The sequence below is a fragment of the Muscardinus avellanarius genome, assembly GCF_963383645.1.
Source record: "Muscardinus avellanarius genome assembly, chromosome: 4".
Classification (NCBI taxonomy): Eukaryota; Metazoa; Chordata; class Mammalia; order Rodentia; family Gliridae; genus Muscardinus; species Muscardinus avellanarius.
The window spans coordinates 124373625-124626736 of NC_137789.1; the positions used below are offsets into that span (position 1 = coordinate 124373625).

At 39.2% G+C, this 253112-nt stretch overlaps 3 protein-coding genes across 3 annotated transcripts; 1 reads left to right on the top strand and 2 right to left on the bottom strand.

Moving 5' to 3' along the window:
* Positions 1-76238: 76238 nt before the first annotated feature.
* Positions 76239-177992, bottom strand: HTR7 (5-hydroxytryptamine receptor 7; the record flags this gene model as incomplete). Its single annotated transcript, XM_080694595.1, has 3 exons — positions 76239-76281; positions 84420-85175; positions 177445-177992. The coding sequence occupies 3 exons, from the start codon at positions 177990-177992 to the stop codon at positions 76239-76241; spliced, it is 1347 nt and encodes a 448-aa protein (XP_080550721.1).
* Positions 177993-198856: 20864 nt separating this feature from the next.
* Positions 198857-225778, top strand: RPP30 (ribonuclease P/MRP subunit p30; the record flags this gene model as incomplete). The annotated part of the gene is made up of 11 exons (XM_080695168.1): positions 198857-198938; positions 200798-200853; positions 201719-201775; positions 202158-202232; positions 204441-204512; positions 211757-211846; positions 219343-219459; positions 219934-219963; positions 220338-220375; positions 221350-221429; positions 225669-225778. The coding sequence occupies 11 exons, from the start codon at positions 198857-198859 to the stop codon at positions 225776-225778; spliced, it is 807 nt and encodes a 268-aa protein (XP_080551294.1).
* Positions 225779-231730: 5952 nt separating this feature from the next.
* On the bottom strand, positions 231731-240798 carry ANKRD1 (ankyrin repeat domain 1; the record flags this gene model as incomplete). The annotated part of the gene is made up of 9 exons (XM_080694380.1): positions 240757-240798; positions 239687-239866; positions 238389-238526; positions 238157-238264; positions 236622-236720; positions 235489-235587; positions 235235-235333; positions 235003-235101; positions 231731-231841 (listed from the first exon to the last, which is right to left on the bottom strand). The coding sequence occupies exons 1-9, from the start codon at positions 240781-240783 to the stop codon at positions 231731-231733; spliced, it is 960 nt and encodes a 319-aa protein (XP_080550506.1). The 5' UTR covers positions 240784-240798.
* Positions 240799-253112: the final 12314 nt, after the last annotated feature.

Sequence of the window (253112 nt, forward strand, 5' to 3'; positions counted from 1 at the left end):
AATGAAACATTCCCAGGAATTAATCAACAAATCATAATATTGCACTGTAGTCTTTTTCTGATGGTGGCCATGAAGGTAGCAGAAGCTGGTATGATTCTAGACGGTTCTTCTAACCAAACTAATGTTTCACTGTTGACGAGCAAGGCAAGGGTTGCCCTGGACCACAGGCTGAGGCTGGGCCATCTAGCATCCCAGGCAAACTTGTTTCCTTTAAGCATTCCTTTATTTTGCATTCCATCTGGGTCTGCCTCACCATGAGATAATAGTCCAGTCCAGCTGCAGTAGCAGTGCCCTTTGTCCAGGCCAGTTAAAGGAGTCTTGGATCCTCTCTTTCTCTGGGATCCCTGCTCAGCACCTTCCTACAGAGATGCCTTTAAAAGGAAGAAAAAAAAAAAAAGGGAAAACAACACGTCATTCCAAGGAACCGGGCACAGCTCCTCTGACCACGAGGTGCCTGTCCTCCATCGTCACCGCCTCCGTTTGCCTGTCCTGCTCAACAGCTTAGGGCTCCTGCCCAGGCACCTGAACAGAGGACTAAAACCTCCACTGCAGGCTGGTGTTAGGTCTTGATTTACAGAAGAATCTTGCACAGCGTTGCGAGTGTACATTTCAGTTTTCACTCTAGGACACACTTACCAAAATATGCAACTATTTTTGGTGGGAGGAGAGATTGTCCTGTGACTTCTACCCATTTCCTGAGGCCTGAGGAAATAAACTTTTATGTACTTAAAATTATACAGAAAATAGAATAAAGTTAATACCAAAATAAATAAATAAATAAATTCATATGATGTATCAGAAGCTAGGATATTTAACCCCCAGTGTCCACTGAGTTCAACGTGTGCCAAGCTCCATGCTTCATGCTTTTTTACCCATGCTTTCTCATCTAAACATCATTAATAATCCTATTCATTGAGGTAGCCAAAACAGACTCTAGCCCAAAAAACTGTGGCACAAAAGGAATAACTTGTCCTTTAAGAAGTGATTAACTCACAAGTTAAATCCCCAAGTCTGGACGTGAAGTGTAGGGTTTCTCATGCCACACTTTTCTGTGCCTCTACTGTCAACTTATACAGATGAAAAATTCTGGACTCTCAAAATTAAAACAAGTAGCCGCTCATGGTGGCACATGCTTGTAATCCCAGCATTCGGGAGGCTGAGACCAGAGGATTGTGATTTGGACAGCCTCAGCTACTTAGTGAGGCCTTGTTTCAAAATAAGGAATAAAAAATAGGGCAGGGGGTGTACCTTGGAGGTCGAATTCCCCTGGTTCCATCCCCATACTTGCAAAAATAATTAAAACAAGTAGGGGTGTGGGATCTAATTTTATGATTAATACACAGAAACAGATACTATCATAAAAGAGGGCCACTTCAAAAACTCTTTATTTGTATGAATAAATTGAAGATGCATGACAAATACTCTGTCAACTGAGGGATAAACAAGGACTCAATCTCTGTCGAGATGAAGTGGTCTTACTAATCTCTGCAGTTGTGGAGTTTCTACTAAAATGATTTTGTTGTGTTTATATCACAGTCCAATTTTAGATCAACCAGTTACATATGGTGAATTTTTCTTGTTCATGCACCAACTTCTCCCAGCTCATGGCTCTTCCTACAGAAACTTTTCTGGGTATTGTCATAAATAGATTCAGTCATCAGAAATAAAAAGAGAACCACAGCAATGCCAACCCCACTCTTGGGACTGGTTCCTGAAGGCATGCTTCAGACCCTTCACTTGATTTTTAGACAAGAGTGGAAATAATTGGGCTGCACTAAATCTATTTTTATTAAATTATTCTGCAAAATATTCATTATGTTGGAAAAACATTCTACCTTATCCACCCCCACGGGCTTGCTAAATGAGGGCAGAAGTATGTGATAAGGTATTTGTAAGCTCTTAAAACCACTACATTTTATACAGTTTGATTTCTTATGTAATCCAGTGATCATCTCTACAAAGCTTAAACTTAAAAGTATTCATTGAGACCTATAACATAACAAATCTTCTCTATAATGTTCAGGATTGTATGATGTGTTTGAGGGGGAAATTTTCTTATAAATATATCTATCCTTCTATATCATACTCTGCAAGCAATCTCATGATTATTAAGCTATGGGATATTCTCCCACTTTGTAGGATTTTTAAATTTTTGAGTCCTTAAAATGTATTCCAAGCTGGGTGTGGTATCTCACGCCTGTTACCCCAGTACTTAGAAGGTGAGACGAGAGAATGGCAGGTTCAAAGACTCAGCAAATTATTGAGACCCTGTTTCAAAGTTTTTAAAAAGGTGGGGCTGGGTTGTAGCTCAGAAGTGGTGAGGAGGTGGGAAGAAGTAGGCAGATAGGGCTGGAGGGCCACTGCAGAAAAACTTCATTTCCTGAGAGGTAACAAGATCCTAACTGATTTCTACAATTTCTAAACAGAGCAGACCTCCAAAATGTCAAGTGATCATGGGATTAAATGTCTCCTGAAAGTGACCAGAGCTTCCCAAACTCCAGTTGTTCCATCTGATAAGAAATTCCTGAAGATTCCCCAAAGGGTCCAGGAAACAGCATTTGGAACCCCAATTGAGAGAAAGAAGAAAACTATGCAAATATACTATGCAAATTCCAGAAAACTGCCTCTGTGAGTCCAAGTGGAAAAGGAGACTCAGTAGTAGATAATAAACTCCAAACCAGGCCACTCTGGTTGGGTTTTTCTCACTCGGAAACCCCTCACTTTGGAAAGCTTTTTTCTATCATCTATGTATCTATCTATCTATCTCAGGTAGTGTTGGCTTTGAGAAAAAGTGGTGTGTAATTGATGGTACTAGTTCAGGGAAACTCTTGGGTAGTGACCAAAAGGCCTTTGCTGGACGTCGAGGCCAACAGAGTCCCCTAGGGGTGACCTGAGCCTCTCTTCTAGCAGATCTCATGGACATAGCCCATGGATCGAGCTACTCCCAAGTAGTGTCGGGAAGGCTGCTGCAGGACACAAGGTCTCCTGCAAGAGTGTTCTGCCTCTTTTTCCCTTTCCTGTTTTCTTTACAAAAAAAAAAAAACTCTCTTTTTTAATTGCTCACCTTTATGTTGTCTGTCATTTTTTGTACTTTGTAGACAAAAATCCTGGAAAGGAAACATTCAGTTCAGTAGAATGCCCATGGATTCAATCCCAAGTCAAAAAAAAAAGTTTCAGATGGGGAGGTTGATCATTGATTGCTGCAGCCTGTGGTTCCCAGTGGAGTTCTTCTTTGTCCTGAGATTTGTATTTACCTCTGTAACTTTTACTCAGGCATGTGATTTCACCCAAAGATCTTGGCTCTAATTCTGTTTCTGCTGGTAGAATTCACTTCATTTAAATAAATTTTCTTTGTTTCAAAATGTACAGATAGAGCAAGATTTATTTTTAAGTCCCCCAGAAGCTTTTAGAAGAGTAAAACTCTGGAGCCTCCTGCTTCTCCACCCACCCACCCACCCCATGCACACATAGTTTCCCTTACTTCCTCCCCTTGCAGTTAGCAAACACCACCAGAAGTAGCGATGACTTGTGGGATCTGACTGATTATCAAACTGTAGGACACCATAGGGTTACTCTCACTAGTATGCATGGTTTCTAGTCAGCAGAATGCGCTCACAAGTGCCTCTTCCTTCCAGCTCTCAGCCACACAGCTGAAGCGGTGAGTTAGGAAAAGATTTGCTTTCTGCATCTCTCTACCCTCTCTCTTCTCTGTCAACAGCCTTGCCTGAGCTCACAGCTCTATTTGTATGCTAGATTGTATTCAGCATTGGATTAGAAACAATTGCATTCTTTTGTACAGTTATTCTCTCTCTCTCTCCTCCCCTGCTGCTGGCAGATATGATGGATTGGGTATAACTATCTGGCAGAAAATGGAAATTACACTCATGTAGTTCAGCCAGTTTCACCAGAGTTCTATTGACAGAGACCTCAAGTTCAAACCCAACTGTCAAACATTTAGTTTTATCAATCTTCTCTCTGTGTATTCAACATGAATGTGCCTTCACAGAAAACTTTTCAGGGAAGATAGAGGGCTGAGTCTAGCTAGGGGACAGATTTCTGAATCATTTGGCTATAACACTTTATTGTCACCAATAATACTGTACCATGGAGATGGTTTGAAGAATATATACTGATTTTTAAACAATGATAAACAATTTTATCAGTAATTAGCTTATGCCCTAACCAGTGTAAAGCTTCCCATAAAATACAAGATTTTATCTGACAATTGTAGAGCAAAATTCACTTCCCTGAATGTGTTTGCATGAGCCCACATCTCTTTCAGATTATCTCTATCTCTGTCTTTGTTTCTCTCTCTTACACACACACACACACACACACACACACACACACACACACACATACACAGACACACAAACACACACACTTAAATACTACATTGTGAAAACATAGGTATATCTCAGTATTACATTGAGAAAAACTGAGAATCTTCTCTTTTCCAGCCTAGTTATCTGATCCAGGAAGCCTCCTTTGATAGTCCAAAGAAGAAATTGTAGAATTGGTTCCAGTATTTTTGTCCAACCTCCTCTCCCCACCATACACACAGAGTTTGGCTTCTATGCAGTAGCATTTTCCCACCTTTTGTGTATCTTAAACACAAGTTGCTTCAACTGTAGAGTGGATTCTCAAGGACAAATCTCTAACTGAGAAAATTTTTAGGTACGAGCTGCCCTCTGTGCCCCGTGGAGTACAGAGAGCCCCCTTCACCAGGAGCAAGTCAAACTGAGCTTCTTTTCACTTTTCCTGCAGGGCAATGACATTAATAATGAAACTTTCTAAGTCCTTAACCTCCCATCCTGTCATGAGAATCCTATCATTTCCACACCATTGACTGGAATCTCCTGCAGGGCAGAAAAAAAAAAAAAAGCCGAGAAAATATTGTATTCAGCATCCACATCCTCAGATAGTTGTGAAAAAGCAACCTTAAGAAGGAATCACTGCCACTGATGTTATATACATTTGTGAGACTACCAATGTCCATTTCAATACCCTATATGAGGGAGGAATGGGGAGGGAGCTGGAGGAAAGCCTAGCAAGTGCTCGGTGCATGTATGTCACTCTCACTATGAAGTACATTAGGATGTGAAACTATAATGTGCCAAAAGTATATAAAAAAATCCTGTCTGGCTTCCTAGAGATTAAAAGTAAAAGAGAAAAGACAAACACATCCAGGAGTTGTCAAATTGCAGAGTTCCTTCAGCCAGTGCTTTCTTGCCTTTGTGATAACAAATGCAGTTTATGTCAAAGGTCTTTAGTTTTTCCTAACATTCACTGAGAAATTCTCAAGCTGCTGCCATTAAGCAAAGCTAATGTTTTCCAAAGTACAAGAGCATTCATAGTAATTAGACACAGGGTGTTCTTTCCATTTTGGAGCACTTATATTGGATGCCTTGTACACAAAGCTTTGGCTGAGAATTCTCAGTTACAGTAGCTACTCTCTTTCATGTACCATCTTTTTTCTCACAAGGAAGGTGAGTTCTTGTGTATGATAATAGATAGGTATCAACCCCAGGCCAAAGCTGGCTCTCCACAGGGCCCAGAGGAAAAACTGTTAGAGGCCACCCTTACTTGGGCACCACAGCAGGGGAGAGCTGTGGTGAGGAAGGGTGGTAGAGAAGGGGAGAGAGGAACAATCAGGATGACCAAAAACCAAGGAAGAGTAAGTTTGAAGGCATGTTCTGGCAAGATGTTTGTATTATCTTTCTGTTGCTATGTCAAAATACTTGAGAATAACAACTTTTAAAAAGAGAGATTTATTTGACCCTCTGTTTCAGAGGTTTGGGCCCATAGGAAGATGGCTCCATTGCTGTGGCCTGCAGTGAGATAAAGCATCATGGCAGAGAGTCTGTGGTAGAACATAACTGTTTACCTCATGGTGGCTGGGAAGCAGAAACACACACACACACACACACACACACAGAGAGAGAGAGAGAGAGAGAGAGAGAGAGAGAGAGAGAGAGAGAGAGAATGACACAGAGAGAGAGAACAAGAAGGGCCCATGAAAAAGATGTGGTCCTTAAAGGCACATCTTCAAGGACCCATGTTCTACAGTTTTCATTACCTCCTTTCATCTATGAATCTATCAATAAACTAACCCATAAATGAGGCTGGAGTCCTCATGATCCATTCATTTCCCAAAAGTCCTACCTCTGAACATTGATGCACTGGGGACCAAGCCTTCAGCACATGAGTCTTTGGAAGAAATTCCAGATCTAAACCATCATCATTTCCTTACCTTCTCTCCTTGGGCAGAGAGAGAAAATTACAAAAAAGGTACTGCATGGGAGAGGGTGGTAAGAGGTCCTGCATTGACCACACATGCTCCTTCCTCCATCCAGCCTCCTCCATCTCCAGGGAGACACAAATGCCTAGACTTTCTGCATATAATGTGCTACCTACAATTAGGAAAAGAACTGAGACTATATTTGCAGATGATATGATATTATACTTAGAAGATTCAATAAGATCAACCAAAAGGCTATTAGGACTGATCAACAAATTTAGCAAAGTCTATAAATACAAAATCTTCAAAAGTTTGAAGCTTTTCTGTATGCCAACCATATATCCACTGAAAAAGAAATACAGAAAACATTTTTATTCACAATATTCCCCCAAACAATAAAATATTTAGAAATAAGTCTAACAAAGAATGCCAGGCATGGTGGTGCATGCTTGTAATCCCTATGCTTGGGAGGCTGAGACAGGGGGATTGCACAGGTTCAAAGCCAGCCTCAGCTACTTAGTGAGGCTCTCAGCCACTTAGTGAGACCCTGTTTCCAAATAAAATATAAAATATGTCTGGGAGTATAACCCAGAGGTAGAAAGCCTCAGGGTTCCACCTCCAGTAAACACCAAAAAATAAAAAATAAAAAAATAAAAAAATAAAAAAGAAGGATTAGAAACCTCTACAAAAGGATTGAGAAAAGAAATTGAGGAAGATCTTAGAAGGACCTCCAATGCTCTTGGATAGGCACAATAAATATAACCAAAATGGTCACTCTTCCAAAACTGATCTACAAATTCAATGTAATACCCATTAAATTACCAAAGTCATTCCTTATAGACATATAAAAATCAGTACTTAAACTCATTTGGAACAACAAAAAAAAAAAAACCAGAATAGTCAAAGTAGTTCTCAGCAATAAGAACCATGTAGGAGGCATCACAATGCATTACTTCAAACTATACTACAAAGCCATAATAATAAAAGCAGTATGGCATTAACAAAAGCAGGCACATAGACCAATGTAGAAGAAGAAAGACTCAGAAGCAAATCTACACACTTACAGCCAATTAATTTTTTACAAGGGAGCCAAAAACATATATTGGAAAAAAGATATCTTCTTCTACAAATGGTGTTAGCAAAACTGGTTAACCATATGCAGAAAAATGGAAACAACCCTGCTTTCTCACCCTGAACAAGAGTCAATTCAAGATAGATCAAAGACTTGGAAATCAGAGACCTTGCAGCTCCTAGAAGAGGGCATAGGTCCAACACTTCAACACATAAGCACAGGTTAAAAGCTTTCTCAACAAGACCCAAAGGACAAGAAACTAAAAGGCAGATCTATACATGGGATTGCATTAAACTGGAATTCTGTACAGCAAACTATCAAAAACCTCAACAGAATGGGAGAAATTTTTTACCAACTATTTCTCTGATAGAGGACTCATATCTAGAGTATACAGAGAATTTGAGAAACTTAGCACTAAGAAAGCAAATAACCCAATCAAAAAAATGGGTGAGTAAACTAAACATAAACTTCACAAAAGAAGAAATACAAATGGCTAATAAATGTATAAAAATGCTCAACCTCATTAGGAATCAGAGAGATGCAAATCAAAACTACCCTGAGATTTCACCTAACTTCAATTTGAATGGCAGTCATTCAAAACACAACAGCAAATGCTGGTGAGGATGTGGAAAAGTGGGAACTTTAATACATTGTTGGTGGGATTGCAAATTAGTGCAAACACTTTGGAAAACCATGCGGAGGATCCTAAGAAGAATGGGAACTAACCTACAATATGATCCAGCTAACCAAACTACCAGAGTAATGCATGTGTATCTGTGTTTATAGCTGCACAACTCACAATTGCCAGACTATGAAACCAAACAAAATACATATTTATCAACAGAAGAATGGATTACAAAACTATGGGATATGTACACAATGGAATTCTACAAAGCCATAAAGAAAAACAAAAATTATGTCCTTTGCAAGACAATGGATGAAAGTGGAAAATATGCTAAGTGAAATTAGTCACAAAAAGTGAAAGGTTGAATAATATGCAGAAACGAGGGGGGAAATGGGACATGGAAGGGACTCCAGGCAAAGGAGGAGAAACCTTAAATGAGTGAAGAAGTCAATCTAAATGAGGGAGATGTGAGGGAGGAAGAGGGAAACACTTCAATGAATATGATATACATATGATGTACATACCCAAACTTATCAGGACTGATCATTATATTGAGCATGGGAAGCAGAGTAGGGTGAATAAGTAGGGCAGAAATGGGAGAGAGGTAATTTTTTTTTTAAAGTATGTTAGGGAAATCTGTTAGTAGATCTACACTTCTATAGTTTACATAGTTGATAAAGAAGTGCTTCTTCCCAAAGGTGGATTCATAATATCTAAATTTTTTGTGTAAGTGAATGTGGTAGAGCAATGTGTTCCTGGGTTAGCACTTGATTCCATGAGTTTCTATGACAAAGTGGAGAAACTGGCATCAGAGAGAGGCCTGTGTGCAATCCTGATGTTCTCATCAGTCTACACTGCAAGAGAGAACACAAAAAGGAACAGGCCTGGACCGTTGCAGCCCATCTTGGCACCTGAGTTCTTTGTTCAACATTTGGCATCATGAAAAATGAAGAAGCTGAACCTCAAATGAGAGCCAACAGAATGGGAAAAGATTTTGCCAGCTACCCCTCTGATAGAGAAGTAATATCTAGACTACACTCAAGAAACTCAGCACTAGGAAAACACATAGCCCAATCAGAAATTGGCAAATGAAGTAAATAGACACTTTATGAAAGAAGAAATCCAAATGGCCAATAAATGCATAAAAATGCTCCATATCATTAGCAATCAGAGAGATGCAAATCAAAACTACCCTGAGATTTCACATAACTACAACTAGAATGGCAATTATTCAAAACATAAACAACAACAAATGCTGGCAAAGATGTGGAGATGTGGAAACTCTAATACATTATTGGTGGGATGCAAATTAGTGCAACCACTTTGGAAAACAGTGTGAAGGATTCTCAGAAGAATGGAATAAACTTACCATATGATCCAGCAAATATGACTTCTTAGTATCTACCCAAAAGAATGGAAACAAAACTATCAAACTAATACATGCATATCTATGTTCATAGCTGCACAATTCACCATTTGTCAAACTATGGAACCAGCCAAGATATCCATCAACAGATGAATGGATTACAAAACTATGGGAAATGTACACATTGGAATTTTACTCAGCCATGAAGAAAAAACACATTTACACAATTTACAAGGAAATGGATGGAACTGAAGAACATTATGCTAAGTGAGGTTAGTCAGTCACACAAAAAATGAGAAATTGGGTGCTCTCTCTAATATGTGAAAGCTGTGGAGAAAATGAGTCATAGGAAGAACTCTAGACGTAGAAGGAAATAATGTAGATGAGCAAATAAGGTGACCTAACTGAGGAGATGGGAGGGGAGAAGTGGGAAATTCTCTGATGTTCATGATGCACATCAACAAACATATCAAAGTCAAACATTGAGCCAAACACGAGGAGGGAGGGAGATGAAATGGGGTGGGAATTGGGTAATGGCTAATTGGAAGATGTGTGTATGTATGCTTCCACCATCTTGTATACATTAAGATGTATAACAACAATGCACCAATAAATTTTTTTAAATGAAGAAGCTGAATTGGGAAAATGTGTATTTTTAAACTGTAGTGTTTGTATTTATTCTGCAGCCTTCAGGAAAAACCATATTACTCTGGTCTTTTCTCTTAAGAAATGACTATGCACATTCATCCTTGGAAGGGAGGTGGCAAAAATGTGGCTGTTTGGAGGCCTTTTGGATTCGGGGGCCTGGAGACCAGGTAAAAGAGATGTGTGGCTCTAGGACATGCCACTGAGAATAGACAAGCAAGGGGAAGTTGGCTGCATTGGGAGGGGGGTCTAGAGGTGAAAGAGAGGTTATTATAGTAGATGATCTCCCAGAGGAGCTATGAAAACTGCCTAATCTGGAATCCTCATTGCTGTGATTCCTTACTGAAACTTCTAAGTTGTCATAGAGTCCAGAGCCATCAAACAGGTAATTATGGGATATTTTAGGGACATGACTGTGCCCATCCTGGGAAAGGTGGTCCAGATGCATGGAGCAGTAGGGTGAGGAAGCCTGGAGAGAGCAGCAGCCAGATGATTAAGAAAGCAACAAACACCACTCCCCATCTCTGTAACACAGGAGCATTTCCCAAGGGTTCCCAAAATACTTAGGCAACAAAACCTGACATACATTGGGATTTGTACAGGCAGAAAAAATTGAGTACTAAGGGGAAGCATAAACTCATATATGCTGAAGAAAAGTCATTTCCTTACTGAATGCTTAGATTCTTGTAAACTTCATTTTTGTGGCTTAAAATATCCTTTTTCTTGTTAAACTATTTAAGCTTGTCAAATAAGTCAGCTTATATCTAGGCCTCCCTCAAAGGAAACAGTGTGCTCACAGTCCAGTAAATCCATCAAGGCAGGAAGATTCTATATTCTCCACAAAACAACAACAAATTAAAGTCTAGCTTATTCCAGGTGGTTGTCTTAACCCTTCTCTCAATCAGACTGAGGTCTCTAAGATCAATCTTGGTTGTAACCTTTGCTGGTGAGCAAGGAAAGGTCTCCAGTGATAGATGGTTCTGGCATTTTCTCAAAGAAGTGGCCTTTGGAAACGAATATTGCTAATAATTAAGGAACTAAGGCTCACACAAAGCCACACGTCTGTAACCTATTCCTGCTGTGGGTTCTCTGCCTCAGTGGGTAGAGCTCATCTCCTATTCACCCTCACCACACATACAGACTCCCTATAGAATCCCTCTGGGTTCATCTTTTCAGTATAAGCCTCCTTTGATGTTCCTTTGCATTCTACCCATACTTAAACTTGAGAGGTTGGGCCAACCCTTGTATTCTACTACAGTCAACTTTATAATGTGAGTTTCACCTAAGGTCACCCAGTCTTAAAGCAGTCATGAAAAAACATTTGGCTCGTGTACCATGAGGCTTTATGAGTTGATTCATTCATTTAGTAAGCCTCCTCTGTGCATGTGTTTATTGAATTCACAACTATTTATCATGGATAATAGATATGTTAATTACAATACTGACTTATTTTTAGAATATTTTCAGTTTGAATTTCCAAGTGCATTACCTCATATAATTCTAAGCCAAGGAAATGTATATGATTTAAAAGAAATTTAGGTTCATTGGAAAACAATATGTCCTATGCCAATGTACAAAGGCAGTAAACTTCATAAATTTTGTTGTATTTTAAAAAAATAAAAAAGTAACATGAAGTCAGCTCTAGCTGAGGATTCTTAAAAGAAACTAATACCTAGATACCTAGAATAATTTTTTAAATATGGAAATAAATATGAGTGTATTTTTAGAAATTGTTCTTAATATAACCACAGCTTATAAATTGTGAAAAACAAATACCTAGTACCCTAAACAATACCGTTAAAATGCATAAGAAAATTAAATAACTAGAATGGAGTATGTTACATTGAAATATTTTTCTTGATTAATTTTTCTTTATAGGCCATTATTATATTATATTATATCATATCATATATTCTGGTTTTAAACTATCATAGGGCATAAACATATACTACTATGTAATTTTATAACCATTATTTTAATATATACCCTATTACTATAACTATCATATGAATGTGTCATATAATGATTGCTCTATAACTAGACACACAGAATCTTCTAACTTTTTAATTTTATATTGCAGTGTTATTTCCTTAAGGTAGTTAAGTAACCTACAGGAAATCTATTTTTAATAACTTGCACTCTTTTGAGTTTGATGTTTCTTGCTGAAATTATGTTAAAGCCTTGAAAAATTAAGATGACTAATCTTTTAAAAGATTTTTGGTGTAATTTTCACTGGTTTAAATCTACACCCATTCTTGAGTTATGTGCTAGTCCTTTACAGTTTTTTGACTGTTTTGTCCTTTTTTAAAGTAAACAACATATTTTTTTCTGTCAATTTCTGGTGGGCCACTTTTGTCCCACCAGAAGTGGATCCATTAGTGTCAAGAAAGTTGTAGTGGCTTTGACAAAGATTTTTAAAAAATCGGTAATGAGCCATACTAAAGTAAACATCTTGGGGCTCTGGAATTACTCCTGTGCATTGGGAAGACCAATTTAGTTATAGTTTGTTCTGCTTCAGTTTATTTTCTCTTTTTTCCTCCTAAACCCATTTGTATTAAAACAAGAATGTTCCTGGTTCTTCACCTGCATCACACCACTCTGCTATTTTTTAATTAATCAGCCCTGTATAAATCATCTTGTGTGTCCCACCCACATGTTTAAAATATATCCAGAGGCCCCACTGTCTAGCTGCTGAGAGAGCTTTTGAGCATCCCATTGCTGGTATGCTTTATAAGAGAAGGAAAATCAATGACCTCTCTTACACTGAAAATTTCACATCCAGAAATGTTTACTGTGTGCTCCCTGCAAAGACTCCCAGGCATTTTTTTTTCTTTCAGTGAATTTCAGTGCAGATTAAAGAGTGGAGAGAGGCACAATTATTACAGAAACAAAAACCACAAGACCAAACTCCTACAGCTAAAAAATTAAATGGTTCTACAAGACAAATGCATTTTGAAATGTCTCTATATGAACTTCAGGATCCTAAATAGAACTAGGAGCACTTCAGAATATCAGTTAGCTACTTTTGCTATATGCAAAGAGGATTGAATATGAAATTACCAACAAAAATGTGAAGTTCTTTTTACATTTAATATGTTTGACAACAAAAACACATGTCCACTATAAAAATTTAAACTCACAAGAAATCACAAGGGAGAAAACAAAATAAAATCCACCAGTAATCCTTAAATCTTTTATGAAGACAGCATAACACTACTAAGACTAAGCATATTTTCTATTATAGTTTTGTTTTGATTTTTACAAAATAAGAACCATGCTCTCTATATAGCTTACTTTAATAATAATATACTATGAACAATTTACTGTCATATTAGGGTCCTAAAACATGGTTTTTGTCATACTCTACATAGAAGTTATATTTTTACCTATCAATAGTTTGTCATTTTTGTACTCTTAGCAAGTATAATTATAACTTTATGTAAAATTTTTGTACATCTCTAATTAGTTTTAGGAGCTATTTTTAGAAAGATTTCTGATTTTGATGGCCAAAGAGTATGAGCAATTTTAGAGATTTCTAAATGTTGCCCAAAAGAAATGTTTCAGCTTTTTAACCTATAAAAATTACATTAAGTTTTCAGTTCATTTTTGCAGGTTTATTGAAGTATGATGGGCTCATAGTCCTGGTTTAATGGTGAGGGGCCATATTCAATGATGGTCTTCTTACTGGCAGAGTCCCAAAGCAGTGCAGAGTATCACAGGGCAAGAGAAAAGAGGCGGAGCTGTATGTCTCTTCAGGTTTCTCTGCCTCTTTTTACAAAGCCATGGAGTCCCATCCTGATAGCCTTACCCTATTCCTACTGACATTTCAAAAGCTCCAACTGTAGATGGTATAATCAGATTAGTTTTCCACCTTCTTTACATTTAATAATAGAGAAAATTTCATGATGAGGTTCAGAGGGGACAAGCTTTATTTAAACCATAACAATTATTATTAACTATAGTCACCATGCTGTATATTTGGCCTCCGGGACTCACTTATAAAAGAACCAACATCTTTCCTTTTCTCCCAATTCCCAGCCACTGGTAATCATAATTCTACTATTTTTATGAGTTCAAATGATAGATTCCACATATAAGTAAGATCATGCAGTATATTATTTCTGTCTGCTTTATTTCACTTAGCATAGCACCCATCAGGATCATTATGTTATCATAAATGACAGAATCTCCATTTTTAGTTGTAGTTTTAGGTTTTTGCGGTACTAGGGATGGAACCCAGGGGCATTTTACCTCTGAGCTACACCCTTAGCCCTGATTTTTATTCTTTATTTTGAAACAGAGTCTCACTAAGTTGCAGAGAGTCTCACTAAGTAGCTGAGGCTGGCCAAGAACCATGTTCCTCCTGTCTCAGTCTCCCAAGTACTGGGATTACAAACGTGCAACACCACATCTGACTTTCATCTTTATTTTTAAATTGGAATAGTTCTGATTTAATGTTCCATTACACACACACACACACACACACACAAACGTGCGCACGCATATATGCGTGTGCAGGCATACACTATTTCATTACCCACACATTTCTCTTTTGCATTTATTGTCTTTTATCCCTTTGAAATGTAAACTACTATATTTTTGTTTATTGTTGCATTTGTAAAATACAATCCTGATATGTACTGAATATTTAGTATTTACTGAACAAATAAAACATTTGTTCCCAAATAAGATTAGCCAAGTTTGTCATACACCTCCTTCAGTATCCATGAGGGATGGGCTCCAGAACCTCCTGAGAACACCAAAATCTGTGGATGTTCAAATCCCTTGTATAAAATGGTTTAGTGTTTTTATATAACCTATGCATATTCTCCTGTATACTTTAAATCATCTCTAGGCCACTTATAATACCTACTGTAATATAAATGCTATATAAATAGCTGCTATACTGTATTTCTTAGGGAATAATAACAAAAAATTATCTGAACATGTTCAGTAGATGATTTTTATAAAGATTTTTGATCTACAGTTGGTTGAATCCATGAATGTGAAACTCATAGATATGGAGAGCCAACATTATCTGTATGCCATGAAGTGTATTGTCTTTATCTACCCACTGCATTTCATTAGCCTAAATGAGGGCAGACATTTAATATGCTTCTATATCTTGGTTATTATAGATATGTTGCAATAAGCACAGGTGTAAAATAGTTTATCAACATTCTGATTTCATTTTAGTTGGATATATACTCGAAGGAAACTAGCATTTATAATCCCATCAACAGTGTACATGGATTCCTTTTTCTCCCATCCTTGCCAACATTTATCTTTGGTCTCTCTTTTTGTTTTTGTTTGTTTGTTTGGTTTGTTTTGTTTGGTTTGGTGTTTTTGTTTTTTTTTTTTTTTCTGGTGATACTGGGGTTCTACCTCCGGGCTACACTCCCAGACCTATTTTATACTTTCTTTTTTTTTAACCAGTGTGGCTGGCTTCGAACCTACGTGATCCTCCTGTCTCTGCCTGCCAAGCGCAGGGATTACAAGTGTGCGCCACCACGCCCGGCTTATCTTTGGTCTTTTTAACAAAAAAAACATTCTAACAGACATGAGATAATATCTCATTGTAGTTTTTTTTCCCCCTTTGGGAATTAAATTCAAGGGCATTCTACCTCTGAGACACAGCCCCAGCCCTATTTTATTTTTATTTTGAGTGAGGGTCTCCCTAGATTGATGAGTGTGTCACTGCTTACTGAGGCTATCCTTGAACCTGCTATCCTCCTGTCTCAGCCTCCCAAGTACTGGGACAATGCACATGCACCACCACACCTGGCTCTCATTGTGCTTTGAATTTGCTTTTCCTTAATGACTTGTGGTGCAAATCATTTTATATACTCTTTGAAATATTCATGTCTTTTATTTTTTGTGTCTTTTTAAAAGAAATGCCTATATCTTCCATGCCTCTTTTCATTGGGCTATATTTTCTCACTATTGTGCTGTCCATCATAGTGCATATTAACCCCTCAGTAAATGTGATTTGCAAATATTTTCTCCATTTGCAGGTTGTCTCCTCACTCTATTGATTGTTTCTTTGGCAGAGGCTTTTTAGTTTGATATACTCATATTTGTCTATTTTCAATTTTGTTGTGTGTCTTTAAGTTTATATCCAAAAAAAATTACTGCCCAGAACAACATCATGGAGCTTTTCTTTTCTTTTTTTTTAATTGGTGCATTGTAATCATACATCTCTTTACAAGACTTGAGAGGATATACAAGCACATATCATCCAATAAGCCCTCATCCAATTACCATCCCATTCCTTCCCCCTCCCTTGATCCCATGCTTAATTGGTGATTATCTTTGATATATTTGTTTATGCACCTCATGAGTTTTAAAGAGATTCCAGGTTTTTCAAAATGGCAACTGAGAGACACAGCACTTCTCAGTAGCTGAAACAAATAAAGTTCAACTACTTAGAAAGCAGTGTCTTAATCAACAAAATAAATACATACCAGGAACCAAAACAGATCCAGGTACCTCAGCGGAACGAAGAAGAAGAAGAAGAAGAAGAAGAAGAAGAAGAAGAAGAAGAAGAAGAAGAAGAAGAAGAAGAAGAAGAAGAAGAAGAAGAAGAAGAAGAAGAAGGAGGAGGAGGAGGAGGAGGAGGAGGAGGAGGAGGAGGAGGAGGAGGAGGAGGAGGAGGAGGAGGAGGAGGAGGAGGAGAAGAAGAAGAAGAAGAAGAAGAAGAAGAAGAAGAAGAAGAAGAAGAAGAAGAAGAAGGAGGAGGAGGAGGAGGAGGAGGAGGAGGAGGAGGAGGAGGAGGAGGAGGAGAATAATAATAATAATAATAATAATAATAATAATAAGAAGAAGAAGAAGAAGAAGAAGAAGAAGAAGAAGAAGAAGAAGAAGAAGAAGAAAGATCGGACACCACACCTGCTGCAGATACAATTGGAATGCCCGCCGGCAGGCTGCCTGCACAGCTGCCTGCCTGAAATCACCGTGGCAAAGATAATCCGGGACTGAAAATGGACATAGGACCTCATCTTAAGCAGTGAGCAGCACCCACATCAGAATTCTGTGTGCTCACCAGCGACTGGATCACAACAGCACAGGGACTCCCACGGAAGCCTGAACCAAGGAAGCCAGGTACCTGAGTGCATCCAGGGAAAGTGTGGGTCCTAGCGTGCGCCCCAGGCCCAACCCCAGCACTGGCCTGGGGCATCTGTCCCACGCCTCAGAACCCAGCACTGTCCTCGCGCACCCTGTCTGCGCCCTGGACCCCTGCTAGTAGTCAGTGCCTACGCCACTGCCACCCCTAAATCAGAGCCTACCTTGTGTGTCTAGCACCCCCCCCCACTGGAGTCCAGACATCCACCTTGCCAGAGGCCTGCCTTCTAGGTGGCTAAAGCTCTGTGCGCCCCGGAAATCTCCTCGGGGCCCCCCCAGCTTCTACGTCCCATGGGAGGCAGAGATCATTGCTGGACACCGCGCACTGCCTGTGCACCCAGACCCTTGAGCACCTATCCTGCACCCCTGGCCCACCGCTGGGAGTTCCCACCCACCCGGTAGCCTGATGCTTAGTTCTAATTGAGAACACAGCTCAATACACCTTGGAAGAGCATAGCAGTAGCAATAGGCAGCTGCACCCACTCATACCTGGGTCCAGTAATAGCAGCGCACCCAGCCTGCACTCTCGGAATAGGCAGAGCTCTGGCAGTAAGTGTGGGCATCCAAGAACCGGCATCCCTTTGCCCAGGGTACATCTTGGGACCACACCGACTAGCCCAGTTGGAATTTCCAGAGACACAGGAAAATCCATCGAGACACAATATCTGCACAGGACCTCAGGGGGAGGTTCCAAGTATACTTTGGACATCCTCCACCCCTGCTGTAGGGAAGCACAGGTGAGAGTCTAGGGTGGTAAGTGCAGAGGTGCTGACTACAGGTTGGAACTTTGCAGAACCTGTGAATTGTACAGAATCTAATAACAGTGAAACCAGACATCCTGACACATAAACCCAAAGCAGTTAAAGAAAGGTGTCCAAACACCCAGAGTGACCTAAGAAGATAAAAATAGAGTACAAAGAAAACTAAGAGACATTGGATTATATTCTGAAAGCTACCAAAGCAATCAGATATGCACATATTATATGGACCTGACCCCATATGCGTAAATAAGTAGGACTGTTTGTTTTATTTTTATTGTGGATGTTTTGTTTTGTTTTGCTTTTACAGTGCTTTTGTTTTGGTATGGTTATTGCTGTTTTATATTTTTTTCTTAACCCACCCTTCTTTTACTTTAACTTGTTGTTTTTTTATATATATATTTGATAGTTTGCCTTATTTTCTGATTTCACACAGCTGCTAGTTCCTTTTATTTTATTCTTGTCCTTTTTCCTCTTTCTTCCTCTTTCCTTCCTTTTTTTGTTCTCCTCCTTTGATTGGTTTTTCCTTTCTTTTTCTTGGATTACACAATAGTCTTGGTATCTTGTGTGGATTTTTTTTTTAGGTGTGTCTGCTCCTTTCATCACCCCTATTTACAAACTTTCCCACACTAACCTACATACTCTTCTCCCCCAAAACTTTTCCCCATAATATACCTCCTGGTTTAATACTCAAAGTATTTCATATATCCATACTTACTCTACTAATGACAAGAGTCCTACTAGTTAACTCTCTCTCATTCTTAGCAAGATATTACCTTATCATACTTAAAGTCTTTCTCAACCTAAACATATCCTCTACCTAATCCGACTCCTTTACCCATCACCCCAGCTCCTCCCACATCACCCACCCTCAACACTGGAAAAGTTCTGACTTGCCGATACCCCTAAACTTCTAATATTAAGGTTGGACTAAACATAATACTCATGAAAGATGGGTAGAAATCAGAAAAACGGGATAGAGAATGCTATAAATATGAGAACCAGGAATTATGAAGAGACAGCAGAAATCACGAATACTGACCTACTAGAAATGCAAGAAGGGGAGTTCAGAATCTTGATGTACAATATGATGAAAGGATTTAAAACAAGTATAGAGGAGGTTAAAGGTGAGTTAGAAACACTAAAAAAGAATCAGAAAAAGGTCTGGAATGAAATGAAAGAGGCAATAAGTGAAATGAAGACAGCAATAGAAAGAAATTCTGGAAGATTAGATGAAATGGAAAACATAATATCAATATTAGAAGACAGTACATCCCAAACCGAAAACACAGCGATATACAGAAATCTTTACAGCAACAAAACCTAAATATCCAGCAATTATGGGATAATATGAAGTGTCCTAATTTACGGATAATAGGCATTGAAGAAGGGATAGAGGTACAGACCAAGGGCATCTGTAATATCTTCAAGGAAATAATCTCAGAGAATTTTCCAAACATGGAATGAGACTTGGACCTTCATGTCCAAGAGGCATATAGACTCCACTGAGACAGGACCAACGAAAGACCACTCCACGCCACATAATAACCAAAATGACCAATATAGATGCTAAGGAAGGAATCTTAAAAGCAGTGAGAACAAAAGGACGGGAGACATATAGAGGCAAAACAATAAGAATCACCAGACTATACAACCCAGGTCATGAATGCTAGGAGAGACTGGTACAACATGATTCAGACCCTGGAAGAAAATAACTTCCAGCCCAAACTAATCTATCCAGCAAAAATACTATTCAAGACAAATGGTGAAACCAAAGTCTTTCAGGATAAACAGAATCTCAAAAATTCATGAATTCAAAGCCAACACTAGAGAAAATTCTTAAAGAAATAAACCATAAGGAAGAAAAAAGAAGCAGACTTCAGAATCAGAGAAGAGAGGAAGTTAATAAGTGGGCCATTTAAGTAAAAAAGAAATATTACACCACCCAAGAGTAGAGAGAACAAAAAATGGCAGAAAACAAAAATCATATTTCAATAATATCTCTTAATGTCAAAGGACTTAACTCACCAATCAAAAGACATAGACTGGCAATGTGGATTAGGAAACATAATCCAAATATATGCTGTCTGCAAGAAACTCACCTTTCAGCCAAAGACATCACAGACTGAAAGTGAAAGGATGGAAAAAGATATACCATGCCACCAGTGACCAAAAAAGAGCAGGGGTAGCAACCCTGATATCCAAAAAAACAGACTTTAAACTAAAACACATCAAAAGAGACAAATCAGGGCACTTCCTTTTATTAAAAGGAACAATACACCAAGAAGATATAATGATAGTAAATATTTATGCCCCAAATGTGGGTGCAACCACATTTGTAAAAGAAACCCTTCTGGACATAAGATCCCACGTAGACCCAAATACAATAATTCTGGGAGACTTTAATACGCCTCGCACACCACTGGATCGATCTTCAAGGCAAAAGATGAGTAAAGACACTTTAGAACTAAAGGAAACCATAAACCAAATGGACCTAATAGACGTTTTCAGAGTATTTCAACCAGGAACTACAGAATACATATTCTTCTCAGCAGCCCATGGAACCTTCTCCCAAATAGACCATATCCTGGGACTCAAAGAAAATACCAGCAAATTCAAAAAATGTAATGTAATTCCTTGCATCTTTTCAGACCACAACGGAATAAAAGTAGAAATCAACAACAGGAAACTCGAAAGAAAGTATTCAAATTCATGGAGAATGAATGATACACTATTGAATGATGAATGGGTAAGAGCAGAAATTAGGGAAGAAATAAAGAAATTTATGGAAACAAACGAAAACAGAGATACAACCTACCGAAATCTATGGGACACCATGAAGGCAGTATTAAGAGGAAAGTTTATTGCATTGAGTGCCCACATAAGAAGGACAGAGAACCACCAAATAAAGAACCTAATGACACAACTCAAAGACCTAGAAATTCTGCAACAGTCTATTCCCAAAGCCAGAAGAAGGCAAGAAATCATTAAAATTAGAGCAGAAATAAATGAAATAGAGAACAAAAAAACAATCCAAAGAATCAATAAAACAAAAAGTTGGTTCTTTGAAAAGATTAATAGAATTGATAAACCCCTGGCCAACCTAACCAAAAGAAAAAGAGAATCAACTCAAATTATCAAAATTAGAAATGAAAAAGGAGATATCACCACAGATAGCGAAGAAATTCAAAAGGTTATCAGAAACTACTTTAAAAATTTATACTCCAATAGACTTGAAAACCTGGAAGAAATTGATAGATTTCTAAGCACAGTTAACCTTCCTACACTCAGCCAAGAGGACATAGCAAGCCTAAACCAACCAATAACAACCAAAGAAATAGAAATGGCAATAAAAATTCTTCCACCAAAGAAAAGCCCAGGCCCAGATGGGTTCCCAGCTGAAATCTACAAAACCTTCAGTGAACAACTAATACCAATACTTCATTACATGTTCCGGGAAATTGAAAGTGATAGAACTCTCCCAAATTCCTTCTATGAGGCCAGTATCACATTAATCCCCAAACCAAATAAAGACACCTCAAGAAAGGAAAACTACAGACCAATATCCTTAATGAACATAGATGCAAAAATTCTAAACAAAATACTAGCTATACACATTCAAAACTATATCAAGAGAATAATACATCATGACCAAGTCAGTTTCATCCCAGAAAAAAAAGGCTGGTTCAACATACGCAAATCAATACATGTTATTCACCACATAAATAGAACCAAGAACAAAAACCACATCATCATAGCAATAGATGCTGAAAAAGCATTCGACAAAATCCAACACCCATTTATGTTAAAAACACTGCAAAAAATTGGGATAGAAGGAAAGTACTTCAACATCATTAAGGCAATATACTGTAAACCCAAAGCCAACATTATATTGAATGGGGAAAAACTGCAAGAATTTCCGCTAAAGTCAGGAACAAGACAAGGATGCCCACTATCACCACTCCTTTTCAATATAGTCCTTGAGACTCTTGCTGCAGCAATCACACAAGAGAAGGAAATCAAAGGAATTCACATAGGAAGAGAGGAATTAAAATTATCCTTATTCACAGATGACATGATCCTTTATCTGGAAGACCCAAAGAACTCAACCAAAAGACTTCTGCAGCTGATTGACAAATTCAGCAAAGTCGCAGGTTACAAAATCAACCTAAAGAAATCAGTGGCTTTTCTTTATGCCAACAACTAATCCACAATGAAAGAAACAAAGAAAACAATTCCATTCACTATAACCTCAAAACCAATAAAATACCTAGGAATAAACCTAACCCAAGATGTAAAAGACAACAAAAACTATAAAACATTAAAGAAAGAAATTGAAGAAGACCTTGGAAGATGGAAAGATCTCCCATGCTCATGGATAGGCAGAATAAATATCATCAAAATGGCCATTCTACCAAAACTGATCTATAGATTCAATGCAATTCCCATTAAAATACCAGTGACATTCTTCAGAGACCTAGAAAAATCAATCATGAACTTCATATGGAGAAAGAAAAGGCCTAGAATAGCCAAAGCAATTCTCAACAATAAGAAACATGCAGAAGGCATTACAATCCCAGACTTCAAACTATACTATAGAGCAATAGTAGTAAAAACAGCATGGTACTGGCACAATAACAGATATACTGAGCAGTGGATTAGAATAGAAGATACAGAAACAAACCCACACATCTTTAGTCAATTAATCTTTGACAAAGGGGCCAAACACATACGCTGGAGAAAAGACATCCTTTTCAACAAGTGGTGCTGGGAGAACTGGCTAACCATTTGTAAAAAGATGAATCTAAACCCCTATATCTCACCAAACACAGGAATCAACTCAAGATGGATCAAAGACTTAGAAATTAGACCTGAGACTGTGAAGTTAGTAGAGGAGAGCATAGGTTCAACACTACAACATACTGGCACAGACAGTAACTTTCTCAACAAAACCTCCAAAGCTCAGGAAATTAAAGCAAGAATAAACAAGTGGGATAACATCAAACTAAAAAGTTTCTTCTCATCAAAGGAAACTATCAATAACCTAAAGAGGAAGCCTACAGAATGGGAAAGGATCTTCACCAGCCACCATTCTGATAGGGGCCTAATATCCAGAATATACAAAGAGCTCAAAAGACTCTGCACTAGCAAAACAAACAACCCAATCAAGAAATGGGCAAATGAACTAAATAGACACTTCACAAAAGAAGAGATACAAAGGGCCAATAGATACATGAAAAGATGTTCTTCATCACTAGCCATCAGGGAGATGCAAATCAAAACTACACTGAGATTCCATCTAACCCCAGTCAGAGTGGCAAGCATAAAGAAATCAAACAACAACAAATGCTGGCAAGGATGTGGGGAAAGAGGAACTCTCTTACACTGTTGGTGGGAATGCAAACTAGTTCAACCACTATGGAGATCTGTGTGGAGATTCCTAAGAAAGGTGGGAATAGATCCACCATATGATCCAGCTATACCACTCCTGGGTATCTTTCCAAAGGGGTTGAATTCAGAGAAATACAGCAACATATGCATACCTATGTTCATAGCAGCACAATTTGTAATAGCCAAAATATGGAACCAACCCAGATCACCATCAACAGATGAATGGATAGCAAAACTGTGGGAAATACACACAATGGAATTCTATTCAGACATAAAGAAGAACAAAATTATATCATTTGCAAGAAGATGGAAAGCCCTGGAGAACATTATGTTAAGTGAGATCAGCCAAACACAGAAGGAGAAGGTACATATGTTTCCTCTAATATGCCCAAACTAGGAAACACAAAGGATACCAGTGGGACTCCTGATAATGGAGGGGAAATACCAGCAAAGTTTGAATGGAAAGACAGGAGAGGAGGAAGGCTGATCTTGATTAATGAGGGTCTACATCTGAACATGTGTAAAATTATGAATAAGACATGGTTAACCTGGACAACCATTAGTGGGAGGGGGGAAGGGAAAATGGGGGCGGGGAGGAGAGGGCACCAAATATAGTTTAAATGTATACTATTTATGTTCAATAAAAAAACTGTTAAAAGTAAAATAAATAGATTCCATCCTCCCCCATCCCCTCCCCTCTGATTGGTCACCTTAATTGCTTCACTATAGGGCCCTTTCTACTACTCAACCTCCTCCTGTTACCCCTTTTCTCCTAGTTCTTGCTAATTAGGGTAAGCATCTGGATTTTATTTTCCGTGCTATTTCTCTGTGCATGCCGCATTGCAAGTTCTGATCCCACTCTCGATGGCCCCAGTAGTGGCCTGGCAACCCGGAGGACTCTGATCCTGACCTCGATGGCTCCATCACCAGCTTTGACTCATGGGAGGCCCTGATCCTGGCCTCGCTGGCCCCCGCACCGAAATAACCCCTCAGCTGTCTCTGCTCCCGGCCTCGGAGGCCCCAGCACCAGCCCTGCCTCACAACAGGTTCCAATCCCAGCCTCGCTGACCCTGGAACCGGCCTAACCCCTCGGCAGGCTCCCATCCTGGTCTCGCAAGTCCCAGCTCCGTCCTTGCCTCATGGCAGGTTCCAATCCGTCTCACTGGTCCTGGCACCAGTCTTACCCCTCTGCAGAGTCTGATCCCAGACTCGGAGGTCCCAGCACCGGTCTTGCCTCATGGCAGGCTCCAATCCTGACCTCACTGGCCCCAGCACCAGCCTAACCCCTCAGCTGGTGCAGATCCCTGCCTTAGAGGCCTCAGTATTGTCCTTGCCTCACAGCAGGCTCCGACCCCAGCCTTGTTGGCCTCAGCACTGACCTAACCCCTTGGTAAGCTCTCATCCTGGCCTTGGAGGCCCCAGCATTGGCCATACCTCAAGGCAGGCTCCAATCCCAACCTCGCTGGCCCCGGCACCTGCCTAACCCCTCGGCAGTCTCCTATCCAGGCCTCGGAGGCCCCAGCACTGGCCTTGCCTCACAGCAGGCTCCAATTCTGGCCTCGATGGCCCCAGCACTGGCCTAACCACTCAGCAGGCTCCGATCACGGCCTAGGAGGCCTCAGCACCGGCCTTGCCTCGGAGCAGGCACCGATCTCAGCCTCGCTGGCTCCGGCACTGGTCTAATGCATCAGCTGGCTCTGATCCCGACCTGGGAGGCCCCAGCACCAGCCTTGCCTTATGGCTGGCTCCGATCCCGGTCTCACTGACCCCGGCACTGGCCTAACCCCTCGGCAGGCTCCAATCCCGGCCTCAGAAGCCTCAGTAGCGGCCTTGCCTCACAGCAGGCTATGATCCCAGCCTCGCTGGCCCTGGCACCAGCCTCACCCCTCGGCAGGCTCCAATCCGAGCACCTTCTTCAACCAGCAGGTTGTCCCACATTCCCGATGGTGCGTGGTGGTAGTATTCTGCCTCTGGGGTAATTTCTTCAAAAGTTCCAAGTGTATTAATGTCAAATCTCTGCCTCCCCTGAGTACTTTCCACTGCCAATGCGATTGCCTCCACCATTTCAAATTTTTCCTAAGCTCTTTTCCCATACCACATAATACCCAGTGTTCCTAAGAATGCGCAACAATAGCACTCGACCTTGGGGTAATTTCCTCAGAAGATCAGGGTGGGTTGGAACAGATGTCTGCCACTCCCAAAGACAGGTCTCCATCACCATCACAGCCACCACTGCCACCACCACCTTCCTCCTAGGTCTCCGCTAGACTCTCTCCTTACAGGCGATCTTCAGGATTCTTAACGAATCCTTAGGGTGGATGATCTCAGTCCAGTAGTCCTGAGGTGCTTCCTGATGGTCTGGTGGTCTGGTCAGTTTTAGGGTGGATGATCTTGGGTTGATTGGGGGCCTCATTAGTTGGTTGACAGATAAGCTGGGATATCCTAAATTATAGGGTTTTTTAAGAAATATTGTGGGAGCGGCCAGAGCAGCCGGAGCAAAGCAGCTGGAGGGGAGCGGCCGGAGCAGCCGAGCAGAGCTGCCGAAGCAGCCGGAGCGGAGCGGCCGGAGCATCCGGAGCAGCCAGAGCCGCGTCGCAGAATGGCCGGAGCGGCCGGAGTGGCCAGACCCGTGGTGCAGAGCAGCTGGAGCCACAGTGCAGAGTGGCCTGAGCGGCCGTAGTGGCCAGAGCCGTGGTGCGGAGCAGCCGGAGCCACGGCGCAGAGCGGCCGGAGCGGCGCGGCTTACATCTCCCCTAGCAGCACCAGGCTCCAGAGAGAAGGGAGACTCAAAACAGAGCTCAAATCCAGAGAGGAGGTACTCTGGCCTCGCGGCCTAGGATGCAGAAGCAGCGTCTTACTGCTGGCGGCAGCGGTAAGTTCACCGGACGGCCCTAGACCAATCCACTCAACCAGCCACCAGGCGCCTGAGAGGAGGGGTGGACAGCGAGCTGAGGTGAGCTGCTGCTCAACAGCCGGATGGCAGTCAGTAGTTTCTCTGGTGCAAGGAACGTCTAAAGCTCCCAAGGGCCAGGATCAGCACACCCCGCAGGGACTCAGCGGAGCTCAAAACCAGAGAAGAACTACACCAACCTCACAGCCAAGGACGCGAGAGCAGCGTCTTATTGCCAGCAGCAACTGCGAGTTCACTGGTCAGCTGAAGACCAATGCACTCGACCAGCCACCAGGCTCCAGAGAGGAGGGGTGGACAGTGAGCCGAGGTGAGGAGGTGCTGAACAGCCAGGCGGCAGTCAGCAGTTTTGTTTGCGCAGGGAACATCTAAAGCTCCCAAGGGCCGGGCATAGCACACCTGGCAGGGACTCAGAGTGGAGCTCAAAACCAGAGAAGAAATACGCCACATCACGGCCAAGGGCGTGGCAGTGGTGCTATATTGCAAGTAGCGGCAGCAGCGAATGCACAGAGTTCACTACAGCTCCATCAGCGCACGCAATAACCGTGAGTCAAATTGTGGCCCCTAGGGGAGAAATCCCAGTACTGCACTCCCAGGGACTAGCGCAGATAGTCTCCCTGGGTCGGAGATATTAGCAGTGCAGCCCAGTGGGAGAGTGGCAGTGGCAGATATATCATACCATAGTCACAACTCCCCTCTGGAGAATCAGTTGCTGTTTGTCATGGAAGCTTCTTATTTCCCCATCTAATTTGATGGATAGTTTTGCTGGGTAGGAAATTTTTGGCTGGAAGTTGTTTTCTTTCAGAGTTTGGAATATGTTACTCCAAGCCCTTCTGGCTTTCATAACTTGGTTTGGGAAGTCTGGAGTGATTCTAATGGGTTTGCCTCTGTATGTCACATGGCCTTTTGTTTTTGTTGCCTTTAAGATTCTCTCCTTGGCTTCCACATTAGTCATTTTGACAATTATGTGGCATGGGGATCGTCTTCTCTGATCCTGTCTAAAGGGAGTTCTATAAGTTTCCTGGACCTGTGTATCGACCTCTTGCTCTATGTTTGGAAAATTTTCTGCTATTACTTCCTTGAAGAGATTGTTGATCCCTTTGGTTTCACCTTCTTTTCCCTCCTCTATTCCAATTATTCTTAGGTTAGCTCTCTTGAAATGGGCCCATATTTCTTCAATGTCAGATTCCTGCTGTCGGGTTTTTTTTTCTAAATTAGAAACTATGCGTTCATTTTTAGAATGATCATCTTCAAGAAGCGAGATTCTATTCTCCATGTGGTCTAATCTGTTGTTTATACTTTGAATTGAGGCCTTTACTTCATTAATTGCATCCTTTATCTCTTTTTGACTCTCTCTAAATTCTTTTCGAAAGTCCTCTATTATTTCTAAAGTTATTTTCCTAATTTGATCTTCTAGAGATCTTTGGGTTTCTGTGTTATCAGATTCTGATGTTGTGGTGTTGTTGGCATTCACTGCTCCATTGTTATTTCTCTTTCCCATGATTTTGGAAGTTTGAGCCTTCTCTGGGTTCTTCCCTGAGTCACTACGAGTTCACTTAAGATGCTCTGGATCTCTAGTCTATGGTATCTCAGTCACCACTACTCCTTTACTGTGTTGTATCACAAAGTCTCAGACCCAGGGAGTCAATCAAGGCTGCTTAGACCGTGGGGGGTGCCAAGTTGGGCGTTCTCCAGTGGGGAGTTGTGACTATGGTATGATATCTCTGCCACTGCCACTCCCCCACTGGGCTGCACTGCTAAAATCTCCGACCCAGGGAGACTATCTGCGCAAGTCCCTGGGAGTGCAGTACTGGGATTTCTCCCATAGGGGCCGCAATTTGACTCACGGTTGTTGAGTGCGCTGATGGAGCTGTAGTGAACTTGGTGGATTCGCTGCTGCCGCCATTCACAATATGGCACCACTGCCACGCCCTCGGCCGTGATGCGGCGTATTTCTTCTCTGGTTTTGAACTCTGCTCTGAGTCCTTGCCAGTTGTGCTGCGCCCAGCCCTTGGGAGCTTTAGATGTTCCCTGCACCAACAAAAGTGCTGACTGCCGCCCGGCTGTTCAGCACCTGCTCACCTCGGCTCGCTGTCCACCCCTCCTCTCAGGCGCCTGGTGGCTGGTTGAGTGGGTTGGTCTAGGGCCGTCCGGTGAACTCGCCGCTGCCGCCAGCAGTAAGACGCTGCTTCTGCATCCTAGGCCGCGAGGCCAGAGTACCTCGTCTCTGGATTTGAGCTCTGTTTTGAGTCTCCCTCCTCTCTGGAGTCTGGTGTTGCTAGGGGAGATGTAGGCCGCGCCGCTCCGGCCGCTCTGTGCCGCGGCTCTGGCTGCTCCGCACCACGGTTCTGGCCGCTCCGGCTGCTCCGGCCGCTCTGCACCGCGGCTCTGGCTGCTCCGGCTGCTCTGGCCGCTCCGCTCAGCTGTTCTGGCCACTCTGCTCTGGCTGCTCCGGCCGCTCTACTCCGCGGCTCCGGCCACTCCGCGCCGCCGCTCCAGCCAATCCGCGCTGCAGCTCTGACTGCTCCGGCTGTTCTGGCCGCTCCGCTCCGCTGCTCTGGCCGCTCTGCTCAGCTGCTCGGAACCGCAACTCCAGCTGCTCTGTACCACGGGTCTGGCCACTCTGGCCGCTCCAGCCGTTCCGCGCCGCGGCTCTGGCTGCTCCAGCTGCTCAGGCCGCTCCGCTCCGCGGCTCCCCCCAATCCGCGCTGCGGCTCTGGCCGCTCCGGCTGCTCCGGCCGTTCCGCGCCGCGCGGGCGCGGCACTTCGGGCTGGTTTTTTTCCGGTGTCTTGTTTTTCCAGCCCTTTTTCTCTGTCCCTTGTATTTACCGTTTTTATTTCTTTGCTGTGGTGTTTTCTGGCTCTGAAAGGCGCTGGTTTTGAGGTAGTAGAGTTGGATTGTTAGCGGGACTTGTAAGTGCCGCTTTCCTCCGTCGCCATCTTCCTTAAGAGGAAAATTTATAGCACTGAGTGCTCACATAAGAAAAACAGAAAATCTTCAAATAAATAGCCTTACGACACACCTCAAAGCCCTTGAAAAGCAGGAACAATTGAACCCCAAAGCCAGCAGAAGACGGGAAATTATTAAAATTAGAGCAGAAATTAATGAAATAGAGAATAAAAAACAATACAGAAAATCAACAAAACCAAAAGCTGGTTTCTTGAAAAAATTAACAAGATTGATAAACCACTAGCCAACCTAACTAAAAAAAAGAGAGAAGCAACCCAAATTATGAAGATAAGGGATGAAAAAGGAGACATTACTACTGACAGCGTAGAAATCCAGAGGATTATCAGAAACTACTTTGAAAAACTATACTCGAACAAAATGGAAAATCTGGAGGAAATCGACAACTTCCTAGATAAATACAACCTTCCTAAACTGAGTCAAGAAGATATAGAACAATTAAACCAACCAATAACAATCAAAGAGATTGAAACAGCAATAAAGAGCTTACCATCAAAGAAAAGCCCAGGACCAGATGGTTTCCCAAGTGAATTCTATAAAACCTTTATAGAAGAGCTAATCCCAATACTACTCAAACTATTTCGGGAAATAGAAAAAACCGGGACTCTCCCAAATACATTCTATGAAGCCAACATCACATTAATACCCAAACCGAATACAGACAGTTCAAGGAAGGAAAACTACAGGCCTATATCTCTGATGAACTTGGATGCAAAACTATTAAACAAAATACTAGCAACACACATTCAAAACCACATCAAGAAAATCATTAACCATGACCAGGTAGGGTTCATCCCAGGGATGCAAGGCTGGTTCAATATACGAAAATCAATCCATGTAATTCATCATATAAACAGAATCAAAGACAAAAACCACATGATCATCTCAATAGACGCTGAAAAAGCATTTGATAAAATTCAACATCCATTTATGATAAAAACACTGCAGAGAATTGGAATAGAAGGAACATATCTCAACATTATTGAGGCAATCTACAATAAGCCCACTGCCAACATCATATTAAATGGGGAAAAACTTCAAGAATTCCCCCTAAAAACTGGAACGAGACAAGGATGTCCACTATAACCACTTCTCTTCAATATAGTACTAGAGACTCTAGCCAGAGCAATAAGGCAAGAAAAGGAAATAAAAGGAGTACAAATAGGAAAAGAAGAACTTAAGCTTTCACTATTTGCAGATGACATGATACTATATTTAGAAAACCCAACAAACTCAACCAAAAGGCTTATAGAACTGATCAACAAATTGAGCAAAGTATTTGGATACAAAATCAATCTTAAAAAATCAGAAGCTTTCCTGTACATCAACCATAAATCAACTGAAAAAGAAATTCAGAAAACGCTTCCACTCAGGATCTCCCACAAAAAAAAAAATACCTAGGAATAAACTTGACCAAGGAGGTAAAAGATCTCTACAAAGAAAATTATAAAACACTGAAAAAAGAAATCGAAGAAGATCTTAGAAGATGGAAAGGTCTTCCATGTTCATGGATTGGCAGAATAAATATCATTAAAATGGCCATCCTCCCAAAAGTGATTTACGGATTTAATGCAATGCCCATTAAACTACCAAGATCATTCCTCACAGACATAGAAAAATCAGTCCTTAAATTTATCTGGAATAACAAAAAGCCCAGAATAGCCAAGGTAGTTCTCAGCAACAAAAACCACGCAGGAGGAATCACAATACCTGACTTTAAACTATACTACAAAGCCATTGTAATAAAAACAGCATGGTACTGGCAAAAGAACAGATATATAGACCAATGGAGCAGAATAGAAGACCCAGAAACAAGCCCACACACTTTCAGCCAATTGATTTTTGACAAAGAGGCCAAAAACATACACTGGAAAAAAAGATAGCCTCTTCAACAAATGGTGTTGGCAAAACTGGTTAACCATATGCAGAAAATTGGATGTTAATCCCACTTTTTCACCCTGTACAAAAGTCAACTCACGATGGATCAAAGACTTGGAAATTAAACCAGAGACTTTGAAGTTCCTTGAAGAGGGCATAGGTCCAACACTACAACACATAGGCACAGACAAACATTTCCTCAACAAGACCCCAAAGGCACAACAAACTAAAAAGAGAATCAATACATGGGATTGCATGAAACTGAAGAGCTTCTGTTCAGCAAAGGAAACTATCAAGAACCTCAATCGAGAGCCAACAGAATGGGAGAAGATTTTTGCCAGCTACACCACTGATAGAGGACTGATATCTAGAATATACAGAGAACTCAAGAAACTCAACACTAAGAAAACAAAGCATCCAATAACAAAATGGGCAAATGAACCAAATAGACACTTCACAAAAGAAGAAATTCAAATGGCCAATAAATGCATGAAAAAAAGCTCAACATCACTGGCAATCAGAGAGATGCAAATCAAAACTACCCTGAGATTTCACCTATCTCCAACTAGAATGGCCATCATTCAAAACACAAACAACAACAGATGCTGGCGAGGATGTGGAGAAGTGGGAACTCTAAGACATTGTTGGTGGGATTGCAAATTAGTGCAACCACTTTGGAAAACAGTATGGAGAATCCTCAGAAGGGAACAAACCTACCATTTGATCCAGCAATACTACTGTTGGGTATCTACCCAAAAGAAAAGAAACCAAACTACCAAACTAATGCATGTGTATCCATGTTCATAGCTGCACAATTCACCATAGCCAAACTATGAAACCAGCCAAGATGTCCATCAACAGATGAATGGATTATAAAACTGTGGGATATGTACACAATGGAATTTTACTCAGCAATCAAAAAAAAAAAACTCAACTATGTTATTTTCAGGGAAATCGATGGAATTGGAGGACATTATGCTAAGTGAGATTAGTCAGGCACAAAAAATAAGAAATCAGATGCTTTCCCTAATATGTGAGAGTTAGGGAGAAAAGAGGAGCAAACAAGACAACCTAAAGGAGGAGAAAGGAGGGGGAAAGAGGAAAATCTCTAAAGCTCACAATGTACTTAAACATATCGAAATCAATCACTAAGCCAAGCAAGGGAGGGAGGGACAGGGAGGGAATGGGGTGGGATTTGGGTAGGGGTTAAATCAGCGATGAGTACATGTTTGTACACACAAGTTTTTTACCCCAATAAGTTGTATGAATATAATGCACCAATAAAAAAATAAAATAATAATAATAATAATAATAATAATAATAATAATTGCTTAAGCTTACAAAAAAAAAGAAATATTGTTAACTCTAGGATCTACAGGTTTCCCAAGAATTTATGGTAGAGTCAGGCCTGGGAAAGTGAACTGGTTTGTGGACTAGAGGCAGAGGCACTTCAGCTCCAAGTTCTTATATCAAAGTTATATTTTTTACTTTTTCTTCCTGTCTGTCTCCTTTCTACCTACTTATTCCTTCTATCCTGCATCAATCTGACCAGATAAGCACCATCACCCCTCCAGCTGGACCTGATTACAAGGGACACTTGCCCTCTCCTGGTCCATCTTGGCCAATCAGTAAAAGGACATTCCTCACTGACTCTGAGCCAATATCCTGACCACACGACCCCCTCCAATGGAACCCCAGCCAATTAGTTCAAAAGGCATTTCTCCTAACCTATTAACCCCCAACATGTAACCCTGAGCTGGCCTCCAGCCCTGACCCCAGCCCATGCGCATGCGCATGTATATGTGTATGTGCGCTCTCTCTCTCTCCTCTCTCTCTCTCTCTCTCTCTCTCTCTCTCTCTCTCTCTCTCTCTCTCTCTCTCGGTCTAACCCCTCTGCTTCTCTCTCCCTCTCCCTCTCTCTTTCTTTCTGTCTCCTTTGTTTCTTCCTTTCATGCTGCCCCTCCAATAAATCTCTTGGCTACAAGGTGTTCTCTGGTGTGGTCAAACTTTGTCCTTTGAATAAAGAACTTGGGAAGGGAGAGGCAAAAGGAAAAACGGCATGGGGAAATCTTGGCAGCCATGTGTATAAATGCCAGCTCCACAGGAACCCTGGTACGAGTGCATGAGGACTCCATGAAAACCCAGGCTCAGGTCTGCTTCAGGTGTGGAAAGCCAGGATATATTTTTTAAATTTTTTATTGGTGCACTGTATTCATACATCATAGTGGGATAAAAAAAAAAAAACTTTTGTAGACATACATGCACACATCGCCAGTCAACCCCCACCAGATCCCACCCCATTCCCTCCCCATCCCTCCTTCCCATGCTTGGCTTAGTGGTTGACATCTAGTATTATAGCAATTTATCCAAAATTAAAAATGATAATCTCACATAAGTTTCATTTGTCTGATACCAAGCTTTTGATGACTTAAAGATAACATTTCAATATTTCTTTTTGCTTTCTTTCTTACCAGAGAATATTTTTTCTTTTTTTTTTTTAGGTGAAACTATCATATATTTATATATTTATTTTTCAGAAAAAAAATCTATCCTAATATGGAATATGGACTCTAGATACCCAAAACAATCTCGAAAAAGAACAAAGTTAGAAGATGTATATTTTCTGATTTCAAACCATATAAAGCTACAATAATTGAAACAGTGTAGTACTGTTCTAAAGGCAGCTATCTTGGTGCCCTGCGTAGCACGGCGTGCCACAAGGCACCATTTGGAGCAGCACGGCACGGCACTGCTTCACGGCACAGTACGGCACTGCTTCACGGCAACAGTACGGCACTGCTTCACGGCAACAGTACGGCACTGCTTCACCGCTCGGCACTGCTGCACAGCAAGGCACGGCACTGTGCTGAATGGCACAACGTAGCGCGGCACGGCACAGCGCGGCACATCCACTCTGGCAAGGCACTGCACCACACAGCATGGCACTGTACCGCATGTCATGGCACGGCATGGCACTGTGCTGCCACATGGCACCACTGACACTGCAACACAGCACAGCACTGGGGTGCCGGGCACTGCTTGGAGGATGCCGGGCACTGTGCCGCAGAGCGCGGCACTCACACACAAATTATAAAATCAGAGTGGAAAAGTGGGTGCGTGAAGATGGGTGGGAAGGGGAAATGGGGAGTAAATAAATAAGCATAAAGTTTCAGTTAAGCAAGATGTGTAATATCTAAAGACCTGCTATACAAAACTATCAATAGTCAACACTAATATTGTTAGAGTTAGCTAAAATCTAAGTATCTTTTTTTAATTTCCATCTCCTTGGTTGTTATTGATGTTGAACATATTTTATCTATTTATTAGCCATTTGTAGAAAATGCCAGAAGGAGAATTCCAAATTTGGTTTTGCGGTTTTCGAAACAAAATCTGCCACTTGGGTATAGTTCAGTTATGTTTTCCAAGGCAAAAGAATTTGGCTTAGGAGATGCAGAGATCGGAACACCGCTATCATGATACCAATTTGATAGAAACAGAGAAAGCCAGCAAAGGTCCCCTAGAGTGGGCAGAGAGACCCCCCCAAAAAAATTTTGCCACACTGGAAAGGGTTGCCACGCTGGGGCGCTCATGAGCTATAGCACTTCCATATCCCCTGGTGCCAGCATTTTGCTAGCTCAGTTGCTATGAAGGATGTTATCAAGGCTCCAAAAGCCACTGCTGTACACACTGACCCACAGGCTGCTGCACCTGCCACCAGCCCTGTGGTGCCTGCTACCCTCCTCCTGGTTGGAAGATCTCTTATATAGCCCAGCAACTCACCTGATTAGTCCATTTTGGAAAGCCAGGGCCCCAAATTCTCCAGACCCAGAGGAGACAATACTCCCAACACCAGATCACCATCCATTGCCCCATTACGGCACCTGTGGCCCTGGAACTGAACCCACCACAATCAGATTCACTTGGGTTTCAGGAGCATCTCTCCCTGCAGTAGCTAGCTCGTCCCACTTTCAAGAGAGCCAAACTCGGTATCTGACACATTTTCCACTGACCCTCATTCTCCTTAAATGGGTACATTGTAATTTTATATCATATTCAGGTACAAAGCGTTAGAAAATACATGGACACCACTCTATTGTCCTCCCTATCCCTATCGTGCCCCCCCCACACACACACACTCCCTCAACCCATAAGTCTTTAAAATTGGCATTGGCAATTTTGTATACATTCATAGCATTATTTCTACTATGGATTCTTTGTGACTTGATCCCTTCACTCCTGTCCCTAATCATCTTCATTCACTCCCCTGTAATCTCTGCTCATCTATTTCCAAATATCTCACCAGGTACCACATATAAGTGAAAACATACATTTACTTGTTCTTTAGGACTGGGTATACTCAGTATAATGTTCTCAAGTTCCATTCATTTTCCTGCAAATTATGGCTAAATAAAATTCCATTGTGTATATATGCCAAAGTTTTGTGATTATTCATCCACTGATCGACATCTAGGCTAGCTCCATAATTTGGCTATTGTAAATTGTTCTGCTATGAACATGGATATTCAAGTGTGATTATAACATACTGATTTCATCTCCTTTGGGAAGATTCCCAGGATCACTATTGCTGGAGCATATGGTAGTTAATTCCCAATTTTCTGAAAAACCTCCCCTCTGATCTTCATAGCAGCTGTATTGAATTGCAGTTCCACGACAGTATGATACGGGTCCTATTGCTCAGCAGCACTTGTTATTTGTGTTCTTGATGACTGTCCTCCTAACTGGAGCAAGGTGGAACCTCAGTATAGTATTGACTTGTATTTCCCTGACTGAGAAAGATGATGAACATTTTCCATATATTTGTTGGCCATTTGTATTTCTTCTATTCTACAGAGAGAGTCTACAGAATGGGAGATGTTTACCACCTATCCATTTCACAACGGTCTAATATCTAGATATAAAAAGCTCAAAAAAGCTTAAAACTAAAAAACAAAACAAAACAAAAAAAACAACTTGTTAAAATGGGCAACTTGCCGGTCCTGGTGGTGCAGGTTTGTAATCCCCGCACTTGGGAGGCGGAGGCGGAGGATCACGCAGGTTTGAAGCCAGCCTCACTGGCTTAAGAGACCCTGTTTCCAAATAAAAGTATAAAAAATAGGTCTGGGAGTATAGCCAGGAGGTAGAAGGGTTTCCAGGCAGGAACCCCAGTACCACCACCAAAAAAAAAAAAAAAAAAAAAGGCAAGTTAATACAAATGGTCAACAAATATATGAAGAAAAATGTTTATCATTTTTTCAATACAAGTTTTCTAGCAACAGCCCCACTTCTCAGTGTCCCACCTCTGAAAGCTCTCTGCTCTCATGTCTATGGGATTTCTTCCTAGGGAGAGACTTCTCCGAATACTCTTGCTATTAAATCTCTCTGGGCGCCCAGCATGGTGGCGCAGGCTTGTATCCCAGTATTGGAGAGGCTGAGAGTGGAGGATCGTGGTTTGCGGACAGCCTCAGCTACTTAGGCACTCTGCAACCTGGTGAGACCCGGTTTCAAAATAAAGAATAAAAAATAGAGCAGGGGGTGTGGCTCGGAGGTCGACTGACCCTGGGTTCCATCTACAGACCCCCTCCCCCCCCCCAAAAAAAAAAAGTCCTGGCCTGAGCTTGACCGCGGTATAGCTTCGGAGCAGGCTCACTTGCTGGGTTCCTGGGCTTTGCTAGGGTGCCAGCCGGCTGTTTTGGAGCCAGGGTCTAGAGCATCCGAATAAACCTGTGTTTGGACGCAGAAGTCAGAACACAGGCATCAGAACTCAGCATTTAACAGAAAGAAACAGGGAGAGGTAGCAAAGCTCCCCCACCGGGACTGGGGATGGAGCAGGGAAAGGTTTGCCCCCTGGAGTGCTCACGCAGCGGCAGCGCTTTCAGATCCACCTGCTTCCAGCAGTGGGGCCTTGAGTAGCTACCCGCTGCTATGGTGGGCGTGTAGGAGAGCTGGCAGAGCTGCAGCAGGAGCCGCAGGAGCAGCAAGACCCCGCCACCACTCCGGTGGCACCTACTGCGTCGGCCTCTCCTTCCTCCTCGCTAGAGGCCTCCCAGGAACAGGGCGACTCATCTGATTGGTCTATTTGGGAAATTCAGGCCCCAATTGGTCCTTCATATTGAACCAGCTTGTCTTAGTACCCGGAGCCTGATTGGTCCGTGGATCAGGAGCTCATTGGCCCTTGGATCAAAGACCTGATTGGCTCATTTTGGACCCCTTTTCTTGTGGTTTGGAGGCCCCTGGTGCGACCCCCTCCTTCCTCTTCGCAGCGCCCCCCCAACACACACACACACCCAATTCAGCAGCCATTCTGACTCCCTGGCCCAGGATTCAGAGAGCACTACTGCTGGGAACTATAACTGTCAGGGGAATCTGCCACCGCCACCTCTGATCACCAGCTGTGCCAGTTTCCTGGGTGAGCCTTTTTATGCAGTTATTCTCCGTTTTATGCTCTCCTGTGTTGCTGAAATTGAGGAAATGATCGTGTTCTCTTGGAGAGTAGATCCTACTTGGAGGAAAAGACTAAACTACAGTTATATGCTAGAGACTTATGGAGGCACATCGTGGAGATGTTGCATGTTTACTTGTAGACCACCACAAGAAGAAATATTGTAATAAAGTAAATGAAAAGTTTCTTTGGTTTCCTAGTTCAGAATATGTGTGTGTGTGTGTGTGTGTGTGTGTGTGTGTGTGTGTGTGTGTGTGGTATTGGGGGTTGCATCCAGGAGTATTCATTCTTTCTCTGCACTACACCACTAGCCCTATTTGATTTTTATTTTGAAACAGATTCTTGCCAGGTTGATGAGAGTCTTACTATTTGCTGAGGCTGTCTTTGAACCTGAAAACTTTCTCTATCAACCTCCCAAGTAATGGAATTATAGGCCTGTTCCACTGCACTATATTGTAGCGTATTAAGTGTGCAATAGCATTTTGTCTAGAAAAAAATGCACATACTTCACTTTGAAGATACCTTATTTCTAAAGATGACAGGTATCGTCTGAGCCTGCCAATGTGCTTAGTATTTCTGCTGGTGGAACATCTTGCCTTGATGTTTGTGGCTGCTGAATGATAAAAACAGTAGTTGGTGAAGATTGAGGGGGTTGTGGCAATTTCTTAAAATAGGGGCACAATTAAGTTTAACACATGAATTGACTCTTTCATGAAAGATTTTTTTTTCTATAGCACGTGCTACTATTTGATAGCATTTTACTCACAGTAGATCTTCCTTCAAATTCTAAACACATAGAAGCAAGAGTTGGGCTCCTAGGCCATGATTTTGCTGGGCTGAATCCATATATCAGTTCTCCTGGCTAGCATTTCATTCCGGTAGCAACCCTGCGGTCTTGGTGCCAATCCCTCCCCGTGGCTCTACTGGGATTTGCCCTTTGTGTGTGGAGGTGGTTGGGGAAGGCCTCTCTGCAGTGTTCTTGCCCTGTGATAAGTCTCTGCCTATGCACTCACACTGTCTACAGCATCCTTTGTCATCTAAATGAAAGGAGCCATGTCTCCATAGCTCTTGCATTCTGCACATCTGGCTGAATTAGCTAGCTTATGATTTATACCTTCTGGAGCAACCATAACCCATGGTTATATTTCATACCTTCTGAAGCAACAGTGTGAACAACACTGGGCCTGCTTAAGCCATGAATGGAGTGACTAAGGAGTGCCACACTGAAAGGTGGAAAGTAGAGACCCAAGGCAGCTCTGGAAAGGGAGCCCACAGAGAATGCCTATTAAGCAGGTCATACTTCTTGATAAAATGGGATTTATCTCTGGGGTGAAAGTATGGTTCAGTATATGTGAATCTATAAATGCAATACACTACATTAATAGAATTAAGGGCAAAAATCATATGGTTACCTCATTAGATGCAGAAAACAAACACTTGCAAATTCCAGCGTCCTTTCATGATTACAAAGGATTAAAAAATAGATCTAGAAAAAAATATACTTTAACACAATAAAGGCTATATAGAATAAACTCACAGATATCTAAACACTTAACAATGGGGAAAAAATGGAACCTTTTCTTTTAAGATTTGGAACAAGGCAAACCACTCTTGCCACTCAACATATTGCTAGAAGTCCTTGCCAAAACAATAAGTCAAGAGAAAGAAGTAGAAGGCATCACAGTGGAACACAGAAGTAAAACTGTTGTTTGCTGAGAACATTATATTTTTGGGGGGAGAGGAGTACTGGGAATTGAACCTAGGGGCATTCTACCTCTGAGTTATACCCCCAGCCCTACTTTTTACTCTTTCTTTTGAAGCAGAGTCTCATGAAGTTGTGAAAGGCCCCATTAAGTAGCTGAGGCTGGCTGTGAACCTGTCATCCTCCTCTCTCAGCTTTCCAAGTACTTACAAGTGTGCAGCACCATGCCTGACTAAACATAATCTTATATAAGGGAAACCCTAAGATTACACACACATACACTAAAAAAGATAGAAATGATATATAAGTTCAATAAAGTTGCACATTGTAAAACCAGTACACAACAATTACTAATAAATTTTCCAAAAATAAATCAGGAGATCTATTTATTTATCCCATTTACAATTGCTACCCAAAAAGCACTTAAGAATAAATTTTAAAAATGAGACCTAGACACCAAAAATTATAAAAATTAATGACTGGAGACAATATTTGCAAAACATGTATCTGATAAAAGATCTTATACAAAACAGATGAATGATTAAAACTCAACAGACAATTCACCAAAGAAGATATACAGCTGCCAATAACCATGTGAAAAGGTGTTCAACATCATACATTAGAGAATTTCAAATAAAAATAAGGCACTTCTACACACTGATCAGAATAGCTACAACCCAAAACACTGACAATAAGAATATTTTTGCAAATATTGCCTCTCAGTTTGTGGCTTGTCTCTTTATTCTTCTAACAGTGTTTGTTGGGTGGGGAAAGGACTTTAAGGGGAAAAAATCTACAATATTTGAGCATAGAATCTCAGTGTTTATTCAGGTTGAACAACAAATTAGACAACATAAAGAGAATTAATGGCTTGAAATGGAAGTGATGAATTAGCACAATATAGCACAAAGATACAGAGAGCTTTTTTAATAAAAAAAAAAGTCTAGTAATAACTTCTGCTAAGTGTTGTTAAGCATCACAGTGGAATATTTTCTCCTCCCTAGTGATATACCAAAATGGTAATGAAAACAGTCAGTGAGTAATTAAACCCAAGATAAACAGAAACAAACTTAGTTACAACCAAAACATGTGTAGCTGAAAGGGATGTTTGAAAGCGAGAGAAAGTACGGGGATGACTCATACTCGAATATATGCAACAGGCAGAGTAAACTATATAAAAGATTCTAATATTGGGATGCAGAGCAATCAGCATGGCAGAATTTCCAAACCAGTCTGTGCCACTAGTCACACAGTCAGTGAAGCTCTGCCTGCCCACATTCATTCTCCTGACTCATCTCCAGGACCCACATAGGAAAGCTAAGAGAGAGCAGAATGAGGGTCGAAGTCGCAGCCGGGACTGCTCTGCTCCTTCCCCAGGGCCTGCTCTCCTGATCCTGTAGAGCCAGAGCCAGAGATGGGGAAGCCTGATTGGCGGCAGAGCTGAAGCTGAGGAGCACGAAGAGGGCAACCTGGAGGTCAGAGGTGGAGAGGGAGGGCAGGCTGCCACAATCAAAACGCTGGTCCACAGGAAGGCGGACCTCCCTCATGCTTTGCCCTTGGAGGGTTCCTTTTTTTCTTTTTTATTTTTTGTGGTGGTACTGGGGTTCCTGGAAGCCCTTCTACCTCCGGGATACACTCCCACGGGCTACACTCCCAGACCTATTTTTTAACTTTTTTTTTTTTTTTAATGTGGAAACAAGGGTCTCTTAAGCCAGCGAGGCTGGCTCCGAACCAGTGCGATCCTCCTGTCTCTGCCTCCCAAGCGCAGGGATTACAAGCGTGCGCCACCACGCTGGGCTTTGGAGGGTTCCTGCACCTGACAGTTAAGTCCTCACTACCCTGTGTGTCCTTGAACACAGCTTCTCAGATCTCCTCCGTCCTGCCACTAGTCAGGCGAATCTGTGTCAGTGAGGGGTCTTCTATCAATTTATGTATATTTCTGCAGTACTGGGATGGAACCCAGGAAATGTATACCACTGAACTTGATCTCTAGGCCTCTTTGGCTTTTTATTTTGAAACAAAGTCTTACTAAGTTACCCAAGTTGGCCTCGAATTTGCAATCTTCCTGTCTCAGCCTCCGGAATAGCTGGGATTACTACAGGCACATGCCACCACACCCAGCTGAGGGGTCTCTTTAGAGATGCTGTCCCTGCCATTACACATGAAACTAGTCCCCCCCCAACTTATTTCAGAGCCCCAATAAATAACTGAAACTATAGATAGCACTGTTTTTTCCTATGCATGCCTACCTATGATAAGGTTTAATTTAAAAATAAGCATAGGAAGAGAGTAACTATAACCAACAACAAACTAGGTCAGAACAAGATAGTGCAATAAAATGACTTAAAGTTTATGAAGTGTTTGTTTCTGGAATTTTCCACTTGTCATATTTGGACCAAGGCAAATAACAAATTTCAAACCATGAAGGGCAAAATTGCATATAATGGAGAACTACTGTGCTACACTGGTTTTCCACAGGAGCATTTTTTACTAAGTAAACTGGGCGCTGCCACTGCTGTAGATAACACTCTGAATCTCAAGAAGTATAGGAAAGGTTCACAGCATAAAGAGAATCACAGCCTCTGGTCACTGACTTCTCCTTCTCTGAGTCAAGGATATTTGATACAGGAATTCCTTAGAGAGTGCAGGCTGGAATTGCGGCCATTTTATTGTTGCCCTGAATATGAAGAGATTTCTCTTTTCCTTGTTTCTCATTTTTTGCATTGATTTGGATACATCTTAAGGAAGGAACGAATGTTAAAATGCTTTGACCAGGACAGGACATATGTTCCTGTATAATTAAGTGTTCCCCAGAAGTCTATACGATAAAGGCAAGTTCCCAGAATGTGCTATTAGGAGGTTGTGGCACCTTTAAGGGGTGTGGCCTAGCGAGAGTACTTTAGATTGTTTGTGGCATACCCTCATAGGGCATAATTCTTCTGTTTTTTCTGCCTACCTTGAGTAAATAGTCTTCTTCTGCCACACATCATGATGTGCTGCCATAGGTCCCCAAGCCATGCACTGAAATCTCTAGAACTATAATAGTTGATAATCTTAAGTATTTGTTATAGTGCCAGAACATTTACTAACACAACATATTTAACCAGAAACTAGATACTGGTTTACTATGTAGCACATTTTGATTATAATTCACAGTGTATGTTCAGTAGGCTCAAGTAGATTTTAAACCCCGCCTCTGTTGTGAATATTCTCGCTGTTCTGATTTTGTAATAATCGGGACAGGCTAAAAATTTGCTATATTAAGACCATGCATGTGTCCCCGGACCTAGTTCTTTCCCTGGGTCTGGTTTATAAATGCTGGTGATAAAGAAAAAATAAACCCTGCCTCTGTCACTGGGAACTCTTTGACCAGTGACTTAATCTTTCTGTGCTTCAGTTTCCCCATATGAAAAATGGAGGTAGGGGCTGGGCGTGGTGGTGCACATTTGTAATCCCAGCATTCGGGAGGCAGAGACGGGAGGATTGTGGCTCACCGACAGCCTCAGCTACATAGTGAGGCCCTTCGCAACTCAATGAGACCCTGTTTCAAAAATAAAAGACCTAAAAATAGGGCTGGGCATGTAGCTCAGAGGTAGAATGCCCCTGGGTTCCACCCCTGGAACCCCCCCCCCCCAAAAAAAAGAAAACGGAGGTAGTAAGGTCTTACTGTTTTCAGGCCATTCCACTCAGTGAACATAATTAGTGTATGTTCTAGAGTTTTCTTTTTTTGTTCTCTCTCTCCTCTCCTCTCCCTCTCCTTCTCCCTCTCTCCCTCATCTTCAATCTTTCTCAAAGACTTTTAACATTTTCATTTTTGTACATTCTTTATAGTGTACACTATAGTACATAGTCATTAAACCGGTACACATAGTTGAATATGTGAAACCATGTTTATGGGCTCTTTTAAAGATTTTCAAAAGTAGCTCAGAATGGGAATAATTTTAACTTTATATAGAGACACTAACACCCAACCTCTATGTAATGTAGGATGCCAATAAACAGTTAAGTTCAAAGGGTTCTTGTGAAAATTAAATGAAGTAACAATAGTAAAACTCTGAGCCCTGGACCTGGCACTCAAGAAATACTATTTTCTAGCTGGGTTCCATGGTGTACACCTGTTATCCCAGTACTGGGGAGGCTGAGACAGGAGGAAATCATGTTCACGGCCATCTTCAACAACTTAGCGAGGCCCTCCACAACTTAGTGGGATCCTGTTTCAGATAAAAAATAAAATGGGTCTGGGGATATAGCTCAGTAGTAGAATGCTCTAGAGTTTAATCCTCAGTACCACACACACAAAAAAAAAGCAAGAGGAAGAAGAGGAAGATGAAGACAAAAATAAATATACAAAGACAAAGATGATAACATGATAACAAAGAGGATGAGGAAGAAGAAAAAGAGGAGGAGGAGGAGGAGGAGGAGGAAGAAGAAGAGAAGGAAGACTATTTTCTCCGTCCATTTCCCAAATGTAACACATGGACTAACTTCTCTGACAAGGTCTCTTCTATTAATAGGAATAGAAAGTCTGAGATCTGAGTAGGCCAATAAAAATACAGTGCACATTATCTTTTTGAGAATATTTAGGGCACTGCTATAGTTTGAATATGGTGAATGTATCCCCTAAGGATTCATGTTGGGGACTTAGTCCTTAGTGTGGTGATGTTTGGAGATGGTGTAGACCTTTCCAGAGGTGGGACCTATTGAGAGGTTCCAAATCATGCTCTTGGACCTCCAGAACTGTGAGAAAAATGAGCCTCTATTTTCATAAAGTTATCCTGGCTCAGATCTTTTGTGATAGTAACAAAATACAGAAAGGCAAGCACCTAGTAACATCTTTGCTGGGAGCATCTCTAAAAACAACTGAGGAGATGTGGTAGCAATACTTTGCCAATAACATTCAAACAGTCATACTTTCTTTTAGTTTAATTTTAATAATTTTATTTTTAAACAGTATCTCAAAAATAATTAAGATATATATTAGAATTCATTGCATCATAGACATAAAATTATTCAAAGCTTCCTTTAAATATGGTATGTCAAAACAATGTCAGTTTCTTAATTTCTTTCATATAATAATCACTTAAATAATTGAAACAAATTTTCTAAGTCATACTTATTATTTATTCATAATTATCCAATCAGTTGGAGTACATTCCTGTACTTTTCAGCCATAATAGAATAAGTGTTTTAGTCATATAAGTTTAAAGTTTAAACAACTAAGACTTCTATGGAAATGTCTTAACAATCTCAATTAATATCACCTATGATAATTCATTCATTTCTCTTATTGAGTTTTGGTAACTCTAGGAGGAGCCCATGTCATGGAATTAGCCTTCCTTGGCATTGTATTGTATTAAACAAAAGTCATTTTCTTTAAACACAACATAAATTAATTTTAGTATCTCTATAGATTTCCATACTGACAAGAAGAACGCAAGTTTACTAAATAAATTCAAACAAAATTGCTTAGTGTTCTTAATGATTCCATCTCCATAAATTTTTATTTTTATGTAGATCATATTGAAAATAGCATATATTCAGACAGTGCTTGATGCCCTCCCCACCCTGCTTCCCCTTTCCCCACCTCCCAAGTGTCCAGGTTGACCATGCTACATTCATACTCTTACACATATTCAATGTAGCTTCTCCATTAATCAACCTCAGCCTTCTTCCTCTCCTACCCTTCTATTCTAGCTTTGTTGAGGTTTCCCCTCCATTATCTGGAGTCCCTCTGGTATCCCCAGTACTCTTTAGTTTGGGCATATTAGAGAAAACATATGTCCCTTCTCTTTCTGTGCTTGGCTGATCTCACTTAACTATGATCTCACTTATCTATGTTTGCCACTCTGATTGGGCTTAGATGGACTCTCAGAGTAGTTTTGATTTGCATCTCCCTGATGGCTAATGATGTTGAACATTTTTAATGTATCTATTGGCCATTTGTATCTCTTCTTTTGTGAAGTTATTCAATTCAGTTGCCCCTTTCTTGATTGAGTTATAATATAATGTTCTCCAGTCTTTCCATTTTCTTGTGAATAACATTTCGTTCTTCTTTGTTGAGTAGAATTCCACTGTGTGCGTTTTCCATAATTTTGTAATCCATTCATCTGTTGATGGAGACCTAGGTTCGTTCCATATTTTGGCTATTATGAATTGTACTGCTATGAACATGGGTATGCATATGTTACTGTAGTTCTCTGATTTCAACCCCTTTGGAAAGATACCCAGGAGTGGTATAGCTGGATCAAATGGTAGATCTATTCCCAGTGTTCTAAGGAATCTCCACACTGATCTCCATAGTGGCTGAACTACTCTGCACTCCCACCAACAGTGTAAAAGAGTTCCCCTTTCCCCACATCCTCACCAGCACTTGTTGTTATTTTACTTCTTTATGCTTTCCACTCTGATTGGGATTAGATGGACTCTCAGTGTAGTTTTGATTTGCATCTCCCTGATGGCTAATAATGTTAAACATTTTTAATGTATCTATTGGCCATTCGTATCTCTTCTTTTGTGAAGTGTCTATTCAATTCAGTTGCCCATTTCTTTCTTGATTGGGTTATTTGTTTTGCTAGTGTAGAGTCTTTTGAGCTCTTTGTATATTCTGGATATTAGCCCTCTATCAGAGTGGTGGCTGGCAAAGATCTTCTCCCATTCTGTAGGCTTTCTCTTTAAGTTCTTGATGATTTTCTTTGATGAGCAGAAACTTTTTACTTTGATGCCATCCCACTTGTTAATTCTTGCTTTAATTTCCTGTGCTTCTGAGGTCTTGTTGAGAAAGTTACTGTCTGTGCCTATATGTTGGAGTGTTGAGCCTATGCCTTCCTCTAATAGCTTCACAGTCTCTGGTCTAATTTCTAAGTCTTTGATCCATCTTGAGTTGATTCCTGTGCAGGGTGAGAGGTAAGTATTTAGTTCCATTTATCTAAAAATGGATAACCAGTTCTCCCAGTACCATTTGTTGAAAAGGCTGTCTTTTCTTCAGCGTATGAATTTGGCCCCTTTGTCAAAGGTCAATTGACTGTAATTGTGTAAATTTTTTTCTGTATCTTCTGTTCCATTGGTCTGTGTGCCTGTTTTGTGCCAACATTATGCTGTTTTAATTACCATAGCTCTGTAGTATAATTTGAAGTCAGGAATTGTTATGACTCTAGCATGGTTTTTATTGCTAAGAATTGCTTTGCCTTTTCTGAGCCTTTGCTTTCTTCATATTAAATTTATGACTGATTTTTCTAGGTCTATGAAGAATGTCATTGGTATTTTAATAGGGATTGCATTGAATCTGTAGATCTTTTGGCAGAATGGCCATTTTGATGATATTTATTCTGCCTATCCATGAGTAAGGGAGATCTTTCCATCTTCCAAGGTCTTTTCCAATTTCTTTCTTTAATGTTTTATAATTTTCATTGTAAGTCTTTTATGTCTTTGGTTATGTTTATTTCTAGGTATTTTATTGGTTTTGAGGTTATTGTAAATGAAATTGTTTTCTTTATTTCTTTCTTCATGGATTCATTGTTGGCATATAGAAAAGCTACTGATTTATGTTAATTTTGTATCCCACTACTTTGCTAACTTGGTTAATCTGCTCCAGTAGTCTTTTGGTTGAGTTTTTTAGATATTCTAGATATATAGAATCATATGGTCTGCAAAAAATAAGATAATTTTAATTCTTCTTTTTTTCTATTTGAATTCATTTGATATCCTTCTCTTTTCTTATTGCTCTGGCAAGAGTCTTGAGAACTATATTGAAAAGGAGTGGTGATAGTGGGCATCCTTGTCTTGTTCCTGATTTTAGAGGGAATTTTTGCAGTTTTCTGATACAACTTTTACAATAGACTTTTAGCTTTTCCTTCATTTCCATATCTACTCACATTCTTCCAGCAAAGTTTCTTTCTGCTCAATTAACCATAATTATTTTGTTACTTATAACCAAAGGACGCTAGCTAAAATAAAACTTAAATTATTTTGAAATAATGTCTGATTTTTATTATCATTAATCTGTGTTTCTATGCTCATGACACCTATTTTGGATGATGGTTTCAGGTTTACACAAATAATATTAAGATACATTGATTTATACATAAATCTTTACCTTATGTTTGGTTATTTTCTTAGGCCAAATGCCTAAATGAAATATGTTTAAATATATTAATGCTCTTTATGTATTTCAGTTACTCAAATAGCAGTGTAAAATCTTTTCATATAATGAGTATTCCATCTCAGCTTTAGAAAACAGTATTTTCAGACAGGCATCTGGCAAATGCCTATAATTCCAGCTTCTCAGGAGGCAGAAGAAGGAGGCCAGCCTGGGAAATTTATCCAGACACTGTCATCCCCCCCCAAAAAAAAATAAAAAAGAGCTTCTCGCCTTTCAGTTGTAGATCTGGGTTTCAATGGAAATCATTCCTCCCGCCTCCCACTCCTCCCATGTATGTCATTTTCTCTCTATAGTGTGCTGTCTCTGAGCGTCCAGAAAGAACCAGGACATCTTGAGTTTTGCCTATGTAGGTCAGTCCAGTCTTCATGAAATTGCCCATGAGGTCCAGCTGTTACATGGAGATGAATTCTTTTGGAAAGGATTTGCTTTCTCCCATAGCTTACAGTCTTCATGAAATTGCCCATGAGGTCCAGCTGTTACATGGAGATGAATTCTTTTGGAAAGGATTTGCTTTCTCCTATAGCTTAGAAAATAGAAAATGTGGGATACAACCTGGGCGTGGTGGCCTACGCTTGTAATCCCAGTGCTTGGGAGGCTGAGACAGGAGGATTGCACAGGTTCGAAGTCAGCCTCATTAGTGAGGCTCTCAGCAACTTAGTGAGACCCTGTTTCCAAATAAAATATAAAATGGGTCTGGGAGTATAACCCAGAGGTAGAAAGCCTCTGGGTTCCACCCCCAGTACCACCGGAAAAAAAAAAAAAAAAGAAAGAAAATGTGGGATACAGATATTCATGATTTTTACAGAGAAAAAAAAATGCCTTTTTGAGCCTTGCATACCTATGGTAATCCTTATATAATAATATATTCAACTATAAAATTAGAGGAGCTGCCATCTTTTACCATGTACCTCATATACAGCTAGCATAGCCAAGTGTTGTTGTTGCATTTGTTTTACTGTTTGAGAAATATTCTTTATTAAAATTGTTAATATTTAAAACCAAAATAAAATATATAGTCAGTCCTTCATATCTGTGGATACAATTGTTATTGCATCAATACTGAATATATGCCAACATTTTTCCATGCTATTATCTCCTAAAAAATACAGAATAACACAATTTTTACATAACATTTATATTATGCATTACAAATGATCTTGACATTATTTAAAGTATACCAGAGGATGTATACCAGTTATATGCAAATACTCTGACAAATACTATCATATCAGGGATTTGAGCATTCAAAGTTTTGGTATCTTTGGGGTTCCCTAGGGCCAATCACCTATAGATAAATGCATATTTAAAAAATCACAAACAAAAAATTAATTTTAAAAAGTAATATAGAAGTATGAGTAAGAATTTTTAATGAAAATGCTTTCTTAATTTGACATCAAAGCCAGAAATTAATGAAAGAGCTCTTAAAATTTCATCTCCCAAAAATACCTAGTAGAATGTTTTGTGAACAAATTTATATTAAAAAATATGGAAGAGGGCACCAAGTGCTGTATGCATATATGTCATTGTCAACATGATTTGCATTATAAGGTGAGACTATAATGCATCAATAAAAGCACAGTAAAAATATAGATTTATTTAAATAAACACATTTCTTCATTGAAACCTAGAACAGTTTATAAAAAGAAAAGGAATATTTCAAATGTGTCTTAAAAACAACATAACACTGTTCCCAGATAGTAAACAAAAACAGCTACTGACCAATTTATTCTCATTTATGAATAGTCACCAGAAAAATCCTGAAGAATATATTTTAAAATAGAGATAAGTGAGATACTGTAAAGGTATCAGATCATGAATAAGTGTCAGTCTAGACTTTAAAAATAATTTGATGTTAATAAATTAACATATTTCTTAGCTGCCCAAAACAACAGATGCTTACTTCCCGATCTATTTTTTATTTTTTAAAAGCAAACAAACTGTGAAATAAGTTTGTACTACCTATTATTTAAAAATACCTATTGCAAATATAGGCCAGCATTATAATTAGTGGATAAATAATAGAAGTATTTTCCATAAAGTCAGAAATAAGACAAGAAGGTCTTAGATCATCACAATTATTTAATGTTGTTCTGAATATTCAAGCCAATACAACTCACTAAAAGAATGAAATGTAGTATACATATTTAAATGGAGGATGAAAAATTATCATTATGTCTGCTAATAACAGTTTATATAATTGTTTATAATTTCCTGTGAATCCCAAGGAAAAATTGGAAACATTTTGGAACTATTAAAAGAATCAATAAGACAACTAGTTTCAAAATATGCAGTTGCTCTTCTTACATACCAGTGTTAACCAGTAAGAAATTCACTATATTTGCAATAGCAACAAGCCACAAAACTAGCACATAGAAAATAACTGAAAATAAATTTACAGTAATAAAATTATAAAATTCTCTCAAAATATATAAAATAATTGCTGAACAAGTAGAACGACATAGCTTGTTTCTGGACAGAAAGATTTAGTGTTGTAAGGCTGTCACTTTTCTCTAAAATAGACTATAAATTCTATATCATCACAACAAAATTCCCAAAGGGATTATTTTAAGATTTAATAAAAATTATCTTAAAATTCATCTGAAAATACTATGAAAACTATAAAAGAATTTGGAGAAAGGGACACACACTTTTCTTACTGGATAATAACATCTTGTATTTAACAATATGAAAGCAACATGGAGGGATTGGCATAGGTTAAAAAAAAAAAGACTGCCAAAGGACAGAGCAGAGAATCCCCAAAGCGAACTCACATATTAGCAGAATTTAGTGTATGATAAATGTGGCATTTCTAATCATAAAGATAGTGATTATTAAATCACGTTAAATAACTTGGAGAAAACTTATTAGGCAAAAATTTAATTTCACTAATTAAATCAGATTAAAATTTGTAGTAAATGTAAAAAATTAAACAGAAGTAAACACTTTTAATACAATACAGTGGAACAAGCCTTTCTGAACTTGACACCAAGGCCAGAAACCATAGAGGAAAATGGTTTTATATAAAATTTCAACATTTCTGGGAAACAGAAGCCAAATATCACAATTCCAGAACTTTTAAACACTTGGGGAAGTGGATGTACACCTGTAATTTCAGTACTTGGGAGGGTGAGAGAGGAGAGACAGGAAGAGCTCAGGTACAAGGACAGCCCCAGCAAGTAGTGAAACTCTCATCAACCTAGTGAGATCCTGTTTCAAAATTTAAAATTAAATGATAGAAACTAAACATTGGCAAAGGGAAGCAGAAAACTGCTAATAGAATACAACAGATACAACCACTCCAGGAAGCACTTTTGCCAATCCAGATCATTATAAATGTTACAATTTTTATGATCAGTTATAAATAAATTTTATTTAATACAACGATCTCATACTCATATCTAGAAATTTCCCACAGAAAGATAATTACACAATAGGGGAAACATATGCTTAAATATGCCCACTATTTAAACTATAAAAGCAAAATTAAAAAGACAAAACAAAATGTCCATCATTCAGTGGTTGGTTAAATAAATCAGATAGTCTGCTACCATTAAAAAATAAGAATAGTTTTTTTATTTATATTAAGAAAGAATTCAGCATATTTTTAAGTAGGAGGAAAAAAATAGCCTGCAGTGTTGAACAAACTCATTTACAAAGCATTGGGTCAACAAATATTTATATGTCCATATACAGTAGAAATCTGGATGTTTGTCTTGGATGGTGAGATTTTGTTGATTTTATTGTCTTCTTAGTAGTGTTTTTGTTTGTACTTGTTCAAACTCAGTCATGGTTATCCATATTGTATCACTTCAATTAATTATACACATTATTGGCACTACATTTGTGAGCTGTAACATATCTAAAATTGCCTTGGCTTCATAATCACCTCAAAAGTTGGCCTATACAACAATTCTTTTCATATATATATATATATATATATATATATATATATTTTTTTTTTTTTTTTTTTTTTTTTTTTTTTTTTTTAATTTGGAAACAGGGTGTCTTAAGCCAGCAAGGTGGACTTCAGACCTGTGCGATCCTCCTGTTTCCACTTCCCAAGTGCTGGGATTACAAGAGTACGCCATCACCCTAGCAACAATTATTTTCTTATCACTCATTTTCTGTGATCCAGACCAGATGGTTTTGGTTAAGAAATCTCTCCCCAAACCACAGTTGAAAGTCTAATAGTGATGAACACAGATATAAACATCAAGGTAGAAGGAACAGGAGCAGCTGGACACAGCGAAACATCTTCCTTCATGAGGTCTCAAGGTTTCTGTATGTGATAGATCCAGAGTGGGTAGTTTGTGCTTCCTTCCAGCATGGCTGCCACAGGGCATTGAGGCGGCTATCAGAAAGCCTTGAGGATTTGGCTAGAGTCCCAGTAAGCAAGCTAGAAGTTGAATCTTCTTTTTTACCTACCTTCATGCAGCACCTGTAGACTGTGTTCTTTTGGTTACACGCAAGTCAGATGCTTCTTCAGACTTCCTCTCTTACAGTGGAAGTAGTAAGATTCTAGAAGTATTTATGGAACAAAAGAAGTCATCTTTGGGAAAAAGAAGCAAAATATCTGCCACAAAATGTTTTCTTTGTAGATGACACCATTGTTTAGCACTGAAATGTAATGTTATTTTAAATCCAGAAAGGTACTTAGTGATTTATTTTTAAATTTTTCATTTTAATCTCTTCAGTAGAGTTATTTTGACAAGTTTAAAAATAAGAATTCTAATAAGAGAGCATTGTTTCTCTTCTGGTCAGCATTCTTGCAGCTATAGTCTAGAGACTGGCCATGTCATTCAGAAGAAAGAAGATTTATTTTCTTACAGTTTTGGGTTCAGTCCATGTGCGGCCAGGGACCATGGATCTCAGGACACGGTAACAAGAGGTAGAGGGAGAGCTCATGGGTTGTGGTACTCATATCATGGACGCTGGAAACAAGAATGCAAGAGGAGGAGGAGCCATGCATATAATCCCCAAGGCCCCACCCCCAGGTACTATTTCTTCCAGCTACACCCAGCCAGTCTACCAGCTAGCACCCAGGTAAATTCATTACAACGGATTTATCCACTTCTGGGATTATAACCTTCATGATGCTACTACATCAGCCCTAAATATTGATAAATGAGCTCTTTGAAAGATGTGTTATATCTAACAATAAGTCTCATAGCTTAATCAGCAGAATTAATTTGCTCTTCCAGGCCCAATTTCCAAGCTTTTTTGAAAACAAACTTTTTTTCCCATAATAATTTTACTCTTTAGTTTCTGAAAACTCCAAAATATAAGGTATAGTGCCAACTTTAATTTCTATGTTTTGCTACCTCATTATCCAGGACCTGTTTTTGTGTGTTTGTTTGTTGGGGGTTTTGGTGTATTATAATCATAATATCTTATGAAGTTAAATATGATAGAGGCATATATGCACACAGCACTCATTGAGCCCTCTGCTAGGTCCTGCCCTATTCTCTCCCCATTCCCTCCCTTCCCTGATCAGCATAGTGACTGACTTTTGAGTTTTTGAATGTATATTATGTCCATTGAGATGTTTTCCTCTTCCCCCATCTCCCTCAGTTAGGTCACCTTTTTCACTTATCTAAGGTTTTTCCTTTGTCTAGAGTACTTCCTATGTCCCATTTTCTCCCTAGTTTCTGCATAATAGGGAGAACATCAGACTTTTCACTTTTTGTGACTAATATCACTTAGCATAATGTTCTCCAGTTCCATCCATTTCCCTGAAAATGACATAATTTTGTTCTTCTTTATGGTTAAGTAAAATTCCATTGTGTACATATCCCATAGTTTTGTAAAACATTCATCTGTTGATGGACATCTTGGCTAGTTCCATAGTTTGGCAATTGTGAATTGTGCAGCAATAAACCTAGATATGCATGCATCATTCTGGAAGTTTTGTTTCCACTCTTTAGGGTAGATAACCAGAATTAGTATAGCTGGGTCATATAGTAGGTTCACTCTCATTCTTCTGAGGATTCTCCATACTGTGTTTTCCAAAGTGATCGCAGTAATTTGCAATCCCACCAACAATGTATTAGAGTTCCCATTTATCAACATCCTTACCAACGTTTGTTGTTGTTTGTGTCTTTAATGATTGCCATTCTAATTGGTGTTAGGTGAAATCTTAGGGTAGTCTTTATTTGCATTTCTTTGATTGCTAATGATGTTGAACATTTTTTCATACTTTTATTATTAATTTGTATTTCTTATTTTGTGACATATCAATTTAGTTTATTTGCCCATATTTTAAAGAATTATTAATTTTTTGGGTGGTGAGTTTCTTGAGCTCTTTATATATTCTAGATTTTAGTCCTTTATAAGAGGAATAGCTGGCAAAAATCTTCTCCCATTCTGTCACCTCTCTATTGAGGTTCTTGATAGTTTCTTTTGATGCATGGAAGCTCTTCAGTTTAATGTAATCCCACCTATTGATCCTCATTTTAGTATCTGGTGCTTTGGGGGTCTCATTGAGGAAGTTTTTACTCCTGCCCCTATTCCCTCTGCAAGTAATTGTAAGGCCTTGGTTCTAATTTTCTGGCCTTTGATGTGTCTTGAATTAACTCTTGTGCAGGGTGAGAAAGTGGAGTTTATTTCCGTTTTTTGCATATATATACATATATACACGCATGCGCGCATGCACACATACACACACACACACACACACACACACACACACACACATATACATATATACATGATTTGCTTGTCTATAGGATTTCCTTCTTCATCTAGAGTTCCTCCTGTTACCCATTTCTCCCTAGCTTTCACATATGGAGAAATGCATAGGGAAAGCATCCAATTCTTATTTGTTGTGACTGACTAATCTCACTTAGCATAATGTCCTCCAGTTCCATTTCCCTGTAAATTACATAGCTGTGCTTTTCTTATGGTAGAGTAAATTTCCATTGTGTACATATCCCACAATTTTGTAATCCATTCATCTGTTGATGGACATCTTGGCTGTTTCCATAGTTTGGCAATGGTGAATTGTGCAGCTATGAGCATAGATACACATGCATTAGTTTGGTAGTTTGGTTTCATTTCTTTTGGGCAGATACCCAGAAGTGGTATTGCTGGATCAAATGGTAAGTTTGTTCCCATTCTTCTGAGGATCCTCCATACTGTTTTACAAAGTGGTTGCACTAATTTGCAATCCTACCAACAATATTTTAGAGTCCCCACTTCTTAATGTAATCTTTATTTTTAAAAAGTCTTGAGACTTATTCTTCAGAAAAAAAATCTATCCTAACATGAAATATGAACTCTAAACACCCAAAATAATCTCGAAAAATAACACAGCTAGAAGATGTACATTTTCTGATTTCGAACCTTATAAAGCTACAATAATCAAAACAGTTTAGTACTGCTATATATATCCAGTTTTGCCAACACAATTTGTTTAAGAGGATATTTTCTTTCTGGTGTATATGTTGTGGCCCCCTTGTCAAAACCAATTGGTTGTGAATGTATAGATTTGGTTCTTAGTCTTGTCCTCTTCTCCATTGGTGTATGTGTCTGCTTTTGTGCTAATACCCAGTTGTTTATATTACTATAGCTTTGTAGTATTGTTTGACAGATATTGTGATGCCTCCTACGTGGTTATTGTTGCCTTGAACAACTTAGGCTATTCAGAGATTTTGTTATCCAAATAAGTACATTGAATTTGTAAATCACTTTTGGAAAAATGGCCAAATTTTCATTTTCAATTTTTTTCTTTTTTCATTGTTTTATAATTTTCCATGTAGAGGTCTTTTACCTTCTTGGTTAGACTTATTTCTATTTTATTTCTTATTTTATTGTTTTGTGGGATATTGTGAATGGGAATGTATTCTGGATTTCTTTTTCAGTGAATTTATGGTTGGCATACAGGAAAGCTTCTGATTTTTTAAGATTGATTTTGTATCCAGATACTTTGATGAATTTATTGATCAGTTCTAAAAGCTTTTTGGTTGAGTTTCTTATGTATCTTCAAATAGAGATGGTTTCAGTTCTTTTTCTGTTGGTACTCTTTGGTTTTCTTCTTTTGCCTTATTGCTCTGGCCAGAGTCTATATTACAAAGAAGTGGTGATAATGAACATCTTTTTCTTATTCATGTTTTTAAGGGGAACTCTAATAGTTTTTCCCCAATCAATATTATATTGCCTATTGGTATATTGTATATTGCCTTTATGATGGTGAGGTATGTTTATTCTATTCCAATGCTTTCTAGTGTTTTTAGCATGAATAGTTGTTGAAATTTGTTAAATGCTTTTTTTAGTGTCTATTGAAATGATCATATGATTTTTGTCCTTAGTTCTGTTTATATGGTGAATTACATCAATTGCCTTTTGTATCTTAACCAGCCTTGCATCCTTGAGATGAACCTGACTCGGTTGTGGTGTATAATTTTCTTAATATTTTTGAATATATGTTGTTAGTATTTTGTTTAGAAGTCTTGCATCTAAGTTCATCAATGATATTGGCCTGTAGTTTTCTTTTCTTCAGCTGTCTTTATTTGGTTTCTGTATTAATGTGATGGTGGCTTCATGGAATGTATTTGAGAGAGTTTCATTTCTTTCTATTTCATGGAATATATTGAGAAGTATTGTGATTAGCTTTTCTATAAAGGTTTTATGAAATTCACCTGGGAAACCATCTGGACCTGGGTTTTTCTTTGATGGTAGGCTCTTTAATCTCTTTGATTGCTATTGGTCAGTTAAGATTTTTATATCTTCTTGATTCAATTTAGTAAAGCTGTGTATGTCTAGAAAGTTGTCAATTTCTTCCAAATTTTCCATTTTGTTGAGTATAATTTTTCAAAGTAGTAATAATCCTCTGAATTTCCAGTGTCTGTGGTAATAGCATCTCTTTCATCTCTTATTTAATAATTTGGGTTGATTTGTTTGGTAGATTGGTTAGGGATTTATCTATCCGTTTTATTTTTTCAAGCAACCAGCTTCTTTTTATTGATTTTTTTCTTTTTTTGGTTTTAATTTACTATTTCATTGATTTCTGCTCTAATTTTAATAATTTTCTGTCTTTACCAGCTTTGGGATTATACTGTCCCTGATTTTGAAAGACTTCAGGTGTCATTAGATTATTTAGCTATTGTCTATTCTTCTTACATCAGCATTCAGTGCTATGAATTTTCCTCTTAATATTGCCTTCAAAGTGTCCAAAAGATTTTGATACATTGTGTCTTTATTTTCACTTCCTTCTAGGAACTTCTTAATTTCTCCTCTTATTTCTTCTATGACCCATTCCTCATTCAGCAGTGTTATGTTCAGTCTCCATGTATTTATGAGATTTTTCTGGGTGTTCTTCTAGTTGATTTCTAGTTTCATTTCATTATGGGCTGAAAAGATGAAGGGGGTTATGTTACATTTGTTTAATTTGCTAGTCCTTGCTTTGTGGCCCAGTATGTGGTCTATTTTGTAGACTGCTTCATACGCAGCTGAAAAGAATGTAAATTTAACTATAGTTCGGTGGAATATTTTGTATGTCTAGTAGGCCCATCTGGTTTATGGTGTTCCTTAGGTCTGAGGCATCTTAACTGACCTTTTGTCTAGAAGTCTGATCCAGTGGGGTGAGAGGAAGGTTGAAGTATCCCATTATATTGCATTGGTATCTATGTGTGATATAATGTCACAAAGAGTTTCTTTTTATGAAAGTGGTTGCACCTATGTTTGGGGCATAAATGTTGACTCTTTTATATCCTGTTAGGTTGTTCTCTTACCAGTAAAAAATGACCTTTTTCTCTTTTGATAAATTTAGGCTCAAAGTCTGTTTTGTCTGATATCATAATTGTTACTCTTTCTTATCTTCTAGTTTCATTAGCCAAGATTAGCCTTGCTCCAGCCCTTTACCTTTAGTTTGTATCTTTTCTTGTAAGGTATATTTCTTGCAGATATAGATGGATTATGATTTTTAATTCATTTTACAACCTTATGTATTTTGATTGGGAATTTGATGCCATGATATTCAGAATGATTATTGAGAAATGATTTTTAATTCCTAATATTTTGAGGTTTAATTTCCTTTTGAGGTGGTGTTTGTTCTTCTTTGTTTAGTTATTTGTTTAATGAAAACTGTTGTTTTTCTGATTCTGATGTTTATTTATTTATTTTATTTTATTTTTGTAACTTGTCTTTGGGTATTTTTTTTAGTGCTGGTTTGGAAGACATAAATTCTTTCAGCTTCTCTTTGTTGTGAAAGGTTTTTATTTCTCTGTCAAATTTGGAAGGTATCCTTGAAGGGTAGAGTATTCTTGGCTGGATGTTGTTTTCTTTTATAGTTTGGAATATGTTGCTCAAGGCCCTCTTGGACTTCATGACTTGGTTTGAGAAGTCTGGGTGATTTTTATTAGTTTGCCTCTGATTTTGACTTGGTCTTTTACTCTAGTTGCCTTTGAGATGCTCTCCTTGTCTCCTACATTATTCAATTTGATTTTTATGTGACATAGTGAGATTTTTTTCTCTGATCGTGTCTAATGAGGATTCTATATGTCCCTGTCTCTCTGTGTCAACCTTGTTTTCTATGTTTGGAAAATTTTATATTACTTCTCTGTAAAGGTTTTTAATTCCTTTTTGTTTTCCACACTTCTGCTTGTATTTGCTGATCTTAGACAATGTGGATGAGCTCCTGTGCCCTCTGGCTGAAGCTTGGGTTAGAGGAGTGGGTTAGAGGAGTGGGAAGGCCTGGCAGGGGATGCAGGGATAGTAAGAGCTGAATATTCACTCCTCGCTGCCCTCCTAATGAGCTTACCTGACCCAGGCAACCTGCTGTGCAATTCTTCCCCTTCTGAGTGTCTGTAACAACTCCCTCTCCACGTGCTTTTTGTAGTTCATTGAGACATCTCAGAGGCTAGCCAAAGGCTCCTGCAACTTCCTCTGCAATTCTTCTACAACTTTGTAAGTAAATTCCTGACTAGTAAGGAGACAGAAAAGAGTAATAAGACAACTTGCAACCACCTGCATCTTAGAATATATCTATACTTTTTAATATTGGATGCATACCATAACTTACCAAATCAATCTTAACAGTCTTGGCAATTTCAATACTATCAGTTACAGCAGATATATATTGCAGTGAAAGACAGGTGTATTCTTTTTAAGTAGGAATGGGTGAAGAAACTCTTCATTTTCTTCTGAAAAATGACTGATTCTCTTGCAGGTGCAAAAAAAATAGTTTACAGACTCTGCTTGGTTATTAGAAACAGCTTTTTTAAATTTCAGTTAATTTTTAATGAATAATTATTTCAACAATGACTAAGTTAATTTCAACAAAAATGACTTTCATTTTTCCAGTAATTATAATTATTGAAATCTGTCCAGAAAAAATAGTTTGAATTACCAAAAAGAAAGAATAAGAAATTTAAAAGTATTATAAGGATAGCCAGAGCTTTGACATGCCATGCATTGCTTATACTGGGAGCGCTCATATAACTCTCTCCTGTTTCCTCTTCCTTCTTCCATGGATTATAAGAACTTCTACATGCAAGGATACTCCAACTCCACAATTATAGTAGCAGTTACTTACCTTCATCTGCTTGGGTAGAGGCAGTGTCTTCTAAAGATTAGCTATAAAAGTTTCATTTTTGCCAAAGGTGTCTGCCTCTCCTCAACATGAACTTCTCTGGCATGATAATCCTTTAATGTTTTAGACACAAGAATACAATGTATTTAAAATGAGGGTTATACATGCATATTCATGTTTACAGCACCACAACTCACAGTAGCCAATTTGTGGAAACAAGTGAGGTGTAGATAAATGTAGAATGAAAATCCGAAACAAATATATAATGAAATTTTACTCAGTCATAAGAAACAAGATTGTGTTATCTGCAGGAAAATGAATGGAATTAGAGAATATATTGTAAATGAGATGAGCCAGTATCAGAAAGTCAAGAGCTGAATGTTTTCTTTCATATGTGGAAATCAGAGAGAAAATAGAAAACAAAAGGTGCTTTTTATGTAACTGAGGAGAGTGGCCAGTAAAATAGCAGAAGAGGATAGGGGGAGGAAGATAGGAGAATAAAAGGAAGAACTGATGAAATAATTGAAATTATGCTATGGCCACATATAATGTTCTATTATGTACTGAGGAGGATAGTAGTAGAATGGAGCCTGAAGTGAAACACACCAAGACCTGTATGAATGTTTGTTTATATGACTTTGAATCTCACCAAGATGCATAATCCAAATGCACAAAGTATAAAATAAATTTGGAAAAATTAGTTACCTGAAAAATAATCTTATTCCTAGGAATAATTTAATGTATTAAGAAACTTAGTTGTGTGTAAAAGAAGGACACATTTATCTTTATATAATTTGACCCCAACCTAAAGTTGTGCAGGTTTAGAAAGCCCCACCAACCAGTAGCAGCAACCCCTGGGAAAATATTACTAGGAATTTCAATTGTTCACGTTTGTAATATGTGATGTACATATTTTGCATAATAATTATGAGATACAGAAATATAAAATGTCTTACAATAAGGTTGGTAAAGCAAAGTGTCCACTCTTAAAATATGAATTTGTGGGCATTATAAAGACTATGACAGCCTTTGAAATATTTCTTTCATCACAAGATATCTTCAGGCAAAATCTTAATGGTTCTTGGTTCAGAAATCCAATTCTAACGTAAAACTGAAATGTATTACCTTATCTAATTGAAAATTTCAAGGTAAAGTGGACTTCAAACCCCATAGGATTTGGGATGTTTAAGCAAAGATAAAACTGTTAAGACTATAGAACCCCTAAAGATAGACTGAGTGCATTTTGCATTGTGAAGTAGCCATGAGGTCTAGGGGACTAGAGTTGGAGTATAATGGCTTAGATTTAGAATGCTCCCCTAGCCCTCAGGAAAATAAGTAGCACTGTTGGAAGTGGTGCTTAGTTGCTAAGGAGGGGTCCCTGTGAGTGTGGTCTTGAGGATTATATGGTTCCTTGTCCCCCTACTTACCTTCTCTGCTTCAGCTCTACTTTAGGCATCCATGATGTGAGAAGACCCTTGTGTTCTCCCTCTTTCTTATTCCTGCCACCATGTCCTGAACTCTGTAAACTTGGCATCACATGAACTGAATCCTGAAATCTCCAAAAACTGTGAGCAAATAAATCTTTCCTCTATATTGTGTGATCAGTCTTTTTTGATTATAGCAGTAAGAATGGTCACATTCCCCAAATGGAAATAACCTAATTATCCATCAACCATAAAAGGAATATATTGTGGCATATCCATACAATGTAATAAGGCAGTTTGGGGGGGGGTAGTGCTACATATAGCAACACAGATGGATCTTAAAAATAGAACACTGAAAGAAACCAGATAGAAAAGAAGCACATATTTCATAATTCCAGTTTTGCAAAGTCCAATAACAGGCAAAACTAATCCATGGTAATATAAATCAGAGTATTGATAACCTTCAGGGGTTACTATTGATAAGGGTATAAGAGATCTGTTGGGGTGCTGAAAATGTTCAACAACAAAGAAATTATGTGGGTATGCACATATGCAAAACTTTGAGCTTTCCAAAAGATGTATGCACTTCATTGAATATAAAGTATACTTCGCTACAAGGTTTGATAAAAAAATGAACGATACCTTTTATATGCCATATATATATATATATATATATATATGACATATATATTAAATCCACTCGGACCTGTATACACACACACATGCTCTCTCTCTATATATGTGTGTGTGTGTATATATATATATATACACACACACACATATATATGTATATGTATGTATATATATATATATATATACACATACACATACACACACACACACACACACACATACATACCCAGGCTTGCTACAGAATTGTCTTCTGACCATACACATAGTAATCAAAAGAGTGCCCGTCCAATAAAAATAAACATTTCTTTTCCTAAGAAATAACATTTAATGCACCCCTTATTTGAACTATTTGACTTTATATGCCTAATCAGTACCTCAAGATAGAACCTTCTTTCTAAAACAATTTTAGGTTTAAAAGAATCAAATCTGGCCAGATGTGTTAGTACACATAATCCCAGTACTTGAGAGGCTGAGATAGGAGGATCACAGGATAAAAGATAGCCTAGGCAATTTAGCAAGAGCCTCAGCAACTTAGTGAAATTCTGTTTCAAAGTAAAAAAGTAGAATAGGGCTGGGGGTAGAGCAATATTTTTTTAAAAGTCTGGAAGTGTAGCTCAGAGGTTGAATGGTCCTGGGTTCAATCACCAGTAGTGCGCGCGCACGCGCGCGCGCGCGCACACACACACACACACACACACACACACAGAATAAAATCTTATTAAGGCAATGTACATAACCCTAGGTTTTCTTTTTTTTCTTTTTTTTTTTGTGGTAATGGGGATGGAACCCAGGGGCATTCTACCTCCGAGCTACAGCCCCAGCCCTATTTTTTATTCTTTATTTTGAGACAGGGTCTCACTGAATTGCAAAGGGCCTCACTAAGTAGTAGCTGAGGCTGTCTTTGAACCGCCATCCTCCTGTCTCAGTCTCCCAAATGCTGGGATTACAAGCGTGCACCACCACGCCCGTCTTAACCCTAGGTTTTAAATAAGGTGACAAGTTACTTTCATTATATGCATTCTATTCATTTCTAGCAAGTCACCTATATCAAGGCATAAAAATATGTAGTTCTCATCATGTAGTCAGAAGTATCTAGATGGCTTGGTGCCTCATATGGAAAGGAAGACAGCAGTTAATTTTCGAAGGAAAAACACCTCATGTAACAGGAAAAAATAAGAATGCTTTGCTAAGGGAAATATTTTTGGCTAATTCAGGACTAGGTTGAGAATTAGAAGAGTAAAAGAAATTTGAAGGTGTTTTCCCCAAAATAAGTGGCAAAGTCACTTATTTAGTGACTAAAATTTAGTTCCCTACATTACAAATATGTACATTAATCAACTGAACGCAGGCAAAAATATGAGCATGCAATTCACAAATGAGGAAATCCAAATGACCAATGAACCTGTGAAGTGTTCACTTCACTAGCAACCAGGGAAGGTATAATATTCTATATACTTCAGAATGGCTAAAAAATTAACAGTACAATATGTTTGAGAATATGTGAAAATAAGAGAATTCCCGTACTCTGCTGTGTAAAATGAGATAATCACTTCAAATTTGGCAAAATATAGTTAAGGACATACACCCTCCTACATAGCAAATGTACTTTGGACTTACTATGGAAGTGTTGAGCATCTAAATTTTATGTACATGTATTCCATAAAATACTTCTGGAAACTATGCTCCACTTGCAAATTTTTAAATAGATATGAAATTTTTAAGCATAAACTTACACACTTGAAAAATATGTAATTTTGTCAAATATATTCATCCCTCAGCATCGTTGGGGGATTGGTTCCAAGAACACCTAAGTATACTAAAATCTGTAGACACTCAAGTCCCTTGGAACAAATGGCATATTATGTACATATAACCTATGCACATCCTCCCATATACTTTAAATCAAATGGTATAGATAACTTATAATACCTAATATAGTATAAATGCAATGGAAATATCTGTCATGTGTGTTGTTTACAAGTGTAACAATAGTGACAAATAATTTCTGTACAAGACCACTGCTGACACAACTTTCTTCCGAGTATTCTCAATCCAAGATTGGCAAATCCAGATATGGAAACCATAAATACAGAGGACTTACTATATTGACATTTTAAACATAGAAATGTGGTATTATATTTTTAATTTATTCAAAAGTATTACCGTATTTTTTAAATACACAAATGACTCTTCAACATTTAGAAATTTTACTTAATTTTCTTTTCTTCTGAATTGTAGTCTTATTTCACTATTCCACTGAAGTATACCTTAATATAATACATTTGTAGGTTTGAATATATTATTGATTACATTATCATATTTCTATTAGAGTATTATGTAATGAAAATAGTAAAATTTTGTTTTCTTCTGACTTTAAAACTATAATTAAAATGTTTTCTTGACTTAAAAATTATTATTAAATTATCACTTTAAGTAGCAACTTAAATATTAATAATTCCTATTAAATTAATTACTACTGAATTATTATTGATCAAAAACTAAATGTATTATAAATTTTGAATAATTACCAAATGTAGAATTTTATCAGAAATGAATCTGAATGCAATTAAAGCCAGGGTTTTTTCATTTAGGCTTTATATATATATATATATATATATATATATATATATATTTTTTTTTTTTTTCCCCCCTGGAAGTCCTTCTACCTCCGGGCTACACTCCCAGACCTATTTTATATTTTTGAAACAGGGTCTCTTACGCCAGCGTGGCTGGCTTCAAACCTGTGCGATCCTCCTGTCTCTGCCTCCCAAGTGCGGGGATTACAAGCGTGCGCCACCACACCCGGCCTTCATTTAGGTTATATATCCAGAGATGATTACTACTTAACTGCCAAACGAAATAGAGTTCACTGTAAATTAACAGTAAAACGGAAGAAGGCCAATAGGAATGCAAGCCATATAAGCAGTATATTAAGACTTAAGTGATTTTTTACAGAAAACTCTATTACATAAACCTGTTAAATTTTATAAATACCAGTACTTGATAAGAATGGAAATATTAACCAAAAATTGGTTGATAGGTGACCATGAGCAGGAGACTTGAATATAAATAAAAATGTATACGGGTTTATGAATCTTTTGGCAAAGGTAATGGAAATGTTTCTTCTATAATTCTGAAAAGATGTTCAAGAAAATATAAAGCACTGATTTATGTATAAAATATATTTATTTTACTCAAAGGTGTAATGTTGATCTACAGTGAGTAAATATGAATGTTTTCATTTGCTCCCCCTTTAAACCTGAAAATAATGTAGGGGAGCCTTGGCAGAAACCCAGTAATAGCAATCTCCCTACTTAGTAATTTCTTAGAACAAGAAATTCAGGATGTGCTTCTCAGCAAACTGGTGCTTCCTATTGTGTTTTTACAACATGTTGGATAACACCAACATGTTATTATGCGTTCATTGTTCCACTGAAATACGACAGCAATGCCCTCTATATTTCTTACCTGCTTTCCTTTCACAGGACTTCCTCTCCAAATAAATGTATTCTTTGAGAATCAGAAGACAAATGTCCTTCTACCCCACCCCAATATATCTAAACCCAGGACATCTGGGTGTCAAAATACCACTTCGCGCTGTTCTATAGTTGCCAGATCTAACAAAGACACAGTTAGTGATGATGTGGGAACGTGTAATGAGGCTCTGGGGTACATCAAGTTTAAGATCTGGAGACTGATTGCTTTAACAACCATTCATCTGGGGAAAGTCCTCCTGCTTGTGTGTGTGTGAGCACATGTACTGCATGTGTGCATGTGTGTAGGTAGGGGCTATCCTGTATGTGCATTGTGTACACACATATGAATATGACAGGGCAGCAGACATCAGCTGGACATCGGATCTTTACATTTTTATCCATAATCCACTCAGCAACATTGCAAAGTACTGGACAGCATTAACTCCATTTGGAGATCAAACAACTGAAGCTCAGAAACAGATTAGGGAGCTTGTCCAAGACGACAGAGCTCTAATAAAGAGCACCAAAAAGGGTCCTTGACTTATTTTTGTGTGTTTGGGAGAGGGGATTGAATCCAGGAGCATTCTACCTCTGAGTTGCACCCCTAGCTTTTTTTATTTTTTGTTTTCCTCCTTTCTCTCCTCCCAAGTACCGGGATTACAGGTGTGTGCCATCACATCTGGCTTTTATTTTTTTTAATTAAAAAAATTTGAAGTAAATAGGATAAAATGATAATAGATGAATGGATTTTATTGTACTTCAGCCTTTTTCACTATTATGGGATATACACACAATGGAATGCTACTCAGCAATAAAGTACAAAATTATGTTACTTGCAGAAAATGAATTGATCTGGAGAACATTATGTTAAGTGTGATTAGCCAGTCATAGAATGTGAAGGGTCATATGTTTTCTCTCTCATATATGGAAGCTAGAGAGTAACCCAGATACAAGCAGGACTTTAGAGAAGGGAAGAGAAACCCCAGTGGAGCAGGGGAGAGGAGAAGGAGAGAAAGAAGTTAATGAGGGAAGCATTTCCACTGACATTGTGTACACATGTGAGAATGCCAGTGCCAGTCTCAAAGTCATGCATGGGGAAGGCGGGAGTAGGGACGGAGCTGGAGAAAACTCACCAACTGCTGTGTGCATCTTTGTCACTATCATTGTTAACATTATGCTGTGAGACTGTAAGGCTAATGCACCAAAAAAGTATAAAAAGGAACTATCAAATTTAAGCCAGCTATGGTGGCACATGCTTGTCATCCCAGTACTTGGGAGGCTGGGATAGGAGGATCACAAGTTCAAGGGCAGTCTCAGTAAGTAGTAAGACTCTCATTAACGTTGTGAGACCCTGTGCAAAATAAAAATAAAATAGGACTGGGGTGTAGCTAAGAGGTAGAGTGTTCTTGGGTTCAATCGCCAGTACCACACACACACACACACACACACACACATCAAATTTATAAGTTCTGCTTAATTTTTTCAAATATATAAATTTGTCTAATAAGATCATTCTAAAATTGTGGTTGTGATCTTTTTGAAAAGAAACACATGTCTTTTCCTTACTTGTCTTCAAGGTTAGTAGATGAATACCTCAGGATCCTTTGTGTACATATTTGCTATAGTAAAATTAAAAATAAAAGTATTTTATCTTAGTCTTTATTAGACAATTGTGCTGTAAACCTACATGACCCAATAGAATTTGCATAGTAACATTTTAAAAATGAGCTTCATCCCAAAATCTCTGCTTTGAATTATCTAAATGGATGAATGGGAATTAGGCCAAATTTTGTCTTAATTGACTTAATTAAGTAAACCAATTATTTCTTTACAGATAAGTTAAAAGCCAATATTTAAAAGCTTTCTGCAATTATGTTTTAAGGGATAAAAGAAAAATCAGTATGAAAAATAATCTCCGATTCCTGGACCTAGAAGTAGTTTCAGGTATTAATTTTAATCTCTGCTCTCAGTATATGGTGGAATGTGTATGTGTGTGTGTGTGTGTATATATGTATATAATTTCCCATATATATCCCACTATGTATTGAAATATATAATATATATTATGTGCTGATATGTATATATACATATACATGTTTATGTGTATATGTATTTGTATCATTGATGAGGAAATTGATAGAATAATTAGATGACTTTAAACATTCTTCACTGGAACTGGTCCCTTGGGCTGGGAGAACAGCCAAAGCTATCTCATAGAAACAGATCTCCACAGAGACCAGGAGCTGGGGGCAACTGGCCAATCTCCCTGACAAATCTCAGCTGTTACCTAATTACCCTCATTCACTTTGCTTTTAAAAGCCAGGGAATTCCCTCAGTTCTTTGCTCTAATGTTGGCAGGACAAAGAGCTGGCCCAAGTCCTGTAGGCTGGTTTGGATAACAGCATGCTTTTTCGCTCTGGGGGCTCCCGGGAGGTCTGCAGGTAGTTAAAGAACTAAAAGGGTTACCGAAGCCCCCTAAAGAAATATATCAGGCAGCAAGATCTGAGCTGCCACCACTACCAACAACTTATCACACTGTCTGAAACCCCCATCAATATCTTTGGGGGGGGTTAGACCTAGGCCCAGGCAATTGCTTGCCTTGATAGAATTAAGGTCTTTTAAGAACATGCTATGGAGCCTGAATTAGTGTATTTCTTTAGTTGGGTGACAGTTAAGAGATCATGTAACAATTTAGAGAATGGTACAAAAGACACGTCAGTTTATTGTTTTCCTTTTTTTTGGGGGGGGGGTCTGGGGATGGAAACCTGGGGCATTTGACCTCTGAGCTACACCCGCTGCCCTATTTTTTTTTTTTTATTCTTTTATTTTGAAACCAGGTCTCACTGAGTTGCAGAGAGCCTCACTAAGTAGCTGAGGCTGTTCGCGAACCGCGATCCTCCAGGTCTCAGCCTCCCGAATGTGGGGATTACAAGCGTGCGCCACCACGCCCGGCTTTATTGTTTTTCATTTTATGTGGTACTAGGGGTTAAATCCAGGAGAATTCTACCCCCTGAGCATACCCCCAGACATATGGTTTTTGTTTTTTTGAAACAGGGTCTTTACACTAAGTTGTGGAGCTTCTCGCCAAATTGCTGAGGCTGGCCACCAACCTATAATCCTCCTGTCGTCAGCCTTCCGAGTACTGGGATTGCAGGCATGTACCACCACACCTGGCTAGCACCCGCACTTTTAATGAAAATATAGAAAGGTATATATCCCAATAGTTAGGGTAAGGTATTAGTCAGGGTTCTCCAGAGAAACATAATAAAAGACAGAGCTATAGATATAGAGATGGCGAAAGGGAAAGAGAGAGAGAAGATAAGGAGTCAATTGCAAGATTTATCTTGACAAATTCACTCACATGCTTATGGAGGCTGAGAAATCCCATGATCCCCCTTCTGCAACCCGTAAACACAAGAAAGCTGGTGGTGTAGTTCAGTAGAAATCTAAAAGCCTGAGAACTAAAAGACTGACCATCCCCATCTGAGGGAGAAGACCAATATCCCAGTCCAACAGCTGGGCAAAGAACAAATTCTCTCTTCTACTTTATTGCTATATTTGGCCCCTCAAGGAATTGGAGACTGCCCACACACAGTCTACTGATTCAAATGCTAACTTTGTCTGGAAACACCCTCACAGCACATCCAGATATCATGTTTGGCCAAATATGTAAGTATCAATTGTTACGGTTGAGGAGACTCTCCCCAGGGACCTTTGGTAGACCCCTGGGAATATCCCCCCTCCAAAAAAAAACCCCACAAAAAGCGCGGGTTCTTGTCCTGAGCTAAGGATAGATATGCAATAGCCTGGACTCTTGCTGAAGATTTAAAGAAGTTTATTAAAAAGATAGAAATACAGAAGACAGTTATAGCCTTATGTTACCCAGGGGTAACATGAGGGCGTGCTTTGAACGAAATCACCGAAAATCCCAGGATGCAGAGTATTCTTATAGGCATCCCAACCAGATCTGCTGCAGGTCCTTTGATATGTAGATATCCTGCTCTATCTCTACCCCAGGTATCCTGCTCTGTCTCCGACCTAACCAGATCCACCCCCTCTGGAGCAGGGGGAGCAGTTCTGTCTCTGGCACAGACCCCCCCACACCTTTTGTTACACTCCAAAATGTGTTAAGTTGCTTATCTGGAATCTGGGATTTCCTCACATCCTTGAGGAACTTTGCCTCTCTTCAGAAATGTAAAAAGGCCCTTTTTCCTGAAGCTCCTGGCTTTCTTTACTACCAAAGATATATTTTAAAATTGGAAATCTTTCCAATACTGGTACATTAATACATTTGAAAACCTCTTCCCAATACTGGTACACAAATAATCCGCTTATATTATGTGTCAAACATAATACGAGCCATCATAAGCAGGCTGCAATGGAAATGCATAACCAGGAAAAAACATCAGGATACCTGGTACCTAAAAAATGGAGAAGCCCAAGACTAGGATGAAGAAGCAGGATTCATGACCTTTGCTCCTGTCACAATTTCCTACAATTTAACCTTGAACTTGGGAGCCCTGTGGTACTTAATATGAGAGGAGACATTTGGAGGCCCAAAAGTGGGTTTCCTCTGAGTTCAGTTACAAATATTCAGGCTGGCAAAATCAGGCAGTAATCATTAAGATGCACTTAATGGAATAGATAGAAAAATATAATGAAAATGTACATCAGCTGAGAATTCATTTTTTCTACTTACAAGCTAGTATCATTGGGCTCCCTTAAATTTCAGTTTCCTCACCCATAAAATGGAGATAACAATAACCTTTTGGGGTTGTTGTGAAGATTATTAGAATAACTGGAGTCAATAAACGTGAGCTGCTATCACTCCCACAAAACAGTCATATGTATGGTGAGAATGTGCATGTTGGCCGGCGTCACCTCATACTCAATGGCTAATATTAACACATATTTTCCAAAGATCTAGCCTTTGGAAAAGGTGTTTTGATCAAAAACATTTGATAATTTGTTTTTCTTTGGAAACAAAACATGATACATTGCATCTGACCCACTGCTAGTGCCAATATTAATTAGTTAATATGAAGAGTTACTCAAGAATGTGGAAATAGGCCAGCTCTGCATTTGCCATAAATTTGCTTAATATATTTGTTGTCTAGGCATCCATTTTTAGGACTGACATAAGTTATCTGAAACTCAAATGTACCAAATCCCCTTTTAGCCTAGTTAAAACATCTCCTTCCTATGTGGTTGTTCATGATATCAGCCCACTTGTTCCTCATATCACTGACCCCAAACATGAGATACAGCTGCTGACAACACAACATAAAATGTAATGGTTAACACTAGAGTCATGTAAATAAGATTGTTTTTTCTTTTGTACTGGGGACTGAACCCAGGAGCATTCTACCTCTAAGCTCTATCCCTAGCCATTTCTTATTTATTTGTGTTCTGTTTATTCATTTGGGTTGTTTTGTTTTGGTTTTTGGGTTTTTTTGTTTTTTTTTTTTTTTTTTTTTGGTGGTACTGGGGTTCCTGAAAACCCTTCTACCTCCAGTTACACTCCCAGGCCTATTTTTATATTTTTTTTTATTTGGAAACAGGGTCTCTTAAGCCAGTTAGACTGACTTCGAACAAGAGCATCCTCCTATCTCTGCCTCCCAAGTGCGGGGATTACACTATGCCCCCAACCCCGCTAATTCATTTGTTTTTAAATAGGGTCTCAGTAGGTTGCTGAGAGTCTCTATAGGTTTCTGAAGCTGGTGGCTATCTTGCATTGTGGCCACTCTCAACAGAAAGAGCTCAAGACCAAGTTGGAAAGAAACCATACAACAGAAACCACTTAAATGTAAGCATCAATATAATATGTCTTTGAGCACCATATTTGTGACCAAGGTGATCTGTAGATTATTTTCCTCCATAAGCTTGCTGGATTTTTGTTACCAACAGTAAACACTGAGTACTAAATGGTAAGAGAGAACTTGTGAGAAACTTTCTTTGACAAGGATTCTATAACTATTCATAAATTATTTGTATATTATTTCATATTGATCACTGTTTTTCTCTATTAGTAGCACACACAATTGTCTAGATAACTGAACTTTCCAGAATATCTGGGAACAGTAGTTCTCAACAGTTGGAATCCAGACCAGCTACGAGAAAGTCACTTGGTGGGTTGGTTAAAAGCCCTTTTTATTCTGCATCCTACCACAGGACATAACAAATCACAATCTCTTGAAACAGGGGACCCGGGAATCTTCCCCATTAACAAGCTCCCTACATAATTCTTATTCAGAGTGAAGTATGGAAAACAATAGGTTTAAGATATAAGATGCTGTGCTCACTTGGTAGTAACCTTTCTAAAAACACTGCTTTTTGCCTTCAAAGCGTGTTGATGACATTGCCAAAATGTGGTCCCTTTCTTCACCTTATAAATAAGTTAACTAATATAATCATTTTAAAAATTAAGGGCTTTTCAGTGCTTAAGGTGCAGGTTGAGGATTCAGTTTAACTGTAGATAACTAACTACAGGTAACTAGTTTAACTATTATAATTAAAGAGGAAAAACACCAGGGTCCTTTACAGGCTGACTCATCACACTCAGCATACAGATGGAAGCAGGTAGCTTCCCTGGTCCAGCACTAGCCTGGGTGTAGATCTCAGAGGTGGGCTCCCCATTTCCTTCTGGGCACTCTCCCTTCCTGTAATGACACCCTCATCACAGCATGCAATAGAAGAGCTTTGCAAACCTGGTGTCCTGCAGAGACTGTGATTAATGCTATGGTAATTTATTCACAGAATTACTGCTGGGTTTTCTCTAATTCAGTAACTGCTCACTTTCCGCAAACAACAGCCAGTTTTTGTGATTCTTTAATTCTTCATATTTTGCTGAAATGTATACTGGAATTAATAAGAAAAAAATGAGATTCCTACATTGTATGTTTTTGCTCTTCATTTTTTTCTTATTCATTTTTTATGGTTTTCAAAGGCATAGCTATATGGAAGATTAAAAATGATTCCTTCATCAAAGATAGTTTGCAAAGCACTACTATATGCCATTCTATTTTAAATAAATGCAGACAAAATACCGTTTCGGTTGTGTATAAGACTACCCTGGATCACCCATGAGGTCCTCCAACTCTGCCAGTCTCAATTCTGCCTCATGTTTCTACAGGTGTGCTATTTATGTTGTGAATTATACATAGCAAACCCCTAGACCTACAGTGGACTCTCTACTCCCTCTCTTTCTTGTAGTTCTGAACTACCTCTCCCACTGTGAGTCTGTGTGGATTTAAAGAATAAAGAGCATTTTAATAATAGCCTAACCAAAATGTAATTAAAAAGGACAATTTGGTACCAAAATATTACATAATACGCACCAAAGATAAACTCCAGGTATTTTTTTGCTATCTGCCATTTTAGACTGTCACTCCCCCTTCCACTGACACAAGTAGAAATCCTTCATCTCCACTTTTTTTTAAAGTGTCAAAGAGCACATAATTGTTACCTGCAAATCCACTTTTGCTATTTGTCAACCTCTCTCGCCTTCTGTTTCATATTAGCCACAATAAATTTTGCTTTTATATTTTTATTGATCAAATCATCATAGCTCTTAGTTTGTGTTACATGAGCAAGTATTATTTTAAGCTAACCTAGCAGGAACTTAAAAAGCTAAGTTTTTATTGTTAAATTATTTTTATTCTCCAGAGAAAGTGTAGACAATACAAGTTGAAAGAGCCATCCAGTTAAATAAACTTCTGTCTCCAGGAACTAGATCCCCTGAGTTGGTTTTCAAATTCTGCACACTTATACGTAACATATAGCAAGATATTCCTCGATGTAAGCTTAGAATAAGTAATGGCATCACAATATGCATTACTCTTGGTGTTTTTATGATGTGCTGACCCTCTGGAAGTTTCCAAATGGCTTCTCTATGTGCTGTCAAGGACCATCTGGCTCACTGTAGATAAACAAGTTTCAACATATGGACCATCGCACATACACAGCTCTGCTCTACTAGTGCAGAAAATTAAGAAAAGGTCGCTGTCTTGATAGGAGTAACTCCTTGTGAAAAAGGAGCAATGCCTGCAATGCGTGTAGTGCAGGGCCTGCCCTGAGGGGCACTCAAAAGAGCTCAATTCCAGCTCCTGCCCTGACACTGGGAATGCCTTTTTTTTTTTTTTTTTTCAGTACTGGGGATGGAATCCAGGGGCATTCTACCTCCGTGCTATACCCTCAGCCCTATTTTTATTCCTTCTTTTGAAACAGAACCTCACTGAGTTGCAAAGGGCCTCCCAAAGCATCTGAGGCTGTCCATGAACCAGGATCCTCTTGCTTTAGCCTCCCAAATGCTGAGATTACAAGCATGCGCCACCACACCCATCTTGGGAATGCCACTTGATCATGCTCTCTCCATTCCTCATATGAAAATTAAAAACATGTACAAATCACTGCCAACACTTCCCTCTCTCTCTCCCTCCCTCCCCTTCTCTCTTTCCTTTCTTTTCTTTGCATTTAGAAACACTTACTACATGCCTACCATAAATATGTCTCTGAAGAATTGCTAACGAAGGATGAAGATCATTTGTATTTAATTTACATCAAATAAATAATTGAGAGCAGACAGAATATCTCATACAGAGGAAGAAAGCATTTGTGAAGGCCCAGAGATGGAAAGAAGCATAGACTGTTTAAAATAACCCAAAAGCTGGGCATGGTGGCACAAGTGTGTAATCCCAGCACTTGGGAAGCTGAGACAGAAGGATTGCAGGTTCAAGTCCAGCCTCAGCAACCTAACAAGACCCTGTTTCAAAATTTTAAAAAATTAAATTATAAAAAGGACTAGGAGTGTAGCTCAGAGGTGTAATTCAATCCCCAGCACCACACCAAATTAATAATAATAATAATAATAATAATAATAATAGCAACAACAATCCAAGATCTGTAAATATTCATATTCATAAACTGAGGACTCAGTTATTAAAATACTGAAAGAAAAATTTCCACCATCTCCAGATGGCAATTCAGACAATTATTATATTATCATAAACTCTTTGAAAAATAGCCTGGCTTTTTTTTTTCATCCACATTGTTGATCTCATGCCCGAAATCAATAAATCTAATAAAACTGTATGAAAATATAACTGCCAAATACAACTGCAAGCATCTCAAGCAAAGGACACCATGTTAGAAGCCTGGAGAGTTGTGTAACTGTTTCTAGAAAACCCAGGAGCTCCATAAGTGCTTCCTGTTTAAAATTTGCAGAATAAAACTAGACACAAAGGCAACAAGCATCACTTCTCAATACTCAGCCTTGCCAGAGAGGACAGCTGACACCCTACAGTGAAGAGCCTAACAGTCAGTCTTGCTTGAATGATCCCCAAATACATATCCAATATTTATTTAAATGATTTCTCTCAATTCTTAGTTAAAACAAAAGCTGTACCTTTGGCATAAATTAAAATGTATGTAAAACCGTATTCATTGCAGGATTTCTTTCATTCTCTTTCAGTTGTTACCTTTTCTTTTTCATTTATCTGTAATGCATTTAAAGTGCAGTGTACACATGAAATCCAGCCCTGGTGGCCAGAATGAAGCAGAGTTCAATTGCATGGCATTCAAGACAGACAGGACAAAGATCCACTTTGAATAATAAATATTAAATAAACACATATTTGGAAACCTATCTTTAAAAAAATAACCATAAAGCCATGTCTGAAACTGTAAGAAAGAAGAATGTCACCCTGGAACCTGCTATAGCACTAGTTATATGGTATCATGATCGTCAGAGCTATGTCTACTTTCTACCTGATGGCAAACACATTGGAAGTAGGGACTATGCCATACCTGTCTTGCTGCCCTCAATGCTTAGGGTGCAGACTGTAGTAGGAGCCCAATAAGTGTTCACCAATCAAACTGAGATGCAGATAGTCATATTTTTTAAATAAAAAAATATTAAATGGAGCCGGGCGTGGTGGCGCACGCTTGTAATCCCCGCGCTTGGGAGGCGGAGACAGGAGGATCGCACAGGTTCGAAGCCAGCCAGGCTGGCGTAAGAGACCCTGTTTCAAAAATATAAAATAGGTCTGGGAGTGTAGCCCGGAGGAAGAAGGGCTTCCAGGAACCCCAGTACCACCAAAAAAAAAAAAAAAATTAAATGGACAAATCCTTCTGTGGACATGTAATCTAGTAGAGAATTGTCAATTGTCCAATAGGATTTTAGCGAATGTATTACATTTGCCCTGCTGCCATCCTTCATTCAGCAACAGGTGTGACATCAGACCTTTCATTAAAAACCATCACTTGAGTTGCTTTAATACAGCTATAAATAACCTTTATTTGATGTGATGTAATAAAACATTTCAAATTGAACAACATGTATCAGACCATCATTAGTCATTTAAATTATGAATATTAGTATATATGGTCACTTTAGCAAATCTGCAGTTCAGGAATTTGTACAAGCTTTGTCTGAAAGGGCAGTGCCCACCTCCCCTCGCAGGACAAGCAGCCCTTCCTTGCAGCTGGTAGGAAGCAATGTCAATGACAGCGGGGAGGTCCATAATCCACATGGGAATTCCACGTCATCCAGGGAGAGGATAGCTTCTTTTATTGTAGGAAAATAATATTCTCTTTCAGTTCTCTTTTATCAAATGAAGGTTTGCGTTCATTTTTTGTTCTACTTAGAGTTACAAGTGCTCTTCTTTTCTGATCTACCTGTCTTTCTGTCTCCTTAGCTCAGAGTTACGATATAGTACCATTTCTTAAAAAAATACTATCCGCAAAGGAACCATTTCTATTTTCCTGCCTGCCCTTAATGTCTGCCACTTTCTTCTGAGGGGAGAGGGACTGGTGGACACACTGACCAGGCACATGGTTGATTCAAGATACAGAGAACACGGGAAACAAATTCTCTAGATGGAACAGAACAGTGTTCTGGAGCATTTCCCAACACCAGTCCAGATCATTTCTAATTCACACAATTCGGTTGAAAGAACCAGGAGCACCACAACCATTGTGGAAACACACTTCTTCTTTGTTGTAACACAGTTATGGACCAGCCCCCCCATGGGCTCAGTGCACCCTTGTAGAGAATGATGGTAAACAACATGCCAGTAGTCATGTTAATATACAGTGCAGTTAGGTAGCACTCACTCTTCATCCCAGAACAAATCCTCACAAAAGGAATCCCCTCACCTCTCAGGATCCCTTCAAAAGTGTGAGTGCAAAAAAAAGCTTTATTCAGCTTTGACACTTCTCTCCAGCCTGAGATCTGTTCCTGAGTTATACCGTAACAGCAAGGGAGTTAACAGAGAAAGTACATTGGTGAGCGATCACAGGGACCCTGCAGGAAAGCCAAACTATTTGACAGAAGCTTTAAACAAACACAGCTCTGGGGAATCCTTTGTATTAGCTGATGATTGGATTCCGTTTTCTAACGTGGACATGCAATACATTCGACACGATGCTTACCATGGTTTGCTTGGAAAGACACTCTTCTGTCATACAACAAAATACATTCTGCCTCATGAATGATTCCTGAATATTCACCACAAAGCCTAGACTCAGAAGCATGGGAAGTGTGTGTTGGGACTTTATCCCACTTGTGTGGATGTGGACGTGAGCAAAGCACCAGAAACTGCTTCCTTCGAGAACTCAGTTCTGTTAGAGTGCTTGCTACTGAGATGATGATCCAGCTGGCTCATACTGAGAGCTATTTTCATTTGCACACGAACAGCACTGATCCACAGGAAGAAAAAAAAAAAAAAAAGGAGAGGTCAACATCCCCCCCCCATATACTTTATACAACAGATCACCCTGTTTGTCACATTTTTAGCCATCACAAGAAAGGACAGAAGCCACATTCCATTTTGCAGTCTTGGAAAATGATTTCGTTCTGTTTCCACCTGTTTTGCTGTGTTTATTTCATCCATTATTCCACTTTGGATCATGAATCATGACCTTTTTTTCTAGAGTAGTCAGAGTTTTGTCTATAAAAGAGAGAGAGAGAGAGAAAGAGAGAGAGACAAGAAAATGTTTTAGCGGAACCGTAAATGTGAGTTTCCATTTTGCAGTAGGTGGATTTAATTTTTTATAGCAGGCAGTAATTTGGGTCACTTGTGGCTTCTAAGTGTTCATGAACACCTCCAAAAGGAAACAGAAATTGTTGTGCCTCTTCTCATCAATTCTGTAACTTCTACAAGTTGCCAAATCCACCCCCCCGTTTTTTGCAAATCAACCCTAAATAACTCATTTAGAAATCGTCTTTTATGATACAGTTGTAGTAAAAAAAATGGCTCTGTTCTCAAACATCTTTTCAAAATACTATGGCCTTTGCCCTACTCGAAAACAACAGTGACTACTGAGAAAAAGTTCCAGGTCCTCCAATTCCATGCCTTTGTAGGCCTTGACTTACCACACTACACCTTCTGTTGAAGAGTTCAGTCTACAAAGTCCCAGGCCTAGGGCTATGCTCCCAGTCTTAGCCTTTTACCACACTTAAAGCACCCCCACCCACTTGGCTATCAGGCCTTCCATCTAGTCCCCTCCATCTGACAACCCCTCTCAGCCTCAACACTGAGATGGATGACTCAATGGGTGAACTTTCCTGATGACAGGGTTTGTTTCTCAGTAGGACATGGTCTCTGACTTTGTCCCTCAGCCTTACACAATAGTGCCTGTGGACAGATGTCTGGTGTCAACCCCTTAACCAGCTCTTCAGGCTCTTAGGAATCCTAGAGTAGTGGAAATAGACTGTGTCCCAAAGCACCCTGCTCTGTGGACACTTACTTCTAACCTGGGGCCTTTGCTTCACCCTCAGGTCCCTGAGAGACTACTCCATGCTTCCTTTGCAGCTCAGCATGCACCAGCGCCAGTTTCAGAGCTACTTTATTCCTCCAGGCACTTCACAACTGTACACCACCTCCCAAGTTGCCCTTTCTCCTTTCCTCAGGACCCATGTGCTAATCAGTCAAGAAAGTCTAGGGAGCCAAGTGTGGTGGCACATGCTTGTAATCCTAGTACTTGGGAGGCTGAGACAGAGGACTGCAGGTTCATGGCCAGCCACAGCTACTTAGTGAGGCACTTCACAACTTATGAGACCATTTCAAAATAAAGAATAAAAATAGCCAAAATAAAGAATAAAAAATAGCCCTGGGGGTGTAGCTCAGAGGTAGAATGCCCCAGGGTTCTATCCTCAGTACCACAAAAGAGAGAAAGGGAGAGAAAGGGAGAGAGAGAGAGAGAGAGAGAGAGAGAGAGAGAGAGAGAGAGAGAGAGAGAGAGAGAGAGAGAGAATGAATATCTCTAGGGATTTCAGCTTTCAAACAACTTAGACACACTTGGCCTCTTTCCCAGTCCCAGGGCCACCCTCCTGGAACAGGCTGTCCTGAGAGGAGACCTGGATCTTAACATTGGTCTTCTAACCCATCTCCCTTCTCCTGCTCTGAGGCCCTTTCTGCCTTGCGCCCACTGCAGCCTGGTCTCACTCCCGCTCAAAAGTCTTCATCTACCTCCCTCTACCCCTATCCACCTGGCCCTCCAGGATGACCCTAATCTACCCAACATCCAAGTATTGCTGAAGACAGGCCCCAGGTTCTGGTACTTCCATCCACAGTAGTACCCCTCAGATCATGCTGTCCTTCTGCTTTGAGTAGCCCCAACACTCACCTCCATCCCTACCATCCCTTCTTGTTAGAAGAATACATTTTTTGAGACCCACCGCGAATATTACCTTTTCCATTATTTCTGCCATTGTTATTTTCCTCCTAAGAATGCCCGCTGATCTTGTTTTCCTTGTGTGCCCCCCCGTATGCTATGTATTTATTATATACTAAAAAGTAAGATTAGATAAACTAAAAGAGGTTAGAGCTGGGGATGTAGCTCAGTGGAAGAGTATGTGGGTACCCTGGGTTCTACTTTCAGCACCACCAAAAAAATAAAAAATATAGTAATCACTTGCCTTTCCTATTTTAAGAAAGCACTGCAAAGTTAAAATGTAGGCAATTTCAAAGCATGGAAGAAATAAGCTATTATTACTACTAATTGATGATTTGATAAAAATAAAGGATGATTTTCATATCATTAATGATGAGGAAAACACCAGTCTGGGAGATTTACAATGTCCATGAAATAGCAAACTTCTTGTTTGTGTCTGTTTTTAAGATGGAAACCCATCACAGATACCCAGGTTTTCATAAGACTTAATGTTTCTTCCCAGTTTCCTCTGGGATAATTTCATTTCTCTTCATTTTTATATCACTGGTTTCCATAAAGAGGGTAGAATAACACTGAATTACAAAGCTTCAGTATAAACCCTGCTGCAGCATACTGACAGAATTCATGGCAGAAACCCAAGGTTACTCTATGAGTCATTGCTTAGAATGACTGCAGTTGACAGGGATTATAAGAGACTCTGAAGAAAAAGACAATACAAGCACCTAGGAAGAAACAGGAGAGGAAAAGAAAGAGCTACTTCAAAACAATTTCATGACATTCTTTCATACAGAAGTCTTTTAGACACTGATTTTCAACATCATTCATAAATGGTACCATAGAATGAGTCATCAGAACATGATACTTAAAAGCAATTTATGGCAACTCAAATCTGCAAATAAAGCCATCTAATTAGAAGGAAAAAAAGAATATCTGGTTATATAATATTATCAAATTTGGTTGTGTATTACCGGTATTTAAACACTAGTGAAATGCTGAGAAAGATTAAAAGTGGGAAAGTGAGACAGGAGGATGGCACAGGTTCGAAGCCAGCCTCAGCTACTTAGTGAGGCTCTCAGCAACTTAGTGAGACCCTGTTTCCAAATAAAATATAAAATAGGTCTTGGAGTGTAGCCAAGAGGTAGAAAAGCCCCTGGATTCCACACCCAGTACCACCAAAAAAAAAAAAAAAAAAAAAAAGAGAGAATATGGTAAGAAAGGGATAAATATTTAGAAGAAGAAGTAGTAACACACAGTCTGGCAGATTGTTTGCATAAGAAATGAAGAAAACTGTTATGTAGAAGAAAAAAATGGAACCAGAAAGGCAGAGAGAGAAGCCAAAGTAAAAAAAAAAAAAAAAAAAAAAAAAAAAAACTGGAACCCAAGTAGATCAATGAAAAGAAGAGGGCTGGAAAAATTACAAAGAGGAGCCCAGAGTCCCTAGAGTGGACACCAGATGTGTGAGAGCTGGCTGATGGGAGAAGGACTAGAAGGTTTTCTATGAGTTATTAATTAAATGCCTCTTGCAGAGTCTCCAGAGACACATTATTCCATCCAGACCTAGTAGACTTGTGAGTTGTTTTGGATTATCTAACTAGTATTTATGTGAATGCAACTGTGCAGAGTGGACCATTTGGGTTCCTGTTACAGTTACAAGGCCATTAGGAGTCACCACTACTACCACAGCCACATAGCCCACGGAACTAGCTGAGCTTCCAGAGGCAAAAACTGTCACATATTCATCTGTCTATCCCCGCCATGCCTGGCATCATAGCTTATACATCACAGGCCCTCAAATGTTTCTGGGGGGGGAAATGAGCAAGCAAAGAAACTCTTTCCATCCAGCCTCTACCTTCTGGTTCATCTTCACAATGCTGCTGAATCAGCTGTCTCTGCTGTCATGACTCCATTCTTTAGCTGAAGCAATTCCCGGATGGTTTACTACTGTCTATACCTGCTACAGTTGTGGGAGGTTGGTCTGGGTAGTCTAGGATCTTTGGAAGCTTCCCTGGCCTCTACCTAGAAGATGTTAGTAGCACCCCACACATACCAGTATGACAACCACAAACATTCCCAGACAGGGCAAAAGGTCTCCAGGGAGGGGGCAAAATTAGTCCTGATTGAGAACTGTTTGTCTACAATAAAATTCCAAATTCTTGGAGCTGATATAGATCCTTCATAATTTTCTCTCAGGTTCCATTTTTATGCTGATCTCTAATTCTTCCCCTAACCCATCCCAGAGCTTAGCTTTATCCAGATTGTGCTTTGCATAAACTCCCACACTGGTACCTCTATAGAAAATGCCCCCCCTTCATCTGAAATATCACTTCTGTTTGCCTTTAGCTGTACATGCTCTAATCACCTTCACTGACATACTGGAATCCATATCCTTCAGGAAGGCTTCTCTGCTCAGCAAGAGGATAAGCTCAAAGTTATCTTCCTCTCCTTTGAATTCCATAACTCCTGTTTCCACCTTTACTTATTCCAAAAAGGCTCAGTATGCATATGTCTTGGTCTGTTGGGGCTGATATAAAAAAAAATTTTAACTCAAAAGTGTACAAAATTTAAAAATTAACTCAAAAATAAATAGAAATTAACTTGTAGAGGCTGAAAAGTTCATAATTAAAGTAGTTTATAAACAAAGAAATTTATTTCCAGAGGCTTGGACGTCCATGATCCAAGTAGTTGGTGTCTAGTACGGCCTTATCCTGCTTCACAGATCATGTCTTCTAGTTGTCTTCTCACATAGAAAGAACAAACGCATTCCCTCAGGGAATCCCATTCATGAGGGCCTTCATGACCTAATCACCTCCTAAAGGTCCCACTTTTTGATAACTTCACATTACAGAGTGGATTTCAACATATGAATTTGGGGGAAAGGCAAATATTTAGACTATAGCAGTGTATGTGTGTGCGTCTTCATGGTCTGTCCAACATATATTAACAATGACAGGAAATGTGATATATATATTTTTGTATCCACCTGAGTACATGAAAGTTATGCAAAAAGAATTAAAAATAAATATTTCAACATTGGTACTGACTAGAAAACTGCTAGATAAAGAATTGGAAGAATAGTGGCCATTCAAACTCCATAGAACAACTCTATTACCAGAAATTTTCTAAAGTTGCTGTGTATTTTTAAGGCTAATCATCCTAAATGATTTGCACATCTTATAATTATAAATTCAAATGGAAAGAGATATAATGTGAGATAATAACTCTCTTAAATCAAAAGAGAGCAGACTATGACCTGCGGGCTAAAACCCGTTGACCATCTCTTTTTGTAAGTAAAGTTTTATTGGTACAACGTCATGCCGATTGTTTTTCTTAAGTGGATGACAAAGGGAGAGAAGAGTAGTCCTGATATAGCGTATATGACTAGCAAATCTTAAAATATTTACCACTCAGTCCTTCAAAGTAATATTATGCTGACCCTTCTCTTAGATTCACAGGAAAACAACATCCAAGCCTCATCTTTAGTTATAAAGACATAATGCAAATATCCTTCTACTGTATTTTAGCTGCTTTATTTTTATGAAAGCACAGTAGCAATGAAAGCTAAAAGAACTTCTGAACACAGACTTCCTGGGCTCAAATCCTGTTCTATCACTCTCATCTGTGTGACTACTGGAACATTATTTGATCTCTCCAAGCTCATGTGTTTTCATCTTCAGAAGATAGATGAAGAAAACCAACCTATCATAATGTTTTGAGGGTTGACACAGTTCCCATAGCGCACACAGTGTAGTGCCTGAGAACGAATCCTCAATGAATGTAGGTTATTATCACTTTAAAATGGAAAACCTGGCTCTGTTACATCTTTAAAATTATCATTTCATGGCCAGGCATTGTGATACAAGCCTGCAATCCCAGTACTTGGGAGGCTGAAACAGGAGGATCACAAGTTGGAAATCAGCCTCAGCAACTTAGTGAGATCCTGTTTCAAAATAAAAAATAAAATAGGGCTGGAGGTGTAGCCCAGTGGTATAATGCCCCTATACCATAAAAAAAAATGGTTATTGTTCATTAGCTGAATTATCTGTGGATTATTAGATAAAATAATCAATATGATTATTCTCAAGTTCTTTGACTGTAAAGAATACATACACATACAGAGGTATTTTCTATTCCAGGACATCATCTGTTCCACGTTTGTACACTGGCTGAAGCACTGTGTCCTCTACTACCAGTCTTGCTCTTTTGTCTGCTCTTCTCACTACTACCAAAGACTTGCCTTCAGCATATCCTTTATCACGTTTATCCTGAGAAATTAAACAAACATATTTTCTTTTTTCCTGTACTGAACAATCCTGGGACCAAGCCAAATAACCTAGCTACTGGTTCTAGGCAAGAGCTGCTTTCAGGAGATGAAACTGTACCAACTGAAATAGCTTATTAATTAAGACTAACAGTTTCTGAATGCTTGCTTCAAAGTCTTTAATTTCCCTACAAATCCAGATTGATTAGGTCATAAACTCTGCCCAACCCTCACTGATCTTCCACCTTAAAACCACCTAGTCCAAGCCCTAAAACCCTATTAGTATCCTTGACTACTTCCTCTACTTGACAAACTACTAACACTGTCTAAGGGGCATCCTCCCATAGGGCAGTAAGTCACTTAATTTACACTTAAATTACTGAAAGTAAAAGGTCATTCCAGTTGTCTTCTTACAGAGGTGTGACTACAATCTCTAGCTCAGAAATATTCGGTAGCTTTTCACTGTCTCCAGAAGGGAATCATTTAATTAGTAACTTACATAATTGTTAGAATCACATGCATTGGGTGATTCATACCACATGTATGTGATTTTAAGGCAGATATTTTATGTCCCTGACCTCAAAAGTTATTCTTCTGAAAACTTGAGCTATCAGAAGTAGCTATGATTCAGATACCAGTGCATACAGAATCTAGTTGCTATTCAATAGTTGTTAGCAATTATTATTTTTATCATCTACTATGTATCAGGCATTATACTAGATTCTGCAAAAAGAAATCTAAGTCTTAACTCCTTTTAAGAAATTAAAAATCTGGGGCCAAATGCTAGTGGCAAATTCAGTAGTATCTTACAGGCCTTGAAGGATCTCTGCAGTTGCTCATAGTACAATTCTAGAACCTAAAAGTGTATTATTTTTCAAAATGTTACTTCTTATATTATGAACAATATCATACGAACAAAAGAATATCTGTAATACAAGTAAAAGTAAACACCTATCAAACTATGTCTAGCTCAAGACTTAGCATAGAAATAATCTAAAAACTTTCAGTCATACAATACAGGCAGCTGAGTTTATGAAAAATGTTTGGAGATAGGATTTGGATGGTGTGGGATCTAGCCTTGGTTGTGACACTAGCTAAGTGTGGGAAATATCATGCTCTCAGTCTCAGTTACCTTTTCTGCCAAATGAAGGAAGTTCTTGGGTTTATTCCTTCCTGTCAGATTCAACTCTTCCTCTCAGCAGGGCCTTCATTTTCTCATTAAGTTTCTTTTCCCTTAGCTTCTAATCATGACCTGCTGATGATGCTACCATCCTGCCTCCACCCTTCTGTATAATCAAAATGTGTTAATGCATGGAGTATCATCATCCTTATCACCATTTTCTTTTGTGATCCTTTTCCAGATTTCTGCACCCTACTGCAATTGCTCCCTACAAAGTGACTAAGGCCACTCAGACAAAGTCAACAATCCATTCAGTTTCCAGCTAGCAAGAGCTTTTAAGACCTTGCCCCATCCTGGGGCTCCTCCTGGGTGAATGTAACTGCACACTGGAAAGATCATTGTTACTTCTTTCCTCAAAAGAAGAATTTGTCAGTGAAATATGAGATCATCAAAAATTCACCAGATGGAATAAGAGCAATTAAAATGATAACATCACAGGAATCCAGATATGCAGCCATAATTTAGATATGATTTATGGAGAAAGAATGGAAAATAACACCTTCCTTTTCATCAGTCACATCAATTGCAAATTCATCCACAAACCAGTCTCCTCTTCCAACACAACCAAGTACTATTTTTGGCATTTGAAATTTTATTGGGAGGAGGACTAGAGTTTAGACCACTGTGAATCCAACTCCGAAATACTGAGTAGAAAATAAGCTAGCTAACAATTCAGGAAGCTGTGTTGGTTGTCAAAAAGCTTCAGAAGCCCAGCGTGTTGGCACACGCTTGTAATCCCAGCGCTTGGGAGGCTGAGAGAGGAGAATCGCACTGGTTCGAAGCCAGCCTCAGCTACTTAGTGAGGCTCTCAGCAACTTAGTGAGACACTGTTTCCAAAGTATAAAATAGGTCTGGCAGTATAGCCCGGAGGTAGAAAAAAGCCCGTGGGTTGTACCCGCAGTACCCCCACCCCCCCACACACACACAAGCTTCAGGTTGGGAGAGAAAAGGAAAATAGAGATAAATGACCTTACAGCACAAACTCGGGTTTCTCAGGCCTCTCAGCAAGCTTCAGGGCCTCGTGCATGCCTGCAGCCGAGAGCTTGCGGTTGATGTTCCGGTATTGGCACTGGAGCAGGCTGCGGTAGGTGGTCCTCAGATCCCGGTTGAAGAAGGCATATATAAAAGGGTTAATGAGAGAGTTTGCATAGCCCAGCCACAGACATGTCCTCTCCACCCACAGCGGGATGCAGCTGCAGGCTGTGCCACAGATGAAGGGCCTGGCAGTAGACAGGAGGAAGAAGGGCAGCCAGCACACGGTGAAGGCGCCCACGATGATCCCCAAGGTGGTGGCCGCTTTCTGTTCCCGCTTAAAGATGGAGATGTTCTTCCGCTCATGTTTGAGCAGTCTGGAAAGGTTGGCACACTCCTCCACCTCCTTCTGGAGCTTCACCATGCCGTTCAGGGAGAGGATGCTCTCTGGCTGTGCACGGGGGAAGCCCGGAAACTTGTGTTTGGCGGCGCTCTTCCTGGCAGCCTTGTAAATCTGGTAGTACATGAACAGCATGACAGACATGGGGATGTAAAACGCCACTGCGGTGGAGTAGATCGTGTAGCCAAAGTCCTGGCTGATCAGGCACACCTTGTCATCGTTCACATTCTGAGCCCATCCGAAGAGCGGGGGCAAGGTGATGGAGGCCGAGAGCAGCCAGACGGAGAGGATCATTTTTGCCATGCATCTTCCATTCTGCCTCACCGGGTAGGTGAGGGGCCTCGTGATACCAAGGTACCTGCGAGAGAGATGGAAAAACAACAGGTGAACACTGGGATGTAGCTCTGATCAACTGAGGGAGAGCTACCAGCCAGGCACTAGTGCCAGTCCTCAAAACAGCCCATCCAGGTTGGCACCATTGTGCCCTATTTACAGAAAGGTAAACCATGGTTCTTTTTTTTTTTTTTTTTTTTTTTTTGGCGGTACTGGGGTTCCTGGAAGCCCTTCTACCTCCGGGATACACTCCCAGACCTATTTTATATTTTTTTTATTTGGAAACAGGGTCTCTTAAGCCAGCGAGGCTGGCTCCGAACCAGCGCGATCCTCCTGTCTCCGCCTCCCAAGCGCAGGGATTACAAGCGTGCGCCACCACGCCCGGCAAACCATGGTTCTTAAGTGTTATCTATTATTTCCCAAGTCCTATGGTCCATCAGAGGTGTTGCCAAAATTGAGACTAGAAGCCTTTTGACCCCAAAATTTGTTCCTGCTTTGCATCCCTTGCAGTTTCTGAAGATCCATGTAGTGAGTGGACTAAAGATTAAACATGCACCCTCCCCTCGTGACCACAGCCATCAAAATCGGCCAACAAGACAAGACATCCGGCCGGATGTGGGACACTGGGACACATCTTCACAAATCAACCAAGGTCGACCACACTCTGATATCACACTTCCATGGATCTCCTCCACTGCCTTCATCTAGGGTAGCTTTTGTGCATTTCAACTTCCTCTTTTGCTGGTAGCAAAAGCATTTCCTTCCGATCAAACAGATAACACACAGATTTCCTGAGATATTTTGGAAATCTTAGGCTTCAGAAATGGAAAATAGAAAGTGATCTTTTTTTTTTTATCCCCAGAAAATTCTTACACAATGGTATTGTTGGAGGAACATTTTTTTAAAAAAACAAAAACAGTTTGCTTCATGACTCTTGTTCTAGGGTGAATCACAGGAAAGGACACAATTCTGAAAAAAATATTAGGTAACTCTAACATTTTCTGTGTGCTTAGTTCTATTTAGAGAATAAATACCTCTTCATCTCCGCTATCAAGAATTCATGATGGAAAAGAGATTCAGCAAACAAAGAAAACATATACAGTAAGATGTTCTAACAAACAGTGTTGTTTAGCTTTTCATTTTTGTTTTTTCCTCCATATTTAAAAACCTTAAAACCCTTAACTTTCAAATAGAAGTAAGATGGCAACACAGTAAGGACCCCTGTCTCTAACTCATTCCAGGGGACTCCAAATTGAGCAGCAGTCCACATGCCATACTACTGTTATGGGAGGTGGGAACTAAACTAAACATAAAGAAACTAAATAATAGCTACAGCCAGGTGTGGTGGCACATGCTTGTAATCCCAGCATTCAGAAGGCTTAGGCAGGAGGATTGTGGTGCATGGACAGCCTCAGTTGCTTAGTAATGCCCTCTGCAACTCAGTGAGACCCTGTTTAAAATAAAAAATAATAAATAATAAATCTGGGGGTGTGGCTTGGAGGTAGAATTCCCCTGGATTCCATCCTCAGTACTGCAAAAAAAAAAAAAAAAAAAAAAAAAAAAAAAAAAGATATAACAAAGCAACCAACCAGAGACATGAGAATAATAGCTGAAGACAGGGGCCATGGACCAGCAGGAACCTTCAAATGAACCAAAATTCTTATAATCAGCACCTACTTCACAAACACTGAGACCATCAGCCAAAGGACAGAAAAGGAGGACCATATCCACATTCCAATCCGTCCCAACCCTCATCTGCCACAAACCCAGCAACACATGTGAGAGCAGCACCCTCGCAGGGTAACTGAAGGACCATTCCCCAAAACAGAGGGGGTGGGAACACAAGCATACTATAGCTGCATGCTGCTCATGAAACTCTGAGGATACATCAGAACTGAAATCTGCAGACCAACCAAGCCTTCTCTTTGGAGAGCACAGAGCCCCATGCTTGCATTCGGACATACCCTAGTGGCACCCAGGGCTCATTTAAGAAGGTGCCCACACAGGCAGAGAGACATTAGGCTAGGGTCTAGACTACTGCAAGTAATCCAAACATTAAACATCGAGGCTGTAAACTGATGTCATTGTTAGAGGTCACCAAGCAAGTGAGAATGTTTGGAATGAGTTTAAGACCCTATTGTAACAAATGGACCTTGAACAGCTGAATGTATCAACACATAACTAAGAGAGCAAAAGAATCCAAGAGCAAGGGTTTTGGTTTAAAAATTATATAACACAACCAAGTTGGGCTCCACCCAAGAATGCAAGGCTGGTTCAATATATGAAAGACAATCTATGTAATTCACCATAGAAACAGAACTAAGGGCGAAAATCATATGATTATTTCAAGAAACTCTGGAAAAGCATTTGGAAAAAAAACCCAACAACCACTGATGAAAAAAAAAAAAAACCTGCAAAGAATCAGAATACTTCAACATGACAAAGTCAATATAAAATAGGCCCACCGCCAGCATTACATTGAATGGGCAAAAACTATGAGAGTGGTCCTTAAAAACAGATGCAAGACAAGGATCTCCACTATCACCAATCCTTTTCAATATGGTGGTTGAAAATCTAGCCAGACCAATTAGGCAAGAGAAGAAATCAAAGGAGTACAAACAGGAAAAGAAGAACTGAAACTGTCTTTGTTTGCAGATGACATGATACTTTATTTAGAAAACCCAACAAACTCAACCAAAATACTTTTATAACTGACCAACAAATTCAGCAAAGTGTCTGCACAAAATCAATATTAAAAAATAAGAAGCTTTTGCTGGGCGTGGTGGCACACGCTTGTAATTCCCGTACTTGGGAGGCAGAGACAGGAGGATCGCGCAGGTTCGAAGCCAGCCTTGCTGGCTTAAGAGATCCTGTTTCCAAATAAAAAAATACAAAAATTGGTCTGGGAGTGTAGCCCAGAGGTAGAAGGGTTCCATCCCCAGTACCACCATAAATAAATAAATAAATAAATAAATAAATAAATAAGCCTTTCTGTAAACTAACAATAAATACACTGGAAAAGAAATCCAGAAAACATTTCCACTCAATAACCCCCAAACAATAAAATGCTTAGGGTTAAATCTAACCAAGGAGGTAAAAGACTTCTACAAGGACAATTATAAAACATTGAAAAATTAAGCTGAAGATCAGAGAAAATGGAAGGATCTGTCATGTTCTTAGATAGGCAGAATAAATATAATCAAAATGGCCATTCTTCCAAAAGTGATCTACAGATTCAATGCAATGCCCACTAAATTACCAACATCATTTTTACAGACATAGAAAAATCAGCCTTAAATTCATCTAGAACAATTGTAATTCCAGTATTTGGGAGGCTGAGACAGGAAAAAGGCAGGTTTGCAGCTAGCCTCTGCTACTTAGTGAGGCGCTTCACAACTCAGTGAGTCCCTGTTTCAAAATAAAGAATAAAAGTAGGGCTGGGAGGTAGAGCTTGGTAATAGAATTCCCCTGAGATCAATCCCCAGTACCACAAAAACAAACAAACAAACAAACAAACAAGCAAACAACAACAACAGAACAGCCCAAGTAGTTCTTAGCAGCAACAACCATGCAGGAAGTATCACAATACCTGACTTAAAACTATACTACAGAGCCATAGTAATAAAAGCAGCATGGTATAGGCACAAAAGCAGACACATAGACCAATGAAGCAGTATAGAAAACTCAAAAACAAATCCACATACTTACAGCCAATTAATTCATTGTTCACAAAGGAGCCAAAAAACATACACTGGAAGAAAGCCTCTTTAACAAATGATATTGGTAAAACTGATTATCTATATGCAAAACAATGGGAATAAACCCCACTTTCTCACCCTGCACTAGAGTCAACTCAAGCTGTATGAGAGACCTGGAAATTGGATCAGAGACCCTGCAGCTAGTTGAAGAGGGCATAGAACCAACACTCCAACACATAGTCACAGGTAAAATCTTCCTCAACAAGACTTTAAAGGCACAAGAAATTAAAATGAGGATCAATAAGCGGGACTGCATTAAACAAGGAGCTGCTGCAAAGAAAACTATCAAGAATCTCAAAAGAGAGTCAACAGAATGGGAGATTTTTGCCAATTATTCCTGTGATATAGGACTAGTATTTAAAATATACAGAAAACTCAAGAAACTCGGAGCTAAAAAATAAAAAATAAAAAATGGGCAAGTGAACTAAATAGATACTTCACAAAAGAAGAAATAAAAACGGCAAATAAGTATATGAAAAAAATGCTCAACATCATTAGCAATCAGAGAAATGCAAATCAAAACTACCCTAAGATTTCAACTACCCCCAATTAGAATGGCAATCATTAAAAACACAAACAACAAATGCTGGCAAAGATATGGAGACGTGGGAACTCTACTTAGAGTTCTACTACTGCAAGTTAGTGCAACCACTTTGGAAAACAGTGTGGAGGATTCTCAGAAGAATGGAAGTGAATCCATCATATGACTCAGCCACACCACTCCTGGGTATCTACCCAAAAGAAAGGAAGCCAAACTACCACAGTAATCCATGCATATCTATGTTTATAGTGGCACAGTTACAATTGCCAAACTATGGAACCAGCCAAGATGTCCATCAACATATGAATGGATTACACAATAAAATTTACTCAGCCATGAAGAAGAACAAAATTATGTCATTAGCAAGGAAATAGATATAATTGGAGAACATTATGCTAAGTGAGATTAATCAGTCACAAAAAGTGAAAAGTCTGATGTTCTTCCTAATATGCAGAAGCTAAGGTGAAAAGGGGACATAGGAGGGACTCCAGACAAAGGACAAGCTTTAGATGAGTGAAGAAGGTGACCTACCTGGGAGAGGTGGGAGGTGGAAGAGGGAAACACCTCAATGGACATGATGCACCTATACAGACTGATCAAAGTCAATCCCTATGCTGAGCAGGAGAGGGGGTAAGGGGAAGCAATAGGGCAGGAACTGGGGGAGGGCTAGTGACTGCTGTGTGAATGTATGCCTCTATCACCTTGAACTTCAAGATATATGATTACAGTGCACCAATGAGAATGCAGGAGCAGCTATAATAATACAACCATCCTCTAAGTAAGATGTTGAAGAGCTTTGAAAACATGTAAAATATTGTTTATCTTCTTGTCTTGGTTTAGGGGAATGCAGTTATCTTCATAAAACATGAAATTTATGTTAACATAGATGGGTTTGTTGTCATTTTGCAACAATGAATATTATTCATTTAATAAAAATGAATAAATATTTTTAAATGTTTTGCTTAAGTAAAAAACCTTAACTTTCATTTTGGGGAGAATGCTCAGAGCACATAAGAAACAAGTAGATAAAAACTACTCATTGTGGTTTTTTTTTTTTTTTACCTTTTTATGTATATAAGAGATATACTCTTTAAAAAAAACATGGAAAAAAGATATGAAGAGTCCCTAACTTGCTAATGGTTTATTTTCTGAAAGCCAGTGAGTTGGTAGTTAGAAATGAAAAGTTTTCTTGCTGCTTAAATTATCCCACAGAAGTCTAAAACCATGTTTGCTTCTGCAATGAAAATTAGCATGACCATAACACTTATAACACAAAATTAAAATATAGTAAAAAGAAGTAACTAGATATCTAGAAGTAATTAGGAATATCTTTTCATTTCTTCATCAAATACAGACATCCCTGGGTATCCACAGAGAACTGTTTCCAGGACACACACATTCCTATGGGTACAAAAATCTGTTGGTAGTTGGGTCCCTTTTAGAAAATGGCATAGCATTTGCACATAAACTACACACATCTTCCTGTGTAAATCATGCCCAGATGATGTAAATACTTAACATGAAGTAAACACTGTGCTCATATGTGTGACGCTGTATTGTTTAAGAAACAGTTGCAAGGAAACGTCTTCACATGTTCAGTTTACTGTAAGCCTAACGAAACAGCACACTATTTGCAGTTGGTTGGATCTGCAGTCAAAGAATGTGCAGATGACAGGGGCCTGGCAGTGTTAATGAGGCTCCTCCTACATGCCAGCACTGTTATAAATGTTGGGGATAGAGTAGTACATAAAAGAGACAACAATTTTGAAAGCATGAGCAAGGGGAAATCATGTCAAGGCAAAGGGAAAGACTGAGCCCATAATCATGCTGAAGATGACTTCTGATCCCTTCCAAGGACTCAGGGATTTGTGGCACTGATTTCTCTCTCAAACTCTGCTACCCCTTTTCCTTGATAGGGCTGACCCACTGACCATGAACACATCCTTAGGTTTATCAGCTAAAGTTAGGATTATGATTTGGCTTCCAAATAGAATGATGAAGAAAAGGATGGAGGTTTTCCTAAGAATACAAGAATAAGTGTTGGGGAAGAGAGGGGACAAATGAATGAGGGATAACAACAAGGAAAAAGAAAAAGAGAAATATAAAAGGTTTGTTTCATGTAGAATATCATGAGTTTCAAGCTATCAAGACTCAATTTTGGAAATTTTTTAAAACACAAAATGGAACTCCTAAAGAAAAATGTTAGCATTGACTGGAAGTCCCCAATTAAATGGATCCTTGCCTGAGGCTAAATGCATACATTCCACCAAAAACGTATTTGTCCCTGCCTTGCTTCAGGAGTTCCAAATATTTCCTGTCAGAAGAATTCTCTTTTGGATCTAGTCCTTCCTCTCTACCAGTTCTCATGGGCGTGGCCTTTCAGGCTCCTTTCTTGCTTCCTCACTCCCCCCAAAAAGTCTTTCTCTGCACTTAAACTTTGGTTTCTCTTCTCTCTTTGGATAGTCAAGGGGGAAGCTGCTTGGTTCAAAGCCTGGATCTGGCATCAAAGATACTTCTCAGAAGCCACAGTTCACCAAAGAGTGGAGATCCAACCAGAAGAGGTTAGTTTACACAGTTCCCCAGGTGGCCACCAGGTGGCCCTATCAGACCACCTTATCTACTTAACTGAGGTGAAAGGGTTTGAGATGGTGAATGACAAATAATATTGGAGGAAGGAGGATGACTCAGATCAAGAAGCTATATTTTTATTTATAGGGTTATAAAAATTTGTTAGCAATCTTGGATTTCACAATATGCTAAACACCTACTCTTGAGGAAGTCCAGTTTGACCTTTCATTTCTTCCATTTTTCATACTGGGGCAAAAGACTATACCTTCAAACTGAATTAAAAACACATCCATTCTCCAGCCCAAGTACATAATAGAGACTTCACAAAGATTAGTCCTGGAAGATTAATCAGTACAGTACTAATTCATATCTCAGAATATTAGGTAATTTCATAACGACATCATGTTTACTCTTTCTAATATATTTAATCTAATATTACATTTCAATGTTGGGGACTAAGTTGTATTCACTCTGTCCTGAATGTATAAATTATATTCTATAAACACTTTCCTATTTGGGTTCTATTCTCTTAATTGTTCCTAGTCAAATTCTACAAGGAGGTAGTATTCTTTAGTTTCTCAGGTACTACTTGGCAAAATTTTTGAAGACTGAAATCTACTGCAAAATTACTAGGGGGAAAAATGAGTATTTACTGAAGTGATTGGATATAACATAAATAATCAAAATCAACAGCTTATGTTTAGCAACAATTAAAAGTATTATAAGAGAATGATTCCATTAATATCAACCCAAAATTATATATCTAGGTGAAAACTATAAAAATTGCCAGGATTTATATGTAGAAAATATGAATGCTACTAAAATCAATGAAAGAATACTTAAATATATGGAGGAAAACCTTTATCCTTACATAAGAATTTCTAGCCTTAAAAATGTCAATATTCCCTTGCTTAATCTATAAATACCATACCACCCCAAATGAATGACCTGCCAGGGCTTTGGTTAGTTTGACCACATCATTTTAAAGTTCATCAAGTCAATTTGCAAAAGTAGACAGATAATCTGAAACAGAATAATGAAATGATACTTATTCTATAAATAGTATAAAGCCACAGAAATATAATTTTAATAATAATCATGCAAATAAAACAAAATAAGGCCCTTAAATGGATTTAAATATATATGGAATCTAATATAAGAGGAGTCATTTTAAATCAGTAGTAAAAGTTTGGATATTCATGATTTCGGACAACTAGCTTGCAATTGAGGTAAAAATAACATTGGTTTATCTTAAACCTTAATAAATATAAATTCCAGATATATCAAAGATTATCATGTAAAAATTAAACCCTAAGAATACTATAATAAAATACAGGTGTTTCTTTAAACAGTTGTTACCGCAGGATTAATCCTGCGGTAACAACTGTTCTTAATAGGAAAAAAAAAGGGCTTAAAACTACAAAGAGACACATGGATACATTTTTGTGACAAAAAAATTTTATAAATAAAGAATAAATGACATCTAGTTTAATTTAAAAAGAATTAGAGGCAGAGTTAAAAGTCAAATACGAAATTTGGAATCAAAATGACAATCCCAATATTCACATTCCAGTAAAAAATATTAAAGCAACTGGTGGTCAAAGAAGAAATACTACTGGTCAATAAACACCTGCAAATTTCAAGGAGATGCAAATTTTAAAATAATTACATGTATTTTGATCATTTGCCAATTTTTAAGAAAGATGACACACCTGAATGCCTATATTTTTCAAAATTAGAAGTGTCGACAGAGATAACAGTTCGGGAAGACAATATGGCAACAGATATACATCAACATTTACCCTCTGGTTCAGCAATCAGACTTTCAGAAATTTGTCTTTAGAAAATAATTATACACGCCGGGAGTGGTGGCGCACACTTGTAATCCCCGCTTGTAAGTGGGAGGCAGAGACAGGATCACGCAGGTTCAAAACCAGCTGCGCTGGCTTAAGAGACCCTGTTAAAAAAAAAAAAAAATAGGTCTGGGAGCGTAGCCTGGAGAAGGGTTTCCAGGAACCCCAGTACCACCAATAAATAAATAAATAAATAAATAAATAAATAAATAAATAAATAAATAAATAATAGTAATTATACAAAGGCCAAATGACTAATATACAAACAAGTTAACTAAATATATAATTGAGAGATAAAGATAAAATCTATGATTTGGAAAGTAGATAAATCATGGTGTACATCACACACCATAATATGTATATGCACATGCAATGATTAAAACTGATAATGCAAGCCGGGTGTGGTGGCGCATGCTTGTAATCCCAGCATTTGGGAGGCTGAGACAGGAGGATCCAGGTTCACAGACAGCCTCAGCTACTTAGTGAGGCCCTTGGCAACTCGGTGAGACCCTCTTTCAAAATAAAGAATAAAAATGTTGGGCTGGGGTATAGCTCAGAGACAGAATGCCCCTGGGTTCCATCCCCAGTGGCACAGTCTATAATCCCAGTACTTGGGAGGTAGGTACAGGAGGAATACAGGTTTGAGAACAGTCTCAGCAACTAAAAGAGAATTTCAACAACCTAGCAAGACCCTGTTTCCACACAAAAATTTTTAAAAATTTTTGAATTTAAAATTTAAAAATATGCTTGAGGGCATACCTTAGAGATAAAATGCCCCTGGGTTCAATCTCTAGTACCCCCCCCCAAAAAAAACAGTAATAATGTATATCTGTATTTACTGGCATGGAAAGAACAAAAAATGGCTTTAAAATGATATGTAGCCCTCATAAATATTAGAATATCATGTAATATATTAATGCTTTATGTAAAATCAGATATATGTCAAAGTAATAGAATATCACATAATGTAGTAACCTTTTCATGTAACATTGAACAGACATCTATGTGTTTGTGTGTGTGTGTGCATGTATGTGTACTGAAATACACTGAGAATATTTACCAAACTATCAATAAACTGTTTTATTGGAGTTGTAGAGATTTCAGTAGTTTCATTTTTTTCTATATTTTTCTATGCTTGACATTTTTTGCAGTGAGCATGTAAAATTAGTATTTTCATTTTAAGAACAAAATGAGATAGTTAAGAGGATTCTGTGATTTCTAAATTACTGAAGTGATTCTAGCAATAGAGATACTCCAGTTCATAAAACTCTTAAAAAGCTGATAATTAAATCTTATATTGTTTTATTTGATTAGCTTGTCAAAAGTGTTTTATTACATTCATAAATTTTCACAAAAATAGAACTCATTGGCATTTAAAATCCTATAATTAACTATATAAAGTAATATTGGTATTCAGGGAAGTATTTGTACAAATTATACATTCATTCTTCCAAGTCTTTCATGGGATAAATTTTACCTTTGAGGGAAAGAAAAAAGAAAAAGTCTAGATTGATTCTGAATATTCCTTAATATGTACCATTAATATTTATCACACTAACAATTTATGCCCACTGTTAATTAGAGAGCAGAGTGCTTATAAAGCCTTCAGATTTTAACTTTAAAATACATACAAATGTTAAAATAGAGTAAATCTCAGAGACAAAAGTACCAAAGTATTATATAATTGAGAAATATATGCAATTCACATTAGGGGTTCCTTTGAAGTAGGAGTTCAGAGAAAAAGAGGATTAGGGAGCTATAATCCACATAGAGAGGGATTGGAAGCAAATTAGCTCAGCTGCCTGTCTTCTGTTCTAACTGTATAGAAATTAAAGATAATAGTTCTTTCATTAAATGGCTTCTTCTGAGTTTCATTGCAATGAAATAATAATTTGAGGGGTAGGTAAAAGAAACTATGTGGAATAGTCTGAAATACAGTGGCTTTTAGAGTGCTTGGTCTAAAAAAAAAGGTTCAAACACTGAGAAAACCTCTTTTGGACCTTCTCCTTTATGGAAGAAAAAACACACTAAAATCTGTAGCTTATATTAGTGATTCCAGTTATCAGAATCCCCAAGGATATTTGGAAATATGTAGATTCCCAAAATGCCCTTTTTTGCTTCAAAAGATTTGAGAACCCAGAAACTTGTATTTGGGATTGACTGGTCTAGAAATACATTCCTCATACTACTGTCAAAGTAGCCTTTGACAAAGTAGTCCTGTTTATTTAAAAGGCTTTACTGTAATGGTTTGCATTTATAATGGTCCCCTCATCTCATAGAAACAAGGTATCAATGCTGGAAGTGGAGGCGTGGCTGCTAAGAATGAGTACCTGGGGTGTGGCCTTGGATACTATACATGGCTCTCGCCTCCTCCCCTGGCTTGCTCTCAGGCTTCCATCTTCGTAGATGTGAGGAGCAGAGCCCATGTGTGCTCTCTCTTCTCTCCCCATGTTTGTTCATGTTCTCTCTCTCTCTCTCTCTCTCTCTCTCTCTCTCTCCCTCCCTCCCTCCCTCCCTCCCTCCCTCCCTCCCTCCCTCCCTCTCTCTCTCTCTCTCTCTCTCTCTCTCTCTCTCTCTCTCTCTGCTCCATCTCTATATCCTTGTCTCAAATGGATTAAACTCCAAGATCTAAAGGAGGGGGTAGGGGAGACTGTGAGCAAATAAACCTTCCTCTAAATTGTGGAGCTAGTTGTCTTGGATTATGGCAGTGGGAATGCTGACTGAGACATTTCTACTTATCATATAAAGTATCCTTTATATGATAAAAGTATGATTTACTTTTGTTTTATATATTCCATCATAATGGTCTGCTTCCAGTTTGGCCTGATAAAAACATCATGAACAGTATGAATTATGTTTCCAGTATCTCAGCTATTAGTTCTATCTCCCAGTACTAAGCTATTTGAAGTAAGCATTATTTTTATGTCTTAATCAATTTATAGATTTTGTAAATGCATAATATACAACAGAGTTTTATAAACCTTTGAACCACAGCTTACAATAGGAGCTAGAACAGCTATGTTCATGTATATAAATAAGAAATTGAAATGTGCTTGTATATGTAAATATGAAATTAAAAGTTTCACAAAACTACTTACCATTGTAATCATCATTTCCTCTCTTCCATTTCTGTGCTATTCTATTTCAGACTTTTTAAATCACGGTTTTAATACACAAAATTGATTTCATATCCCAGTAATGGGTTGTGGCACAAGAATGGAAAATCACTGGCCTTCACTGAATGCATGAAAAGGTGTTCAACATCATGAGTCATGAGGGAAATGTAAATTAAAAGCACAATGAGATATCTCAGCTATCAGAATAGTTAAAATTAAAGACGATGATGATGGTGATCAACACTATAATGCTAAGTGCTCTGTGGAAAGCTGGAGCAACTATAATTCCTATTCCCTGCTGATGGGAGTGGATTGATGCAGTAACTTTAGGAAACTTTTTGTAATATCCATTAAATCTGAATGATACATGTTATAGTAGAGAAATTCTTCTAGGTTGTTATGCTCAGAGATATATTATCTTCTGAAGAGAGAGGGTTGACATAGTTAAGTCATGAGGGTTATAATTTGAATGGTAACCTAGGCTGGTGGGGTGTAACTGGAAAAGATGGGTCCCTGGGGGAGTGGCCTTGGGGATTCTACTTTTTTGAATCCCCTTGTTTGCTTGCTCTCTCTGTAGGCTCCATGATGTGAGGGCAGAGCTTTGCCTTCTTCCTTTCTCTGCTTCCTGTTGCCATGCCCTAAGCTTCAAACTCTTGTCTTCACATGGACTGAAACCAGAATCTCAAAAAAAAAAAAAAAAAAAAAAAAAAAGAAGGGAGCAAACAAATCTTCCTTCTTCTAAGTTGTAGTAGTCATTTTGGATTATAGCAGTGAGAAGACTGACTAAGACATGGGTATATAATGAGTATCACCCCAAATAGCAAAATACATGCACAAGAAAGTTCATGGCAGCACCACTGGCAAAAGCCCTAGATGAAACCAAGATATTCTGCACAAGTGGACCAGTGTAATCTTACCATAGCAAAATGGGTATCTGACTGTTGGTAGAGAATAGAAGCCCATGAAACAATGAGAATGAGCTAACTACTGCTTCATTATCAGCACAATGATCTTCACAGTGTGGTGCCAAAGAAGCCCCAAATGAGAGAACATCTTGTTAAAAAGCAGGTGAAGCTCATCTATGGCAATAGAAGCCAGAAAAGGGGTTCTCTGAAGGAAAGGGGAGCAGAAGCGACTAAAAGTATGAGGAAAATTTGGTGTCCTGGAAATGTTATGGTTCTTTATCTGAGTGTGTTACATAGGTGTGTCCACTTTTTAAAAACTAAATGAGCTGCTCAGTTATGATTTTCACAGTGTCTTAGATAAGTGTAAATAAGTTCATTCTCATTTAAAAGGGTTTTTTGTTTTTTGTTTTTGTTTTTTTTGGTGGTACTGGGGTTCCTGGAAGCCTTTTTACCTCTGGGCTATGCTCCCAGACCTATTTTTACACTTTTTTATTTGGAAACAGGGTCTCTTAAGCCAGAGCAGCTGGCTTCGAACCTGCGCGATCCTCTTGTCTCTGCCTCCCAAGCATGGGGATTACAAGTGTGTAATTGTGAGCCACCATACCCGGCTGTTTGTTTTGTTTTATTTATTTATTTATTTATTTATTTATTTAGCGATACTGGAGATGGAACACAGGGGCATTCTACCATTATCTGCCTGAGTTCTATATATATATATATATATATATATATATATATATATATATATATGTGTGTGTGTGTGTGTGTGTGTGTGTGTGTGTGTGTGTGTGTGTGTGTATGGTACTGGGGATGGAACACAGGGCCATTCTACCTCTGAGTGACACCTCCTGCCTTATTTCTTATTGTTTATTTTGAAACAGAGTCTCACTGAGTTGCAAAAGGCCTCACTAAGTAACTGAGGCTGTCCACGAACTGAGATCCTCCTATTTCCGCCTCCCAAATGCTGAGATTATAAGTGTGCACCACCACACCTGGCTTTAAAAGTGAATCTTTAAAGACACACTAGACTTACCATTTGCCACTAACTTAGCTGTTGGTCTGTTCTCTAAAACTGTTATTACAATGGTATCCCACTATGCTTTTAAGCCATTTTCATCAGTTTTACAAGCTGCAATTATATTTATAACCAATAAATCATCTCAATTTTGCACTTTGGCCCAAATATTGAGAAAGAAAGTGGAAAGAAGAGAAAAAAAAAAACAGAAACAAAATTCACAAAGTTTGGAGATAGAATAACAAAAGCCTTTTGAGAAACTATATTATTATAAAACAAAAAGTGAGAGTTTCCCTTTAAAGAGAGATTCAGACTGAATTAAAGTAGAGCAGATCACTTAAGTCTAAGAATAAAACTCACATATGGTTATTATTTTACTGTTGCTGTATAATTAACTACCACAACTTAGTTGCTTAAAGCACCAACAATGTATTATCTCACAGTTCTATAAGTCAAGATTCTGGGCACAGTTCTCTCTCTATTCGAGGTCTTTCCAGGCTGAATCTTAGGTGATCTGAGTCTCAGAGTCCTCTTCCAAGTGCACATGGTTGTTCATAGAAGTCACTTCCTTGTAGCTGAAATTTGTCTTCAAGGGCACAAGAGCATCTGCTACAGTATCTGCTATAGTTCTTAATCTCTCTGACCTTTAGACCCTCTTTGGAAAAGGATCACCTGATTACATCAAGCTCACCAACATTCTAGGGAAAGTAATTGTTCCAGAAATGCCAACCAGGGAAGTATAATCTTGGGGGCATGTTAGTATTCTGCTGATCACATTCTATGGTGTTAACAGTAGTTAGAGATATAATTTTCTCCCAAGGGGTTTAAACAAAGACCTACTTGCTACCTGCTTAACTCAAACTGAGACAGATTTCCAATGAGGCTAATCTTCTCTTTACCATAAGGCAATTATTTGTATTTTTTTGTAAGTCAATATGTCTTTTACTATCAACTTGGGAATTTTGCCCACCTAATATGTAAAACTCTACATGTCTATGAAAAACTATCAAAGATGTTTAAATAATTACAAGTCATGGAAATGAACAGTACAGAAGATCAATAATGACCTGTGGAGCCGGGCATGGTGACACACGCTTGTAATCCCAGCATTTGGGAGGCTGAGACCGGAGGATCCCGGTTCGCAAACAGCCTCAGCTATTTAGCAAGGCCCTTCACAACTCAATGAGACCTGTTTCAAAAAAATAAAATAGGGCTGGAGGTACAATGCCCCTGGATTCCATCACCAGTACTACTACTACTACTACTACTACTAATAATAATAATAATAATAATAATAATAATAAAAACAACAACAACCTCTGATTTATACATGATGCTAATCACTTCAGTTGTATTTGTACTTAAAGTTGGAATTTTCTCACCAATTAAATTAGCCTTTTATTCCTTAAAGAAGAAGAGAAATGGAAAGAATAAAAAGAGTCCCAAATTTACCACTTATACCTTAAAGAGGGTACAGCATTAAGGCTTGGCTAACTATTTTAAAAGGCTATAGGAAGGGCAGGGGAAAAGAAAATACTCTGTTTTACAATGACACTAAGTGACTCCTCATCCCACCTCACTCCATAAAATAAGTACTAGAAAATGAGAATGTGTAGATAAAATCCTCAATTTTTATTAATAATCTCATAAGTGGGGAGAATTAAATTTAGAGGTGAGAAGCCAGAGTAAAGAAAGGTAGTGAAGCACAACCAAAAGCATAGTTCACAATGCACCATTTTAGATGAAGAAGAATGAATTAAGAAGAGTCATCAAGCCAGGCGATGGTGACACATGTCTTGGGAGGCTGAGAAAGGATGATTGAAGGTTAGAGGCCAGTCTCAGCAACCAAATGAGACCTTCAGCAACTTAGAAAAATCATTTCAAAATAAAAAATAAAGTAGAACTGAGGTGTAGCTTAAAGGTATAACACCCTAGGTTCAGTCTTTAGTACTTCAGTACCACAAGAAATATAATAATAGCCACCAGAACTCATAATTTTTCAGGATACAGAACTTAACTGGGGGATATGCCAAGTTTCAGAAGATGAGTAAATCCTTAACATAGTGGAATGCGTGCTGGTCCAGTACTTAATGGGAGATCAGAATAAGGAAGAGTTCCTTATTAAGCATTTCACTTGCCCGAACTTAAGTCTATTAAAACCCCTGAAACTTAGAGGTGCTAGAAATGTTGAATGACCTCAAGGAACCCTGCAAGCTGTGATAAATGGAAACAGGCTAAAAGAACCAGTATGATGCCCACTGCAGACAATCAGGCCATATCACAGGGCTGCCAAGGCCCCTTGGAGATCATATCCCACCACCATGTACTCTGCATGCCAGAAGTGGACTTGTAGGATTAAGCACTTGCCCTGCTGAATTTAAATCATGTTTTTTTCCCATTCCTTCTTTCTATGGCCCTATTACTTTCTTTTGGAATGCAAATGTTGTGTGCCTTTGTACATTGGATGTATGCAATTTGTGTGTGTATGTTTTTAGGGGCTCACATCCTCGAGTTTATGTTGAGTCTCAGAAGAGACTTTGGGCTTTTGAGTGATTCTGGAACTGTTAAGACTATAGGAACTCCTGGAGATGGGCTAAATGATTCTTCACTGTGAGGTGGTTGTGAAATCTAGAGGGACAAGAACAGAATGTAAAGTTTTGGGTTTAAAATTTCCCCCAGCCCTCATGGAAACAAGGTTTCAATGTTGGAAATCAGTCTTGGTTTCTAAGGAAAGGTTCCCTAACTGTGTGGCCTTGAGTATTATAAGGGTTTGGATTTAGAATGTCCCCCTGATGCTCTCAGAAACAAAGTAGCAATGTTGGAAGCAGGTATTGGCTGCTAAAGAGGGGTGGCCTTGGGGATTATTTGGCTCTTCTTCTCCCTTTTTGCACTCTCTGCTTCTGACCCCCATAATATTAGAGTGGAGCTTTGTGCACGTGTTCTCTCTCTCTGCTTTCTGTCTCTATGCTCTGAGCTCCACAAACCTATATTGAACATCAAAATCTCCAACAACTGTGAGGAAATTAGTCTTCCTTCCTCTAAATTGTGTGGTCAGTCATTTTGGATTAGAGCAGGGGAACATGGACCAAGACAGGGATAAAATGTGGCCCTTGCTTCCTCTCTTGGTTCTTGCTTCTATCATGTGGGAATAGAGGCCCACTCTCCCTCGCTCCACTTCCTACCACCACTTTCTGAGCTCCACAGACTCAGTCTCACATGGATTTAATTCTAAAATCTCCAAAAACTGTGAACAAGGAAATCTACCTTCCTCTAAGTTGTGTGACCAGGTGTTTTGGATCACAGCACTGAGGATGCTGACTGAGACGGGAACTTTAGATAAATGAGGAAAATTTCCAGTAGAATAGCAGAAAGGAATTGGAGGAAGGAGACGAGAAGGAGAAAAGGAGGGTTTGGTAAAGGAAATTGTTCAAATAATGTTATGCCCAATTATGAAAGTATCACTACCAATCTCACTAACATGCAACACAAGTGCCATGTGTATGTATGTTTGAGTTACTTTGAACTTCACTATGATGTGTAATTATAATGCACCAATAAAAGTGTTTTAAAAAGAAGAAAACATAATCCTTAGAAGTAGTTCTCTTACAAGTACTTTTCACTGTAAGTGACCCTTACATGTATAAGTAATTGCTAAAGCAGAGGCTCAAAGATGTTAAAATAGCAGAATGAGATATAAAAGAAGACTGTAGCATTGTAGAAATAAATTGAGGCCAAAAACACCACTAGTGCAGATCTAATAGATAAGTTAGAAGCAGCTGGAAATAGGATAGAGATGAAATACAAACCAAATTGCATGAAGTGAAGGCTTGAAATAATTATAAATAACACATGTGGAAAAATCTATTCAAGCAGAGAGAATAGAAACAGAGAACACATCAAAATATGACCATAGAAAGATAACTGATGTCCTGAAGAAAAGAAAGACCCTAACAAATGAAACAAAAAGTATGTAAACAAATAGAGGTGCAATATGTAAAAAGGCAGATAGAGATATAATACAGAACATATTTCCTGAATCAATAAAAAATCTGAATCTTCAAATCCAAATGTCACATAACATAGTTGGGAAAAATGATACAGGATTATTATCGCCAAGACCTATCCTGGTAAACTTGTTGAACTTCAGCACCTCTACAGGCATTTAGTATGGAAAAAAATCAAGAAATGTGAAGGTAGAATAAAATCGGGCCACATCTCAAAAGCATTATTCCATGCCAGAACATAAGAGAAAAACATCTAGAATGACCTGAGGGTACAACAATATAAAACATTACATTGTCTGTTATCTAAGATTTCAAAGTTAGCCATTATACATTCTCAAACAGTAAAGAATTTGAGGTATACTGTACATAAACCCTATAGGGAGGGGGATAAAATCCATCCAACCAATAGATGAATCAAAATTAAGAATTTAAAACCAGAGAAACTGAGCCGGGCGTGGTGGCGCACGCTTGTAATCCCTGCGCTTGGGAGGCTGAGACAGGAGGATCGCACAGGTTCGAAGCCAGCCTCAGCTATTTAGTGAGGCTCTCAGCAACTTAGTGAGACCCTGCTTCCAAATAAAATATAAAATAGGTCTGGGAGTATAGCCCAGAGGTAGAAAGCCTCTGGGTTCCTCTCCCAGTACCACCAAATAAATAAATAAATAAATAAATAAATATAATAATAAAAAATAAAACCAGAGAAACCACAACTATCATTGAACTTGCTTAAAAGTTGAACTAACATTTGTGGGAATCATGCTAGAAAAACAGAATGTATGTTTTGCCAATTAAAAGTAATAAAATCAACAAAAATTAGAAATTTTCACAGTTCATCTTTCACAATAGCGATAAATTGATAATGCCTAAAATTTAGCACACAGTTTTTAAAACCCTCTTTATGGCTTTCATATTTCCCCCATAATTTCCATACAATCTTTTGGCAACAAATGACTCAATGTTAATACTTCCTAAAGTTTTTTTTTTTACTTCCTTCTGTTTCACATTGTTTTTCTATTAAATTTAAGTAAACTTGTCTTTAATGTTTTTAAAATAATATGTATAGTGTAATCTAATTCCAATATTTTTTTAATCTATTGACTTTCAACCTAAATCAACCAACCAACCAACCAGCTCTCCTTCTAAATGAAAATAACTACAAAGAAATACATGAAGTGATACTCATCAAATGTTAACACTTATTTTATTTGTATGCATAAAGTTTATCTTTTGCTTTCTTTTTTGTATTTTTATAATAAACATAACTTTCAAAAATAAAATATTATCTAAATTACTGCAAAGCTTTTTAATTCATTAAATGTGTGAACTGCTTATACTTTATTACTTTCTCTTTGTTATTGTATGTATATATTGTGAAATGATTACCATAATCAAGTCAGCTAATACATCTAATACTTCACACAGTGTATGTGTGTGAGAGAGAAACAGAGACAGAGACAGAGAGAGACAGAGACAGAGACAGAGGAGAGAGAAATACTTAAGGTGGTCTCCTCTCAGTGAAGTTTAACTACATAAAATAGTATTATTCAACAGCTTTCTGCTTGCATCTCAATAGCAGGAAATATCTAAGGTGACCATGCTTAGACCAATCACAGGCAGGAGTATGGGATGAGGAATAAGTGGTTGAGGAAGACATGACCACGAGGGAGACATGTCCACGTGCGGAAGAGGGAACACCTGGGCCACATAAGGTCATTCAAACAAAAGCAAACAGATACATTTTGTTAGGCAGGAAACAGGTGACAATTTCTTATCTAATATTTTGGTGTATATCCTTCCAAATTTTCCCTTTTTGGTTGCCTCCCTTTAAGTGATTTCATTCATTTACCCGTTCATTCATTTGCATATCGAGGGGCTACTGCATTCCACCACTGCTCTAGGCAATGCAGATACAAGGGTGAGAAAGACAGGGAGACAAATGACCATCTCTGTTTATCTCTAGCAGTGCTCCCAGTTATGTATGTGAAGACATGGGAATAACAAGGAGGGAACATGGTGAATGTAGAGGGGATCTGTGTGAACAGAATTCCAAAAGGGGAACAGACTGAGCCACATGACCCTCTGGGAGCAACACATGGCCATGATAAAAAGGGCTGGTATACCTAGCACAGGGTGAGTGAAAAGGAGAAATGGAAGTGCTAAACTCCATAGAGGTCAAGAGGCAGAATCTTTAGGGTCTGGCAGGCCAGTTGATGAAGCCTTCCATTTTATTCTAAGTGGGATTAGAAGCCCTTGGGAGGCTGAGCAGCAGAGAATTGGCCTGGCTTATATTTTCTAATGCTCATTCAGGCTGCTCTCTGGAGGGCTCAGTGGAAACAAAATTCTAGGAGGCAGGTTTTTCAAGAATTTCTCAAAGCTTTTTTTTTTTTTTTCCTCTAATTTATAAGAAGAATGTTTTCTATTCAGTGACTTTCTCTTGTATTCTCTGCGAGTGTTTCAGATGTTTGGTTCAAACCATACTGAACCCAATACGTAGTTAGTGACCCACATATGTATTTTAAAGTTTCTAGTAAAAGAACAAGGTAAAAATAAACAGGTTAAATTAGTTTCAGTAGACTTCCGGGAAGATGGCGACCAAGAAAAGCGGGGCTTAAGAGTCCCGCTAACAACCAATCTCCATTACCACAAAAAGAGCGCCTTTCATAGCCAGAAAACACCATCACCAGAAAAACAAAAAAAACCCACCAGGCTCCAGAGAGAAAGCGGACTGAGAACAGAGCTCAGGGCCACAGAGGAGACACACGAGCCCGAGGACGCGGCAGCAGCGCCATACTGCCGGCAGCAGCGGCGAACTCAACGGACGGCTACAGCAAGCCAGGTGAGCCGCTGCGGAACAGCCAGGCGGGATATTTCGGCGCAGACAGCATTTAAAGCTCCCAGTGGCTGAGCTCAGCACACGCTGCAGGGATTCAGAGTGGAAATCAAAACCAGAGAAGAAAAAATACGCCAGCCTCATGGCCGAGGGTGTGGCAGAGGCGCCATATTGCCACCGGCGGCGGCAGCAGCAGTGAATTCACCGAGTCCAGTACAGCTACATCTGCGTACTCAAAAACAGTGAGTCAAATTGCGGGCCACAGAGGAGAAATCGCAGTATTGGGCCTCCTGGGACTTGACCCAGTGAGGGAGTGGTGGTGGCAGAGATATCACACCATAGGAGAACGTGCAACCTGGCACCCCCCATAGTTTAAAGCAGCCTCTATCGACTCCCTGGGTCAGAGACTCTGTGATACAACCCAATAAAGGAGTAGTGGGGTCTGAGATAATACAGACTCGAGATCCAGAGCACCTTAAGTGAAGCCATAGTGACCCAAGGGAAGAACCCAGAGAAGGCACAAACCTCCGAAATCATGGGAAAGAGGAATAACACTGGAGTAATGAATGTGCACAACCCCACAACATCAGAACCTGATAAAACAGAAAATCAGAGATTTCTAGAAGATCAAATCAGGAAAATAACTGTAGAAATAATAGAGGTGCTTCGAAAAGAACTCAGAGAGAGCCAAAAAGAGATAAAGGATGCAATTAATGAAGTAAAGGCCTCAATTCAAAGCACAAACAACCGATTAGACCACATGGAGAACAGAATCTCGCTCTTAGAAGATGAGCAATCCAAAAATGAAGGCATAGTTTCTAATCTAGAAAAAAATATCCAACAGCAGGAATCTGACATTGAAGAAATATGGGCCCATCTTAAGAGAGCTAACCTAAGAATAATTGGAATAGAGGAGGGAAAAGAAAGTGAAACCAAAGGAATCAACAATCTCTTCAAGGAAGTAATAGCAGAAAATTTTCCAAATATAGAGCAAGAGGTTGATACACAGATCCAGGAAACTTATAGAACTCCCTTTAGACAGGATCGGAGAAGAGGATCCCCACGCCATATAATTGTCAAAATGACCAATGTGGAAGCCAAGCAGAGAATCTTAAAGGCAACAAAAACAAAGGGCCAACTGACATTCAGAGGCAAACCAATTAGAATCACTCCAGACTTCCCAAACCAAGTCATGAGAGCCAGAAGGGCTTGGAGTAACATATTCCAAACTCTGAAAGAAAACAACTTCCAGCCAAAAATTTCCTATCCAGCAAAACTTTCTATCAAATTAGATGGAGAAATAAGAAGCTTCCATGACAAACAGAAACTGAAGGAATTTATGTCTTCAAAACCAGCGCTAGAGAAAATACTCAAAGAGATTAACTACAAAGAAGAAATAGGTAACACTCACCAGAACCAGAGAAACAAGCGTTTCCATCCAACAGACAACTAAGATTGGTTATCTGTGGAGATTCATTATTTATGTTAGTCTTTTACCTATCTCTAAGTTGTATTGTTTGCCTTTATTGTTGTTAATTTTTAGGATTTCTAGTTGGAATATTAATATACCTTCAGATATAGCATTTGGAAATATTTTATCCAATTCTATTAGTAACTTTTAACTCTGTTTACATTGTCTTTGGATATACAATATTTTCTTTTATTTTTTAGGGAGTTTGTATATTCTTCTGTTGCCTGTGCCATTGAAATCATATCCAAGAAATCATTGCCAATTTCAATGTTGTGAGGTTTTATGACCCAGATTTTCTCCTAAAAGTTTATAGTCTTAAGATTTATATTTAGGTCTTTTATCTATTTTGAGTTAATACTTGTATATGGGATTAGGTAAAGGTCCAATTTTATTCTTTTCCATGTAATTATTATTTTTCAACAATATTTAGTTAAAAGATTATTATTTCCACCACCAAATGTTCGTGGAAACCTTGTCAAAAATAACTTGACAATATAGGGAAGAATTTAGCTCTAGGCTTGTATTTAACTCCAATGGTCTATATATCTGCCTTTAGAACAGTACTACACTGTTTCAATTATTGTAGCTTTATATGGTTTGAAATCAGAAAATATATATCTGCTAGCTTTGTTCTTTTTCAAGATCGTTTTGGGTATCTAGAATTCATATTCCATATTAGGATAGATTTTTTTCTGAAAAATAAATATATAAATATATGATAGTTTCACCTAAAAAAAACAGAAAAAAATATGCTCTAGTAAGAAAGAAAGCAAAAAGAAATATTGAAATGCTATCTTTAAATCATCAAACACTTGGTATCAGACAAATGAAACTGTTATGTGAGATTATCATTTTTAATTTTGGATAAATTGCTATAATACTAGATGTCAACCACTAAGCCAAGCATGGGAAGGAGGGATGGGGAGAGAATGGGGTGGGGATCGGGTGGGGGCTGACTGGGCAATGTGTGCATGTATGTCTACAAAAGTTTGTATCCCACTATGATGTATAAATACAGTGCACCAATAAAATAAAATTTTAAAAAAATGGAAGAAGGAAAAGCAAGAAAAAAAATTAGTTTCAGTAATACATTTTATTTTAGTTTCAGTAATACATTTTATTTAACCCCAAATATCCTAAGTAGAACTTCCACACATAAATGATATAAACATTATTCAAGAAATATTTTACATGCTTTTCCTTGCACAAAAATCTTTTAAGTCTAGTGTATGTGTTGTACTTAAATACATCACAATTCTCACAAAATATGTTTCCAGCACTTAGTAGCCACATGTCCCCAAACATGGCATTTGGGGACAACAGTTTCGTTTCTAACTGCTTCTTATTCTTTCTAATATATTCTTAGTGCTATTTCTTGTACCTAATATTTTCTACTTAATTTCCTAAGTATTTTAATTATCAAAAGAATGGCTAATTTTGCATCTGGCATCATTTAAATCTGTTGGATAGACACTGCCACTTTCAGTCTTTCACTATCTCTAACTTCATTATCAAACACTTGAATTCAAGCACACACACACACTAGTTCAGAGATATTAGCCTGAAAAGCAGAGTGTAGGTAATCTTTATATCCTTTAACAGGTGGATAAATTCTATTAACCTCAGACAAGATGTGAAGCTAAGCACATTACTTTTTCTCTTATGTTTATGGCTTAAATTTGATTTATTCAGGGAGGTAATTTCCTTAACTTCATACCTCACACAAAGGTTGAAAGAACATGAGTTTGGGTTTTTTTGTAAACCAACATTTAGGCAGAGTAAAATATGAAGCATGAGAATGTTGACTAACCAGAATGCTAAGGTAACAGAATGATCTTGTTAACTGAACTCTGTTTTGTTCCTTACTGTTAAAAAAAATCTCTCGCCGGGCGTGGTGGCGCACGCTTGTAATCCCCGTGCTTGGGAGGCGGAGACAGGAGGATCGCGCTGGTTCGGAGCCAGCCTCGCTGGCTTAAGAGACTCTGTTTCCACATAAAAATGTTAAAAAAAATAGGTCTGGGAGTGTAGCCCGTGGGAGTGTATACTGGAGGTAGAAGGGCTTTCAGGAACCCCAGTACCACCAAAAAAAAAAAAAAAAAAAAAAAAAAAAAAACTTCTCTAAAATAAAGTAGGCAGATCTCCACTTAATATAGTCTACTGATTATAACAGAATTTGAAATTTTCTTTGATGATTCCACAAATTGCCCAGCCTCATTTTGTTGCTCCCTAATGGCCATCCATGTACAGAGATATAAATGATAGAAAGAGCCAATTAATTGAAGGTCTTAGCTGATGTTTGGCAAGAATTTTCTATGGTATGGCAAATGAGAGCAAGTATTTTGCAGAGTAAGTGAAGGTCTAGCAGTCAGGGAAGCTCACAGCTCGATATAATAGCATCACTAAGTGGCTTAACCAAATGGAAATTTGTTTTCCTCTGGAGACCGGCAAGCCAGCAAAGATAGGGCAACTCCACCATGCCGTCAGGGACCCAAGATTCTTCTAAATTCCCATTTTTAGCAGGCTTACCTTGACCTTAAGACAGCTCTGACAAAAAGAGGCATACTGGCCATGCTCCAGGCGAGAATACAGGCAAAGGGCCAAACAGAAGGAAACAAAGCCAAATGAGTTTGTCCAATTTTAAAGACGCTTCCAGGAGCCAGGAGCCACCCCTGAGGATTCTCTTTTTGGTTCCATTGGCCAAGACTGTGTAAACTGACCAGTAAATGCACCACGAGAGGCAGGGAGGCAAGTATTTCAACTGGGAACACTGCCATTCTAAGCAGAATTAAGACTCTGTTGATAAGAAAACTAAAAGGATGGATTTGGAGATGCAATAAAGAATTGCACATAAGGGGGTTGGAGCACAGCTGAGGGAAACAGGAAGTTAGTTCCTGAATTCCTCTGTCTTATGACAGATGAGAAGTGAGAATCAGATAGAATCCTGTAGAGGAACACAGTTTGTGTCAAGAAGTGACAATATCACCTCCCCACCTACCACTCCAAATCACACATGCTTCTTCATTTCTTCCTCTTTGGGCCCTAAATGAAAAGACCTCTATTTACGCAAGGGTAAATTTACTACAAATCTTTCCTCTTCGAATTCCCTCTCAAGTTGGTTCTTACTCGCTGAACCATGGGTCCTAAGGGACGGGGATGATAATATTACTCAATTCACTCCAGTTCAGCATAGCAGAGAAGAACCCTGGATATAATGAGGCTCTTGTCCCCAAAACAGAGACTTGTGTAATAAGCTGAAAGAAAATTCTCATGGCTTCAACTTGTCAAAAAAGGTCACTTTAGAGTAAGTTAGGATCTTTCACAGAAACATACACTGGGTGCTCACCCTCTACCTCTGCAATTAATCCAGGATTCTTCCCACTTTCCTCACCCACCATTTCTCACACTGGACTTTCCCATCTCTTCCACTGTCTAAACAGGACTCCGTATCCAGACACTCTTCCCATATAGCCCTCTTCCACCTGCATCTATACTGAACTGCCCCCTGGATCAGAAGAAGAAATCAAATACTCCTAACTTTCTGCACAGCGTATGAGGTATGGCGATGAGGAAGAGAGACTTGCTTTCCTGATCCTGGCTGGGGGTACAGGTGGCATGCCAAGAAAAGAGGGAGAATGTTAAACATGCCATCCACGATGCTGCTTTCCTATACAGCCCCAGGAGCAATCCCACTACAAATGTGTATGACTCTTGAAGGTCTTTTTAAGAAATTTTCAAATTCTTCATTCTCCGTTAAAGCAAAAAAGGCTGGAATGAGAGGAGACATTGAAGCAAGAAGAGGAATCAACATAATCATGAATGACAAAGTGAAACTCTCTATGCTACCAAGTCAGCTAACAAATAAAATCCGATGCGTGAGAAGTAGTCGGTGTTTTGACCCAGGTGTTTTGTTCGAACCTCACTGTACACCACTCTCTGCCTCTACCTGCTTTTTGTCTCTCAAATACTGCATCAGTCCAATGAGGCTAGGCTACACACTGGTCACAACTACCAAATCACAGCAAACATTTATTTTTAACCCTTCTCTGGGTTCAGGTGATGCTCTAAGCCAGATCTCCTCTGCCCAATGGCTAGGTGATACATTTCTGTGTCAGAGGCATAGTGCTCCGAGACCCTGCATGCAGAGTTAAATGGTCCTATCCAGAAAGAACACTTGTCACCTCCCCTCACATTCTGGTGGTTGGAGTATATTCTGTCGTTCTGACTAATCAAAGAAGGCAGGGAAATGCAACTCATCATGTTCCAGAAAGACGACAAAGGGGATACTAGGGAGTGGTGTAAACATTTGTGACACATTTTATGCTCTATTTTTTCCCCCAGACTTCAGAGCAATGTGGCCCCCTATGCCTGGATGCATCCTCTATAATTTTTCTTGCTTAACTTTTATTCCCATCCTTCTTCCTCCCCCGCCCTGCCAGCCCTCTAAATTTCTGACCATTGAATGGCACTGATTACATCTTATTATTATTGGTCTATATTGCAAAATTAGAAGCTTCCAAAGGTGTATTGCTCATCTTTTTAAAATTCAAATATGGTAGCCGGGTGTGGTGGTGGACGCTTGTAATCCCAGCACTTGGGAGGCTGAGACAGGAGGATCGCACAGGTTCGAAGCCAGCCTCAGCTACTTAGTGAGGCTCTCAAGCAACTTAGTGAGACCCTGTTTCCAAATAAAGTATAAAAATAGGTCTGGGAGTATAGCCCGGAGGTAGAAAAACCTCTGGGTTCCACCCCCAGTACCACACACAAAAAAAATTCAAATATGGTGCTTAGTATGTGCTACATGGTAAGAGATTCACAAGTGTGTGGTAAGGGATTAAGTGCTGAGAAACAGTGAGAGGACACCAGGCAATAGAACAGGCCACATTCAGTAGGAAGGTCAGCTAACATCAGGAGTAACAGAGTCAAACTCTCGCAGCTGTAAATTTACTAAGAAATCGGATCCAGCGGGATTATGAGATGTGGTCTGGTTTTTGTACCAGCCAGAGACAAACATTCCAGAGACTGAAGCATTGCTGGATCCCATAGGCTTTAGTTTCCTACTGCCACACACACAAGAGTTTACTTGTTTAAAAAAGAAAACATGAAGAACAAATATTTATATCTATGACAGATGTGGCTTGAAATTTTGAATGTTGAAATCTTTCTCATTTTCTTATATTAGAAAAAAATATATATGACCTTGGGAAAATCTCAAATACAGAATAATATGAACTAAAAAGGAAAGATCTCCTCCAGTTAGGGAGATTTGCACCCTAAACCTCCAACATAACTCTTAAAAGTAATCACTGGTAACATTGTATTCATCCAAAAATTCTCTGTGCATGTTATATTCACATATATTGATATTTAAACGTGTAGAAATGAAATTATATTGTACAATGATGCTCTTTTTTCTCTTCATAGTATATATTAGGCATCTTCCAATTAGTATATATAAGTGCATCTCATTCATTTTTTATTTATTTATTATCTGTGGTACTGGGGTTCCTGGAAGCCCTTCTACCTCTGGGCTACACTCCCAGACCTATTTTATATTTTTTTATTTGGAAACAGGGTCTCTTAAGCCAGTGTGGCTGGCTTTGAACCTGCGCGATCCTCCAGTTTCCGCCTCTCAAGTTCGGGATTACAAGCGTGCGCCACCACACCCAGTGTATTCATCTTTTAAATATATATATGCATTTAAATGAGTAGTTTCCATCAATCTTGGGGTTTTTTTGTACTGAAGATTGAACCCAGGGACATTCTGCCTCCGAGCTATACCCTTAGTCCCTTTGCGTTTTATTTTGATATAGGGAATTGCTAAGTTGCTGAGGCTAGACTTCAGCCTGCAATCCTCCTGTTTTTAGCCTCTCTGTACCAGAATTATATCCATGCATCAACATACCTGGCTTGGAATCTTATAAGACACTAAATTAACTACTTTAGGCTTTACACAATCTAGCTTTTCTGGAGCCATTCCAAATGGGCAGGAGGTGAGGAAGTAGAAAAAATAGAAATCCACGGAAAATAAAATTACTTTACTAGTGAGCTTTAATGTTTTAATAAAAGTTAAGAGCCGGGCGTGGTGATGCACGCTTGTAATCCCAGCATTCGAGAGGCTGAGACAGGAGGATCGCAGTGTGTGGACAGCCTCAGCTACTTAGCGAGGCCCTCTGCAACTTAGTGAGACCCTGTTTCAAAATAAAGAATAAAAATAGGGCAGGGGGTATAGCTCAGAGATCGAATGCCTCTGTATTCCATTCCCAGACCTGCAAAAATAAATAAATAAATAAATAAATAAATAAATAAATAAATAAATATGAACATAATAAAGTTAGAATAGTGTATGTGAGGCAGAAGTCTAAGATGGCACCGCCCTACACCCACTACTTGGAGCCTATGCTGTGCACCTGTCATGTGGGAGCAGTTAGAAGAAATCAGGCTCAGGAGAAGATACTAAAACCTAACCCAAGCTTCCTCATCTGTCAAGCCAATCAAGACCTTCCCCATCTGTCTGAGGCTATATAATCTGTATGCTGATGCCACTGTGGGCTCAGACTTCAGACTTTAGTACTCTGGGACCTGCTGGTGAAAATAAAGAAATTCTCCTTCCCAACTTGGTCTACAGGTTGGTGTCTCTCCATGCCTGTCCTTCTGCAACAACTGGCAAGTCAGCAAGGAGGTTTGTGTACCAGGAGATCCTGGCCCAGGACATTCTGCCTCTACCTCAACTGGACACAAGGAACCCAGCTTCTCCAGGAACACTGGTCCACTGGACATGCCAGAGATTCCTTTGCCCCTGTGTGAGAGACATCAATGAGGAAGTCAAAGACTGCCATGGCCACTTGAGGAGAAGTGGGTGGAACAAGAGATATCAGCAGACATCTGAATCACATTGGGAAAGCACCAGGGAGACTGGGGACCTGTCCTACTGCAGAAAAGGGAAGTCTTATCAACCCCCACAATCTTCTGAGTACAGTCCCTAAGTGACTGTTGGGAAACCAGGACTCAGGAGAAAAGGAAGGGTGTTGAGTGACTGATGACGGTGTGGTGTGTCATTCTGCAGATTCTGATCCCAGTCCACAGAGCAGTATTAAGTGTGGCATTCCACTCCATGATTCCAGAGGGACCTCATACAGCTCAGGGAAGCACTGACATGAAAGCTGAGATTAGTGGCCTGCCAAATTAAGAGAGGCTCAAAATATCCTCATAAGAGGACTGGCTGGAGATGAACAAAGCCATTGTTTTCTGTTATCTGTGTCCTGTTGAAATGGGAGGGACACAGAGAAGTAGACTTTTCTTAAAACAGTGGTCACAAATTTCAAGAAAGGATATAATTGGGACTATGAGAAAAAAATTAAGTCCCAGTAAGCTGCTGACCCTCTGTGGGGTAGAATGGCCAGCTTTTGAAATAGGACGGCCCACAGAAGTTTTATTCAATAGAGTTTTAGTTAAAAGATGTGGTGTGTAATCACAGGAGATCTCAGGCAACAAGACCAGTTCCCCTATTTAGATTCATGGCTCTAATCAGTTATCTACCCCCAATACCCTGGCTGAGGGGTCCAGTCTCCAGAGTTCTTAGTAACTAGAGGCAGACAGGAAATGCTGACTTCCAAGGAACTTCTGGGAACGGCATCAGTTTGAGTTGGAAACTGAGAGCTAGAAATGCCACCCTACAACCTTGCTAATTGAACTGGGTGGCTGCCCCCACCTGTCCTACTATGGCATATTCAGGACTGATAATTCAGATATTGGCTTCCCAGCTCCTGAGGAGACCCCAGGGTCACCAGTCCTGTCCCCCTTATACTCCAAATCTACCCTCCAAACCAGGAGACTCCAGGCAGGTACAGTAATTTTCCTTGCAAGAAGTAGCCAGACCAGAAAAAATAGATGCAGATAAATAGGCAGTCCCAGCCAGGTGTGGTTGCAAACGTTTGTAATCCCAGCATTTGGGAGGCTGAGACCAGAGGATTGTGGTTCATGGATAGCCTCAGCTACTTATTTAGGCCCTCCACAACTTAGTGATACCCTGTTTCAAAATAAAGAATAAAAAACAGGGCAAGGAGTATAGCTCAGAGGTAGAAAGCCCTTGGGTTCCATCCCCAGGCACATAAATAAATAAATAAATAAATAAATAAACAAACAAACAAACAGTCCCAGGGCAGCAAACTCTAGTATATAAGGAGGTTCACAGACCTCCTTAAGAGGAAGCATCACACTCTCTCCTATTCAGAAAAGCCTAAGTCTTCCTTGTGGATTTGATCCAGCCCGTCTGTCAGACTCACAACCCTACCTGGTTGGGAAGATTGCAAACACCTGTTTCTGACTCTCTTCAATATGGAAGAATCGTGGTGATTCTTCCAGGCAGCTACACAGTGGGTTGAGAAAACTTTCCTGTTGGGGTCTGTGGACCCAGAAGCATATGCTAGACTCCATTTGCAAGCCCAAGTACTGCACCACAGAAGGATGAGAAACTCTACATCAGCTCCTCTGTGTGCCGGAATGTCCAGTGCCACTGCTGGGGAGAGACATTCTGAGAAAAATAGGAGCGACCATAACCTTTCCTGAAGCAGGAAAATTGTGTCTTGAGGTACCCACCTGGGGTGGGGGGGGGCTCATCTTCACCTTGCAGGTTCCCTGGGACAAAGAATGAGAACTATTTGAGGGCTAAGAAGGAGAGTCTTTAACCCCAAGATGGCCCAAAAGATGACCCACCATATGGGCAACCTGCCGGGTCTTGCAAAAAACCAGCTCCAGTATTAATATAACTTAAATCTAAGGACCAGGCCATTCACTTGAGACAATATCCAATCCCTGAGCAAAATTTGGAAGGCATTCACCCACATCTGGAGAGGCTGCTAGAAAAAGGAATCATCATCCCCTGCCAATCTGCCTGAAACACACTGCTCCTGCCAGAGACCCAAGACTATCGTCCGGTGCAAGATCTGGACCAACAACCCAGTAACTGTCTCCCTGTACCCAATGGTGCCCAACCCTATACCTTCTTTAGCCTCCTCCTGGCCACTGCCACCTGGTTCAGCTGTCTGGACCTCAAGGATACCTTCCTTCTTTAACATTCGACTGATGCCTGCCAGTCAAGATCTCTTTGCCTTCAAATGAGAAGATCCTCACTCAGAAGTAAAAAGTCAGTTTACCTAGACTTGACTACCACAAGGTTTCAAAAATTCACCCAACATCTTCAGAGAAGCCCTCACAAGGGGCCTTTGAACTTTTCCCTCACAGAAACTAGGCTATGCACTCCTGTGACCTCCTACAGACACATGAGACTTTTAAAGGATGTGTGAAAAACACTGATGCTCTGTTCAGACCATTGCCATTTAGACCAGTACAGATAGAGTCCCCAGGAAAAAGGTCCAGATATGCCAGAGAGTTGTCAAATACCTTGGGTTGCATTTAAAATAAGAAGAATGACTTTATGGACTGGGAGAAAAGTGATCTGAGCCATTCTGGTACCAAATTCCAGGACAGCCTTAAGATAATTCGTAGGAGCCACGGGGTTCTGCCAACTCTAGATCCTCAACTTCTCTGTGATTGCTAAGCCTCTATATGAAGTAACAGGGAGGGAAGAAAAGAGAGTCTCTAATCTGGGAAGAGGATCAACATACAGCATTCACCTACTAAAAAAAGAAGAAGAAAGCAACAAGAAACCCCAGACTTGGACTTCCAAACCTAGACAAACCATGCACTCTATACGTCTCAGAAGCTAGAGTCATGGGAATGCCTAGCTGCCTACCTCTCAATACAGCTGGATGGAGTTGTGGCTGGATGGCCACCGTGTTTTCAAGTTGTGGCAGCAATGGCGCTACTCAACCAGGAGGTAAACGAATTGACACTCGATCAACATTTCTGTATTCATGTTCCCCATTCAGTACATACAAATGGACCTTTCTGAACTGCCCTGATGTGGGAGCAAACAGTACCTACTAGTCATAGTATGCACCCTTTCTGGATGGGTAGAAGTTTTTCCATGCAGGACTGAAAAATCTCAAACAGTAGTCCAGGTCTTACTTCAAGAAATCACCCCCTGCCCCGGGGTTTAGCATGCCTTTGCAAACAGGTTCAGATAATGGCCCTGCCTTCATCTCAGCAGTCCTTCAGGCTGTGGCAGTAGGTCTCCACATTACATGGAAGTTACATGTGGCCTATCATTCACAAAGCTCAAGGGAAGTTGAAAGGAAGAATCAGACCCTAAAAATGAGGTTGGGGAAAAATTTGTCAGGAAACAAGCCCTGCCCCTAGCACTGTTTAAAATTAGGTGCACCCCATCTAAACAGATACAGTACTTGTCCTACAAAGTACTAAATGCCTGGCCTCCCCCCCCATGTTTTGTTTTCTTCCCAGGATGCTGTAAGAATATGGGGAGACCAAGTTGCATTAGCTAATACTGGGATTAGGAAAAATTGCCCCCAATTTTTCACTTCAGTAAGTCTCTTCTGTTCACCTGGTCCAATCATGGGACTCAATGTGGGTAAAAAACTAGAACTTGACTCCACTAAAATTACAGTGGAAGGGACCCTTTACTATTACCTTAACTGTCTCCACAGCTACAAAAGTAGACAGCATAATTGCCTGGATCCATCATAGCTGCCTTAAAAGGGCCACCCCAAAACAGTCATAGGAAGTTTCAACAGACTCTGACATCACCTCTCACCTGACCCTCTGAAAGATACCATGCCTTACTCCAGTCACACCCAGGAAGCTAACTGATGTATGCACAGCCAAAGTCTAAAGATATTCTTCATCATCTGGACTTTGCTAGTGTTATCCAAAACAAACTGGCCACACCCTTCCAATCTCTTCTCACTGCTCCTGGGCTCAAACAGTCCTATCTGCACACCCGCCCTTCTCTCTTATCTGGTAACAAAGATTCAAAATATGAAACCCCAACAACAGGTATTATAGTGGGTCTCAAAAGGGGGTAATGATACAGGAGCCTAAGATGGTGCTGTCCTGCACTAGCCATGTGGAGCCCAAACCACTTCCCTGTAACCCTGAGACTATAAAATCTATATGCTGACACCATTCAGGGATGACTTCAGACTTTAGTCCTCTGGGCCCCATCAGTGGAAATAAAGGAATTCTCTTTCCCAACCTGGTCTCCTGGTCATCATCTCTCCACACATGTCCCCCTGCAGCATATGTATTAGTTAGGGTTCACTAGAGGCATAGAACCAAATTTTATATATATATATATATATATATATATATATATATATATATATATGGATATTTGTTAGATTGACTTGCATGAACAGAGGTTTAATAGTTCCACAATAGCTAACTGCAGGTTAGAAAGCCACAGAAACCAGTAGCTGCTCAGTCCACAAAGCTGGAGCCCCAGAAAAGAAGGGACCAATGCTGTAGCTCCAAGGCAAGCTGAGGACCTGAAAGTCCACTCAAGAATGGCTGGTGTAAGCCCATGTTCAAAGACTGAAGAACCTGGAACTGTCATTTCCAGATGATTGGCAGCAGCAAAAAAAAAAAAAATGCACCCATTCAAGACCAGAGCATGTATAAACACATGCTTCCCCTTCTTCCTTTATTTCATTTTATTTTATTTTATTTTTGTTTTATCTGAGCCCCTAGCTTATTGGATGGTGCTGCCCACATTCAGGGAAGATCTTACCCAGTTTGATAACCTGCATGCCAACATCTCTAGAAGCACCCTCATAGCACACCCAGATGTGTACTTTACCAGTGTTCTAGGTGATTCTCCATCTCATCAAGGTGACAACCAAGATTAACCACCACAGTATAATACCAATTATGTAGTTTAGAGGGAAGTATGACTCTTACATTTAGCTCTATTTTGCTGTACGTTGACAAGCGTGAATTTTCTCATTTACAGAATAGGAATTAACAACAGCAAATAATCCACAAGCTTATTGTAAGGATTAAAAGATAATCCATATTGTCTGTTTCTTATTTTATTTCTATTAACATGCACTTATTGTACATAATAATGGGGTTCGGTATGATATTACAATTCATATATACATATGCACTCATCAAATTCTGCCTCCTCTATCCACCTCCCCCAGACTTTACAACCTCTTACAATCACTATTCAATATTCAGATCAACTTATTTTTTAACTTCCACATATGAGAGAGAACATGAGGGCCTTGACTTTCTGTGCCTGGTTTAATTTAACATAATGCCCTCAATTCCATCCATTTTGCTTTAAAGGACAGAATTTCATTATTATTTGTGGCTGAATAATATTCTATTGTGTGCAGAGACTACATTTTCTTTATCCATTCATCCACTGATAGGCACCCGGGTTGATTTTATATCTCAGCTCTTGTGAATGGCGCTGCTGTAAACATGGCTGTGCAGGTATCTCTCTGTTATGCTTATTTCTTTTTATTTGGATACACACCTAGCAGGGGTATAGCTGCATCACATGGTATAAATACTTTTAGTTTTCTGAGGAAACTCCATAATCTTCTCCAAAATGGTTGTACTAATTTACATCCCCACTTATAGTGTGTGTATCTTATTCACTTCAAAGCTCAATAGTGAGGATAAGGAATTCAGGCCAAATACCTTACAGTGAGTAACAATAATTTAGAGTTTTAAATATCTCTGTTCAAGTCGGGCATGGTGGCGCACGCTTGTAATCCCTGCTCTTGGGACGTGGAAACAGGAGGATCGCGCAGGTTCGAAGCCAGCCATGCTGGCTTAAAAGACCCTGTTTCCAAAAATAAAATAGGTCTGGGAGTGTAGCCCAGAGGTAGAAGGGCTTCCAGGAACCCCAGTACCACCACCAAAAAAAAAAAAATTATATATATATATATATATATATATATATATATATATATATATTCTGTTCAAGAGGCAAATAAACTTGAGGCATTCTCCTTGTGAAGCAATGAGAAAACTGATTTAGTGTTCCACAGAAAATCCAGAAGTCATCAGAATGGTAACTTTGAACTGAGAATAAAAATATGAGAAAGAAGCCGGTGGTGGCGACACATACTTGTAATCCCAGTACTTGGGAGGCTGAGACAGGATCACAGGTTCACAGCCAGCTTCAACTAGTAATGAGTCTCTCAGCAGCCTAGTGAGACCTTGTTTCAAAACAAAACATAAACTAGGGCTGGGGGTATAGCTCAGGGGTAGAATGGCTCTGGGTTCAATCCCCAGCATGCCCAAAAAATATGAGAAAGAAAATATCTTACCTAAAAAAAATAGTGTGTGTAAGGAGAAAAAATCTGATTTTAAATGTCTCTTTTTGGAACATTTCTGCCTTGTTATATAAGAAGGCACCTTCCTTTATTTCTCATAAGCAAGGGATCGGAATTAAAGTCTCTTCTCCATCAACCCAAAGAAATATCTATGCTTCAAGATTTCTGCACCAAAATTTTTCTCTGGATTTAGCTGGGAGAAGCCCTCTTTCTGCTTACAAGTTAGTGCCTGGCACAGCTGTCCTGTAGCTGCAGTGAATGCATGCAGTAGTCAAGCTGCAGTCTGCACCTCATTCAAGAGTTATCCCAAGGCCTGGCTCTTCTTTGTCTTGAGTACTTTCTCCTTTGGCTCCAGACTTTGGCTGTCTCTCAGAGGTCCCATCACCTGGGCTGGATCAGGTTGGCTCGGGCTAGCCTCCAGGACCAAGCATTTATCCCTGCCTCTTCTGAAGCTCCACCTTAGAAGACCCAGTCCCGTCATAAACAAGGCATACACAGGTGAGGGGTGCTCCACGCCACATTCTGGAGAGGCTCCTGGACACCACCCTCGGTGGATTCATGGCACTTTCAATTTCATAATGGTGGATAATAGACAGGGCACCAAAGGCCCTACATTCCTCCTGATAATACACTGGCACTTTTACATCTCAGAAAGGGTACCAAGCAGCTTCTGAAGGCAGCAATGTTCAGGGACGTGAGCTTGGAAGTGAGACTGACTGCATTTTAACTCTTAAGCTAAATGAAGCCATTTAATCTCACTAGGCTTTCATTACCCCATTTTTAACAGAGACATAATAATAGTACTTATGTAAAAAGGCTATAATAAAGTCAAAGTACAATAATCCACATTCTATGCTTAGTATAATGCATAGAACTCGGGATGTATTCAGTTAGCATAGTACAAATGGGGATGACTGCTGCTATAGTTTGGATCTGGAATGTCCCTGAAAGGCCCATATGTGGAAGGTTTGGTCCCTTAACTTTGGTGCTATTGGAAGGTTTTGGAAACTAAAAGGAGGTGGGACCTAGAGGGAAAGTTTTAGGTCATTGGGTGCATGCCCTCAAAGGGGATAGTAGGACCATGTTCTCTTCCTCTTTCTCTCTTGTATACTGGTCATGAAGTGAATGTCTCTGCTATGGCACAGGCCCCTACCATGATATGCTGCCACACACCACCACCATCACCACCACCACCATCACCAGCCTAAAAGTAATGGGTCTGCCAAATCGAGGACTGGAATATCCAAAGCCATGAATGAGCCAAAATAAACCTTTTCTCTTTGCAAGTTGATTATCTCAGGTATTTGTTACAGTAACAAAAGGTTGACTAACACATTAACAAAGACAGAGCTAACCCTCTCCAAGATGACTTTAGAATTCCTGACTTCCTTGAAAATCATCCCCTAGAATCATGCCCATCACCTTTCCTAACCTTAAGGAATGAGCTGGATTGGATCTTTCCAGAGGAAAGGCATTCTGAGAAATCTGTAGAGTAGCCTTAAATGCCCGAGCTAACTGAAGAATCCTCCCAAACAAGGCAATCCCCTGCCTCAGGAGGTGCTTCTGAGGCTCTCGTTGTGGCCACTGAAAGCTAGCACAATTGTATGGCAATGCCCATCCTGGAGCCCTCTTTTGTCTTTCCCACAAACCATCCTGCTCATTTTGTTCTTGCTCCTACATTTGATTCCATCTTTTGTTTATTTAAACATGGTAAGCATGGGTGTTTTATGCTCAGTATTTGGAAATCTAATGTCAAAAGTTAGCAGGTACAGTCATGCTTTATGTGTTTTTGCTAATAATGCCTTGTTTCCCAATGTGTTTTGTAGTTCGGTGACTGGGAGCCAATGCTTACTGGAACAGGAATTCTCTGAGGCCATATGAAGGTCCTGCTTCTCCAGTGACTATGTGCACCCATTCCTGCAAAGCTGGGCTATCGTGTCAATCCAGGGCCCCTTTAAAATAAATTCTAGCTTGAGGTCTTTGCTTGTTCATTGTTCCTGGGCCTCAGAGTAGTACAAACTCAACCCTACGCCACATGAGTGCCCATCATGATTACAGATTCTCAAGAGAAACTTCCCATTGCCCAGTGCCAGAGTTAGAAAAGGCAAACTTCTTTGCTAAGTCCTTTGCAAGTACCTCCTTTTCCAGGTCCCTACTGCAAGTGCCCTGGGTTTGGGTGGCACTTCAGTCTCTGTCCCCAGTGTATAAAATCCCTGTGTTTATTTCTGACATATGAAACGCAGCCTTTATTTCCCAGGTGCTATGTAACCAGAACCAATAGCTGTCCCCAACAGAGGCCACTGGCTTGCCTCACTGCTTGCTTTTTTCTCCATCTAAAGCTTCTCGGGATTCCTCTTTCTTTCCTGCCAGTTCAGCCAGGCACTTAAAATTACAAATTTATTAATTTAATCCAGCATTTTCAGTATTCTGTATTCATTGGATTTTTTAGAATATGTAATCCATCCATAATTCCATTAGAAATAGCCTAGATTTTAAATTGATGATAAATATATTCAGTATTTTATATACTCCATTGCTCAAATGGTTTGGGTTTGCCTTTCCCTGTCATCTGCTTCAAGTACTGTGACTTTCCTGCTAACTTTGGAGCCATCGCTGGTTCGAAACAATTCACCTCTGCCTGCGTTCTGTCTTCTCATGCTCTATGTGCTGTGGCACTTCACTGTGACTCTCTCCAACTAGGTCTGCCTATAAGAAAAAGGTTACTGTATAATTGTTGTTTTTATTCTGCAACTTCAAACAAGATTCCTAGAAAATCTAGTTCTTGACAGGTATGATAACATTACACAAAAATAAGTATTAATTATATTCTCACTAAGACAAATCATGTTGAATAGATGATGTGGAATAGTGTAGCATTTTATACATTATCTGTTATAAACTATGCCACATACAACATTCTCTAACAATGATGCCAGCTGACTTAGGAGAGTGAACCATTTACCTCTCTAAAATCCTTTTTGTTGTCTTAAAATTAATAAAAATGAATCTGAAAAGATCAATTTATAATTCTATTTTTACATGTGAAATACCTTCATATTGTTCTTTCTCTGAAGCTTAAGCTTTGAGGTTCTGTGCCCTGACTCTGAGCAAACACAGCCTAGGTATGAATCCTTACTCTAATAATTAGGTGAGAGGCCAAGGACAGGTAACTCCAACTCTCTTCTGGTCTTTATCTGCACAACCAAAGTAACAACCCTTAAAGGTCTATCAAGATTTAAATAAGAATGTTCTATTAAACTCTTAGCATACTGCCTGGCAAGGTTATCCTCAATCACTGGCAACTATAAGAATGAATTCTATTACTATCCAGATTTTAAAAATTATTCACTCAACTTTATATAGATGGAACCATGTATACAATAAATTGTCTACAACTGAGCCAATATCAATAGAGTGTTGGGAAGTCAGAGTTTTAAGGAATGGGTGATAACTTGACCACCTTCTTTCACTTGGCCTTCTATGAAACCAACCCAAGAGAAAGCCTCATGATTTTCACCTTGATCTAAACCAGCATGTAATAGCTGGTCATGACTCAGCACCATCAGCACCAGTCCACACAGTGCAGAATTATTCCCAGTCTACCCATCAACCACTCACTGTCAACCACTCTGGGAGAGTCTTCAGCTCCTGCCATCTCACAAGCAGCTCCTTGCTGAGAACTCTATGTCTTCTTTGACCTAAGACCTAATTCTTATCTAATATTTGAGACAGCAGCTAGATATGGCTTCCAAAAGGAAAAACCCTCTAGTTTCCATGGGTGCCCTGACGATTTTCAGGGCATCTCCCCCTCCTCAAATGCAATGGATTACTGATAACCACTTATGTGTCTGAATCACCAGAAGACTTAGGTCAGGAATCATGTTTTCTCTTGCTCAGAACTGGATGCAAATCCTAGTACAATGGCTGATATGACACTGGTAATAAATAGATATCAGTTAGATAAATGAATGGATGAAATCTGCAGAGAACTGTATCAAAAGACTCCTTTGTCCCAGAGACATAACTTAGAAGCAATTAGAAATATCAAAGGTGTTTGATCACTCAGACAAAACTAAGTATCTAATTGACAAAATCAAAGAAATGATAAAGATTCTGAACTCTCTCTTCTCAGGAAAAAGCTAAGTAGAGTTTTAGAGAGTTTTAAATCCTAGATGCAAATTCCTTTGTTACCTTCATAACATCCCCCATTAGGCCATCTGTCATCCCCAGCCCACCAATACAGGCAGACGTGCGCACACGTGTGCGTGACACACACACACACACACACACACACACACACACACACACACACTCCACATAACACATGACTCAATATCCAGCAGACTGGCACTAAACATTATCTGAATAACACCCCTACCTTTCCCCCATCACTCCCAGCACTGCCTGTGTGGACAGCATTTCAGCCAATAAACAGCACTAGACTTGTACCAATCTACCTTCAGACTCCATTTAGTGATAGAATTTAAATAACTCTATGGTTCTGTCCTTTCCTTTCTTTGGTCTCTGAAAATGGGTGGTTTTCTCCCCAGCATTTCCTACTGCTCCTCAGACTGCACCATGCAGTCTAGTAGCAAGGAACAAGCCCAGGACGCCATGATCCACCAAGTCCTGCAGCCCTTGGCACTGCTTTCCCCAGCTCTCAGCAGACTGAAAAGCAGTCACTGAGCTGCCTGCTGAGCAACCTGGCTTCAGAATGCGTCTGCCCCTGGAGTGTGCTGTCTCACCTAAATTCATGGTACCGCAGGGAGGTGGCCTTTCTACAAGGTACTTTCACACCACCTGGCTTCTCTCTTAAATACTGCTCACTGCAGGTATTTCTGGGGAGGGGACTTCCTCAGCACATATGCCCAGGTTTCTCCCTGCCCTGAACTAGCCTATGTTTTCATTAAACACACATAATTTAGAAGGGAAGGCAGGTTAACACCTGATCTTTATTTGGCCTGACAAACTCCACATATTCCGAACAAGCCGGATAACCACCAGGGGACCTCTAACACTCTGCAAATGCCAAGTGTCCAAGGGCAGGCCTCAGCTAAGGACACTTCTTCCACTTAATCAGCAGGAAAATGCTGTGGTCCCTGACCGAGGCTCCAGATCAGTTCAGGTTTCTCTATGCAGGTCAGAGGGGAAAAAAATTTTTTTTGTACCAAGCACATTCTCTTGCAAATTTGAGGAACCCAGATGTGGTGCCTTAGTGAATCTTTCCATGCATGTATGTTTGGTCTCTCTCTGTTTTTCTCCTGATATCTGAGTACCCAACAGATGAGCGGGTGGTATAATGTTTAACCAGATGGAAGAGTGATGAGACCTGAAAAGAGTGAGAAAACCTGACAGAGTTTAACTTCCCTTATCCTTGGTTATTACCTGAACTTTTATTTTTAAACAACAAAGCCTTGAAATTCATGAATAATACAGCAAATCTATAAAATGCCACTTTTCTGCAATAAGCAGGACATTAAAATGCAAATTACAGTTCCTCACACAGCTGTACTCGATGTGACAAATTAAGCTTTCCTTATCCCTCGTCTTGACATTTGCCTTCAGGATGTTTGTTCAATGTGGAGAAAGCACTAGGGAGACACAGACTGGGGGAGTGGAGACAATATCCCCCAAGAGTCCAGCCACCCCAGAAGAGATCCCCAACACATGAAATCTTGCTGGGAACCTTCCCTTCCAGCAGAATACATGAAAATACCAACCTGTGTAACACTGCCTTTTCTCAAGAAGATTCTCTTATAAAAATGGCATTCTTTAATGATAAGGACAACTTCTTAGCATGAGCAGGACAGAAATCTAGAAGAAAATGAGTAGAGTAGAAAACTTTTGAGTCCCTGCGAGGCCCAGACTTCTTCCTAGTCCACACACTTGGCTAGACCCACAGAGCCCTCCTCCAGCCTCCCTATTCACGCAACATATTCATTGAAGAGGAGTTGCTGCCTCTATAGGCCAGACACATTCAAGATGCATTGGTAAACCTACTGACAAAGCTCACAACCTTCACTGCACACTGCAGCTGGAGGTGGGAGATGATATAGTCGCCATATATTAGCCGCAGTGCTAAGTGCTCGACATACTTAACTCATGAGCTGCCCTGTGATGGAGGAACTATTATCATTCATATCCTATGGATGAGGAAACTGAATTACAGAGAGGTTGAATAGTAATATATCTAGTAAACGAATCAGTGGATAAGCTAAGATGCAAATCTAGTTACTCTGGTTCCAGTAATCAGCATGCTTACTACTTTAGCAGATTGCTCTCTCCACCAGTGCAATGCTGTAATCCCAGTACTTGGTATGCTAAGACAGGAGGATTGCATGCTCGAGGCCAGTCTCAGCAACTTAGCAAGGACCTCAACAAGTTTTTATGTTCCAAAATAAAATAGAAATGGGAGTTTAACACAGAGGTAAAATGCCCCTGGGTTCAATTACCAGAAACACCACACACACACACACACACACACACACACACACACACACCTACCTGTCTCTCTTGCATGGTCTTTTCCACTTGATCCCTTGTTTAGCTGTGAACAGCAATAAGAATATAAGATCCCAAGGGCTCCCTACTTATCTTGGTTACCCACCATTCAAAACCCCTCTAAGATCTGGTTCATGAGGGCTCAATAAGTATTTACCAAATACTTGATTTATCATTTACTGCTGAATTACCCTTACCCTGGGCTGGAGCTTCAACAACAAGTATTAGCACCATCTAGTGGAGAAAGACCTGGCACTGGAAAGAACCATTATGGCGTGGTAGAGGACAAAGCAAAGGGCAACCAGCAGTTACAAGAACTGTCTGAATAGTTCAGGTCAATGTTTGCATGTAGGTGATTTGCATCATCCTGCAGATCTATGACTGCTGAACACTTATACCCTCAGGTTTACCTAAACCTAGTTTTTAATATAAAGAGTAAACAATATTCTAAACTCCAAACAGATCAATCATTGGTATTTTTAAAGCATCAATAAAGCAAGACATTTTAAACAGAACTCTTATGAGAAATCCATGATTAAGGTCCCAATACAATAGGGAGACTTCAAATTTTTATAAGAAAAGGGTTTTTGCAAATAACAGCACTGAATTTGTAAAGTAAATAAAACCAGTCAACTGGAGACCAAGGATTAGGTTGAATCCAGATATAACCTCTCCTCCTCCCTCAAAAAAAAAAAAAAAAATGGTACTGATATCTATTTCTACAGGAATTCAGTTCTCTTTGCACATTTTTCCTAAATAATAGTTAGCTATAATACTGATGTATTATGATGTAGTATGAAAATAAATGAAGGCTCTATGTTTTGTTTAAAATAACTTGACTGTAATTCTTCTCTTACTAAAACTAATCAGAAAAATAAAAGGATATCTTATATCAGTTAGTCATTTTCAACAGCATTTTCCCTTTAAAGAATTAAAGCAAAGAGAAGAGGAGGTAGAGGGAAAAAAAAAACAGGGAAAACCAAGAATAAACCAAAGGAAGTTAGAAAGAGCCGGCACTTCTAGTTCCCACTTCATACTCTGGCGAACTCCTGTTCGTCCTTCAAGACCTTGCTGGAGTGTCACCTCCACTGTTAAGTTCATCCTGCCTGCACCCAACTTCCAGCTATTCACGCTCATTATTCAGATCTAATAACACTTCAGCCATAGCACTACAATATACTAGAATATCATATTTGATTGTGTACTGACTTGTCCTTCTTCCACAGAGACTGAGGCCTTTCTTGAGTTTCTCAGCACATCTGCCAGCTAAATGACTACTGAGACAGAAGTAAACCATGACCATTTGAAATGAAGATCACTTCCTTTTCCCTAAACTACGCTTTGTATTGTTATACAACAAAAAGCTCTTGAAAGTAGCATAAAGACCCAGCAATTCCCCAAGGCCTTTTCTTTGACTCTTCCTTTTGTGATTTTTATCCCCCTATATGGTCTTCAAGACTTGTCTTCCAAAGCCACAAAATCAACAATCATTGAAATGTAAAGCAGGAAAAAAAAAACCATCTTTGGTTTTAAATGCTATTTTCTTCTCTTCTGCTTACCATAAAACAATGTTGGGAGGGAGGCCCCACACACATCAGGGCAGCTATCCCAGCTGAAAAGACTGTGAAAAGCTTGCTGGGAACATCAGATGCCCTTCATCATTCCAAGTGCTCAGACATGATCTGTTTCTTTAAATGCTGTTGTTAAATGCAATGCTCAAGGTTAACAGACAAATACAAATTATCGTATTTCTGTGGAAATTATAAACGAAATGGAAAGATCAGCCTGGTAAGATTACATTAAATCAGCTACAATTAAACAAAAATAAATCACTAGGGAAAGCACTGGACATGTAAAATATGTTTTGTTGGTACAGTGTGGTGGTGGTTAGACATTTGGATTCAGGGAGATCAAAGAGTCAGAAGTCAAATCCGTGCTCTGCAATGGACACATCAGCTGGGCATCTTTGAACACATTAGATAATCTTTGAATGCCTCTATTTTCTTGTCTGCAAAATACTAACAATGATAGCACAGTGCTAGGTTTATAATGAGCATTTGGCAGAGTGGCATATGGGAAGAATCCAGTGAAGATTAAGAATTACTATTTTTTCTCTTTTCTTTCTTATTTATTCAGCACTTCAAGGAAATACATATTTAGTACACATACATTTGGTACTGTGCTAGAGACTTCCACACACATCACAATGGCTCCTATCTGGAAAAATGGCAGGGTCAGACACCACGCACCTTCCCCATGCTAACACCCTTTTATTCTAGTTGTATGATCCTCAAACTGCTCCCAACCTTCTGCAAACATTTTATTTAAATTTCATCATTAAGACATGTTGATCACCTTTGAAAGTATAATAAAAAAGCATCACCACACTCACTTGTGTTCTCTATCAACTTGTAACATGAGGAAGACCCCAAATTACTTCATCTGGGCTACCTAGATAACTCTGCTTTATCTGGGATCCTCAGGATAAAGCTTCTATGTGGACATATTTGAACTTCTTGGAAATGGGACACCAATTGGGAAAACTAGATATTTCTTGTCTATATCTTCTTTTTTTAAAAAATTCAAACCTGCACATGTCTTTTCACATTAAATCATACAAGCAAATGTGATTCTATGACATTTGTGTGTTTCACTCAATTAAATAACAAGATGCACTCATATAGCATTTTCTGCCAAATGGTGACAAATTAAACTGGCTGAGGAATCCATTCATTGACTCTTTAAACTGAACATTTAACAATTAATAACTGAATGCATTTGTTACTCGCTGAGATTTTAATTTCAAACTAGCATTTCCTACTCTTTTGAGATACAACATCAGTTAAATTGGAGAGCAAGCTATTAAAAATACTGTAAAGTTAAATTAAACAGCAAGCTATTAAAAATACTGCCATCTGCAATAACTCATCTGTGTGAATCCAGATTTTTGTGATATCACGCAAAGGGAGGCAGGAGACAAGTCTAGGGAAGAGAGAGACAGACCAAAGGAAGGAGAAAAATAAATTGGATGGTTGGACAGATGTGGCTGCACTGTCTTCCATAAACACAAATTGTGATGGAAAATTATTAAATCAGCCTCACTACTTTTTTGGATGGTTATAAAAAATTAAATGTCACCTGAGCTCAGTGGCACACACTTATAATCCCAGCATTCAGGAGGCTGAGACAAGAGGATCGTGGTTTGCGGATAGCATCAGCTACTAATTAGTGAGGGCCTGTGTAATTCAGTGAGACCCTGTTTCAAAATAAAGAATAAAAAATAGGGCTGGGGTGTAGCTTGGAGTTAGAATGTCCCTGGTTCCATCCCTGGTACTGCAAAAATAAATAAATAAATAAATAAATAAATAAATAAATAAATAAATAAATTCTCACAAATTTCGTCTAATAAATTTAAACCAATAAAATGCCCCCTTTAGTTTTTTCCATATATTTTAATTTTTCTTAGATAATATGTCACTTTAAAGGGATGTCCAGAAAGTTCTACTGTAAGTTCTTCTCTTCTGTGAGCACTTAGTAACATGTTTTGGTTCCTAGGTAGAACACAAAGAAAACTATTGCCAAGTGCCTATCCAAGAGAAGGTTTAAGCCAGAAGAAGACAGACAGATGCATATTTAGATTAAGAAAATATGTAGGGAATGCCACTACAGCATGTGTACAACACGTATACATGAGATATTATTAGTTATAATATCTAAAGGAATAAAGAAGAGATAGACTGTGGGATGATTACTTTCGACTAGAAAGTTAAATAAAACTTATATTGAGAACTTAGCATTTACATTGCATGTTGAACACTGAATAGAACTCAGCAAGAGAATTAGGTAGAAAATACCAAGGAAAAACCCAGAGGTAGACAATTTGGAAAGTGCTAAAGAAAGATGAGTAGTTCGCTGGGTGTGGTGGCACATGCTTGTAATCCCTGCGTTTGGGAGGCGGAGTCAGGAGGATCGCGCAGGTTCGAAGCTGCGCTGGCTTAAGAGACCCTGTTTCCAAATAAAAAGTATAAAATAGGTCTGGGAGTGTAGCCCGGAGGTAGAAGGGTTCAATCCCCAGTACCACCAAAAAAAGAAAGAAAGATGAGTGGTTCAAGAGTGTAAGAATGTTTTCATTCATGCACATTTGAAAGAGGAAGAGGAAGAGATCATGGTAGTGAATTCCTATAATTGTGTGTTGCATCAGCAACTACTGGAAATGTAAATTGAATGGTCTCATACCAGAAGCCAGTCACCCTTGACATAGTTTCCAGCTCTACGCCCCTCACAGTTCCTCAATGTGGTCAGTCCAGATGTCTGCTTTATACAACCACTCCCACTTCTCAATGTGACAAAGAGGTGCAGTGCACCTCTCTAACGCCAATGACCTCACACCCTACAAGGATTTGCAGGTATGCCTTAGCAGCCAACTCTCTGTCACAGCATGATCTCCTGGAGCTCATGCCCTCTTGCTTTAAAGTCATCAATAAAATTCTCAATGGGCTAATTGGGTGATGTATGCATTTATCTCCACCATCTTTTATCCCATTAAGATGTATGACTACAATGCACCAATAAAAATTTTAAATAAAATTTAAAAAATAAAATAAACAAATAAAATTCTCAATGGGAAAACTGTTTAGATAATGCTCTGGGCCCACTAAAGGCATTAGACCACAGATAAGTATCTCCTTCTTTCTCCACTTCTCCTCCCTGACCTCCATGTATGGTTCACAAGTGTGTTATGTCCCACCAGGTTAAGTAATAAACTTTTTACTTTTGTCTTGTGTCTTTCCTAATCACTGCAGGGGTGTTCTCCATCTTAAAGATCCTAAATCAAAGTAACTGGACAAAAAGAGATAAGCCTACTCTAAATGAACATATGTAATAGCCCCAAAACTGAACTTAGAATAAATTATATTTAGAACTCTACTTGCCTCCAATGAGCCCAAAGAGAAGGATTTTTTCAATTTAACTCTATTGATCTTTCAGTTTTTTTAATTTATCCAAAATATTATAATTTCTAATAATTTAAAGTTCAATTATTCTCCTGTTTCTTGATCTTTCTTAGAAATTTCACACAAACATGAAAATTATTATATTATTTGAAAAGAAGTTTAGCTTCTTGAATCTGACATATTTGGTCAGAGCTGTTCCTTATATTTCTTTAATACCAACCTGAAAAAATCTCTAAATCCTCTTTTACTATAGTATAAAAATGTGTATGAAATTAAAGAACTTTGTAAAGAGAAAAAACTTTAAGTCATATAGCTCAACTTCCTCATTTTCAAAATCATCTACCTCCTGAAAAGATTAGATGAGTCTGTTAAAAGGATGAAATGAAATAGAATATGAAACCATGAAGTCTAAAATATAAAGAATAAAATATTCCTGTATTAAGCCTACTTTAAGACTGTGTTTGAAATAAAGGCCTTATTCTCTTATAATGTGATTTTCATAATACAATTAATACACACTATATTTTATTTATTTTTATTTTTGCAGGTCTAGGGATGGAACCCAGGGGCATTCAATCTCCGAGCTACACCCCCTGCCCTATTTTTTATTCTTTAATTTGAAACAGGGTCTCACTAAGTTGCGGAGGGCCACTAAGTAGCTGAGACTGTCCAGAAACCACGATTCTCTGCTCTCAGCCTCCAGAATGCTGGGATTACAAGCATGTACCACCATGCCTGGCTCTTATTTTCTTTATTTTGAAACAGGGTCTCACTAAGTAGTAGCTAAGACTGTCTGTGAACCGTTATCCTCCAGCCTCAGCCTCCCAAATGCTGGGATTACAAGCGTGCACCACCACGCCCGGCTCAATACACACTATATTTTAAAAGGACATGTGGATGGTCTAGGTAGTTACTCCCCATATGACAATGCTGATAAAAATTTTATTTTACAGTATATTCTGCCTTTTAAAATGTTTACATTTATCTTGCATATATAAAACAAAAAAATGTCTTGCTGATATTCATTGATAAACCCCATGCAAGGAAAAATATTTTGACTATATACATATTTTATTGTTTTTTGAAAGTATATTTTGAGGCTCACTTTTCTCATGTGTGTTTATTTGGCCCTTTGGAAGTTATTTAAGTGTGTGGATAATTGTGTAGATGTTTATTAAAAATACTAGTGATGGTTCAAGAGAGAGCTTGTCTGGCATGCACAAGGCCCTGCAGGGTTTGATCCCCAGCATAACCAAAAAAAGAAAAGTTATTGAAGTGATTCAATGAGTATTTTATTCCAACTCTTGGATAATTATCTTCATATTTATATATTATATATTTTGTTTCAACTGTACAATGATAATCCGAGAATTTTTTCCTTTTTTAACAAAAATAATTTTTTATTTGTAAAGTGTTTGTAACAAATGTAAAGATAAGTGTTCAATAAAAATCACATTTTAAAAGTTTTAAAACACTAATTTCATTTAAAGTCATAACACAAGCTTATCACATAAGTGCTCAGTAACTGGAACATAGTCATGATTCTCTTATTTAAATTTTCAAATTCTTTGGCTTCCAACACAGTGCAGGGCACTGTCGGAGAATAAAAATAAAACAACACCAAGTCTCTGATTCTGAAGATTTAAGTATCTAATAGGGCAGATAAAGGAAAATTTTCTACAAATAAAAGTTTTTTGTTTGTATGTTTGTTTTTAAGGGGTTTGTTGTTGTTTTGTATTATTTTGGCTGCAATGATACCAGAGGTAATCAATCATAATTCTTGATTAATAACACATTACCAACATTGGTCCATGCATGGCTTTATTTATTTATAATTAAAAAATAAACACTATAAATTTACAATCCATCTCAAGAACCAGAATATAATCACTCACATCACCCATGGGCTCCTTCTCTGTCTTTCCCCTTCCCTTCCCACACACAAAAAGAAAGCCCACTTCTGGCTGTAGTACTAAGAGATCATTCAATGGAGTTGGTCAGATTTGAGCAAAAAAATGATTAGTAGGATTCAGATAGATAGATAGAAAAGAATATCTAAATATGAATAAAAGCTTGAGCAAGGTTCAAATATAAAAACCTATAAGGAAGGTTTGGGAAGAGGAAGAGCATACAAAAATCAATTCAGATACAATACTAATTTGTGTGAGGGCTTCATGAGACACAAAAAAAGATATACCTATTTGCAGAAGACCCTAAATGCCACCTAAGGTACCCTAAGTTTATTTTTAAAACAAAAGAGAAACAGAACTTTAAACAATGAAATAATTGATTGAAGTAGTATCTTGGAAAAATCAACAGAGTGGAAATGGGTAGAAGAGAATTAAAGGAGAGAAACCAAGATCAAAAAGTTCAGTTGTATAAGAAAATGTCACTGAAAATGATATCTATTAACATTCTAATAGAAGCCACCCAGATTTTCACAAAAGATAAAACCAAACTTGAAACATTCATAACAATCATTTAAATGAATGGTCTACCTATTAAAAAATGATTGCCTTTTTTCTATCCAACAAGACACATTTAGAATAAACAGAGTTATAAAAATCATAAAATGTTGAAAAAGAAGTTGAGGGTATAGCTCAGTGGTAGAATACATGAGGCCCTGGGTTTGATCCCAGCATAATCTCCCCAACCAAAAAAATAGTTGAAGAACAACTACAGATAAAAGAACAAAAACAGATAAAAGAAAGAACAGAAGGCCATATTAATGTGAGATAGAGTGTATAACTCAGCTAACTTGAAATGTCTATGAGAAAATACAAATTTTACAAAATAAGTAGATGATATATAAATCAGTAATAATAAAAGACACAAAGAATTTTAAAATTTTCCAGAATCTGATGGTTTCAATAATACAAGCTTACTTTTTTAATTTATTGATGCATTGTAATCATACATCTTGGTGAAGTTCAGGGTGGTAGAGGAACAAGTGCACACATCACTCATTTTTCCCTTCCCTAATTCCCACCCCATTCTCTTCACCTTCCCTCCTTCTTGTGTTTAGCATAGTGATTGATAAGTCTGTGAGTGTACATCATGTGTATTAGGGTGTTTTCCTCTTCCCCCATCCCATCTCCCTCAGTTAGGTCATCTTTTTTACTCATCTAAGGTTTCTCCTTCTTTACCTGGAGTCCTTCCTATGTTCCATTTTCTACATAGCTTCTGCATATTAGGAAGAGCATCCTACTTTTCACTTTTTGTGACTATCTAATCTCAATTACCATATTGTTCTCCAATTCCATCCATTTCTCTACAAATGACATAATTTTGTTCTTCTTTATGGCTAAGTAGAATTCCATTGTGTATATATCTCATAGTTTTGTAATCTATTCATCTGTTGATAGATATCATAGGTGGTTTTGTAGTTTGACAAATGTGAATTGTGCAGCTATAAACATAGATAGGGATTCATTAGTCAGTCTCATAGTTTGGTTTCCATTCTTTTGGGTAGATTTCCACAAGTGACATATCTTGGTCACATGATAAGCTCATTCTCATTCTTCTGAGGATTCTCCATACTATTTTCCAAAGTGGTTGGACTAATTTTCAATCCCACTTCTCCACTATTCTCACTAGATTGTTGTTCTTTGTGTTTCTAATGATTGCCATTCGATTCAGAATTAGGTGAAATCTCAGGGTAATTTTTTATTTGCATTTCTCTGCTAATGATGTTAGACTTTTTTCATACATTTATTGGCATTTGTGTTTCTTCTTTTGTGAAATGTCTATTTAATTCACTTGCCCTGTTTTGATTGGATTATTCAGTTTTTTTAGTGATAAGTTTCTTAAATTGTCTCTATAGTCTAGATATTAGACTTCTATCAGAGGAGTAGCTGGCAAAAATTTTATCCCATTTTGTGGGCTTTCTGTTGAGGTTCTTAATAGTTTCCTTTGCTGTACAGAAGCTCTTCAATTTATTGCAATCCCATGTATTGATCCTCCTTTTAATTTCTTGAGCCTTTGAGGTTTGTTGAGAAAGTTTTTACCTGTGCCTATGGGTTGAAGTATTGGACCTATGGCCTCTTCAAGTAGCTGTTTCTTTTTCCAGTAAAAAATAAATAAATAAATAACCTGCTTTGTCTCTTCTGCTAAGTTTAGGCTTGAAGTCTAAATTTTCTAATATCATAGTCACTACTCCTGCTTGGCTTTAAGTTCCATTTGTAGTGAAAGATTTTTATTTTCCTGTCAAATTTGAGAGAAATCTTTGCTGGGTAGAGTAGTCTTGACTGAAAGTTGGTTTCTTTTTCAGAGTTTGAAATATGTCGCTCCAGGCCCTCCTGGGTTTCATGACTTGGTTTGAGAAGTCTTAAGTAATTCTTATTTGTTATCCTCTGAATGTCACTTGGTCTTTTATTCCAGCTGCCTTTAAGATTCTCTCCTTGGCTTTTACATTACATTACATTAATCAATTTGATTATTATGTGGTGTGTTGAACCTTTTCTCTGATCTTGTCTTATTAAGCTCTATATGTTTCCTGTACCTATGTGTTGACCTCATCATCTATGTTTGGAAAACTTTCTAATATTTTTCTGAAATAATTATTGATTCCTTTTATTTCAGCTTCTATTTTCTCTTTAATGCCTATGATTCTTAGGTTTGCTCTTTTAAAGTTGGTCTAAATCTCGTCAATGTCCAATTGATGCTGTCAATTTTCTTTTTTTAATTATATACTATGCATTCATTTTTGGAGGGGTCATCTTCTAAGAGTGAGATTCTGTTTTCCGTGTGCTCTTGTCTACTGTTCACAGTTTCTATTGATGCTTTCATTTTAATTATTGCATCCTTCACTTACTTCAGAGTTTTTTCTCTTTTCCCTTTTCCAATATGCATTCTCTCGCTCTCGCTCTCATACATACATACATACATACATACATACATACATGAGGTGGGCTCAGCAGCACAGGTCTCAGTCTAGTGTGAAGCAAGGTGCCAAGAGCTTTCAGTGCTAATGATCTGCAGTCACTGTGTTCACATCAAGTTGCTGACTCTTTGCTGGCAGTATCTGGAGGTTGCAGTGCTGGCAACCACCTGCCCCAGCATGGCCTGATCAAGATGACATTGCCATGGTTGCCATTACCTACATGAAAATCTTGGAACTCTTTGCAGTCCTCTGTCTTTTCCTGTCCTCTGTTCTTTTCTGTCTTTGGGATTTGATTCTGCCATTTCAATTTTTAGCTGTTTTGTTCAACTTCTGGGTACTTTTTTTCTCTTATTAAGAAGCTGTGTTCATGGCAATTGTATTCTGAGTTTCAGAGCAACTGAGACATGCTGTCTCCTTCTTAGAAAGTGTGTTTGTGTGTGTGTGTGTGTGTGTGTGTGTGTGTGTGTGAGTGTGTTACTGGGGATAGAAGCCAGGAACATTCTACCTTCAGGATACACTCCCAGATCTATAGACCTATTTTGTTTTATATTTGAAAATGGTCTCATTAAGTTACTGAGAGCCTAACTAAGCTGCTGAGGCTGGCTTCAAATCTGTGATCCTACTGTCTCAGCCTCCCAAGTACTGGGATTACAAGCATGCACCAAGAAGCCCAGTTTCACATCCTCATTTTGAAAGCACACCAAAGACAAAGATATGCAAGAAAAAAACTGCAAGTTATATTTCAAAAATATTGATACAAAAATCCTTAGCAAATTACTAGCCAACCAAGCATATTAAAACATGTTAAGAAGATTACATACCATAATTAAGCAGAATTTGTTCCTAGAGTTCAGAGATAGTTCAGCATATGAAAATCAATCAATATAATGCTTCACTTTAGAGCTGGGAGCAGTGGTGCAAACTTGTGATCCAAGCTACTGAGAAGCAGGAAGGTGTAATGTTTTAGGTCAACCTAGGCAATTTAGCAACAATGGAAGGAAAGGGAAAAAGTGTACCACATTAACAGAATGAAGAACCAAAACCACAAAGTTCCTTTTGTTGTTGTTGTTGTTGTTGTTGTTGTTGTTGTTTTGGTTTTTTTGCAGTACTGGGGAAGTAATCCAGGGGCATTGTATGGAACTTATTGTCTATCCACTAGACAAAAAACTGTAAGTGTGATAGGTGCTCTGGTTCACATTAATGTCCCCCAAAGGTCCATGTATTAAAGGCTTGGTCTTCAGCCTATGGTGGCACTGGGTAGTGTCAGAAGCTTTAAGAGATAAGGCATAGTCAGAGGGCTTCCAAAGGGTTGTTGGGGTCCCAGTCCCTTCTTCTCCCTCTTTCTTTCACTTCTGGCCTTCAGGGAGAAGCTTCCTCTATAACTTGCTCTCACCATGATATCCAGCCACATCACAGGCCCAAAAGGGACAGGGCCAGCCAGCTGGATTCAAACCTCTAAAGCCTTGATCCAAAATAGCCCTTTCTTCTTAAGTTGCTATCTTGGGTATTTTATTACAGCAACAGAAAGATAATAAAATAGTGTAGATATGTGAAAAATCTACAATAACATACTGACTGAACCTGAACATAAACTAAAAAAATCTTAATAACAACCATGAGGCCTTTGTCAAAGGGATGCAAGGACAGTTTAATATTAGAAAATTATTTATGTGGCAGAATAGTACATCAATATGTCTAACCAAAAACATCCACCATAGACAGTAAAAATAAACTTGATAATGTTAACAACAAATTATTTTTAAACTATTATAAAAAATAAGATAAGGTTGGAATGATATACTATTGCATAATGTGCCTTAACCCATGGAAACAAGTTCCTTGATTTATGAAGACAGTTTTGTAAAAATATGTATTGAGAGCAAGAGTGGATAAAGAATCATAGGAAATCCTTTGGAGACCTACAGTAGACAGTAAGAGGACCACAGTAAAAAAAAAAATGCTCAGAGGAAATTGCTGCCTACCAAATGATGTAAAAGACTCTGGAGGGGTGCTCAAATATTATAGCTGGGAGACAGAGAAGGGTGCTTCAAGATACAAAAGTGTGATGTGGGTGAAAGTAGTTATCACAGAAGCAACTGGCAGGAAAAACACCCACCCATTCCCACCAGAAATTCATCTTATTTTTTCTCATAGTCACCAGAGGCTGTTGAGTAAAGAAAATCCTATTAACAGACAGAAGAGTTGAGCTCCCAGTCACATATAGAAAAAACAACCAACATGAGGTAGCAAACTCAGCAAGGACACTTCAAGGAAGTAAAAAATTATTATAGCAAACAAATTAAGCTAAGTTTTTAAAAGTATAATTAATACTTACAGACAGGATATTACATTCATTAAAAAGTGAAAACTATTAGAAAACATTTGTATTGAAATCTAATAAGATATTTTGTTTATTTAGAATGAATTAAAAAATTGCTAAATTCATGTGGAAAAATATTCACATGGCATTACCAAAATTTTTTTAAAAGGAAATCAAATGCTCTGATCAGATATTAAAGATATTAATAACAGCAAAGCATTTGTATAATAACTGATAATTAATCAGATAGACTAATGCCCAAAACACAGACTTGAGTTCATATTAAACCTAATTACAACATTATAATAAAAATATATGAAATATCAAAAACAAGTAAAAAAATTAAGTTGTCAAAAAGTGAATAAAACCATCTTAAGAAAAAAACTAAGTAATAATATAAGAAAATAATTATTTGACTATATTAAAGCACCATTCAAAATTAAAAAGGAACAAACCAGAAAAAAGGTATCCACAATATATATGACCAAAAAAATTATCCTCTGAACATAAAATGCTCTTAGAAGTCAATTTTAATTAACATAATGAGATTAAAAAGAAATTAATGTTTATTTATACATTCACCAATACACTGGCATTAATCTTTAAGTGTTAAACTTAAAAATTTTATTTATTTCATATTTGTTTGTATATCTCAAATTTTCTACTAAAATATAGTACTTTACTCCAGAAATGAGATTGTTTCTAAATCAGTCAAATCAAGATGCACACCCAAATTGAATAACAGAAAGAGAAAATTTACAAACAAATGCAAGGCCAGTCAATAAATGATAAAAGATAATGCTAATCAAAAATATAAATGAAAATTAGTTATCATTTTTGCTTCTGAAATTAGGAAAAGACTTTTTTCATTTTTTAGTTGTACCCTTTGGTGTTGACAAGAATACAAAAAATTCAAATATTCACACACCCTTGGTAGACTAATGTAAAGTGGTATAATCTTTATATAGTAATAATATAATATGTACCATAAATTCAAGTATAATGACATTCTATCAATGTTGGGCAACATGTACAATGAACCACATATATGAGAGTAGTCCCATAAGATTCAAATGGACCTGAAGAGACTAGAGGAAGATGGCAACCGAGTAAAGCAGCTTCTACGAGTACTGCTAACACTCGATTTCCATAGCTTCAAAAATAACGCTTTACATAGCCAGAAAATACTATCAGTAGAGAAATAAAAGCTATAAATACAAGGGAAAGAGAAAAAGGAGACTAGAAGGACAACCAGAGAACAGAAACTGGTCCGCCAACACCATCTTGCCTCACAGAGCCAGACTCCAGGGAGGAAAAGGAAAGGAGCTGAAGTGACCAGTTACAGCCCAGTCAGATTTAAATCAGCAGTTCTTTCAGCACAAAAATGGACTAAAATGTCCAGCGGCCAAGCCCATCATGCTCTCCAGAGATTCAGAGCAGAGCTCAAAATCAGAAAAGAAACACACCAGCCTCACGGCTGAGGGCATGGTGGCAACGCCATCTTGCCTGCAGCTGCAGCAAGTTCATCAAACCCGTGAGAGCTCCAGCCCAGTGCACTCTACAATTGTAAGTGAAATTGCTGCCCCTACAGGAGAAATCCCAGCATTGCACCCCCAGAGATTGAACCAGCTTTGATAAACTCCCTGGGTCTGAGATCTAGCAGGTCAACCCGGTGCAGAAGTAGGGGTGTCAGAAATTACTACACCCTAGTAACCGTAACCTAAAGGAAAGCACCCAGCCTAGCACACTCAGGGTCTTGTGCAGACACGACTAACTCCCTGGGTCTGAGACTTTGCAATACAACTCAGGGAAGGAGTGGTGGCGGTGGAGATTACCACACCCCCCAGGATCCAGAGCACAATAAGTAAAGTCATGGTGATCCAGAGAAGAACCCAGAGAAGGTTGGAGTGGGATCATATCAGAAGCTGTTGATCATATCAGAAGCTCAGACTCAGGTTCTGATCAGTAGAAAGTGTGGGGGGAGTCTTATGCTTAACTCTAAACTCAATTAGCAGGATCGCTAGGAACACCACAGACCTCCCAATTGTGGTGAATAGGGAGAAGTCAGACTAGCCCAGCACTAACTGAGGAGAACCTAAGACTCCTACATTGAGTTTTGTCTCAGAGGCATACACTACCAACAGAGGCAGTGAGGTATCTAGACTCCAAGTCTGTGGAAAGTGTGGTAGGTGACCTTCAATCAATATTAAATCCAACTCCATTGACACTTACCATCTGCATAGACTGAGAAGACTCAGAGTACCAGACTCACAGAGGGAAAGGTGCCGGGGGCATTCGATATCTACACAGAGAGAGACTGCTGAATTTATTTGTAGAGTTGCATCAATTCATTGTTGGGATTGTTTGGGGTTTTTAGTACCTTTTTGTGTGTGCATAACTGACTTTTTTTTTGGAGGGGGGTTTGTGGGTTTTGCTTTGTTTTTATGATTTTTATTTTGCTTTATTTGTTTTTGTTGTTTTTTTTAACCCTCTTCTCAAATCTTCTCCCAAGCTTCTCCTCTTGTACATACCTACTCTCTCCTTTCTATTCCTCTTCTATCTTTTCTCTTCTTTTTATCAATCCCTTGTCATATATTAAATTCAATTCCTATCACTATACCAGAAACTCTACATTGGTTGCTATAATACTACGACATTGCTACTATCCCTAATCTATAGCATATACTACCTTAACAAACTCATATACTCATACTATTCAACCCTATCTCATTCCTTACCCTATTCTTCAATTTACTCCTTCACTTCCCTCCTCACTCAACTTTCACTGTTGAATACAATACCAGTTGAATATACCAGTTGCACTAGAGTCAGAGAGAAATCGACCAAAAGCAACAGGTACAAACCTCTCAAATCATGAGAAGAAGGAATAAAAATGGAGCAATGAGACAGGAGGATCGTGCATTTTGAAGTCAGCCAGGCTGCCTTAAGAGACCTTGTTTCCAAATAAAAATATAAAATATGTCTGGGAGTGTAGCCCGGAGGTAGAAGAGAAACCCCAGTACCACACACACACATAAAAAAATACACATAAAGAAAATCATACATCATGACCAGATAGCGTTCATCACAGGGATACAAGGCTGGTTCAACATATGAAAATCAATCCATGTAATTCATCATATAAACAGAATCAAAGACAAAAATCACATGATCATTTCAATAGATGCTGAAAAAGCATTTGATATAATCCAACATCCATTAATTATAAAAGCAATGCAGGCAATAGGAATAGAAGGAAGATATCTGAAAATCATAAAGGCAATATACAATAAGTCCACAATCAACATCATATTAAATGGGGAAAAGCTTCAAGAATTCCCCCTAAAAACAGGAACAAGAAAAGGATGTCCATTATTACCACTTCTCTTCAATACAGTACTAGAGACTCTAGCCAGAGCAATAAGGCAAAAAGAAAAAATCAAAGGAATACAAATAGGAAAAGAAAAATTCAAACTTTCACTATTTGCAGATGACATGATACTATATTTAGAAAACCCAACAAACTCAACCAAAAGGCTTATAAAACTGATCAACAAATTCAGCAAATTGCCTGGATACAAAATCAATCTTAAAAAATCAGAAGCCTTCCTGTACAACAACCATAAATCCACTGAAAAAGAAATTCAGAAAACACTTCCACTCAGAATCTCCCACAAAAAAATAAACCACTTAGGAATAAACTTAACCAAGGAGGTAAAAGATCCCTACAAAGAAAATTATAAAATATTGAGAACAGAAATCAAAGGTCTTAGAAGATGGAAAAATCTTCTATGTTCATGGATTGGCAGAATAAATATCATTAAAATGGCCATCCTTCCAAAATTGATCTACATATTCAACACAATGCCCATTAAACTTCCAAGATCATTCCTCACAGACATAGAAAAATCAGTACTTAAATTCATTTGGAATAACAAAAAGCCCAGAATAGCCAAAGTAGTTCTCAGCAACAAAAACCATGCAGGAAGAATCACAATACCTGACTTTTTTTTTTTTTTTGTGGTACTGAGGTTTCTGGAAGCCCTTCTACCTCTGGGCTACACTCCCAGACCTATTTTTACATTTTTATTTGGAAACAGGGTCTCCTAAGCAAGCGCGCGCGGCTGGCTTCGAACCTACGCGATCCTCCTATCTCTGCCTCCCAAGCACAGGGATTACAAGCATGCGCCACCACGCCCGGCTCAATACCTGACTTTAAACTATACTACAAAGTCATTGCAATATAAACAGAATGGTACTGGCACAAAAACAGATACATAGACCAATGCAGCAGAATAGAAGACCCAGAAACAAGTCCACACACTTTCAGCCACTTGATTTTTGACAAAGAGACCAAAAACATACACTGGAATAAAGAAAGCCTCTTCAACAAATGGTGTTGGCAAAACTGGTTAACCATATGCAGAAACTTGGAAATTAATACCACTTTCTTACCCTCCACAAGAGTCAATTCAAGATGGATCAAAGACTTGAAATCAAACCAGAGACCTTGAAGCTCCTTGAAGAGGGCATAGGTCCAACACTGCAACACATAGGCACAGATAAAAACTTTCTCAACGAGACCCCAAACGCAAAACAAATTAAAAGGCAAATCAATACGAGGGATTGCATGAAACTGAAGAGCTTCTGTTCAGCAAAGGGAACTATCAAGAACCTCCACCAAGAGCCAACAGAATGGGAGAAGATTTTTGCCACCTATCCCTCTTATAGAGGACTAATATCTAGAATATACAGAGAACTCAAGAAACTCAACATTAAAAAAACAAATCATCCAATAACAAAATGGGCTAGCAAACTAGACTCTCATGAAAGAAGAAATTCAAATGGCCAATAGATGCATGAAGAAATGTTCAACATCATTGGCAATCAGAGTGATGCAAATCAAAACCACCCTGAGATTTCACTTAACTCCAACTAGAATGGCAATCATTCAAAACACAAACAACAGATGCTGGCGAGGATGTGGAGAAGTGGGAACTCTAAGACATTGTTGGCGGGATTGCAAATTAGTGCAACCACTGTGTAAAACAGTATGGAGGATCCTCAGAAGAATGGGAACAAATCTACCATTTGATCCAGCATTACCACTTCTGGATATCTACCCAAAAGATAGGAAACCAAACTACCAAACTAATGCATGTGTATATATGTTCATAGCTGCACAATTCACCATAGCCAAACTATGGAACCAGCCAAGATGTACATCAACAGATGAATGGATTAAAAAACTGTGGGATATGTACACAATGGAAATTTACTCTGACATTAAAAAAAAACAACTCAATTACATCATTTTCAAGGAAATGGATGAAACTGGAGGACATTATGCTAAGTGAGATTAGTCAGTCACAAAAAATAAGAAAGCAGATGCGTTCCCAAATATGTGAGAGTTAGGGAGAAATGGGTCATAGGAGGAACTCTAGATGAAAAGGGAAATCCTATAGAGGAGCAAACAAGACAACCTAAATTAGGGGATGGGAGGGGGGAAGAAGGAAATTCTCTAAAACACACAAGGTACTTAAACATATCGAAGTCAACCACTAAGTCAAGCAAGGGAAGGAAGGATGGGGAGGGAATGGGGTGGGAACTGGATAGGGGTTAAATTGGCTATGTGTAAATGTATGTATGCACAAGTTTTTGACCCCAATATGATGTATGCACCAATAAAAAATTAAAAAAAAATAAAAATAGGTCTGGGAGCTGGGCGTGGTGGCACACGCTTGTAATCCCAGAGTTCAGGAGGCTGAGACTGGAGGATGGTGGTTTGCGGACAGCTTCAACTACTTAGTGATGCCTCCTGCAACTTTCAAAATAAAGAATAAAAAATAGGGCAAGGCATGTAGCTCAGAGGTCAAATGCCTCTGGGTTCCATCCCCAGACCCACACACACACACACACACACACAAAAAATAGGTCTGCAAGTATAGCCCAGAGGTAGAAGGGTAAAAAAAATAAAAAGATATATATACACACACATAGCCTTATAATTCTTTTTTTGTGTGTGTGTGGTACTGGGGGTGGAACCCAGAGGCTTTCTACCTCTGGGCTATACTCCCAGACCTTTTCTTATATTTTATTTGGAAACAGGGTCTCACTAAGTTGCTGAAAGCCTCACTAAGTAGCTGAGGCTGGCTTCAAACCTGTGCAATCCTCCTGTCTCAGTCTCCCAAGCGCGGGGATTACAAGCATGCGCCACCACGCCCAGCTATACCCTTATAATTCTACTTACAGAGGATTATCCTAAGAAAATAGTCAAAGCTTCAAATAAGTATTTTATCATACTAAATAATAACTGGAAACAATCTGCATACTCAAATAAGGGAAACTATTAACTATGGTAGACCAAAAGTTATCATTTTTAAAAAATTATTTAATGGCATAGCAATTACCTCTAATACAGTTTTTTCCCCAACTGTACTGATGTACAATTGACATAACTGATGTTAAGGTCATCAACAGTGATGCTCTGATATATGTCCATATTGTAAAATGACTGCCACAATCAGGTTAAAGCATCCATCATCTCACAGTTACCTCTGTGTGCATATGATGAGAACATTTAACATATACTTTCTCAGCATATTTCAAGTATACAGTATTATTTATTACAGACAGTATATTGTACATGAGATTCCCACAACTTATTCATCTAATAACTGAAAGTTTGTGGCCTATGACCAACATCTCCCCATTCCTCACCATACCCTCTCAAACCCTACCAACCAACAACACATTATACTCTGTTTCTCTGAGTTAGACATTTCTGAATTCTACATAGAAGTGAGGTCATAAAATATTTTTCTCTGTCTGATTCATAATTCCCTCCAGATTCATCCATACTGTTTTAAAATGTCAAGATTTCCCATTACGGTTGATTAATATTATATTGTATATACAAACATTCCCCAACTCACAATGGTTCTACATATTATACTTTGACTTGGCAATGTTGTGAAAGCAATATTTTTCAATAGAAACTGCAGTTCATTTCTGAACTTTGATCTATTCCCAGCTGAACAATCTGTAGCAAGATGCTCTCTTGCAACGATGGCCAGTGGCCGTAAGTTCCAGTCAGTTACACAACTATGAAGGTAAACCACCAGCATGTGGCAGTGTACTGTGTCACTAAGCTATGGTGTTTGGTAGGCTAGGTATAATTGTATTTTTACTTACATTTCAACTTACAGTGGGTTTACTGGGATTAGGAATATCTGTACATACATTTTCTTTATCCATTTGCTCTCGCTTAGGTTTTATTAGTGGGGGGCAGCTATTGTAATTAATGCTGCAATGAATGTGTAAGCACGGATATTGCTTTGGCAAACTAATTTTGCTCCCTTCAGATTAGTATAATCAAGTGTAGGATTGCTGGATTGTGTGGTATTTCTATTTTAATGTTTTGAGAAACCTCCATAACATTTTCCATGATAAATATACAAATTTATATCCCTACCAACAATCTATCAGGGTTCCTTTTTCTCCAAAATGAAAAACAAGATACAAAACTATGTCCATAGCATAAGCCGGCAGTTGAAAGACATTAATATGCATAAAGGGGGAAAAATCATCTCCTTCTACCACAACCACCACCATCTTCTACAGAAAATACTGGCAAGAATGCAAAAGTTTGGAAAGTCTTGAAATAATAAATGATAAAGACAGAAAACACTGAAAGTCTGGGAAATAATTAAGAAGGAATCAGAAGAGGAGCCAGCAAGATGAAAATCCACAAAAGGAAGAAGAAGAAGACTAAAAGAGAAAACCCAAATACTGTGCCCAAAGGAAATTTACAGTATATTACAAATGGTTTACAATTGTTTTTATGTAAGTGTATTCTACTCTGGGAGAAGACAGGGTGGTTCTGGGTGGTTTATACCGATAAATACCTAAGAAAAAAGAATGGAAAGTTAAACCATTAAATGTCAATGATAGCTATTTCTGGATAATGGGATGCTTAGTGATCTTTTTCTCCTTTTCATCTTTATTCATTGCTATATTTTATTGATTTTCTAAAATAAAGATTTTTTTCTAGTGGTCTTGGGGTGGAGTAAAAACACAGGGTAGTGATACTGGCAATAGAAAGGTGAGTAAGAAGCACTGTCTATAGGATTTTTTTGTTTGTTTTGCGGTACTGGGGATGGAACATAGGGGCATTCTACCTCCAAACTATACTCCCAGCCCTATATTTTATTTTTTTTAATTTTGAAACAGGATCTCACTGAGTTGCAAAGGGCTTCACTAAGTAGTAGCTGAGGCTGTCAGCAAACCACGATCCTCCTGTCTAAACCTCCCAAATGCTAGGATTACAAACATGTGCCATCACACCTGGCTCAGAATTTAGAAATATAACAGATCAGTGTGAAAATCAGCAGACATTCCATTAGGCCACTCCTGGGAATCTTTCTAAAAGAACTGAAATCATAGTATTAAAGTGATACATGGGTATCCATGTTTATAACAGCACAATTCACAATGGCTAAATTATAGAATCAGTCTAGATGCTCATAAAAAATAAATGGATTAAGAAATTAGGAGATATAAACCGAGTGTAATTCTATTCAACCATAAAAAAGAATAAAATTATGTTGCAAAAAATGAATGGGACTAGAGAATATTATGCTAAGTGAGATTGGCCAACCACATAAAGTGTGGGGTGGACATTTTCTCTCATATGTGGAAGCCAGAGAGTAATCTGGATACCAGAGGGACTTTAAAGGAGGAGAAACCCCAGTGGGGGAACAAGGGCTCTAAAGGAGGGAGGTATAGGGGGTTAATGAAAGGAACTATTCAATTGACACTATATACATATATAAAATTATCAATGCTTATCTCAATATCTTATACAGGGAAGGAGAAGGAGTTGGGTGGGAGCTGGGGAAGCTCACCAAATGCTGTGTACATGTGTGTCCTTCTGAAATTCATTATGATATATGGTTGCAATGCACAAATAAAAGTATATTTAAAAATGAAATACGACAGATGAAGATCTTTATTTTTTACAGTTTATTTGTTCACTGATTCATACGCTTGTTTATTTATCTAACACAAAATTAATGGAGACTCAAAGGAAACAAAATGAAGACAACTTGGTACTTACCCTCAAAGAGCTGACAATCTAATAGATGTATGAAACTATGTGAAAAGACTATAAGAAGGATGGTTCAAGTTCAATACTAAGGTTATACTTTTATTTTGTGGTGCTGGGGATGGAACCCATGGGCTTTCTACCTCTGGGCTACATTCCCAGACCTATTTTATATTTTATTTGGAAACAGGGTCTCACTAAGTTGCTGAGAGCCTCACTAAGTAGCTGAGGCTGGCTTCAAACCTGTATGATCCCCCTGTCTCAGCCTCCCAAGTACTGGCGTGTGTCACCATACCCGGCCTAAGGTTATAGTTATAAGAAAAGCTAGAAATCTTGTCAAAGTTAATAACTACAATCTAAGATGAAAAAATTATTTGAATTAGTAGAAAACAACATTAAGATGCAAGACCCTATCAACTATGCAAGGTGTTTTATCAAAGAATGAAAACCCCATATAACAAGGGAGAATGCATCGGGGAAATAGTCCTTTGAAGTAAATTTCCAATCGGTGAATGTTGAAGCAGCAAAAAATTTGATATGTATTTTTAGTGAAACCTTTCAAAAGTAACGTGTGTGCTTTCTTGCACTCTGAAACTGCATCTACAAGATCAAACTTCTATCTTTTCTTAAAGGCTCAGTGTCATTATTACAAACATCAGGTAGTCCACAGACTGTGATACAGTCAGCATGTTTTTCCCCACACTGGGTCCAGAATTCTAGGTTTTTTCATTCTGGTGTGTTTTTTCGCCCAGCTTTTTATAGCTTTTATTTTAAACACACTGAGTTTTAGAGCCTGGAAGGGGCCTCGGAGATTTCCCAATTCAACCCACTCATTTACAAAGGAGGAAACCACTTTCCTTTTCCATAGTGAAGCACCAACTCCAACTTTTTGCTGTTTTAATGTGCCTAGCAGCTAATCTCCCTCTCCTAATTTTCTGCTTCTAATCTGACAACTGGGGAGCCAGATAAGCAACCTTGTTAGAAAGGTACCCAAAATAGCCATAATCTAAATGAAAAACTGTACTAGGAACACAGAATTAGAATTTTAATGTTGTTCCCTGGGCTCATCATTGTAGTGACCTGGAAGCTGCTTTTTCATTCCGTTTTGAATGGTGCTTACAGTACATTACCAAAGGTTTCCAGAACTTTCACATGAAGAATGCTAAGCTTCTAAAGATTAGGAATCTCCATTTATGAACTTTATGACTTGGGGGTTGGGGTGGTTACTAGGAATGGAACCCTAGGGCACTCTACCTCTGAGCTACACGCCCCCCGCCCCCCGTCCTATTTTATTTTTAATTTTGAAATGAAATCTTGCAAAGTTGCAGAGGACATCACTAAGTTGCTGGAGCTGGCCTTAAACCTGCAATCCTCTTGTCTCAGCCTCTCAAGTGCTGAGATTACAGAAGTGTGCCACACCCAGCTCTGCTCTAGGTGATCTTCATTAAGCTGTTCTATCACTCCCAGTCTCAGTTTTCCCACATGTAAAATAAAGGAAATGAACTCTACCAGGGAAGATAATCGATGGGTTAAATGAGGATGCATGTGTTTTTAAAAAAGCATTCAATTGTTTTCTCTCTGCTTTTGTTCAAGTAACAGAAGCCATGTTGCAAAAGCTAGCATAGTGTCTTTGTTGTGTGTAGCTCATTCAGGACTGAGTACAATCTTACACAAAGCAAATAATGGGTTCTCTATGGGGGTTCTCAAATACTGATGTCATTAGAATCACCTAGGGGCTTTTAAAACTCTAGCTGCCTATACCCCACCTGCAGATAGTCTGATTGAATTGGTCTGGATTGGGGCTGTACATAGGCACTTTTTAACAGATCCTCCTGCCATTTTCATAGGAGCCTGAACTGGAGTCAATGCTCCACGGGAAATACTGGGAGCCACGCTGAGCCCCGTATCTGTCTATGTCGGATCAAGTTCCTTAGCAGCCCCAGCTTCTGCTGTTGGGACTCCAGGTTAATTTATTCTTTTTGCTTCTAGGACTCTCCTCTGACACAACTCCTGTATCCCTTGAGTTGCTTAACAATATCTGATGTAACTCTGATCTCATAACAGTTTTCATACTCTGGTATGATGATACCAGTTGCTAAAATAAAATACTTCCAGCATTTGCAGGCAAATAGCTAATGTAGGGAATGGTATCCTTCACTGGAATGCTTGTGGCCAGAAGTGCTTGGAATTTGGAAAATTTTCAGATTTTAGAATATTTGCATATATATACATATATTTTTTGGTATGTGACCCCACATCATGAAAGTTATTGCATAGGATATTTCTACTTTGCCTGTATTCTGAATGCAACCTGTCACATGAGGTCAGATGTGCAATATTTCATGTGTAACAACATGTCAGAGCTTATGGATTTGGGATTTGGGACCTTTTAAGTAGATATGCTTGGCCTGTATTTATAATAATTAAATGATGAAAAACCCTCAAACATCTTTCAGCTGTTGAATGGATTTAAAAAATGTGGTAAGTCAATACAATAAAATCTATTCCGCAAAAAAAAAAAAAACCGGAAAAGAGAAATTAGCTAGTGACACAAACTACAATGAACCTCAAAAATATTGTCCTAAGTGAAGAAGACATACAACTAAAGATTATATGTGTTATTTCCAAAAGAAGCAAATCTATAGAAACAGAAAATAGATGAGTGGTTCTTTGGGGTTGGGGGATAAGACTGGGTATAGACTTTAAAAAGGCACTGGTAACTTTTAGGGGTACTGCAAATGTTCCATAACTGTGCTGTATTTTTTTACCAGTATATAACGACATAAGCTCATTCACAATCACTAGTCCATATACTTATAGGGAGTTAATTTTATTGTATATAATTATACCTCACTAACCCTGTTAAATAACAGTAATAAAAATAAGATGAAAAGATATTGTGGAAAAGTAAGTTTTCATTTCCACTACTTCCCAGAAAAATCCCCTTTCTCCTTTATCAGTAAACTGCCTCTTTTTCTACTAAGGGCAAGCAGAGATGTCTAGCACTAGGAACCCAAGTCAACAAGAATCTTCTGGGTTTGGGACCTTCTATTTGAACACAGTAGTCCATTCTCTCTTAACTTCTAAATACTCATTCATTTGTGGGTGATGTAGTGTTAGAACCCTCAAATGTCCCCCATGAAGTCTTAGTCTGATATCTAGTTTTTATTTCTGAGGCCAGCCCTTTCCTAGCTGGCCTCTTGGTTTCCAAGCTCACTTTTGCCCTTACACTGGCTTTAGTTGAGCCTTACTCTTCAAAACACAACCAAGACACAAAAACCCCAAATACCACCCCAGACCCCAGGCCAAGAACTTCATTCAGATTGGCATCAAATAGCATGCCACTAGCTCTTAAGAGGGGTGGGTTTCTGGCAGCATCTCTCAGGCTAAAAGGTTTAATTCTAGGGACTCTCATTCTCTTTTTAAAATGAGGACCCCTTTTAACTGTCAAAACATTTTTCAAACCCACATTAAAAGGTAATTATACTCTTAGTCTCAGTTGATTGAAAAAGTACAGAATGACAAAAAGCTACTATGATAGCTTAAGTGTTCTTAAGATTTGCATTTTATTAAACATAACCACATCTGCATTTATCAGGAAGTAAAATCTATTTTAAAAGGGGGAAGAAATATTCAAAATCTGCTTCTGCATTCTAGGAAAGTGCAGAATTTACCTCTGAAAAAATCTTTCTCTTGTTTGGGGTGGCACAGCCCTTTGGCTGGTTTGATGGGAAGGGCAGGGGGTCAGACTGAAGGGAAATAAATTGTTCTGCATAATGAAATACTGTAATAAGATCTTTTAAGTTGGTCCTTGATTGTTTAAGATAGTGGTAAATTTTAGTCTTGTTTTTCCTTTTTTTGTTGTTGTTGTTGTTGGGAGGTGAAAGGGGAAAGGAAGTGGAGGGGAGTTGCTGGGAAGAGTTGCTGAATGTGAATTCAGCCTACCACTGCTTCTTGGTGTAAATGTCTGAAAGCTGCCAGACGTCCTGGCCACAAAACAAGGATAGCTGCTATAATTATGTGGTTTCTGATCAAGTGAGCTTCTCAGGAACTGGGAGAAGATCCCAGGATCTTTACAGATAGGAAGAGAAGATCCCATGCTGCTGAACTTGTACTGAGGACAGACCAAAATGTCAACATAAATTCCCCACGACAATCCCACCAAGTATGTTAATTCAAAAGCCAAATATAACATCTTACCACTGCAGTAAAAGCAAGAATCTCGTTGCAAATTAGAAGAAAAAAATTTAAAACCTCTCTCACATACACATTTTTAAAAACATAACCAAAGAGAAAGTCTATCAGAAAGATACTATCAACTCAGCTCTACAATGTGGAAATAGACTCACAAGGAATAAAATAATACATAACCTCTAGTAAGGTCATTTCAGAGCCAGAAGTAATATTCGGGCCCTCAAACCCCAAAGGCAGAACTCTTACTACTTCATCATAGGTGTGAAAAATAAACAGAAAAAAATCAAGGCATCAATGAAATTCTAGTTAATCTCTCTAAGTTTCAACAGCCAACAGAAAATATCTCAGAAAGCGAGTATTACTCTCCACAGCTTATGCACAAACTTTAAACCACTACTTCCTATTCAACAACTTGAATATTCATGCATTCAACAAATGTTTTTTGGCTGTTTATCTGTGCCAATACATCATAAACAGCCAACCTCAGTAATCCAAATTTGAACACCATTCAATAACTATTACTAATAAACAGTGTAATAATAGTCTTCCCCCTGTAGTAAGATCCTGATTTGCTGCCATTTTGGTTTGTGGATGTTATTAAGTTGATGGATATCTTGCATTTTTCAAAGAAGACAAGCCATTTACCCAGCAAAGCATTAATTATACTCACACACAAACCATCTGCCTACACTGATTTTAAATTTGTAACCAGAGCCAGGCTCAATGGTGCACACCTACACTCCCAGTACTTGGGAGGCTAAGACAGGAGGATCTGAAGCTCGAGGTCAGCCTCGAGAATTTAGTAAGATCATTAGCAACTTAGCAGAATCTTGTTTCAAAATTAAAAATAAAGCAGGGCTGGGTGTGGTGGTGCATCCTTTAATCCCAGTACTTGGGAGGCTAAGACAGGAGAATCTCAGGTTTGACGGCAGCCTCAGCAAGTAGTGAAATTCTAAGAAATCTAGCAAGACCCTCCCTGTTTCAAAATAAAAATAAAAATAGGGCTGGGGATGTAGCTTGGAGGAAGAATGTCCATGATTCAATCCTCAATAGTACAATAAATAAATAAATAAATAAATAAATAAATAAATAAATAAAGTAGGGCTGGAGTATAATTTGGAAATAAACACCTCTGGGTTTAATCCCCGGTATCTATACCTACCTACACACACACACACACACACACACACACACACACACACACACACACAATTGTGACCAGATAAACCAAAAGACTATTCATGTCATCTAAATTCTGGAGTACCCAAGATAAGACAAATGTCAGCTAAGAAGCTGCCCAAGTACAACCAAGCTATCAAGTAGATAAAAGTCACTATTGGAAGATTTGGCCTAATGAAGAATAAAAATAGGAAGGAAGGGAGGAGAAGGAAAGGAAGAAAAGGAAGGGAAGGAAGGGAAGGAAGGAACCCACCTAGTGGTCTTTCCTCACTGGATCCTGCAGGAGGATCCCTGGAGAGACCAGTCTAGTGTGCCTTCCCAAGTCTAGTTGAACAGCTGGTTTCAAGCAGGCACTTGCTTTCTCTGTGCTTTGTTTTTCTTTTCATAGAGTGTGAGGTTTGGACTACATACTCTCTAAAATTCTCTATCAATCAGGGTCCCAATAAGAAATAGATTTCACACTCAAATGGAGATAATTCAAGACTATACTCAAAGGTATGGACTGGAGGTAGAGAAGTCAGAGAGAACACAGCAGCAAGAGAATAAGAACCTTCCCAGCTCACAGGGAGGTGGGAAGGGGAAGATCCAGGGTCTACAAGGAAGGAGTCATCCCACCATGGCACCATGAGGGAAGCAATGACCTCAAGTCAGGAAGCACAGCAAATGCAAGAGGGCCTGCAGGGAGGCAGCTAGAGTCATCTCCCCTCTGACAGTCTCCCCTGGCATCTGAACTGGCTGAATGCATACAGAAACCAGACATCATTTCATTCTCCAGGAAGAGAACAGAGTGGGAAAGAATGGTGTGTAGACACAGACATGTAAACTAGCACAGGTCCTTCCCACTTTAACATCCTCCCACGTTTGCCTGGAGGTTGTGGACATAACATAACTCTAGGCAACTAGGAATAGGTGTAGATCCAGAGAAACACCAATGCTAACCTCTCCCCTCTCACTGGAGGAAACATGTCAAGCAAAGAGAGATGCACATGATGCTCCTGCCCCCATGAACCTCACTCTCCTTGCAGATGCTCCATGGCTAGATATATTACTTGATTTTCATCTTTAAAGATGATATATGACTTAATTCCCTTCTCTGAGAGGCTTCAGGGTTAAGTCACCAGTTCTGAAATATGGCACAACCAGGTTTGATTTTAGGTTCCAGGTCACTCTGGGTCACCTGATTAAATGCTCTAGCCTCATTTTAAAAATGTGGATATGGGGATAATAGAACCTACTTTCAGAGGGCTGTTACAGAGATTAAATAATATTTTCAGTTTGTAGCTCAAGATTTGACTAGTTGACTAGTAAATGGTAACATTTACTAGTAATCCTCAAATAGGCATTTATTTAACAAGTATTTCATGGATGATTGACCTGAACCACCTTCCTTTTCCTTCATTCTGTCTCCGAAAGCCTCCTTCACATGCTTTTTGGGTTTTCCAGAGTGCCACAAACTGATCAGCATTGTTACTGAAGTGACACATTAAATAAATTTGTTAGAAGAGTTATATCATCTTAGACAAGATGAAATTAATAGCTTTCAGTGGAAAATTTGTTCTTTTTGAAGATATGAGCTTTTGCACTAAAAATAAAATCACATCTAAATAAAATAAAAATCAATCATCACTTAATGCCATTTGAAAAATATATAATTTATAAACAGGAAACTTGGATTGCTTTCAAAGGCTTTATTTGTGCTAGTATTTTTCATGACTACATAATCCTATTAACAAAACTTGGGGGACTTTTATATTGTCTATAGGTAAACTAAGAAATTATAAGGAGTCTATAGGTAAACTAAGAAATTATATGAATGGATAAAAGGCACCATAACAGCAAAAGTGGTTGTAAAATTCTCATATTTCAAGAATATGGCCAACATCAAGTACTGTATATATAATTAGGAAGTGGGGAAGAAATAAGGGGCTGTTGGTGACACAGAAGTCAAAATTTCAAGAAATCACAGTTGAGCTGCACGCATTCATATGGGCCATCCACATTTCCAGATAGCATTTTGGTACCTGGCAGTGGGCTAAGACTTAGGTGATCAGCCCTATAAGTATCCAAGTTCTACTGGGGAGGCAGACTTATATATGCCCATCCAAAGAATATGATGGACATTGTGCTGCAATATGAACAAACCAGTATAGGAACACAAATTCAGAAGAAGGAGGGTAAAGGAGGGCTTTCTAACAATTCACTTTGGCTGTGTCACAAACTATTCTAAAACCTTGTGGTTCAAATAACAATTTATTAAACTCACTATTCTGTAAGTCAAAATATGTCTAGTCCACATAGGGCTGGTTGATCTCAACTAGGTTTTCTGGTGCATCTGTGGTCAGGTGATAGATCTGCTGGTAGGTGAATAATTTATGATAATTTCATTCTCCTGGATGGCAACTGGCAGCCAAGGAAACAGGATGACTAGGCCATGGGTCTCCCCTTATTCAGCCTGTGTTTCTTTCCAAGATAGCAAGCAGTCACAGGGGGTCCAGAAGCAGAAAAAGAATGGAAACTCCCAGGCACATCGTTTTAAGTCTCTCCTCACATCATGTTTTCCAAAATTCCACTAATCAAAGCAAGTCATAAAACCAACAAAGTCACATTTCAAAGGGCTGTGCATTATAAGGAATGGAAAGAATTTGTGATATCTTTACAGTGTATCCTGAGGCTGAATGCAAGTGATATTTGTATAGCAGCCTCCTAGGAATTTTCTAGGGTAGGAGGGATTCCTCCTACCCTAGAAAAAGTTAAGACAGATACCAGTGGGGAAATTTATTAAAAAAAATATGTCTATTCCAAGATACAGCAATGAACAGTGTGTATTTTGGAAGGTTCTAGAGATAAGGTTAGAGTTCATCACATGATTTCCCATGATGTACAGGTATATTTGAAATATCTATAGCTATAGAAGATCCCATCATATTATTTCTGTTATCTAGTCTTGCCTCTGGAGTTTGGAAGCTAACCCAATAAGGCCTCTGGGGATGTTCGTGTAATGAGCTATGCAGGTAAAACCCATTATACTGACCGCCCTTACAGGAGACCTTAATGATAGAACACCCTGGGAATGAAATTGGCAGTGTCTTCATAAATCATGTGAAGCAGAGCTAAGCCTTCAAAGCGACAGAACAAAAGCTCCTGGCAGCTGTGATGAGGTCCTTGCTCAGAGGGGAAGAAAACAAGTCCACCAAGGCAGAACTGGGTCATCAACGGTCTGGCTTCTATTTTGCCTTTCCTTTTTTTCTGCCTACATGTTTTATTTCCAAGACCCAATTAAATAGTCAATTTCGGCTTGCTTATTTCATTAGTTCACTTATTTAGTCATTCACTCATCCTACAAATATTTATTGAGTACCTTCCACATGTCAATGGGAACTGGAAGAAAACAGGGATGGATAAGATGTCCCTGCCCCGAAGGCCTCAACACTGGGGGAGGGGCACAGAAATAAACACAATTACAATTTATTGTGATGGTCACAGAGAAGGAAATTCCAAGGACTATAGGAGAGCCTGGGAGGAGCAGTTAACCCTGGGACAGGCTTCTCAAAGACCGTGAGACTTTAGCTGAGCCAGTGTTTAGGATGTAGGCAGACAGGGGAAGGGCATTCCAGTAGAGGAAACAGCTTGTACTGGGGTGTGGAAGCAAGGAAGGGCATGGTGACACACAGGAAGTACACAGAGGACAGGCAAAAGCTAAAGACAACTAGGCTGCTGTCAGAGACGTGAAGACATGCCAGGAACCCTCCTCTCCCCATTAGCTAAAATGTTTGAGAAGACACCAGTGATCATCCTTCCCGACTGACCCACTGATTCCAAGTCAGCATGAATGAATTGAAGTTCCTAACTTGCCTCAGGTGGGCAGCACCTGAACTTGAGCATGGAACAGGCTTTGATCCCCATTCCTGAAAAATCAGCATACAGGTAGGGTGGTTTGAGGGCAAGATGGCATACCTTGAAACTTTATCAAGACCTCACACAGGCTTTTCCTAAAGATAAACTTGATATTCTTTTTAGAATGGAGAGTCAAAAAAGGAGAGTCAAAAATATCGTCAGTGAGTCCTCCCATTCAAACAACTCTCTAATCCCAGATGCCCTGACTGACTGGTAGGACATAGGTCCTCAGCGCCACTCAGTGCTGAATGATATTAACAATAGTATTCATAACAATGCTGTCTATCAGTGGGTGTTTCATACAAGTCAGGCCCTTAGCTAAATTCCTCATGTATATAACCTTATCAAATCATCACATTAACTCTACAGAGCTATTTCTATCACTATGAGGAATGAGGTTTAGAGGTAAGGGATAGTGACATATAAAGTTAGAGTAAGACATCAGAGACAAATCTAGAAGGGCCTGTATCCTCTCCCCTGGTTTCTGATCCAAAAGAGCTCTCGGTGTACCTGGGAATTCAGTCCTAAGTCCTTCTCACTGCTGTGAGAACCCTGATTTAAATAGCCCCTATCCCTGACCTTTTACATTTCAGTTTACATGGCATCTCCTCAGAGGGGCCTTCCATGATCATCTCCTCCAATACACTGCTCTATTTTAATTCTCTGTGTGTGGTACTTAGTACTAATGAATTACTGTGAAGATAGGGAGGGTAGGATGTGCTTAAATTATCTGTTTCTTGACCATTCATTCTTTATAAAATATAAGATCCAAAAGACCAAAGAGCTTATTTACCTTGTTTAAGATACAGAAGAGTAAGCAACACAGACCAGGTAATCAATAAATCTTGAAGAAGTAGGTTAATCCCATAATAAGAAAAGGTGATTTTAACTTGTTAAGGAATATATAATAAAGGACTGTCACCTTTGTGACCCAGAAAGAAAACCAAAGCAGTAGGGCCTGCAGCATCCAGAAAACTATCAAGCATGAAACCACAGCACATCTATTCATCAGCATGGAGAATTTTGAAGACTTTTATTGAGAATAACAGAGGTTCTCATTTCAAACTGTGTCAAAGTAAGATCCCAAATAGGCAGCTAGACCAGCTTAAATATGGGTGGACTGGAGCAGGCCCTAAGTGTCCCCATGCTTCTCCATAAATATTGATAACCTGTTAGTTGCAAGGTTCTGCCTATTGGTTCTTTCAGATGAAAGAACGATTTGGAAGGAAGGACACTCTCCAGCTGCTTCTCTTTGAAAGGGTGGAAAATACTACCGGAACGCCCAGAAACATAGAATGCTCAGGAATTTGAATCAGAACAGAGGTCATGATGAAAGTGACCATGCAAATGGCCAAATGAGCAATAATAAAGCTCCCAAACCACACTAGAGGCCCACAGCTGCTCAGCTCCAGAGATTGGCATCCTTTACTTCAATGCACGTCTGACCTTGGGGGCCATCATTTTGCAGCAGTTCTTAAGAATTCTTCATGCACAGAAAGGCTGTTAAAAACAAACCACAGAGTACCTGGATTTTTATTAATGGAAGAGACAAAACACCCCAATTGTTTGCAACAAGAAGCTAAATGACTCATAACTCCTTCAAGAAAGGTTGTATCACACTGAAATTAACTGTAAAGCAATATCTATAGCCAAACTTTTTAAAGCACAAAACATTCTTTTTTTTTGGCTTGGCAAGCCATTTTATTTATTTATTTATTTATTTATTTACTTACTTATTTACTTATTGCTAAAAAGGGTGCCCCAGGCATGTGAGAGAGCACACCTGACAAAGCGCCAGGTGGATCTTATATCCCTGATGCAATGCTCCTCCTGCACTGAACTCCTATTGGTGGGAGTTACAGGTACACATTCTTCCTGGTCTGGTTTTTTTTTTAATTTTTTTTATTGATGCACTGTATTCACACATAATGGGAATAAAAAAAAACTTGTGTAGACATACATGCACACATCACCCAGTTAACCCCTACTCAATCCCCACTCCATTCCCTCCCCATCCCTCCTTCCCATGCTTGGCTTAGTGGTTGACATCTAATATTATAGCAATTTATCCAAAATTAACAATGATTATCTCACTTAACAGATTCATTTGTCTGATATCAAACTTTTGATCACTTAGAGATAACATTTCAATACTTCCTTTTGCTTTCTTTCTTACCAGAGGATATTTTTTCTATTTTTTTTAAGATGAAACTATCATACATTTTTTCCAGAAAAAAAATCTAACATGTTTTATTTGTTTATTTATTGGTGCATGGTAGTCTCACATCATAATGTAATCTGAAGTGATTAGTGACACACACGCACACAGCACTTGGTGAGCTTTCCCCTCCCTGCTCTACTTCCCTCTTCCCCAATCAGGATACTGAGACTGGCACTGGTATTCTCACATATGTATGTAATGTCAGTAGAAGGGTTTCATTCATTAATTCTCCCTTCCTCTCCCCTCCCCTAGGCCACCTCCCTCACTCCACGGGAAACTCTCCTCCATTATCTAAAGTCCCCCTTGTATCCTGATTACTCCCAGTTTCCCCCTAGTTTTCACAGATGAGAGAAAACATAGGACCCTTCACTCTCTGAGACTGGCTAATCTCACTTAACATAATGTTTTCCAGGCCCATCCATTTTCCTGCAAATGACATGATTTTGTTCTTTATTGCTGAGTAGAATTCTATTGAGTGCATATCCCATAATTTTGTAATCCATTCATCTGTTGATGGACACCTAGGTTTATTCTATAATTTAAAGTGCCAACACCAGAAAGAAACCAGATCGCAGTGCTGCAGCCAGAGCCACGGCGCAGAGCCGCGCGGATGCCATCTTTCCTTCCAGCACCAGGCTCCAGAGAGGAGGAGAACTCAGAACAGAGCTCAGAGCCACAGAGGAGATACGCCAGCCTCACGGCAAAGGACACAGCAGCAGCGCCATACTGCCAAAGGCAGCAGCGAGCTCACCGGACAGCTCCAGACCAACGCAATCAACAACCCACCAGGCTCCAGAGAGGAGTGGCAGACAGCGAGCTGAGGTGAGCCGCTGCGGATCAGCCAGGCGGGATTCAGCAGATTTTTCAGCGCAAGGAGCATCTAAAGCTCCCAGGGGCTGGGCTCAAAGCACCCTGCTGGGACTCAGAGCTGAGCTCAAAACCAGAGAAGAAATATGCCAGGCTCATGTCCGAGAGCATGGCAGCAGCACCATATTGCCACTGGCGGAAGCGGCAGCGAATGGACCGAGTCCACTACAGCTCCATCGGTGCACTCAACAACAGTGAGTCAAATTGCGGCCCCTAGAGGAGAAATCCCAGTACTAATTCCCAGGGACTTGACCCAGTGGGGGAGTGGCGGTGGCAGAGATATCACACTATGGTCACAACTCCATGCAGGAGAACACCCAGCCTGGCACCCCCCATGGTCTAAAGCAGCCTCGATTGACTGCCTGGGTCTGAGACTTTGCGATACAACCCAGTAAAGAAAGGAGAAGTGGTGACTGAGATACCACAGACTCAAGATCCAGAGCACCTTAAGTGAAGTCGTAGTGACCCAGGGAAGAACTCAGAGAAGGCACAAACTTCTGAAATCATGGGAAAGAGAAATAACAATGGAGCAGTGAATGCCCACAACCCCACAACATCAGAACCTGATAAAACAGAAATTCAGAAATTTCTAGAAGATCAAATCAGGAAAATAACTGCAGAAATAATAGAGGTGTTTCGAAAAGAATTCAGAGAGACCCAAAAAGAGATAAAGGATGTAATCAATGAAGTAAAGGCCTCAATTCAAAGTATAAACAACGGATTAGACCACATGGAGAATAGAATCTCGCTCCTAGAAGATGATCACTCCAAAAATGAATGCATAGTTTCTAATTTAGAAAAAAAAATCCGACAGCAGGAATCTGACATTGAAGAAATATGGGCCCATTTTAAGAGAGCTAACCTAAGAATAATTGGAATAGAGGAGGGAAAAGAAGGTGAAACCAAAGGGATCAACAATCTCTTCAAGGAAGTAATAGCAGAAAATTTTCCAAACATAGAGCAAGAGGACGATACATAGGTCCAGGAAACTTATAGAACTCCCTTTAGACAGGATTGGAGAAGAGGATCCCCACGCCACATAATTGTCAAAATGACCACTGTGGAAGCCAAGCAGAGAATCTTAAAGGCAACAAAAACAAAGAGCCAAGTGACATTCAGAGGCAAACCAATTAAAATCACTCCAGACTTCCCAAACCAAGTCATGAGAGCCAGAAGGGCTTGGAGTAACATATTCCAAACTCTGAAAGAAAACAACTTCCAGCCAAAAATTTTCTACCCAGTAAAACTTTCTATCAAATTAGATGGAGAAATAAGAAGCTTCCATGACAAACAGAAACTGAAGGAATTTATGTCTTTAAAACCAGCACTAGAGAAAATACTCAAAGAGATTAACTACAAAGAAGAAATAGGTAACACACACCAAAACCAGAGAAACAAGATTTTCCACCCAACAGACAACTAAGATTGGCTATCTTTGGAAATTCATTATTTATGTTAGTCTTTTACCTATCTCTAAATTGTATTGTTGACTTTTATTGTTGCTAATTTTTAGGATTTCTAGTTGGAATATTAATATACCTTCAGATATAGCATTTGGAAATATTTTATCCCATTCTATCAGTAACTTTTAACTCTGTCTACATTGTCTTTGGATATACAATTTTTTTTTTTTTCCTAGGGAGTTTGTTTACCCTCTGTTGCCTGTGCCATTGAAATCATATCCAAGAAAACACTGCCAATTTCAATGTAATGAGGTTTTATAACCAATATTTTCTTCTAAAAGTTTATAGTCTTAAGATTTATATTTAGGTCTTTTATCTATTTTGAGTTAATATTTGTATATGGTGTTAGGTAAGGGTCCAATTTTATTCTTCTTCGTGTAATTATTATTTTTCAACAATATTTAGTTAAAAGATTATTATTTCCTCCACCAAATGTCTGTGGAAACCTTGTCAAAAATAACTTGACAATATATGAAAGAATTTATCTCTAGGCTTTTATTTAACTCCAATGTTTTATATATCTGCCTTTATAACAGTACTATACTGTTTCAATTATTGTAGCTTTATATGGTTTGAAATCAGAAAATATATATCTTCTAGCTTTGTTCTTTTTCGAGATCATTTTGTGCATCTAGAGTCCATATTCCATATTAGGATAGATTTTCTCTGAAAAATAAATAAATTAATGTGTGATAGTTTCACCTAAAAAAAAAGAAAAAAATATTATCTGGTAAGAAAGAAAGCAAAAAGAAATATTGAAATGTTATCTTTAAGTCATCAAAAGCTTGGTATCAGATAAATGAAACTGTTATATGAGATTATTATTGTTAATTTTAGATAAATTGCTATAATACTAGATGTCAAACACTAAGCCAAGCATGAGAAGGAGGGATGGGGAGGGAACAGGGTGAGGATCGGGTAGGGGCTAACTGGGTGATGTGTGCATGTATGTCTACAAAAGTTTTTTTATACCATTATGATGTATGAATACAGTGCACCAATAAAATAATAAATAATAAATAAATAATAATAAATAAATAAATAAAATTTTAAAAAAATAAATAAAAAATAAAGTGCCAAATGTTCTGATATGTGAATAAAATAATTCTAATTTACCCTCAACCAGATAACATATTGAAGACTGGGACACGGGCTGTGTTTTTACTCATTTTTGCATCCCACAATACCTAAAAATATGCCAGGCAAACTATAAAGATTTTTTTTCATTAAATAAATCTTACCCACAATCATGTGTGTGAGATATAAGGGATACCAGGTATTGAACCCATAGGCATTCTACCTCTGAGCTACACTATCAGTCCTCTTTTTTTTTTGTTTTGTTTTGTTTTATTTGTGTTTTATTTTAAAACAGGGTCTTTCCTCAAACCTTTGCCCCTCCCGTCTCAGCCTCCTAAGTACTGTGATTACAGGTGTGGATCATCACATCTGGTTTGACATCAACAGCTCTTGAGGGACCATGAGCCCTCAGGACTGCAGTGACTGAGGCTGATGTAAACTTGAAGGCTGATTCCCTTTGAGAATCCCATGTCACCAAGAAACCACTGGACCTTGTTCAGCAGTCACATAACTACAAGAGGCCTCAGAGAGGAGTCAATGGAGCCACCAAAAGCCCCAACTGGGGCACCTGTAAGTTCACTGTGATGGCCACAGAGAACAAGCCCCTGAAGATCATCTATGTCTTCACTACTACACAAAGACAAGAATGTGCTCTGTGTGTTTGTGTGCTCCAAGCTGGCTCTGGGGCAGGCCTGAGGGATCTTCAGATCCCCCTGTTCTGTCACCATCCAAAAAGGCTCTCAACGGAAGCAGCAGACCTACTCCATCAGGCAGTCTATTGAAAGGTTCTCGAAGGTCAGGCATGGTGGTGCACACTTGTAATCCCAGTATATGGGAGGTGGAGACAGGAGAATCGGGGTTCAGGGAGAGCCTCAGCTACTGAGCAAGGCCCTTTGCAACTCAGTGAAACCCTGTTTCAAAAAAGACTAAAAAATTAGAGCTGGGGGTATAGCTCAGAGGTAGAATGCCTGTGGGTGGGTTTCCTCCCCAGTACCACAAAAAAAAAAAAAAAAAACCTCTCGGTCTAGGCCAGTGTCCTCTCCCCTGCTCTCCAATTCTCACCCTCAAGGTTGTGTATTATATTGCCTGCATTAGCATGTAATCATTTTCATTGGCTTTTATTATAAAACATATGCTAAAAAATTATTCTATTCACCACAAGAAAAGCCTCCTATATTTTCATCTAATTTTACCTACATTTTCACCCTGCTCCATGGCACTGCGTTGGTGATAGAGTCGACTCCTGACTCTAAGCTGTGAAGGTTCTCACCACCGGCAACTATGTTCATGTCAGTGTTCTGAAAATGTGTGGAGAGCAGCCCATGCCACTGCCCACACCTTGCTTCTGTGTTCATCTATCTCCTCATCCTAACTTGGTTTCCCAAGTAAATGTCTCTGCTGTCACCCAGAAGAATGTTTTACAGGAAGCTGGAGAGTAAGAAATTAAGGCCAGATGTGTGGATTCCGGAACTGGGGGCACTATTCCTCTCTCTTTTCCTCTCCCCCTCCCTTCTACAGTCAGTCCACAATAATAAATCGGACACCTGCAACATGCCACATACTCTGCTGGGGTCTGGAGGTTCAGTCTCCAACAAGATGGGCCTGGGTCCTGCCACCCATGTAGATTATGCAGATGATCCCACAAATCATTAATTCATTACAGTTAATTTCACAAGCCGTTAATTACAAATTGAGGTGGTTGCTGGGAAGAAAATATGCAGGGTGTGAGAAGACTGCTTAAGGCCGTCCGGGGATTCCAGGAATGCTTCTATGAGACCGTAACATCTAATGGAGGAACTGCCTGAAGAGTGATAAGAACTAACCAGCCAAAGAGGCACAAGACTTCTATAGAGAGGAAATGAAGTGCCATGTGTAGGTCCTGATTAACAAGATGTCTAGGAACTTAAAGAGGAGAGTTGCCAATCTAGAAGAGAGGCAGGAGAAGGCAGATAGAGGACTGGTTAGTTGATGGGAAGAAGAGAGAGAGAATATGAGAATAAATGGATATGAACGAGAATACACTGAATCAGGGTGGAAGTACACAAACACCATCAGGGCCAAATCTGGCCCCAGTCCGTTTTTGTAAAAGCTCCCAGCTAAGGATGAGTTTTCATATTTTGAAATTGTTGAAAAGAATGAAAAGGATATATAAATATGTAATCTGTATGGTAATAAAGCACAAAGAAATGAGAATAGAATATTGTAATAAAGCTTGTACATATATTGAAAACTGATGTCATTTTTGACGTGACAATATTATATGAAATTCAAATTTCATTATCCATAAAGTTTTATTACACATAGCCTCTCCCCTATGTTAACATATTACCTATGGCTAATTTCATGCTGCAGTGGTAGAGTTGAAGAACTGCAACAGAGGCCACGTGGCCCACAACCTAAAATATTTACTATCTAGCCTTGATGGGGAAAAAAAACCTTTGCAAACCCCTGATTTTATGAGACTGACAGAGGGCAGATCATACAGTCTGTTCCTGTCACATTAAAGATTTAAGATCGTATCCTAAGACGTGGAAAACCTATTAAAGAGTTTTAAGCACAAAAGCAATATAACCAAGTAACATACAAATTCATCTGCATGTTAGACTAGAGAGCTTCAAAAAAATAGAAATGCATGAGTCCCACTCAGAGAAACTGCGAATTATTGGTTTTGAGTACGGCGAGAGCTTTGGAATTTGGGGGTATTCCTAGGTTTTTCTCATGTGCAGATAGATTTTGGAACTTTAAGTGTATTCATATTTTCATTTTTTAATGATCACTCCTACTCAGGAATTCTCCTCTGGCTACACATTCAGATTACCTGGGAAATATTTTCAAACATACAGATACTCAGGCCCACCCAACCAGTCAAATTAGAATCTCTAAAGAAGGGCCCCAAGTATTGAAATCTTTTTAAGTTGCATACAGGACTTCAAAATGTAGTCAAGGTCTTTCACTCTGCATTCACAGAGGTCAAGGACAGAGACAGGAAGACCCCTCAGAGGGAGACTACTTGGAGTTGTCTAACAGAACGACAATGGTTCGGAACTTGTGTTGAGGTGGGGAGATGTGGAGAGGCAATCACTAGGACCTGGTGAATGGTTAGTAAGAGTGGTGAACTGTAACATTTAAGTGTAATTTAAGCCAAGCAACTAGGTACAAACTCATGCTATTACTGGGATGAGAATTTGGAACAAAAAATGTTTGAGGCTTCAGACCATAAGTTATATGCTAAAAAAAGTGTGGAAAAGGAGGGTGCCAATGGGTAATTTTGTCAGATTAAAGCTATAATGGACTAAGATCAAATGGTAAAGGGCCTTGAATGCTACCCTAACAATATCCTCCTCATACAACAGGCAATGGCTACCATGATACAGTAAACATGTCTGGACTTTGGATTCAGACACTGTTCCTGCCTCGTGCAATGTGTGCTGGATAAAATTAGAAAAGTTTATGTATGTCTTGTTCACTTCTGGCTAGCAAAAACACTCAGTGACAGTGAATACCTTCTCAAGGATGTTGTAAAGATTCAACCAAAGGCCATGGTGAAGTGTCTAGAAATGTAAGTAGCACAAAAAATATTCAAAATTGTATTGGCCCTGAAGACTTTTCAAAAGAGAAGGCATATACCCTACCTGATGATGCTCTAGGTAGGGTATATGGACATCTACAGGAAAGATAAGCAAGTGGGGGAAGAAACTGACTCTTAGGTTTAGTAGCAAGGGTTGAGTTCAGCTGCCTGTAATAAACACAACTGCATCCGCTCATCAGTCAGTAAGCAGTCAGGGTTTCAATCACCCTCCTACCAGGATCCAGGACTCCCACACAACTCTTCCTTCCCAAGCATGACCCCTGCTAGTTATCTTGCTGAAGACTACCAGAGCTCTTGCCATCATGTTCATATTCCAGGCAATAAGATGAGGAGAAAGACAAAAATAAGAAGAGTACACACACCAATCATCTTGAAGAAAGTTACAGAAAGCCAAAAAGAAATATCCCTACTAACATCTCTTACACCAAAATTTGGTGATATGACCACATTTACCTGCAAGAGAAACCAGGAAGTAAAGTGTTCCTTCTGGCAAGCCATATGCCCCATCAAAATGGGAATCCCCATAGCAGGAGTAGGATGGAGGCTAAACTGTGCAGTCTGTAGTATCTGTCACAAAGATGTGAAGACCTACTGACTCCAGCTTCACCCAGCCTAGGGACCTCCCTCAGAAGACGTGCCTCCTCAGAGCTCACTCACAGACCAATTCACTGCCTCCATGCACTTTACATCTACTATTTCCTTGCCAAGATACTCTCTAGCTTTTCATCACCAGCCCAAGTCTACATTTCTTTTAGATCCAAGACAGGATTTACTCCATCGTGGTCCATGTCTCAACTTTTATTATCTTCCTTAAGTATATACCAACATATACACACAATGCATAGTTCTTGGATAGGTTTGGAGACAGTTCCATCCAGATGAACCACATGCCCTTTACTCACTTCTCCCGTCTGAGCCTCAAGTTCTGCCTGCATCCAGTAGAGTTAGTAATGGTCATCTCACCATGTTGTAGGGAGGATGAAAGGAGACTTCTGCATGTGAAAGTGGTCAGTGAACAATAAAGCACTGAGCACCTATGTGCTGTTACCATTTCTCCTCTAAGGTGTTACTTTTTGCTACTTAGCATAAAAAGAAAATTAAAGTTGTTTAAGCGAAGTATGGCCTCCCAAAAGAACTCAGCAAAAAACCTGTTTCTTCTCTTTCCTCGCGACTTCCCATAGCAAAGCTAGAAAACGATTCTGTCCATTCTTAAAATGTATCTACAAACTGCAAATTAATTTTAGAGATGAGGATGGCTTCCTTCGAAGAGACAGGAGATCTGGAGAAGCCAGAATGCCCCGTGCTGCTGATCACAGCAAAATTAGAGCCAACAGCAGAACTCAGACCATCCGAGGGGAATGAGTCATCATACCTGGCAAGGAAGTAAGACTTCAGCTAGACACCAGTCAGAACTAAATATTATGACTCTTGAAAATGAGCCAGACAAGTTCCTGTAACTGCAAGCAACCCAAAGATGACCCCTGGCCCCCATACATGAAGCTAAATACAAATGGTTACTGATAACATTAAAACAATAGCTGCACCTGCTGCAATTAATCATACATCTGATGTCAATCCAAATATACTTTGCAAGATATCATCAAATAAATGCTTTTCTCCATTTTACTATAAAATGAAATGAGTATGCTGGGAAGTACCTAAAATATGCATGGGTACTTTAACAATAACTTTAAAGAGAACCCTCATATAATTATAACTCCAATCAAGAAAGAGAGCATTGCACCACCTCAGAAGCATGCCTCTCAGTGACAAGGTCCCCACCTAGAAGAAATTGCTCTTCTAGTTCTCATGATATACATTTTCATCCTTTTCCTTAACTTACCATTTGCTGTCATTCTTAAATAATATTGTTTTTCGAGTTTAAATATTTAAATGAGTTAAATCACATATATGTGTTATTTTGTACATTACTTCTTCTGCTCAGCATTGGTGATGATATATGATATCATTTGATTTAAATTAACCAGCAATCTGTATTTTAACAATACTCCAGGTAATTCTAGTATATACTCAATTTTATAGTCACTCCTGCACAGTATTCCTCTGTACAAATATACCACAACTTATTTATCTATTCTACTATTGACACACATATGTATTATTTCAAGTTGTAAGGTTTCAAACTGATGGATGTATTATAAGTATTCTTATGGAAGGCTTTTGGTGGATAGGAGTCTCTCTGATACATACAAAGTAGTAAAACAAGAGTTTCATTGAGTATATGTATCCTCAATATTATATGACACCAAACTATTTTTAGAGTTGGTTCACCAATAAGCAATTTCACTAGTAATGTAGGAAAGCTTCTGTTATACCATATCCTTGTCAACACTCATTAATTTTCAGGCATTTTAATAACTGCCAATCTGAAGAGTTAAACATGTTTAAGCCTTCCAATGAGAGATTATAAAGACACATATTTTGGAACAAACTGAAGGCATGAAACCATACAACTAAATACAACTACTGTACTTCACACATATTTATTCCAAGAAATGTTAGGGAATCTTGCCATTGCTCGAACATCATAGAATATATTTACAAAAAGTAATATGGCTACAATAGTGATGTAATCTTATGAGACCACCATCATATATGCAGTCTGTCATTGCCTGAAATGTTGTGTAGTACATGACAGTATATTAGTTGTTGGATTTTCAATAGAGTGGGTCTGATGCAGGAAAGAATTTGGTTTGCTAGAGAAACTGAAAAGGTTCACTATGGCTGGAATGTAGAAAGCAAGATGTGATGAGGTTGAAGGCGGGAACAAGTCAAAGGCCTAGATGTACTAAAGGTTTAAATTTTATTCCAAGTGAAATCAAAAGCCATTGAAGAGTTTTAAGCATACAACATACATGGTGACATTTCTATTATTGTATATATTGTAAATATTTTAGCAACACACACACTTCTAGCTATGACAGGGTATTAATGTATTAGATCAATACTTCCACTGAAAAAATATCTGGATAGAGTACACACACACACACACACACACACACACACACACACACACACACCTGCTTAAAGACATCCTATAGTTGTTTAAACAACTAGGATTTCAGGGGACAAGATAATGAGAAGAGAGGAAGATGAGCCAGAACTCACAGTCAGGCTGTCCCTTTGGTCATTTGCTCACCTGGATGAGGGGTAAGAGGTTAAGGATCCAGGCAAAGAGCCTCAATAGAGATTCACTGCTATGAGGCAAAAACATCAGAAGAACTTGTGTCTGTCTCTTGGGATTAGAGAGACAAAAATTAGAGCCCTGAGAGGCCGAGATCCCATGGAGAAAGGAGGAGCAGAAAACTCATGCCAGCACTTATCTGGTATTCCCCTGGAGACATTTGCTGAATTCTGGAACTGCAGGGAAGAAGGGGAAGAAGCCAGAAAGAAGGCTCCCAACCAAAAAGTTTGCAGTGGGAGTTTTGTCAGTCTCACAGTTCTGAAGAGAGAAAAATTCAAGTTCTGAACTAGCCAGGGGAGAAGTTATTGAGAACACACCAGGCTCTCAGCTGAAATCCCAGGAAAACTTCATCCTGGAAAGAGGCATTTGCCAGTGGCAGAACATTATCAAAACTAAAACATAGCTTACAGTCAGTTCAGTCTCTAAGAGAATTAAAATAATCAGTCCTCCAATATGCCAGTCTAGCAGCCATTTTATATGGAGGAAAACATCACCCACAACAACTATAATTTTGATGCAAAATTGTTAAATACATAATCAAAATTTATCAGGCATGCCAAGACCAAAAGCTCGGAGATAAAATAGATCACACCAAGAAAACAGAAGTTATTCAGATACTGGAGTTAGTAGACAAAAAATACAAACATGATATATATATATATATATATATATATAGAGAGAGAGAGAGAGAGAAATTACAAGAAAAGTCAGAGAATTTCACCAGAAAATTAGAATCAAATTTTTTAAAAATCAAATGATATTCCTAGAACTTAAAGCTACTGAAATTAAGAACTTAATAGATAAGGTTGAACAACAGATTAGATACAGTAGAAAAAATAATAAACTGGAAAGTACTGGGCATGGTGGTGCATTCCCATAATCCCAATATTTAGGAGGAGACAGAGATAGGAGGATTGCAGGTTTCAAGACCATTCTCAGAAGGCCCCTGGGCTTTTTGTGGTAACAAAAATAAATCTGAATAAACTGTAAAGCAGGTTAAACTTTTTTCAAAACTTAAACACAGAAGGGGGGGAAATGGAAAGTATAGAAAAGAGAATAAGAGACATGGAGAACATAAAAAGGCATAATATAGAGTCATAGAAAAGTTATAGAAAAAGAGAGAGAGAATGAAACAGTATAAAGAGTTAACAGATTAAAGACACAAATTCACAGATACAAAAATTGCTAAGAACCGCAAGTAAGGTTAGCAGAAAATAAACAAAAAATAATACTACCAAGCCTACAGACATCGCAGAAAAATTGATAAAAGTGAAAGACAAAAAGAAAAATCTTAAAAGCATCCAGAGGCCAAAAAACATATTGCCTTCAAAAGAGTAATAATAACATTGGCTGATGGCTGATATTTCAACAAAAATTATGGAGGTCTGAGGATGATGGAACAATGTTTTAAAGTGCTAGGGAGAAAACAGCAAGTATAGAATTCCATACTCCAAAAAAGAAATACTTAAAAAGGCAAAATAAGGACATTTTAAGAAAAGTTAAAAACTTAAAGGATTTGTCACCAGCAAGCTATCACTTTAAAAAATTCTAATGGATATCTAATCGGAAAAAAGAAAGTGACCCCAGATGAATGCACAGTAATACGGGGGGGGGGGGTGTAGTGGAAAAAATACACACGTTGGTAAATATGAATGACTACTCATTGTTTTAAATAAAAAAAATACCCTAGTTCATTTTAAAATCTTGTAGACTTAAAACACAGGACAAACCAGGCGTGGTGGCGCTCGCTTCTACCCCATGCTTGGGAGGCGCAGACAGGAGGATAGCGCAGGTTTGAAGCCAGCCGCGCTGGCTTAGGAGACCCTGTTTCCAAATAAAAATATAAAAAATAAGTCTGGGAGTGTAGCCCAGAGGGTTTCCAGGAACCCCTATACCACCACCAAAAAAAAAGTGAGACAATAATAACACAAAAGGTGTGAGGAGATATATAAAATAGAAATTCTCCAGCTAGGCATGGTTACACATGCCTATAATTCCAGTATTTGAAAGGCTGAGACAGGAGGATCATAGGTTTGAAACCAGCCTCGGCAACTCAGTGAGGCTCTCAGCAACTCAGTGAAACCCTGTTTCCAAATAATAAAAATTTTCCAAATTATCTTATTGCCCAGCTTTTCATTAACCTATAGGAAATTTCAATGCGTCCGCAAAATTACTTGCACAGAAATATATGTTCGGCGCAGCAATATAAGTAATAACCGGGAACTAGGAGTTCAAATCCACCTACAGATTAACTGAAAACAAATTATAAGATATTTATACAATAAAATACTATTCAGCAATAAAAATGAGTAAACCAACCACGTACAGTGGTTTTAAAATCTTGTAGACTTAAAACACAGGACAAGCCGGTCGTGGTAGCGCACGCTTGTACCCCATGCTTGGGAGGCGCAGACAGGAAGTACTGTATCTAAGTACTTGGGAGGTTGAGACAGGAAGATCACAGGTTCAAAGCTAGTGTATGGTGACTTAGAGCGACCCTATTTTCAAATAAAAAAAATAGAAAGGTCTGGGAGTGTAGCTCAGTGGTAGAATATTCCTAAATCCAATCTCTAGTATCACCAAAAAAAAAAAAAAAAAAAGGAAGGAAGAACCACCACTACAATAGACAGGTTAAAACTACGGATGAATCTCATTGACATTGTGTGTGTGTGTGTGTGTGTGTGTGTGTGTGTGTGTGTGTGTGTGTGTGTGTGTGATACTGGGGTTCCTGGATGCCCTTTTACCTCCAGGCTCAACTCCCAGACCTATTTTATATATTTTTTTAAAATTTGGAAACAGGGTCTCTTAAGCCAGCATGGCTGGCTTCAAACCTGCACGATTCTCCTGTCTACGCCTCCCAAGCACAGGGATTACAAGTGTGCGCCACCATACCCGGCTCTTTGACATAATTTTGAACAAAAGAAGGCAGATTCAAAACAGTGCATACTATACAATTCCACTTACATGAAGTTCTGGCCAAGAAAAACTTCATTATGATACTGAAAATCTGGACAGTTGTCTTTGGGAGCTTTAGAAATCAGGAAAGGAGAGGAGACCTCTGGGAGGTTGGCAACATTCTATTTCTTGATGATTGATTACAAGGATGTATTCAAGTTGTGGAAATTCATCAAGTTCCACACAACTGTACACTTGTCTTTACATATTTAGATACAAAGTTCAAAGTGCATCTCATACTTACAAGAAGTTATACAAATAATACAAGATTTAAAAGCAATATATTACCAATCTAATTTACATGTGTACTGCTCTGTGATTATACCACCACTCACCCCACCAAAGATAAACATTCTTTTGAATTTGATGTTCATCATTGCTCTTGCACTATTTTATCATTTATCTCCTTAGATAAGCTTTAACGGTATATAGAGCCAGGCGTGGTGGTGCATGCTTGTAATCCCAGCATTTGGGAGGCTGAGACCTGAGGATCGCGGTTCGTGGACAGCCTCAGCTACTTAGTGAGGCCCTCTGCAACTCAGTGAGCTCTGGTTTCAAAATAAAGAATAAAAAATAGGGCAGGGGGTGTAGCTCAGAGGTCGAATGCCCCTGGGTTCCATCCCCAGACCCGCCCCCAAAAAAAAAAAAAGTATATAGAACTGATTTTGCATGTTTTAAGCTATACATAAAAGGAAATTTTATTTCTATTTTTAAGAGCTCCTTCTAGGTCAGCCATGGTGGTGCACACCTGTAATCCCAGTACTTGGGAGGCTGAGTCAGGATGACCGCAGGTTCAATGTCACCAGCACAAGATAACTTAATGAGACCTTATTTTTAAAATTAAAAATAAAATAGGGCTGAGAGTAAAGCTCAGAGGTATGATTCCTTCCTGGATTCAATTCCCAGTAAAACACACACACACACACACACACACACACACACACACACACACACAGTCCTTCTAGGAAGGACATAAGGAAGCTTTTTCTAGGATGGCAAATATATTCTATACCTTGACTGCAGTATTAGTGACGTGCGTTGGATTGGACATTTAAGATCTGTACCTTTGTTATATCTAAGTGTTATCTCGCAATTAAAAAAAAAGATGGATCCCTCTAGCTTCTTGATAGGGAACAGATGGGGGATGGGCAAAGGTAAAACAAAAAAGGCCAGTTTGAATACTACAGTAGACCTGGTAAGTATCAAAAGCACCGATCTGAAGAGGAAGGAAGGAAAACCAAGTGTGGTGGTACACACTTGTAATCCCATTAAGGCTAAGACAGGAAGATCACAGGTTCGTCGCCAGCCTCAGCAACTTGGGAAGACTCTGCTTCAGAATAAAAAATAAAAATGGCCAGGGGTGTAGTTCAGAGGCAGAATGCCTCTGTGTTCAATCCCCAGTGCCCCCAAAAAACATAGTAAGGAGCAATAGATTGTAGACAATTCTTTGAAAAGCTGTGAAGTAAAACATAACTGGAGGAAAAAGTAAGGACAAAAAAGGGGGGTTAAAAAAAAAAGGCAGAAAGTTGAGCTCAACGTAACAGACAAAAAGCTGAAGGGAGACCAGGGTTATGGAATCAAAGGCAGGAACAAGGTCCTTTAGATGGTGGAGGAACATCATAGAAAGTCCAGGTGGTTTGGCCTTTGCTAGGACACAGTGTCTTCCTTCATCTTACCTGAACGAAAACACAAAAGAAGGGAAGAGATGCAGGGAAGATTGTGTGTCAGTGGTGGAAAGATGAGCTCCCACCTGATGGCTGCTACTTATCACAAGAATTATCTAAAAAGGGTGCAGGGTGGAAGTTTTGAACTCTGTGAAGAACAACACTGAAAAAGACTACGAAAGCATCCCAGTATGGTGGGCTGTGGTCAAAAAAAATTCAGAGGTTTCACTTTGAGCGGGTGAAATGTCCAACAGATATCGAAATTCTGGCTCAAAAGCAAGGATATTGTCATTTGTCTTTGATTGTGCTGCACCAAACACAGCGTAACCTATATTAGGTACTCAAGTAAGAACGGAGAATGGACTGAATAAAGATTAATTTTCTTCCTATTTTCATAGTACATTTTATATCATCGGGCATATTCTACATTAGAACTGGAGAAAACACCTGGGTGCAGTGGTGCATGTCTTTAACCTCAGTACTTGGAAGGCTGAGACAGGAGGCACACAGGTTCAAGCCCAACCTCAGCAACTTAGTGAGACCCTGTTTCAAAATAAATAATGAAACAGGATGAAGGTATAGCTCAGAGGTAAAATGCCCCTGAGGTTCAACCCCTAGTATCATAAAAGAAAAAAAAAAGGAACTGAAGAAAACATTATTTTCAGAAATAATTCACCTTAGATATCAAATGCATTTTTCTTTCTTCATTTTTAGTTTTGTGTGTTCTTAGAAGAAAGTCAATCTATTTCTTTCAATTTTATCAATTCTTCATTTCCTCTAAGGAAAGGAAATGATACACACATCTCCTAAAATTATTTTTAGGCAGAATTCACCAATGGGCCAATTCTCACAGGAAGAAAGAGAGAGAGAGAGAGAGAGAGAGAGAGAGAGAGAGAGAGAGAGAGAGAGAAAGAGAGACAGGGAGAGAGAGAGAGAGACAGGGAGAGAGAGAGAGAGAGAGAGTCCATGTGCCTATATTACCATAATTTGTGGCAATCATAAAGACATCATTAATGAAAAAATTAGCAGCTCTTGCCAAGAAGAATTAACCTCTTCTCTGTATTCAGGACACTCCTGCCAGCGCTAAAATACACACACACACACACACACACACACACACACACACACACACACGAGTGAAGAAGGCCTTTAGCTCATGTACAGGAATCACAGGGTGACCTTAGCCAAACTTGAACGTGCTCAGAGGAACAGAAGCACTGGCTGTCCTGGGAGACGAGTTAGCACACTGTTCTCTTTATTTACCATTTATCAGTTATGAAATGAAAAAAGGGTTATAAATGCATTATTTGCCGCATGAACTGCTATTTGTTTTATTACACTCAAGACCATTTACAAGGGCTCCATTCATGGAAGAAGCACTGTTTTGGTTGGCTGAGCAGTCAGATTTCTGTGCTTATAATTCATGTATATACTTATTATGTATATCGAGTGCACTTGCCTAATTCCTGTTGCCACAGCCAGACTGTAAATGCATGTTTTTGTCATTCTTAACTCCAGTAATTCATAACTTCAGCTGCCAAGTTGGATGCCAATATTCTCACATACACAGTTCATGCTCTCCTCTTAAAATAATTCCTTGTTTGCTGTCAGGAGCTCCTGCCATGATGTATAAAATGGCAGGATCAATTTGGGGGAAAAAAAATCTGAACTACTCACTAAATGCAACTACAAAGTACTACTTCTTCTTGAAAATATTCCCTTTCCTATCACTCTATTTCCTAATTACAAACCCCAGGCAAGCAGCAAAATAGTAGAACATTTCAAATTATCACACAACGCAAACAGTGCTTTCAAGGAGGAAAAGAAGGAAACTCCCAGGCACAAGCTAGGCCATCCCTTCAACACGGTCATTTTATGCATAGATTCATCCGTTATTTCTCCTATGTTGGAAGGTTCTGTCGTTCCACAAAGAAAATAAGCAACTGTTTCTCTGCATCATTAAACACAGTGGGATAGTAATCCGGTGCTGGTTTTAAAACATCAGCAAAATTCTGAGTATTAATATTAAGGCTTCATTTTTCAGTGTCAAGTGAAACACAGTTGTTCTATGGCCAAAGATCATTGAGACCTCACTTCCAGATGTCAGCTGCATAGTATTTTAGGGCCAAAGACTATCCCCATTTCAAAATACTGTAGTCTTAAAAGTCTGATGAAACCCAGAGGGTCTCTTAGTCTCATATGACACCCAAAGCAGCATTTTTTTTTTTCTCTCTAACATCCCTGACAGATGGTCAGCCTCTGTTTCAATTACTCTACTGAGGGAACTCTCCGGAGAAGGTTCCCAGGGGACGTGATAAAAGAGCCAGCTTTCAGACAAGGAACGAGGCTTCTGTCAGCAAGCTTGCAGGAAACAGCACTGCCACGCACTGCAACTAGACTTCCACAAGAACGAGATTCAAAATTAAGAACCAGAGGAGTGCGAGTGTTTCAGACATGCAGATCCCGATTCTGGGACAACCCAAGGTCCTTTCGTTGGCCTTGGGGAGTAACTCTTACAATCCAAGAAACAGAATGGCGTTGTTTCCCACCCACCCCGCAATCTGATTTTCTTAAAGTAAGAAACGAATACCGCGCACCAGCAAGGGTTTGTGGAGTCAGAGAGTATCAAATCCCTTCCTTCTGAAAACCAAACCAAGGGACCCCCTGGTGGAGCTGCTAAAACTTCAAATACTCCTGACTCTGGTCCTAAAACCGTCAGTACATTAAACCGGAACATTTCGGGGCTTTCTTTGAGAGGGCTATGTATAGAGGCTACGCTCTGCCTGAAGTTGGTTGGTGTAGGATGGATGCTTGCCGTGGGGCTGTATTTTAAGCTCAGCCCTTCCTCCCGCCTTGAAGTCTGGCTCGATCCGCCCAGGTGCGGGGGGCGCGCGGGGCCGAGCGGCGGCGCCTCCCCGGCCGGCCCCGGGACGGGACGGGGCGGCCCGGCCCTTACCTGTCGATGCTGATCACGCACAGGGTCATGATGGAGGCCGTGCAGCACATGACGTCCATGGCGATGAAGACGTTGCAGAAGAAGTGGCCGAAGATCCACTTGCCCCCGATGAGGTCGGTGACGCTGACGAAGGGCATGACCGCCACGGCCACCGAGAGGTCGGCCAGCGCCAGGGACACGATCAGGTAGTTGGAGGGCTGGCGGAGCTTCTTGACGAAGCACACGGAGATCACCACCAGGCAGTTGCCCGCGATCGTCAGCAGCGTGATGAGCGTCAGGATGGAGCCGATCACAACTTTCTCGGCTCTGCCGTAGTTGATCTGCTCCCCGCAGCCCGAGGCGTTGTCCGGGGGCGCGTCCCAGGCGGGCGCGGGGCTGGCCGTCGCCGCGGGGACCGCGCTCAGCAGGCGCGGCGTCCAGGAGCTGGCGAGCGGCTCGGCGCCCCCGTCGGGGCTCAGCTCGGGCAGCCCGCGCCCCACCTCGGGCAGCAGGAACGAGCGCAGGTGCCCGTACAGGTCCGGGCGGCCGCTGCTGTTAACGTCCATCATCGTGCCGCGCTGCCCATGGAGCCGGCGCCGCACGCGCTCCGGCCGCCGGCCCGGGCTCGCCTCGCCCGGCCGGGCCCCGGGGCTGGCCGCTGGGGGGCGCCCGCCGCGCCGCCGCGCCCCGACTGCCTGCGGGGGGCGCCGCCGCCCCCGACGGACGCCCGGGACGCGCCGCGCTCCGCCGCCGCCGCCGCCGCCGCAGCCTCCGCCGCCGCCGCCGCCGCCGCCCGCGGCCCGAGTTGCGGGCGCCCCGCCCCGCCCCGCGCCGCCGCCGCGCCCCCGCCGCACCGCGCCGCGCCCCCGCCGCCGCCGCCCGCGCCCCCCGCGCTCCGGACGGGCTCCCCGGCCCGCGCGCCCGCCTCGACCCCGCTCGGTCGCACACCACTGTTTGATGGGGTCCCCTCCCCCTCCTCTTTTAAGAAGACGAGGAAGAGGGTGTGGGCAGTGGGCGTTTGGAGTTACTGGGAGTGAGGGATCCCGTTGGGGGAGTTTTTGTTTGTTTAATTAAAGAACCTTTTCCATCGCCTCTACTAATCAACGAATAAATACTTCCGTTTCCCATTTTGACCACTTATGGGAGAAAGCGAAGATGGAAAGGGAGAAGCTGCCAGATGGGGTGGGAGTAGCAGCTCCGGGGAAGAGGAAGAGAGAAAGGAAAGGAGGGGAGGGGTGCCTAAGGCCTTGGCCCTGAGCAGGAGATGGGGTGCTCAGCACAGGCCTCCGGGGGGGTTAGTCCCTTTCTGACTAACCTTTTCAGGTGTCTAGAGATTCAATAGATTCTGTGGCTGCCTTTCTATTCAGACTTCAAAGCCTAGTATATTGAAATGAGGGTTAATTTCCCCGTGCCATTCTGGAAATCTTGTACATAAGCGAAGAAATGACCAGTTAAAATGTTCTGGAAGAATCCTGGAGGTATATGTTGATTTAATACCTCTTGCCTACAATCCCCTCTGCTATTCCAACCCTGTCAGAGTGGCTGGTTTTTATTATTTGTGAGACTTGCTTCATTCCATTTTGTTTAACGGTTTTATTGGAAGCCAGAAGTGATTTCTTTAGTTTAAGACTCCAAAAATAATCAAATCTGTTTTCTTTTCTAGTTGGGCCCTGGCGGATTATAAATAAGAAGAAAAGGAACAGACACCTCAAAATGTATTGATCTGAGTGTTGAATAATGCTCTCCTTCTTCAAGGTGGGTAATAGCCCCCGTTTTGCCAATAAAGAAACAAGAGTTGTTATTGCAATCAGCTGGTACATGATAATTATGTTCCAAAACCAGATTTATCTGATTACTATGGCTATATTCTTCTCTTGAACCTGTGATTCTCCTGTCTTCGCCTCCTAAGTACTGGTATTACAGGCATGGGGCATCAGGCCCAGCTTAATGTGGAATATTATTTAAAAGAACCAAGACAGAGGGTATATGCTGAGCTGATGAGGGCACCCAAGGAAAAAAGCAAGTTAAAATAAGAAAAGTCAGAAGTATCTTAAAAGAAAATTAAGAGGAAAAAGAAACCCTTAAATGGTAGACCACTGTTCACAGCTCCTTCACCATTAGCAACAATTCAAGGCTTTCCTCTGCCTGGGATAAACAAAACTTCCTGTCCATGGGAGGAGAGGAAGAGTGGAAGATGATGTCTAGGCCATAAAGCAATGTAATTTAACAGTTAAGGAGATATATGAGGAGCTAAAAAGAGATACATGAGAAAGTTTCTTCAACCCTATTTGTGATAGTATTTAATTTCAGACAAAAGAAAAAAAAAAACTAATTTGTAGCTAGAGGTCGCCTAAGAAGCCAGCTATTTACCATTCTGTACAGAAGAGGAAATAGAGACTGGGAGAAGTTTACATTTGCCCTGGATCATCTGTGATTACATTGCAGTGTCTCAATTCTTGCTTTTGAGGTTTGGAAGTATCCAAAGGACTCTTAAAAATTCCATTAAAAGTGGTACATGTACCAAGATACTTCTGACTTTTCTCTCCCCCCCCCCCCCCGGTGGTACTGGGGTTTCTGGAAGCCCTTCTACCTCCGGGCTACACTACAAAACCTATTTTATACCTTTTTATTTGGAAACAGGGTCTCTTAAGCCAGCAAAGCTAGCTCTGAACCAGCGTGATCCTCCTGTTTCCTCCTCCCAAATGCAGGGATTACAAGCATGTGCCACCACGCCCGGCAACTTTTCTCATTTTAACTTGCTTTTTTCCTTGGGTGCCCTCATCAGCTCAGCATATACCCTCTGTCTTGGTTCTTTTAAATAACATTCCACATTAAGCTGGACCTGATGCCCCATGCCTGTAATATTAGTACTTAGGAGGCTAAGACAGGAGAGTCAAAGGTTCAAGGCCAGCCTCAGCAATGTAGCAAGACTCTCAGCAACCTAGTGAAACCCTGTTTCAAACCCAAAAAAGGGCTGAGGGTATATCTTGGAGGCAGACCATCCCTGGGTTCAATCCCTAGTACTACTAAATAAATAAATAAATAAATAAATATTACACATTAATGAATTATGCAAAGATATGAAAATTAACAGTTTTCTTTTTATTTGAATCTATAGTAAATGTAATTTTCCGCCTACATTCTTACCAACACTCTCCTAGCCCACTTAGATTTCATAACAGCTTCTGGTTCTTGCTTTTGTTTTAGTCCATTCAGACTGCTAGAACAAAAATACTACAGACTACATAACTTAACAACTAGCATTTATTTCTTATCGTTCTGAAAACTGACGAGTCCAAGAATCAGGCACCAGCAGGTTCCGTGATTGAGGAGAGAGAGCTCGTGTCCTGGCTCCTACACAACCGTCTTGCTATGTCCTTACCCGGCAGAAGGCAGTGAGCAAGCTCTCTGGGGCTCTGCCTCTACAACCTAATCACCTCGCAAAGGCCCTGCCTAATATACCAGCACAGGAGCATCAGGATTTTGATATGGATTTGGGGAAGAAAAAAGTATTCAGACCATATCAACTTTTTTTTTTTTTTTGGTGGTACTGGGGTTCCTAGAAACCATTCTACCTCCGGGCTACACTCCCAGACCTATTTTATATTTTTATTTGGAAACAAGGTCTCTTAAGCCAGTGAGGCTGGCTTCAGGAACCCGCGTGATCCTCCTGTCTCTACCTCCCAAGCACGGGGGTTACAAGCATGCGCCACCACGCCTGGCCTAACCATATCAACTTTTAAATTGTGTGGCATATTCTGGGCAGGGTGGCACAAATGCTTGTAACCCCAGTACTTGTGAGGTTGAGACAGGAAGAATGCAGGCTTGAGGCCAGCCTCAGCAACTTAGTGAGGACCTTGTTTCAAAACAAAAAAATCTAAAATAAAAATTAAAAGGGCTGGGATGTAGCTTGGAGTTAGAATGCCCCTGAATTTAATCCCCAGTAAAACAAATACACACACACACACACACACACACACACACACACACACACACGTGTCATATAAACACCAGGTAATCATTAAATACATTTTCAAAATTATTTTCTCTTCCATTGTCAATATGGCATTGGGTTCAAACACTCCTTTTCATAGAACAGTCACCTCTATTATATTATCTCCAGTGATAGTTGAGTGCATTTCTTAAGAATTGCTAGGTTTTTAATTTATAAGCTGTCAAAATGCATAAACATGGTTATTGAAAATCTTGGTTTCTGCAGCGCTACCTTGCTTCTGTTGGCTTTAAATTTCATCTATCATTGCATTATTCTGAAATCCTGACAGGACAATCTGGAATTCTTTCAGTTTCCTTCTAGCCTTTACTAACAAATAATCACATTCTCATAAAAATGCTGAAATCTCATGTCTACTTTTCCATGCTTGTCTCACCAAGGAAAACTGGAGAGCTTCCCGAAATGTCCAGAAGACATCAAAACATGCATCCAGATTTGCTGTTTGTTTTGCCTTTAGTTTCCTGGTGTTTTAAAATCTGCATCATGATGTTGTTCCTCTGCTATTCCCCCTCCCTCCTTCCCTCCTCCTTGGCGTCTTTGCTGAAGAAAATAAGTGAAGTGTTGGCATCTAAATCAAATCATGCCTTTACTTTTTAATCCCTTTTATTCCTTTCATTAAAAAAAAAACTACTGCTTTAAAAAGTACCAGTCCTCATCTAGACTCTTATTGCTGATAATAGCATTCTCTCATAGAATTGTTAGTGAGGGCACCTGAGAATACAGCTTTCTAATGTTTCCAGCTGGCAATCTTCTGCTCTCAAAACTGCTCTGGGGAAGTGCAGATGAGTAGCAGAGTCCTACAACATGAATTATCATCTTTTTATAAGCTCTTCTTCCTCTAGGTGCTCATAGAGCTCATCTCAGTGCATACGCTTAATCCTATCTGTGCAAACCCACACGCGCCCATCCATAGGACATAAGCCGAGGATGGTTTATTTTCCCAAAAACCAGCAAGCTCTGACAATCCGGATTTCTTTAAGGAGCATAAGTAAAATAAAGTTTCCAATGCCCAAGGGTTCGCTGGCAACTCACTGGATGGCCAAGCATGCTGATGTCATGCCTGCCAGGGTTCCAAGAGCTTTCCGTGCCCAGTGTAGCAGACTCCTGCAGGGCTACTTTTTCACTTCTCCACATTTTTTCAGTATCTCGCTTTGATATCTCGTCCCCTCATTTAACCAACTCATCATCTGATGTCGCCTGACCCTTGAGTTGAATGACAAAAGACTAAAAAACTAGAATGCTGCCAGGCAAGGTGGCCCGTGCTTCTAATCTCAGTTACTTAGGAGACCAAAGCAGGAGGATCACAAGTTTAAGTCCTGCCTGGGCAACTTAGTGAGACCTTGTTTCAAAATAAAAAATATTATATTATAAAAAGGTAAGTCTGGGGATGTGTCTGAGTGGTAAAGTGTCCTTGGGTCCAATCTCTATACCACAAAAAAAAAAAAAACCTAGAATGCTTATGTGGATATAGTAAAGGTTGAATATCCTTTCTCTAAAATACTTGGGACAAGAAGTGTTTCCTATTTCAGATTTTGTTTTTCAGGTCTCAGCGTATTTCCACTGGCATATTGAAAAAGTTGTGCCCGATCCATTCTTTCAGTCATCTAATACACACATACCAGCTACATATTAACAGGCACTGTGCTAAGAGCTAGGAGTGGATAAGGCCTCTTTGTATTTCAGACTTGTCTCAGAGTTTGGATTATTTGTATAAATATAATGAGATATCATGGGGGTGGGACACAAATCTAAACATGAAATTCTTTTTATAACTGGGTGCATTGTAATTTTACATCATATTTGGGAACCAAGTGTTAGAAAAATACATGCATACAATTCTTGTTGGCCTCCCCACCAGGTCTCTCCCTCCCTCACCTTCACCCCACAAGTCTTTGAGTTAAAATTGGCAATGTTTTTTTTTTAACATTCATGACATTATTTCTACTATATGTTCTTTTTTTGTGTGTGGTACTGGGGATGGAACCCAGGGGCATTCTACCTCTGAGCTATACTCCCAACCCTATTTTTATGCTTTATTTCTGAAACAGGGTCTCACTGAGTTGCAAAGGGCCTCACTAAGTAGCTGAGGCTGTCCGTGAACCACCATCCTCCCATCTCAGCCTCTCAAATGCTGGGATTACAAGCATGCCCCACCATGCCCGGCCTGTATGACTTCATTTCCCCCTTCCTTTCCCTTCCCTGATTACCCTGTCATTCCCCTGGAATCTTACCTATCTTTCTATCTGATGTTGCCCTTATTTCCGATTATTGAGATGCTGCAAAGAGAGCCTTCAGAATAGGAGAATATTTCCACCACCTACCTGCCTGACAAAGGCCTAATATCTAGAATTTAGAAAGAGCTTAAAAAGCTTAACAATAAAAATAAAATAAACCCAATTTAAAAAATGGGCAACTGAACTCAATAGATACTTTTCAAAAGAAGAAATGCAAACGGCCAACAAATATATGAAAAAAATGTTCATCATCTTTAGCAATCAGGAAAATGCAAATCAAAACTACACTGAAATTCCATCTCACTCCAGTTTAGGATGGTAGTCATCAAGAAAACATGAAATTCTTTATGTTTCATATATACATTATATACAATACATAGCTTGAAAAATATACAATATTTTTAGTGCACCTGCATTTTGACTGCAAACTGCCATGTAAAGTCAGGTATGGAACTTGCCACTTGTGAAGTCATATCGGCATTCAGAAAGCTTCAGATTTTGGAGCATTTCAAATATCAGAGTTTCAAATTAGGGGTACTCAACCTATACTGACATTGTTGTATTAAAACATCCACATACTACACTGTGGCTACCGTAGGGCTAAAAGGTAGTAGCAGTAGCCCATCCCAAAACATATATCCTAGAGACAAGGACTTAAATCTGTCAACAAAGACATTTTCAAGCTCCAGTCGGGATCAAAGCAGTTAGGAGGGCATACAAATGTCTTCCTTTCTGTGACCATAGTTGGTCTCATTTTTCCTCAGCTCTTAAAGCATTTTTATATTTGTATTGAGTATTTACTGTTGCATGATACTTTGTATTTATATGGCTGTCCTTGTCATTAGACTGTAACCTTCTCAAAGGCAGGAATGTGAAGATATTCCTGCCACAAACTAGTCGTTCAGTAAACATTTTTTAATAAGTTGAAAGCAGAATAATGCCTTAAACCAATTATTATTTATGTATCCAAATCATAATGCCTTGGCCTATATTGTGATTTTGTTTTACTTTAGATATATATGTGCTACTTTTATTTGTATCATCCCTTAATGCCGACTCAAAGAATATATTTTTTCTTTGTCTCCTATTTAGAGATGTTTCATCTCTTTGCAAAATAAGTTAAATAAATATTTCCTCCACATCAAGATAATAGAAAGCGAGAGAACAGAGTCATTGAAGAGCACCTATTTCTTTTATTAATTACTCTTTTTTTTTTTTTTTTTTTTTTACCAGCACTGTCTTTGAAATCCAGGTGGTGTTCGTACACCCTCTAGTGGGGAATCTACTTGGTGATACAAGTTCTACTTCAAAGACAGCTTTTGTCAAGAAATAAATTCTGTAGTCCAAACCTGAGACTTCTAATGAAAACTTAAGTTTTTCAATTTAAAGAAAAATAGATAAAAGTAGCAATAACTTGTTAATTGAGTCACCTTTAATTATTGAATGTCACATGCATATTAAGTATTGACTTTTAGGAGTTCTTTTTTTTAAAAAAGGACATATTAAATTTGAAGTCCTACTGCTTATTCAGGTGAAGATGTCATCCAGGCAGATATAAGTTTAAGAGAAATATATCTCAAGAGAAAGAGTAGAGAAGATGCCTGAAAATTTAGCTCTGTGGTGTTCCAACATCTTGAGGTCAGGCAAAAGACAAGAAACCAACAGACTGCGCATAGGCCAATGAGTGGGGAGAACCAAAAGAAATTGGATGGCTAACATCAAGAGAAGATACCGTCTCAAGAAAATGTCAAGTAAAGCAAGAACTATATTTGGTTGAGTGGTGGGGATTAAAATGATTGGAATGGATTCAAGAGATGAGAATAGAGAAAATGGAAACTTGGAGGGTAATCAACATTTGGCATAGTTTTACTAAGAAGAGCAGCCAGTTTTACTCAAAAGGGGCAGAAGCTGAAGGAATGTGGTATTTAAAAATAATCAAAATAGAGAACAAGAAGGCTTTCAATAAAGACATAGAATATATCTTATTCTACATCTGCTAAAGCTTTGTAGGATTTTGAGATCCTAAAAAGGATAGTCAAAATAATTTTTGAAATACAAAGGACCAGGTTGGAGATGTAGCTCCATGGTAGAGCCTGTACTTAGCATGTCTGAAGCCCTAGTTCAATTACCAGTGCATACTAAAAAAAATATAGGTCCTTCCACAACTTAGTGAGACCCTGTTTCAAAATTAAAAAAAAAAATAAGCAGGGCTGGGGATGTAGCTCAGAGATAAAAAGCCCCTGAATTCAATCCTTAGTACTGAAAAAAATGTTATCATATTTATTCACTGTTTTCAGGCAAAAGTATACCCGATCCATTTTATCAGTCATTCAATAAACATGTAGCAATTACATATGAATAGACAGTGTGATAAGAGGTAGTGGTGCAGAAATAAGTCAAGTTCTCATCTCTATAGATGTTTACTGCCTGGTGGAAGAGACAGACAAGTAAATAATTAACATAAGATATGTGAGCCTAGAAGAAAGAGGCATTGATCTTAGCCTGGAGAGACTAAGGAATTCACAGAACTAATAGCTCAGCTCAAGCAGAAAATTCTTTGCAAGACTAAATAAGAGTGTGATGCCAACCAACAGAGTACCATTAAATACATGGTTCTGTATTGTAAATGTATTGAAAAATGGTACGGGCAGACCTGTTGGTCCGATCATAAATCTGTGCACCATTCAAGGTAGGTATGAGTTTTACTCTGTGCAAGAAGTGTCCTTATTTTCCTAAAATCAACTTAAATATGACCCTGAGTTTCCGTGGTGTCTATCTGATGGGAAATTCAACTATAGTCACTAGTATGGTTTCCTCTGCCCCTACTCCACCCCAGGCTGCATGATAGACCTGATATACTAAAAGCAGAATATCCTAGGAAGCTGCTCTGTTCCTTATTGTCTAAGCTGACATAGGCCCACAGAGTAGCACCTTCATTTCTCTGCCCTTCAGGAGCATCAGAACTTTGGCTGAGGCTACACATTCAGGTTTAACACTGTCTCCCTAGGTAGATGGAACATCCATTCCCAAGTTGGTTTGCCTAACTTCCCTGAAGGTCTCTACTACCTTAAGAGGGTCAAACCACATCTTCTTTATAATCAGAAAGTATTTCTTTCCCTTCCCATGTGGCTTTCTGAAACACCTCCCAAAGAAGGGGAAAGAAAGAAGATGGATAACCAAAGCACTGCCCCTATAATTACTTAGTATGAACACATTAGGATTTTGCCCTCCAGAGTACATTTACCAATGTTCAGAAACATCTTCAGTTGCCACAACTGGAGGTATACTAATGGCATTTGGTGGGCAGAAGAGACAGATACTATGAAAACCCTATACATACATGACACACTCCTGAAACAAGATTATCTATTTAAGTCAAAATATCAATAGTGCTAGGGTTAAGAACCCATAATTTTTACTCTACTTTAAATTGAAAATGGACAACATAAAAAATAAACCACTTAGCTAATTTTAAAAAGTAGTTAGCATCTCTTTGGTTTAGACTGGAAACATGTTAATTTTTAGCCTGAATGAAATGAAGTGCAGGGAGTTTTGTTATTATTGACATCATCATTTATTATTATTATTATTATTATTATTATCTGCATTACTATGTGTAGTGCTAAATTCTGTCTTAAATCCTCCAAATGAAAGCAATTTTAATTTTATTCACTTTCATAACCAAGGATTATTGTGAAAAACATAAATATTTCCAAAAATTAATATGTTCTTTGCACAAAAGATTGTATAATCAAGATAACAATTTGCAACTTATAAGACCCTAAACTATGTTTAAGTAAAATATTTTACAATATTCCCTTTACCACTTTGAATTAAAGTTAACAGGTGATATAACTTATAGATATAATTTAAAACGTACCAAATTCTTTAAATGTAAAATAGAGCAGCAATAAAAAGAAATAATAAATTTGAATTTAAGTATGTTAATGCACCAGTGTATCAAAAATACAGTTTTGCAGCCAAGCATGGTGGCTCATGCTTGTAAACCCAATACTTGAGAGGCTGAGCCAGGAGAATCACTGGTTTGAGGTCAGCTTCAGCAACCTAGTGAGGTCCTCAGCAACTTAGACCCTGCTTCAAAAATAAAAAGGGCTGTAATATATGTGTGTGTATGTGTGTGTACGTGTGTATGTGTGGTGTATGTGTGTGTATGTGTGTGTGTGTATGTGTGTGTGTGTGTGTGTGTGTGTAGCTTGGATGTAGAATGTCCCTGGGTTCAATCCCCAGTATCAGAAAAAAAGTTAGTTGCCTATATCTAATTCTAAAAAATATGTTTAGATTTAAGATAACTAGATATTGTCAGTACTTCTAATTAAGATGTAATATTTTGAAGCCCTAATAAGTATATATGCATATATATTATCTAGATATCTATCTACTTATTTAGACTATTAGATAATCTATATTAATGGTAATATATGTATATATATATGTATGGGTGGTATGTATATATGTAATATATATACAAATCATCATCAATGTGACATCTGCAAATGTGACAGTACACAGGTATGCTGACTGTCTAGTAAAAAAAAGTACTGTTGCTGCAGTGACATAATTTCCTGATATGGGCAATGACAGTTTTTCTGGTGAAATTCAGGATATAATAATAATGAAATACAATTTTTTGAAATACAGGTCTAATAAAAAGAATGGAATTCATTTTGAGGGGATAAAATTTTGTGTAGTTCGTGTTCAAAGTAAATGTTCTCCTAACATCAATTTAGTTGGAAATGTTCATTCATTTATTGTTTGTTTGTTTGTTTGTTTGTTTATACTAGACATTGAACCCAGGGGCATTCTACCTCTGAGCTACACCCAATCCCTATTTTATTTCTTTTTTTAGAACAGTGTCTCACTAAGTTGCAGAGTACTTTGCTAAGCTGCTAAGACTGGCTTTGAACCTGCCATCTGCCTGTCTCAGCCTCCCAAGTACTAGGATTACAGGTGTGTGCCACTACATGCACTAAAATATTCATCTCTCAATGATGCTCTGTAATTAAATTTTACATATTTCATCTTTGAAAGAGCCTTTTAACACACATAGGGACTGCCGCAAACTGATACCAGTCCACAAGTACATACTTTTTATTGACATAAAATTCACGCAACACAATACTATTTGAAAGTGCAATTCATTGGTTTTTCAATATATTCACCAAGTCGTGCAACCATCGCCACTAGGTGATTCCAGAGCATGGATCATTTTCATCATAGTAAAGAGAAACACTATTCTCAGTAAGCAAGTCACTCTCCATTTCTTTCACCCCATCCTGGCAACCACTAATTTACTTCCTGTCTCTATGGATTTGCCTACTGTGGACATGTCATATAACTAGAATGATGCAATTTGGGGCCTTTGATGGCTGGTTCCTTTCACATGAAAAAGGGTTTTTAAGACTCATCCATGCAGAAGCATATCATAGTGCTTTATTATCTCTCATGCCTGAATAATCTCCCCATGTATCAGTGTACCATATTATTTATCCATTCATCAGTTGATGAACATTTACATTGTTTTCACATTTTGGCTATTAAAAATAATGCTGCTATTGAACCAGGCATGGTAGTGCATACACTACAAAATCCCACTACTACAGTCCCAGCTATTCAGAAGGCTGAAACAGGAGGACTGAAAGTTCAAGGGTAGCCTGAGCAACTTAGTGAGAGATGCTGTCTCAAATTAAAATAAAATTCTTAGTTTTTTTGTGTTGTTTGTTTTGGGGATGGGGATTGAACCCAAGGACATTCTACCTTAAGCTATGCCCCTGCAACAATTTTTAATTTTTATTTTGAAACAGGGTCTTACTAAATTGCTAAGGATGTCATCAAGCCTTAGATTCTCCTGTCTCTGCCTCCCAAGTACTGAGATTATAGGCCTGCACCACCATGCCCAGGTTTAAAATAAAGTTCTAGTTCACTCAGCCATAAAGAAAAACACACATAATTTACAAGGAAATGGATGGAACTGGAGGACCTTATGCTAAATGAGATTAGTTAGTCACAAAAAATAAGAAATCAGATGCTCTCCCTAATATGCAAAAACTAGGGAGAATTGGGTCATAGGAGGAACTCTAGACGAAGAAGGAGATACTATAGATGAGCCAATAAGGCAAACTAACTAAGGGAATTGGAGGGGGAAGAGGGAAATTCTCTAGGGAGAGAATGGGACGGGAATTGGATGAGGGCTAATTGGGTGATGTAAACATGTATGTCTCCACCATCTTGTACCATATTAAGATGTATGATTACAATAAAAAAAAATTTAAGGCCGGGTATGATGATACATACTTGTAATCCCCACACTTGGGAGGCAGAGACAGGAGGATCACGCAGGTTCAAAGCCAGCCTTGCTGGCTTAAGAGACCCTGTTTCCAAATAAAAATATAAAAATAGGTTTGGGAGTGTAGCTCGGAGGTAGAAGGGTTTCCAGGAACCCCAATACCACCAAAAAAAATTTTTTTAATAAAATTTAATTTATAATACATTCCCAATTTAATAAAATTGGGAATGTAGCTCAATGGTAGAGTACTTGCCTGGCATGAATGAGGCCCTGGGTTCAATCCACAGTACTGAAAGAAAAAAGATACTGCTGGTATGAAACTTCTTCTACAATGTTTTGTATGAATTTATATTTTTAATTTTCTTGGGTACCTCAGAGTGAAATTGCTGAATCATGTGGTAAATAAATCTTTGTTTTAACTTTTAAAGGAATTTTTCAAAATGTTTCCCACAGTAGTCAAAGCATTTTAAACTCCCATAGAGAATATGTGAAGCTTCTGATTTGTCTGTACATTCATCAACATTTGTTGCTTTTTGTTTTTAGTTTTATGAATTATAACCACTCTAGTAGGTGCAAAATGGTATGTCATTATGGCTTTTTCTTCACCCTAATGATTAATTATTGTAAGCATCTTTTCAGGTGTTTATTTCCTACTGTTAATCTACTTTGAAGAAAAATCTAAATTTAAGTCTTTGGGCTATTTTAAAATTGGTTTATTTTTCTTTTTGTTGTTGAGTTATGAGAGTTCTTCATGTACTCTGGTTACTAGACCCTTACCAGATAGATGATTTTCAAATATGCTACCCAATTTTCGGGGTTATCTTTTCACTTTCTTGATAGTGTCCTTTGATTTATCAAAGTTTTTATTTAAAAAATTTTATATTTTTTCTTTGAATTCTTAAGCTTTTACTGTCACATTTTTTTTTGTTTGTGTGTAGTATAGGGAATTTAACACAGATGCATTTTACCTCCAAGCCACACCCCCAGCCCTATTTTATTTTTTTAGTTTGAAAGAGGAGCTCACTAAGTTGCAGAGGGCATTGTGTGCACCACCACACCCGGTTTGTTATCATATTTAAAAAACCATCACCTAATCCAAGATCATGAAGATTTACACCTATATTTCCTTTTTTTTTTTTTTTTGCGGGTCTGGGGATAGAACCTGGGGCATTTGACCTCTGAGCTACACCCCCTGCCCTACTTTTTATTCTTTATTTTGAAACCAGGTCTCACTGAGTTGCACAGGGCCTCACTAAGTAGCTGAGGCTGTCCGCGAACCATGATCCTCCAGGTCTCAACCTCCCGAATGCTGCGATTACAAGGGTGTGCCACCACGCCCAGCTAATATTTTCTTATTTCTTAATGCTAATAATGGTGTGTTTCCTATGTGAAGCTGTGAATAGGAATAGTTGTATTTCATTTTCCAATCTGGATAGCTTTAGTTTATTTATTTGGTGTTACTGGGGTTCCTGGAAACCCTTCTAACTCCGAACTACACTCCCAGACCTATTTTATACTTTTTTCCATTTGGAAACAGGGTCTCTTAAGCCAGCGTGGCTGGCTTCGAACCTATGCAATCCTCCTGTCTCCGCCTCCCAAGTGCGGGGATTACAAGCGTGCGCCACCACGCCCAGCTATCTTTAGTTTATTTTTCTTGCTTAATTATCCTTGCTAAAATCATGAGTGTTGAATAGCAGTAGTAAATATGGTCTGTTTGTTTTTGTTGTTGTTGTTGTTCCTTGCCTCTTTATTTATTTATTTATTTTTTGGACTGAGTTGAACCCAAGGAAAGAATTTGGCTGTTCTACTTTTGGTAGCATTTAAGGAATAAAATGGTGTTTCTTCTTAAGTACTTGATATAATTCACTAACAAACCTGTCTGGTCCTGTGCTTTTCTCTGTAGAGAAGTTTTTGGTTACTGATTCATTCTCTTCACTTTTTATGAGTTTGCTCAGACTTTCTGTTTCTTCTTGAGTCACTCCTAGGTAGTTTGTACATTCCAAGAAATTTATCCATTTCAGATTGAAATTCAGTCCGCTTCTCTGGTACCAATACCTGAACGGAAATGTAGGCTGTTTCCTTTTTAGCTTTATGTTTTTTTTCCAATGCCACCTTCAAGCCAGAGAACAGGATATGAGGACTGGGGTAAGTTAAAATGTCACAGAGCTTCCTGTTCTTACAAAGATTTGTCTGATTTTTCTTGATAAAGCATGCTGGCAATGTTCCTACAGGACTTTGGTTAGTTTTCAGAGTTCAGAGAAAGTTAATTCAGATAATTTCTGACAGGTTCTTTTTTGTTTTTGTGGTAAGAAACAGACATTTTAAGTTCCATAATCTACCATTTGTACTGACATCAAGTATATGATATTAATTGAAAGCATTACTAACTTGGAAGGTATTTATAGAATTTTATTACATTCTGCTCTCAATATTTGCACATGTCATTATATTAGCAACTAGACACTCCCAAAATAAGGTTAGATGGAAACTTCTCAATTGCACAATTAAATGGATTTTGGACTATGGAAATTTTCTTTGCACTTAGCTCAAGTTCCAAAAATCATTGCTGGAATTGTTGTTTCAGCTCAGAAAATGTATTCTTCACAAATTTGTAAGGAAATAGAAATTTCACTTTTTGTTTTATATATATATACACACACAATATTTATATGTTAATATTACATGTACTTCAAACAACTTAGGTTTCTTGAAATGACGGCTGCAGTATAAGTTTAACAAGTACATATTGTTTTGCCTAATAATTTTATGTTGCATGCATTATACAACATTATCAATTCTGCAATTTAACGTTTTCCTAAAATTATTCAGTGTTTGAGAACAGTGAAGATGGTGCTTCTTGTTTTGAAAAAATTCCAATCTTCGCTCTGAGCTCAAAAACATCACAATAAAAGTTCACCTCTCATAAACCATTGGACTGCTATATGGCAGGGCAAATCAGGACAGCCAGCTTTTATTTCTAACAAAAACTCATAGAATGTATAATAGTTAAGACCATAAGAATAAATAAGTTCATGGTTGACATTACTTATTGAGTAACACATTTAATTCCTTTCAACCATTTAAAATGCAATATTTCTTAGTCTGCAGGCCATAGATAAACAGATAGCATATAAGATTTTGCCTTTGGGCCATACTTTGCTAACCCCCAATTTAGTCTAATCATATGCAAGATATTTGTAAAGTTCTAGCGTTTCAGTATTGTTGTTATTTCAGTATTATTATTATATGCACTGAAGTTCAAAACCTCCTTTTGTAATTTTCATTCATATGAAGAGTATAATTGAAAAGACAAAACAAAGCCATCTGAACATAAAATTTAAAGGTTTAAGTCAGAGTACTTTTGAACAATTTGGTGTTGTAACATGAAGTTAGCCCACCTGGAAACCAGTCGCAGTGCAGAGAGTAGGCTAGATTATTCTTAACCAGATGAGTTTCACAAAGATAAAATTTTACTAGATATGAACAAATCAGTTTATTACATACTTTGTGAAAGGCAAAGTATTTGGAGCAAAGAACTTGTGTATCTCATCAACCAAAAGAACCAAATCTTTAGTTCAGGCTTTACTGTACGTCTGAATAGAAATTTTATCCTGAATGGCATTTAAAAGTAAATTTCTTTCATTTCAAACTTTTCTCAGCATCCACTACAGCTCTTCGGGACACAAACTACTGCGGGGGCTTTGGTTAACGGCTTAGCTTATTATTTTTATGGTTTTTAAATTTAGAGCTCAAGGTGGTTTCTGGTTAGTAGTACAAAAAAATTGGTTTCAATTTTTGCCTTGACAAAATTGTATAACATTGTGCTTATGTTTCATAAGGCTGAAGTGAACACTGACCCCTGAAAGAGGCCCATCTGTAGTCATGGTTACCAATTCTAAGGATTCTACTTTAAAAATCTCAAAACTCTTTTCCCTGCAAAAAAAAAAAAAAAAAAAAAAAAAAAGCCACTTCCTAATGTTGTTCCTTTTTGGAGCACCATTCCCAAAAGACATTTAGTCATGTCAAAATTCTCAGCAACACAAATAGCTTTTAGTTATTCACTTATCAGCTGCCAAGAAAAAAATGTCAGAAATATATTCGTTTTTATGTAATTTGTCCGTGAAGTTCTAAGTCATATTTCAAAATACTAGTCAATAGTTATAGGTATTCATTTGCCAGTGCTAATTTCTGCTTAGGGCCTGTTCTTTATTTTGCCTTCAACATTCTTTATAAATTTGCTTGCCATGAAAAGTATTTGTTGTCTCAACAATATTTTTTTTCACTTAATGGACAATAGCCATCACTGTGACAGTAAATTTTGTCAAGTTGACTTGACCCCAGGGGCCTAGATATTTAGTCAAACTTCATTCTGGGTACAACTGTATGTCTCTGTATAAGGGAAGCATTTTAATAAATAGACGGAGTAAAACAGTGGGCAGCTTCATCCAATCTGCTGAAGGTGAATACAATAAAAGCCTTACCCTAGCCGGGCGTGGTGGCGCACGCTTGTAATCCTCACACTTGGGAGGCAGAGACAGGAGGATCACGCAGGTTCGAAGCCAGCCGCGTGTGCTGGTTTAGGAGACCCTGTTTCCAAATAAAAATGTAAAAATAGGTCTGGGAGTGTAGCCCGGAGGTAGAAGGGCTTCCAGGAATCCCAGTACCACCAAAAAAAAAAAAAAAAGCCTTACCCTTCCACAAGAAAGGGATAATTTCCCTGCCTGCCTCTCAGTAAGCTGGGGCATTAGCTTCCCCCTGCCTTTAGGTTCCAATGATTGGCTCTTCCTGGGTCTTGAGCCTACCTGCTTTGCCTGGACTAGAAAGACACCATCAGCAATCCCAGTTCCCAGGCCTTTGGGCTCTGACTGGAGCTTCTTCCACCATCAGCTTTCTTATATCTTCAACTTACTGGCTGCAAATCTGGGGATTTTTAAGCCTCCATAATCGCTTGAATTAATTCTTTATAATAAATCTCTTTATATATATAGTATTTTATTGTATATATGTCTATCATGTATGTATGTATATTGTATACATATGTATATTATATACACATATGTATATACACATGCACACACACACAAACACATACTTCCTATTTTCTCTGTTTCTCTGGAGAACCCTGAACACATAATAACTTATTTTCTTGAATTTAAAAAAACAATGAGCCAGGCCAGGTGCAATGGTTCACGCTTGTAATCCCAGCACTTAAGAGGCTGAGACAAGAGGATCGCATAGGTTCGAAACCAGCCTCAGCCACTTAGTGAGGCTCTCAGCTACTTAGTGAGGCTCTCAGCAACTTAGTGAGACCCTGTTTGCAGATAAATTATAAAACAGGGCTGAGGGTGTAGCCCAGAGGTAGAAAGCCCCTGGATTCTACCCCCAAGTACCACACACGCACACAAAAAAAGCCAGGCATAGTGGCATATGTCTCAGTAATTGGGAGGCTGAGACAGGATGACCAAAGGTTTAGGACTAGCCTCAGCAACTTAGTGAGGCTTTCAGAAACCCAGTTAGCCCTTGTTTCAAAATAAAAACTAAAATAAGACTGAGGGTATAGCTCAAAGGTAGAGCAGTCTTGGGTTCAATCCCCAGTACACACAAACAAAAACAAAACCTTATCAAAAGTCCAGTCTTTCTCATTCCACTCACCAAGTTTATCATCATATATATTTTTCATATACCAGTCAATCATAGTTCTTTCTTTGGTTTATTTCATAATAGCTTTTTAAGTTGTATTTTTATCACGGGAAAACTTTGCATCTTAAAGAGGTAGAAATACCCTTTCTTTTCACAAAGCATGTTCTCATGTTAATTCATGCTAAATTTTGTAACATATAGGTCTTTATCTTTATTCATTTTCCAACTTTAGATATTAACATAGATGTAAAAAATATTTCATTTTCCTCTTAAGTTGGAAACAAAAGAAGAACAGCAACTCTTGCTCTGTAAGCAGGGACTATCCCAGCCCAGATTCTCATAACAATCAGGTTAATAACAGAAGTTTCTGGGAGAAGGCAAGAAGATGATGGAGAAGGTACTCATGGATTAGTGAGTGAGACCCAACAGAGTTCTAGAATTAGACCTAGGTATAAGCCTTCTGATAGGCCTCCGGGTCTCTGAGAAAGATTGGAAAGATGGATCAATGTATAAACCTCCCAACTATGTGATAAACTGAGCAAATGTAATGTCTGCCTAGAGGAAAGGAATCTTTTCAATCTCCCTGAGAGCTCCTATAAGTGCCCCATCATTTGGAACACAAAAGCAGGATTCTGTTTAAGTTGTTGTACCTCATGCTGGTACATCATATGCCTAGTTCAGTGACTGGCCAAATCATTAGGTAATTTAACAATTAAATAGTGCTACAATTATGTTCACATGGGCATGAAGTTGAACAAATGTACATAGGTTCAATTATTCCAAGCACCATCTACTTATGTTAGCTCTGAACACACCCTAGACCTCTGCAGAATGTTACTTCTGGACTCCATTCATCAAAATTCAATTTAAGCATTAACTATTCCAGCATTCCTTTTCTAGGAAATCATCCTGTTTCCTCTCCAAATCTTAAGAACTTCCCCTTCAGTCCAGGAGGAAAACCTTTACCAGGTATTCCCAACACATCTTTGCAAATCATATTATAATATTGCTTTTTTTTTGCTTGGTTTCTCAGCCTTAAGCTACAAGAGGACGAGGGCTAGTGGAATGTTTCTTGGCCCATCAAGGAAAAATGAACCATATGAAAGTAGAATAAGGCCTGAGAATAAACAAGCACAAACTGACACATATAGGCAGCCAAGAAAGCAAAAGATATTGCCAGGCATGATGATGCATGCCTATAATCCTAGAACTTGGGAGGCTGAGAAAGGATGTCTTAGCAGGATGATCACCTATGGCCAGTTTCTGCAACATAGACCCTCAGCAACTTATTGAGACTCTGCTTCAAAATAAAATAAAATAGGTCAGAGGTAGGATGGTCCATCCCCTTGATTCAATCCCAAGAGCAGGAGGAAGAGGAGGACAAGGAGGTGGAGAATTCAGCGAGAGGTCTTTAAAAAGAAGGGGAAAGATTCAAAGGTTGCTTTGTATATTAAAAAAAAACCCTCACTTTTCTAAGCTCCACATAGGAGAGGAAGTGACTCAAGTACCATCCTCTCTGACCCTAGGATTACTTCTTTTGCGTGTGTGTGTGTGTGTGTGTGTGTGTGTGTGTGTGTGTGTGTGTGTTACTGGGGATGGAACCCAGGGGCCTTCTACCTCTGGGCTACACTTCCAGGCCTATTTTATATTTTATTTGGAAACAGAATCTCACTGTGTTGCTGAGAGCCTCACTAAGTAGCTGAGGCTGGTTTCGAGCCTGTGCAATCCTTCTGTCCCAGCCTCCAAAGACTGGGATTACAAGTGTGTGCCACCACGTCCGGCTCCTAAGATTAATTATACATAACAAATGGCAATATCTCTTTTGTCGGCTATCTGTGAAGATCAAATTAAATAATGGGTATAAATACTTAGAGTAACTGTATAGTACTTCTATCTTCCAGTCAAAAATTTCCAGGGTCCTCTTCAAACTCCAGACCTTTGCTGTGCCAGCCACCCCTCCTTCTGATTCTTCTTACCTTCTTGCTTTCCATTTCCTCTCTCTTTCAGCCTCTCCTTCCTCTTTCACCTTCTTCCTTTCCTTTCTTCTCTCCCCTTTAGCCCTTTCTTCTCTCCCTCCTTTTCCTCTTCCCTTCCTCCTTCCTCCACAACTCTCTTTTGGCTTTGTTCAGAAGTACATTAGAGAAGAAATGAACTGAACCAAACTGTCTCAATCCGTATGCAGTTCCATATGCAGTTCTTGAGTTATTACTTAAGCCTTAGGTTTCTCAGATATAACATGTGGATGTTGATTTTTAAAGAAATAGCTCCAAACACCTAGCTGCTTTGAACATTAGATTATATACACATGTGGTACTTAGTAGATTGGCTGACCCTCAATATAGTATTTAATGATTGTTATCTGTTCATTTTATTTCTTGCTCTTTCTCTTCTTCACCTAAGCTCAGGTGCAGAGGGGTGGAGGGGGAAAAACGAATTCCAAAGGGTGCGGTCCAGGACTTTCAAAAAAAGAAGCCCTCTTTAGCCTAGTGCTGGCATCAAATAATCAAATTGCCATCTGAAACACCTTCATTTCACCTTGGTAAGATTTCTGACCATCTAGATTTTGTACATTTCTCAGATGGAAAATTATAAATCATGTCAATTGTGCACCTCCCTTGTCGAATCCCCCTAAGCCAATATTGGCGTTTAACCGTTCATCGGTGAGGGAGCCCTGCCATCTTGTGGTTGAAGACGTTGGCTGCAACAAAGAACTGCAGGCTCTGACACTTCAATTCCTCCTGTGCAAAAAGACCGTTTTCTGGGACCGTGCTTTTTTGAGGTCCTAGGGTCAATAACACACAAGCACACCTTCCCGTTAACTCCAATTTAAAGAACGGAATGGATTTTGGGAAAAGAAAGTAGGGAAACCAGACTCTAACGAAACGGTCTGTTTTTAGCGCTTCCAGTCCATAGCAGAAATACCTGGTTCTTGAGGAGTAAGTACTCAGTACATTTCGAAGGAATCACTTTCTACATTATCATAGGAGGGACTTGAACCAAAGAACCAAATATTCTCTTTCATAACAAGACAACGTGAGGACCGAAGGCCTGAGATCAGGCTGTTGGCTTTAAAGCACTAATTTTTGCTGGGACTGGAAAGCAAGGAGAGCCCCTGCGCATCCCGGAAAAGCGGACGGGAGTTTGGGACGGGCCCCGCGGAAAAACCACAACTCCCAGCATGCTCTGGGAGGGGCGTGCCCGCGGCTGCGCAAGCGGGCGCGCGGGCGCTCATGGGACGTCAGCATGGCGGCGTTCGCAGATTTGGATCTTAGAGCGGGCTCGGATCTGAAGGCTCTGCGGGGACTCGTGGAAACCGCCGCTCACCGTGAGTTCCCTTGCCTCGCGGGCCCACCGCCTACTCTCGCTGCTCCCCAAACCCTGGGGGTGCACTCAGGTCTCCTGGGGCCTCTGGGATGTCCCCGGAGGCTGATGCCAGCCACCCTCTTGCCCAGATGCCTGACGTGGGGAAGTCAAATGTTCCAGAGAGCTGTTCGGTATTCCTGCTCTTTTTTTCTTTTTGTTTTCTTGTTTCTTTCTGAAAATTGAGGGGCAGAGCCCCAGCAAGGTTAAGGAATTTGCACAGGGCTCCACAGCTGATGGGTGGCAGAAGCCAGGGCTGGACAGCAAGTGTATAGTCGCCTATGCCAGTGGTTTTAACAGCAGTTCTTCCTGACTCTCGGGACAGGGTCTAAGTAGGTGCGGGCAGCGGGGGCCCAGACAGGGAGTTTTGTGGAGTTGCGAGGAATGGGAAGGATATTGGGGTGTAAGTGTTGGAAAAAAATATTTGGAGGGAAGGTGGGTGGGGCGCAGGACAGGAGAGAGTGGGCAACGTAGCCAGAATGTTATGAAACAAGCAAAAGCCCTGAGAGCGGAAACCCAGTTTTAATTATTAAAGTCAATCATGGTTTCTGACTTCCCTAGACTGTAAACTCGAGGATGGAGGAGATAAAAGAATAAACAACCGGTTGTGGTGGCGCACGCTTGTAATCTCAGCTTTTGAAAGGCTGAGACAGGAGGATCGCCGTTCACAAACAGCCTCAGCTACTTAGTGAGGTCCTTTGCAACTCAGTGAGACCCTTTTTCAAAATAAAGAATTTAGCCGGGCGTGGTGGCGCACGCTTGTAATCCCCGCGCTTGGGAGGCAGAGACAGGAGGATCGCGCAGGTTCGAAGCCAGCCGCCCTTGCTGGCTTAGGAGACCCTGTTTCCAAATTTAAAAATGTAAAAAATAGGTCTGGGAGTGTAGCCCGGAGGTAGAAGGGCTTCCAGGAACCCCATTACCACCAAATAAATAAATAAATAAATAAAAATAAATAAAGAATTTAAAAATATAGGGCTGGGGGTGTCCCTCGGAGGTAGAAAACCCCTGGGTTCCATCCCCAGTACTGCAAAAAAAAAAAAAAAAAAAAAAGTAAGAAAGAAGAAAAAATAGGCATTCTTCTGTGTGCTTTAGATTACTTATAATACCTAATATGATGTAAATGCTATGGAAGTCTTTGGCATATGTATTGTTTTGGGAATAATAACAAAGAGAAAAGGTCTGCATGTATTCTAAGTACAGATGCAGTCAGTTCCTTCCCCCCAATACTTTCTATCATGGTTGAATTCACAGATATAGGACTTACTGTATCCCCAGGGAAAAGATTATCTATTTCAACCACTAATTAGCATTTTTCTCTCTGTACTTTTCTTTATTGGTGGAAAAAAGAGGGTAGACATGGTGACTGGGGTCCCTTAGCACTAATATTCTTTGGCAGTGCCTATAAAATGAATTTTCCTGGAAGTAACTCATTGCAAGTATAACCTTCTCAACGAAGCTTTTCTGATGCCATCTCCTTATTGAAAACATGAGCTTATTAACAGTAAGTCACAGTGGTTAGACAAAGCCCTGACTATGTGGCTAGTACTATATACCTTATATGTACTATTTCATTTAATTCTCATGACAGGCATATGAAGTAAATGCTGTTATCACCATTTAACAGATGAAGTACCTGAAACTTAACATTAAGTAACTTGTAAGTGATGGTAGTGCTTGAATTTGAAAGCAGGCAGAGTTCCCACCCAAAACTCTTTCTCCTCCCACCCAGTGCTAGGGATCAAACCCAGAGCCATCCTAGAATCAGGATGGACCTGAGTGTTAGGAAGGAAAATATTGCTAAGAATATTCTATTTTTCTTTTCAGTTGGCTATTCAGTTGTTGCCATCAATCATGTTGTTGATTTTAAAGAAAAGAAACAGGTAAAATGTGATTTTTGAAGTAAATAAGTTAATAAGTAACTATAATTATTTGTGTTTGTATGAAGTATGGAATCATAGATGAGTATGTCTCTTAAGTGTACTCTGCACACTATCATTTCATATCAAAAGCTGAGCTGATGTATATTTGTACAAATGCATAGATTTTTGTGAAGTTATTTGGCATGGTATAATAATTTTTAAAGTTGATTTGGTGTTACGTCACTTTCAATTATGTTTAAAAATACAGCGTTATTGACCAAACTGTAACCACAACATTTTATCTTTATTTTGTGTCTTGGACTCATTACCTGATTTACCTCTTAAACATACGATTAGATATGTATATTTCTTTCTAAGATAACAACTATATCTTATCAGTTACTTCCATCTAAAAATTAGTTTTTATTTATTTTATTCACTAACTTTCCTAGCTGTTTCTCTGCTCTTTAGTTTCCCTCCTTAAAGAAAAAAAGGAAAAATAAAAACCTTATTTAGCCTGGTGGCGCATGCCTATAATCTCAGTCTTAGGAAGTTGAGACAGGAGGATTGCAGATTTGAGACCAGCCTCAGTAACTAAGCAAGACTCTGTTTCAAAATAATAAAATCAGGCTGGGCATTTAGCTCAGGAGTAGAGTAGTATCTATCTATCTCTTATCTCTGTGTCTCTGTCTCTCTCTCCCTCTTCCCTTTAACCCCCTCACTCTTGCACTTGCACATGCACACACACTTGTTTAGTCTTTCTGAATATCAGAAATCAGCTTGTTTTTTAATATATATTGTTTTTTAGAACTGCTTATTAAGTTTTCCATTTTGCTTTAGTCATTTAACATGTACAGCCTAGGTGACTGTTTATCATTTGTTGTAGGAAATTGAAAAACCAATTGCTGTTTCTGAACTCTTCACAACTTTGCCTATTGTACAGGTAGGTGATCTGTTACTTTAATTGTGCCTTTCTGTACCTACCAGTCTTATCATTTCATCAAAAGTCAGCTCTTCATGAAACATTCTTTTACAGTTGATTTAGCACTTCTTTGAAGATCTTCTATTTGAAGTCCCGAAGTCCTACAATTTTTAAGCTATCTTATTATGTAGTTTAATGTGTGTGTGTGTGTGTGTGTGTGTGTGTGTGTGTGTGTGTGTGTAAATTTTTTTCTCTTGCTGAATTATAGACTTCTGGAGAGTGAAAACTAGGCCTATTGGACATCACTTTTCCTTATAGCTAATACCTTGTAATGAGTACTTTCTGCTGGTAAAGAGGAAGGTCAATCAGTTGTGTTTTATGCTTTTTGATATTTTGTTAATAGGGAAAATCCAGACCAATTAAAATTTTAACAAGATTGACGATAATAGTTACAGACCCATCTCACTGCAATGTATTGGTAAGTTAATTATTCTCTTTCCTTTTGGCCTTGTAAGTTGGATTGATTAATGTTAAACATTGTTACATTTCATATGACCCATTTCTTATCCCTACTACCCCCCAGCCCAAGACACCTGCCTGCTCTCCCTGTCCTTAAAATTCACACAGTATAACATAATGTCTGTCCTACTCAGGGCATGTGTATAGTGCTAACAAAATCAAAGAATCACTTGGCAACTGATATTCATCGAATTCAAATGAACCAGACATAAGATAGATGCTAGGGATGTTGCTGTGAAAAATAAAGACGTGATCCTTGAACTTATAAAGCTTATAGTTTATTTGGCAAGACTAGCACTGAACAAATATTACCAATGTGAAGAATGTTGATAAAGGTGAACGACAAAAGATGCTCTGGAAGTATAAAACCTGAGTAAGTTGGTGTTTGAGCAGGGCTCAGAGGAATCAGTGTCATAGAGGAGACAAGCAGAAGAGAGTTTATACCAACAGCCTGTAGCGGTCCCAAAGCAAAGAGAAATAGTGTGTTGTAAGATGTGAAACAAGACCAGCAGGGCAGTGCCTGCTGGGTGAGCTGCCTACCTGGGCTAAACTCAGGGAGGGAGGCCTGGGTGAGGATGCAAAGAACAGCAGGAAGCCCTTGAAGCTTTTCACCAAGGGAATAAGATTACGAGGTTTGCATTACAGAGAATGGATAAGAGGAAGTAAACTGGATTTGAGAGGCATCCAGGAGGGAGGGTTGGATGGATTCCCTTATTGATTGGATATAGGAAGATGACTCCTGGGTGGCCTGAGCAGCCAGGTAGGTAGACAGCAGTAACAGTGCCTGAGAACAAACACCAAAGTCAATCACTAAGCCAAACATGAGAAGGAGAGAGGTGGGAGGGAATGGTGTAAGAATTGAGTAAGGGCTAATTGGGTAATGTGTGCATGTATGCCTCTACCATCTTGTTAAAATGTTATGCACCAATAAAAAGTAAAGAGAGAGAGAGAGAGAGAGAGAGAGAGAGAGAGAGAGAGAGAGAGAGAGAGAGAAGCAAGTTTAGGAGTGTTGTGTTTGGGACATGAATTTTTCTGAGAATTCCAATGGAGCCTGTCAAATGAGTCGTTAGAATTAAAGGAGTAGCCTTCCGAGGAATGAGAATTGAAGATGCTGTTTGGGAGTGGTCACCTGTAGGAATAACTGAAATCACAGGACTGGATGAGAGTTTCTGCTTAAAGTGTGAGATGAGATCTAGAACAGTCCTGAGGAACTCACTGTTTAATGATGGAGTAGAGAATGAGCTAAGGGGTGGAGACTAAGGAGGAACTTCCCTAGAAATAGGGAGATATGGAGGAAAAAGAATGGAGAAGAGGCACAAAATGTCAGCAGCCATCAGTATACTGGAGCAGTGAAGCAGGAGAAGGGCTAAAAAGTCAAAAAAAGTCATTGCCAGAGCAAAAGCCACCTGCTACTTCTCTTAAACTTTCATCTAACTTTTATTATATTTTGTCTTCACAAAGAAGTTGTAAAAATTTAGAAGGTGACAACAGATATCACATATTATCCTAACATTCAGAGATTATACAATTGAATACATACTTTCTAGTCTTTTCATGTACAAACTAATACGTTATAGGTTTGAGAATTTTTGAAACAATAGCTACCCTTTATTGATGTTTTCTTCACCTGTCCCAGGACATCAGGTAGTTTTTTGCACGAGTAGCATTTTAATTTAGATTTGACAGCATTCTCTTTGTGAACTTAAGTAATGCTTAAACACGCACAGTGCATAGAACACATGCCACTTAAGTTTTGTACATTTTTTTTCTTGCAAAAAAAAAAAATCGTGAATTCCCTCAAGACAGGCATATGCTTAAAGATTTTGTATCCCCAGTGCCTATCACACAGCAGGTATTCTATAAATGCCTGGCAAGCTCCTTTACTATTTTTTAAAATCACAGGCTGTCTTTGATTTTTATATCTCAAACACAGTTTTAGTATACAGTTAAAGCATAACTAATGTAAAAGGAAAGAGGAGGATGGTTGGTGATTTGTGTGTTGGTATCTAAATTCTCATGTATTTTCTGGGAGGATACAAAGCAAAACAGAATAACCAATAGCATATTAGAAGTGTTAGATGATTGAAACTTCAGTGTAGCTCCATCACTAGGCAAAATTGCGTGCTATATTTTTTCTTACTATATTATACCCTTCTTATATTAATAGAGAGCAACTTCATCAAGGGTCCGGCTGTATGATATTGTTGCAGTTTTTCCAAAGACAGAAAAACTGTTTCATGTAAGTAACAGATAAGTAAGTAAAAGAGGGTAATGTCTTATTATTCTATATAAGAAGTCTGATAATATGCCTTGGTATATTATCTGTTTTATCCCATGTAGAAGCTATTAGGTGTTTTTTCATTTACAGTCTTGGAATTCTGGAATTTCATAGGAGTATATTTAAGTGGCATAAAGGTTTTTTGGTTTGGTGGATTCTTTTGTTTAATCCATCTTGTTAGATATTTGATGGGTTGACTATAAAAGACATTAAGTTATTTTCTTTGTGTGTATGCATATATTTCTTATTACAATGTACTAATAAAGGTGTGTGTGTGTGTGTGTGTATTCCTTATATGCTATGTATATATGTTTATATGTGTATTAAAGTATACAAAATATTTTTGTGTGTGTGTGTGTGTGGTACTGGGGTTCCTGGAAGCCCTTCTACCTCCGGGCTACACTCCCAGACCTATTTTTACATTTTTATTTGGAAACAGGGTCTCCTAAGCCAGTGCACGCGGCTGGCTTCTAACCTGCGCGATCCTCCTGTCTCTGCCTCCCAAGCGTGGGGATTACAAGTGTGCGCCACCACGCCCGGCAAAGTATACAAAATATTTTAAAGGCATATGTATATGTGTGTATATATATGTATATTAAGGTATACAAAATATATAAAGGTATATATATATATGTACCTTTACTGGTGCATTGAATTATACATTATAGTAAGATTCAAAGTAAACATGCACACATCACTTGATATATGTCCCTCCATCTCCCACCCCACTCCCCCTCCTCTCTTCCCATAGGTGTTAGTGGGATGGACAGTGATACTTCCATATATGGATTTAACCTTATTGGAGCTGTTCTCTTCCCCAAGCCTTGTTTTTTTCTTCCCCAGTTTCCACGTTCAATCCCCTTCTGCCATTCTGGTCTCTCCTCATTTGACTAAAGTCCCTCTTGTATCCTATTTTTGTTCTGGCTTCCACAAATGAAAGAAAGTATAGGATCCTTGACTTTCTGAGACTGGAAGATCTCACTTAGCATACTATTCTCTAATTTCATTCATTTTTCTGCAAATAACATAATTTTGTTCTTTTTTATGACTAAATACAACTCCATTCTGTTTGGGTACCACATTGTCTTTATCCATTCATCTATTAACGGACACCTAGGTTGGTTCCATAATTTGACTATTGTGAATTGTGCTGCTATACAATTAGAATTCTAACTTTAATTCTTCTGGAAAGACACTGAGAAGTGGTATAGCTGGGTCATGTGGTGGTTCCATTCCTCGTCTTTTGAGAAACCTTCATCATGGCTATACTAGTTTGAATCCCACCAATAATATTTAAGAGTTCCTTTTTCCCCACATCCTCACCAGCACTTGTTATTGTTTGTGTTTTTGATGATTATCATTCTGATTGGAGTTGGATGGAATCTCAGGCTAGTTTTGATTTGCATTTCCCTGATTGCTAATGATATTGAACATTTTGTCATATTTGTTAGCCATCTCTGTTTATTCTTATTACTTTATTTCTTATTCATTCAGAACTTCTTTTAGGTGTTTTTTTTTTTTTTTTTTTTTTGTGGGTCTGGGGATGGAACCCAGAGGCATTTGACCTCTGAGCTACACCCCCTACCCTATTTTTTATTCTTTATTTTGAAACCGGGTCTCACTGAGTTGCAGAGGGCCTCACTAAGTAGCTGAGGCTGTCCACGAACAGCGATCCTCCGGTCTCAGCCTCTAGAATGCTGGGATCACAAGCATGCGCCACCACACCCAGCTCTTAAGTAAATTTTGATCCATCTCTCTTTTGCTATAAAATCACTTCACTTTTCCTACTTCTTATTCTGCTGTTGCCTGCAATGGAAGAAAAGGACGAGGTTTTCCTGTAACATGAAAAGCTACCCTCCTATTTTAGCTTCCTCCTTTATGACTCTGAGGTACAGTCCATATGCCAGCATGATTATGTCAGCCTTAGTCTTTCAAAAATTCTTTGGAATCTACCATCTGCTAATATGGGATACCTTTGCTATTCTGAGAGCCTTTAGGAATTTAATTCCTTTTGAACTCTTAAAATTGCCATTTTAGTGCTGGACATGGTGGTACATTCCTGTAATCCCAGTACATGAGAGGCTGAGACAGGAGGATCATAGGTTTGTGGTCAGCCTCAGAAATTTAGTGAGATCCTGTTTCAAAATAAAAACAGGACTGGGGTATAGCTCAGAGGTGTTCAATAGTACCACCAAAAAGAAAGAAAGAATGGAGGGAGGGAAAGAAGAAGAGAGGAAAGGAGAAGTGATGACAGTAAAAAAAAAAAAAAAGAAACTCTAATGCAGTTTTGCAGAAATGTGTTTTGATGTGTAGAATGTAGTTGGATATTTTTAGAAAGTTTTAAAAATTGTCTTTATGCTTAAAAAAGATCCATCTGCCAAAAGGATATTCAGAAGGAAAAATCCTGGGTTTAGTTATTTTATTTCAGTTCTTTTTTTGAAAAAAGAAATCTGTTCTAAAGTGGGAGAAAGATTTTTTTCCTAAATTAATCCAGTAGATGGAGCTGTTGGCTATAAAGTCTGATTTGTGGTCCATTTTGTTTTCAAGGCAAGCCATCTTTATGTTAATACATCACAGTTTATCCATGGATGCCTAATCTTTGGTGACTTCTCTGTAAAGAGAAAAATTATAGTAATTCTTAAGAACTTTGTTTAAACTAAATGAATGAGTAGAGTAATAATTCTTCATTATCAAAGATACTTATGGAACTTTTTAAAATTGGGCATATTCAGTCCTTACCAGTAGACATTTTTTTCAGTAGGTTTGGAGTTGAGTCTAGATAATCTGTGTTTTCAAGTTCTGTAAGAAGGTCCGATTCAGTGCCTACACCAATGGTGTGTAAGGAGTATAGTATAAGAAGGCCGTGGGCATTTTCAAATTTGTTAAATAGCCACAACCTAGTTTTGTTATTGAGTAATAATTCAGTCATGACATAGACTAAATGTTGATGATGTGCAATGTTTTATGTATATTTGATTTATGAATTAATTTTGAAAATCATATGATGTACATTTTCATTGCCCATTACTGGTGATTAAGAAAACAAAACACTTAAGTAACAGTTTGACTGGAAAATAAACACATTACCTTCTAAAGATTTTTACATATTTTTTTCTTTAACTTTCATAGCAATTCTGTAGAATAATTATTATAAATATTTACTGCTCTCCCCATTTTATAGAGGAGAAAACTGAGACTTAGGCTAAGTTGTTTTGCTCTAAATGTCCTAGGAGTATGTAGTAGGAGTTTTGGATTATAGAATATCATTTCATGTGGCAGTGTTTTCTTATTTATTTATCTTATTACTTGTTTTTCTTAGACTATTCAAGTTTAAATATGCTGAACACATGCTTGATAGTGGTGGGTAGAGCTGTCAGAAAATATTTTGGAAGATAGAAAAGAGCTATAAATAATTCACACAGTATCTATTTCTAATTGTGTGATTCTCAAAAAGTTATATGAGAACACAGTTTAAAATTGGAACATCTTCTCTATCCAGATCTTACCCGTTCTTTAGGATTTAAAGTTAGAGCTTTCCCTATTTCCTGGAGGAAATCAATTCAAAAAGACATCTTTCAGCTGTGTGTAGTGGCGCACACCTGTAATCCCAGTACTTAGGAGACAGAGAAGAGAATCATAGATTTATGGTCAGCAACTTAGTGAAGTCTTGTTTCAAAATTAAAAAATAAAATAGGACTGTGGGTATAACTCAGAGGTAGAATCCCCTTGGGTTCAAACCCCAGTACCCCCCCACACACACACACATACACACACACAAATTTTCTTCTAATCATAAAGCTTTTGTAAGTATATCATGGCTTGGAATCAGGTCAAATACAAATAATTTTTTGCTTAACTGGTTGCATTCCATAAGTAATTTTTACTTGTTTTGTTTGTAAGTCGATTAAACAGAATTCTAGCTGGTTTTCCAGTGGGTATGATATTCTAAAACTTAAGTTAAATCTCTAAAATCGGTCACAAAAGTGTATACAGCATATACACACATAAACTCATATGTTAACAATTTCTAGAATAATATCTCCTTTAAATATTATTTTCATGGGAAAATAGCATACTATTTCCACTTAGAGTGAAAGATGTCTCATAAATAAAACACCTTTCCTCTGCAAAGATTAGCGATCATGCCCAGGGTGTAGGCCTACTGGCCAAGGCTGCTTGGGATGGGGTGCAACTGTGGAATACTACAGGACGGGAGAATTACATAGTAGATTTGGGAGCTTACAGTTTAGCTTTTTCCCTTTAGTATTTAAAGTAATTGGGTAGAATGGAGGAGAAATCAGGCTATTTTGTCCAGTGGTCTCCATTCTACACCCTCAGTTTAAAGAAATATTGAGACTACTTTCCCAATATGTATATGTTTTTTATAAATTATTTGCATGTTTCATTGTACGATTGTGCTGTCAAATAATATATATACACAGAGTTTAAGAAAGTGCCAAAAGGCAAAGATGTATGTGTCTGTGTGTGTGTGTCTGTGTGTGTGTGTGTGTGTGTGTGTGTGTGTGTGTATATTTGTGCGTTTTCATAGAAAGACACTTTGTCTTACATTGTCATAAGGCTGCTCTGTGCCCACCCAAAAGGTTAAAGACAATTAATGTGAATTCATATTCAGTCCACCAATTTGCAGAGAAATGAGATTCTTAACACCAGAATTATATCTGACATGATTTAATCATTTTAATCACTTAGCGCGTATTTCATTAAAGCCTACATATTAAGTCTTGTCTTTTGGTTCTTTAAATGCGCCAGTTGGCCGGGCGTGGTGGCGCACGCTTGTAATCCCCGCGCTTGGGAGGCAGAGACAGGAGGATCGCACAGGTTCGAAGCCAGCCGCACTGGCGTTAGAGACCCTGTTTCAAAAATATAAAATAGGTCTGGGAGTGTAGCCCGGAGGTAGAAGGGCTTCCAGGAACCCCAGTACCACTAAAAAAAAAAATGCGCCAGTTGCACATTTGGATTAATAGAAAGCTAAATAACAGAATACTTTATTTTGGACATTTTAAATTACAGGTGCCAAATTGAGCCAAATGCAGCAGTACTTTAACTGAAAGACTATTAAAATGCATGTATTTAAACCAACACAGATCCATTATTAATTGGCCACTCCTGTAGGTGAGGGGAAGAAAGGCACGTACAGAAGTAAAACATAATCTAATTTAGCTTTATTTTGAGGAACTTTTTTAAAAAACTGATGAGCTTTTTAAATTAAAAATAATTTATGTTCATAATAATTTCAAATAATACAGAAGGTGTGTATGCAAAGAATGCTTGCCTTCCACCTAAAATTCCCTCTCTCTTCTCCAGAGGCAGCTACTGCTAACATCCTTGTGTATCTCTTTAGAAAATGATTTGCCTTGTCCTTCTTTCCTTCCTTCATCCTCCCCTCTGTCTCTTGCTTTCCTTCCTGTCTAACATCGGGCTTTTTTTTACTTTGCACTATATTTTGGACATTATCCCATAACATCAATTAAAGATGTACCTTGTTCCCTTTACGGACTTCACATATCTCATCATATGAAAAGATCCTAAATTACTGAAGTAAGATTCAGGGATGTTTAACTGTGGCTAGTCCTTGATGTTGCAGTGATTGTGCTTGCACTGTCATCCTTCACCTTTACAGAGTATATAGCTATAGAATATATTTCTAGAATCTCTATAGAATATATTCCTGTAAGTGAAGTTGCTGGTGTGTGCATTTAAAATTTGGATAACTATTGCTAAAATGCTTTAAGAGCATTAAGAGCCGTTACTGATTTAAAACCCTGTGAGTACCTGTTTATTCATTTTCACGTCAGCAATGTAATACTGAACTTTTTGGTCCTTACCAGTTTAAGAGTTTAAAAATGACAAGCAGAAGCTCAGTTTCTTTCAGTTACTATTCTGAACTTTTCGTTATCCATTTCTAAATTTTCACTCCATTAAGAGTTGGACAATGGAGCAGTTGGGATGGGGCAAATTCTTTATGAGCCAAGAGTTTCTGCCAAAACACAACTGCTTCCCAGGCTTACTAAGTTACTATAACTATCTTAACTCAAAGAGCCCAAACTACTTGTTCCCTAAAGCCCTTGGGTCAGAGTAGGAGTGCCTACAGTGGGGATTCTAAAGGCAGGGTACGAGATGTGATGACCCTGTGGATACTGAAGGTTGGGGCTAGTCATGCACGGCATCACACCCCAAGGCCTCTCTGCCTTACCTCTGTCCTTTCCTTTGCTATATGCTGCTGGTGTTGACTTGCCAGCATGGCTAGCCAGGCAGTTTAAAATTTATTCATCAGGCCTGTATACATCAGCATCATCAGTAAGATTTATTTTTAATACAGAGAGAAATTGTTTTATATTGTAAATCAAATAATGACAAAAGTCAGATCCAGATAGACATCTTTGAGTAGTATCTTTTGTCTTGCACTCTGTGCTAGTAACCTTTCTCCAGCTTGATTTTCCTTCTCAAATTTTCCACTTATCCTGATTTATCTGTTTATTTAATTTTGTGTGTGGTTTTTGTAGGCAGTTTCAAATCTCACCTAGAAGTTAATGCAGAATCGATCAGTAAGTATTGTTGAAAATTAGAACAAATGAAAAGGAAATTAAAAAGTTGAAAAATTCATTACCATTTGATTTGTAACAGCTCTTTTACCATTTGTGTAGATTGTTCCATTAGGATCTGCACAAAATGTCATCAGCAGTGCTATGTCAGCATTTCTTTAGCCACTCAGTAGACAGATTGGACCCACAATTCCTGGCACAGAGGTGCTCAGCAGATAGTTTGTAGACCACATGGCCCGTGCATACATTCCTTTTGGCCCATTGCATCCAAGGAATTCAACAGTCAATTTCTTCTTTCTGGAACAATCTAAAGTAACCTTCTAGCTAATGAGCCTCAGAAATCCATTTCTGAGTAGAAGACCATGTGAGTTAGAGGGTCCACAGGCCTTGTCTTTTGAGAAGTTCTATATGGACCTGCCTCTCAGCTGTAGCTGGGTCGCAGTTAAACCCTTCAATCCAAGCCTGAAGGAATGGTTAAACTATTAGCTTTGCAGTGGGTCAGATATATTTCAACACAAACTATCATAACACTTAATGGATGAGGCATACCTATTTATGTTTCTTGTATCAGATTTGACCTATCTCTTATTCTTGCTTGTGCCAATTTTCACTTTAGCTTTACCTATGTTTTCTTCTCAACAGGTTGCTTGCACACATTTAGATGTGGATTTAGTCTGCATAACTGTAACAGAGAAACTGCCATTTTACTTCAAAAGGCCCCCTATTAATGTGGTAAGTGTTAGTCTTTCTCTACACACACACACACACACATGCACACTTGTTTTGCCTATTTGTGACACTAGGAATTGAACCTGGGATATTCTACCTCCAGGCTACACCCCAGTCTAATTTTATTTTGAAACTTTTTTTTTTTTTTTTTTGCTAGGTTGCCAAGAGTTTCACTATATTGCTGAGACTGCCCTTGAACCTGTAATCCTCCTGTTTCAGACTCCCCAATAATGAGATTACAGGTGTGCACCACCACACCCTGGCTCCATTTTATATTTGAGTCTATAAAAACTTGCATTAGAAAATTGGAAAGGAGGCAAAGAAGTCAATGTTTTTAGAGAGAAAAACAAAGACTAGGTAAGAAGAGGCAGATTTAGAGAATAGGATTTTATATCTGTAAACTAACAAAAAAAGAAAAGAAAGCTTAAAATAAAAAGTATCCAGGTAATTATCAAGATGTTAAGATTTATGAAGGATATATTTTAATAGTATAGCTAATAATGATGGGTATTTACAGCCTGAACACTGGACATTAAGGGGATAGATCAGTCAAGAAAAGTAGGAAATGGAAAAAAAAAACATATAGAGTCCTTGAGACAGTAGCAAACTCAGGAGAAACAGGCAGGAACAGGGCACAGAATCACCTGGCATGGACTGTGCTCATTTACAACCCACACTGAAATATGCTAACTCACACAAAAGCCCAGGGTTACCTTCATCATAAGAGGGTAGCCTTGTGTTCAGGGAACTTGTTCCTTTCTGTTGCTGTAGAATTTTTCTCATTAATCTTCTATATAGTTTGTCTTATTTTTCTCTACCTTTCCTCTTTCATCTGTCACATTGCCCTGTAAGTGTCAGTTGCCTCCCATTTCCATTATAAAGGTGATATTATTTTACACCAGTTACTATTTTGGTAGCTATGAGGTCAGCATAGCTATTAACTATTTAGGATCTGCTTTGAGAACCAAATCCTAGAAATACTGTTTTAGAATAATGGCATCCAAAATTCAGTCTTGTTCTCAAAAATCTATCTAAAAAGAAGGTTTAGCAAACACAGTCTAAATTACATACCCAATCCTGTCAATAATAATGGAATATTATTTTTTCAATGTAGATAATTCCCTTATTATTTTGTCTCTATAGAATCATGACTTCCTTGATTTTTGCTTTGTTTTCTGCTAAAGAATTGGCTTAATTTAAGTATTATGGAAAGATAATAAGGGGAGTAAATGGACTTATTTGGTGGGAGAAACTTAAATTGACTTACCTTTTACTCCTAAAAATAGGCTACTACTGAGCTGGGCAAGGTAGCTTGTGCCTGTCATCCCAGTACTTGAGAGGCTGAGATAAGATAATTGCAGGGTCGAGGACAGCCTCAGCAATTAAGCAAGACTCTCAGCAATGTAGAAAGACCAAGTTTCCTAATAAGAAATAAAGTAGGGCAGGGGGTATATCTCAGAGGTAGAATGCTACTGGATTCAATCCCAATTATCACAAAAAACAAAGTACCAAAAATGCATGGTCATGCAGTTAAAAGAAAAACTACAAAATAGCTCTTTTTTTTTTTTTCATAAATAAAGTACTACTGAGCATATGACAATATTGGCTAAACTCAAATCATTGATTGGTTTCTCATGTTGGTGCTCGTACTTCTGAATAAGTAAGCAAACACTTAAGCCCTGAGTCATTGTATTTAGGAGTTGGAGATCTATGTTATGCAATAGCTTACTTATTCACAGTGGGGAAGTGAAAGCTCGCAAGAAGCCATTCAGCCTTTCAGTCACAGACTAGAACAGTTCTGACTGGGCCTGTTAGATAAGATCACTGATGTGCCCTCAAGTACCTGTGATAAAAGCCACAAAAACTGCAGTGCCCAAATTTATGCTGGCCTCCTGTATTGCTCCTCTCTAGAAGGAACGATCTCTTCTTAGAAGTTGGCCTTGGCTTTTTATTGGCCTCAAACTGCCAACCGAGGTCCCAAATAAATAGCAGCCCCAGAGATAGATGGTGCGGCCACTTTGCAACTTGCTGTTAAACTTTACAACTTTTTCACCTTATTCTTTATCTTAACTAGGAAGGCCATTTTTCTAGGTGGCTTTGCCTGAATGAGCTCACACATGATACTGTGCCCTGGTTGAGAGAAGACAGTGTCATGTGTCGCTAAGACCAAGGTCATGGAAAGACAGCAGTACAGAGCACATAATTCCTCATGTCCCACAGCAAGGGTCAGATTCCCGGTAGCATTTTTGGTGAGGATTTTTATTGGGCTTCTTATGAACATGCCTTAAAGTTAAATCAGGTTGTGAGCTTCTGCAGTGCACCAGCTGTGCCTGCCATGGGCCTTTTTGGGTCTTTCTTTTACTGAACCCAAGAGCATTCTACCTTGGAGCTACATCACCTACCCCCAGCCCTTTTTACTTCTAATTTTGAAATAGGGTCTAGCTAAATTGCTGAGGCTGGCCTCAAACCTATGGTCCTCCTATCTCAGTCTCCCAAGGACAGGGATTACAAGCATGTGCCACTGCACCTGGCTGCCCTTAGGCCATTATTAATTAGGCCAATATCTTGCCTATGAATTCTTCCTGAAATTTGCTGATTGGATCTGTTTGCGTCTAATTTAGCTTATGGGTGTGCTGCTTGGGACCCTGGCCTGGGAGGCTGTCAGGGTTGGGCAGGAAGCATGTGCCATGGGGGAAATGGGGCATGGGCAGCAGGAAGAGAGCGCCCTCAAGGCAGCCCCGGGATTCCATCTGCAAGTGCAGGACAGCTGCTATGTGTGATGGGTATCTTTGGCATAATTACCACATTTTTCAACTTAAGAATTCTGAAAAGTAAAAAATGTGACAAGTGAGAGGGATATGCAATATTTAGCACAGTGTCTGACTTTTTTTTTAAAGTCTGGTGTGAACATATTACATATGTTGTTTAATAGAAACTAGATGATGGAGTGGAAGGAAAGGCTGCACAAGATTATTTTTAGTCTTCATCTAGTATATAAGTAAGCTATGGTGTGAATTGGTTAGGAAGCAAAAAAGTTCATACTAATTTATTCACTTGTTTTTCTTTTAAGTAGGAAAGCTGGAAATGTGCAGGTGTCCAGCTTTTTGTGCAGGACAAGTAATGGTTGTAGAGGGGTGTATGTATCATTTGCATCATAATGTCTAGTCTCACTGTGGAGCTATTTGGAGATGTATTCACTGGGAAACCACAGAACATGTAATAAATATGTGCGACTGTTCAGTGCTAAGTCACTGTCCTTGCATGTTCTCATGGTTTTGAAATAAATTTGGCCATGAAAAGTTGACGTGTTAGCTTTGTGCCTTTGTTGTGAACATGAGAAAACAATGCAGATCTTTATTAGATTAGGTTTGTGCTTTGCTGTGGTGGTGAAACGCAGGAGCATTAGAATAGGTTATCCGTCAGTCTTACACCTGTAGGCCAAATGCCATGTGAAAATTACTAGCTAGAAGGTTGGGATTAGGGAGGGCCCAGGAACTAGAGCATACTAAAACTCAATCTGTGTACTTTAGAGTGTACAATCACAGCACATGACCCTTTTGTCATCCTCATATGCTTAGGGCACCATAATTTCAGTTATACAGATTCCTCTAAAGTCCCCTATAAACCTCTTCTGGAATCTTAAATAATTTTTGTAGGAATCTCACCTCTATCATGTGATAGATGTGTTTATTAAAAATTGGATTCAAGCCAGGCATGATGGCACACACTTGTAATCCCAGTACTTGGGAGGCTGAGATAGGATCCTGGTTCGCGGACAGCCTCAGCTACTTAGTGAGGCCCTTTGCAACTCAGTGAGACCCTGTTTCAATATAAAGAATAAAAAATTGGGCTGGGGCATAGCTCGGAGGTAGAATGCCCCTGGGTTCCAACCCCAATACTGCCGAAAGGAAAAAAAATGGATTCGACTCTGTAGATAATCAAATGACTTCTTCAACAATATACAGTTTAAGTACTTTTACAACTCTTGTGGCCCAGTAGAATTGGAGAGGGGTGTTAATTATCTCCATATGCAGGTAATGGAATTGAGTCTCAGGTAGTTTGTGACTCACGTCTAAATGTCTTTCACAAAGCATTGGATAGGGGTTTTTACTCAAGCTTTGATGCCAAATCTACTGTTATTCCCTACTGGAAATGCTATTTAAAGTTACTCTACAGCAGAATCTTTTGTGAAGCATAGAACAGTTTTATATTTTAAGATGTGAACTTTATGAATTCATGTTTTGAGAAGAGTTCTTTTAAAGCAGCACATATTTTTACCTTTCCTTTGCTTTTTTTTCTGTCAGTGTTATTGCCATTCAACAATGACTTCAAGTTTTTTTAGTGATCATATGTTTCACTCTTTCTGATGTTTTTTTCCTCAGTACTTTCTTTAACATTATGATCCATTTCTATTTTTATTATCTACTTAGTCCCTATTCAACAATGTTTAGTGCACAGTGTCAAAATCATCACATTATTCTAGTAATCAACTCCCTATTTCCCTCTTCTTTTTCTACAACTTTGCTTAAGTTTTAAAAACTTAGAATTTTGTTGCCAATATCTCTTGATATTGGTGTTACACCACCTGCCCTTGATAGCATCGGTATGACTAATATTTCACGATCAAAGAAATCTGATCACTACCTATTCTAGAATCTTTGGTCAGACATGGAAACAAAAGCCAATCAGGCAGGCACTGTTGTCCTTTATGAAGAGGCTATTATGAACAATCATTTGATGAGCTTATAGCAATTTGCATTAAAATGCTCTTACAAGCAGGAGCCCAGGTAATGAGTCTATATTTTATCCATCTAAACGTTTGAAATAAGGTATTACAAAAGATATTCACAACTTTCAGTAGCACATTATCCTTTATTTCTTTCTCAAGAGTATTCTTAGCAATTTTAATATGAACTTGATTAATGTAGCAAGATCAGATTTTTTATAGTTAAGATGACAATTGTATATACTTTTCTCTGCTCCCCCTCAGAAGGTTTTATTTTATCCGATACCCAAAAGGTTTAGAAATGTAGATTCAATCAATTAGTAATATTTAGGGATCTAATTATTCAACTCTATATTACTCACATCTTTTATTCCCCCTCCCTCCTACTGCTTTATGTTTAACTCTTACAACTAGAAGGACAAGGAAAAGAAACACAAGTCAGCTAATTAGTAGTTTTGGTAAAAGAAATAGTCAAGGAAATAGTTGATAATATGGCTGAAGAGGATATATTTTTTTATCCATGGATTTCAGCCAAGTTTATCCCCAAATCTAGATAATCCATGATAAACAGCATTATCATATGACCTCTTTTCCCTACACTACAATTCAAAATATAAGCATAATTTTTGTGTAAAAGGCAGTTGTGTGTTGTTGCAAAAGGGTGTTTTGATACCAGCTCTAACAAGTGTATGAGCTAGACAGGGAGAATTTAACTATGACATCAAGAGTGTCATAACAGATGTCGTTCCTAGAAATAATCAATACAAGCAAAAGAATTAGAGGTGGGAAGAGCTGTCATAAGGGAGAAAGGATAATGTTGCAATGTGAAAAATAGAATTTAAGTTCTAACTAATCTGGATACAGTGGCACTCACCTGTAATCCCATACTTGGAGAGGCTAAGACAGAAAGGCTAGTCTCGGCAACTTAGTGAAACCTTGTTTTAAAATAAAAAATGAAAAGGACTGGGGATGCAGCTCAGAGGTAGAATGCCCCTGGGTTCAATCCCCAGGTACCCCCACCCAAATAATAACATTAATAATACAAAATTCTACCTAAAGTAATACCAGATATATAGGAAATCAAAAATAGATTTGAGTTGTAGTGCCAGAGGAAAAAGGAAGATTGGGAGTGGGAAGAAGGAAGCCTGTGTTCCGGAAGGGACAGTAGAGAGGTCCTCAGTGTACACCTGAATCAAATCTAGGTGCACTGACAGTTTTGGAAGAAGATGTGTTTCCCAATTCCCTATAAACAATCAGGACTTTCAACAGTCATACCTGGACCAGTCCCAGCTCATCCTCTGGATAATAGAAACTGATTCACTAGATGGAGACTTGTGCTATTCTACCTTCCTCTGTTCATTCAGAAACCACCACAGCCCTAGTGACTTTGCAGATGCAGATCTGGTTATTACCTCTGTGTTACAGATCCTTCAAATGTTGCCCCTTCCTGTAGAATGAATCCTTTCACCAGCAAGTAAGGCCTGTACAGTTGGCCCTTCCTATCCTCTTTAGCCTCAGCTCCCAAAACAGGCTCCCCCTCTTTCCTTCCTCTTCAGCCCCTGACCTTCTGGTTGTTTTGGTTTTGCTTTCGCAGTGCTGGGGATTGAACCCAGGGCCTCACACATGCTAGGCAACTGTCTACCACTGAGCTGCATCCCAGCTCTCCGTGGCCTTCTCTGCAGGCTACCACGATCCGAATGCTCTCTCTCCGTGTGCTCTTCCTGCCCTCCAAAACCTTCTTCCACTATGACTTAGCTTCTTAATTTTTTCTAAGCTACTCCCACACTTCTTAATAGCATATATCACAGCTGAAGTTTTATGTTTTTGTGTATTTGATGATCTCCCCCTCTAAACTGTAAGCTGCTATAAGGCAGAAACCATCTCAGCTTTTGTACAAGTGGGCTTACGACATGTCTTGTGAATATATGGAGATGCTGAGTCACTCATCTGGGAAGCTGTAGTGTAGTAGTGTAGTGGTTGACTTCAATCCCATTGCCATCCCTCCCAGGTTTTATTATGAGTATATTAGGTAAATCAGAACATTATTTTTTCTCATGAAAAAGACTTCGCCTGTTTACTGAGCTGGGTAAAATCCTGAAGGGCCCAGGCTTCTTCCGTCTTTTCTGCTGGGCAACCATAAGCCCAGCTAACAAGCAAGAACTGAATTACTAAAGAAAAAGGAGCAAACAGGTCTCTGAGCATTAGCAGTGTTTACACAGATTCGGTCAGGTGAATGCATACATGAGGCTGTCTTAGCACAGTGCCTGGCACAAAGTCAGCTCTCAGCTAACTGGCTGTTTCTCTCCTCCTTCGACTTATGTGTAATAATTGACTTACCTGAGAGGCATTCCCAGCCCTGGTCTGTGGTATTTTTCAGATCTTCATTTCTCTGTCTCATTCTTCATTTTGGAGCCAAAGTACTTGGTTTACTATGTTTGCACAGTTTGTACATCTCTGCCTTCCTGTTGATAGTTCATGGAGTATTAACCCCTCTCCCCCTCTGGGACTTTTCCTCCTTACCTTAGCCTTTTTATAGCTTTCATTTATATAAAGAATCAGCTTCCCACAAATGAGGTAAACTCTGGATAACAGAGCTACAGATCTCTTTTCCTCTCCTTGTGGATGGTGCCATTTGCATGTGAGTCTGCCTTGTTAAAGGTACTACTTTGAGGTACAGTCGGTGGGTAAAAGAGGGTGAGGAGAAGTAGGCATTTCAGTGAAGTTTAAGTAAGACATTTATTTTTTACACTTCTTTTCTTTGTTTCCTATGTAGGCAATTGACCGAGGCCTAGGCTTTGAGCTCGTCTATAGCCCTGCTATCAAAGACTCCACAATGAGAAGGTACACGATTTCCAATGCCCTGAATTTGATGCAGATCTGCAAAGGAAAGGTATGGCTCCTTCATTTTTCACATCTAGCACTTCATTATCAATAAACTGATTCCCTTTCCTTGAAACAGAATTTTCAAGAAACAGGAATAAATTAAATTCTCCCATTTCAATGAGCTCTGCAAGTTTTGGTGTGTGTGTGTGTGTGTGTGTGTGTGTGTGTAATGTACTGGGAATGGAACCCAAGAACCTTCTACCTCTGAGCTACACACCCAGACCTATTTTATATTTTATTTGGAAATATGATCTCATATATACTAAGATTTGTTTGGAAAGACCTTTTTGTTTCTTTTTATATGGGCTGCCTTTAGTTTGACATAGGTCTTTCATTTTTTTCACTTTAATAACTTTATCTTTAAAAGTTGGTATTTGAACCTTAAATGTTAAGATGTGATTACTGGTGATTTATATCTTAAGACTTGTCAATCACTTTTATGTATATTTAAGATTAATGGTGATCATCTTCTGTTTTATAGAATGTAATTATATCCAGTGCTGCAGAAAAGGTAAGACAAGCATGAAAGAATTTTTTTGCCTTTCCAGTTATAAGATTTTGCTGAATTTCTAGGACAGATGTTAAAAGAGTAATGTAATGAATTTTATATTTTTAAGTGTGTATTTGCTGATAGTACTTGCTGAAAGGTAAAATTTATTCCCATTCATTCTGGGCTTCAAGTTTTGTTTATATAGTTTTTTCTTTATATTGTTACAAAATGCTTTACAAGGTTCATTTATATTTTTAAAAACCTAGGAAACCCATTAAATTTTTGTAATAGCTGTTTTTGGATACTTAGGTATTTTCTTAGTTTACTGCAAATAACTTCATTGAAGTGTTATGAATAAATTTTCTAATATCTATTGTTTGTTCATTTTATTTTAGCCTTTGGAAATAAGAGGGCCATATGATGTGGCAAACTTGTATCCTTTAATTTAACATGAAGTCTTTCTTTTTTCACTTTAATTTATCATTAAAAGAAGTTCATATTTGAGCTTTAAATATTAAAAAGTGATTCTTGTTATTTGTGATATGAATCTTTAATTAGTTTTTTACATTTATCTAGGCCTAATATTGATTGTTCTGTTGTTGAAATCTTCTTTTAAGAAATTTGAAGTTTGAAATTGAACATGAGTTTGGCATGGTTGCATATGCTTGTAATCCCGGCATCTGGGAGGCTTGAGATAGGAGGAGTGTGTTTCAAGGATAGCCTCAGATACTTAGTGAGGCCCTTTGTAACTCATTGAGACCCTGTTTCAAAATAGAAAATAGAGCTGGGGGTGTAGTTCAGAGGTAAAATGCCCCTGGGTTCCATCCCCAGTACCACAAAAAAAAAAAAAAAAAAGAAAAAGAAAAAAGAAAGAGTTGAACATGATAGTTTTCTCAACCTTTTACTGTAAATTTACCAATTAATAGCTTCAAAAAAAAAAAAAAAAGCTGGGCATGGTGATGCATGCCTATAATCCCAGTTTTTGGGAGACTGAGGCAGGAGGTTTGCAAGTTCAAGGCCAGCCTCAGCAATGTAGAAAGAACTTCAGCAACTTAGCAAAACCCTGTTTCAAACAAAAAATAAAAAATGGACTGGAGTATGGCTCAGTGGTAGAATGTCCCTGGGTTCAATCCCCAATGCCACAAAAAGAAAAAAGAAAAAAAAAAATCAGGTTATAGAGAGCTTCATCCTTGTGGTTTTGGGATTAAGTGCCTGATAGAAAATGGAAAACCAGAAGCTCTGTGTGATAAACGTTTTAAATGAGTCTCTTCTCAGGTGCAAGTTCTAGTTGGTATAAGAACTATTAAATGATTTAGAATCTTTTTCAGTGTGACCAGGCGAGCCTGCATTTTAAATTATGTTTGAGCTAATTTGACTTTGGTTTGAAATCCTTAACTGCACCACCAGAGGGTTGCTGTTTGGGCTATCTGAAAATGATGCCAAAGCTGCAGTGTCTGTCAATTGCCGAGCAGCGCGTCTTCATGGAGGTGAGCAAGTTCTTGTAATAAAAACTGAATGATCATGTCGGAGCTGAGCCATTTTTAATCAAATGACTGAGCCATATCCACTTCTACCAGCAAAGTTCCTTCCAGGTCATCTTTGCTCAGCCTGTTCTAATAACCCTCCCCGTCAGTGTTTTCCCCATCTTTCCTGAAGGCTTTACTTCCTGGAGTTTGTGGAATAAATATGGTTTCATTACAGAAGTGAATATTGAATGTGCTCTCTCAGGCTATACATATGATAGGCTTCGAATCCTCCTTTTTCTTTCTTCCTCTTGAGAGGAAGAATGAAGTATACTTTCTTGAAAATTGCTATTTTAGAGAACTAAAATATTACAAATATACATTAAGCCATTTATTAAAAAAACAAAAACAACAAATACATTTTTTAAAAACTTAACAAATTTAGACTGAACTTTTACACTTATAACAACTCAGGATTTCTTTTCTCATTTTTGTTTTGTATGTACAGATTATATTTTTTACTCATTTTTTATATTTTCATTTATGCATGTATGTATACCTCTTCGCCTTAATTCTACTACTGGAACCCACTGAATTTCTTAATCATGAAAAAAATGAATATAAAATGTTATAAAATGAACTATAAGTAAATGATATTATAAGATAAACTATAAGTATGAGCCAGGTGTGGTGCACACGCTTGTAATCCCTGCGCTTGGGAGGCAGTGACAGGAGGAGCATGCAGATTCAAAGCCAGCCGCGCCGACTTAAGAGACCCTGTTTCCAAATAAAAATATAAAAAATAGGTGTCTGGGAGTGTAGCCCGGAGGTGGAAGGGTTTCCAGGAACCCCAGTACCACCAAAAAAAGAAGGAGGAGGAGGAGGAGGAGGAGGAGGAGGAGGAGGAGGAGGAGGAGGAGGAGGAGGAGGAGGAGGAGGAGGAGGACTATATGTAATATAGTGACACTTTAGAAAATGGGGGTTTTATTAACATCTTAAATTTTTGATCTGTGGTTTTACTTCATTCTAAGTAATTTGTAGGACTGGTTGCAGTGATGAAGAAGCAATTTTGTTGATAGCATCCAGAAGAATTTTAAACTTCAGAATAGGTTGTTAAATATAGACTAAGTTATTTGTCATATGAATAGCTAGATTATTGAGGGCTTATTTGTTTTGTCTGAATTTATTTTATTTTATTTTATTTTTGCGGGTCTGGGGATGGAATCCAGGGGCATTTGACCTCTGAGCTACACCCTCTGCCCTATTTTTTATTCTTTATTTTGAAACAGAGTCTCACTAAGTTTTGGACAGCCTCATAAGTAGCTGAGGCTGTCTGCGAACCGTGATCCTCATGATCCTCAGGTCTCAGCCTCCCGAATACTGGGATTACAAGCGTGCACTGCGACATCTGGCTTTTGTCTGAATTTTAATGATCTAAATTCCACTTTAGAGGATTGCTCATTATATTGTCTTATCGTAAATTAGATAAATTTGCTTTTAGTTTCAACAGTTTTGAGATTGTTGTGTTATATAGCTTATACCCTATCACATAAACTTTGGGAATAATCATTAAATTAACTGGGATTTTTATCAAGGCATTCTTAAAATTAGGGAACAGTTGGTTCATGCTTTAGTAGTACTTCTGTTATTTCTGTTTATTTAAAATGAATGTAAGAAATCATTAAAATTTTGAATAACAAGCTAAGGGTGTAACTCAGTGGTGAAATACTTGCCTAGCATATGTAAGGCCCTGAATTTCATCCCTACTACTAAAGAAAAAAAGAAAAGAAAGAATTTGGATAACAGCTGGTATACCAAGATAGACTAAATGAGAAAAGGAAACTAAGGAAAAATATAAAGTTGAAGTTCTACATTTTACTTTAAAAGACTAACTACTTAATATATGAAATTTAAAGACAGGCTTTTCTAGAGTCTAGAAAAGCAGACTTTAGATGGCATTACCTTTCACCCCAATGTGCTAGGAAAGCCTTAGTTTATGTCTGCTGTTTCTGTAAAATTATTAACTTGAGAGTTCTATGAAAGTATTTTAAATTTACAGTTCTTGTGATTTTAGTTGACATTGGGATCAGTATGAGGCAGTAGCGTAATGTGTCTGATGATTACTAATTCAACTTAGGTGACATTAGAAGAGATAAATGATTTTGAGGCAAAGCATTCCAAGTCTCATTAGTATAATCTCACTGATGAAATCTTGGGGCATGTCTGTCGTTCTGAGTGCCACATTAAGTGCTACATTGCGAGCACTGGAGCACTACCAAAAGATGGCTAATGGGTCGCTAAAGGGTCTAGAAACCTCCTGATGACAGGAACCAACGGTTGAAAGCAGTGCTGCAGTGGTTACCTGGCAAACAGAATCCTAAGGATATAGCTGGCTTTCAACATAGGAAGACGTGCCATGGGTTATCAGAATTAGGTTCTGTGGATTTTCAGAAACCAGTGGATAATAATTTTAAGGTGAAGAAGGAGGTGCAAGATCAGGGTCTTCAACCTGATTGACAGAGTTGTTGTCTTCAGTCAGCCATTGGACCAAAATAGGCTTGTTGAGGATGCCTGCTTTAACTCCACACAAACAAAATAACACACTTGTAAAGGATTATTTTAGACCTAGGTGTAGACTTTTCTTGGCAAAATGATTAAAGAAGACACTTTGTGTGAAAGCAAAGTATAAGCAAAGCTCCACACAAATAGGGATTTTTGTGATTACAGAAAATAAATTTGTTTTTTTAAAGTTTATACTAAAAGAGCTACTTTAACCAATAATTTAAACTGAACTTAATGTTCAATTGTTTATAATCTGTCAGTTTAGATTAAGGAGAAAATATTCAGGTAGTAAAATTAGAACATTTCTAAAACAGATCTAAAATAATTTGTGAAATGAACACATTTTGTTACAAAGTGCTGGTTTTCACAGTGCATTCAACTGATTTTTAAACTATTAGGATCATAGTGATATGAATATCTATAAATGCAATAATTTTGCTTATGAGGTAAAAATCATTGAGAGTTTCTATTTTGAGGTCTTCACTTTTGTCTCTTTTCTAAATTAAAGTATTATAAAACAACTGGCAAAGATTCACAGACATGGTTTATTAATCCTGGCAAGTGAGAAAGTAATGCATAATTCTTTTGAGTTGACTTTACTTTTATTGTTTCAAATAACTAATTCTTAAGTAAATTTCTGCTCATGGATTTTTTTATTTTACTTTGTAGCAAATTCCTTCCCATTTCCTACATACAATGTTTGACTCTGTTTTCTTGACCTATGACCTTGTTTCCCCAAAATTTTTATACTCCTCCTTCACTTCAGCCATATTGTCCCCTAAGCATTCTTGCCTAGGTTCCGTTTTTCTTTGCTTTTACAAAGAAGCACTATCTTTTGTCCCCTTTTCCCTGTTCCTAGTAGTATCACTTTTTTAAAAGAATACTTTGTCGTTTATCCACTTTTTAAATTCTTGTGATTTCCCCTATTCCTTTTATATTTTCTTTTATCGTGCTTATCCCAGTGTGTGGTAAGAAAAAACACTGTTAGGCATCTTTATACCTTCTTTATACAACACAGCTTTTGGCCTATTGGTAGGTTTTTAGCAGAAACTGTCTAAGTTTAATTTGAACACTTGCTGCCAACCCGATCTGAGCTGGTAAAATAATTCTTATTTTTCTTTGCCCATTGCCACCAGTATATAAAGGATCAATAAATGTGAATCTGATGTCATTCATTCATCCAGCAAGCACTTGTTATGTAACCAGACCCTTATTGGGTTAGGCGATACAATAGGTTGATTGTTAAGAGGTTCGTTGGTGATCCAGTAAGAGAGATGTGGTATGCACTATAGAGTGTGATAATGATAAGCACACACTGCATTATGGGAGCAACACAATAGACTGCTTTATTTGACCTTGTAATGTGCGGATCTTTCTGCCAGATTTAAAGCACTCTTTACGCCAGTGCTGGTGACTTAGCTGCATAAAATGCCATGGACAGACCATTAGAGATAATCTCGCATTCAGGTTTTACCTGTGAGGTAATCCTCAGAAGTGAATTCAATGTTAATAATACGTTGCTGTTTGTATATATTTGGGGGGAAAAAATAATGACCATAAATGACATCGGCCCCTATAGCAATCCACTGTGGTTTGTCATGAGCTATTTCTGTAAGCCAAAGAAATATGGTAATACTTGTTAAATGACCTCTCTTTAAATTGTGTCATTCCTTCACTTCCGGTGATCTCTTTGTTTTACAGAAACTAGAAAAACTGCTTTTGGTATTATTTCTACAGTGAAGAAACCACGGCCATCAGAAGGGGATGATGATTCTCTTCCAGCTTGCAAAAAAGCTAAATGTGAGAGCTGAAAAGAATGGACCAGTCTCCATCAGCACTCCCTTCTCCCATTTTACAGCTCATCAGCCACAATGCAAATAAAACTTTTGCATGATTTGCTGTTTTGATATAAAGTTAGAAACCAGTAGTCTATAGTAATGGTTTCATATTCAGCCATTTAAACAACAAAAAACAACTAGTGAAGCATTTGAAGTGTGTAGGGGCAGGAAGCACAAGCTTAATGGATTTAGATGTTTTTAAGAGAAGAACAGATTTGTTTATCATTTGTATAAATGGTAAATAACAAATATTTCAAGAAACTCAAAATGTTTCTTATTTAAAAACTAATGCTTTTTTACTTGACATACATGGCTTATTTTTTAATCTTGCAACTCAAGATGGGTTTTATTATTTCCTCTTCTTTTGAGTTATATTTTCTGTTTAATAAAATATAACCTTTTCTTCATTTAGTGGCTTATCTGGTGGAAATCATCCCATCTTTGGTTCTAGTATTTATTTCATGTTTTTTCTTTGTGTTTTATTTTCTAAAGTATTTACTCTAGTGCCAATTTGGTAGTCATGGATATTTTTAGTTACTGCTTGTCTAAGGAAGTTTTTATTTATCTGTCAATTTTGAAAGTTATCTTTGCTGGATATAGCAGTCTTGGTTGGAAGTTGTTTTCTTTCAGGATTTGGTATACATCATACCAAGCCCTTCTGGCATTCATGATTTGGGTTGAGAAGAAAAGTGATTCTTATTGTTTTACCCTGGGATGTCACATGTCTTTTTATTCTTAAAAAGGGCTGGGTTGTGTTTCGGAGGTAGGACACCCCTAGGCTCAATCCTCAACACCACAGTAGATGTGAATGTGTGTGTATGAATATATCTATGTGTATGTATGTATGTATATATACAGGTATATACATACATATATGAGAATAGGAAATTTTGGGGGAAACTAATGCAAAGGGTTTGCGTTTTTGAATAATGTGGAGCACAATGAAACTAATAATTAAAATTATAATGGGTACACAAGTTCAGAGAAATATGTTAAAGAGAAGGGAATCTAAGATCAATTCCAGTTATGAGAAGAAATAATGAATTGTTCACTTACCTTGCCCTGAGATGCTTGGGAAGTCTTGTCCTCTCTCTGAGGTTGGCCTCTGGCCAGTGACTGGAGCAGGGACGTATAGCCCAGCCTCTGACCTGTTCCAGGATGTCACTTATGTTCCCAAGTCCCTGAGGGGATTAGGCTGAAGATAGCTTTCTTCTGAAACCACTTTTCCTCTTTTCTTCTGCGCTGCCATGTTTACTCATTCTTTTGCAAAGCACTCTCTCAATAAACAAATCACTTTACACAAGAATCCTCATTTCAAAAGGACCCAACTTAATATAAAAGTGAGCAAATAAAGTTTATCTGAAAAAGTAACCAATGAACATGAAGATGCTGAACTTTACTAGGCATTAAGGGGGAAATCATAAAAAAAAAATACTTTGTCAGGTTGGAAAGATGTTAGAAAAATAATTTATAAAATAAGTATTTTCAAGGTTGGGAAAGACAGCATGGAAAGGGTATAATTTGATACCGACCTTTTAGACACTTCTGTAAGTTTATTTTTTACAAATAACTGTTTAGGTGTAAAGGGTGCATAGTAAGTGTATTTATTTAACAATCTCTAAAATAGTGAAGAAAATGAAATCAGTCTAAATGCCCAATAATAACAGGATTAGATGATTCACTGTACATTGAAACAAAAGAATATCATTATAAAGATCTGTAAAATAAGCTGCTCAGTTGAAAATGTATAAAACACTGAACATGGTGGTACACACTTATAATCCTAGTATTTGGGAGGCTGAGACAAGAGGATCACAAGTTCAAGTTGAGCCTTGGCAACTTAGACTCTATTTCAAAATAAAGTGTTGGGAGTTCATTTTAGTATGGTAGAACACCCCTGGGTTTAACTCCCAGTGCCACATAGGAAAAACTAAAAAATTATAGTATATCCATAAAATGTGTACAGAAATTATCAGAAAGACTCATATAATACTAGGATTGCTGCTGATGATGGCTTTTGTCATTCATTTTCAAATCAGCATAATAATGAGTATTTTAGTTGTTCAAGAGACCAAGGGAACTTTTTCCTTTGGAGGAGGAAGGAAGAGGTAAGAACAAAATGATAGATACTATAATATGATGGAGACATACACTACAGCAGTATCACACTGAGGGGCACTAACAATCTAAGGGCTCCAGGATAACTTCCTGGAGGAAACAGCTAGACCACAGGAGACGAGGGAAGAGAAATTACGCAGTGGGTAGTGGTGGGCTGGGGTGGGAAGGACAGCCTTCCGGGGAGCTGGCACAGGGCGTGAAAGCGGTAAAGCCAGTGCCTGGATTCTGTAAGGATCTGAAAATTCAGCAGAGTTGAGATTTAGAGTTTGGCTAGAAGAGTAATGAGAGATAAGAATAGAGTTAGCAGCAGCCAGATTTTAAGGATTTTCTAAGGCACGATAAGTTTTCATTTCCTCCTGAGGGAAGGAAATGGGAAGTTATAGAAGGATTTGAAAGAGGACAGTGAGTTGATGGAATTTGCGTTTTAGAAAAATCCCTCTGGCTGCAATTTGTAAAACAGACTGGTTAGTAAGTCTGAAGGCCAGGATCCCAGGGAGGGGAGTTTGAATAAATTAGAGAAAAAAATGAAGATCTAAACTAGGAGAGAGGCACCTGGGGTGGGAGGACAGGGACCGATTACAGAGCTACATAGGCAAGACATTTGGTAAGACTTAGTGGGTGGTTGAAAGGGAGCTGCAAGGAGAAACAGAGGACAATGTACAGGATTCCCCACTGACCATGGGGTGTGTGTGTCCCTTTACAGAGGAGGAAGCATCCTATAAATAATTATGGCCAAAGAACAGATTCAGTGGAAGGACAGAGAGCTTATAAAAATTGACTATTTGTGTGATAGAAACTTGGCATTTTTTCCTAAAGTGTTTGTCTTTTCCATTAGCTGAGATAACCAAAAGTTGGTCTTAGTCTAGTAGAATTTATTCCACATTGTCTCTCAGGCCCTCTACATCTTTGTTAATGCAAATATCTGCATGTGGCAACACACAGAGCCTTTTTTTTTTTTTTAACTCTTTACTCAGTTTTCTCCTTTTATCTTCCCAGCTCTCTGGGAGCAAGGTACTTGAAGAAGATACTATAAAGAATTTGGTCACATAGTAACATATCTAAGTTATCCCATGAGAGATATCAGTATAAGCCAGAGAATTGTCTGTATTGTAGGTACTTTACATGAAAAAAACTGTAGGACTCAGAGCCTTAAGTCTGACAGGATAGCCAGGCCTCTGTGGGGAAGGCACCCCTGTGGGGAGGGAGGTAAAGGGAATTAGGAGGAAGAGTACAGAGAATGAAACCATTGTGAACCTGTTGATGCCTGTAGGGAGTGAACTCTATGAATTGGTAAGAGGCTACAGAGAATAAAAATATTCTCCACCATCCTCACAACTCAGTATGTCCAAGACCAAGTAGCTGGAAGACTTTCTGGTCATGGACTGTGGCTGTACACTCTCTCCAAATGGTAGAGACTTGCACACATGACCCACCTCGGACGAGTTGTTGTTGGGGTTGGGGTTGAGGTTGGCAGTCTCCATCGGCCTTCATGGATTTCTTCAAGTGCCAAACATTCCTTGTATCCTGCACTACCTGCCACACTGCTTGACAACTCCAATTCATGTCTCAGAGTCGCCTTTGCATTGGTGTGTGATGTGCGTGTGGAACCAGGAATTTAACCCGGGACAATATACCTTTGAGCTACACCTCCAGCCCTTTTAATTTTTTATTTAGAAATAGGGTCTCACCAGGAGGATTGCGCAGGTTCGAAGCCAGCCGTGCTGGCGTAAGAGACCCTGTTTCAAAAATATAAAATAGGTCTGGGAGTGTAGCCCGGAGGAAGGAGGGCTTCCAGGAACCCCGGTACCACCAAAAAAAAAAAAAAAAAGAAATAGGGTCTCACTAGGTTGCAGATGCTGGGCTTGAACCTGTGAATCTCCTGTTTCAGCCTCTCAAGTACTACTGGGATTACAGTCATGTGCACCACCATGCCTGGTTTTCAAGAGTCTTTATAGAAATCCCTTTCCATCCCCATCAGATCATATGCCTCCACAACTCAGATACTCATGATGCTCTGTATTTTTTTTTCCTTCATTATACTTACCACACATTGATACTACATATTTCTAATTACTTTTTCAATATTTATCTATTCCAGGACAAGGCAGAATTTTTTTTTTACCAGAGGTTGTAGCACCTGGCAGAAAAATAGCTCCCATTACAGGTCAAAAGTCATCAACCTGGTGTATTATCTCATGAGAGAGGTCTTTGACTCTGCCAGCCCCCTGACCACACGGAGATTATTCAAGTGAGTCTAGCCCTGAAAGGGAATTTAGGGAACACTGGTTTAACTTGCAGTACCCATTCTTCCCACCAGGGGTCTCTTTCTCTACACCACTGGAGCAGATGTAATTCCACTGTCTTTGATGCTCTTGTGACTTGGCAGCCCAGAAACTCTCATCACTTGGGAGCTTGTTAGAAGTGCAGAATCCAAAGCCCCACCTGAGACCAGTTGAATCGAATCTGCATGTTAACAAATCCCCAGGTGGTTGTATACACATTAAATACTCAAAGTGCTGTTGTAAGTCAGGAGGGCAAGCTGGTGCATGTCCGTAATCCCAGTACTGGAGAGGCTGAGATAGGAGAATCACAGGTTCAAGTCCAGCCTCAGAAATTTCATGAGCCCCTGCTTCAAAATAAAAATGGGCTGGGGATGTCATTGCAACGTAGACTGCTCCTGGGTTTCATCCCCAGTGCCAAAAACAAAACAAACTAAAAGAGTGCTATTGTACAGAATATTTTTGATTAAAAAAAAAAAAAACTATGGGAGAGCTGGGTGTGGTGGCGTATGCTTGTAATCCCAGGATTTGGGAGGTGAAGACCAGTGGATTGTGGTTCATGGACAGCCTCAGCTACTTAGCGAGTAGCAACTCAGTGAGACCCTGTTTCAAAAAAATAAAAAGACTTAAAAATAGGGCTGGGAGTGTAGCTCAGTGGTAGAATACCCCTGGGTTCCATCCCTAATACCATACACACACACACACACACACACACAAAAAGGGGGGGGTGAAAAACATTCCTAATTACAGAACCTAGAAGGAGGTCTAGAGTGAGTTTGCTTTTATTATGAATATAAAATATACATACAACAAAATATACATTTACACATTTACAGTTTGCATTTTATCCTTTGTAATCACACTCAATTCTCCAGGGCCCCATGGGCCGCCCTTTCACTGCCTTCCGCTTACACTTATGGCATTCTTTCACTTTGGTACCCTGTGTCACTTGCTTAAAAAAATAAACAAAACTAGGCCCAGGGGCGAGATGGCTGGCTTGACCCCCACTTTCCCGGAATGACTTTCATTCTCTTTGTTTCCATTCCTGTCAGTGCATGCCTTCCGTTGCTCCACTCAGACATCAGCATTGAAATTTCAGGGGAAAAAAAAAGAGGGCTGCAAGAATCACCCTTGTCCTTTAAAAACAGCTTGCAACACCTTACGTGAGTGAGAACCCGTAGCTAGGCACTCATCGCATCTCATGTTCTTGTGGTTTAAGGACTATCTATGGGAAGGCACTGACAGCATTACGTACAAATCATGTGTGCTCACCAAATGGATGCCTACAAAAGTTAGGATGTCAGTGCCACGAAGTCAATAAATAAATAAATAAATAGGCATAAATAAAAACACAGTGAGTTTCACTAAGAGAGGTTTAAGTAGCTGTATCTCCATGCCTTCTTGAAACTTCATGAAGATCACCTCCACAACAGGTTGAATAGAAGCTGGGTTTGCTGACCAGTTGCTCTTCTTTGGGGCTGTGCCTTTCCACCAGTGAACAGCCCCCTGTGTCAAAGTCTCACTTCCTTCAGAAGGTAGCTATGCGAGAGGTTTTGTAGGAGTTCTCCTTGAGGCTGTCAAATATTGCTTTGGTTCCATTCTGCCAGTGTAGCACCAGGTCCATCGGGGTCTTTCCAGCCTAGTCAACAGAGAGGCAGGAAAGCTGATTTCCAGATGGGAGACAGTCTCTCTGGGCATAGGCTAATGAGATACATGTTACCCATGTGTTTTATGGTCTCCAAGTCTTGAGTGATTTGCAGTTTATGTTCAAACCAGCCCTTCACTGCTTCTCATGGGGATGCTTTGGTATTTTATATTAGCCTTTCTTCCACCCCTGCCCCATGAGGATACCCCAGGTATCGGTAAAGTCCCTGATCCCTAGGCATATCTCGATATTTTATGAGCACCCCAAGTCATTTAAAAAAATTCAAAATGCCTGTACACAGCTGTAGTATCCTGCAGCATATGCTTTAGGGTATAACAATATCCCTCTTTGTCCTACTGATTTGAAAAATAATTCTTGAATTGGTAAAAATGGGTGGTGAATGAGCTGCTTTGTACCTGGGGTAAGTACTCCGGTGCTATTCTGACACTGTGATGGCTCCTGGAAACAGATCTTTCACAGCTAAGGGTTTACAGTGGCCCTTCCCATGGAAATTCTGTTGGGATTGGTGTCAATCATATGGTGAAAGACCAGTTTGTTTTGTTTTTTTTACAACAAAATTGGATCACCGTTATGTATGTGTCTCAAGATGTTTACAAATATTAAAACTGTCACCTCTCAATTCATGCCTATAGATAGAGGTCCTAAATAGTACATCTCTCATCTCTATTCTCAGAGTATTCTTTAGCCTAGAGATTGCAAAGTGGTAGCTTTGAGATGCAAATTAGTCAAGAGACCTATTATGCTTTTGCCCAGATTAAGTTAGACATTTTTTCTGTCTTTTTAAAAATATTTTTATTTTGAAACAGGGTCTTACTAAGTTGCTAAGGGTCTTGCTAAGTTGTGAAATGAACATAGCCTCCAACATGCAATCTTCCTGTCTCAGACTCCCAAATACTGGGATTGCAGGTGTCTACCACCATGCCCACCTAAAATATTTTTAAAGGTTAGACTTAATTGGTACCAGTCAGTAGGACATCAAGAAATTTTCCAACTTGATTTGTACCCATGACACCATAGAGCAACACTGCACAGGGTTGGGGGAAAACCACCACTGGGTCTGTGCACAGTCCCAGCAGGCATTTGTTTAAGTCATTTTTGTGATCTACTTGGCCCCTGTGGGTATTTAAGTCAGTGATCCTGTAACTCACTTTGGAATTCACTTTTGAGTTTCTCCGCTTCTGTAGTGTCCTTCTGAAGGAACACTCATCAGTAGACATGGCTACAGGAATTTGACCAATGATAGGATATTGTGTTTTGTTCTCCATCCCCTTCAAAGTAGCATTTAATAGCTTATGGCCACCGAGGGGAACATCGATCCACTTGGCCAATGACTTTAATAGCTCCAGGACTTTTATTCTGAGGGATAGCGGATAACCCAGAAGCATGAGCCCTACTCGTATGTTTTAGGCTATTCTTCCATAAATTCCTTATAGTCTTCTCTATTAAAATGTATCTTCTGCCAGGCGTGGTGGCGCACGCTTGTAATCCCTGCGCTTGGGAGGCAGAGACAGGAGGATCACGCAGGTTCGAAGCCAGCTGCGCGCACTGGCTTAGGAGACCCTGTTTTCAAATAAAAATGTAAAACTAGGTCTGGGAGTGTAGCCCAGAGGTAGAAGGGCTTCCAGGAACCCCAGTACCACAAATAAATAAATAAATAAATAAATAAATAAATAAATAAATAATAATATAAAATGTATCTTCTGATTTTCTGGATACTTGCAATCTCCCCAAATCTATATAGTATTTATCTCTGCTGGTAGTATCTCACTGCCCTTCCCACAAAAAAAGACAGCTTTTTGTAGATTTCCTTGAACCTATTCTTTCTCTAATTAATATATATATATGTGTGTTTGTGTGTGTGTGTATATATATATATATATTAGTTTGGAGCAATCCTAATACCTAGCATGAGAAGCCCTATTAACAACACTTATCTTTGTTTCTGTCACCAAGCCAAACATTATATATATATATATATATATATATGTATATATATATACATATATATATATATGATAAACTATTCCTCACAGCCTCACAGTAACAGAAATAAGAGGAAGAAATAATTTGCATGTATAAAATAATTTTTTTCCTGGTTTTTTTTTTTTTGGAAAGTGACTTTCCAAAATTTTCAGAATTAATTCTCCAGTAATGTATACCTATTTCTCCTGCTAATTTTCTTAAGTTTATATTAGATGCTATTTGCCTGGCTGGGAATTCTGACCGTGAGGAAGCATTGCTTTTACGTTCCCCGCCTCCAGATGAAGTTAATGTGTACTTATGCAAGAATTTTCAAGTCCTAAATATAGGAAATTATTTTGAGATATGTGCAGATAAACCAAAGTGGGGAATGGATGGAAGTGATCTGAAAATATAGACAAAAGCATGACTGTGCCCAAAGGAAGCAGTAACATTTCATGCAGTTATTTATAAGGATAGAAGGACTATTCTGAATTACCCAGATTGGAGATTGATTAGTTTTAGTTCCTTGGCTCTACTGACTATTGTGGAATTAAGCCATCTCAGGAATGGTGGGGTGAATACAACCCTAACTACCCCAAGCTCTGCTCAGCCAAGAATGATCAAGACAGACTGGACCTCTCCAATACAGGTGTGTGGAAGGTGCGCCTATTGTGGCCATCTTTTCTTTTCAAGACCAAGTTTGCAAAGAATTTTTTAGGCACTGAGGTCATAGCAGACTGGCTGACTTTCCCCATCTCTGACCATGTGGTCTGAGTCCTTGCCAGGCTTGACAGCATCCTTGTGGAAAGGGACTGGGGCATTTAAACCATCAATCTCCTTGCCCCCCCCCCCCAGTATTACCACTCTGGGCCTATTTTCAAGTATTTAAGAGATTGTGGAAATTAAAAAAGCTGTATGCCACGCATGGTGGTGCACACTTGTAATCTCAGCATTTGGGAGACTGAGACAGGAGGATCAAAGGTTCAAGGAAAGCCTATGCTACTTAGTGAGGCCCTGTGCAATTTAGTGAGACCCTGTTTCAAAATAGATAATAAAAAATAGGGATGAGGATGCAGCTCGGAGGTAGAATGTCCCTGGGTTCCATCCCCCGTACTAAAAAAAGAAAAGAAAAGAAAAGGCCTATATTAGTACCCCTAGTTTCCAGTACTTACACAGTTCTTGATGTTGAGGTCCGCGCCATACATAATCAGGAGTCGGATCATCTTGTAACGATTCAGTCTCACGGCATCGTGTAGAGGGGTGTCTCCCTCCTAGAGAAGCAGAGGAGACAGGCTAGTGGTCAGTCTGAAGCCAGGGAGTGGGTCCCACAAGGGCCCTGGCTTGCCACACTGATTCCAACGAGATAAGGAAGCTGTAGGAGGAGGCCTTGGCCGGGCTACTCACTCTGTCTCTGGGGTTGAGGTCCGCCTCACAGGCGATCAGGTGCTCGGCACATTCGTAGTGGCCGGTCCTCACTGCCACGTGCAGCGCGGTGCTGAGCAGCTGCAAAATTGGAAAGCGCTGCTGAGTCGCTGGAGCAAAGACAGGGGTTATCCCTGACCCCAAGGCAGGTGCAAGGGGAGACGGGGCTAAGGAACCCCACAGTATGGGCTCTGGAAGACCTCCGTGGAGAAGTGGGGTTAGGGCGCTAACCCTACCTTATCTCGGGCACTGATTTTTGCACCTTTGTTCAGCAACAATTTTAAGACATCCAGGTTCCCTCCACGGCATGCCCAGTGGATGGCTGTGGATTCCAGCTGTAGGGAAAGGACAACATAAAGAAGCACCTGGTCAGAGGAATCTGTACTTGATATCTAAGGCCCAGGAGAATACAAGTTTGCTAGCGCACCCAGGATAGCACGGTGGTCCTCATATAGATGGCAGATTCTAACTGTTGTAGTTGAAGATTCTTGACAAATGTCTCCACTAAACCATTTGTGTCCTCGGCTATCATTTATGCTCCCATATAAGTGACATCTTGTCATTTAGAGTAGATCCCTCCTCTCTGCTCAATTTGACTTTTCTCTGGTCTTTCCATGCTCACAATTTTGGGTGTCTTTGCATGCAAACTTTTGTTTGTTTCTTTATAAAAAAAATTTTTTTTTGATGCATTTTGGTCTTTGGATTCATTTTCGGCCACATCCTCCGGCTACTTTGGTATCCCTTTTCCACTTTAAAATGAAATTAAGCTGCATTTAAATAAACGGAGCATTTTCCCCAGCTCAATCTGCAGCTCATCAAATGGGCTCTGCGCTGGTCTTTGGGGAATTCACAGTGGTTGAGTTATTGAGGTCTGAAGAGCAGCTACTTTCCTTAGATGCAACTCGTTGGGTATGCAGCCTAGCTCCAAATCTCATCGATAGCAATTGGCATCTGTCATATATAGTGTGCAGCTAGAAAATTCTTACATTGTACTGGCAGCTGCAGGGCCCAGAGCAGGCTGCTGTGTGTAATGGAAAGACAGAGGTGTTGAAAGGCCAGTGTCAACTGTATTACTTCTGAGTAATGTTACTGACTCGATAACAACCCACCTCCTCTGTGAGGTTATTGAATTCAGCAGCTTTCACTCCGTTCTCTGCCTCTTCTCCTTTTCAGTCTGTATGGCAAATACCTTCCACAGGATCTAGTCCCATCTCCCACCTTGCCTTTCTTTGTATGGAGAAATGAGCTTTTGCCTACGTCTCTCAGATCAATTTTCAATCCAATCAATCCAGTTTTTTGGCACAGGTTTTCTTGAGCTTTGTATAGGCTATTTATTTTGGCTTATTTCCAAGCAAAGAAATATATTTACCATATCACGGAATTCGATCTGGGCTCCAGCTTCCATTAGCTTCTCCACAACTGCCAAATGTCCTTCCAAGCATGCTCTGTGGAGAGCTGTTCGTTTATACTGTGGGAGATGTAAAGGGGAGATAGCAGGGCATATATAAATGTGCATAATCCTTTCAGAGGCATGAAGCTGGACACTAATTGATAGAAACTGGAATGCATTTTTATGAATTAGAAAATCCAAAGTTAGCTAGATTCGCAATATTAGAACAATTATCGTACAACTATGATTTGAGCTCCCTTCCTACCACACATATTTCTAAGTGCTTAAAGGCCTGTGCTGAGGGATGTGTAGTTAAAAACCTCAAAATGACCTAAATGTTGACATTTCCCTTTCTTGTATTTTGCACATCTCTTGCTCATGTATCATTTGCCATGCAGATCAGTTTTCTTCCATTCAGAACTGTTGCTAGTTTGAATATGAAAGGTACTTAGTTCTTTTTTTGTGTGTGTCTCTTTTGGAGTGGGGTACCGGGAATTGAACACAGGGGTAGTCTACCTCTGAGCTACACCTCCAGCCCTTTTTTTTTTTTTTTTTTGAAACAGGCTCACTGAATAGCTGAGGTTGGCCTCAAACCTGTGATCCTCCTGTCTCAGCCTTCAAAGTATCAGGATTATGGATATGCAAAACCACACCCAGCTTTAGTTTATATTTTGAGAGAATAGGAGGTTTCTTTTTAGTGTGATCTCCCATTTCAGTTCACAGGGGAAAGAATACCAAAAACAAAAACAAAAACAAAAAAAACAAAAAAAAAACACCAGTGATTTCTGGTAAACTGGCTTCATATGAATGAATCAAAAGACTATTAGAGCTGAAACAATTTTAGCCATCACTTAAATGCAAACGAGCTCGCTCAAAATCAAAGAGCCATGTAGTGGCGAGCGGAAAGTTGAACTCCAGGTTCCACATTCTCTGTCTAATGCTGATGTTTTTGAGTCTAATCCAAAGTGAAGCTAATCATATATTTCTCCATAAGTAACTTTTCCGCCCTGCCTTACTAAGAGTCTATCCCTGCTGAATTTGGGTGGCTGAGACAGGAAGATCGCAGGTTCAAGGACAGCCTCAGCAACGTAGGAAGACTCTCGGCACCCTAATGAGACCCTGTATCAAAATAAAAAATAAAAAGAACTGAGGGTATAGCTCAAAAGAAAAATGCCTCTGGGTTCAATCCTGAATACCAGCAGGGAAAAATTAAAAAGTCTGTCCCAAAGATTTAAGGAGCTAACGACAAACTGAAAAATCAGCCCAAATTATGTGAGTACAAAAACAAACAAATAAGCACACAAACAAAAAAGTGCAATCTATTGCATGGATCCAGAATTGTTGGGGACCTGGGAACACTGCACTCTGCTGTAGTGCTTCGGGCATATGTGGGAACAGCTGGGGAGAGGGTTTCAGGTAAAGAGACTTTGGCACCATATTCTCAAGGTTGCAGTAAAGCATAAGAGACACAAAATTAATGAGCTGGGTTTTGCAGCACTTTGTCTAAGCCTTACCTCATCACAGACATCTGGATTGTTCTTGTCTGACAGGAATTTTTCTACTACTGGCAGTTTATTCTCTAGGGCAGCCTTCAGAAACCTAGGCACATCCACAGGTTCTGTCTATAGAAAAAAATCGTATGAGAGTGACTGTGAGCATTCCAACATGCAGTCAAAGCCACCACAGATGTTCCTTCCCCTGGAGCACAACACCGGGTGTCATACTACACAACCAAGTGGTCCTTACAATGATTTCGGGTTCCGGCTCCTTCACAACTGGAACTTTTGTTTTCCTGTATTTTTTCCTTTTCTTCAGTTGAATGATTGTTTCAAGGTCTTCTAAATTTTCAAGCTTTGATCTTTGTTCTAGTTTTTTCTTTTTGAGCTAAAACAAAAAGAAAGGAAAAGATAGAAATCCATATTTTAAAAACAGTGAGTTCTACTGACATGTATTCTATTGTTCTAAACAAAATCTGCAAGGTCTGAAATAAGTATGTGAACAATCAGAGCAAAAAATATATATATTAAAAAACTTTTAAATAACTCTTTGATTTAGTGATTTTTTTATTCAAGTATTTGAAGGTCTAATTTTCAACTAATTGCCTTCACGTTGTCTTTCTTTGCCTGTAGAATCAGCCCTTGGCTAACTGGAGACACCATCTAATCTCTCTAAGTGATGATTTTGTAATTAATGTCATAAACAAGCCTCAGATTTCTGTAGAATTTTATCATGCTTGAAAATTAAAGGTTTTTGTTTTGGTTTGGTTCCAAAGAATCAAATACATACTAAGTTCTGAAATATCGGTTTCATTTCCTTTCAGGAGATCCATTCAAAGTCTCTAAAACAGACCATCCAGAGACTACAGTTAACTAATGTACATTTTATCCGTGTTAGTAAGTAATGAAAAATCACTCAGCAATACAGACTGTGTCAATGCGGATAGCAGACACAGTCTAACAATGATCCATGAACCGCAAAAACTTTGTTACTGAAAAAAAAGGTCTCCTTTATTTGGGATTAGGCAGTATATGGCTTAAGAAATTCACCAGACGTGATTATTTCTCCAAGTCTATCTTTCAATCAAAACCTCATCATAGGACATTAATTAAGTCATTGATTGAAAACACGGAGATCAGGATCTTTCCCCAAACTTGTTCCAGACATGTTACCTCTTTAAGGGCTGGTAAAGAAGCATCTTTGGGATACTTTCTTTTCTTTTCTTTTCTTTTCTCTTCTTCTTTTTTTTTTTTGGGGGGGGGCAGGTCTGGGGATGCAACCCAGGGGCATTCAACCTTCGAGCTACACCCCTGTACCCTATTTTTTATTCTTTATTTTGAAACAGGGTCTCACTAAGTAGCTGAGGCTGTCCGCAAACCAGGATCCTCTCAGGTCTCAGCCTCTGGAATGCTTGGATTACAAGCATATGCCACCATCCGGCTTGGGATACTTTCCTCTATTTTCTTTCTCTCTTCACTTCTTCCCTGACATCTCCACCCCCTACCCCAACCTCCCACTAATAGATTCCAGGAAGGAAGGGTTCTCACCTCTGCCTCTCGCTGTTTCTCAGTTCTCCACTGCTGCTCCCCCAGGCTCACATAGTGGGCTGGCAGTGTCTTCAGATCCTCTTGCTTCTCCAAAGTGACAGCAGCTTCATATTCTCCATCCCTGAAATCCTCAGGAAGGAATTCTCCTGCCTCCCCACTCCTGTTCTTCTTACCTGTGACCTGCAAGGGAAAAAGACGGCAGGGTCAGAACCAATGGTGCCCATCCTGGGGTGGTTCTCCTTGGTCCTTCCCGATGATAGCCACCCACTGCTGTGTAGTGTGCTCTCAAATCCCAGGCTGCCACGCATAGCTACCGATACCCCAGGCTTACCTTGGGAGCTTGTTCTACTTGATATATGTAAATCTACTTCTAATCCACACAAACACATTTCTCTTAGGGAATTCAGAGACCTGTCCTTTTCCTCTGCTTACTTAAAATTTCTTCATTCTAAGTAATTTTGATAATTCTTGGCCTCGAGTTGTAAAAATTTCCATCCACTTATTGCAATAAAACTTCTACCCTAAGGCATTTTGATAACTACATGTGACCCCACACTATAGTAATAAAAATCAAAGAAGATAATAAATAGAAAATATGCAGAGAATTCACTACTAGTGGCTTCATTTTTTTCCAGCTTCACTTGTTTTATCCCATAAACCATTCTTTTCCCATAATGTCACATTTTCAGAGTTCCCTTGCACTGCACCTGAAAAAAAGGGCATTTTAACTAGGCGTGGCAGCACACACCTGTAATTCCAGTATTTGGGAGGATCACAGAACTGAGGACAGCCTTAACAATGTAGCAAAATTTTAGCAACCTAGCAAGACCCTCTTTCCAAGTATATAAATAAATGGGCTAAGAGTGTAGCTTGGAGGTAGATCTCCCCTAGGTTCAATCCCAGTACCATAAAAAAAGGAAGGAAGGAAGGGAGGGAGGGAGGGAAAGAGGGAGGGAAGGAGGGAGAGAGGAAGGGAGGAAGGAAGGAAGGAAGGAAAAGGCATTTTAACTTCCAAATCAAAACCCAGATGAACCAGCTTTCGCTGTGCAAAGATAATGCGTGTTACATACCAGCTCCTCCACTTTCAGCATCTTCATGTTGGAGGTGGTGGTCTGTGTGTTTTCTTCCTGTAGGATGAACCCTGGAGTTGCCCTGCTGATGTCTCCACCCCAGGCAGCTTATATAGCCTGAGCTGGTGAGATAATCTTCCAACCTGGGAACCCAAGTAAGCCCCTGCCCCCACAGCGGCCAGCTCAGAGGCAGGTGAATTTTCATCCCAGACTCCATGTCTGGGAAGCCCAAGAGGGAGGGGGTGACAGGCTCCCCCTGCTGAATCTGTGAATCAGGAAGAAATGTGAGAGGGCCATTCCTCTGGCAGTGACCACACTGCTCAGCAATGTGAGTCATCTATTTATCGAGAAGCCCGGGGACAGCTGTCTGTTGATATTGCACCACATTGCTGCTCTTTTTCCTTCTTTGTCAGCTTTCATATGACAAACCTATCAAGAAAAACGTGGATGCCCCGCGTGTCACACTCCCAGCAATATCTTTCTGATAACCAGGCTTATCGACACTTCACTTGGGGGAAGTGTCGCTTTGGGACATCCTATTCCTGTGGGTAAACAGCCTGAGAGGAAAGGATCCGGGTCCTGATGGCACTTGTCTATATCTGTTTGGAATTCTCAGGAGTGATGTCTGGAGCTAAAACAGCCCCATGACATGCCACCTTACTTACCAACATTATGAGAAGTTAAAAGCATTCAGTAATGCACTTTTATTTTATGGTGTCACTGGCCATAATTAGCACATGACATGCATATGTGTTCTAAAACAGCATACCAACTGGAGTGTTTTTCCTTCAAAATGGACCAAAATGGTCCAGAGATAGATTATAGGAGACCAGTTAGTAGCAATAGCATGACCTTGACTTGATCATTGAGAAAATGTTCTCAAAAAACTGCAGAGGGGGAAGAAATCCAGTGTAAGAGCATATATATATATAAAAGCAAATTTAGATTTAGGTCTGGGGAGTTAGCTCAGTGGTAGGGCACTTGCCTAACATTTGTGAGGCCCTGGGTTTGATCCCCAGCACTGCCAAAAAGTGCAGATCCCCAGCCCCACTCCAGAGGATCCCAGGCCAATATAGCTGATTCTCAGACATGTATCTTTTTCAAAGCACCCCAAAATTCTGATATAGGATTTGAAACATATAGGAGAGCTTTGCTTTGAAGACTGGTTAAAAATAAAAAGACCTCTGTTTTTGGTTTTTCATCTCTGGGTGTTAAATAATGGAAAATATTGAGTTCCTTTATACTTCAGGGATAAACTGAGGTCACTATCTTCAAAGCTATTTAAAATTAATTTTTTTCTATAAAAGAAAGGAGACATCTGGGCATTGGTGGTACACACTTGTAATCCCAGCACTTGGGAGGCTGAGGCAGGAGGATCGCAGGTTTGCAGACAGCCTCAGCTACTCTGTGAGGCACTCTGCAACTCAGTGAGATCCTGTTTAAAAATAAAGAATAAAAAATAGGGTTGGGGTGGGGGGTAGAATGCCCCTGGGTTTCATCCCCAATACCACAAAAAAAAAAAAAAGAAAAGAAAAAGAAATGAGACAAGAGTAAGAGAGGAGGGAAGTACTAATTCATACTAATTCAGATGTTACATTTTGTTTTGTTTTGATTTTCGGTACTGGGGATTGAACCCAGAGATATTCTACCTCCAGACCATACACCCAGCCCTATCTTATTTTATTTTATTTTTTGAAACAGAGCCTCACTAAGTTGCTGAGGCTGGCCTTCAGTCTGTGATCCTCTTGTCTCAGCCTCCCAAGTACTGGAATTACAGGTGTGTGCCACCACACCTGGCTACATGTTGACCTTTCTGATCTCTCTCTCCTCAAACTCACCACTCAACAAACATGGCTGCCATCCTCATCTTCCCCCTTGGGATGATCAGCCAGTGGATGATGTTTCTAGAACTTGCAGAATGAGACATTGACCCTCAAAACCAAACCACTGACACAGAGGGACCCTCTCGATAACGTCTGTATTATGTGCTCTGGTCTACCGATATTCTATTCTGAAAGGGGAGCTAACTCTATGTTCTTTGATCTCTTCAAGTGAGAAGTAGCATTCATTTCTTAGACTTTTTTTTTTTTTTATTTCTAGCCTTTCCCCAACTAAGGAGAGTCCTACAAGAATTTTTTTTTTTGCAGCAGGACAATGGGTTACTTAATGGTCTCGGATATGGAATGTCTGGGTGTTCAAGCCCTCAAGGTTCGAGTAATATCAGTAGTCTCATTTTATAGAGAAGACAGGAGGACATAGCAATGATAGGTTGCTGCAGGTACACGCCTGGATGGGGGAATGCTAAGGCTGGGCTGGAGCTTTGCCCATCAGTAGCAGAAAAATCACTGAGCCCAGAGCCGATTTCCTGGATCAGTTCTTACCCAGACCCACTCAAGGCCCAACAAAACTGATAAAAAGGCGCTCAGTGTTCCAGCCACCTCAAAAAATGCAAAATGGGTAAGAAGGTTCAGCAAACCATTTCTTTCCTCTAGTCATTTAATCATCCCCACAAACCTGGATGATTCTATGCAATAGGATCTAGAAAACCTTGAAGGAAAAAAAAAGAAAGAAAAACTCTGCAGAGAGTGGTGGAATAGGGCTGAACTTTAGCAAAGGAGTGAGCTTGGATGTGTTCAGAGCCACTGAACATCCCCATCACTGTCCAGCCAACCATTCCCCAGGTCAATCCAGTTTGTCTTTATAAAATATGAGGAGATCCGCTCTTTGAAGAAAGATTCTAGACACATTTAGCTTCCTAATAACACAGAAGGCTGAATTGTATTTCAAATTATTCTTACCCATCAAAATTGAGGGCAAAACTTCTCAACTACAGAAGAGCTTTCTGTCATTTGGTTTTTATTTGATTTGTGGTACAGAGGATTGAACCTAGAGGGGTTCTACCTCTGAGCTACACCCTCAGCCCTAATTCATTTTTTTTTTTTTTTAAATTTTGAAACAGAGTCTCACCAAGTTGCTAAAGCTGGCTTTGAACTTGCGTTCCTCCTATCTCAGCCTCCCAAGTACTAGGATTACAGGCCTGAGCCACCATATGTCATTTGATTTTAAAGAGCTTCCTTCCCATGAAAGTTCACCTAGTGGGTAAATTCTCAAATGTGTATGTTTGCTTTTATTGTAGTTTCAAACTGGGCATAAACTTTTCATATCAGGATGGATTAGAAGAGCGAAGCTCCTAGCCAGATGTCCAATCATTTAACAACTGTGATGTCAATCATCTGGAACCATAAGAAGCAGGACAGTGACCCCTGCCCCTTGAGTGTCCCCTCACAGCCTACAGCCTTCATCTCTCACTCAGAATCTATGCATTTCAATAGGGGAAAGGACAAGTGACCAGAATTATAGCCCTGCTTATAGCTGTAGAAAGTAAAAGGCAGAGAGGTTAGGGCTTGAAACACAGCGGGAACCAAGATGCCACCCAGACTCCTGTGCTCAGCTCCAAGGGCAATTTTGTGTGTGTGTGTGTGTGTGTGTGTGTGTGTGTGTGTGTGTAACTTGAGACTGAACCCAGGGGTCTCCTACCTCTGAGTTACAGTCTCAGCTCTATTTTATTTTTTATCTTGAAACAAGGTCTCACTAAGTTGGGGAGGGCCTTACTAAGTAGCTGAGGCTGTCCTTGAAACTGTGATCCTCCTGTCTCAGCCTCCCAAGTATTGGGATTACAGGTGTGTACCACAATGCCCAGCTCCAAGAGCAAGTTTTGTCTTTTTGTATAATTTGAGATCTTACTGTGTATTGATTTGATACTTGATTTGTTTTTTTTCCTACCCAATAATATGTCTTGAGTATTGTCTTCTATTGATACAAACACATTTATCTCATTATTTTAAAGAACTGGATGATTTTTATGTCTGGACATAGTATTATTTAACTACTTTCCTATTTATGAACACAAGCTGTTTTTTTTTCATAATGGTCACTTTTATTTGCTATAATCGAGGACATTTTATGGCACATAAAATTTTTATTGTTATTAACACTCCTTGTCCTTAGAACACCCAACTCAACATTAAAAGGAAAAACCCCAAGGACCGCAGCCAGATCTTGACTTGGAAGACACCTTGTTCCACTGTTGTACTTATAATTGCTTATTTTGCCATTGCTCTTAATAGCCTTCCTGGGCCCAGCTGCTGCTCACCTTCCTTGGCTCAGAGAAGTGGCTGACTTAGCCTGCCGGGGAATCCAAGCATCCTCACAGCCAAGCATGGCTCGGTTACACATTCCAAAATGCCAAGGGGAGGTCATAAAAGTGCAGCAAACAGGGTTTACGGTTGTTTCCCCCGCCTGCCAATGAGGAGTGAAATCACTTGTATTTGAAAAGCAGAAAAATACTGGGGACATTGGAGCAAAACTCTGGCATCCAGCCTCATTTCCTCTCAAGTGACAGAGTCAAGACTAAAGTGCTTCTCCCCAGGACTCTGAACAGGAAGTGCACACACACTGCCCTGAGCCAACCATCCCGTGGCCTGCATTGGAGAGTTCCTTTCTGTAATATCAGGGGCCGCCTGACACTGGGGCTGGGTGAAGGTCTTGCCCCCAGAACTTGCAGCAGCTGTCTTCTTACAGTAAGTGATGTGTCTCAGCACAAAGGTATGTATAAACTCATGTCAGGCAACAGGTGCAAACAGCCACAGGGGCCTTTGGTTGTGTAAACTCAGCGAAGCCCAGCCCGCTGTCCATTTAGGCCCTTGGACAATGTCCAGCATAAAAGGTTTATTTGAAACAAGTGAAACTACATTTGAGCAACTGACTTCAGTTCACTTTCATGGGTGGCTTAACACAGGATCTGACTCCTAGAACGCACTATAGGCCCTGGACTCCAACGCTTGGGGTGGGGTGGGGGGATGCCTGTGCATAGTAAATTAGCAGAGTACCAGCAGGATTCTTAAATTCTTTTCTAGCCAAATCATTATCTAAGATTCTCCTTTTAAGGAGAAATAATTTGCATCATTTCTAATGGTAATTAGCTGCTGGTCAGAGGTAAAGATAAAGTGCTATTGGGTAGCCAGCTCTGAAAAGGGAGCAGCTCCATAGCATCTTTCAAATGCTAACCCCACAAGTGCACTCTCCCAGTTAGGGCTTGGACAGAGCTAACATTTCCTAGGTTGGCGGTGACAAAGGCTGGGTGCATCCTAGAACCGGCTGTGAAGCATTAAGGAGGAGGAAGAGATGGAGGAGAAGGAGGAGGAGGAGGAAGAGGAGGAGGAGGAGGAAGAGAAGGAGGAGGAGGAGGAAGAGGAGAAGGAGGAGGAGGAAGAGAAGGAGGAAGAGGAGGAGGAGGAAGAGGAGAAGGAGGAAGAGGAAGAGAAGGAAGAGAAGGAAGAGAAGGAGGAGGAGGAGGAGGAGGAGGAGGAGGAGGAGGAGGAGGAGGAGGAGGAAGGAAAAGGAGAAAATAAGCTCATCCCCAGGACTCATTCCAGGTCAATAGAACCCAAATTTCTGCACTAGAGATCAAGTATTGGTATTTAGAAGGAAAAAATAAATCTCAGCTCATTCTAATTTATACCCAGCATTGAGAATACCACTCCTCCAACATGTAGATTTAAATAAATATGTATACAAATACAATATACAGGTGTATATTCTTGAAGTTGAAGTAGAAAAGTCATCCATATTCTGGTCTCAGAATTTTGATTGTTGAACACTTCACTTTTAGCCAGGTGTAATGGTGCATGTCTATAATCCAGTGCTGGGAGGTAGAATGTACCTGATTTCAATCCCCAGTACAAAAAAAAAAGACAACTTCATTTTTACTGAGACTGTGGGAAATAAACACATACATAAAACATAACATCTACTCATACGCATTCAGGGTTTGGGATGTAGCTCAGTGGTAGAGCACTTGCCCAGCACGCTCCTAGCCCTAGGTTTCATCCCCAGCACCTCAAAACAAAATACACATATACAAAACAACAACAACAACAAAAGCCCCATGCTAAACATTTACTTAGCCCTGCTGTGTGTCAAACGCTTTTCTAGAGCTGAGACATCCCAGTGCTCACAAGAGACAAACACCCCTGTCCTTGTGGAGTTTACAGTTTTACTGAAGTGTTTAAGTAAGGAGAACTGCAGGTGACATAATAAGCTTCTGCCACCAGCCAAGCAGGCCTGTCTGGGGAAGGTAAGGTGGCAGGTGTGTGTGTTTGAAGGACTGGGAGGCGGGCTTGGGGAACTGGGAATTTGATCTTCTCTGTTCTTGACTTTGCCCTGTATTCCCTCTTACAATGTCAAATTCTTAGAAAAAGAGAGCTTAGAAAAGAATAATTTTTAAAGCCTTAAAGTTTTATTGAGGCCTCAAACATTACAGAACCAAAAGGTAGAAATAAGCATTCCTAACTACAACAACATTGACTCTCCAAAGCTGTAAACATAAGAACCAGTCCGTAAAGCTTTCACTAGCCCAGTGTATTTCAACTATTTTTAAGACATGTCCCCACTTGATAAACAAAATCAGCACACCGTGTGTGTGTGTGTGCGTACGTGTGTGTGTGTGTGTGTGTGTGTGTGTGTGTGTGTGTGTTACTAGGAATAGAATCCAGAGGCATTCTACCTCTGAACCATACCCTTAGCCCTTTTTATGTTCTTGTTTTGAAACAGGGTCTTGCAAGGTTGCTGGGAGTCTTGCTAAATTGCTAAGGTTGGCCTCACACCTGTGAGCCTCCCAAGTACTGGGATTATAGGTGTGTGCCACCGTGACACACCTTCTGCCAATGTGATTAAATACTTAAAGATCAACTTGGGACCCAAACCAAATCAAAGCAATGACAGCTTTGAATATGCTTTCCACATTTGCTAATGAAGCTCAAAATGAGAGATTTTGATAAGCCTTCTCCTCTGTCCTCCCCACTCTGAGAATCCTTGCCAACGCTCTCAACTGTGATAAGTGGTCAGAAAGGGCAGTCAGTGATTTCCTTTATTAAAATTCTTATTTCCCCAAGTGACAGGTTATTGTTAAGACCCCTCCACTAATTCCCATAGTCTTAGTAAGGCAGAGCCTTTGATGATCCACATTCTGAGGTTGAAATAAGTATGACAGGAATCTATTACAATTTTTTAAGGAGAGAGAGAGAGAAGAGAATCAGCTAAAATGTGAATGCATAATGACTCTCCTTCAAGTTTCTGAAAGGCAAATTTACTTCTTGAGATGAAATTTCACTGAATGGACAGTGGCTGATGGAGAGTTGGCTTTGAAGCAGATTTTTAAAAAGAAGTCCGATTGTCATAGCAACGCTCTAAAAAGGTTTTGATGCAACTTTGGAATTACTTCACACCCAATTACATAGGACATCTATTTGGGATGAGAGATAAGTGCTCCTGTGACTGCAAACATAGAAAGAAAATCCATTTAACATTTTTAGTCATTTATTATAGCAGGAGAAAATTATTTTTAAAATGCAATTTCTGACTTCAAGAAAGACTATTAAAAAAAGTGTTTTCTTATTACAGTTTGGAATTTTGTAATGAAAGAGAAAATGCTGCAGGACCACTCTCTCTCTCTCTCTCTCTCTCTCTCTCTCTCTCTCTCTCTCTCTCTCTCTCTTTTCTGTTTAAGATTATTATTTTATTTTATTTTATTTTATTTTTTTTTTTTGCAGTACTGGGGATGGAACCCAGCAGCATTGTACCTACGAGCTACACACCCCAGCCCTAATTTTTAGTCTTTTTCTTTTTTTCAATACTGGGGATGGAACGCAGGGGCATTCTACCTCAAAGCTACACCCCCAGCCCTATTTTTTTTATTCTTTATTTGGAAACAGGGTCAAAGGCCTCATTAAGTAGCTGAGGCTGTCCTTGAACTACGATTCTCCTGTCGCAGCCTCCTGAATGCATGCAAGCATGCACAACCATGCCCAGCTTAGTCTTTTAATTTTTTTTATTTTATTTTTTGTGGCACTGGTTCCTGGAAACCCTTCTACATCCGGGCTACACTCCCAGACCCATTTTTTAAATATTTTTTATTTGGAAACAGGGTCTCTTAAGCCAGCGAGGCTAGCTTTGAACCAGCGCGATACTCCTATCTCTGCCTCCCAAGTGCAGGGATTATAAGCTTGTGCCACCACGCCCGGCTAGTCTTTTTATTTTTGAAACAGGGTCTCACTGAGTTGTAAAGGGCTTCAGTAAGTAGTTGAGGAGGCTGTCTGGGAACCGCAATCCTCTGGTCTCTGCCTCTCGAGTGCCCTTGGGTTCCATCCCCAGTACAATTAATTAGTCAATCAATAGATAAATAAATAAGTAGCATCAGTATCAAAAACATTTATTGAGCACTTTTTTTTTTACAATGGCTTTTGCTACTCAAAGGGGGGGAAGGCTAAAGTGGAAATGTCTACCCCCAAAATCCTCATGAACTACTTCCACTGGCTCAAAACCCTTTTTGTAAGTAGGTATTGTCAAGCTTTACATTTTGAAGGTAAGAAGGACTTTAATATTGTCTAGTCCTGTCCACTTGTCATGGGAGGAAAGATATCTCTAGAAGAGGCTCCGAGGAGTTCCTGGGGGTTGGGGGGGTGACTCAGCACCATTAGGGTCCTTGATGTAAGTGACGGAAAAGAATCTCAGCACATGACAGTACAGGTACAGACTTTCTTTTAGGAAAGCAAAGAATACATATTAAAGGGGAATGTGGGCCAACCCCAGAGGGTGGTGTGTTTGGGGACTTCCCGGTTCTTTTACAGGAAACTTGATGAAGAGTGGAGTGGGCATGGGAAGGCAGTCACATCTGGAGGCCATCCATCCAGGGATCACCAGATGGATTATGGTGGCCTGGTCTTCTTCTGGATCCTTGTCCAGGTCTCCATTTTCTGATCAATAGATAGCACTGGAACGTCTCCTATTACAGATTCCTCAAGGTTCTGTATCTCTCTTTTAAGCTATTTATTAGGAAGATAAATTGACAGTGTACAAGGTAATTATCATGGTTCAGAGAGTCTGGGGTTAACTTTAAGATTTACAAATTTCCCAGGAAATTGGAGGTGACAGGCCTGGGAAAGAGACTGGCTTAGGGAAGGGTGATAAGTCTGGAAAAGTATACAGAATATCTCAGCTAAAATTTATTCCCTTCACCTTCCTTTGTGTCTCCTTTCTACATATTTATTTTATTTCTCTTCTACCTCACCCTCATTACATTTATTGTAGGAAGTGGCACGTGGAGAAGTTATGTACTAGCCGGGCATGGTGGCGTACAACTTGTAATCTCAGCATTCCAGAGGCTGAGACCAGAGGATGGCGGTTCGCAGACAGCCTCGGCTACTTAGTGAGGCCCACTGTAACTCAGTGAGACCCGGTTTCAAAATAAAGAATAAAAATTAGGGCAGGGGGTGTAGCTCGGAGGTCAAATGCCCCTGGGTTCCATCCCCAGACCCGCAAAAAAAAAAAAAAGAAGTTATGTACTATGTACATGTATATTATTTACTTATTGCACATGTGTTTATTTAGCCTGTTCCTCTCAGACAACCTGACATTATGCATTTCCTGAAGTGTGTCACTGAGAAAAGTACAGGGTTGCTTTTGTAAAATCTTGCCCAAAGTGTTTAACCTGAATCCAGTCAAGATGCGACAATCAGGCAAATCCAGAAGGAAGGACAGTCAACAAGACAACTAGCTTGAACTCTATGAAAGGGTCAGTGACTAGACACACACACACACACACACACACACACACACGCACGCCAAGGATGGCTCTATGTAAGAAGGAACTAGAGAACATAAACCTTGGTTGGATCCTGTAATGTAAATCACAAAAGTCATACAATACATTTTTGGAACACCTGAAGAAATCTGGATGCTATTTTAAACAGTATTATTGACTTAGTGATGGTCTTCTTATGTATGACGATGGTTTTGTGGTCATGTAGGAGAATGTTCTTATTCTTAGAAGATGGATTTTGAATTCTGAAGTATTTAGGAATGAGGTGTCCTTTCTTCCTCCTCCTCCTCCTCCTCCTCCTCCTCCTCCTCCTCCTCCTCCTCCTCCTCCTCCTCCTCCTCCTCCTCCTCCTCCTCTTCTTCTTCTTCTTCTTCTTCTTCTTCTTCTTCTTCTTCTTCTTCTTCTTCTTCTTCTTTTAGGTCTGTGGATGTAACCCAAGGGCATTTGACCTCCGAGCTATACCCCCTGCCCTATTTTTTATTCTTTATTTTGAAACCGGGTCTCAGGGTGTATTCATTCAAGTCACCCCTCCATGCCAGTCTGGTATGGAGCTGTATCTATCCTCTGTATTTCTATCTTTTTAATAAACTTCTTTAAATCTTCAAAAAAAAAAATGAAACTGGGTCTCACTGAGTTGCAGAGGGCCTCACTAAGTAGCTGAGGCTGTCCGCGAACTGCCATCCTCCAGGTCTCAGCCTCCAGAATGGGGATTAGAAGCGTGCGCCACCACGCCCGGCTGAGGTGTCCTTTCAAGTGACTCAGCAATTTAAAAAGAAGTCTGTGTTTGTGGGGAGAAAGAGAATGTACTTGACTGTAAAACACTAATAATTGGTGAGTCTAGGTGAGAAACATACAAGTGCTCATTGTACTGTTCCATCAACTTTCTGTACATTACAAAACTTAAAAATAAATTATTTTAATAAGAGCCCTAGAACATAAGGGTTGTAAAGAAGAGATGTTTGTTTCTCTCACTGGTGTACACCAAATGCTTAGAGCTGTTTGGGCACATACGTAGCAGGTACTCAGTAAATGGACGTTAGCCAGGCTTGGTGGCACACACTTGTAATTCCAATACTTGGGAGGCTGAGACAGGAGAATCACAGGTTCACAACAAGCCTCTGCAATTTATTGAAGCCCTCTGCAGCTTAGTGAGACCCTGTTTTAAAATAAAAATAAAATAAGGCTAGGGGTATAGCTCAGAGGTAAAGTGTTCCTCCATTCCATCCCCCAGTACCACAAAAATAAATTAAATAAATAAATAATAAAAATTTAAATGTGTTTAGTGGGAAACAAACACAAAGGAGGTCAGTTCCAGCCTGGGATGTGAGGGAGGAGAAGGAAGCCGGGAGTAGGCCAGGCTGGCAGCTTGGTGGCTCCTGACATCTCCATTTACAAGAGTCCCCTGGAGCCACAGGAATGCCAGAGAACAAGGCTCAGGTGCGGGGGCTCCCTCAGCTGTGCTCACTGGTACTGCTAGCTGGGCAGAATGTTGGGAAGGGGTTGGCCTGGACCAGAGTGGCTCCTGCATGACCTGCTTTCTTGCCACCTACCACGGTGGAAGTGGAAAGGGCATGGAAATGTTTCTGACGAAAGCATAAAACCGTGGACATCTATGGCACACTCAAATTCCAGGGGAGGCTCGACTCTCTGCTAACCCTCAGGGACCCTGACATCCACCACCCCCACTTTATAGTAGCGTGCAAATAGCGAAATTGAGACAATGAGGCCAGAGCTGACTTTCTTTCACCTGATCACTTTTTCCTGCCATAAAATTATATTTATTTGTTTATTTATTTATTGTACTGGGGATTGACCCCAGGGGCATCCTACCTCGAAGCTACACCCCCAGCCCTTTTTTATTTGAAACAGGGTCTTGGGAAACTGTTGAAGTTAGCCTCAAACATGCGATTCTCCCGTCTCACCCTCCCAAGTACTGGGAATACAGGTGTGTACCACCATGCTAGGCTGACATCTTGCTTTAGAAAGATGAGTTTTCCACTGGTGCCTGCTGAGCGGCGAGGCTGGCGCTGGGGCCAGTGAGGCCGGTGCTGCGGCTTGCTGCATAGCAAAGGGCCAGCAGGTCTCTGCAGTCCTGTGCTGAGGGAACTCCTGAAGCTGAACTGAAGCTGCCACTGCCTCACTCATCTCCCAGCAGATTCCCAGACCCAACTGACCTCTACTAAAAAATTGGGTGTGAGTGAATCATCTTGTCAGTCTCACTCACCTTCTGGCGCTCAGGATTTCAGCAAATGGGAATCAGTGTGCAAAATAAAAGAAGAACTTACAAGGAAGAGATAAACTGTAATTGATCAGATGTATCTATGTTCAGAGATGCACAATTCATCATTTCCAAACTATGGAACCAGTCAGGATGCCCGTCAACAGATGAGTGGATTACAAAACTATGGGATATGTACACAATGGAAATTTACTCAGCCATAAAGGAGAACAAAAATATGGCATCTACAGGGAAATGTCACAAAAAAATAAGAAATCAGATGCTTTCCCTAATATAAGGAAACTAGAGAGAAATGGGTTATAGGAGGAACTCTAGATGAAGAATGGACCCTATGGAGGAGCAATTAAGGTGACCTATCTGAAGGGATGGAAGGGAGAAGATGGAAATTCTTTGAAGCACATGATGTACTTAAACATATCAAGCCAATCACTAAATCAAGCATGGGAAGGAGGGAGGGGG